Source organism: Myotis myotis, unplaced genomic scaffold (assembly GCF_014108235.1).
Source record: "Myotis myotis isolate mMyoMyo1 unplaced genomic scaffold, mMyoMyo1.p scaffold_m19_p_19, whole genome shotgun sequence".
In the NCBI taxonomy this organism is placed as follows: Eukaryota; Metazoa; Chordata; class Mammalia; order Chiroptera; family Vespertilionidae; genus Myotis; species Myotis myotis.
In genome coordinates this window covers 15,366,077-15,654,434 of record NW_023416323.1, presented here as the reverse complement: position 1 = coordinate 15,654,434, position 288,358 = coordinate 15,366,077, and the positions used below count along the sequence as shown (strand labels likewise).

Genomic DNA, 288,358 nt, shown 5'->3' with positions numbered 1-288,358 from the left:
AAGGGCCGGGGTAAGTCCACGCACAGAGGGACAGACAGAGAACTTTCACAAAATAAACACATGCACACAGGGTCTCAGGCCGGAATCTGCCGGGGTCCAGAGCCCTGGGGAGGGAGGGTGTACACCCAGGGAGGATTTCTCCTACTCCTCAGGGCAGCGGTGGGCCACCCAGGTGAGGTCACCAGGAGGAGCAGGCGTCAGGATCAGTCTCCCTGACCAGAGGGTGTGGAAGGGACTCTCCGGACAAGAGGAGCACCCATGGGCTGTCCAGGTGTGAAAGGTCTGAAATGGTGACCCACCCACCCTAGGGCTTCCCACCGAGGCCCAGCTTGGAAATGCCACGCATGCACCCTTGCTTGCATTTATGCATCCATCTGTCCATCCGTCCACCCATCCATCCGTCCATCCATCCATTTCTTCATTTGCCCCATGAAGCCGCAGGGACAAATGAACAAGTAAATGCAGCATTTACATGAGTAAGTGTGAGACCGATCTGCTTGAGCCATGGATTTAAGGAATCAGCAGAGGTGGCAGTTGGATGAATTTTGGGATCAGACACAACTGGGCTCAAACCCTGACCTCACCCATGTGACCCTGAATAGCCTCCTGGTTTCACCGGCTCTAGTTAACGGGTCCCTAAACACATGCCTCACAACGCAGCTTCCAGGACCGAGGATCCAGGTTACATAAGGCAGTTGTCACAGGCCCTGGTGTGCAGAAAGCAGCAGCCTGGCAGCTGTCGTTACTGTAAAACAGGGGCACCTGTGCTCTAAAGAGCGAAGGCCAAAGGACCCGCGTTAACAGGATTTAGCCCTAAGTGTTGGGTCACACATGATTTTTATATTCTTAGAGGTAATGTTCTAAATGGCCTAGATTTTCTACTTAAAAACGTGTGGTTTTTATGGGATAAAAAGAAGCAAGTTATAATTTTTTAAAACACATTTTTATTGATTTCTAAGAGGAAGGGAGAAGGAGAGATAGAAACATCAATGATGGGAGAGAATCATTTATCTGCTGCCTCCTGCATGCCCCCTACCGGGGATCGAGCCCATGACCCGGGCATGTGCTCTGACCTCCTGGTTCATAGGTCAACGCTCAACCACTGAGCCACACTGGCTGGGCTATTTTTTTAATAGAAATTCATGGTGTCTGGCAATCCTTAGCTCCACTGGTTGGGCTGGAGAAGGTGCAAACAAGGGTCTCGTGACTCTGCAGGCAGCTTCTCTGAGGCCGCTCGCCCGAGAAAACCAACACATGCATGTTTCCAACACCTGAAGTGAAAATATTTCTTCCCATAACTCCTGAGACCTGCCCTAGAGTAAACCGTGTGGGGTCTGCTGAGGAAGATTGAAGGTCAAAGCCAAAAACCCATGTAAAGAGGAAGCCCAGCTTTGGTTGGCACCTGGAGGGCCCACCTGGGAGGAACAGCTGACCTTGGAGACCACTCAACTGGCCCCAGGAGCCCGTGGAGGGCAGCGAGGACCACTCTGCCTGCCGACCTGAGGTAGTGCCCAGCCCAGGAAGTGTGAGCACCCCAACATGTGAGCACATGGCGACCTGTAAAAAAGTGTTGGAAGCGCCCAGTAAATACTGAGGCTTGACCTACCAGGATTGCCCAGGTCAAGGTTGCTGCCATGATCATAAAAAATAGCAGGATGCTCAGAGCACTATATTTCTGTGGCTTTACGAGTCTCGAATGCTCTCCTTTCCCCTAAGTTGGTGCAAAGACCCTTATTAAAGCTATAAATTGAATTAAAACTCACGTTTAATACGTAGTTATGGTGTGGTTAATGGTTTTACGGGCCACGCTGTGGCCTTCCTATTTTCTTACAATGTTGTCCTTTATGTTTGCAAAACCAGGCTGCTCAGATGATGGGGCGGACGCCAAGTTATTAACCATTATTACCTTTTACAGTCATTTCTGGCCCTGGCATGCTGTTTTGGTGGTCTCATAATTTCAAAACAGGGGCCTTTGAAATAATACCTCGAGACCAAACGGCCCTGCCCCTGCGAGGGACACTTCCTCCCTCCTGGGCGAGTCCAGCCCCTTTCCCGTTGTGAAAGGCTTTCCGCCCACACGCCCGCAGCGTGAGCCCAGCTCCTGGCCTGGAGGGCACGCTGTCTTCCCGGAGGAAAGGAGCCCTGTGTGTGAGGCCAGGGCCCCTCGGGAGGCACCTCGGGCAGGACCCGTGCCACTGCTGGCTGGGGCAGAGGATGACATCAGGCCACTGGTGACACACCAGCAGTGACGTGGGTGGCCTCTGCTGTCGAGAGCTGAGGACATGCAGAGACCCCACACAAACCGCTGGCCCTGTGACCCCACTGCCAGCAACGCCCCTCACAGAGCTGCATAATTACATCCCATGCATGGGGGGCCGGGTGTGCGTGCGTGTGTGTGTGTGTGTGTGTGTGTGTGTGTGTGTGGAGAGAGACAGAGGACAGAGACATCTCATGACCTCCCACTTCTCAAAACAACTTTTATGAAAAACCAATGGGGGAAAAAACAAATAAAATTCATGTTGTTCTTCCTTCTGAGTCTCACATCCTCCAAAATCAAGCACTCCGTTTTGAATTTCAAACACAGGGCGTGGGGGAGAGGCACACGTCTGCCTACGTAGAGACCAGGCGTGAACAGTAAGCACTGGGTGTGGATGTTGGCTGGTACCCCTCCCTCAGCGTTTCGGGGGAAAGTGCAGCTGCTTGCAAGGCCCGCGTGTGTGTGGGGACCCAGTTCTGGCCTCGGCAGCTCTGCTCTCGTGTGGGGTCCACTGCAAGCTGCTCACCGGCACCCACTTGAGTGGTGGGTCACCCCTCAAAATGTCTCAGTCCATCAACTGATGAATGAAAAACAGATGCAACCTAGCCACAGGATGGAGTATTATTCAGCCACGAAAAGGAATGAGGTCCTGGCATTGCGACAAATGGATGAACTTTGAGAACATTATGCTGAGTGAGAAACACCCATCACAAAAGGCTGCGGAGAGGTAAATCCAAGAAGACAGGAAGTAGAGTGGTGTTTGCCAGGGGCTGGGGGCAGGTGAAGGAGAAGTGACTGCTCACAGATACAGGCCTTGGGGGTGATGAAATATTCTGAAATTAAATAGTGGTGATGGCTGCACCACTCTATGAATCTACTAAACACCACTGAATTGTACATTTCAGATGGGTGAACTATATGGTAGGTGAATTTTATCTCAATAAAGCTGTTTAAAAATAATCTCCTACTGTGCCCCACGCATCCCCAGCCCCCGCCTAAGGTTCCCCATCCCAGTGCCTGGGTGGCCCTGGGTCCGCTGGGCTCCCTGGGTGGCCTGAACCCTACCACAGACACATCAGATTCCCGAGGGAGACAACCCAGAGTGCAAGGCGTTGTTTCTGCAGAGTGGTGTGAGCTGAGTACTTATTTTTCGGGGCCCCCAGGAAAATTACCTCTATGTGGCCAGATCCCCTGCAGTTGCCACACTCTGCAATGGGACTCCTTTCATTAGGTACTAGCCTGGTCACTCAGTGAGCCTGTGGTCAGAGATACTGGCTTGCAGCACAGCAGTGTGAGTGCAGGCCTTGAGGCTGGGTTTGAAAAGTCAGCAAGTGGGTGGCTTTTCCTTCTGTTATAACTCTACTAGAGGCCCAATGCATGAAATTTGTGCAAGAGTAGGCCTTTCTTCCCCCAGCTGCCACACCAGCTTCCATCTGGCACCCAGAACCCAGGCTTCCCTCACAGCCCCTTCTGGCTTCGTCCAGAAGGTTGTCCAGAAGGATGTCCAGTCTAATTAGCATATTACACTTTTATTATTATAGATTGCTAGAGGTCCGGTGCACAAAAATTCATGCACTTGGGGGGGTCTCTCAGCCCAGCCTGCACACTCTCACAATCCGGGACCCCTCGGGTAGGGTCAAGTCCCATCGCAGCATGGCTCTGGTTCCCTGGGCCTGTGGGCTGGGGGGGAGGGACCCAGAGGTCAGTCCGATGGCAGCATAGCTCCATTCCCACAGCTCCCTCCTCCGCCATGCCACAGGCCACTGGGACCCAGGACTGACTCCTGCTGTGCACAGCCAGGACCCAGGACTGACTTCCGTCACACCAGCCGGGACCTTAGCCTGGTGTTCGGTCATCCTTCCAGGCATTTAGGTTGTGATGGACCCTGAGTCTTTATATATTAGGATAAAGGACTAGCCAGTGCCTTTCATCTGCAGGGACCCAGCCCCCAAATGGCCATACTGGGAAAAATCAGCCATGTTCTACAGACAAAAGCCTAAAAGAACAGGGAGGTGGGGGGTAGGATGACCGATTAAAGATGGTTGCAGTCTTTGCTTCTCCTCCCACAGAAAGGTAGTCTAAGTCCCCTGTCCTGATCTAGGCCAGCCTGGGGACATGTTGGCCAAAGGAATGTGACAGAATGACATGCTGGGAAGCCCAAAGCTACATCCAAGAAGCCTTCCTGCTGCTGTGCTTTCTCGGGACACCCACTCTGGGAGCCCTGAGCCGATACAACACTCAGCCTGCCCTTCTGGAGGCCACCTGGAGTTGATAGCTCCAGCCGAGCCCGCCTTCCAGCCACCCCGCCCAGGGACCAGACATGTGAGCTGAGCCACGTGGACCCCAGAGCAGCCCGTCCACTAGTTGGGTATATGTGGATGTGACACAAAGCAGAAGAGCCACCCAGCTGAACCCTGCCCAATTCCTGACCTGCAAACTCCTACCACCCGCGTCCTTGGCACTGGGTAACACTGGAAATTCCCCACGAAGGTGATACTGCTGCCTAGAGCAGTGATGGCGAACCTTTTGAACTCGGCGTGCCAACATTTTGAAAAATCCTAACTTAACTCTGGTGCCTTGTCACATATAGAAATTTTTTGATATTTGCAACCATAGGAAAACAAAGACTCACATTTGTGATATTTATTTTATATATTTAAATGCCATTTAACAAAGAAAAATCAACCAAAAAAATGAGTTCGCGTGTCACCTCTGACTCGCGTGTCATAGGTTCGCCATCACTGGTCTAGAGCAGCCATGGGCAAACTACGGCCCGCGGGCCGGATCCGGCCCATTTGAAATGAATAAAACTAAAAAAAAAAAAAAAAAAAAAAAAAGACCATACCCTTTTATGTAATGATGTTTACTTTGAATTTATATTAGTTCACACAAACACTCCATCCATGCTTTTGTTCCGGCCCTCCGGTCCAGTTTAAGAACCCATTGTGGCCCTCGAGTCAAAAAGTTTGCCCACCCCTGGTCTAGAGGGTGTTTAGAAACCAGGCACATATTTGGTTGAAACAGTGGTGGGCGCTACGGGCATTAACGGGAGGAGAGAGGGGTGCGGGCAAGAAACGACTACCATCATGCAGTGGGCCAGATAGCCTCATCCTGGATGACTTCTGACATTCTTAGAGGTGAAAGTTCATTTTATAATTTTCCGAGCCCGGAACATAACTTTTTCTTTACATACAGATATCAAGCATTCTTTAAAATGATTTTAACATGCCCCGAATTTTCCAAGAATGCTACCACCGTGCAAATCAAGGGAAGACCAGAATTTTCTTAGCTTGAAACTTTACTAGCAATTGTCCAGCAAAGCTCAGTGCAAGCCGGTGTGCCCTCACGGGTCTGAGCAGCACTCCGCACTGCCGCCCGCTGGCAAGCCTCCGGGTCTCTGAGCAAATACATTTAGTCCTTCTTTCAAAAACCTCAGGTAGGAAAAGAAGGGCTGGACAATACGCCATGGAGAAGTATCCTCTTTCACACCCGAGTTCAGTCACGATAAGGGGGCAGAAGCGTGTGAGGACACCGAGATTTCTAGTGCGGGCAGGCCTGAGCACTTACACAGGAAAACACTTTCAATAGTAACTGCCCCTCCTCCCCGCCTCTATAGAAGCATCACGGCACGGTTTTTGACATTGCGTTTGTAGGTGGGTTATGCTATGTGAATTCTATTTCCGGATAAGGAGGGAGGTGTTGTGAAGTAGCTGTTACAAAAGCAGGCTTTGGGTTTGATCATGTTGACGTGGGTTCTCGCTGCAGTCCAGGCGCTCCGACGATTCTTGAAAGTGTCCCGGGCCCTGTCGCTGCTGTGATCCTCCCCGCCTGCTCCCTCTGGCTAAGGATCGGAAAGATGGCAAGGGCGACATTAAGAGATCATTGGAAGAGAGAGATAGCACCCGCTGGACATTAAGGACAAGCATAACAAACAAAGATCTTCACGTGCAGGTCAAAAGTAAGTGGTAAAATGTATTTTCTACTCCCCCAGAGCAGACCGGGCTGAGTCCCTGCTGCCTGTCTCCTGTGTGACTGAGGGCTGGTCAGGCTCCTCTCTGAGCTTCCTGCTTGTCTGTAAAACGAAGGAATGAGTGAAGGGATCTGAATGTGCCTCCAGGAAACACAGAGCCCCGGATGGACAAAAAGTGACGGTGGCCCCTGAACTGAACTGAGAAGGCAACGTCATCTTCATCCTCAAAGTCAAAAAGCACCATTTCAAACTGACCAATATTAAAGGCAGAAAAGAAAAAAAAATCCCACAACCTATTAATGGTGCAGAACACGCATAGCAAGGTCATTTCTGGGGAGAAAAAGTGAGAAAAAAAAAATAGGGCTTTTCAGCCCGTGAATAAAAAGTGTCCTTTAACAGGCGATAATTATATACAGGAAGGCAATTAAAGTTTTAATAATTTAATTACCTTCCTGCAAGCCCATCAAGGGAAAATATGGAGTGAAAACATTTCTGGGGGCCAGCAGCCGCGATGCGAGCGATCAAAGGCCCCTGAGATAGCTCAGCTCCGAGGCAGTTGACACGTTAATTTTTACGGGCTGACCGCCGTTATTAATAGACGAAACGAGATGGAAGTATTTTTCCACGGCGGGGGGACCACATCATCATTTGATGCCTGATGTTACAGCAAACATAGTTTTGGCTTCTCCCTGGAAATAAATCCTGTTTTCTTTGACCTGCGCTTGGCTTGCGGCAGGGCCGACCTTCAAGACTGGGCTTCACAGCGAGGGCTCCCTGGGACAACAACCAGGGCCCGTGCGAGGAGATCAAAGGGAGTCCAGTTCGAAACCACAGCCAGGGCTGGCACGGCCGGGCACCAGGGGCCAGCGCACCCCTCCCGAGGTGCCCGCCCAGTCCGCCCAGCCTCAGCCGATCGCTCCTGCCCCGGGCAGCGCACCGACCCAAGCGCCAGTTACTCTGTTAGTGACTTACATCCTAAAACCCACCCGCTCCTATGCTGTTTTTGTTGTTGTAAAATACCCCTAATGTGAAACGGGCCACTTTAACTATGGTAAAGTGTACAGTTCCGTGGCATTAGGTGTATTCAGGATGTTGGGCAACCATCACGTTTCCGAATTCTTTCATCGCCCCACAAGGAAAACTCACGCCCCTCCTGCCCCTCCCCCAGCCCTGCCAGCACCGTCTGCTTTCTGTCTGTGGATGTGCCTGCTCTGGGCATTCCATCTAAAAGGAACCCTGCCCTCTGTGGCCTGTGACTGGCTCCACGCATTCATACCTTTCTAAGCGGCAGTAAGTATATCTTAAAAGGAAGCTTTGTGTTGTTATCAACAATAAAAGACCTGCATCCCTTGCCATAAATAGAAAATCACCATAAAAACAGATGCACTGAAAACAAGTTCATGGCCAACTTGCTCACTTTGGCGAACCTGTGTTGGGCTCCTGCTTGGACCGCTCCCTGAGCTGACCGTCTCTGCGGGCGGCTTGGACTCAGCCCTGCTGAGAGCTTCGGGGGCGTGGGGGTTGGGGGGACTTTCTGGGTTTTACTTGAATTTTCCTCCACATGCTAGGAAGCAGGGACTGACTCCCATCTCCTCCTGGACGGAGGGCCAGCTCCTGGGAGTTCATCTCCCCACCCGGCCTGGCTGCAGCTGGGGACAAACCCCTGAGGCAGAACAAAAGGGCGTGCAGGGTCCTATGGGGTGTGATTGGTGTGCAAGGGACCATCCACCGAAATGGGAAGTGAGAGGGCCTGCGGGAGCACGCAGGAGCACGGGGCCTCGAAGGGCCTGCGAAGAGGAGGTCGCTTACATCCGCACACACATTTCTGCCTCATCTGGTGGACAGCCACATACTGTTCCACGGTGCCACTAAGCTGTCTTACTTAATGCATGTTTTACTGATAGAAACTTATGATGTTTCCTTTTTTACTATTAAAAACAATGATTTTTTCAGTGTCCTGTTGTTTTTCGCATATAAGTCTTTTACCTCCTTAGTTCAGTTTATTCCTAGGTATCTTAATTTTTTTGGTGCAATGGTAAATGGGATTGCTTTTTTAGTATCACTTTCTGTAAGTTCACTATTGGTGTAAAGAAATGCCATGGATTTCTTGGCATTAATTTTGCATCTTGCTACATTGCCGAACTCATTTATTAAGTCTAATGATTTTTTGATGGAGTCTTTAGGGTTCTCTATGTACAGTATCATGTCATCTGCAAATAAGGACAGCTTTACTTCTTCTTTTCCAATTTGGATGCCTTTTATTTCTTCTTCTTGTCTGATCGCAACGGCTAGTACTTCCAGTACTATGTTGAACAGGAGTGGTGAGAGGGGGCATTCCTGTCTTGTTCCTGTTTTTAGGGGGAATGGTTTTAGTTTTTGATTATGATGTTGGCTGTGGGTTTGTCATATATGGCTTTTATTATGTTGAGGTATGATCCTCTATTCCTATCTTGCTGAGAGTTTTTATCAAGAAAGGGTGTTGGATTTTGTCAAATGCTTTTTCTGCATCAATTGATATGACTATGTGGGTTTTTTTCTCTCAATTTGTTTATGTGATGTATCATGTTTATTGATTTGTGGATATTGTACCATCCTTGCATCCCTGGGATAAATCCTACTTGGTCATAGTGTATGATCTTTCTGATGTACTGCTGGATCCAATTTGCTAGGATTTTGTTGAGGATTTTGGCATCTATGTTCATGAGGGATATTGGCCTGTAATTCTCTTTCATTGTGTTGTCTTTATCTGGTTTTGGTATTAGGGTGATGCTGGCTTAGCTCCTGATTTCACCCTCAATTTTGACCCAGTGATCCCACTTCTAGGAATATATCCCAAGAAACCAGAAACACCAATCAGAAAGGATATATGCACTCCTATGTTCATAGCAGCACAATTCACCATAGCTAAGATTTGGAAACAGCCTAAGTGCCCATCAGCAGATGAGTGGATTAGAAAACTGTGGTACATCTACACAATGGAATACTATGCTGCAATAAAAAAAAAAAAAGAACTCTTGCCTTTTGCAACAGCATGGATGGAACTGGAGAGCATTATGCTAAGTGAAATAAGCCAGTCAGAGAAAGATAAATACCACATGATCTCACTCATTTGTGGATTATAGAGAACTACATAGACTGATGACCAGGGACAGATCCAAAGACAGAGAAACAGCGATCAGACTATCAATCCCCAGAAGGAAAGTAGGGGAGGAAGGGGATAAGGGGAAGAGATCAACCAAAGGACTTGTATGCATGCATACAAGCCAAACCAATGGACATGGACAACAGGGGGATGAGAGCATGAGTGGAGGTGGGGGGAAAGAGGATGGGGGTTAATCGGGGGGATGAGGACACATTTGTAATACCTTAACTAATAAAGAATTAAAAAAAAACAATGCTGAAATTGATATCTTCGTAATCATCCCATCTATGTATGCGTGTAATCTTAGTATATAAATTTCTAGAACTGGAATTGCTGGGTTAATGAATATGTGTATTTTACATTCCGATAGGTATTTCCAAAGTACTTTCTTTGCAGATGGTCTCGGTGTACCCTCTCACCAGCAGTGTATAAAAATGGCCACTTCCGCGTCTCATCACCAAGACTGCGAGTTATCCAACTCCTGGATCTTGATCAATCCGAGGGTGAGGAATGCCTGCACCTCACTGGGGTTTGAATTTGCATTTGAGATTATTTCTCTCTTTATTTTACAGATGAAGAAACAGACCCAGAGAAGTTAAGCAACTTGCTCAAGGTTTCACAGCTAATAAATGCAAAACTAGGATTTAAGCCCAGGTCTACCTGACTGCGTTTTCTAGGCTTGTCCCCACTGCTTCCTCCTGTAGCATGTGATGGATTCTGTTGCTTGTGAATGTGTTTTTCCCACAGATGGAGTGGGAACTCCCAATCCGCATATTCTGTTCCCTTCCGTGAGCCCCGTGTGCCTGGCTCGATATCTCTGAGATTCCATGATCAGACCTGCAAACCACAGTGCAGCCTGGCATCAAGGAGGACACAGAAGCAAAGGGAAAGCCATGGGCAGAGCAGCCAGAGTCCTTGTTGTGGGGACCCCTCTGTGACCTCACAGCTGGACCTCAAGGGCATCTTTGGAAAAGGGGACCAGCAGGAATAGGGGTGTTAATGGTGAAGCAGATAGAATTAGGAAAAACAGCCAGGCCCCTCTTCCAACTACTCACTCAGAGCTGGTGGGGTTCATGAGACTTCTTTGAGGGTGTCAGATGTCACAGCTTATGGTACCCACTCACAAAGCCCCAGCGATCAGAGAGTTCCACAGGCCACCTGAGTAGCCCCAAGGAAACCGAAGAGGGCAGAGGAGCCAGTCACTGACCATGCACTTGAAGGGCCCTGACCAAGCCTGTTTAACAGACACACTTTTCCATTCTGTGCTTCTCAACAACTTTCAATGGTCCATTTTACAGATGAGAAAATGGAGTTGCAGAATGACGTGTAGTTTGCTGAGATCCCACAGCTGATACGGGGGGAGCTAGAGTAGCTCTGGATGAATTCAACACTTAAGGAGTACTCCCAAAGGCCCCTTCCCACCACCCCACCCCCTCCGGGGCTGGGTTCCCCAGTCTTGCTGTTTCGGGGACAGCTCCGGGTCCTGAACTCTGTTCCCACTAAAACCTCCTCTTGCCACGTCTCCTGCTGAAGAGAACATCTCCCTCATCCTGGAATGCAGCTTAGCGGCAGGGGTGCTTGGAGACTGCCAGGACCTCCCTCGTACCCCTGCTCCCCTCCCAGCACTGAGACCTGACCCGCACCGTGGGAGCTGGGTGTGGGCAGGCGGAGGGCCTACACACCCCCTCGTCCCCTCCCGGGCTCAGCGGGTGCCGGGCGTGGGCCTGAGAGCATGATTCCGGGAGATGCTTCGTCAGCCCAGCCCTGACCTGAGGCCCGGTGGGTGGGTCCGGGAGGAGGCGCTCCACAGCACCAAGCCTGGGCCCCCGTGGTCTCAGCTCCCGCATGACCTCACAGAGCATCCTGGCTGCCTGGGCTGGGCTCCAACCAGCCTCCTCACAGCTGGCAAGGGCAGGCAGTTTAAATCTACATCTGAAACTAAGATAGGAATGGGATGCCCAGGAAAAGCCTGCCCTCCCTCAGGGCCCTCCTGACAAGATGAAGGGTCTTAACAGAGCTTCCGGCAGGAAGTGGGCCCGTTAGCGGAGCAAAATCCATTGCTAAGCTCTGGAGGTTGCATACTCTGCGATTCCCTGATACGGCGTTCTGGGAGACCAAATGGTCAGCCTGGGGACCTGATCGGGGCTCCAGCGGACAGTGTGACTGCACAGGGTCGCACGTTGAGATTCTGGAGTGGCGTTAACATCCTTAGAGCCGTACAACAAACACAGTCACAATTGATTGCAGTGCATGTCAATTGCTAAAAAAATATTAAGGTAGAAAGGAGTGGTCAGCATCAGGGCTCTGTGGCCACCAGCTCGAGACCCTGTGCTAATGAAATGTCGCCAGACCATGTGACTCTGACCCTGACCCTGCCTCAGTTGGTGTTCCGAGACGGGGGAGAGAGCCTCCCCGTGCAAAATGGAGAAAATTCACGTTTGCTGGAAACGGCATAACCATAATTCTCGTGCTCAGCCAATTTAGTCCTGAACCTGGAATGAGGTAGTAATTATACACCCTGAGGAATCTTAACAGCATGGAGGAGAAACCCAAGCAAACCCAGCGAGGGAGCGGTTCTACCAGAAAGGGGAAATCCGAGCCTGGCCAGAGGCCTCGTGGTCGTTTCCCTCCGGAGATGTGAGCGCTCAGCCGGGGCGCTGTTAACCCCCAGGCGGCTCTGAGCCTCCCAGGCTGCAGCACACATGTGCCGCGGAGGCCGCGTTGCGGGTGAAACCCCCAACCCGCTGCTTCCCATCGGGCCCCCGCCATCGTGGGTGGGATGCAGAGCCACGTAGAGCTACCACATGCATGGCAGCACCTCTGCCCTCCTGGGCCCTGGGTCTTAATGCAGGAGCTCCTCCCATCATTCCGAGCCCAAAACATCCAACCACGTGCACGGCCAACAACACTGGGGGTGGCACCACCCCAGTCACCACTGCTCAAATGGTCAGAAAAAGTAAGCGATGTTTCCTTCGCCCTAATGTGGAAGAGTGTCCCACGTCCTGGGACCATGCAGTTCCACGCCATGAGGTGAAACCGTCCACGCACAAACATCCTCAATGGCTTCTGTCCCAGTCTGTGAGGAGGGACGCTGGCTCCAAGGCAGGCCCTTCCCTGGGTTGGTGCCCTTTGAGGAAAGGTTCTGCCTCTAGAACCTCCTGGCCAAGCCCTCAATAGGGCTGCATCTGGACCTTAGACCTTGTGGTTCAGACCCTCCGCAAGGCAGAGTCAGCCTAAGGTTGGGTAGAAGGCCCCAGTTTGGAAACAGAAAACCTAAGTCCAAGCCGGCACCTGGTAGCCTTACCTCTTTGAGACTCAGTTTCCCCATCTGTAAAGCAGGGAGAGCACATCACATCACAGTGTTTTGCACATGCTGTTCCCTCTCTGGGAGTCTGTTCCCAGGTGCTCCTTATGGCTGATCCCTTCCTGTCATGCAAATGCCAGTGTCCTCAGAGGCGCCTTCCCAGCAAAGTGAATGTCGACTCCGGTCACTTTTTAGCACAGTGTCCTGATGACTCCCACCAGGCCTTTGTGCTCCAAACTGTTTCCGTCCCCTTCGACTGTCCTTCTCTCCCAGACAAGAATGCAAGCACCAGGAGGGCAGCACCTAGCCTCTCACCTCCACTGTGCACAGCCGTGTCCAATCCCCATCACGTGCTTGTTGTATTTGGTGGGATGAGCGACTCATCCCACTTCCAGGGTTGCTCCAAAGGTCGTGGGGGAGCCTGTGTCAGCAAGCACTCTGCACCCAGGGGCACCCTCTCCCAGGGAACAAGAGCAGAAGTTTGATGTAAAAAGCCTCACATAAGACTCAGAATGCTGCATTTTGCCAGCCTTCCAGAGTACAAGCTTACTGGGAGATTAAAAAAGATGACATTGCTGCAAAATTTAAAACCAATAAGAGTCCCCACTTATTAGCCAGACCGGATACATCTTCCTTCTGTGTCCGTTACATTCATCAAACATTCGGGATCAACTTTCAATGTTCTCTCAATGCAGGAACCTGGCCAGGGCTCCCCTCGAGCTTAAATCACATTTAGACACTAAGCTTACAACCTGTCCGGGTGGCTCAGTTGGTTGGAGTGAATCCCATACACCAAAAGTTTGTGGGTTCTTTTCCCGGTCAGGGCACATACCTGGGTTTTGGGTACGTATGGGAGGCAACAGATTGGAGTGCATACGGGAGGCAACAGATTGATGTTTCTCTCTTCCTTCCTCTCTCTCTAAAAGTCAATAAAACAGCCCTTGCCGGTTTCGCTCAGTGGATAGAGCGTCGGCCTGAGGACTGAAGGGTCCCAGGTTCCATTCCGGCCAAGGGCACATGCCTGAGTTGCGGCTCGATCCCCAGTAGGGGGCGTGCAGGAGGCAGCCAATCAATGATTCTCTCTTATCATTGATGTTTCTATCTCTCTCTCCCTCTTCCTTCCTCTCTGAAACCAATAAAAAATATATATTTTTTAAAAATAAAAATAAAAAATAAAAATCAATAAAACATATCCTTGGGTAAGGATTAATTAAATAAATAGATAAATAAATAAATAAATAAATAAATCCTAAAATGAAACTGAATTTCTCCATGGTGTCTCCACACCACACCACCCAAGAGTGATCCATTAGCCGGCATGCAGTTTAGGAGAGCAGGATCTGCACTTTGTAGCAGTCAGACCTCAGGCCCATCACCCACCCTCTCAAGTGCCTCAACTTTCCTCATCAGTAAAATGGGGATGATACCGCATAGAAATACGTGGGAACCAGTCCTTACAAAAGCTCCTGGCACACAGTAGACACTCCATGGATGTTACTTAGGATCAGTATTCCTCACTGGGGTGCTCTGAGCAAGCCATTTCACCTTTTCTTTTTGTTAATCCTCACCCAAGGACATTTTCCACTGATTTTTAGACAGAGTGGAAGGGAGGAGGAGAGATGCAGAGAGAGAGGAATATTGATGTGAGAGAGACACATTGATTGGTTGCCTCTAGCACATACCCCAACAGCGCCGTATATTGAGCCTTCAACTGAGGTACATGCTCTTGACTGGAATCAAACCTGGGACCCTTCGGTTTGCGGACCTACACTCTATCCACTGAGCCAAATCCACTATGGCCCATTTAACTTTTTGAGCCTCATTTCCTAGCCTGCAAAGTGTGCATAGAAATCCCTTTTTGCTCGTAGGGTTGCTGGGGTGGTCCAATTAGATCATGTCCAAGAATGTGCAGGTTCCCAGGGATGCACAGTCTGGCTCTCTCCCCTTGCAGACTTGAGGGGAATTCAAGAGATAATGAGTTTTGGAAAGCATTTTTCTTTAAGCAAATGCCATGGAGATGGAAGCTCTCCTAAATTTTAGTCAGAGCTCTGAACCAAGTGCTAGGGGAAGGGGGGGTAGATGGAGGAGAAAGGGATGTGAGGGGAATGTGCTATGAGACCAACCATAATGGAATTATTAGAACAGCAAGATGGATGGTGGCTAAAGGTGCGGCCCCGGGCCCTCTGGAGCAGGAGGGGGGAATGGGAGGTGGGCCTGGGGGTCTAGAGAACCTACTGCACAGCCGCCCAGGTGGAACCCTGTGCAAATTTGAAAAAGACACCCCGTCTCAAAGACACCTAGCTGCCATTTTCTGCAAAATTGGCATAACAAAGGTACACATCTACAATGACTAGTCTGTGATGGCACCTGAGATTGTGCAGTGCACAGCCTGTACACCTGAACTCCGCAGCCCAACGAGCCCCGCGCCCTGAGCCCCGCAAGGCTTACGGCAACCAGCTGAGTACAGATGTGTGGGTTTTAAATGGTTACAAAATAAAACATGCAGAAGAATCGCAGCAGATGTGGAGAGATTGGAACCATTGCATGTTACTTGTGGGAATGTAAGGTGACTCAGTCACTGTGAAAAAGTTTGCCAGCTCCTCAAAAGTTCAACATAGAAGTGCCACATAACCAGCACTTCACTCTTAGGTATATACCCCCCACGATGGAAACAAAGTCACGTACATGAATGTTCGTTAGCAGTGCTCACAATGGCTACAAGGTGGTAACTGCCCACATGTCCATCAGCAGAAGAATGAACACAGAAAGTGTGGTTTGTCCACACGGTGGAATATTAGTCGGTCATAAAAAGGAACAAAGCCCTGACACGTGCTACAGTGTGGACGAGTCTCGAAAACATTATGCCAAGTGACAGAAGCCAGTCATGAATAACCACAAATTCCATCTCTATGCACTGTCTAGAATAGGTAAATCCAGAGACAGACAGCAGACTAGTGATGGCCAGAGCCTGGGGAGAGGAGAGAATAGGGAGTGACTGCGTAAGGGGCACGGGGTCTCCATTTGGGGAGATGAAAATATTCTGGAATTAGATGAAGGCAGTGGTTGCACAACATTGTGAGTGTCTTTTAAAATGACTATGTGAGTGTCACTTCAAAAATACCTCTACAGGTACATTTAGGGCACACCAACGAAGACAGAGAACAACAGGCCAGGCCACCCCTTACGTTAGAAGGCTGTGTAAGCCCCAGCAGGAAATCAGGTGCCCCTGGTTATAAAGAAAGGAGGAGGGATGCACAGGCTCTGGCTCTCCAACAGAAGAGTCTTAAACCAGATATGACTGAGTCCTTACAACAGATTGGATCTTCCTGCGCTCAGTGGAAAGGGGACCCAGGAGAAACAAGGAAAAGCACAGCTGTGCACACATGACTTCATAATCATAAAGTCAGTGTCTCCACTTAGCCTAGAATCCTGTTATCATTCCCCCTAGACATCCATGCTAAGTGACACCAGGGCCTCGGGAGGCTACACCACTTGCCCAAGGGATGCAGGCAATAATGAATGTGGACGACCTCACCTCAGGGCCCAGCCTGCAGCCACTCCCTCCACCACTTCCCACATGAGGTGATCAGGCTGAAGGGGTCTCCGGAGCAAGGGAGCAGAGGGTTGAAATAGAATGTATGCTTGTGAAAATACGCAAAGCTTGAGTCATGGAGATGATGCTGATGCTGATGATGATGGAGATGATGATAGTGATGGTGAAGGTGATGGTGGTGATGATGATAATGGTGACAGTGATGCTGCAGCAGCTGCTGGTGGTAACTGTCTTACCCAGTTTGGGTGGCAATAACAAAATATCATACTCTGGGTGGCATAAAAACAGACATTTGTTCTTCACAGTTCTAGAGGTTGGAAAGTCCAAGATCAAAGTGCCAGCATGATCATGCTCTTGGTGATGGTCCTCTTCACGGGTTGCAGATGGCTGCCTTCTTTTTAAAACATATTTTTATTGATTTCAGAGAGAAATGGAGAGGAAGGGAGAGATACTAGTAGAAACATTAATGGTGAGAAAATCATTGATCGGCTGCCTCCTACACGCCCCCCACTGGAGAAGGAGCCCACAATCTGTGAACTCCTGGTTCATGGGTCCACGCTCAACCACTGAGTCACACAGACCAGGTGATGGCTACCTTCTTGCTGTGTCCTCACGTGGTGCAGAAAGAGTGAGCCTGGTCTCTCCTCCTCTTCTTGTAAGGACACGTGTCCTATCATGGGGACTCTACTCTCATGACCTCATCTGAACCTATCTACTTCCCACCTCATGATACCATCAAATGGGGGTAGGACTTCAACATATGAATCAGGGGAAATACAAACATTCTGCCCTTAGCAATGATGATGATGATGAAGATAGATAGATAGATAGATAGATAGATAGATAGATAGATAGATAGATAGATAGAGGAATCGTGTGCACAACAGAGGGTGGTTTTAATGACTTATTCAGGAAAAATATTTAAAATCCTGTCTAAGCAAAGGAAGCCATCAACAAAATGAAAAGACAACATACTGAATGAGAAAATATATTCGCCATTGATACTCTGATAAGGAATCAATATGCAAAATATATAAAGAACTCATACAACTTAACACCAAAAACAAAATACAATAGAATTTAAAAATGGGCAGAGGACCAGAATAGACACTTCTCCAAAGAGGACATACAGATGGCCAATAGACATCTGAAAGGATGCTCAACATCCCAGTCATCAGAGAAATGCAAATTAAAACCACAATGAGATATCACCTTATGAGAACTGCTATCATCAATAAATCACCAAACAATAAGTGTTGGCAGAGATGTGGAGAAAAGGTAACCCTGGTGCACTGTTGATAGGATTGCAAATGGATGCAGCCACTATGGAAAACAGTATGGAGGTTCCTCAAAAAATTCAAAATAAAACTATCACATGACCCAGCAATCTCACTTCTGGGCATTTATCCTAAGAAATCCAAAACACTAATTAGAAAAAAATATACACATCCCTATGTTTATTGTAGCATACACATCCCTATGTTTACAATAGCCAAGATATGAAAGCAACCCAAGTGCCCATCAATAGACAACTGGATAAAGAAGATATGGTACATACACCCCCATGGAATATTACTCAGCCATAAAAAAGAATGAAACCTTACAATTTTGAACAGCATGGGTGGGTCTAGAGGGTTTTATGCTAAGCTAAATAACTCAGAGAAACACAAAATGATTTTGCTTATATGTGGAATCTAAAAAAAACAAAATAAGCAAACAAAACAGAAACAAACTCATAGATACAGAGAACAAACTGAAGGTTTCCAAATAGGAGGGACTGGGAAGCCAGCTGGAAAAGGTGAAGGGATTAAAAAGTAAAAATTGAAAATTACAAAATAATCATGGGGATGTAAAGTACAGCATAGGGAATATAGTCAATAATATAGTAATAACCATCTGGGGTGCGAGGTGGGTACTGGAAATATCGGGAGGATCGCTTGGTAAAGTATAGGATTGTCTGACCACTATTCTGTGCACCTGAAACTAATATCATGGAATGTCAACTGTAATTGAATTTTTATTTTAAATAAATAAATAAATAAATAAATTACTCACATTTGTATAATAATTTTAAAAAAATACACCTGTGTGTAATTTCTAGCCTAGGACAAAGCCCTCAGTGAATGCCAGCTGTTGTGACTATTTTTGCCTTTTTTCTAAACTTCTGGTTTTAAATCACACTTTCTAAGCACTTTTGAGTAGATTTGTAAGCATCTCTCAACCTGCGGCCTGTGTTCATTAAGACTCTTCGGATCATAGACAACAAAAGCCATTGTGAGCTGGCTCACTCCAGTCAGGGCGTTAAATTGCTCCTCCTAACTAGAGAGTCCGTGCTGAGTGAGTGTGGACCAAGAGGCTCAGCAGCGCCAGGGCCTGGTCTCCCTCCCTCCGCCTTTTCCTCTGTGCTGTTTCCCTGGGACGGGGTAGCTTCTCCTGCTGGAATGGCCGGCGCTTTGTGCAGCCTCCCCTTCCCGTCCTCGTAGCCTGGAGATCCCAGGACAAAGGGCGTGTCTCGTCTGCCACGTTTCAGCAGCAGACCCTCATCGAGGGCTCTCACTGGACTCGTTTGGGTCACAAGACATCTCCAAACAATTCCTGTGCTTGACAGGAGGGAGTGCTCCCCTGCTAACCTGGTCTGTGCCCCCGGGACCAGGTGTGCTGGAGGTGGAGGGAAGGCGATTCCTTGAAGGAGAACGAAGGGGAGAAGGATGCAGAGTTGGCAAAATCAACAGCTGCCCACAGCATGCCCATGATACTGAGAGGTCCAGGCGTGAACCAGCCTGCTTATTAGGGGAAACATCTATTCAACCAGTATGTATTGAGGGCTTGCAATGCGCAAGCAAGCCTATAGTACTCACAGGAGACCCAGTCAGAGCTGGGGAAACTGGGCTTCTTACCCAGCCCCCAGGGGAGAGGCTGGGGTCCATCGCAGCCTTGGATGAGAGAAGGCACTCCCTCCTTGGTTCTGCCATCACAGAAGGGGTTAACAATGACGGGGAGGAGCTGGCTAGTGTGGGCAGCCCAATGGGAGGGAGCCCACCCACAGGCTTCCTGTCAGGGAGGGAAAGACTGGGTGGCCTGAGGCAAGGTATGCTGGGGTGGGTCTGTTACTCAGAAAGGCCCAGAGCCAGCAAACTGTTGGGTCAAAGTTTGGCCCCCAAGAGCCACTGGGTTGAGTTCATTCTTCTGCACTGATATCATGAGGCATCTTCTGGAGGAGAAAGAGATGTGTGTGTGAGTGTGCATTTAAGCGTGTGAATGTGTGTCTGGGTGTGTGTGTTGAAGGAGGAGAAAGAGATGAGTGTGTTCAGTGTGTGTCAGCGTGTGCGCAGTATTGTATGAATAAGAGGACGGAATGATTTCCCCAGGAATGCTCGGCACAGTGGTCTACAGGGTGTTCCTGGGGCCGGGCAGATGACAGGAGGTGCAGGATTGAAAGTGATGTGTGCCTGTGCGTGTGTGTGAAGGTGCGTGTGATGAATGTGTATGTGTGTGAGGGTGTGCGAATGTATGAGAGCATGTGCATGCGTGTGTATGTGAGCGTGTGTATTGAAGGAGGAGAAAGAGTGAGCGTGTTCAGCGTGTGTCACTGTGTGCGTGCAGTATTGTATGAGTAAGAGGAGAAAGGGTGGAGAGACGTCAGTGTGTCTCAGCAGCTAATCCTCTGACACCAAGCGCAGTAACAGCCAGCCGTCCCTGAGCACTTCCGACGCGCAGGGCACGGAGCTGGTGCACTCCAAGCTGTCGCCCGAGCCCTCCGGATGGCCATGTGCGCTGGGGCCGGAGCCAATGTGGTTGCCCTTTTCCAGAGGAGGGGCTGCAGCTCAGAAGGTGCTGACATGCCAACATTGCAGGCTGCGACTCAAACCCGCGCCTGTCTGATTCCAAAACCTGCACCCTTCCCCCTGCAGCCAGTGGCCTCTCCTTTCCTGACACAAGGCCTCTGTGCCTCCTGCCCTGGATCAGGGAACTCACAAATCTGAGGAAAATCCCTCTCAGGCTGGTGGGTGAACTGAGACTCAGCTGGTTGCACTCCCCGTGGTAGGCTGTTCGGCCATCACCTTGTTTTGTAACGATTTGGATCTGATCAGGCAGTTCGCCGTAGTCTCACCACACCGCATTTCCTATGCCCCAGATTCCAATCCTTTGTTACCTGCCCGCTGCTATGGGCAAGTGAGGGCACGGCAGTCTGGCTGTCACACAACCCTTTGTCGAGGTGAGCTGGGATCTCAGCTTCCTTGTTCCAGTCCCGCCCTCGGCACACAGGTCGTGGGACCCATCCTCCCCTATGGTCAGGATGGTGGTGAGGAGGAGGAGGAGGATGCTGAGCGGGGAGAACGATGATGTTACAGAAAAAATGACCCCTGACCCTTGTGATAGATACAGTGGAGATTTTTGATCTTTCTCCCCTCGGGGATACAATCTCAAGCCTGGGGGCCATGGGCACATTTGCTAGATAACTTCAAAGCTACATTGGAAAACCTCGTTCTCCAAGTCAGAGCAGTGGGACCGAGGATGGAGATGGAAGGAGGGGTGGAGGGCGGGATGGAAACCACCAGCCCCTCTCTGACCCCCCAGTTCCCCTCCTGGCTGAACGCACTGTGGGAAATCAGAGTTCGGCATTCTTTCCCCAACAGAAAAGGGAACTTACAGACTAGAATAAGACAGGACCATGGAGCCCCCTAACACCACACCTGGCAACCAGCCAGCGTCCAGCACGTCGCCACGTGTTTGTCTCCCCATGAGGGGGTCCCTAGGTTGATTTCCTACCTCAACGAGAACAAAGCAGACTTTAAGTCTCAGATCCAGGGAGGGTCGCTGAGCATGGCTGTGTCCTTGCTCTTCCTGCGGGCTTGGGGGTCGGAGGTCAGTCCTCCGCTGTAGAATTTGACTTCCTAGTCCAGGTCAATTAATCCGACTGTGTTAGGTAGCAGCGAGGCCCTCATCCTTTCTGCCTTGTTAATCTGCTCGCTGGGAGCTTGGCATGAAAGGCCTTAGATGCGAGGCTCTCCGATGAAGACGGAAAAATCCTCACTCCCCAGTGGCTTTCGGGCCCTGTGCCCTCTGCAGAGGGTGAATGACACAGGAATTGCCCACGCCCCGGGGGACAACATAGAAAGGCGGGTGTGGCCCCATTAACAAGTCAGGATCACCTGAGCGGTGAGATGCAGTCTTGCCCGTCCTGAACCTTCTCTCCCAAATTCCAAGGAGAGGACCATCCAAGCCAACATTCCACACATAACCCAGAGCCCTCACGGCCTTTCCCTGGGTGTCCCCTAGGGCAGGGGTGGTGGCTGTTCAGTGGGGCATTCAGCTCATGGAAAATTAAAATCTATCCAGGGTACAAGCAGGCCAGCGGGTGGGCGCCTGTGCACACACTTCCAATCTACGCCTCATCTTCCCTTTTGTGTCAACCAGAGAGGGTGGGTGGGAAGGTGACGTCCAAGGTTGGAGGGTAATTGACCCGAGAATGCAGCGCGCAAACCTCTTAAACGCCGCGGAGAGCCTCTGGACGCTGATTGGAACCATTTGTGTGGTCAACAGGAATGAGGGCCGCAGAGAACTGGAAAGCAGGACAATATCGGCTCTGTTCTGAGGCGCGGAACAGATGCCAGCGTTCCTCCTGACTTTACAGCTTTTTCTTGGCTTGTGCGGGTGAAAGAGGCTGATTAAAAACGGGGCCCGCGCTGGGTGTGGAACAGCCTGCCAGCATGTGGCACAGGACCCGGCGGGCCCAGCCGGGATCTCACCGCCTGCAGCTCCCACTGAGCACAGGCATCAGGCGGCCCCGCCAGCCTCGAGGCCGGGCCCCAGGGATGTGCCTGCTCGCTCGCGCTCTCTCTCTCTCTCTCTCTCTCTCTCTCTCTCTCTCTCTGTCTTCTCTCTCTCTCGCTCTCTCTCTCTCTCTCTCTCTCTCTCTCTCTCTCTCTCTTTCTCTGGGATCTTCTTCCTGCCCTTCTGCCCAAAGTCAGGCCTGGGCTAAGAAACAGAGTGACACCGCCATCCTCAGCGTTTCCCCCAACTAATAAACCCCTCAGAAACGGATGGGAAGGCATTCATCCCCCCAGAGCCATTTCTTCCTGCAGCGGTGTCTTAGGTAAAGCCGAGCGAGCCCAGGGCATTGAGTTTCACTGGGCGAATCACTGTGTGGTCTGTTCTGAGAGCCAAGACTTTCCAACCATACATTTCAACGGCGGTTACTCAAGTTTGGGTAAGAAAACACTTACCCAATTTCCGAGCAGACGGTGAACCGCGGGGCCTGTAACAGATATGAAGAGACGGGTGCGTTTCCCGGCAGCACCGGGCTCCCTGGCCCAGAGCGCACGTCCGAGGGGCTGGTCCCGGATGCAGCCATGCTTGCCAATGAGCCCCTGGCCCCTTTGGTGGGAGATGGGGCAAGGTTCCCTGTGTGCACTTCAGAGACTTTCACATGGTGCCCGCTCCCCTGCCAGAGGGGTTGAGGCTCGCGGGAGGAAGCTGGAATGTGGATTGGAAAATGAAAATACTCTCTTAATGAGGAGCCAGAAAAGACTGGAAATGCCAGAGCTGGAAGGGGCCTTGGAGAGGGGCGAACTCAGGTCTTGGGGCTTTGGTGGCCTCCTCCATAAAAGGAAGAAATGGGGGTGGAAGGGGGTGCCTGAGGCCAGCCGTCTGAGGCCACCCAAGGTGTTAGTGGCTCAGCTGGGCTCAGACCCCTGACCCCAATCCAGGCTCTTTCCGCCACAGCACGCTCCCCGTCCAGAACAGAGCCCGGTGAGAGCATTCAGCAGGAGGCAGCTTCCCTGCAAGTATTTGTTCCGCTACACCAGGAGGGACTTCTGCAGGCCGGAAGGTCGTCTAACCTCCCTGTTACACAGAGCCTTCGAGATGGAGCTGAGCCACTTCTGAATGAGGCTCCTTCATTCATTCCACCATGTTCTGACTTGTTCCATGGTGTGTGTGTGTGTGTGCATGCATGTGCATCTCTGTGTGCATGTGTGTCATAGTTACTGAGCCTCCCACCTCCATTCCAGCCAACGAAGTGCTACACCTGTTCTGGGCTCTAAGCATCACCCCGACTCTAGAGAAGTTCCAATCCAGCTGAGGAGGCAGACGCTGAACAAACAATTGGCGGTGGTGTGATAGGAGGACAGTGACCCTTGCTTTCCCACAGACCAGTAATTCTTTGAAGTGGGACAATAAGCTCTCTCCATCCCAAAGCTCAGTGCTGAGCAGATGACTGACAGAAATGTACGTTTTTGGTTCATTGGTACCAGCTTGTTGATTAGCTGATTGGTTGGTCCGTTGGTTCGATAATTATTGATTGGTTGCTATTGGTCCAGTGGATGGTTGTTCATTGGTTGGTTGGTTGGATGATTAATTGATTGGCCAATTCTTGATTAGTTGTTATTGTTTGGGTGAGAGGTTATTAATAATTGGTCGATTATTTGCATGAATGGATGGATGGATGGTTAGTTGACTAATTCTTGGTTAGTTGTTATTGGTTGGGTGGGTAGATGTTCATTGGTTGGTTGGTTAGTTGTTTGGTTGACTGGCTGAAAACAAAAACCAGATCTAAACCATCCTGGTGTCGTAAAGGGGACATGGACTGGGGTCAGAAAGCATTAATCCCACTCCCTATTCTGCCACTTCCAAACTTTGTGACCTCAAGAAAGTCCCTTCTCATTGACATTTTCAAGCCACAAGTTCCTCATCTGTAAAATAGGTACTTTGAAGTTAATATATGTAAAGTGACTAGTACATCGATGGCATTCAGTAAATGGAAGCTATTATTATGATTGCTATAATTCATCCTAGAAATGAAGAATTAGATTCTATAATTTGTCAGGCATCTTTCCCACAACCCCACACAATGTCACTTTGCGAGTATGCACACCATCACACAGCCTATGTGATGAGTGATCAGCCTGTGTGATGAGTAATGAGCCTATGTGATGAGGGCAGAAACACACAGGATATCACAGCCTGTGCATAATAAGAGCCAGCCTGTCACTAGAAAGTGTGTAGAACCCTTGAATCAGTTTCAAATCCCATTGGCTTTCAAGTCTTTTCTCCCCTGGTCATTTGGGATTAAAAGCCAGCACTGAACACAAGCATCTAACAGAGGGAAGGCTCCACAGAGCTCACCTATACATGACCTTCCAGCATCCAAACATTTACAGTTTGTGAAGCACATTTGCATCTATTATGTCATGTGACCCTCAGTATACTCCTGGCAAGCAGGCAAAGCCCAAGTAGTCTCCTCAGTCTACAAATGTGGAAACTGCGGCTCAGAGAAGTAGAATTACTCAAGTCACACAAGAGAGCCCAAAGGAAGTCCTATGCCTTTTCTGAACTAGGGCACATGTTTAAGGTCTTAGAGCACAAATATGCATTGAGCAGGAATCCTTGGGCCAAAAACATCTCTGAAGTTGTTGTTTTAGTTCAAAATCCAAGGCAGGTGCCTTTGTCAACATGCTTTCCAAGGACAACCCACTACTCAAACACAGAAATCACCATTTTTGCAAGTTTCCCATGAATAGCCCAAAGAGTTATAAATAAACATATTAATATCAACATTAAATCAACCATCATACAATTCTGGAAAAACACCAACAGAACCAAATGCCAGCTCCAATGACCCTGGTTCAGCTCCCATCACATGTATGGAGGGGACTTCTGTCCAATCCTATCTCTCCAGAATTCTGGGAAGTGAGCATGGCTTCCTTCTTTTTTCTGGTCATGTCTGGCTCTAAGCTCTTGTTTGCACTGAAGTTTTCCACTATGCATCATAGCACTTACCCACATGTGACCATCTCTGTTCTTTTGACCTAGGAGATTAGACCCAGTGAAGAAGAAAATTAGTGAATTAGAGGACAGAGCTAAAAGATCACAAAGAATGCAACACACAGAAATTCAAAGATAGAAGACATGAAAGAGAATTAAGAGATATGGAAGATAAAATGAGAAAATCCAATAAATATTTAATAAGTTTTATAAAAAACAAAAAAAAACAAAATAATGCCCAGCCGGCAAGGCTCAGTGGTTGAGCATTGACCTGTGAAACAGGAGATCACGGTTCGATTCCCGCTCAGGGCACATGCCCAAGTTGTGGGCTCAATCCCCAGTGTGGAGCGTACACATTCTATCTGCATTTGCTCATTTATCAATGATTCTCTCTCATCATGGATGTTTCTATCTCTCTCTCTCTCCCTCTCCTTTTCTCTCTGAAATCAATAAAAAATATATTTAAAATAAAACAAAATAGATAATGAGAGTGAAGTACTTTTAGGTGAAATAACACCTAACATTTTTCCAAAATCAGATAAGAACTTGAATAGTCAGATTTGTGAGTCATACTGACTCACAAGCAGCTGGATGTATGTATGGATGGATGGATGGATGGATGGATGGATGGATGGATGGGTAATCTAGTGGTGGACTTAAATAATGACACATCTGTGAAAAGACTCCCTTAGCTTAAAATCAAACAATTAATTCCCAGTTCACTACTCTGAAAATCATTCTGACCCATAAAAAAGAACTGAAAGACTTCTTGGAGATGTGGTAATGTAGGAATTCTATTGCAAGGTAACAAAAAGTAAATCCCTACCTCATCTCATAGACAAAGATAAACTCCAAATGCATTAAAGAGCTAAATATGAAAATGTTTGGAGGAAAGTATACAGGAATAGTTTTATAAACTTTGAGGATGGTTTCTTAAAAAGAGGTACAGGTAAAATCATAAAGGAAGGATTGGTGAACTGGGGGATGCTGGAGAGGGTGCAAGGTTGAGTCCCAGTGAACAGCTCATCAATGATGGGATTTTAGTGATAAGCAATAAAATCTTCTGCAAGTGGCTGAGTTCCTTCAAATCATCCTAGAAGGCAGTTCAGGCAAAGTATATAGACCAGCAAGGAACATGTATCATCATCACCATAATCATCACCACCATCACCTTCATCATCTACCATCATCGTTATCATTAATAACTCACAGATACTGGGCACTGACCATGCACATTTAATCTTACACATTCTATCTGCATTTGCTCATTTAGTTCTTACAAAAACCTTCAGCAGCATAGATACAGGCATTGTTCCCACTTTGTAGATGAGAGAGCAGAGAGAGCTTATGAGACCTGTCCCCTCTCCCACGGCTGGTACGTCATGGGTTTGATGCCAGGGCTGGCCCATGTCCTCTAGTCTGCTGCCACTTTAGGTCCTGGCCCTTGCCTGTCACGCTGAGATCTTCACCAAGTGTCTTCGAACTGCTGCCTTGAAGTGGATCCTCCTCATGCATGGGCCGAAATATATTCTTTTTTTTTTTTTTAAATATATTTTATTGATTTTTTACAGAGAGGAAGGGAGAGAGATAGAGAGTTAGAAACATCAATGAGAGAGATACATCGATCAGCTGCCTCTTGCACATCTCCCACTGGGGATGTGCCCGCAACCCAGGTACATGCCCTTGACCGGAATCGAACCCGGGACCCCTCAGTCCGCAGGCTGACGCTCTATCCGCTGAGCCAAACCGGTTTCGGCCGAAATATATTCTTGTATATTTCACAGTTTGTTAAGACCTCCTAGGTCCCCTGCGAGACCCCAGAGATGTCGAGTTCTGTGTCGTGTGGCTCATTTCATCACAGGCTGATAAGAAATATCACTGCAAACATTTTTTAAGTTTAGAAACACAACAAACATATTGACTATTTTCCAAGGGTTCCACCAACATGAGGGCACTGACTCTAATGGAGTGAGAAAGATCCATGCTGGAGAGGGTAGGAGTGAATAAACCCTCTCCCTCCCTAAGTTGACTGGAGAACACTGGTTTCTGCAGTTGGAAAAACAACTACATTTCAATCAGGATCAAATTCCAAAGACTTTGTCAGCACTCACTAGTGCCCACATGGTACAGAGCCCTAGCCTGGCCACCTTCCTACTCAAAAACCTATTTCTACAACTCTTTGGATATTTAAAAAATAAAAATAAAACACAAGATAAACTCAGCCGAAACCCAACTGAAAGGATCTGTTCCCACTTTAATGCCAGCTGAGGGTGTGTGTAGGCTGCACTGGTATCTTTTGCACACCTATTTTTAAATGCTGCACACTGAATGATCATGACAGAACATATAAAACTCTGTGTGCATTCCATCAAAAAATGACAGCAAGATCCAGGCAGTAAAAATGTGCAGTTAAAGCTATTAAGCAGTGATGGTGAGGCCTAAATCGTGCTGAACAGGCCCTCTTTGGAACACGGGACATGAGCTAAAATATCTTGATCTTCTTCCAGAAGGTGCCCCAATTATAAACCCACTTCCTCCGGGGAATGCAGGGACCCACGGGTTCAGATGCAGTGGAGGGTCAAGCTATGAAAACCAAGGTCAGCTCACATTCCCAAGACCATCACCTGTGAGAAAGGTCTTCAGCTAACACCTAGGACAGGCCCAGTGATGTTCTAGGCACCTAGATACAGTCACTCATTTTAGACTCACCACAGCCCTGTGCAACAGGCACGGTCATTGTCGCTAAAATAGTGAAACACCAAATATAAAATACAGATGTGGAGACTGAGGCACGGAGAGGTTAAGCAAGTTGTCCAAAGACACAGCTAGTAGGTGGCAGAGCTGAAATGTGAACCCAGACCAACTAACTAACTCCGATCCCTGCTCTTAACCACCACTCTCCCTGCCTCTTGTGAATATCGGACTAGCAAGGTCATACTTGACTGTACAGACATTGCTACCAGACACAGAGATAATATATCAATACCAATTTCCCAATTAGAATTCAGATTCCCTCCCTCCAGATGAAGCCGGCAATGAGTCCATCCAATCATTGTCCCACTGCTGGTCCACATAGAACTTCGGTGTTGCCTCACCTGCGTGGCTCAGTGGTTGAGCATCAACCTGTGAAGCAGGAGGTCATGGTTCCCCGTGAAGGCACATGCTGGGCTTGCGGGCTCAGTCCCCAGTTCGGGGGAGCAGGAGGCAGCTGATCGATGATTCTTTTTCATCATTGATGTTTCTGTCTCTCTCTCCCTCACCCTTCCTCTCTGAAACAATAAAAATATATTTTTTAAAATAACTTCGGTGTGAATTTTTAAAAGGTGCCCCTTCCTTAATATGTCACAAAATGGTTATAATAGACGTTCTGCTGGAGCAAGTCACTTTCCTATCACCTGCTGGAAGTCGTAATAAGCCTCCATATCTGTCATCTGTGAAGTGAATGGGCCCTTAGGTTTGTGCCCTGCACAACCTGAGCAGCTGTAAACAGTGGCCCCTCCCTCCCTCCTCAGCCGAGTCCAAACGGTGCAGTTCCGACTGTCTCCCTACAGAACAGTGGCAGCAAAGCAGAGGCGAGCAGTGTGGTCCCTGGAGTCACGCCTCACGTGGTCATGGCTGGGACTTAGTGAGGTAATAGAAGTAAAATGTTCCTGGAAGCTACTCAGCAAATGTCAGTTATTGCTCTCATCAGTCCATTCAAAACACTTTCTCATCCTCGCTGGCCCCCGGCAGCCTTAGAGAGGCTGGACATGTCCTCTCCAGGGGGCATTTGTCTACTCAGACGAACGGTGCTTAAAACATCCCCAGGAGGTTCTCATCCGAGCTTCCTTACATGTTTTGTTACAACTTTATCAAAACGTCATTTCCCTTCCTGGGAATGCTGGCTTGCTGGTGGGTAAGGTGACCCAAAATCTATTCTGACCCTTTCCCTCCCTCAGTACCATGGGCACAAGTATGACCCACTATTCCTCAAAACACACCTCTGACAGGTATGTAATCCCCATTTTGCAGATGAGAAAACTGAGGCTCACACTGAGGAAGTGCCTCGCCCAAGGTCACACACCCTGTATGGAGCAGAGCCCACAAGGCCAACCTGATGTATTTGGACTTCACACTATTGCTCTTAACCAACGAGGTAATTCAGCCAAAATAAAATCATTTGTAACTGTTATCGATAAAGCTGTCTGCAGTCAACTCACAGCCCTGAAGCATGCACACACAGCAGATGAAGAAGTAGCCCTCTTTAGACAAAAACCACTTCTACTTCCCTTTCAATGAAATGGTGAAAACAGAATAGCTGCTCAGCATTCACGGCTTTTGGTGGCTCATAGAAACAGACCCTAGAACTCAAGGTGCTCTGAGCATTTTAACGCCTTCTCACCTCAAAGCTCCAGCAGGCCAGCAGGCCTAACGGGAACACTTCATATTTTCCCTTTCCAGTCAGACCCCATTACCCTTTTGTGAATGACAGCTCTATTGAGATCTGACCTGCACTATGCTAGACGAGTTTGTAGCTGGGATCTCATTTATTCCACATCGTCCTTCCACCGCGAAGATCTGAAAACGGGGCTCAGCGTTCAGAGGGGTTGTCGCGCCCAGGGCCACCCAGCTGCTTCGTGGCAGAGGTGGGAATTGAACCTGGGTCTCTGTGAGTCCACTTCCAGGGATCTTCCCACTCATTCTCATTCTCTCTGCAATGAAGAATGGGGCTCGGGGTGCAGTGGGTGGCAGGGGCCCTGCTATCACTTCACCGTGGTCTGTTTTAGAGAAGCTGCAAGACTGCACCTCTGTGTGGTTACATTAATGCGTGCCATTTACTGCTTCACCCATGTGTATCCTGGGGTCACAGATATGCCCACATCTAGGAACAAGTACTACACAAAGATTTTTTTCCCTAAGTTCCCCTGATTCTTGGAACTACTGAGACGTCATGCCAATATTTCCATAATTTTTTTTAAGTCCCACAAGGGGAAGTTAGTGAATACCAAAAGCCTCTGTGGTTGACAGCTGCATGCAATCCTCCTCAGGCCAAATTTATTTTTTAATCCTCACCAAGGATATTTTTCCATTGATTTTTAGAGAGAGTGGAAGGGGGAAAGGAGAGAGGGAAAGAGAGAGAGAGAGAGAGAAACACCAATGTGAGAGAGACACATTGATTGGTTGCCTCTCGCACAGGCCCCAACCAAGATCAAGTCTGCAACCGAGGTACATGCTCTTGACTGAAATCAAATCTGGGACCCTTCAGTCCACAGGCCAATGTTCTATCCATTGAGCCAAACCAGCCAGGGCCGGTCAAAGTTTTTCATAGACTGGCCCCAATATTGAAGCTTGGAGGTGCGGAGTGGGGGACACTCTGCCTAAGAACATGCTATCACGTGTTGCTCAGAAATAGGGTGCGGCCAGTGGCAAGGGGCTGGAGATCAGGGGGATGAGAGCTCTCCGCAAACGTCCTTCCGTCAGACCCGAGGTCCCCGTCACAGTGGGCAGCACACAAACCATTATTCAAACCCACCAGCCAAAGCCAGCAAAACACCATTATTTTCCAATAATTCAGTGCATTAACGACAATTAATTTATTTTACAATAAATTAAAGTCAATAAAATACCATTAAAACCAAAAATTGTGTTGCCTTTGGCATAATTGTAAGACAATTGGAATATGGTCTAGAATGAGTGTCCTCAGTGACAAGGTCGTGGACTGGGAAGGCGAGGACCCCAGGCCCCATCCCAGAACCACTCACTAGCTGAGACTCTGGCCGACTCATTCCTTGGTTCCTTTGTGGGTAAAACGGGGGCACAGGGTCTGGCATGAGGCTGGGTAAACGGCACAGCGCTCTTCAGATATGTGCTGTGATCGTTAGAGGACATTGCAATGTCTAAAATGTTCCACAAATGTGGGATCCTACAGTCCAGTGATGTTAAAAGGGTTCCCACTCTAGTTTGCCGATTGCAAATGGAGACTTGTGTTAAGAAGGATTCTGAGGCTAAATCTAAGGTCAGTGGGATGCAACTCTGAGATCAGTCAGCAATGTCTGCCGTGGCTGTGGAGACTTGAATTAAATGGCACAAACTCCCCCCATAAACAATACATGCCAAAATGATAAGGTTATTTTCTTTATGAAAAATGTCCCAAAAGTGAGACCTCTGGTAACGAAGTCCAGGCATTCGCCCTTCTCCACGGGAAATGTTCTCCTAACAGGTTTAATTCTTGTGAGCTTTCTGGGGAAGGCCCCATCCCATCCACCCTTCTCTCCTCCAGGCTCATACCCTCATGGAACGGGCGTTCCTATTTTCTCAGGCCTCCTGCTCTTCCAGACAGGACAGAGAGATGTGCAAGCTTCAAAGAATGTTTTGTGTTCATACAAAAAGGCAGATTTCCCATCTGCCTGGAGGTTGCTTTTGGGCCGCGGCCATGGGAATCACAGAGAGCGCTGCGACATTCCAGCGAGTTCCCCGACATAACGACTTCACCCGGGCCAGCGGGGAGGGACCCCCGCTCTGAACCTGCCGCGGCCACTTCCTTGGCACCGAGGCCTGCTCCCCTGGCCGCCTGCTCCTCCCGCACATGGAGCTGTCGCTCTTGGAAGGCCCACATCTGCTGCCCTGGCCACAAGCAATCCACGCTCCCCATCGCCAAGGGCTGCGGTGCCAGCCCCACGTCGAGAGTGAGCGGATTGTGGTGGTCTGTCTGTGTTTGTTGAAACTGGGCCGAGAGAAGCGGCCTCCCAGTCAAGACTGCCTGGAATGCGCGGAGCGCTGTGCAGACGGCTCTGTCAGCAAGCTCAGGAAACGGGCTGGAAGGCCTGGGACCGGGCCCAGGTCTGGACCGGCTCGCCCAGGGGCACGCCGTCGGAGGGAACGCGGACCAGCCGCACCGGGACAGAGGTCCCTTCTGTGTTGATGCCGTCCTGCCCTCTCAGTTTGCAGCGCGAGGCCCTCACCGAGTGGAACAGCGGTTCTCAACCTGTGGGTCGCGACCCCTTTGGCGGTCGAACGACCCTTTCACAGGGGTCGCCTAAGACCACCCTGCATATCAGATATTTACATGACGATTCGTAACAGTAGCAACATGACAGTTATGAAGTAGCAACGAAAATAATTTTATGGTTGGGTCACATCATGAGGAACTGTATTTAAAGGGCCAGAAGGCTGAGAACCACTGGAGTAGAAGATCCAGCAGGAAGCCGTGCTTTTCCTATGTGATCACCGGGGCTTTTTGCAAAAGGAAAGCTGAGCCATGCTGACCCTTTGGAGGCTGTGAGTGTAGCCTCTTTTTTCCAAAGGCACAATCTCTGGACACACACACACACACACACACACACCACACACTCACACACCTCATCTTAAAATATCAGCAAAACAGCATTAGTTACCATGAAGGCAGTCCCCATTTATTGAACTCTTATTAGAGAGGGAGTGTGCCCTGCAAAGTGATCCTCAAAATATTTAGCAAACAGCAAGCCACAGGCACCTCTGGCAAGAACACGCTGGGACAGGTCTCAGAAGCCCCTCCTATGCCAAATGTTACCCTTTAGTCTCTGGATCATGAGGAGGTTGGGAAGGGGTGGCCCTGGGGGCATGGCAGAGGCAAGAGGAGGGCACCGGGGCCTCTGGCCAATGGTCATTTATGAACGAGCGGGACAAAATGTCAATATTTAGCCTCAGTCATGTCCCTGCGCCTTGTGCCTATGTGCCAGCCCCGGGGGAAGCATCTGTGCAAGGTGATCTGCCCCCAAACGACTCTGCCCCACCCTATGTGCACCGTTGGCCCTCCCAGGGGATGGCGAGCGTGTGCCCATCTCCTTGACTCAGCTGGACCTGTGGCTGCTTGGCCAACAGATTGCGGAGGAAGTGACATCTAGGTGGCCTGAGCCTAGAAAGGCCTGGGATTAGAATGACCTGGCCGTGCAGCCCTGGATCTGCTTGCCGGAAAGAAGGTGAAGAGGCCCTGGAGAACGAAACACGTGGAGAGAGGCCACGCCCAGGAGCCACACTGCTCGCCCGCCACAGCCCCCGCTGCCACCTCAGGGAGACACGGAAACAGGGTCTCCTGAGAGACGCCAGCTGGACCAGAGCCGTGCAGCTGGGCCCCAGCTGGCCCCCGGGGTCACGAGACTCAATAAAACGCTATTGTTTTAAGCCCGTGTGCTTGGGGATGGTTTGATACACACACAGCACCTGACGACTAGAATGCTACCTGACATACGTTCTTTCCTGTATTATCACTGTGAGGGGGGCATTATTATATGCATTTTACAGACTCTAAGAGGTTAAGGAATTTGTTCAAAAGCACACTAAATACTCAAAACCAGCTTGGTTGGTCCTCTAATATGCGCTCCCCCCCCCCCCAAAAAAAAAAACCATCCTAATTTTCAGACAAACCCACAAGCTCCTCTCACTCTCAGACTCCCCCCTTCACCAGATATCCAGAAAGCATCTGCGTGACCCTGATTTCTGCTCATAACCTTGTCAATCTTCCCATCCTGCCCATCAGGGCATCTCGGCCGTGGGGAGCATCCCTGTGCCGTTAGAACCAGCAAGCCCACCTCTGTCCCCTGCAGCCTCCCCCCGTTTCAGAGCGCCCACGCTGCCCCATCCAAGTACCTTCTCCTGGGAAAGCCGCCCGCCACGTGACAGCTCCGCGGGTATATTTAGCTGCTGGGAGACTTCTCAGGATGGCAGTGTTGATCCTGGACCCCGGTCCGGCCTGCGTGCAAGAGCACATGCAGCTTTCTCACTGCCTGCTCTTCATGCTTTACACGCTCACTGCGCAAGCTTCCTCTGAGAAACATTGTGTAACATTTATGAGCTGTATTCCTGTCAGTGCTAATGAAACTGGGGGAAAATTCTCTTTTTTTTTTTCCCCCGCTGCAAAGTACTTTTCCACATTTTTCTGTCTTTGTTATGAAATCACCCCAGCTATGTTAGTTAATTATTCAAAACAAAGCTGTCCGGTGGGACTGAATTCATCCCACCAGAGGGCCAAGTGTTTTTATTCCTGTTGTGCAGTGGTTCCTGTCTCCGCCCAGCTCTCCCCTCGGCCCTCATTAGGGTGATGGATGCCCAGAGTAAGCAATTTCAGGCTGGAGAGCGGATGAGAAGCACATCATTCCCTCCCACCCTTCATGTTCCTGTGTGGCTTTATTCTCTCCTGCTTCCCTGTACTTGTCCTTGAAGGATCTGCCGAACTGCCACCTCTGCCAGGAAGCCCTCCGGGAGCTCTCCTTCCTCTTCACCTCCATGACTTCATTTGCTCCCGAGTTCCTGTCTCTAAGCTAATCTCTCATTTTTATTTCTTACCTTCTCAGCTATATCCTATGCTCCAAAGTCCCAATGTCACGCAGACGACATCACTGTTATCACAGCTCAGCACCGACCCTGTGCTCAGACACTGTACCCAGCACTTCCTGTGGATTATCTCATTTCATAAAAGATACAGTGATTTCCCCATTTTGCAGAGGAGAAACTCGGGCTCCAAAACGGGGAGCCATCAGGCGTAGCTTCGATGTGAACCCAGGTAGCCTGAGGTCAGGGCCTGAGTCGTTAATCACATTAGTGATTAGTAATCCATAACCCTAACCGAGGGTCACTGATCGAAAAAGTCAGGAGCGCAATCTAACTTTCCCTGCAAATGAGCAATGGAGAGAAAGATAGCTCTTTAATGCTAACAAGCATTATGTTTATTGTATTCCTTGCCTGTGGTCGTCAAAAAGAATGCATACATTTTCATATTTGTTTTGGCGACACGGTGCAAGAATTCTAAAATTAGCCCAGAGGTTTACTCCGTAAATCCTGCTGTTCGAATGTCTCCTACAGAAATGAGCACGAGGTGGCTAAATATTTATTCATGGCGATGTTCACGGCAGCCTGACTTTCAATCGCAAAAAAATGGAAACGATCTAAATAAACAGCAAAGGGACTGAGTGTGCAACATGGCTGATGTGATTACTTCCTTCTTTCCTTTTTCTGTATTTTCCAAATTCCTTCAAAATGCATGCATTGCTTATCGGATCAGAGAGAAAATGAATAGTATTTCTGCAGCAAAGCAGGGACACGAGTCACCTCCTTCCTGTGGGCAGAGAACAATCCTTCTGAAGGGCATTCTGGCAGCACATGTCTGAGCCCACAGTTCTCCTTCTAGGAATTCGTCCTACAGAAGTCCTCGCACAGATGCGCCAAAATACACATGTGAGGATATTCACTGAAGCAGGTCTTGTAACGGCAAAAGACTCAAATCAACCTAAAAGTTTACCCAAAGGGAATGGTTAAATAAATGATGGTACATCCATACAACGGAATACTGTGCAGTAAAAGGAAAGAAATGGAGCTGTAACATGAAAAACTGGCTGTGATATATTATTGAATAAAAAAAGCAGGTTGCAGACCTGTGTGTATAGCATAATCCCATTGGTGTAAAAATGTATCAATATATGTGACCATTTATAGAGACATTGGAAAGTCTGGAAGGGCATACATCAAGCTCAGCCTGCGGTTACCTGGATGGGGAACAAATTGGAAGAATGAGAAACTTCTATGTTTTACTTAGCTTTTAATATTGCTTGAATTGTTTCCAAAAGCGATATTGCTTTAGGCAAGTAAATATATTCTTCCTTTACTTTCTGTTGTAAAAAAAAAAAATGTGAGCGTGTGCAAAAAATAGAAAGATCAGAACAATTAACCCCAATGTACCCGTTGCCCAGCTTCCAGCTTCAAAAATGATCGTTGTAAACCGTAATTGGAAAAAAAATTTTAAATATCAACTCCTGTCCAATCTTGCTTCCTCTCTCCCCACCCATACAGACTTCAGTGCCACCTCACCCCTAAAAACGAACAAGTGCATGATGTCATCAAATGTCTAGTCTGTCCATATTCCCAACTTCTCATAATATTGTGTCACCTCTAACGATTGTTAGAATCATAACCAAAAAAGGGCTACAAATTACAATCATCTGATATGACTTTTAGATCTTTTTATTATATAGATTATTAATTCTTTCTATAGAATATATACACACATGGATATGTATACATGTACTAGTACATACATGTGTGTACAATTACGTGTGTATATATATCTGCATGTGTGTGTGTGTGTGTGTGTGTGTGTGTGTGTGTGTGAAGTGGGTGACCTGGTTACCCCATTGAAAAGTGGGAAAACTGAGGCACATAGAGTCTAGGTCACTTGCCCAGGTACACATATTTATATGGACAGAGTAAGAGAATGACTGAGAAAGACAGAGTAATTAGAGAACCCAGGTCAGTTGTCCTATAGGGTTTCCCACAGCCTGGGTTTGGCTGGTTATAACCTGTTCTTTCATCCTTTGTGTTGCCTGTAAACTGGTGGTTACGTCAGGAGGCCAGTCAAGTTCAGGTTTGAGGTTTCAGGCAAGATTGCCTATGAGACTCCATCAAGAGTGTCTAGCCCAGGGGTGGGCAAACTTTTTGACTCGAGGGCCACAATGGGTTCTTAAACTGGACCGGAGGGCCGGAACAAAAGCATGGATGGAGTGTTTGTGTGAACTAATATAAATTCAAAGTAAACATCATTACATAAAAGGGTACGGTCTTTTTCTTCAATAGTTTTATTCATTTCAAACGGGCCGGATCTGGCCCGCGGGCCGTAGTTTGCCCACGGCTGGTCTAGCCCCAGCCTGTGTGCTCAGTGGTTAGAGTGTCTCCCCACACGCCGAAGGTGTGGGTTTCATTCCCGGTCAAGTGCACATATGGGTCAAGACGCCTGTGAGAGGCAAGCAATCGATGTGTCTCTCTCACATTGACCTCTCTCTCTCTCTCTCTCTCTCTCTCCTCCCTCCCTCTCTTCCCCACCCTCCCTTCCTGCTATTCTCTCTAAAAAAAAAAAAAAAAAAAAATCAGTGGAAAAAATATCCTCAGGCAAGGATTAACAACAACAAAAAAGAGTGTGTAGTCGTGTCCTGGCCAGTGGGGCTCAGCTGGTTGGGTGTTGTACAGTGCACTGAAAGGTTGTTGGTTCGATTCCCAGTCAGGGCACATGCCAAGGTTGCATGCTCAGTCCCTAGTAGGGGACATGCAGGAAGCAGCTGATCAATATTCTGGTCTCACATCAATGCTTCCTTCTCTCTCTCTCTTCCTCTCCCTCCCACTCTTTCTAAAAGTCTTAAAAAAAAAAAAAAAAAAAAAAAGAGTGTTTTGTCTCTTGTTTTGTGATGTTCGCTGTGTTGACACCTAGTGCTGATAACCCACCGGCTGGTGGTAATGTGTTAGGCATTGCTCCTGGCTTCACACAGGAAGTTTTCAGCAGCCTTAGTTCTTTGCTTCCAGCTCCCTGAAGCTTGATTCCGCGAGCCCCGGACGCGTGAGGAGATGGCACGCACTCGCGGGGTGCCCCTCTGCTAGCCATGGGCGGACCGTCTGAGCCGCCATCGCACAGAATGACGCCCTCCCCTGGTGCTGACCGCGCGAACACACGCTGGAGGCCAAAACTCTGGGGAAGTGGGGGAGGGCTTATTTTCACAGGTGTTTCATCCACACGCAGAGGCAGCTCCGTCAAAAGGATGACCTCACAGGCCCTGGGCAACACTGGCGGCCTCCAGTCAAGGCGTTCTCATTTTCTGATTGTGTGACCCAGGGCAAGCGTCCTGCCCTCTGTGCCTCCGTCTCCCTGCGACACCTCCTCCCTAGGGGAGTAGCAAGAACAGTAATGTGTAGGAATGACTCACAAGCACGCTGGCACAGGAAATGCTGACTTCTCTTCCTCGACCTGAATGGGAAAGGGGTGAAGCCCAGTGGGCAGGCACACTGTGGACTAGTGGACCCTGGGCAATGAGAAGTGCTTTGTGCTGGAGTCAGCCAATCATGGCCGTGCTGCTTCCTACCCTTGTGACCTTAGGCAAGTTACTGCACCCCTCCAGGCCTCAGCTTTCGCATCTGTAAAATGGGTGGTGATGAAACCCAAGCCTCAGAGGAGTGCTGCAAAGATTTGACAGCCCAGAGCATGCAGTGCTAAGAGCTGACATTTATGGGTGACTTTGCTCCAGGCACTCAGATCCAGGCTTGCTCTGTCTTTCTGAAATTTGTGTCACAACCGCCCTAGGGGAACTGGCCCATTTTTACCCCATGTAAGGTTTCCAGCAGTGCGCCAAGCATGCCGCACTATCACCAGCCCACAGCCAGTCCCTTGTCTGAAACGCCCGGGCAACACGTGTTTCAGGGTTCAGAGTTGGGGGGATTTTAGGAAGGCAATGAGGTACATCCCATGTATTGTCTTAACACTCCAGTGGGGTCTGGCAGCACCCGCCATCAAGCACATTGATACTGCCGCAGCACGACATCTGAGTGGGATAAGCAAAGACCTTCATAGACTCATCAGTTAATTTTGCCACCCCGTTACCGCAGGTCTTCATTTTGTTCGTCGCAGTTACACTTCAGTGTTGATGACTTGCAGTAGGAACTTAACTCTTTGTAAAACAAGATAACGGTAAAAAGAGTTTCCATATACATTGTCTCACTTAAAGACACAGAACCGATCGGTGACATGAAGTGAGGATTTAGGGCAGTTTGCGGCAAACTTAGAAAAATGTTTCAGCATTCGGATCTTTTGAGATGTGGCCTAGAAAGGTGTGTGGATGGGCAGCGCAAATATCAGCCAGACCACACACCCTTTGTGTGGTACAGGACCTGTCGACAAGAACAGACAAGGCCGAGGATCCCAAGCTGGGATACTCCGCTGGACAGCAGGGACAGCTGGGCAGTTTCAGGGTCCAGGAAGGCTGAGATGAGGATGGGAACAAGGTCTTTACCACCATTGGTCCCTTCGCCCATGCCCTTGTTGCCAGGGTGATATTGGGGTCCCTGAGCTGCTGAGGGGCCAGCCGGAGGTTCTGTGGGCTCCAGTCTCCCTTAAGGCCCTGGGTCTAGGTAGTAGCAGGACAACATTAGGGGCATTCGGTGGAATCTCTGTCTTGTCATCCTGGTACCCCTACTTTTCTCCAGGCATGACCCCACCTCCTTGGCAACCATTTCTCTCCCTTTCTCCAACTCCTTCTTCTATTGGGGCAGCCACAGTCTCCTGTGATTCTGCTCCATGGCCACAGCTGATTGGCCCAGGGGAGAGCCTGTGACCCAATCCGAGTGCTTCCCTGAGGCTTTTCACAGTATTGGGAGAAGGAGCCGGGGCAGCCCCTCTCCTGGGGGCCTGGGGGCCATGAGGGGACTGGCTCCTATGCTGTCCCTCTTGCCCCCGGTGGAGGAAGCCGTTTGGAGAGTGAGAGAAGAGTGACCTGCAGGGAGAAATGGGTGTGAGAGAGACAGACAGGCCTCACGCTCCCCTGCCTGAGCTGACACAGAGACCCAGGCCCGCTCCTGCCCTTTCCACGGCTCGGATTTCATCCTTCCAATAAATCCCCACTTTTACCTAATTTCAGTCGAGCTGGGGTGGGAACGGGGTGTGGGGGAGCAGTCCCAGCAGCTGGCCATGAGCGGCTCCATGGCTTGTAAATGAGCGCTCTGTTGGAAAGTAAACCCTGCTTCTGTATTTGTTCAGGAGGCTGGGGGGGGGGGGAGCACACCTCACCCCCAAACCCACCCGGCACCTGTTGAGAAACACTGACCCCATTGCAGAGTTTGGATTTACGCGGACTCTGTATAACACCTTGTAAAGAAAGCCACTGGTGCAGAAGATTAAAGGACGCCATTAAGTCCGTTGTTTTATTTCTTCTGAGACTGAACGAATGCTGCAGAAGTGCGAGGGAACATTGCCGAGTTGTTTACTCTCCGTTACCAGGGGCCGCGCATCGCCTCCCATAAGCAGCCCCAGTTGGGTCACGGTGGTGGTTTATAGGGTGTCAATGTTGTGGGGGAGTCAGCGCCATCCTGGAGGGAAGCTTGGAGCAGTCACGCAGGCCTGAATGGAAAGTTAGTGCCATAAAAACTCGTGGGGCGGCCTGGCGGCCTGGCCCCGGCGGGACCGTGAAGGAGGCCTGCCCAGCTCCGAGGAGCCCCTGCCAGTCCTGGCTGGAATGTGTGTCCAGGCCCTGCCCCCGTGGGCTGCACCATCTCTTTATGGAGCCCTGCAAATCCCTTGCTGGAGCATGTGTTTCCAGGAGAAAGCAGCCCCTTTCACTGCTGGCTGCTAGGAGGGAGAGGAAGGAGGACTTTCGCCCTGAGACGGAGTGAGCCTCGCCCACAGGTGAAGCTGCCCGGGTTTCTGGCCCCCCTCACACGCTCCCTCACCGCCTGGCTTTGGAGGGCAAATGGATCTTGGTAAAGCCCCTGGGAGGTCAGGGGACAGAAGCGGACTTGAATTAGCTGGAGCCGAAGAGGGGATTTGCTGTAGGTGACATGGGTAGTTCATGAGACTCTCCGGTCTCAGGTTAATAAACCAGGAACAAAGGCCTTCATAAGCCAGGGCAGACACCCACAGCCTCTCCCTCTCTCCCCAGCACCCCACCCCCCCTGCCCCCGCATGGAGTCCTCATACAGGCTTCTCGTGTTCTCGAGTGGGTGCCTTCTGCCCCTCCCCACTCCAGACCTGCTTTCTCTGGCTCTGTGGGCATGGCAGAACACGAATGCCCCGTGGCTCCCAAGTGATGTGCCATCATTCAAGCCACTCCCAGAGGGTGGTGCCTTTGAATCCCACATTTCTAAGTGAGAGAATTTGATTGGCCAACCTGCAGTCATATATCCATCCACCAATCTCATTGCCAGGATCACAAAAGAAGTCACCCCTGGCTTCTTTTCTCCTCCTAGAAGTCATACCCACATCCAGTAGTCAACAAGTACACACTAAGCACCTACTGTGTGCCGGCATGTGCTAGGTCAGGGGACACCATCACGAGGAAAAGAGGTCTGGTCTTTGCCCTCATGACTATCCAGACAAGGGAGGCAAACAGGAACTTAATGAACTTTAGGCAGAGAAGCAAATCAGGTGTGGAGAGGTTAGGTTTCAGGTGAACCACCGGGCAGCTATGAGGAGGCCACCTGAGTTTGGTAGCTTAACTGCCTAAGTCTCCATCCTCCGTCTCTTGTCTCTTGCCAAGGATACCTTCCATCATCTGCCCAGGACTCTATTCTAAAGAAGCCAAACCCCTCTTGACCCTCAGCTCCTCCTCTGGCTTTCCCATCCTCAGCCCTGGGAAACTCACCAGCACAGAGAAAAATATTTATCTTATATTTAGCCACATCCCTACCAGATGACTAATATCCCGTCCCCATGCCACAGTGAAACACAAGACTCAGCACACAGCCTGTGGGACAGCAGGTACTGCAGCTGGCAGACCCCAATCACAGAAACAGGCCAAGGAGGGAGGCTGAGCGAATTATCACAATAAATCGGTGACCCTCCCCCCGCCCCCCCCGCTACTTCCACTTTGCCTATTAAGACAACTTCAAATCTGCATCGTTGAGTCCTTCAGAGCTAAACTGTGTGATAACAAATGGTATGAGAACAATTCACACAGAGTGTGTCTGATAGGTCAGGCACCGCTCCAGGCGCCAGGCACACCCCGGCGGGTACTAGTATCCTGCCCATTTCATTGATGAAGACGCAAAGGCACAGAGAGGTGGAGCTTCAGCCAGGACCACACAGCCAGGAGGACATACAATCAGGTTTTTTAAAATAATTTTTATTGATTTCAGAAAGGAAGGGAGAGGGAGAGGGAAAGAGAGATTGAAACATCAATGATGAGAGAGAATCATTGACCAGCTGCCTCCTGCACGCCCCCTGCTAGGGATCGAGCCCACAACCCAGCATATACGCTGACCAAACTGGCTCATAGGTCAAGGCTCAACCACTGAGCCATTCTGGTTGGGTGACACAGCCCGTTTTAAACCTGAGAGGCCTCCTGAGTCCCCACTTTTCACCTCTATAGTCTCTTGCTTCCTACAAGATAGCCCACAATTGCAGCCCAGACCGACTAGGTTGCTGTTTTGATACTTATGTTCCCTCATCAAAGGACGCAGCCTGTGATGAGGGAGCTCTGGGTGAAGACCCCCCGGTGATTGGGGTCAAAGGACCCACACAGCTCAGCATGTGGCCCTACCTTATTCCGAACGCCGCAGCCGGAGATCCAAACGGCAGACCAGGTAAGTGAGAACGTTCCGAGCCTTACCTCCCCTTCCTCCCACATGCTAACCCGGGGGGGGAGAAGGGAGAGGAGGGGAAGTGAGAGAACATGAATAAGCCAACCAGGACCCACCTGCCCCTTCGCAGGCTTCCGAGCCTGAGGGGGCCTGATCTGGGAAAGGGAGAAATCTCAAATTGGATTACGGCTTGGAGTTTTAACTTTATCCTGGACTGGACTTTTATTGCCTGGAAGGACTTGCCCAAGACTTCAGCTGGGGGAGAGGGAACAACTTGTTGAGAGAGCAGGTTTAATGGGGAGCGGTAGGGGGCAGAGAGAGTGGCATCCAAGGACTCACTCAATAAACTAATTACTTCATCATGCGATAAAGAATTTGTGGGCGCAGGCCATGTGGCTCAGCATCGATCCATGAACCAGGAGGTGACGGTTACATTCCCCGGTCAGGGTGCATGCCTGGGGTTTCGGGCTCAATCCCCAGTAGGGGGCCTGCAGGAGGCAGCCAATCAATGATTCTCTCTTATCATTGATGTTTCTATCTCTCACCCTCTCCCTTCCTCCCTCTGAAATCAATAAAAAGATAACAATTTTGCCCTAGCTGGTTTAGCTCAGTGGATAGAGCATCAGCCTGTGAACTGAAAGGTCCTGGGTTCGATTCCAGTCAAGGGCACAGGCCGGGTTGTGGGCTCATCTCCAGTGGGGGGCTTGCAGGAGGCAGCCGATCAATGATTCTCTGTCATCATTGATGTTTCTGTCTCTCTCTCTCCCTCTTCCTTCCTCTCTGAAATCAATAAAAAGATATTTTAAGCACTAACCTGTTTGGCTCAGTGGATAGAGCATCAGCCTGCAGACTGTGGGGTCCTGGATTCGATTCTGGTCAGGGGCATGTACCTTGGTTGCGGGCACATTCCCAATAGGGAGTGTGCAGGAGGCAGCTGATCGATGTTCCTCTCCCATCGATGTTTCTAACTCTCTATCTCTCTCCCTTCCTCTCTGTAAAAAAAATCAATAAAATATATTTTTAAAAAGATGTTTTTTAAAAAAAAGATAATTTTTTTACAAGAATTCGTGGGCAAACACATCTGGGGAAAGCAAGTTAAGCAAAATTAAGCCAGTTTTCGGGTCGTCTTTTCTAATGAACTCATTGACATTGAATGAATTTCTATTTTCATTTCTATCAGTTTCTTTCATGTTAGACTCTGCTCTTTCATGTAAAATATCCAAATAAATAGTAGCAGGGAGTCCAACAAAAGCACTCGGCCCTGGAAAACCAGGACGTCTCCGTGGGCCCGGGGCAGTCCCAGCACCACGCTGAGAGGACCCGCGGCATTCATCTACCTATTTCCCACCTTTGGACAATTTTTATTAACAAATTAGTTGACAGAGTGTTCCTCAAAGTGTGTTCAATAGAACTTTAGTTTCAAGATCCTGTAGGGGAAAGAATGAAAGGATTTCCAGGGTTAAATCTATTTGGAGAAAGAAAGTTAAACAAAATTAAGCCATGATGTCATTCCCAACCTCCTTGTTGGAGGAAATTGACATTTCTGATAAAATGTTTAAGTGCTTTTCAAACCAATTTCAAGTTGACCCTCAGTCGGGAATCAATGATTGTCCACCAGTTAGCCTTCTTTCTTGCGCCCATGCTGCAGATCTGAGTGATGAGGGAGCTTCTAGCCTTCACTTTACATGGTTCTGTAATCTTTGAGTTTTTTGCGGTAGCCATGTATTATTTTAACAAATGTGTTGGAGACTTAAACATAGATCATGGCCAGGTTGTGAAAAAGCTTAAATACCACGTGGGAGTCTCTGGAAATTATCACACAAGCAATCGGGAGCCGTGGAAGGCCTTTGCGCCAAGAATTTCCTGGACTAAAGTGTCATTTTTAGATTTACCTTGAACTAGTGATCCGCCCTTCCTTGCCTGCGTTCTTCTAAGCTTCTCCTAAAATGAGGTGCGGACACTGCGGTCTTTCCATGTGAGTATTCAGAACAGATTTAAACAGAAAGGGACTGTTAAGAAAAAGTGTGAAACACTTTGAAATAGGTGAAAAAAGGATGACTGGAGTTCAAATCAATCAATGAAATTTCATTGATTGAATTGAAATATCAATGGACAGTTCGTTGGAACGCTGGGACTTGTCCAGCAAACCCTCAGCGCCACCTCGGGCTTGGAGTGGCTACGTAACCGCTGTGTCCTGTGGAACCCTGACGAATGCAGATGATGCTGGCCCACAGACGTGCAAATAAGTTCTGTCTGCAGCGGAGGTGAATCCAAACACGCCTCGTTCGCCCCGCGGAGGGAACCGGGTGTGTACCCCGGAGGAAATCCATTTCTGCTTTCCTGACTGCCCAGGGACAAGTCTGTTCTTCACATTCTCCTTTGAGCCGGCTTTCATGTCCTACCAACTCATCGGTGATCTAAACAGTAAAGCCTCTTATACGTGTTCATTTTATACTTTGAGTGTCATAATTTAATCTTTTGAAAATTATATTTTTACGTGACCGAATCAGAAGGGAAGAAAGGAGACCATGGCGCTGCTCCCCAGTGTCTGCACTGGGAGGGATTAGCGATGACAGAGCTGAGGATCTGAGTATTTTATGACTAAGCATGTCAGGCCGCCAGGACCGGAAAAGAGATGTGATTTGGAAATAGTTCGGCAGTCAGTTGGGCATGGAGTGGCAGGGGACTGCTCCAGATGTGGCAGAGTGGGGTGGGGGGTTGGGAGCGGAGAAAGAAAATCTGATTATCAGATGTGCAAATCGCTTACAGGCATGTTTCTGTAATTAAACCATGCTCAACAAGACAGCAAGAACGAAGAAAAATGAAGAGTTGAGAGGACTGGATGTGGGGAAACTTGTTATTCTTGAATCTGAACAATGAGGTGTTTTCTTAAAAGATAATCAGATAAGAAAGCAAAAGGAAGACTTGTTCTGAGCTGCGCCCAAGCCCATGATCATACAATATTTACGTTAAATGTAAAAGCTAATGAAATTACAGGTCAATGATCAGGGAGCGGTGTTTGCCTGTTAACAGTCTTCTTACCCAGGGACAAGCGGGCAGGCCGTGTTTGGAATAATAATAATCCAGAATAGAACGGGGCAGGGTCAGCTTTGGGAGCAGACCCAGGCTCGGAGCGTTTTTTCAGGGTGAAACTGACCTCAGTGAGAGAGGGAAGGGAAGCATTCTGGCCTCTCCCTGGGCGCCAGCATGACTTGGAATTGGGGCTCTGGGATTCTGACTGCCCGGCTGTCACGCGGGTCACGGGCTGGGCGGCCAGCGGGGGAGTCCGCTCTTCACTCCATCCCCTCGATACCTCTGAGCCTGGAGGAGGTTTTCCTAGACAGGCCTGGACTGAACCATGGTAGGTCTCACCTGCTGTGAAGAGGGACCGGAACGATGCTTCAGACTGAAACCTCTGCCTTTTTGGTTTTTGTTTTTTTACATAATAATGCAACTCTCTTGGTTTAAAACGTACCTCTTCTGGGATAAGAGGTACAAACTTCCAGTGATAAAAGAAATGTCAGAGGGATGCATAATGTTCAACATAGGGAATAGAGTGAAAAATACTATAATAACTTTGTATGGTGACAGATGGAAACTAGATTTATCCTGGGGATCATTTCACAATGTCTATAAATATTCCATCATTATGATGTACACCTGAAACTAACAGGCATTGTGCACATCAATAAAAAATAAAACTGACGCCGAAACCGGTTTGGCTCAGTGGATAGAGCGTCGGCCTGCGGACTGAAAGGTCCCAGGCTCGATTCCGGTCAAGGGCATGTACCTGGGTTTCGGGCACATCCCCGGTGGGAGATGTGCAGGAGGCAGCTGATCGATGTCTCTCTCTCATCGATGTTTCTAGCTCTCTATCTCTCTCCCTTTCTCTCTGTAAAAAATCAATAAAATATATTTTAAAAAATAAATAAATAAATAAATAAATAAAACTGACATACAGGGACCACAAGAAGTATAGGATTTGGGTTGAGCTCAGAGATTTTAAAGTCAGGGCTCAAATTCTTGCAACTTCTGTTTGTTGATGTGGGCGGGCTCATCTTCCCAACCCTGAAGTCCCTTGTCGTCAAGGGGTTACCATCCCTCTGGGCTGGACTTACACTGGCTGACACTGAACCCAGCGGCCGTAGCAAAGTGAAGCATGCAAGCTGGAGCCAGGCTTGCAATTGGATAGCGGGAGGCTGCTGAGAACCATTTCTTGAAGTAGTAGAAAGGGAAGGAATATAATTTTTTATAATATTTAAATAGTAGTTTGTAGCACTTACTGCATACCAGGCACTGTTCTATTTAACCCTCAAAATAAATCTATGTGGCCTGGCCTGTGTGGCTCAGTGGTTGAGCATCGACTTATGAACCAGGAGGTCGCCTGCCTAGTTGCTGGGCTCGATCCCCAGTAGAGGGTGTGCAGGAGGCAACCGATCCATGACTCTCTCTCTCGTCATTGATGTTTCTATCTCTCTCCTTCTCCCTTCCTCTCTGAAATCAATAAAAATATATATTTTTAAAAAACAAATCTGTGGTTGGTGCTGTCATTGGCTCCATTTGACAGATGGAGATGTCAAGGCCCAAAGGGCTATAGAATCTGCCAGGAGATACAAACAAGTAGGATTGAACTTTCCAATAGGCCGCCTCCAGGAATGGAATGTCCCTTCCGTAGAGAGAGCATGCCAGCAAATAGGGGCAGGGTAGGTGGCCCCCTGCTCAGAGCGGGCCTCTCAGCCCTCAGTGGCCCTTCAGCACACCAGGTCAGAATTTTCACCTCTGAGCTGAGTTAGGGGCCCCCAATGCCCCCAGGAGGCCTCTGCTTCCTGCACCTTCCAACTTGCTTTCAGACAAGTCTGTCCTGTGGCCAGAAGCCAGCGGCCTCCTCGTGGCACCGGAGGATCCTCAGCTGCTTTTATTAAGAGAAACCAAATGCGACGTGAAGGTGGCGGTGCCCTGGCCCAGCTGGCGGTGCGTCCACTGTGGGCAAAGAGAAAGACAGATTTCAGCTGGGACAGACAGCTCGTCTCCGGCCCAGGGACAGAACCTTGCCAGCCACCAGGTGGGGGACCAATTAATTCATGAAGTCAGTTCTCAAGGCCCCATTGGCAAAGGCAGCATCTACGCACACAGTTTTCCATTCGTGCAGGGAGAGGCAATGCGGGGAGAGGCAATGCAGAGAGAGGTGATGCAGGGAGAGGCAATGCAGGGAGAGGCGATGCAGAGAGAGCCGATGTAGGGAGAGGCGATGTAGGGAGAGGCGATGCAGAGAGAGGCGATGCAGGGAAAGGTGCTGCAGGGAAAGGCGATGCAGGAGAGGCGATGCAGGGAGAGGCGATGCAGGGAAAGGCGATGCAGGGAAAGGCGATGCAGGGAGAGGCGATGCAGGGAAAGGCGATGCAGGGAAAGGCGATGCAGGGAGAGGCGATGCAGGGAGAGGCGATGCAGGGAGAGGCGATGCAGGGAGAGGCAATGCAGGGAGAGGCAATGCAGGGAGAGGCGATGCAGGGAGAGGCGATGCAGAGAGAGCCGATGTAGGGAGAGGCGATGTAGGGAGAGGCGATGCAGAGAGAGGCGATGCAGGGAAAGGTGCTGCAGGGAGAGGCGATGCAGGGAGAGGCGATGCAGGGAAAGGCGATGCAGGGAGAGGCGATGAAGGGAGAGGCGATGCAGGGAGAGGCGATGCAGGGAAAGGCGATGCAGGGAAAGGCGATGCAGGGAGAGGTAATGCAGGGAGAGGTAATGCAGGGAGAGGCGATGCAGGGAGAGGCAATGTGGGGAGAGACCTTTGGGAGTTCAAGCTCAGTGACCTTATTGAGCGCCTGGGAGGCTCACAGTGCCCCCTGAGAACCTGGGAAGAGTTAAGCCAGTGTCTGCAGATCGGAGCAAGAAGACATCCCCAAAAGGCAGGGTTTGGGCTCAAAACTCTGCTTGTGTGTGGAGCCTCGGCACGGGCCGAGCTAACAGAAAGACCTTTCATGGCGCTCTCAGGAGACCTTTCCAAAGGAGAAAAGTAAAGTAGAGCCTTTCAAGGAGGAAAGTTCAGCCCTCAGCAAAAACTGGGGTTTTTTTAGAAAAATTTAATCAATTTTTGCGGTTTCAATAAAAGCAAAGGGTTTTGTGGTTTTTCCCTCAAATTTTTCACCATTTTCCATAAAAACAAAAGCCAATCTTTGAAACCATTTTTCCCCCATTGAAAGGGGCAGCGTTTTGCCCAGGAACCATTTCTTGGAAAAAAACATCTCTGCAGCGCCTCAGCCTGTGACGGCTCCGCTGGACCTGAGAGCCGCGGGCACGCGCGTCCACCGTCCATGCTGGCCACCTCACCTGCAGCCAGATGTGGACGCTGGGCTCCCAGAAATGCGCTTCTGTTGGAAAAATTCCGCATGACAAGAAAAAAAATTTTTTTTTTTTTTATTTCAAATAGAGGTTAATTTAGAAGGGGGCCATTTTACTTCCAAGGGAGTGGAACGTGAAGGTCTCGGGGTGTTCTGGTACACAAGGGTTGTGCTTAAACAGGTCTAATTTCGGAAGACAAAAAAGTCCCACCCGATACCCATTACAGCCCCATGAGTGGAACCCTTGTATTTGGAATCTAAAAGGGTGCGAGTGTGCACTTTCACTTGCCAGATGAGGAAACTGAGGCCCGAGAGGCTGTGGGGCCTTCCCAATGACACAGCTGCGATTCAAAGCCAGGTCTCTCTACCTCCACCCAGTCGTTCGGGGGTTTTGTTGGTGGTTTTTTTTTTTTCATATCTCATATTCTCTGTTAGTAAGTTTACTTATTTTTATCTGTTCTTAATTCCTGGAGCGAATATCATCCACACTTTTGTCAGCAAACTGTAAGGTGTTTGACCACCTGGAACTGAAGGTCAATGACTTTCAGCCTCTTGGATTTGAACTTCAGCAAAAGATTTCAAACACCCGCACAAATCTTCCTTTCTGTCTGGGATCAAGGATATTTCAGGAACATTTAAGGGGTCATCTTGGTGAAGTGACTGAAGACTCTCCCCGGATTTCTGCTTCCTGACATTCACATCGATAACAACCTCCTCTCAGTTTTGCTTGTTGCCTTGGCTGCTAGGGAGCTCGGAGCTACGTTGTGAGTTTTGCTTCCATAGTTTCCCCGCATCTGGGTTTGTTTGTGTAATTTCTCTGTATCTCTGCACCTTGATTTTCTTCACTCTTGCCTTTTTTTTCCTGGATTAATGGTTTTTATGCTTTGTATTTTATGTTTAAGTAAGTCATCTCAAATTCCTCCTGAAAGTAGGTAAAGAATAAATACTAAAATAAATAAATACTGGCTCTCTCAAACTTCAAACCAAAATGAGTAACAAAATTACTTGATGACAGATGGCCGATTGCAAGGGAAACGCAAAGTAAATATAAAAAGAACTTTCCTCAAAAATGCCAGCAAAAGAAAGCCAACATGTTATTGGTCAAATGTTTCTTGCAGAAACACAAAGAAAACATTCTCCCTCCAGGATGTCTGAACTGGTGAGACTGCTGAGCACGTCAGTTCCAATCCCACCATTTCACAGATCAGGAGACTGAGTGAGGCCCAGAGAGGGTGACTGACTTTTCCAAGGCCACACAGCTTGGGAGTGGTGAAGTTAAGATCTGAGCTCTTTCAAAAATATCTTTCCTGGTTTCACCAAACCACATGAAACAAACTTGAGAATTTAATTCACCAACATGAGTTTTTTTGTTTTGGTTTGGTTTGGTTTAGTTTGGTTTGGTTTAGGTTTTTCAGGCCAGCCTAAAAGCTAAAAATTTTAAAGGGGGTTAGTTTCTACTCAGTGATCTAGGATAATCCACTAGGTGTGTGTGTGTGTGTGTGTGTGTGTGTGTGTGTGTGTGTCCAGGCATCTTTGTTGAAGTAAGACAGATGAACGAAAATCCAAGAATCTTTATAGCTAAAATTTAGTAAATTATTGGTAAAACAAGCTATCACACCTATTCCATGCACTTTTTTATTCAATCAGTATCCAACAAGAGCCTCCTAGGTACCCACGCCATGAAGGGGAGAGAAGCAGTAAACAAAACAGAAAAAGTGTTAAACGTTTCAACCCCTGTGGAGCTCAAAGTCCTTTCCCAGGAAGCTAATGTCTGAGAAAAAAAAACTTGTATGTCCCACCCAGTACCGTGAAATAAACACTAAACTGCTGGATATTGAAGCAAGAGAAAACCCCACAGCCTGTCCATCGATCTGAACAGAGAGAAGGAAAGCTTTCGTTTCCATAAGCAGTTGCTTCTGCAAGGTGAGTTAAACAATACGGTCATTGAAACTCTCCCAGGATGTGTGGTATCACAGGAGTGCATGTCTGCAGCCTGGGAAGCTGGGACTCGCTGCCCCACACATCAGCCCCTCTGTCTTCGCGGAATCCCTGCGTTAGTGTCTGCTGAAAACTTAATGCTGAGTTAAATGGCTTCCCCGAAGTCTGGGACCCACAGCGGCAGGCTTGGGGCCTGGGACATTAGTGTTCTGTGTGTTCGTGGAAGAGGGATTGATTTAAATATGTTGAGAACGTCTTAGTGGTAAAAGCGAGTGGATTTTTCTTAAGGAAAATTTTATTGGGAATATTTTTCCCCTTAGGTGTGAAATTTGGCAGGTAACTGCATTCTCTGATGGACTGTTGAAGACTCGGTTAATTAGAAATAAGATTCGGGGCCAAGGTAAACATCTTGAGCCCGCTAAGTCTTCTTAGGATGTTTGTCTGCAATGCTTCTGAAAATAGTATAGCTTTCTATAAAGAAATATTAACCGGTGTTCATAAATGGAGTTGACTACGTTCTAACCCAGCCCTTACTAAATTAGTATTAGAGGAGGGATTAGGCTCTGATTTTATTTGAAAATCCCAAGAGGAACAGCAACTCCAACCACTGCTTTCTTATACGTTTTTCAGAAATTAGGCAACGGAGCCTTCTCTTTGGTCAGCGGCCGGAGATGGTTAAACCAGCCCTCTGACTTGGAGCAGAAAATGAGCGCGCTAATTGCCGGCCGTGTGCTGCTACAATCGGCCACATTGACAGAAGGCCGACAGGACGGGCCTCGGAGCCTCGTCTAGGCTGGGACACAGCCCTCAGCCGTGCCTCGCGTCACGCTGCCAGGGCCAGCCTCCCTGTGGAACGGTCTCGTCTTCTCCATTTCATCTCCCTTGCTTCTTCTCTCGGTCTTCACACGGCACTGTCTAAGGGGGTTTCAGGGCCCCCTGAATTAGCATGAGGAACGCACAGTGAGGGCGGCACCTGTTGATTTGGGGGAACAGCGCCCCCGCAGCCCTCCGTCCTTGCGGGAGGACACCGAGCTTCTTTTGAGCGCCCTCTAGGGGCCAGGCACCGGTCAGCATCCACCCCCGGAGATGCATATAGAAATTAAGCAAATTGGCCTTCCAGCCACAAGGGGAAAAGGGGAATTGAACCCACACATTTGGAGAAACAGGCAAGATAACAGGGAGGATGGAAGGGGTGGGCTGTGGGAGAGGGGGAGGAGAAGTCCCGGGCTGAGGACACAGGTCTGGGGTAGCTGAGAACACAGCTGGACCCCATCACTCAGAGCAGAATCCTGCAGAGACTGGGCTGAGCAGGCCTCATTCCCAGGCCTCAGCCATGGGCCCCTCTTCATGAAATTATAATTTAAAAGCCATCAGCACAAACATTGCCTGGTCCGGCTGCGGCTCGCTCTACCTTGGGGGGAGGGCAGGACAGGTGCCGGGGGTGTCGGTTCAAAGCGCAGCTCCCTCCCTGCTGCTCTGATGGTCGGGAGGTTCTGGGGCCCCAGCTGCTTGCCCACATCCCCCTCAGCTTGTGCTCAGCCGGAAGTGCCCTTCCTTCCCTCTGACCAATGCCAGTCCTTCTCCCAGCCCCGTCTGGCTTTCACCAAATGGTGTGAGGGCGAAAGAGTGAATACAGACCCGAGTTCCATCTCAGTGTCAGCCTTTATTAATCAGTGGGCCGTGTGCCCCACGCGAGTGGGGTCTGGGTTATTTCAATTCTCAGTACGAATGATGATGCCTGGCACTTAGTACATGTTCCGTAAATATATGTTGGACAAATGGATTATGCAAAGAGAGTCAATAAAAAGTCTTCGTCAAATGATCTGAACTCATACAACTGAACAAAAGGAAGACAAGCAATCCAATTAAAAACTGGGCAAAGGACCTAAATAGACAGTTCTCCAAAGTAGACATGCAGACGGCCAAGAGACATATGAGAAAATGCTCAGAGTCACTGATCATCAGAGAGATGCAAATTAAAACGACAATGAGGTATCACCTCACACCTGTCAGAATGGCTATCATCAACAAATCAACAAATGACGAGTGCTGGTGAGGATGTGGAGAAAGGGAACCCTAGTGTACTGCTGGTGGGAATGCAGACTGGTGCCACCATTATGGAAAACACTCAAAAAATTAAATATGGAACTCCCATTTGACCCAGTTATCCCACTTCTAGGAATATATCCTAAGAAACCAGAAACACCAATCAGAAAGGATATATGCACCCCTATGTTCATAGCAGTGCAATTTACATAGCTATGTTCTGGAAACAGCCCAAGTGCCCACCAATATACGAGTGGATAAAAAAGCTGTGGTACATTTACACCATGGAATACTATGCAGCCATAAAAAAGAAAGATCTCTTACCCTTTGAGACAACAAAGGGTATGGACAGAACAGGAGAGTATCATGCTAAGTGAAATAAGTCAGTCAGAAAACGACAAGTATCACATGATCTCACTCATATATGGAATCTAACTAACAAAATAAACTGATGGATGGAGTGGATCCAGAGACATAGAAGCATGGAACAGAGTGTGGAATCTCAGAGGGAAGGATGGGGAGGGTGGGTGGGTGGGAGGTAATCAACCAAATACCTTGTATGCATGTATGCATAACCCATGGACACAGACAATAGGGTGCTGAAGGCCTTGGGGGGGGGGGGCGTGCGGGAGGAGGTCTGGAAGGGGTCAATGGGGGAGGGGAGGAGGACATGTGTAATACTTTAAACAATAAAGAATTATTAAAAAAAAAAAAATAGGTTGCCTGGGTCCCCGTTCCATTCCATGAAACTTTGTCACCTTCCTGGGCCCCGAGGGATCGCATCCTGTGTTTTTGCCTCTTGAAGCCCGCCGCACTCTGCTTCCTTCCTGTTCCAACTTGGGCCACAGGAGAGGGTAAGCAGGGGCTGCCCCTGGCCATCCCAAACCCTGCACGTGGCCAGAGTTTCCGTGAGAGGCGGCCACACCTGGAGGGGAAGGACAGGGCTCTGCTTTGAGAAGCCGACCGTGGCTACAAGGCTTCAGTCTCCCAGCATGGCCTGCTGTCCCCTGGTCCTGGGGCGTCCCCTGCTCCCAGGGCAAATGTTTCTCCATCTTCCACAGGACACAGGAGGGACGCCTGGCGGGGGGAAAACCCTAGACCAGTGATGGCGAACCTATGACACGCGTGTCAGAGGTGACACGCGAACTCATTTTTTTGGTTGATTTTTCTTTGTTAAATGGCATTTAAATATATAAAATAAATACCAAAAATATAAGTCTTTGTTTTACTATGGTTGCAAAGATCAAAAAATTTCTATATGTGACACGGCACCAGAGTTAAGTTAGGGTTTTTCAAAATGCTGGCACGCCGAGCTCAAAAGCTTCGCCATCACTGCCCAAGACATCTGTTTCCGGGGTCCTGGCTCTGTCCAGCCGGAGACACCGTGAGCGGGGACGGGTCCCTCCTGAGCTCGGGCAGCCCGCAGCCTGGTCAGTACCAGAGCGTCTTCGCTTCTGTGTGTGGAAGAGGAGGTGCTGCCCCTGGATCTTGGTGTCTTTGTTTTAGAGTTTTTTGTGTGTTGTTTTTTTTGCTCTGATGCATCACCAAAATGTTCCCATCACCCCCTTTCTCCTGTGTGTCCCCTTTTCTTCTCCTCTCTCTAGGGCTCCTCAGGCAAAAATGCATAATTCAGAATGACAACTGTGGACCAGGGCAGGGAAAACATTTCAGAAGAAGGAAGAGCCGCGCCCTCGCTGCGTGCTCGGGATGAGCGGATGAGGCATGCTCCGCGTTGGGTGCAAGGGAGCTGGGAGAGGATGTGGGAGAGAGGCGGGTTGGTGCGTTCTGGTGAGGGAATACAGCAGGTCGTCTCCTCCCCTTGTGGCTTCAGGCCCAAAAGCACGCTGCAGGAGGCCCCCCAATTGCGCCATGAAAGTATGCTGACCATCCGTGAGAATCCGCTCATTCAGCTCACGGCTACTGAGGACCTACAGGTGCCCACACGTGGGATCCAGCAGTGACTGTCGTGGACACAGGCCCTGTCCACCCAGAGATGGGGTAAGGAGGCAGGCCCTAAACATCAGTAAGAAGTTATTCCGTGTGTATGAGTGTCCTGTGGCCGCTATAACAAAGGTACATAAACTGGGGACTTAAAATACAGAAATTCAAGCTCTCATGGTTCTGAAGGCCAGGAGCCCGGATGCGAGGTGTTGGTCGGGCTTCTCAGCTTCCGGGTTGCCGGCAGTCCTCGGCTGGTAGGTTCATCCCTGCCATCGCTGTCTCCACTGTCACATGGCCTTCTCCTTGTGCCTCTGTGTCCCCTTCTTCTTCTAAGGACACCAGCCATTGGATTAGGGTCCACTCAGATGACCTCACTTAACTTGGTCATCTGCAGACTCTATTTCCAAATAAGGTCACCTTCACAGGTACCTGGGGTTAGAACCTGAACATATCTTCTCAGGGGACACAATGCAACTCGCAGTTGTGTTCGGAGACAATAAAGCAGAGAAAGGAAGTGCCCGAGTGGATGTGAGGTTGTGGGGTGGGACAGCATGTGGCTGTGTGCCCAAAGGTGACAGTGTCAGTGGTCTAGCGGGCCAGGACAGGCATGATCGCCATTCGCTTTGGGCCCTCGGAATTCTGGGGCCCACTCAAAGCTCCAATGAAAGTCACCAAGAGCATCCCTTAGTCGCCAAGACTCCTGGGCCGATTTTCTCGACCCTTCTCCGCCCCCGGGTGTTGGTCTGGCTTTGCGGGTAGGGCCCTTTGCAGCCTGTACTTCAGGCGAGAAGTTGACACGTCTCCACTAACGCTGCCTCATAAAAGCTGGAAATATATTGAGCAAAGGATTCCATTTCCTGTCCTCGGCCAGCAGGCGCATGTACCAGGCTTTCATTCTCGGCCAAGCACTCCAGGGAGGTAACACTGCAAACCATTTTTCTGAATAAATGTTTATACTGTATAATTTTCCTTTGGTGCAAAGCATTTCGTATACACGGGGAAACAGAGAGACAAGCCCAGCCGAGCTGCATAAAGACAGGAATCTATGAAACCAGGAGACGGGGAAAGAGGACAAACATTTCAATAGTCAAGTTCAGTGAGGCGAGCCGTGGCCGCTGCGGACGCCCCTGGGGGTTCCCTCTCCTCGCAGGGAGCTGCGAACAGGGCTCGCCGCCACGTACTTCAGGAGAGCGGAGCGGCCTACGCATTTGTCCAGGCTCCCCTGGGCCAGTCTGTCCCAAATATTTCAGATAAGCTTTTCTCTTGATAAGGCCTCCTTTGTTTGAGATCTGAACTGGCTCTTGTTTGGTTAAGATCCTGAACAGACCAGGAAAGATTTTTTTTAATTAGCAGACTTTATTTTTCAGAGCACTGTGAGGTTACAGAAAAGTGAGCACAGAGCTCCCCCGTGCCTGAGGCGGCTCCTGCCCTGGCCGTGGGGTGCAGCGTCCAGGCTCTCGGCTCATGCCCCTTATGAGGCAGGGGCCTGGCTGGGACTGGGGCCGCCATGGGGACAGGGACATCCCAACAGGCCTGGCGGACAGAACCTGCTCCCCAGCACTTTCAGTCTAGAGGGGGCGCAGACAAGTAAGCAGGGGCGGCGTTGTTCAAGAGAGTGATACAGGACATTCCCAGGACCCTGCCCGGCCAGCAGGTGAGGCTGCTTGGACTGGTGCTGGGGGGTAAGCTCTTTACACAGTGCTGTTCATGGCTGTGTTTTATTAGTAAGATCCGAAAGTTACAAATAGCCTCAAGGTTCAAACATGGGAATGTGGTTAATTAACCTCAGTATCGGGTAGATGAAATACTATGCAGCCAGCAAAAATAATGTAAAGATTAGGTAATACCTGGGAAATGCTTACAACATAATTTCAAGTGAAAAAAGGCAAAATACAACACTGTACTTACATGCACTAACTGGGGCACATAAACTATATATACACACTGGAAAGAAATACATCACACTTAACAGAGTTGTATTTGGCGCTGAAGAGATGAAGGCGTATTTCTTTAACCTATGTCTTATATAACAGGTGGGGAAAGGGTGAGACAAAGAAGTGACCCAAAAGTGCAAATCAGTTCTCATGCCATTGGGAGTTTATGATTCAAAAGTCAGCTTTGACATTTAGCTATTTCTGATCATTCACTACAAGCTAGCTTACAAACTATACCAAGGTAATTTGCATATATACTCATAAGGCAAATTTATACATAGACATGTACTTTCACACATATATACTATGTATATACACACATACACATATATACACACAAACAACATACATATATATGGGTACATATGTGTATGTGTGTGTGTGTGTGTGTGTGAGTATATATACATATATACATCAGGATTTTCTTTCCTTAGGAAAAGTTTCAAATCTTAAATTCTTTGGAAAAAAAACCCCTTGAAGGTGGGCTTCAAATGGTCTTATGGGAACAGATGACCAGTCAGGATTTATGAACATGTGATGTAGAGAGGAATAATTTTTTGCATGACATGTTCCTGGCAGGGTGTCAGCCATACATGTTCAAAATTATTTTTTAATTAATTTCAATGGTTAAAAAAGAAAAGAAAAAAATCATTGAGTAATTAAATTCCCTGCCTCTAAGCATTTTCACTTAAATGGATCCATTTGTTTTTTAACTGACTCAGTACAAATTCATGGGCCAAAAAAATGAGGTTTGAGCTAGTAATCTCGCCTCAGACCGGAAACCCGGCCGCTCGGAGCCTAATCCAGGCCCAGCTTAAATCCCCTGTGATCCCAGGGGAGTCACGTGGGCTTGGATTTCCACTTCTTACCAGAGAGTTAAAAATCACGGCATTCTGAGGTGCTGGTCGCTGGGTAGTGGGACAGGGACTGCACACGGCACTGGCTGCACCCCCTCTGGGCACAGAGAATGAGCTGAGGGCTCCGCAGACAATGCCGTGCCCCGGCCGCTCGCCTGGAGGGCTGTGAGGGCTGTGAGCCGGGAGCGATCCTCTCCCAGCCTCCCTCTCCTCATCGAAACACAGGAATCACAGAGCACTTCTCTCAGCAAGCCTGAGCGAGATAGAACCGGACTCACGTGTCAAGGGTCTGTCTCCAGGTTGGATCCCAGGCAATGGTTTTCACTGTCTCCTCCCAATTCTTCTCTAATAATTGATTCACCAAACGGTTGAGTGGAAGCTTGTACCTTGCCCTTTGGCAAAGGCTGGTTTTGAGTGAATGATGATGGCCAGTTTGAATGAGTACTTACTATGTACCGTGCACTTACCCATATTAGCCACCACCCCTTCCAGGCCCCAGGATTACTAGGGCTGTTTTCCCAATAGACAGATGGGAAGGCTGACACTCAGTAACAGTACAACTGAGATTTCAGCCCAGGCAGGCGGACTCCAAGCCTACATGTGTAACCCCTGCTCTAAGCTACATGTGAAGGGGCCTGGAGCAGGGTGTGAGCAAGTTCACTCTCCATCGTGAATGCTAATTAGGATCATAGGTACCCACACCGCTATCCTCCTCTGCCCACTCCCACCAGCCCTCAACTCCAGGGGTCTGATGGTAAGACCCAGATGGGGAAGCCGGACAGGATTCCATTCCAGCGCCACCATTTTCCAGCTGTGTGATCTTGCGTGGGTCACTGGACCTCTCTGTCCCCCCTTCCTTCAGTTCCAAGATAAGGAGAGGACCCCCCTCACCGGCTGTTGGACTAAGTGAAATAATGAACCGGAAGTGCTTACAAGTCAGGACCTGAGACTCAGAGAGGCGGCCTGATGTGCTCCACAGTTCCCAGCGGGGTCCCCCACCCGCGGTGACGGGAGCTGGGGAAGGAGGGACTCGTCTTGACCGGGGCTGGCACACTTTTCCTGTAGAGGACCAGGTAGTAATTACCTTCAGCTTTGCAAGCCATTCGGTATCTGTCACAGCTACCCAACCCTGTTGTCGTGCTGTGACAGCAGTCACAGACAATCCATCAATGTGTGGATGTGGCTGTGTTGCAATAAAACTTTATTTACACAAAGAGGTGGTGGCCCTCAGGTTGCAGTGTGCTGGCCCCGGTGTAGACGGGGCTGAGGCTGGGTGCTATGGACTAAGTCAGAGTTCTGGTAGAAAGGAAAAGGAAGTGTGGATTCTGGTGGAAAAGGTGCAGAATGTGCCACAAGCACTAAGCTCAGTCTATGGAGCAGAAGCTGCAAAATGTAACAGAGATGCAAGTGGGGGCGGTGCTGAGCGGAGGAAGGGCGCAGCCCAGAGTTTACCGTGTTCATAAAGAGGGGCGGGAGGAATGCCTCGCTCCATGAGCTCCCAGGTCCCCGACACCAGTTCCAGGTCTGCTTTCCCTTGGCTTTTAGCAACACGGGCAACTGCGGGTGCCGTGCCTGCCTGCGGGGCAGTGGGGCGAGGATGGGGCAGTATGAGGCCCCTTTCTACAGCTGGGCTCTCCCACAGTCTCCTCTGTCAGGGCACAGGCCTGAGTCAAACTCCCCCAGCTCCTTCCTGCCTTGGGGCCTTTGCACGTACTGTCCCCTCTGCCTGCACCATCCTCGTCCCTGTCTGTCCTTCACCTGCCAACTCCCCGCTTCAGGCCTCAGCATAAGCACCAACTCCCAGGCCAGACACCTACCATTATGGCTTAGGCCCCCCTTTTAGCAAACTCCCATCCACCTGCCCTTCCCCTTGTAACTCTAACCACACTGTGGCTCTTCAGTATTTATTTGTCTCCCCCGCTGGACGGGGGGCCTGGGCGGGCAGGCACCACATTGGTCTTCTGGTTGCCCCAGTTCTAGCTCAGGATCTGACTCAAATATGTGGTGAACAAATTAATAAATGAACAGAAAGAGAGCGAAATCTCCTGTTCCAACGATGATGTTAAAACTCAGAATGTCTGAACCCTGTTTTCTCTTCTGTTTTCCCACTTTCTTGCTTCCCAACTTTATAAACAGAGGTCAAGTGAGTTCACAGAAAGGACTAAGCTCTTTTACTTTTTAAGTTTTCCAGTGGCTGATGTATTTCATTAGCATTGAAAACAATATAGCTCCGTTATACATTTTATATACGCTACTACTCCACATATGTGCAAATTTGCCTCTAAGGGCAACTTAGTATTTTTACAATATGCTTTCAATATTTCCCTATTGTTCCAATGTAATATTTTTTGCTATTAAAAGCCATAATAAAGTTCTAGAAGAAAAGAAAACAGGGTCATTCTAAGCAAAGAGAAGCAAGAGGTTAGGACTCGTATGACAGCTTTTCCCTTTGCCTTTGACAAGAGAAGAGTCTGAAATTAGCTTTACCTCCTCAGTTACAAAAATACATTGAGCCCTGGCTGGTGTGGCTCAGTTGGTTGGAGCGTTGTCCTGCACACCAAAAAGTCACAGGTTTGATTCCTGGTCAGGGCAAGTACGGGAGGCAACTGATTGAGTCTCTCTCTCCCTCTCTCCCTTCCTCTCTCTCTAAAAATCAATAAAAACATATCCTTAGGTGAGGATGTTTTAAATAAAAATAAAAATACATTGAAATAGTCACAGGCAGGCTTTAGGTTTACCTTGAACTTGCACTGGCTCAGCTCTCTCTATCGAACAACTGGCTTTTAGATCAGGGAGCCTGGTTAGTGGTGTTTGCTGACTGCTGGCTGTGTCCTCACGCAGCACAGAGAGATCTCCGGTCTCTTCCTCTTCCTGGAATAACACTAATTCCATCGCGCCCCCCGTTATCACCTCGTCTAAACCTAATCACTCCCAAAGGCCCACCTCCAAATGCTATGGCTTTAGGGTTATGACTTCAACATATGTACTGGGGGGAGCGGGGTCCATCAGTCCGCCACGCTCAGTACTTTTAACATTGGTTACATGCTGGAAGGATGATGCTTTGGGTGTATTGAGTTAAATAAAGTATATTGTTCCAATTACTTTCACTTTCACTCTTTATAATGTGGCTATGGGAAAATTTAAAATTGCCCATGTGCCTCATACTTCTACAGACAGTGCTGGATTAGCTAGACCGTGGGTTCGTATCCACGTGCATAATGTAGTGTGTGACCCTGAGCAACTAATTGTGCCTCAGGTTCCTAATCTATGAAATGGGCGTTATACCGACGCACAAAGGTGAACTGTTTCTGTTCGCACCATCACCTGGCAGACAGCGCTTCCAAATGAGCCATCTTCCCCAGAGCAGGTGTGTCTGCTGGATCCTCTGGGGGGAGGGGGGGTGGGTAGCTCTCACTTCCCACTATCCTGGCTGGAGGAAGGATCACACAGCCTATGTTTGGTGAAGAACTGATTGACAGGGACTCACTAAGCAAGGAAAACAAACAGGGCCCCCTCTCTATGTGGTTACTTAAGAGGAATGCCTGAAAACAAACAAGCAATGAAAGAAGTAGTCAGGAGAAATCTCAGTCGTTAATGAGGTGCCCTTAGAACTCACGCCAGGCCCCAGATAGGAGGGGTGGATAGAGGAGGGTAGCAAAGGGCAAAGGAAATGGAGGGGAGGAGACAATAGAGACTACCAGAAGCTTGACAAGGGGAAGCTGACTCAGAGTTCAGGTGAAGGAGAGGAAGGAGGTCCCGCATTTGCAAGTAATTATTTAAACATGTTGCACCTTTCAAAACAGTGGACAGCAATTTCCAGCTCCGAATACCTTTGTCCTCTCCCACTGCAGGGCCCCTCTGAGCCCAGCTGGCAGAGCAGCGCTCTCGGCACCGGCTCCTCTGCCCGGGCCCGGAGAGGGGACCACCCCACAGGGTCCCTCCGTGTGCTGCCCCTGCCTGGGGTTCAGAGCGAAAATGCAAGGATGGTTTGTCTACTCTCACTGGGATGGAACCAACTGGAACCCACTCACATCCTGCACCAGCCAGTAGTCATATTGTGATGGATGAGGGTCAAGAACCTGCCCCTGACCTGTGTCCTAGAACTGGGCTTTACTTAGAGCCCCTGGTCTCCTGGGGGGAAGCGGGGGAAGTTGGCTGAGCCCCACAGCAGCAGCCCTTGGGCCATCAAGAAGCCTTTGTCAGGGGCACTCTGTGGGTATTTTGGTGAGCAGGTGAGAGCTGCTGGTTTTGCATAAACAGAGTCCTACATCCCATGGCTTCAGCAGGCCCCTCTGCACCATAAGCCACCTGGAGATACTGGTTTCTAAGATGCCGAGCAACCAGGCCTAATGGAATACTCACTTGGCCCACCCCCAAAATCAAGAGATTCTGATTAGGACCCTCCCCAGGCCAAACTACCCAAGTCCAGGCTCTTCTGTGCCTCTGCTCTGCTCCTTCTCACGTCCATCCACATTGGCCGCCACGGCCCAGAGTTTCCCAGAAGGCATTGCATGTGCCATTCTCCCCTCCCCTGGTGCACTCCATCATCACCCCTCCCAGCAAATGCCCTGCCGTCTCTTCCTGGCCCCTGGAGAAATCTTTTCTGACTTTCTCCTGCTTCCATCTGAGTTCAGTGCCCCCTGTCTCTCCTCTGCCCCCCACGCCGGTCCATGCACAGCTATTGTTGGCCTCAGCTCTCTGCATCATAATTATTTCTAGGTTTATTCATTCCCATGTCTGGCTGCCAGTTCCTGGGGGCACAATGAGTGCCACAATCTAAATCACCTTGGCATTTGCACATTGCAGGTGTTGAATGCAAATGGGCGAATGAATGAATGAATGAATGACATAAAACGGAATAAGCAGAGAGTTCAGAGTTATTCTGAGCCCTTCCTCTTCAATGAGGAACATGGGGGTCAAGACCGTGGACTCTGAAGCAGCCAACCTGAGTTTGAATCCCAGCCCCCAACTCCCTCCATGCTGTGCAACCTTGGGCAAGTAACTTAACATCTCTGTGTGCAATATTGGTGTCCACCTCCTAGGATAGGAGCAACCAAGTGACTTTATTTGAAGTGCTTAGAGCAGCGCCAGGCCAACAGAAGAACCAGGGACCCTGAGTAGTGTCCGCTGTGATCATTCCACTGGCACTGAATAGAAAGCCAAACGCTTTTTGTATAATTCTGATGTTGATCCCAACCGCCCACTCTGAGCTCACAGCTTAAAACAGAAGGCAAGGAGTTAAACCCTTCAGCCTCAGGAAAGAGGGATTAGCAGCATTGTGTCTGCTGAGTTACTCAGCTCCCTGCCTCTCCAGAGGAAAACAGCCTTGAAAGATTAGATTATGTAGTGTGAACCGTGGCCGGGACAGCAGCACCCGAACAGGCTGCTGTCTGCTGCTGTCGCCTCCCAGCTAAGCTGAGGTCTCAGGCTAATTTCCCGTAGGTGGTCTGGCCAGATTTCCTGGAGGCCCAGGGACAGAACAAACAGCCTTTCCCATCCCCAGGATCACAGCATGAGAGCACTTTTTGAACCTTTAATTAAAGAACTGAAAGGCCGTGTCCATTCTGCAAACTCCACGCACTTAATTTTTAAAACAGCAACACGTCGCGCGCTCTCGCAGGTGAAGGCCCCTGGCTTTGGACTCTTGAAAAGTGTTTGCCTTCAAGAAAAATAGCTCAAGCCGATGACCTGTGCCTGACCTGCTTCCACGGGCATCTGTCCTCCTCGGGAACGGACTTCGCTTCTCCAGGTGTCAGGGCTGCGGGAGACGCTGACGAGGGACGTTTGGAAACTGTCCAGACTATGGCAGTGCATCGTTCCAAGAGAGCCATGGCCCAGCCCCCCTGGAATAGGAACATGCCCTGTTCCAGGCATGACATGGACCAGTGGGCGTGGAAAGGCCCGGCTTCCGGTCGAAGGCTGGGGAAAGGAATGCGTTTGCTCTTCAGTCATGCGACCCCCAGAGATTCCAACCTGGAGCACACAAGCCAAACTCCAGACGTGACTGAAACGAAAGGTTCTTGCAAAAGCACCACAAAGCCTGACGTGGAGGCTCTGCCCTGCGGCTTCCCGAGGCGCCTGCCCGGGGCCGGCCTCTTGACCTCTCTGGGCCTCGGTTTCCTCATCTGTAGAACTATCCGCACCTGCTTCCTAGGTGGGTCGTGAAGATGCCATGAGACTTCGAACTTGAAGACTCTGTTTTCGAAACTGTATTCAAGCAGGAGTGTGACCTTCAAAGTAATCTATAATGTAATAAAGACACCCCTTCTCCCCGCCTGCCCCCGCAAAAAAAAAGAGAGAAAAGAAACTCATGTATGACTAATACCTATTGAATCATGAGAATTCAGGAATCATTTTTAAACAGAGTCTTCGGTGGCTCATAACTTGAAATTAGAATTAATAAACCCGGAGGAGAAAGCTGCACAGCACCGACTCCCCACGTGCAGGAGCGGCAACCAGTGGAGCCATCAGAACAGTGAGTGATGCCGCCTGACTCTCACTGATAGCACAGGCCCAGGAGTTAGAAATCAGAGAACGCCCAGCTTTTGCTTCTATATTTGTATCAACCAAGACCGCTTTGGGTTAAGAATCAAACACTCAAAATGCAGAGGTGAGGACAACCCTGGCTCGGGGCCACTATGGAACAAGGCTGGGGGTGGCCCAAGCCCTTTCATTTTTTCAAAGCCTCTTCGAAGAAGACAGCGGAGGTGACAGAGGTGCCCCAAGCTGGGCCTAGTCTCAGGATACAGAAAGGAAATTCAGGAAGGTAATTGGTTTCCGAAGAACGTGACACTTTCTTCCTGGTCTTTCTTTTCATACACATGCACACACATGTACACGTGCACACACATGCGCACACATGCGCACACATGCACAGCAGCAGCCAAGGAACTTCTAAAACAAATTAATCCCAAAATTAAGGGTGAGGAAGAAACCTCCCCCAGGACAGCAAGGGCGTTTGAAGTGGGGGCTCTGCTTGCTTGTTTTGAGCTCTCACAGTCTCTCTCCTGAACAGTGGGCGAAGCTATCTTTGGGGATCAGCAAGATCTCCCGCTGGCTTTCGGTCAAAAGCTGAACAGATGTTCCGGCAACGAGAGAACCAACCTCCAAGACCCATTATGTAGTCGGAGCTTATGGACTTGCAAACCCACAGAACACTCACCCTCCCCCCACACACACACACACACACTCTTGGTATCACATCACTCAGATGATCAGAACTGCCCATCTACGGGGCCCCAATAGCCATTATTAATTGCCTAATTCTCCTGGGAACTCACAGCCCTGGGCTGCAGGGATGGTCCTGTGGGGACCTATTCCATGGTCTTGCCCTGACACGAACACTGGAGCTTAATCTTGGAAGCATCTCTCCCTTAGCCCCATCCCAAGCTCTACCGTGCATGACAGCTTTCCCAGGTGTGCGGTCCTCACCTCCCAGCACATCCCCTTGTGGGGGCCTTGGTCTCTTTGATGAATTCTGCCACCAGGTGCAGGATTTTCTGTAGGCATCTGGGGGCCTTTAGAGAGGAGGAGATGATAGTTGCTCTAAATGGGCCTGAAGAAGACACAGACGGAGAAGCCCCATGGGGAGCTGTGACATTGCTGCAGAACATGTATTCCTAAGGACAGAGACCTGGCGCCCGGCCACCTGTCAAGTAACGATCGCGGGGAGGGGGGACTTCTGAGAGTGGGGTATCTTCTGGGGCCCACTCCTCCCCAAAACCAACCACACAGCCCCTTAGACACTGCCATGCTGTTGGAGGAGACCCCCACTCACAGGGTGTTGATGGCCTTACCTGCCAGTAGGTGGAGGCAGCTGGTGGTGGTAATGGAGAATGAAAGAGGGCAGAGGCACAGCAACAAAAATCAAAGGCAGTTACGACAGTGTATGACCTTCCTGTAGTTTGGGTGTTCAACCCCACCTTCAATCCATAAACCATGAATCCTGGTTCTGTCACAGACACCTCAAGAGTCCTGATGAATCCAGTGTGTGTGTGTGTGTGTGTGTGTGTGTGTGTGTGTGTATTGTAAAATACACATAACATAAAATGTATCATTTTAACCATTTTTTAAGTGTACAAGTTAGTGCTATTTAGTATATTCACAGGATTGTGCAACCATTTCCTCTGTCTAGTTTCAAGACATTTTCATCACTCGAAAGTGAAACCCCATACCCATTAGCAGCCTCTCCCACCCGCCTCCTCCTACCCCAGCACCCTGGCTTTCTGTCTCTATAGATTTATCTATCTGGGTGTTTTATATACATGGAATCATACAAGTCTAACCTTTTGTCCAAATCTAGTTGTTGGGCGATTCCAAAGTAGCACTCAGCCCCAGTGGGAGGTGGCAGCTGGAGCAGATGGCCTCACTCATGGGAAACCGAGTCAAAGTTTGAATCCTTCATCTTCCCCATCATTCAGTTCACATTTGTAAGCATTTATGTAGCACCTGCTGTGTTCAGGGTGCAGCATGCAATTGCATGGCGTGAATAGGGGCAGTCTCTGTCTTCCAAGAGCTCACACTACCAGGAGGGCTTGTGAGGGTTTGTAATCCCCGTGAGATGAGGGGTCCCCTTACCTGACAAAGCTGGCATTGCCTTTACCTGCGTAAAGTGAGGGCCAGGACCAGGATGAGGGAGCAGGTGCTCCAGGTGCACCATTTGAGGTGGCACTCCCTGTCAGAGTTGTGCAAGTGCCCGGTTGGCACCTGAGGGTGGATGCCCCCTGCATTGTGTAGCTGGAAGCCCCACTCCCCTCAACCCAGTCCTGACAACACACAGATCACAGGGCTTCCTACAGGCTGGGCAGGGCACCACAGACACTTCCTACGTCCTTTAACTTAGGCATCACAGCAAGCCTAGGAGGTGGCTCGAGCTCCGCCCCTCCCCTCTACACATGGGGCTCAGAGAGGTGAAGGAATGTCCCGAAAGCCCCAGAGCGTGTGTGTGGCAGAGCTGGGGCGTGAGCCCAACTGCAAAGGATCACAGAGCTGAAACTTGCCACCTTAATAATGAAAGCATATGTCCTTTCATGGTGTCCCAAAGTGGGGACATTTCCTGAGAGCCTCACCTTCATCAACTCTGATCTATATGTTGTACTCATCGATACTTATTTGGCCCTGTCCATAAGAAGTAACCGGGGTCTACCCCAGAAGTCCACTGTCCACAGCACCCTCTCCCAGGACCCTCTGCCCATAGCCATAAATATGGGTGCGGTCGCTAGTTTCAACTAAGATGGGCATGCCTGCCATCAGAACACACATGCAGGGATCAGTGTCCTGCGTGTCCGTGTCACTGTCCCACACACAGACACGCTGGCTGGAAAACAGCACAAGATTCCTAAAAGGGCCCTGGCTGTATAGCTCAGTGGTTAAAGCACCGGCCCGCAAACAGAAGGGTTGAAGGTTTGCTCCCCTCCCCTGGTCAGGGCACATCAGGAGGCAACCAGTCAATTTTTATCTTTCTCATCAATGTCTCTCTCCCTCTCTCTCTCTCTCTCTCTCTCTCTCTCTCTCTCTCTATATATATATATATATATATATATATATATATCTTCCTTTCCCCCCACACTCCCTTCCCTCCCTTCCACTGTCTCTGAAGAGCAATGGAAAAAAATATCCTCAGGTGAAGATGAACAAAACAAAACCAAAAAGATTTCTAAAAGGTCCTACAGCGGCACAGAGAGGCACATTTCTGAGGTTTTTTTAATATTTTTATTAATATTTAGAGAGAGAGAGGGAGGAAGAAGGAAAGAGAGAAACATCAATCTGTTGCCTCCCACATTCATCTCAACTGGGGATCAAACCACAACCCCTTGGTGCACAGGACAATCCCAACCACTGAGCCACCCCGGCCAGGGCACAGCTCTGGTGTTTGTAGATGCCTGGTGGCCTGGGGCTGCCATCCTCTCCCATAGCTCAAGCCTGAAAGCCCTGCTCATCTCAGCCAGTATCAGGGTTCCTAGAGGAATAGAACCACCGGGAGGCAGACATGTGTGTGTGTGTGTGTGTGTGTGTGTGTGTGTGTGTGTGTGTGCGCGCGCGCGCGCATATGTACTAAAACAACATGGACCTGTCACTCTGAGACTGGGCCCTAGAAGTAAAATGGTCAGTGCAGATGGAGAAATCAGCAAGAACATACATAACACTGAAACCTAGGAAGACAAGTCCTCCTAAGAAAGGCCCTTAATATGTTCAGGAGGGCCTTGTGTAATTGCAAATATATGAGAGAAAATCATAAACATACTTTTCATTATGGTTGAAGAAACAGAAACGAAGTCTACTTTGCAAATAAGGGGGGAAGCCCCTCGTCTGTGAAGAGGGAGGGGCAGGGGAGGGAAGGAAACATTTGGGATTAAATATTGTCATTTGAGCGGCGCAGCTGATGAAAGCCAGGAAATTCGCAGTGTACGCACCGACAACCTGCCACTCCGATTTTACACTCCGGCCCCGAACAAAGGCCGCACTGTGAGGGCCGGGCGGCGCTGGCGTGCCTGCGAGGAAGGGCGCAGGTTTCCTTTCCATTTAATGGCTTCTCAGTGTCGAGTGTGAAAACCAAAATGTTGTTCTGTGGGGCCGACGCTGGGCCCTGCTCCTCCCCCAGGCTCGGGTGAGATGCTCCGTGATGAGGGACAGGGTCCCCAGCCCTCTCTTCACCTCAAAACATTCACATTCAAGGGTGCTCCCACCCAGGGGTCCCTTCCTGTCCCCATCTGGACATAGGAAGGCAGCCATGACGTCCCCGGGGTGCAGCCCAGACACCCCTGGCGCTGTCCCCATCACAGGACATCAAGTAAATCAAACCTGGACAGAAAGCCAAAGGCCAGCACGCAGAAGTCCACTCACCCGGCTCTGCATCTGGACCGCATGAGTCAGAGGCAAGAGGGAAGGCCCCGTAGAACAGCGCCCACTGCTGGCTGGCTCACACTCTGGAGCAGAAAGGATGGAATGCACATAAGTCACAGGATCCCAGTGTCCCCCCCATCTGTTTACTGAGTCTAGACATCAGTGTTAGAAAGGATGTAGATCAAGCATGTCAAACTCGCAGCCTGCGGGCCGCATGCAGCCCACAATGAATATTTCTGTGGCCCGGCCACTATAACGGTCTGTAAGAAATGTTTTAATAACAATTTTGTAACTTAATTTTTACAATATCCTGTTATACATAATTATTAATAACAAACTACAACGTTCACTAATGACTGATTGCTACAATCGTGTTGCATTCACTTCCCTCATGCACAGGCGCACCATTTCTCTCCACGAACACTAGCAGCGAATATTTTAGCAGCCGATGGCCACGTCATTAGTCTTGGACTGACTTGTTTGGTGTGTGTGACAGGAAATATTTTGCTTTCGGAGAACAAGAAAGATAGGTTTATTTGCCTTGCGCTTATTAATTTGTGCAGTTATTCAGTGTCTGGTACGTTCATGTTCAAGGAAAAAATATTAATTTTTATTAAAATGTTCTATTATTTTATGTTAACAATGACTCATTTATTTCAGCCCTTTGGATTCAGCATGTCTCTATCAAAATAAACCTACGTTTCTATGGAAATTGAAGCTTTTGTTTTTTTGCGGCCCACATAAACTTCAACCTTGTTTATTTGGCCCGTGTGAGCCTTTGGGTTTGATGTCGATGGTCCTGATAAAACCCTGGAGATTCGAAAAGGGCTCCGACAAGCCTCACGTGGCCAGGTGGGGACCGAGGAGGGGAAGGGGCAGGGAGGCTGGAAGGCAAGGCCTTGGGGGCCCACCTCCCACAACGACCTGCACTTCTCTCGTCCGGAGACAAATGCAAAGGGCAGCGAGCCAAGGCGTTTGCTGGTGAGGAGCTGGAGTGCGCCCGAGCGGAGAAGGGGAGAGGCCTGACCTGAGAAGGGAAAGAGGCCTCGGCAAGGAGCATGGGGCTTCCTGACTTGGATCACTCTTCCCTTTTATGTAGTTTAAGGCTGACATCTTCGGGCTCTGAGAACTACTGGGAACCTCCACCGCACACGTCTCACCATGCTTCAGGAAAGCACACACACCCGTTTGGTTCTGTCCCCAGCTCTGAGGGATTCCTTAGCCCTGGTTTAAAAATCCCTGCTGTCGGCCCATCCAGAACCAACGGCCTGCAGTGAAGTCCCCACACTCACATGGACCCACCGACCCACCTGGCACCACCGTCCTTCCCCCCAAACTGGCCCACCCCTGCCAGGCCTGCACCTTCCCATCGCCATGCCTTTGCCTAGGCGGTGCCCTCTGCTCAAAATGCCCCTCCCATACGTCCTGTCTTGAAGAAACCCTCATGGCACCCCCTCCTGGCGCCTATGCCAAAGCGCCGGCAGAACAGGGCCTTCCCTGCAGGTGTTTCCTCCAGGGGCCTTGGCCAGAATCTCCAGAAAGACTGTCACACACTTCTCCCCCCCACACACACACACACACACACACACACACACACCTCAAGGTCCGAGAGGCCGCTGGGGTCATCTTTGTATGCCCGTCTGCCTGCGCAGTGGATGCTCCGTAAATTTGGCCTCCCTGGGACAATTGGAGGGTTTGCATTCCCCCACAAAGCCCCCTCCATGAAAAGAGGATCTCAGAGGCACCCCCCTCCTCTAACCACAGCACCACCCAGACCGCCAGCCCCATCGCAGGGAGTGCTTGCTACCCAGCAGGCCCAGGGCTAAGCACTCTGTGTTCACCACCTCATAGCCCCTCAGCCACCCTCTGGCACCTGGACTTTTATCTCTGCTTCTCAGATGAGGGGGCCAGGGCTCAGAGTTCTTGTGACTTTCCCAGGGACACAGAGCCAGGGGCACAGCCCACAGCCCACCTTCCCAATTAGTCAGAAAAACAGTATTGGGCTCTCAGCCCCACCAGCCTTTCCTGCAAGAGTTCCCGGCAGAGCTAGGAAATCTCTTCTAACCTCTGCGGCGGGTCCTCGTGGGAGCAGAACTCAAAACTGAATGGAAGCTTTAACTCGTTTTATTTTCAGAATTTTTTTCTTTCAGATAACGGGTCCAAATGCCCATGATTTTGCCTTGACTTTCAAGTAGTATTAAAAGACTGGTTTCTCTCTCTCCTTCCCCTCCGACTCCCATAGAATGTACGACAGCGCCACCTTCTGGCCAGCAGGCGCGGGAGCGCTGGCCCGCGTGGAAGAGGCTGCCCTGCGCCCTCATGCGCAGTTAAGCCTCTTCCTTCCCAACTGGGAGAAGAAACACATGCAGACACAGGTGTTCATGGGAAAAGGAGGCTGGAGCTGCAATGGCACGGGTTTCCAGGGCTGCCTGATAGCATGTGTCAAAGGTCAGGTACCACCCGGGCCCCGGGCCAGAGAATGCAGCGCCTCCCGGTAGGCCGATGGAGGATCACAACTAAGACGGTGAGCCAGGTGTGAGCCCCAGGCACGGGGCAGACAACGCCAGGACAGGCAGGAGGTCCTGCCCAGCACAGGACCTGGCACAGGGCTGAGCCCCCATAAACATGTCACGGAGCGAAATGAGATGAGTCAATCAGCAAATAGCCTGACTGCCGTGAACCACACCTGCAGGCGGGCTGGGGAGCAGCTTGCACGAGGCAGGCAGGATCCGCCTGTGCCCAGCACTGACCCGGGAGCGGGAGACAGCAACACACGAGTAAACACACAGATAACAGCCCACATGGTTTGCTGCAGTAAGTCATATTTCCACGTAAGTCCCTCGGTATTACTGCCAATAAGCAGAGTTGAGATCCCCTAGAGATCGAGGTCACTGGGAACTTTCTCTTTCGTTCATCCATCTCTCACTCATTCCGTAAGTATAGACTGAGCATCTACGTAATGCCAGCTACTGCGACAAGCACTTATGTGCATGTGTCATTAGATCAGTGATGGCGAACCTTTTGAGCTGGGCGTGTCAGCATTTTGAAAAACCCTAACTTAACTCTGGTGCCGTGTCACATAGAGAAATTTTTTGATATTTGCAACCATAGTAAAACAAAGACTTATATTTTTGATATTTATTTTATATATTTAAATGCCATTTAACAAAGAAAAATCAACCAAAAAAATGAGTCACGTGTCACCTCTGACACACATGTCATAGGTTCGCCATCACTGCATTAGATGTTTGCCACAAGCTCTATGAGGTAGGAGTAGGAGATTCACTTTATGGATTCGGAAATTGTGTTCCAGGGAGGTTAGCTAACTTATCCAAGGTCACACCACTTCTCAGTGGCAGACCAAGAATGGGAGCCAAGGTTTAACCCCCACACCCACACCCATGTATTAAGTGAGCTAAGCCCCGTGATGGTCCTTCACCCGGGAACTATTTACTAAGCTCCTCTCACAGGGCGGGCACTGTGCCAGGTTCTCCAGACACATCAGTGAACAGAACAGAATGAGGGCCCTGCCCTCAGAGAGCTGATGCGGGAAAGATGGGTGATCATAAGCTAACAAGAGAACAGGATGCAGGGGAGTGGGAGGCAGACCTGCTCTTAAAACACGGCTCTTAGTTCATCCCTCTGAGCCTCAGTTTTCTCATCTATAAAACAGAGATGAGGGTAGAGTGAATGTGAAGGTTAAAATTACCTGACATCCTGGACATGTGTAAGTGTAGTGGCTGCTTATCAGTAGCTCAGAAGAAAAGGTAGCAAGTCCCAAGTGGGCGGGCAGGAGGCCCCCGGGCAGGGGCCCAGGACCGGAGGAGAGGCTTGGGTGGTGGTAAAACTGCTCTGATGGTGGTGCCAGGATGCTGGGCTGGGGGTGACAAGAGAGAAGGCCCTGCAGCCAGGCAGCGAGACGGCGACCCATGCATCGAACAACCTGCGTGACGCTCACTGCAATTCTCAAATCCATCATATTTAAGGGGAATGTTCTCTTTTTTTAGAATTTTTATTTCGACATAATTTCAGATTTGCAGTAAAGTTCAAAACAGTATAAAAAATTCCCATATGCCCTTAACCTGGAAGCCTCAAATGTTAACATTTCCCCATATCTACCTTATTTTCTCTCTGTACATTGTTTTTGGAGCCATTTAAGAGTAAGTTGTCATGCGGACGTGATGAGCCTTTGGCCCCTATGTGCTTCCATTTGTATTTCCTTAACACCGGGACATTCTCTTTCTCAACAACAGTCCTTAGTACAGGACCTCAAAATCAGGGATTCACTTTGTTGCAATGACACTATCTAATCTACATACTTACTCCGGTTTCAACAACTGTTCCAGTAACGTCCTGTACATCAAAGAAAACCCCAGGCCCGTCGTTGTGTCTCCTAGGCTCCTCTCATCTGGAACATTCCTCAGTCTTTCTGGTCTTTCTTGGGCCAGTTCCTGTGCAGAATGTCCTTCAAGTTGGGTTTGTCTGATATCAGGTCACTAGATTCAGGGTGTGCATTCTGAGCAGGAACTCCAAAAAGTGAGGTTGTGTCCTCATCCTGTCAGATCAGGAGGCCCATGAAGTCCACTGTCGGTTACTGATGATGTTACTGTTGATTAAGGTGGTGTCTGGCACGTTTCTTCACTATAAAGTTATTCTTTACCCTTCGTAATTAGTGTCCTATGGGGAGGTGCTTTGAGACCACATAAGTATTCTGTTCATAAAGAAAACTTCAGGAGCATTTGAGATCTTGCTCCCTGGCATATGTTGTCAGTTTTGGCTCAAATAAACTCATAAAATATAAAAGAAAAGAAAAGAAAAGAAAAGAAAAGAAAAGAAAAGAAAAGAAAAGAAAAGAAAAGAAAAGAAAAAAGAGAAACCATCACCTACTGGCTTTAGCATCTACTACTGACTCTTGTCTCTGAGTCAGTTACTACCATGATGGCTGCAGAGTGGTGCTTCTTTCATCTCCCCTGTAACTTATTAGTTGGCATTTTAGCATACTTTTGTTAGGCGCAGGTAAGCACATAAAAATGGGAAATTTGTTTCTCTGCTTCCTTCTTGCCCCTACAGTCTGTCCTCCACACAATAGTTAAAGATCCTTTGAACAAGGAAATCAAAGTTTTCCCACATTCAGATGAATGAAGTTGAACCCCTACCTCACACCATACACAAAATTAACTCAAACTGGATCAAGCAGCTAAATGTAAGAGCTAAAACTTTGAGCTCCTAAAAAAACATAGGAGTAAATCTTCATAACATTGGAATTTCCAGTGGATTCTTCGATATGATACCAAAAGCACAAGCAACAAAATAAAGGAGGGAAAAAACAGATAAGTTGGATTTTATCAAAATTTAGAAGTTTGAAAAGTGAACAGACAAACTCATGCCTAGGGGAGAACTGGGAGGGGGCCCTCTTCTGGATCACAGGGCCTTTGGGCTTGGAGCCGTGCCTTCCACCTGATGGCTCCAGACTGTACCAAGTGCTTTTGCTGCCCCAACTTTTCCCATTGATCATGAAGACCGTGCCTCTCAAACTGTAATGTGCATACAAATTACCTGGAGTCTGTTGATTTGCAGATTCTGATACAATGGGTCTAGGGTAAGTCTGTGTTTCTGTGTATCTAAGAAGCACACAGGGATATTGTGGCTTTGGTCCATGGACCACACTTTGAGTCACACGGTAACAGAAGACCTACTTACCATATCAAGTAATGGGGTAGCAAGTCCTCTTTTCCTCTGCCACTCCCTTCCCCACACTGCCCAGGGCCTTGGGAAGGTCTGCTCCCTCTGCAGGCAGTACCAAGTAGATGGGATTTGTCTCCTTGATGTGAATTAGGCTTTCAGAATTTGGAAAAAGAGGAAGAGGAGAAAAAATGAAGGAGAAGAAGGAGAGAGGGTAGGAGGACAATAATGATGATGACAACAATGAGGAGTTTTAAAAACACTGAGGCAATATAAATAATCTAATATACATGAAATTGAAATCACCAGAAAGAAAATGCAGGATAACAATGTAGAAGACATATTTGAAGAAATAATGGCTGGCTGAGAATTTTACAAAACTAATGAAAGGTATCAAGTCACAAATTCAAAAAGATCAGAGAATCCCACACAGGATTATTTAAGGAGGAGGAGGAGGAGGAGGAGGAGGAGGAGGAGGAGGAGGAGGAGGAGGAGGAGGAGGGGAAGAAGAAGAAGAAGAAGAGGAGGAGGAGGAGGAGGAGGAGGAGGAGGAGGAGGAGGAGGAAGAGGAAGAGGAAGAGGAAGAGGAAGAGGAAGAGGAAGAGGAAGAGGAAGAGGAAGAAAAGAAAATATCCTATTCAAAATACTGAAAGACAAAGAGAAAGAGAAAAAATTAAAGAAAGCCAAAGAGATTAAGGAACAAATATAAAAAGGACAGCAGAATTCTCATCAATAGCTCCATGATCCAGAGGACAATGAAGTGTCATCTTTAAAGTGCTAAGAGAGAAAAAATAACTGTCAGCACAGACTTCTACCCCCAGGAAAAAATACCTTTCATAAATGAAAGCGATTTCTTTTAATTTTCAGTCAAACAAAATCTGAGATGATTACTTACCAGTAGACTGTGCTGCAAGATATTAAAGTAAGTTTTTTAGGCAGAAGAAATACGAAACAAGACAGAAACTTGTTTAAATGCAGGTAAGCATAAAAGACTTTTTTAAATCACTCTAAAAGTATGGAGTGTCTAAAGCAAAAATGGAGGCAAAAGATTGTAGATTTATAGCCTAGGTTAAAGTGATGTATAACAACAGTAGCCCAAAAGATGGTAGAAATCTCAGGAGTAGGCTATTACAAAGTTCTTACACTACACACGAAGTGATAATATCATTTAAAGGTAAACTGTGAAAAATTAAAGATGCATATTCTAAACCTAGGACAGCCAATAAAATATCATTAGCTTCTAATCTATATATATAAAACCCAAGTGACCAGAATGGCGGAACGACCAGAACGACCAGAATGACTGGTCCTTTGAGGCACACTGCGGTGCACACTAACCGGCCCTATGGGGGCCCCAATTGCCCCCCCCTCATCCCAATCGGGGGTGGGGCAGGTCACCAACTCCTGTGTCCCTCCCTTTCCCCCCCACCACTGGCCCAGCCCCAATCAGCCCCCATCGGGACCAGGCTGGCTGGACCCTACCCATGCACGAATTCGTGCACCGGGCCTCTAGTAAAAATATAAAAACAGTGTACTGTGGAATTTATAATGTATGTAGAAATAAAATGCATGAGAAAAATAGCACAAAGGTAGAAGGGCTGAAGGAAATTTTTACTCAATCTCTTTGACCAAACCAACCACATCTGTAAAATGTGGAGACTGTCTACATCACATATGTCTACTATGGAGCCCAACCCTGACAGTAGTAAGTGCTTGGGAAATGACTGGATGGATGGATGGATGGATGAGTGTTCAGTAGCACACATCCCATGCACTATATGACAGTTAGGATTCCTTCCAAAGCAGAGAATCCAAAAAGCTGAAATGTACATTTCCTATACCAGGCTCACAAGGAAGTGGGTTGTGTCAACTAGCCTTGTGCGTTCAAGCCCTGCTCTGTAATATAATCAACTCCACACCCAGAAATTCAGTTCCCCCCTCTGGAGCTTATAAGTGAGGCAGACAGTTTAGTTCGTCATGGTAGTCAGGAAAAATAAACTTACCTAGAGAAAGGGACAATGAGCGCCACAAACAGCTCATGTTGAAAAAAGGAATGTTTTAACCCCCCAACTTCTGTAATGCACATTTATCATGTGTTGAGCATTTGCACTTCCGTGTTTGACCTTGAGAAGAGCCCAAGAAGTCTGGCTGGTTTGAGATGAATGCATAAGCCACACACAAATTCTATAGCAAACCACCCGCAAATATGGCACATAAATAATACTGTGAACCTAATAAGTCAACTATTAGATGTTATTATGAATGGGATAACTTCCATTAGGCTTCGTGCCGGAATCCCAGGCTGAGAGCAGTAAATAACATTCATGGAAAGGTCTTGAAATGGGACGTTGGTCAAAGGACTTATCCACTTTCCATTTTTGCCTGGGACACACGTGACCTGGCTTAGCAAGAGGAACCCCTGGAAGGAAGGAGGCAGTGGGAAAGCCCGGGGTGTCTGGGGAAGAGCTGGTGGGAACTGGAGGCTGGCGTGTTGACCATTTCTCGCCCCGTGTGCTAGCCTCTGAGCCACCATCTTGCTCCAGCAGCCAACTGTGCACAGATGCAGGCCAGCAGCGCCTTGCCTGCTGCACAGCACGTGTCCTGCTTTCTGCCCGGCTTCTCTGCCGCTGTGTCTCCAGGAGCCCATTCCATCACAGAAGTACCACCAAGGCATCACCCTGTGGGACTGCCCTTCACCAACACCAGAGCCGGTGCAGCAACACTCCCCGTCGGCCCCCAGGGGACAGGTTCCAAGTTCACCCTGCACACTTCCTCAGAAAGGCCCCAGCAGAACCGAGTCCCTGTCGCCCGCGGCCGGCTAAGCCACAGTCCTGACTGGGGTGAGTTGGTCTCACGCCACTTGTCCCACAGAATCAGTTTGCTCAATGACCAACTAACTTGCGGAATTTAACAAATATTTTCCTCTTTATACTGTTTATAGCTATTGGTATTAGGAGGGATAGTTTGAATGCATTTGAAGATTTCTGCAAAGCTTTAGGTAACTGATTTTTATTTTGTCTCCATAACAGCATTCTAAGGAGTAGGCTAGCTCCATGGGTGAGGCTGCAGCTCGCAGCAAGGGGGAAAGGTGCATAGGAGCTCAGCATGCAGCAGCCCGGGCTGCGGGTGATGGGCAGAAGGGAGACACAGTGAGGTGGTGTGGGCAGGAGTTCGCCCAAACCCTGCAGTCCTGCCCCACCATCCTCTTTGGCCCTAGTGATCCTTCCCGGTTGGGAGCCTGCGCTCTGGGCACAGCCAGGTTTAAGTCTCAGCAACAATTCCTGGCGGCTTTGTGGCCCTGGGCACGTAATTTCAGTTTCCATAACCTCTACAGGAAGGGATGAAACGCCGGCCAGAGGGTTACAGCGAGGTGAAATCAGACGGTGTATGTTCAGCATGCGGGGCAGCAAGAGTGCAGTGTACGTAGGATGTTTTGAATCATTGCTCTGGCCACAGACGTGGCATAAGAAACTCCTGCAATTCTGAAGAAGTAGCTGGAAGATATGACTCCTCTCAGTTAGAGACCTGCTCATGTTCCAGGAGCTTTCCTGCCCCATCTCTACCACAAGCCTGGGCTAAGCACTGCGGACATGGACACACAGCGCCACCTTCCAGAGACTTCCAGGCCGGAGGCAGCGGAAGGCAGGCCGGGAGAAGGATGACATGGGCTAAAGAGCAGCGTCCACGAGAAGGGGACTCTGAGAGGAGAAATGGAGGCAGGGAGGGCTCTCCTGGCAGGAGAGTGAGCAGAGCAAAGAAAGGAGGATGGAAATAAAAACTAGTGACTGCACCCGGCCAGCACGGCTCTGTGCTTGAGTTTTGACCAGGAAATCATTCTCGATTCCCAGTCAGGGCACATGCTCTGGTTGCAGGCTTGATCCCCAGTGTGGGATGTGCAGGAGGCAGCAGATCAATGACTCTGTCTCATCACTGATGTTTCTATCTCTCTCTCTCCCTTCCTCTCTGAAATATATATATTTATTATTATTATTATTATTATTATTATTATTATTTTAATTTTAATTTAAAAAACTAGTGGACTGGTCTGGCCATGTGTGGGGCCGGGAGAGGACTCGGGGAGAAGGAATTCACAGGTCAGGAGGACCCAGACTACTGAGAACTTTACCTAAATATCTATTTTTGCAATCATGAAGGCGTCATAAAGTTTAAAGGGACGGTCATTTTTCCTCTGAAACCAAAACATAATTTGCATCACTGGCACAGACAGCATTATCCACTCAAGGAACTAGTTTCTGAACTGAATCCGGCAGAAACTCTGGGGCAGGCAGCTGTGTGGCCCTCCCTGTCCGTCACCCCCGTGAAGTTGCACTTGACCCTGCTCTTGCTCCAAAGCCTGTGGAAAAATCCCTCAGAACGCGTGGCTGCCGGAGCTCCACACCGATGCGTTCTCAGGGTGTGGCACATGGCTTGAGGCGGAGACCCGCTGAGCAGCCAGGGCGTGGCAAAGCCTGCCTCGCCTGCAGAGCAACGGCCCCTCTGCAAGAAGCTGTGGGACTAGATGAAGGCCCTTAACTTACCTGTCTCAGTTTTGTCATCTGTAAAATGGGAAGGACAACTGTGCCCTACCTCTCATTTACACGGCATAAGTGCAATACTTACATGGCAGTTAACACAGTGCCTGGAACATATGAAGCACTCAATACATGGTACCAATAAATGGTACCTAGTTATTTTTGTATCATCACCACCACCGCCGCCTTATGGCTAAGGGTGGCTGTGGTGGTGGACACACCCGTTTAATACCCACATTCAAATACAGGCTCCCCTCCTGGACATGGGGTCAGAATGCTCGAATGGGAAAACATTCTGGTGCCAGATGGCAGGTGCTCCACACAATCACACTGTTTACTCCCAGGCCCAGGGCAGGCATTGCTAGTGGATCACCGCGCTCAGGTGTGATCTTGTGCTTGCTCTGACACACCGCTCCATGCAGACCCGTGAATAGATCAGAACTGGCCAGAAGATGAAATGTATCTACCCACTGAGACCTCCACCCACAGGAGGGAATAGGCTTGAACTGCAGGAAGTGATTGGGACATGCTGAGTGGATTCCTGATTAGCCAGCAGAACTTCAGCTCTGGAGTCCAAGATTGTAAAAGCAAATTCGGGTTCACTCAAAAAATGTGAGAAATACACTGTGGTGTCTCCAATTGAATTCTATAACAGAAAAAAAAAAGGCATTAATGAAAAAACTGGTGAGATCCACTGCCAGCTGGAATTTAATTAATAGCAATGGTTTGGTTTCTGAGTTTTGGCAACTACCACGATTATGTAAGATACACTTGGGGAAACTTAGTGCCTGGGAAAATCTGTACCATCTCGGCAACTTTTTAATAAATCTAAAGTTATGGCATAATAAAACGTTACTGCCCTGGCTGGGTGGCCCAGTCGGGTGGAGCATCATCCTGTTCACCAAAAGGTTTCAGGTTTGATTCCCGGTCAAGGCACATACCTAGGTTGCAGGTTGGATCCCTGGTCAGGGCACGTATGGGAGGCAACCGATTGATGTTTCTCTCTCTTTTTCTTCCCCTTCCTCTCTCTCTAAAATCAGTAAAAGCATGTCCTCAGGTGAAGATAAATAAAAATAAATAAAATTTTACTTTAAAAATAGTCAAACAACAAATGTTGGCGAAAGTTTGGAGAAAGGGAACCCTTATGCACTGTTGGTGGGAATGCAGGTTGGTGCAGCCATTATGAAAAACAGTATGGAGATTCCTCAAAAAATTAAGAATGGAATTACAATATGGCCCAGTGATCTCACTTCTGGGTATATATCTGAAGAAACTCAAAACACTAATTTGAAAGAATATATGCATCCCTATAATTATTGCAGTGTTACTTACAATAGCCAAGATATAAAACAACCCAAGTGCCCATCAACAGACAAGTGCATAAAACAACTGTGGTACATTTATACAATGGAATATTATTACTTGTCCATAAAAAAGAATGAAATCTTTCCCTGGTCAGATAGCTCAGTTGATTGAAGTGTCATCCTGGTACTCCAGGATTGCAGATTTGATTCCCAGAAGCAACTAAGCAACTAAACAACTAATGAATGAATGGATGGGTGAGTGGAACAACAGATTTCTCTCTCTCTCTCTCTCTCTCTCTCTCTCTCTCTCCAATAAATAAAATTTGTTTTTAAAAAAGAATGAAATCTTTAACATTTGCAATAGCATGGGTGAACCTAGAGTGTATTATGCTAAGTGAAATAAGTCAGACAGAGAAAGAAAAATACAGTATGATTTCACTTATGCATGGACTCTAAAGCACAAAATAAAAGAACAAAGATGAAACAGACTCACAGACAGAGAACACAGACTAATGGTTTCCAGAGGGGAGGAGGGTTGTGGGACTGGGTGGAAAGGTGACGGGATTAAGAAGTACAGATAGTCACAGGGAATATAGCCTAGGGGATATAGTCAATAATGTTATAATGTTGTAATCACTATGTGTGGGCCCAGGTGGGTACTGGAAATGTCAGAGGGAGCACTTTGTAAAGTATATGATTCTCTAACCACTATGCTGTCCTCCTAAAACTAATACAAAATAATAGTGAATGTAACCTGTAACTGACACAGGAGGAGCCAGGAGCTGGAACCTTGCTGGCTACATCACCTGGAGGAAGGGGCGACCAAAGCTTGGATTCCCAGAGCTCACCGGGAATACATAACCATGACAGTCACACGTGCCCAATTTCCCAGGATCATCCCAACTCCAATATTCAGACTTGATGTTGACTAACATCAACAGGTAGGTACAAACATTTCTGAATAGTTTTTTGTTCCCGTTCATGATATTCTCCTTTCCAAAACAGGCAATGCATTAAACGCATGCTTAAATACAATTCAACCTGAATATTTTTTAAATTTTTTTCTTGTAAGTTCATGTCTAGGAAAAGATAGTGTGCCAGTCTGTGTGTCTCAATTTTACTTTTTTTTTTTTTTTTTTTTTTTGAGGACATGATCACAATCTACAGAACCTTGAACCGTGGCTTCAAGCTCTGAGATTCTGTCCCTTCCTCATATGACCCATGCGTTACTCTCCCCTTTGCATGGCGACAGCCCTGGGTTGAGCCCGCACTCGCTTGCTGCGGGGCTGTGTGGCCTCGGGCAAGTCACGGCACCGTCCGAGCCTCCGTTCCCTCGTCTGTTAAAGGCACAGTGAATAAAGAGCAACCACGTAAAGCGCCCGTGGAGCAGACGGCAGGTAAGAAGCCGTGCCCGGTAACCATCATTATTGTTGGGACTCAAGAAATACCAGCCCACTTCCCTTCTCCTTTTCTGTCATGAAAACATTCTGTTGCAGTGATTAAAACTGTGGCAAAGAAGGCTCTCTAGCTCTTGTATCTTCTTGTATTTCTTGTATCTTCTTACATTCCAGAGCTTCCGTGACCATTCTCCCATCCACTGGGTTGGACATAAGACAGTGAACATCTTCAGCTCTCCTCGATCCAAGGTATTTTCCTGTGGCAAACATCAACCAAGCTGGCAGCCAGGGCTGTGGTCATGTGAAGGCTCTACTGGGCCGGAAGACCTGCTTCTGAGTTCACTCTCGTGGCTGTTGAGGTTTCAGGTCCTTACCATGTGACGCCCCAGAGGGCTGCTCTGACATCGCAGCTGGCTTCCCCCGGGCAAAAGACCTAACAGAGAAAGAAAGAGAAGACAGAAGCAGAGAGCAGGAGAGAGGGAAGCAAAGACAGACAGAGAGACAAAGAGTCAGAGACAGAGATAGACAGAGACACACCAATATGGAAGCTGCAGTATCTTTTATGGCCTAACATTGGAAGTGACATAGCATTAGTTCTGTGGATTCTATTGGTCACACAGACCAATCCTGGTGCAATGAGGGGTGTGAATTCCAGAAGCTGGGACCGGTGGGCATCATGGAGGTTGGCTGCCACAATCTGTCTGAAGCCTGTTTCCAAGGACGCCACCCGGGAGCACAGATGGAGGCACGTCCTCCTCTGGCCCATCATCACGTGGCTGCCATCAAGCAGGACCGACAACAGGGCTGGCAACTCCTGATAAGAATAGGAAGGCGGCAACTTGATAGCAAATGAACAGAGAGATTGATGCCACATGTCTCACTAACTGCAAGACAGCTGGCAGGCGAACACCTCAGGCATTAACACCTCCCTCTCGCCAAGGGTAATTATTTCAGCGCATTAGCAGCCTCATATATGCATTTCAGAAACTCAACCAAGAATCAAAGCCGAGGTCAGTCCTACAGGTCTTTGCGCAGGGCCTTAAATTTTATTTAAAAGGGAAGAATTCGGGGCTGTACAAACAGGGTCCGTCTGTGCCAGACTGGGCCATAATCAGCTTCTCTCTCACCTGGAAGGACAGAAATAAGAGGGAAGCCTGGAAACCCCAAGCAAACTTTGTTCAAAATGGCTTAAGGGGATAGGGAGGAAAGTAGCTGTTTATAGGAAATAAACGATGAAGTGCAAATCTTTTTGTCCTTAATCTTTTCAGTGTTTCCAGAGGTAGAAAAGTACAGCTCTGGCTTCCTCCCAAGCGAGCCGTTGGGACCTGCACCCTAAGAGGCCCCCAGAGATTAGAAGTCACAGCGACTCGGATAACAAGGGCAGGTCCTGGCCCAGCCGGGCTCCTGTGCATTTCACGTCTGTCTTCTGAGAGGCAGCAGAGCCGGGGTGCTCTGCCTCCGTCTCCGCCTCTGTAAAATGAGGGTAACAGCACCCGTGTCAGAGTGCATTCTCATTACTCCTAACAACAGCTGTGGCTGGCAGGTATTAGACACTTGCTTGCTCTGGGCCAGGCTTTGGTCTCAGTGTATCACCAACATGGTCTCATTGACAGGTGAAGAAGCAGAGGTTCAGAAAGGTGGAGTCGCTGGCCATTCCCAGCTGCTGGGCACACACCCTGACCTCAGCCTGTGATAGATGGGGCCGGGTGAATGGCTGGCTGGGTAAGTGGATGGATAGACGGACAGACGGATGGACGGGGCAAAAAATGTATAAATGAGTGGAAGGATTGTTGGATGGGTTGATGGGTGGGTAGCTGGATGGAAGGAGAAGGGATGGGTTGGTGGCTAGTGAATGGATGGAAGGATGGAATGATGAGTGGTTTGATGTATAAATGAATGGATGGGTTAGTGGGTAGGTGAATGGGTAGAAACTTAATGGATGGATGCAAGGAAGGGTAGATGGATGGAAGGATGGATGGATGAGTTGGTGGGTGGGTGGTGGATGAAAAGATTAGCAAATGGAGGAATAGGATAATTGTTCTGGTTTTGACAACCCCGACTCCTTCCTTAAAGAAGTGTTAGAAATCTCCACGCATTTGCTTTCCACAGTCCTTGACAAATACCCCACAGGAGAACAAGGCTGGGCTGTGAAATACCTCTTCTTTTCCTTAGGAAAAAACAGCATCTCTTTTTTCTTTCTTGCAAGTGACGCAAAACATTTCACGTGGCCGCAAACAGATCTGGCACCTAAGGGTCAGGAGCTGGGGACTTCGCCAAACACTTACATCATTAAAGCTCCCCTGGAATTAATGTTACCACGGACTTGTGCCCATGATTAAAGCGTTAAACAAATATTGAGAGTGAGGCAGCTCGTTACCCAGGCTCGTTAAGTGGCTCGGGAAGACTGTGGCTACATTTGAAGCCAATTAAGGGGCCTCACACTGGGTGTTGGAACCACATGGGGGACTGGCATGTCCCCTAGCACATAGTAGGCACCTCATAAAACACGTAGAAGAAGCCAAAAGACTCCCCAAGATTAGCCAACTCCCCCAACGTGCTCCATCTTGGACACCACTCCTCGGGTCCCCTAGGCCTCATGAGACGAAAGTACAGTGCTCCGAGCTGAGGACAACTGTGAGCACACAGTGCCAGCGACCTGCACCGGTGATAGCTGCCAAGGGTGCCGCTATCTGTTTCCACATTTTTAATTGTGGTAAAATACACAGACAGAATGTACCATATGGACCATGTTCAGGGTAGAGTTCAGTGACACTGAAACCATGCAAGATGTGCTGCTGTCACCCCATCCATCCCCAAACTTTTTCATCTTCTCCACTAAAGCCCTGTCCCCCTTAACACTAATTCCACATTCCTCACCCTCCCAGCCCCTGGCAACCACCGTTCTACTTTCCGTCTCTATATTAATAAATCTGACTACCCTAGAAATCTCATAAAAATGGAATCACACAATATTTGTCTTGTTGTGTCCAGCTTATTTCACTTACATAATGTCCTCAAGCTTCATCCATGTTGTACCTGAATTTCCTTTCTTTCTAAGGCTGAATGCTATCCCACTGTATGTCTAGACCGCATTTTCTCTATCCATTCATCTGTCAGTGGAAATGGGTTTCTTCAACATTTTAGCTGTTGTAAATAATACTGTTATGAACATGGCTGTACAAATATCTCTTTAAGGCTCTGCTTTCAATTCTTTTGAATAGATATCCAGAAGTGGAATTGCTGGATCATATGGTAGTCCTATTTTTTTAATTTTGTGAGGAACTGATAAGCTGTTTTCCACAGTGGCTGCACCATTTCACATTCCCACCAACAGCACACAAGTGTTCCGAGTTCTCCACATCCTCGCCAACACCTGTCATTTCCTGTTTTGTGTATATATGTGACCCGAATGGGTGTAACATGGTGTCTCATTGTACACTTGGTTTGCATTTCCCTAATCCTTAGTGATGTTGAGCGTCTTTTCATGTGCTTCTTGGCCATTTGTTTATCTTCTTTGGAGAAACGCCTGTTCAAGTCCTTTGCCCATTTTTTAATTCGTCGTTCATTTTTATTGTTGTTGAGTTTTAAGAGTTCTCTATTTACTTGAATATTAATCTCTTACCAGATATATGATTTGCAAATATTTTCTCCCACCATGTAGGTTGCCTTTTTACTCTGTTGACTGTATCTTTTGATGAACAAATTTTTTTCATTTTCATGAAGTACAGTCAGTTTACCTATTTTTTTTCTTTTGTTGCCTGTCTTTATTGTCATTATCAAGAAATTATTGCCAAATCAAATGTCATGAAGCTTTTTCCTGATGTTTCCTTATAAGAGCTTTATAGTTTTAGCTATAACATTTCAATTGTTATGCATTTTGAGTTAATTTTGCACTGGCTGGGTAGCACAGTCGGTTGTTGTGTTGTCCCGATATACAAAGGTTGCGGATTTGATCCCTGGTCAGGACACATACAAGAAACATTTTGAATTAATTTTTGTTGATGGTGTTAGTTAAGGGTACAACTCCATTCTTTTGCACGTGAATATCCAGCATCATTTGTTGAAAAGACTGCCCTTTCCCGTTGAGTGATCTTGAAAAATCATTTAGTCAGCGAGGCCAGGTCTTTCTCTGGGCTCTCAATTCTAGTCCATTGGTCTATATGTCGGTCTTTATGCCGGTACCACACTGGTTTGATTACGTAGCTTTGTTGTCAGTTTTGAAATCAGGAAGGATGTCCCCTTCAGCTTTATTCTTTTCAGGATTATTTTAGCTATTCAGCATCCCTCAAAACCCCCTATGAATTTCAGAATAGCTTTGTCTCTTTTTGCAGAAGACATCATTGGGGTTGTGATAGGGATTGTGTTGCATCTGTAGATTACTTTGGGTAGTAAGATTGCTAACAACTTAACAGCATTAAGTCTTCCAATCCATAAGCATGAGGTGTCTTTCCATTTACTTTTGTCTTTCATTTCTTTCCGCAATGATCTGTAGGCACCTGGGGAGAAGGTCGACGGCTAGTGTCTAACTCAGCCGTGGGCAAACTACAGCCCACGGTGAAATGAATAAAACTAAAAAAAAAAAAAAAGACCGTACCCTTTTATGTAATGATGTTTACTTTGAATTTATATTAGTTCACACAAACACTCCATCCATGCTTTTGTTCCAGCCCTCCGGTCCAGTTTAAGAACCCATTGTGGCCCTCGAGTCAAAAAGTTTGCCCACCCCTGGTCTAACTCCTTAGCGCTTCAGGTGGGCAACACCAAGAAGAGCCACTGGCTCCCTCCAGTGGAGGAGGTGCCTGGGAGGTCAACGACAGAGTATCCCCTCCACTCACACCCAGGGCTCTCAAGCCCTAATAAAATAACACCCCTTCGCACGCCCCAAAGAAGTAAACTGCAAATGCAAGGCCTGCATCCTGAGCCCAGGGCAGGCAGAGAGGCAGCTCCCATGGTCAGGAATGCAAGCACCCCAGCAGCTCAGCTCAGAGAGGGTCCTCCTGGCCGCACCCAGGGCATTCAGACTGTGGCTCCCAAAGCCACAGTCTCTGGTACGTCATCACTTATGTCAGAAAGATGACCAGGAGACAGGCAGGGAGAGAAGAGGAAGAGGGGTTGGAAATGGGAGAGGAAGAGGGGGAAGAAGTGAGGGAGATGAAGGGGCTACTAGTTATTGGCACTTTCACCCTCCAGGACCTTGCAAAGGGCTTGATTCACATGATCTCACTGAAACCCAATGCCCATTCCTCAGATGTGGAGAGCAAGGCTCGGGGAGGTGACGTAACTAACCCAAGGGCACACCGCCAGCAGGACATGGAAGTAAATGTCACCAGGCCTGTGAGACAGCAGACCTATTTGTATTGTTATGGCGCATACTCAACCGAGAACCAAAGAGTGTCGTTTACTAGCAGTCACAGCCCTGCAGCCCCTGCAGCCCCAGCAGCCCCTACAGCCCCTGCAGCCCCAGCAGCCCCTGCAGCCCCTGCAGCGTGGGTCTCTGTGCAGAGCACGTGCTCTTCCTGTCACCCAGAACCACTGGTGGAGAGAACAACCCAACTACTGGTGCCCAGATGCCTGGTGCATGCAGGCAGCAGGACCCGCAGCGTCCCCTTCCCCTTCTCACCCCCCTCCCCCACCAAGTGTCTGTCTACACACACACACACCCTCCCCAGGTGATCGCATCCGGCCCCTGGCTCCAAAAGAAGCCACTGGTGACTGGGATCTACACCTCCAGCACTGCCCTCTCCTTCCACTAGGACTCAGAGCGCTAACAGCCAGTGGCTCCTCAGCACTGCCCACCACAGGACCTGCTCCTCCCCCGCCTTCCCCAGCCCAGTAGATGGAACTTCAGGTTCCCAGGTAGCTCCCACCCCCCCCCACCCCCCCCCACCCCCCCACCCCACCCCTACCCCCGGCCAATCCATCAGCAAACCCTGTCCTCTCCATCTGCAAACACCCGGATGGAGGGCTCCTGCCCACCCTCCCAGGCGGCCAGGCAGCCTCTCCAAGGCCCTCCCCAGCCAATTCTCAGCACGGCCACCAGAGGGCGCATGTCAGAACGCAAACCTGGCCAGCCACTCAGTCCTGGAGCCTGCGAGGCCTTCCCCAAGTCCTTCCCACGACAGGGAGGCCTGAGCTGACCCCTCCAGGCCTCCACTCCTGACACCATCAGCCACTCTCTCCACGCCAGCCAAAATGGGCCCCTGCCTTTCCTCACACTCACATGTGTTTGCCCTCGGGGCCTCTGCACCTGCTACCCCTCTGCCAGGCGGTCCCCCCAGAACCCCACCCCTCCCTGTCAATCTCTGCCCAGAGTCTCCCCTTCAGAAAGGCCCACCCCACCCCATCACCCACCTTTCTTCCTGGGCCAACGCCACCGTGAGAGCACTTGTCTGTATGTTTGCATCGTCTTTCACCACCCTGTGGAGTGAGACCTGCAGGAGAGAACCAATGTCTATGACGCATCACGTCTCGGTCCCCAGTCCTGTCCACAGATGATACTCAGAGGTACGCACGTGGGTTTGGTCACCGCTTTCCCAGCTCACGCACACGAACGCTCGCAGCCCCTGGGGCTCACAGTGGGGTGTGTTTTATGCCGTGGTGACTTCCCATGCTTCGCACATGCCCTGGTCTAGGGCCTCTGCCTCCATCAGATCACCCCTAAAAGAGAAACACCCCCCTATAGCACCTGGAGTCCAAGGGAATTCCTTTAAAGAGTGGTCCCTTTTGTTTTGCTTTTCAGTGTGCTGACTGGCCTCTGAGCATCCTCAGCTGGGACCATGGAAGACGGTGGGAGGGATGGGCAAAGGCCATGGACAGACCATGTGCAGCAGGGGCAGTGCAAACGCCAGCGAGTGTGTGAAAAGCTGCTCGTGTCTGGATTGGATAAAGCCAATTAGAAGGACGGCAGCAGCGTTTTTACCTCTCGGGCTGGCTCCCATCCCAAAGAGAACACCGTCAGTGCGGGTGTGGGGAGTGGCTGCGGCTGTTGGCTCCCGTGGCTGCGGCCTCTGAGAAAGGTGCCGCACCGGTCTGCGCACTGTTACGTGCAGCGCAGGGCGGGGGCACCGCCTTCGTTGGCAGAGCAGATGTGACCCACAGCAGGTCGGAAACACCTTGTGTGGGTTCTCTATTCAGACACACGTACACCATGCATAGGACCAAACAGATGCGACAGTGGAGCCCTCCAAGGGCCGCTCAGGCCATGCGTGTTCCGTGGACCCCCACTAAGAGCAAGCTGAGGTAGAGGCTGGGAAGTGTCAGCTTTAAATAGGAAAAGTCGCGCCTGGCCAGTGTGGCTCCTCTGCTTGGAGCATCATCCTGCACCCTGAGAGGTGGCGGGTTCAATTCCGGTTCAGGGCACATACCCAGGTTGCAGGTTTGATCCCCAGTCGGCGTGTGTGGGAGTCAACCCATCCATGTTTCCTCTCCCATCGATGTTTCTCTCTCCCCCACTCTCTCTTCCTCTCTCTCTCTCAAACCAATTTTTTTAAAAGCATGTCCTTGGGTGAGGATTTTTTAAAAAGGAAAAGTACTGGGACCGATCCTGGTTCTGTGTGGTCCTCTCTGGTCCCATGTGGTCCCATGTGACCCTGTGTGACCCTTTGCAAAAGGCCATTTCTGAGCATCACTTTTCTTGTCTGCAAAAGTAGGAAACCAACAATCTCAGTTCCCAAGGTGCTATAGGACTCAAATGAGGTCGCAGGATGAAAGTACATAATGTCATGCAGTGTGATCCATGTATCGCAGTCCCCCTTGAAATAATGAATTAATTATTAATTATTAATGGTTGTCAGGGATGCTAAAGCCACTAGGTGACGCTTCACTGGGGCCAGGCTGATGCCCCTGGACAGACTGGCCAGTCATAGTATTTGAGGATCGGGAACCTCCCGCCACAATGCCACGGGGAGCACATCGCCCCGCATAGGAAACAGTCCTGCAAAACCTGAATCGTATGGGCATCTTCCAAGTGCCTGCACGGTGTGTGGGGAGGTGAGCTAGACACGCATATTCAGAAATAACTACCTGTAAGTGATTTCTGAACGGATGGTCAGGAAAGCCTGCCACCTGCCTGGCTCCTCAGAGAATCAGAGAATAAACGTGTGCTATACGATACATACCACGCTGAGGGGGAACACGCTCTTTTCTCCATAGGATTCTAATCCAGGAGCAGAGCAAGCCTCAAGCAAAAACTATATGCTCTCAAACAATAGATTCCTTGACCAGACAGACCTAACTTTTCTAAAGTATCACCATGAGGGGGAGTCAAAGTTGAGAGAAGAGATTGGAGTCATGATAAGAGTTGGAAGGAAAAACGTCAAGGAGGGAAGGATTGGAAAATCTGAGCTCAGACTTAAAGACTGTCATCTGGGGGGTAGGGGCTGGGAGGAGGGGGGCAAAGGGGAAAGTGGGAGATATCTGTGATACTATCAACAATAAAGAATATATATTTTTTTTAAAAAGACTGTGTCATCTGGCCAAATGAAGCACACCCCACTGAAACGCAAAGCTGTAGGGACAACAGTCACATGAACAGGACACATTTAGGAATAAGGACTAAATGGGGTTTAGCAGCATTTCAGGAAACAACAAAAAAAATGTGTGTTGCCAGGCAATACGGGGCTAATACTGTGACTCTTAGAGCGCGAGGAATTGAAGTTCCCTCAGAACTAACAGGGACTCACCGTGGGCTGACCCTGTGAGACAAGGGACACCAACTGGACTCAGATGGCACTTCCTGCAAATCCAAGTGGAACGAAGGGTGCTGTCCTGTGTCATGGCGGGGGGGGGGGGGGGGTGGAAAGCACTGGACCAGAGGACAGGCGGACAGTGCCGCGCAGACAAACAAAGGAAAACCCAAGACCCGAGACGGGAGGAGCCCTTTAAAGAAAAACCGTGCCGGTAGAAGCAGAGCCTTTAGACATGTTTGTGGAGGGGCCGGGGGGTGAATGGGCCCCAATTCCTCCCTGTGCATCACGCTTACTTGCTGTGACAGGACGTTACTGACGGCACTGGGAACAGAACAGTGAATCCGAGAGACAGAGAGAACCGGCGCTTGGGAAAAGGGGGAGACCCTGTCCTGCTGTCACCAAACTCAGCTGGACCCAGGAATAGCAGCCCAAGTGCACACCTCAACCCAGGTGAGCAGAGCTGACTGGCTGAGCATGGACAGGGGCTTGGAATCTGACTTCAGAGAAAGAGATCTGGTGCCCTGGCCGGTGTGGCTTGGCATCATCCCATGCACAGAGAGGTCACTGGTTCGATTCCTGGCCCGGCACATGCCAGGGTTGCAGGCTTGATCCCCAGTGGGCGACGTGCAGGAGGCAGCCAATCCATGTTTCTCTCTTTTTCCCTCCTCCCTTCCTCTCTCTCTAAAATCAATAAAAGCATCTATTTTTTTTTTTTAAGGAAAGTGAAAAGTGAAACTGGGGACAAGAACATGTCTGAGACATTACACAGCACAGGAAAAAGGAAAGTAATAAGAACATAACTGATAAGCCCTAACCGGTGTTGCCCAGTGGTTAGAGTGTTGTCCTGCAGACTGAAGGGTCCCAAGTTCGATTCCGGTCAAGAGCATGTACCTCTGTTGCAGGCTCCATCCCCGGTCCCAGTCGGGGTGTGTGTGGGAGGCAACAAAGAAATGTGTTTTGTCCATATTTCTCTGTGTCTCTCCTCCTCCCTTCCACTCTCTTTAAAAAATCAATGGGAAAAATATTCTCACCCCGGCTAGTGTGGCTCAGTGGTTGAGCATCGACCTTGAACCAGGAGGTCACGGTTTGATTCCCGTTCAGGGCATAGGCCCAGGTTGCAGGCTCGATCCCTAGTGGAGAGGTGCAGGAGGGCTCAATTAATGATTCTCTCTCATCATTGATGTTTCTATCTCTCCCTCCCTCTCCCTTCCTCTCTGAAATCAACAAAATACATATTTTTAAAATACCCTATGGTGAGAATTAACAACAACAAAAAGAACATAACTTATGAATGCCTAAGAACAATAGAGCCTATGACAATGGGTTAGTGAATTAGCCATAAGAGCCAGTGAGACCCAAGATTTGAGAGGAAGGAGGAAGTGACTGGATTCTGGTTCTGGGAGGTAAGCATGGGAAAGCTCTACAAACATACGTTTTTGTGGGGAAGGAAGAGGTCTTTGGGAGTGCAAGTCAGGGAACTAAATCATACAAGTAACTATCCCTAGTCACTTCTAAAGGTTTGGGATCATTAAAATTCCTGGGAAATGCCCTAGCCAGTTTGGCTCAGTGGATAGAGTGTCAGCCGTTGGACCAAGGAGTCCTGGGTTCGATTCTGGTCAAGGGCATGTACCTTGGTTGCAGGCTCCTCCCAGCCAGGCCTTGGTCGGGGCTCGTGCAGGAGGCACCCAATTGATGTGTTTCACATCGATGTTTCTCCCTCTCTCTTTCACTATCTCTAAAATCAATGGAAACATATCCTTGGGTGAGGATTAAAAAAAAAATCCTGGGAAAAACACTGCCAAGTTACTAATAATCTCCTTACTAAATTCACTATCACACCTGGGGAGGCCTGTGTAGGAATATTCCTTCTACTCTCCATTGCTCTTCTCCTTGCTCCAACCGGATGACACCTCTGGTTTGATCATGTGACACCCTGTTAACAGAAATGAAAGAGAACTTGAGGCTTCCAGATCTCTGCCATCTGAGGAAAGTGCCGGGTGAGCCACACAACCGCAGTGCCCATCTGAGCTGTGCCAAGATGAGGACCATTCATGGGGGAGGTAAAGACCAAAATGCCCTGCCTGGTGCCCCAAGCACAGTGCTCACATTTGTCCCATCACTTTCAAAGTTAGTCAGTAAATTTGAGGGAAATCCATAAATCCTAGCAACCCGGAGAGCAAGCTCTCCTTGCCCAGGAGACGCGATAGCTGTAGTTCTGCAGCGTCACATCCCTGCAGGCTGTCTTCCCACCGGGACCCGCTGCTGCCTCTCCTCCTGGGTGAAGTCCACGGCCACGGCTTTGAAGGACACTGGCCCCTGTGACAGCACCGTGGTCAGAACTGGGTGACGCAGAGAAGGCATCTGGGCAAGAGCTTACCAAGCTCACTGGTAACCAAGTCAACCATGAACATTGTACACCTTTTTATTGTACCTTTTACAGATTGTGGACGGAAAGCAAAGCATCAGACAGACACTGGAAGAGTCCGTTCAGGGTCCGCACAAAAAGAAAGCGCTGTCTTGCTCTGAGAGCGGGAACAGTCCTGGCTGCTGGGGACACAAGCCCGGCAGACGGCCCTGCCCCAAGGAGCGCAGGCCTGAGGGGCCTTTGTGGAAACACAGGTGCACTCTGCGCCTTCATTTTGCTTCCAGAGCATGACCAGTGCTGGTTCTGCGCTTGCTCCCCGGCCGGTCCAGCTCATCTCCATGGCCGTCTCCTCTCTCCTCCGCGTCGTCCTGAATTAGGGGCCCGGGATCAGGTCTTGTCCTGTCCTCTTTGCTGTCTGCACTCACGACTTGATGGCGGTCCGATCTGGCCTCCTGGCTTCAGTTACCAGCTAAACATCGCCATTTCCCAAATGTATATCAGCAGCCCAGACTTCTCCCCGGATTCCAGGCACATGGGTCCCAGACCTCACACTCCACAGGCCTGAAATTCAACTGCTGCTCCTGCCAACCTGCTCCTCCTGCAGCCTACAGAGGGCGGTCTCCAGTGTCTGCCACAATCACCAAGGCAACAAGCAAGCCAGGCAATGTCCACCCTCAATTTTGGTTTTTGGAGGTGTTTTTGGTAGTTTTAAAATTTATTTTAGAGATGGAGGAAGGTGAGGTGGGGGGAAGAGAGAGAAAGAGATAGAGAGAGAGAGAGAAAGAGAGAGAGAGAGAGAGAGAGAGAGAGAGAGAGAGAGAGAGACAGAGAGAGAGAGATTTATGTGAGAGAGATACATCGGTCAGTTGCCTCCCAAACACCCCCAAACACTGGGTACCAAGCCTGCAACCCAGGCATGCGCCCTGACCAGGAATCAAACCTACAACCTTCCAGTGCACGGGATGGATGACGCTCAACCAACAGAGCCACGCCGGCCAGGCCACCCTCGTTCTGTATCTTACTGCAGTGTACGCCTACAGCAGGTCTGCCCTGGGCCCGCCACAAGAACTTGTAATGTACTGTTGCTTGAAAATGGCATTACTACGACTGTCCCAGACTGGTTTTTGAGTTGGGGGCCGGTTTCAGGAGCTTGCCCAAGTTCCCTTTCATGCATAAGGAGAGGGGAAACCGCATTGTTCTTCCTCTGGCTTAAAACGGAAGCTTTACGAGCACTTCTAGCCTCAAGAAAGTAGGTTTTAGAAAACCTGGATGACAAATTAAGAAGCAAATCAGCCCGGCCGGCGTAGCTCAGCGGTTGAACGTCCACCTATGAAGCAGAAGATCATGGTTCGATCCTGGTCAGGGCACGTGTCCTGGTTGCAGGCTCGATCTCCAGAGTGGGGCTGATCAATGATTCTCTCTCATCATTGATGTTTCTCTCTCTCTCTCTCTCTCTCTCCCTCTCCCTTCCTCTCTGAAATCAATAAAGATTTAAAAAAAGAAAAGAATCAGAACTGCAGATACTTAGGGATTTTAGGTTTGTTACAAAAGACAAGGGAACAAGCCATAGGGTGAGCCTTAAAAGACTCTTCAGTGCAGCAACTGTCCAGACAGGTTTGTGATCACAGAACCAGAACTGCCTACACGCTTCACGCGCCGGCATCAGGCCGAGGGTGACAGTGCTCTGGGACCATCGCCGCCCCCAGTCTCTCAGAGCGAGGTTTCCTGCCTGCGACAGCGCGGCTCCTGCCCCGGCTGTCGGGGAGGGAGCGCAGGGCTCCGGCCTTCCTGAGAGGCCTTCCCTGACTGGCGAGGAAAGGCAGCACTGGAGCTCCATCCGTGGAAACGGAGAGAAGAGTATCCGCAGAGGATGTAAATGGCAAAGGCCCGAGCGGACCTGAACACACGGGCTCCGCGTGGCCGAGATCTCACAGGCATCTCTGGGAACCAGACCACAAAGACGGCAGGAACCTGCTGGGGCCCAGCCATGTCCGAGGATGCCCGGCCCAGCAAGAGTCCTCCTGCCCATCAGGGAGGGAGAAAGACACCCTCGGACATGCAAAGCCTCAGAGTCAGCAGTCGGCACACCACCCACGTGGCCTGTCCAAGCCAGGAAGGGGAGACTAAGAACCCACAGAAATAAAAGGAACTCCCCACCTCCCCACCATGAAAGATGCGATAGCCCAGGGCTCCCTGAAGAGGGTGCGCCTGAACTAGGAATCCCACCCACAAAAGCTTGCTCATTTTGAGAAATTTAAAGTACTCAATTTCTCAAAACGCAAATGCTACAGAATGACGTGATAATCCTGGAAAACAAACCAAAGCGACAAATAAACGTGGAAGAAAACGTTTACTAACATGACCCAAACTGGAAAAATGTATAAACATTTAAGACTAAGTTATACGTCAGCAGGAAAAGCAAAAGAAAGTAAGCCATTGTCACAATAGCCAGTGCAGAAGGTAACACCAGCAGCAGGCGGCAGGGGCTGCAGGGAGGGAGGGGTGAACAGGGGCACCCAGGGCACTCCGGGCTCTTGGCATTCATCGCAAAAAAAAAATGACAAGTACCATCCATCACTTGACTTACATTGACCAGGCAAAATACAGTTCCTCTGTATTCTTGTAAATGAAAAATTTTTTTGGTCCATATTATTGAATTGTGAGAATTCGGGTATAGTTTTTTACCTTGCCTGAGTGACATGTGGGTATGTTATTTTAGATCAGGGGTCCTCAAACTACTGCCCGTGGGCCACATGCAAATACAAATATTGTATTTGTTCCCGTTTTGTTTTTTTACTTCAAAATAAGATATGTGCAGTGTGCATAGGAATTTGTTCATAGTTTGTTTTTTGTTTTTTTAACTATAGTCCGGCCCTCCAACCGTCTGAGGGACAGTGAACTGGCCCCCTGTTTAAAAAGTTTGAGGACCCCTGTTTTAGATCGTTAAACAGCACAGGGCTATGCATCTCTTGAGAAAATATAATAAAGATGAATTCTCACCTCTGTGATGTGTGTAGTCATGTCAGTTTGATTCCCCTGTTCACTGTCAAATGATAATGTAGCTAAATGGGATTGTGATTATTCAAACAACTTTCTTAACTTGCAAAAGAATCCTGAATTGTTTTCCACATATTAGAAAGAAAAAAAAAAAACAGTGGAAGTTGAGGCAGATCCTAAGTTAGAGTCTGAGAGAGGGGAGAAGGGGACGGTATTGAGATAGAAGAATGGGGAAGAGCAGAGAGAAGGAAGAAAGCACCCTGGGTACCCAGGGAATAACCTGAAATTCAAAGTCAAGGACAGGTGACTCCACCAGACAAGCTTTCCTGGAAATGGGCTGTGACAAGGGGACCCCTGGGCGCAAGAGAACACACGGTGGTCACTCTTTTACCCCTCATGGGAGTCCTTTTCACAACCTCCAATAACAGTTTCAGGTGGTAGAAGGAACATCTAGACCTGTGGTGAAGCAGGAGCCCTGGAAAAGAAATGAGGGCAGCCCTAGCTGGTTTGGCTCAGTGGGTAAAGCATCAGCCTGCGGACTGAAGGATCCCGGGTTTGATTCTTGTTGGGGGAATGTGCCTGGTTGCGGCTCGATCCTCCCTAAGGGGCGAGCAGGAGGTAGCCAATCAATGATTCTCTCATCATTGCTGTTTCTATCTCTCCCTCCCTCTCCCTTCCTCTCTGAATCAATAAAAAGAAAAAGAGAAGAAATGAGGGTACTGGGGAAGTTTCTGGGACGAGTTCAGGCTGTTAGGGAGATGGGCCTGGAGAAGGAGGAACTACTGCTGTGAACAGTGGATTGTGGAGGAAAGCTTCCTGGGAGAAGGGATGGTCAGAGGATGCTGGGACGGTCCCGCACCCCAAGCTTCCGTGTCCTCAGCCTATGGCCTCCCTCACAGCGCACAGATGTGCTTCACCCATCGGAGAAGCTCACCTGAGCTTCCGGGACCTGGTTTTTCTTGGGGTTTCAGTATGTAGCACCATCTAGTTTCTAGTCAATCAATCAATCACTGGCCAGGAGGTTGAACTCAGTCCCCAGCGCCCTCTCCTCCCCAGAGACTGGGCTCCAATCCCTGACCTGCAATCCCAAGGCTGGTCTTTCTGGCCTGACGGGCCCACGCCCTGAGGCTCCTCCTCCACATAAGCCCAGGTGTGCTCCAAGGGGCCCCACGTGGTGCGCCCACACCCCTACCACCCAGGACATTCCTCCAAGGAACCAGGGACAAGGACCAGCCAGAGTGTTCATGATACGACACACTGGCCATGGCCGGTGGGCAGGGCAGGGAAACAGGTGTGGCTGCAGGAACAGTTCAGGCCAGAGCTGTGGCAGCGGAGACGGGGGACGCTGAAGCAGTGAGGAGTGGAACAAGGGGGTGCTCACAGCCTCTGGAGGAGCTCAGGAGATGCACCAACTCAGGACACGGGGCAGCTGATGACGTGTGAGCAACTGAGTGAAGAGAAGACAAGGAGGAAGCAGGTCTGTGCATTGGGGGTGGGTTCCTCTTTCCCACCAAGGGGGGAGGGAGGTATCCCGGGCGAACAGTCCGTCATGTTATGGCAGAACTCTCTATACTAACATTCTGGCTAAATGTTTCACATATAAGCGAGCATGATACACCTCGTTCTTTCCCTTATTTGTCAATTTCCTGTGGTCACTGATTCTGAGCCTTAAGCTCTCAAGGCAAGGAAAGGATCAGGGCGAGGGCACACCCCGGGCAGCGGCGACAGTACAGACATTCCTTTGAATGAAGGGGAAACTGGAGTCCCGTGTCCGGTGGCAAGTCTTCTCCACAGAGTCTGGGCAAAAGGAATACAGGAGTTCTGTGTACAATGCTTGTAACTGTTCTGTAAGTTGAAAGTTTTTTTTCAAAATAAAATGAATGAAAAAGGATGCTATCAGCACTGGCTGGTTTGGCTCAGTGGGCCTGCAGACTGAACGGTCCTGGGTTCGATTCTAGTCAAGGACACATACCCAGGTTGTGGGTTCGATCCCCAGTAGGGGCAAGGAGCTGGTAGCTGGTCAATGATTCTCTCATCATTGCTGTTTCTATCTCTCCCTCCCTCTCCCTCCCTTTCTGAAATCAATAAAAATATGTTTTTAAAGAATGCTATCAAATCCATAGGGAATGATTGAAAGGGACTCAGAAGAAGCAATTCACTGACAAACCCACTTACACATCAAAAAGAGTACAGCATTTAAATCCATCAGCTCATAACAGTAACAAAATGAAACAAACTTAAAATCCTGTTCAATATTTTGGAAATTGTCTTTCTTGTAGGAACCACAGAACCAAGTAGAGAGGAGATGTTTTCTTTAGAAAAGTAGTACAAGGGTAGCCCTGACTGGTTTGGCTCAGTGGAGAGAGTGTCGGCCTGTGGACTGAAGGCCTGGGTTGTGGCCTTGATCCCAGTAGGGGGCGTGCGGGAGGCAGCTGATCAATGAGTCTCTCTCATCGTTGATGTTTCTGTCTCTCTCTCTCCCTCTCACTTCCTCTCTGAAATCAATAAAAAATATATTTTTAAGAAAAGAAGAAGGAGAAGAAAGGGTAGAGAAGCACATTGCCACTTCGTCTCCCCTAAGGAATCATTTGGTCATGGTAGCGGGTATCACTCAACAGAAGCTAACCTCACAAGACGGAGACAGGAGGATAAAACGGGCATCCAGAAGCAAGAGGGCCCGTGTCACGGACAGAGCCTGAGCCTGGTCTGAGTCATTTCCCACCTAACCACCAATCTTACAAGGCGTGCAAGGAATTTTAAAAAAGTAAAGTTTAAACAGATGGCAATGCAATCTACACAATCCAGACTGTGGGAAACTGGGGATAAACAACCCAATTTCTTCAAAAAACAGATTGCAAGGAAATAACACAAAGAGACATAAAGGAAAGTTACTATTAGATTTAAAACACCGATCTGCCACCTGAATCCTATGACTCTATTCGTGTCCTGGCTGAAAAGAACACACCAAACGTTTAGAAAACAGGAACTTTGAACACCGACAGTGCACAGGGTTCCGATTTCCCCAACACCTGTTATTTAACCACGGTGACGTTCTCCGGTTGCTTTATGTCGAGTGTAGTTTTCTGAGAGTTTAGGGAAAACACCCATGTCCAGCATGGATTGAGCTGACTATATGCCCTGGTTTGCCTGAGATCGTCTTGAATTACACCTGCATTCCTGGTATTCCATCTGACTTGCGGTTTTTCCCAGACAGGAGTTTTCCATTGGACAGTGAATATGCCATCACCCGAATTATGGGGTCTGGAGGGTGTTGCACGCTGCTGTGTCCTGCCACCGGCTTGCTACCAGCGCCAGCATTCATCTGGCTGCTCCGTGTCCTGAAACAGGAAGCGGCTCAGGCCACTCAGGTCATCCTGTGGTTGATGCTGGTCAGCCCGTCACTGTACCGCCAAGGAGCCTCCTGATGGGCCTGGGGACTCTTTTTCTTTTCTTACTTTTAATTTTTTTTTCTTTTTCTTCTCAACACTTTTTTTAAAAAATAAGAACCTATAAATAAATAAAGCTTTAAATGCTCCTGGGTTCAAACTAAACACTTCCGGTTCCCAGGAAGTTCAGACTCGAACAATTCTACCGTCCCCATCTCCGCCCCCAGGAGAGGGCATTGCAGGCCCGTGTGGGGAGGGGTGGTTCACTCACTGCGTGTTTGCTTCTGTCCTCTCAGGCCTGGGAAGTCCCTGGGTGGGGCCCCCAGCCATCTGTGGAGCCCAGGCCTTGGCATCAGAGGAGAGGAAATGCTGTAGGCACAAGGAACCTTCCCCCAGAAGCAGGTGGCCTTCGTGGGAAGTGCCAGACTGGAGACCAAAGGGGCTGAGGGGAGCTGCCAGCTGGCACCTCTCTGGGCACCTCAGCCTGGTGCTGGCCTGAGACAGGCCTGCCTTCCAGATGCAGCCAATAAACTGAGGAGAGACCCATGTTTCCGTGTGAAGTGGAACAAGCCATACATTAAACATTCCAGTACATGCACACAGGTCCTACGCTCAGGCGCGCACACCAGGAAACCGCTGCAAGGCCGCCGTCCTGGGCCCAGCCTCCGGCAGGGCGGGCCTGAGCTCTCCACTCACACCCGGAGCGGCCCCTCCCCAGCTCTCGGGAGCACAGCCATCCCCTGGCCTAGAGCACCCCGGCCTCGAGTGCTGAGCATCAGAGCAGGCACCACCCCCTCCTGCCACGCTGCCCTTCATGTCCCTTTAAAGGAGCCATTAAATCACCTGGGTGCTCGCCTCCTCAGCACGACCGCCCGCTCCTGGGCATGGTCCTGGGTTGGGCTGGCACAATGCCCACCCAGCCTGCTGGCTGCTCTGCCTTTGGCCACAGGATGAAGGGGCCAGTGCAGAGAGCTGAAAGGACTAAAGCCAGACAAGCAAAGGCTAAAGCCGCTTCCTCCTGGGCAGCCACTTCATTTGACACCAACTCAGCTGTTCCTACGCTATGGAAGGCTCCTGGCTCCCCACTCCTCACTCCCTGTGACCTGCCTGTGAGGCTGCTGCCCCTGCTGGGTCCTGGCCGGGTGGCTATGGCCGCACTGCCCTCCTGGAGGCAGGCCTGCAGCCTCTTAGACACGTGTGCTTCCTTCCTGGAGAGAGGGGCCCTGTCCACCTCAGTGTGGGCTCACACTCAGTTCCCCAGAACCCAGCTTTGGGGCCTCATTCGCGGACGGCACGCTCAGATAAGACACTGGCCCAGCCTTGAAACCTGCTTTTCCAATCTGCAGGGCTGCTGGAAACAGGGCCTGCCAGCTTTTGGGGGTCGGGGTGCAGGGAAATGCAGGGAGAGCCAGGGTGGGGAGGACTGTGAATGTGGGTATCAGCAAGTTGACTAAAGCCATTTCTCCGAACCTAGCTGAGAATCTGAAAGCCCGGTCTCCTTTCCAGGCCTTCCTGAACCACCATGGCCCTGACGACGCATGGCCATGGGCAGCGGCTGTGGTCTGCCATGTTCCCGCCAACAGAAGCTTAATGGCTTTTATACATGGGGTGGTGGGAGCAGTAGGGTAGGAGCTCTGAATAAATGTGCAAGTGATGGGCTTAGGGTCAGGGCAGTCCACTAACAAGTACCAGGTGTCAGAAAGGAGAACAGGGTAGGGGCCCTCAACTACGATCCCCCTTACTATCTGAGCTGGGCTGACTGGGTGGTCACCCCAAAGCCAGTTCGGGTGCAGCTTCCCACTCCTGGGTGCATTCCCCACAGCCTCCTCCATCTGATGACTTCGGAAAGGGGGTAGGGAGCCAGGAGGTGTGCCCTGATCTCCTGACCCAAAGCAGGAAGCCAGAGAGGAGAGGGGCTTCCCAGGGGCTGGACTAGAGTCTTCCTGGCTTCAGATGGGTGATCCTGACAGTGAAGATGGGCAAGTGTGGCGCTCCATTCCTCACACCTCAAAGGGCTGCGCATGGTCTCGGGGAGGAGGGCCTCAGTCAGGCCTGAGCCAGTGGGGCCATTGGAGGCCCAGGGGCTGCTGGGATCACTTGAGCCTGAAGAAGCCCTACTGGTCCTGTGCAAGCAAAGTGAGTATGTGCATAGTGGGTGTGGAGCACACTCCTGGTCTGGCAGGGCCACTCTCCACTCTCAGTTCCACTGTCTCTTCTTGTCTTCAAACTTTCAGCTGTTGTGAAGTGAGGTGGGACCCTGGAGAGCAGGGATGCCACCTGCCCCGGTCTGTGCAGACCTGACTGGGGCATCCTTCAAGCTCACTTTCCACTGAGCCAGTGAGTGACACAGGTTGGTTCCTCAGACCTCAGGCCTGGGACACCGCAAGAACCAGCCCCACTGGGCCAGCACGGCCACCCTGGTCTTTGTTCAGGATGCACCTACCCTCTGTGAGCTGATGTGGGACTCTCTTCCCATCCGAGTCCTGGGCAGCCCCTTGTGAGCCGCCTATCTGATCTCACCTTGCCTCACCCCATGGCCCCTGAGGGGCCGCCACTACCACGTCTCCATGATGTGGCTCATGTCCTCAGGGGGCACACGGCCTGGCTCCTCGGTGCCCTCCCAAGGCAGCGCCTCTCTGACTCCATGCAGCGGGCATTCCTCCTGGCTTCTGGGATGCTGCTCCCTGCGCTCCGGGAGCTGGTAGCGCTGCTGGAGCAGGCCCTTGGCAGAGTCATAGAGCTGCATGTCCAGGTCATTGAGCTCCTCCAGGCGCTGGACAGTGTCTTTATCCACCTCCAGGCCACCCGCCCTGGTGCTGTTGTCCTGCATGAAGGGCCTGGTCATCTTGAGGTTGAATGTCCCTCAAACAGGTGCTGTGTCTTGCACTGGAACGCTGTCAGGCCAAAGAAGGCCGAGCCCACAGCTTCTCCTTGGCCCTCTCCAGCAGCAGCGGCTGCGCCCTCGGGAATGAAGAACAGACTGTAGCCGCCCACCTGACTCAGTGGCCAATGTGCCACCTGGCAGCTGTTGGCCAGGTTGGAGGTGAGGGGGCGGTCCATGAACTCCTGCTGTGCGCATTCTGACTAGGCCGTGCCCTCCTAACAGGGCAGTAGCTCTTGGGTGGGGGTGTGCGCCCGCCACACATGTGGCCTCACGCTGCACGGGCTGCCACTCACTCAGGTAGCGGGGCACAGGGCCCCGCAGCAGAGCGGGCATAGAACGTCCTGTGCATGTGCAGTGCGGGCGGGAGGGGGTGGTCAGGGCGGCCCAGCAGGCGGGGCACGCAGTTGGGGAGCTGGATTCAGTACATTGCAGCCCCAGCTCCAGCAGTAGAGAAGCGGGAGAAGAGCCGGGTCTCCGGGCGGTTGGGCGGTGGGCCCAGCGGGCAGGCACAGGGCACCTGGAGGCGCGTTCTGCAGGAGGCGTCAGCTGAATGTGGGGCCGTCCGTCTGCTGGACGTGCAGAACGATGATCGCTTCGTCGCCCTTCATGTGGAAGCACAGCGAGCACACCAGCTCACACCCAGACAGTAGTACTCACAGTGCGGGTGGGGCATGGGGAAGAGGTCGGCCCAGGACCACAGGATGAGCAAAAGCACGTGGAACCGGCCACCGTCAGCCCCAACTTGCTAGTGCACTCAGCCACAGTCCTGCCACTGCTGCTGCACAGGTCACTACCGCCCGCAAGGGCGCGGGCCTAGCTACTCGGAACCCCCTCACAGGCTCTGCCCTGGCCCTGCCTTTGGCTCCATGAATGTTCTTAGCCCATTCCAGCTCCCAGTCCCCAGGCTTTCCCCCGGGCTCCAACTGGGCTCCCCACGCCTTTCGAACCAAGAAGGCTCTGCGCACCCCACACTCCGAGCACCATGGCGCCTCCGCCTCTGGGACTGGAGATTGTCAAGGCGAGTCTGCTGTTCACTCGTGCTTCGGCCCAGCCCCTGCCCTGTACAAAGTGTGTTCCGCGGCTCTGATTTCTCATCTACTCTGTATTTCAATGATGTCCTCAAAGAAATCCCTGCTGCTGGTAACCTCAGAGGATCCAGTGCTCCCGTGAGAATGGACTTGTTTTATGTCTTTGCATTGGACTTTTGCGGGTTTGCCTTAGGCAGGAAAGTAATTGTGTATGTCTAACTCTCCCGAATTGGAATCAGTTCTAATGTGACAATGCTGTCCTTAACCAAGTGCCCTCCTGGTCTCTCTGCCCCATGCCAACCTCCTAGCATTGACAGGGCTTCCTTTGTGCCATTGGCACTTTTCACACCTCATCCCTTCCTCTGCCTTCATCCTGTAGAATACAAGCTCGGAGCTCAGGAAGCCTAATCTGGCAATTCTTGTTAAACCCCCTCCACCTCGTATGTATCACTCTAATACCTCAGCATTCATGTAAGCAACCAGTATTGACTGCTGCAAGAATGAGATACTTGAGCTAAAACTGGAAGGAAGTAGAAAACTTGTTCATGCAGATAGCTGGCTGTGAGAATAGGAGTCAGAGGCTCAAAGATCTGAGAGCGGAGGGGGACCTCCCCCCCACCCCACCCCCCCAACCCAGTGTGAGAGGAGCAGACCAGGGAGAGTCTGGGCACCAGCAGGAAGAGGCAGGGAAGAGGAGGAACCCCCAGCAAAGGCGACTGAAGAAAATGACAAGAAGTAAAATGGGGAGAACCAAGATGGCGGCATAGGTTAACGCTGGAGTTTGCTGCTTTGAACAACTACTTCAAAAGTGAAACCAAAAAAACGGAAGGGACATCACCCAGAACCACAGGAACGCTGGCTGAGTGGAAGTCCTACAACTAGGAGGAAAGAGAAACGCATACGGACACTCAGAGGAGGCGCAGTGCTGAAGTCAAATTCTGAGGTGCGGAGTGCGCGAGCGGGCTGGCGGCGGAGGGCGCGGTTGGCGTTTTCAATCGGGAGGGAGTCACAGACTCTGAGCTCCAGATCCGGGCGAGTCTTTAGGGACCCAGACTCAAACGGGAGAAGCGGGACTGTCTGGCTTCGGTCAGAGCGAGTGCAGCTTTCTCTCTGAGCTTTGCAGCGGGTGCTGGGACTCAGAGAGGCAGAGCCCCTGGGGACAGGACTGAGAGCCGCCATAACTGCTCTCTCCGGCCCACCCTGTTGATCCTGTGCGACCCGCCCCGCCCAAGCCCTGCACAGAGGCATTTGCCGGATAGCCTCAGGCAAAGGCTAGATTAGCACCTCCCTAGAGGACAGAAGTTCTCTCACTGCTGACACAGCTGATTCTCATAGCCACTTGGCCTGGAGGTCAAACCCTCCCTGGAATTAGCTACAACAATCAAGATTTAACTATAAGACTGTGAACAAAGACCACTAGGGGGTGCACCAAGGAAGCATAACAAAATGCGGAGACAAAGAAACAGGACAAAATTGTCAATGGAAGATATAGAGTTCAGAACCACACTTTTAAGGTCTCTCAAGAACTGTTTAGAAGCCGTCGATAAACTTAATGAGATCTACAAGAAAACTAATAAGACCCTCGATCTTATATTGGGGAACCAACTAGAAATTAAGCATACACGGACTGAAATAACGAATATTATACAGACTCCCGACAGCAGACCAGAGGAGCGCAAGAATCAAGTCAATGATTTGAAATGCGAGGAAGCAAAAAACACCCAACCGGAAAAGCAAAAATGAAAAAAGAATCCAAAAATGCGAGGATAGTGTAAGGAGCCTCTGGGACAGCTTCAAGCGTACCAACATCAGAATTATAGGGGTGCCAGAAGATGAGAGAGAGCAAGATATTGAAAACCTATTTGAAGAAATAATGACAGAAAACTTCCCCCACCTGGTGAAAGAAATGGACTTACAGGTCCAAGAAGCGCGGAGAACCCCAAACAAAAGGAATACAAAGAGGACCACACCAAGACACATCATAATTAAAATGCCAAGAGCAAAAGATAAAGAGAGAATCTTAAAAACAGCAAGAGAAAGAAACTCAGTTACCTACAAGGGAATACCCATACGACTGTCAGCTGATTTCTCAACAGAAACTTTGCAGGCCAGAAGGGAGTGGCAAGAAATATTCAAAGTGATGAATACCAAGAACCTACAACCAAGATTACTTTATCCAGCAAAGCTATCATTCAGAATTGAAGGTCAGATAAAGAGCTTCACAGATAAGGAAAAGCTAAAGGAGTTCATCACCACCAAACCAGGATTATATGAAATGCTGAAAGGTATCCTTTAAGAAGGGGAAGAGGAAGAAAAAGGTAAAGATACAAATTATGAACAACAAATATGCATCTATCAACAAGTGAATCTAAGAATCAAGTGAATAAATAATCTGATGAACAGAATAAACTGTTGATTATAATAGAATCAGGGACATAGAAAGGGAATGGACTGACTATTCCTGGGGGGGAAAGGGGTGTGGGAGATGCGGGAAGAGACTGGACAAAAATCGTGCACCTATGGATGAGGACAGTGGGTGGGGAGTGAGGGCGGAGGGTGGGGCGGGAACTGGGAGGAGGGGAGTTATGGGGGGAAAAAAAAGAGGAACAAATGTAATAATCTGAACAATAAAGATTTAATTAAAATAAATAAATATAAAAAAAATAAAATAAAATAAAAAAATAAATAAAAAAAAAGTTTAAAAAAAAAAAAAAAGAAGTAAAATGGGCATGTTCATTTACCCACATTTCCATGTCGGGACATCAGCTTTCTGAGAGCAGAAATGATATTTTACTCCTCTTATAGGCCCCAAACTCAGACATTTCAGTTGCAAAATCAGGACTCAGGTGTGTGAGGGTTTTTTTGGTTTTTGTGGGGGGTTTTTTGGGGGGCGGGGGGAGGGTTTTTTGTTTTTGACCTGAGAAGGAATACAAAGGCCATGCATTTCCAATATGGTTTGTTTCCTTCCACAATCTGTAACATAAAAATATATACAGTGTTCAGGGCTGACTTTACCAGTGAGCTTGGTAAGCTCTTGCCCAGATGCCTTCCCTGAGTCACCCAGTTCCGACCACGGTGCTGTCACAGGGGCCAGTGTCCCTCAAGGCCGTGGCCGTGGACTTCACCCAGGAGGAGAGGCAGCAGCGGGTCCCGGCGGGAAGACAGCCTGCAGGGATGTGACGCTGAGAACTACAGCCACCGCGTCTCCTGGGTGAGGAGAGCTTGCTCTCTGGGCTGCTATGTGGGGGCTTCTAGTCAATGATTTTGGCCTTGAGTTTGAAAAAATAAGAGATAAAACATTTAATTCCTTTTGGGCACCAGGTAAAATATTTGTCTATCAGCTTCTCTGTCAAAGGGTTCTAATTTTGATAAGATGCAAAACAGGTCACCTTATGAAACAGCCTCTAAAGCCACACCTTCTACCCAGAGATGTGGAAACCGAGCAGCTGGCCCAAGCCCAGCTCCATTTCTCACGCACAGGGCACGACAGCACTAAACCCAATGTGATCGTCAATTTGGAGCAGGCAGAAGAGCCGTGGACAGCAGAAGGTGACTTCCCATATCACAGTTGTCCAGGTAAGTTAGTAAAACATTACATTCATAGGAATGGTCCTCCCAGACCTTTGCGAGTGGCCGACAGTACCCCTATGCCTCAGATGCCCCAAGTCACTCCATCCAGGACTCAGGCAGCACTCTCCCACCAGCACCTGTAGACAAGCTCCGTTGTGGTTTTACAGGTGATTTCCATGTGTGGGACGTTCTGTGCTTACCAGTCACGCCTGTGGCCCTTGCATTCTCGGTAACTTACCTGCTTCCCATGCCCACAGAATCCCTTGGTTTTCAGGCATTCAAAAGTATGGCAAGTTACACAACTTCTCTGAGGCTCCGTTTCCCCATCTTTGAAATGGGCAGTTGAAATGGATGTCTTGTGGGGCTGTTCCCAAGATTAAACTTGGCAGAGACTGCTAATCGTCTTCCCAGCGTTTGCTCTTTTATCGTCCTTAGTGTGGAACCCAGTATAAAGCCGGGGCATGAAGACCCAACATAACATCTGCACTCCCAGGCTCCCACAGGGCACCACAGCACCAAACCCCATGTGATCATCAAGCTGGAGCAGGCAGAGGAGCCGTGGGGTAGCAGAAGGTGACAGGGCTCTGGCTTAGGGCGTAAGAGCCTTTCAGAAGATTTGTACCAGTGAATGTGCTCGTCAAGACTTCGGGGAGGCTACTTCAAGGGAGCTGAGGTCAGCAGGATGACCCCGAAAGATGTCCAAGTCCTCATCTCTGACCCCTGAGGGGGGAAGAGGGCTGTTGAACAAGGATGAATAACCAAGTAGATAAATCATGGAGTTCTGTGGTGGGGAAAACTCTCAACCAGAAACACCTGTCACTACAGGAACCTGATGGTCGTAGCCCTTCATAGTTTGGATGCTCGTTCTCCAATCTGTGTGTTTCCCAAGTCCGGGCACGGTCTGCCTCCTTGGCCCGTGTGGATGGAGCAGAAGCACAGGGGGCCTGTTTGAGCCTGGAATCTCGGTAGATTCGGTGGCTATTGAGAGCTCCGAGACGGTTTTCCATTCAGGCTGTGGGGAGCTGGTTGCTGTCAAGTAACCTCTGTGATCTCCGGCTCATCACTTGGGCAGAGGGCTCGCTCGCCGCCGCTCCGTGCAGCAGTTGGCGGGCTGAGCTGACAGTGTGGCCGGGTTCTCAGGACTGAGGATGAGCCAAGCACTCACTTGATAGGAAAGCCAGTCACCCTGCTCCCGAAACAGTGGGGTCTGCTTCATCCCAGAGCTAAGAGAGGCTCCTCAAACACAGGAATCACTCTGGCAGGAAGAGGCCGACCGTTGTTCTGGAAGCCAAGGGAAACGAGTTTGCAGCAAAGGGGCCAACTCTCAATTGGCTGCGAAGGACTTTTTCTGGAAGGTGAATTTAGGGAATCTCCCTGACAAGAGGTTGAAAGAGATTCTCTGGCTCTCACAGGACCCTTTCCTGTCCTGGGAAGACAATTATGATCAGTAGTTTGGGGCCCTTCATCTGCACTTTTAAAAGCCTAACTTTTGTTGTTGTGGTTAATCCTCACCCAAGGATATTTTTCCACTGACTTTTTAAAGAGTGGAAGGGAGGAAGCGGGGGGGCAGATTGAGAGAGAGAGGGAGAGAGATTCGTTCCCTCCCACAGATGCCCCAACCGGGGCTGAAGATCGAACCTGCAACCCTTCAGTGTGGGGGCCGACACTCTAACCACTGAACCACACGGTCAGAGCAAAAGCCTGACATTTTAAACCACCATTGGCCCCAAAAGGATCCTGTCCTTCCCTCTACCCAGAACATTCTCCCTGCCCGCTGCAGGCTTTTGTTGTTTCAACTACCAGGCAGCCTCCCAAGACCTGCCCCTAAGAGGTGTCCCTGCAGCACTGGAGAGCCTGTCGTCCTGTCCCTCGTCACTCCTCACCACTCTGGGGCAGAGGTCTGGGCCAGGCCCCTGACTGGGACAAGGAGGGGATGGCCGGCTGGGTGGAGAGATGTGCCCCTCGATGAATGTTGAGGTGCTTCTCAGTTATCTGGGTTTGATGAGGCTGCTTTCGCTGTGGCAGTGGCTTGGCCACATTCTCCAGCGTCATCTTTTCAAAGGATGGTTTCCTCCAATGGTGCGCTGTCCTTGTCCCTGAGCAGGCAACAGGCAGGCTTCTCAGAAAAAAAAGAGACAGTTTCTCTGAGGAAAGGCCAGGCCGGATGGAGCGGCCTCCAGTCCCTGCAGTCCCTGGGAGCAGGCTGGCTCTGTGGGGAGGGAGGGCAGCAGTTGCCACCCTCTTGGGGCCTGGGCCTCCACACTGTACTGGGATGAGTGGCCGCCCCACCTGGTGAGCTGTCGTGAGCCTTCAGCATACCTGGCAACCAGAGAGCTCAAGGAGAAGACGAGGCAGCCAGGGAACCCACTACCCTCTCTCTCACACTAAAAAGGCTTGAACGACAAGAAACTGATCAACATTTCTAAAGAAAATGCTGTAACCAGGATCAGGGAACATTCTGGAAGCCTGGGAGGATCCCATGGTGCTGTCACGTCAGCCATCAGGAAAGACGGTGGAGGGCAGCAGCCACAGGGCTACGGCCTGTGCTGTCCAATGTGCTAGTTCCTAAGCACACATGGCTGTTCCAAGCTGAACTGAAGTGAACAAATATTAAAATTCAGAACCTCAGCCCCAGCCGGGCGGCCCAGTTGGTTGGAAAGTCATCCCGTACATCAAGAGGGTTGCAGGTTCAATTCCCAGGCAGGGCACATACCTGGGTTGAGGGTTCAATCCCTAGTCGGGACATGTGCAACTGTCAATGTTTCTCCCTCACATCAATGTTTCTCTCTCTCTCTCTCTCTCTCTCTCTCTCTCTCTCTCTCTCTCTCTCTCTCTCATCAATAAACATATCCTTGGGTGAGGATTTAAAAAAACAAACACCTCAGGCCTGGCTGGTGGCTCAGTGGTTGAGCATTCATCTATGAACCAAGAGGTCACCAGTTTGGTTCCTGGTCAGAGCACATGTCTGGGTTGTGGGCTCAATCCCCAGTAGGGGTCCTGCAGGACACAGCAGATCAATGTTTCTCTCTCATCGGTGTTTCTATCTCTCTATCCCTCTCCCTTCCCCCCTCTCTAAAATCAATAAAAACTTATTTTTAAAAAATTCAGAACCTCAGTTGCGGTGGCCACACTTCAAGTGCTCAGTGGCCACATGTGGCTTGTGGCTCCTGTCCGGAAAGGTGCGGATCTAGAACACGCCATCACGGAGTGTTCTCCTGATGGAGCTGTACTGCACAGCAACTGCTCAGTAAATTTTATGGGACAGAGAGATGGAAAAGGGAAGTGGAGAAGAGGGAGGGAGGGATGGGAAGGTGTTTCTCTGTGTTCCCTGACTTGAGCCTGAGGTGCCCCAGATACAGGAACATCTTTCCCCAAACCCCTCAGACTACTTGGGACACGTTCTGCCCAGAGGTCGCACACTCCAGGCCTCTCCCGGAGACAGCAATCAGCAGCCCCAGAAGGCGATGGAGCAGCTTCCAGTCCTGACCTCTGGCTTCTCTGGGATGATGCCAGGCCAAGATTTTCAGGCAATGCTCTCTCGTGGCTCCTCAGGGCGTCTTCAAGAAAACTCACGCAGGCAAGGAGTGCCTAGGCTCAGGTCTGGTGACCACACAGCATGCCCAGCATGGGCCACTGCAGCCAAGTTGTCCCTGCATTAAGGACAGGTGGCTGTCACTCCACTGGAGCACCTCTGGACAGATTTCACAATGACGGGGCCAAATACTCCTCCATACCTGGGAGAAAACTATGGCTGCCGCCACTGAGTCGGGCACTGTCCTCCCTCACATCACCGTGGCCTGCCAGGTTTTCTGCCCTAGCCTCCAAGGGGTCTCCGCAACACTCTCACCCTCCATTCCATTCAGCTTGGTTCAGCCATAGTGCCTTTTCCCAAATGCAAGTCTGATGCACTTGTGATCTTAAAAGCCCCCACTGTCTGGCCCCTGCTCCATCTTCTATCGCTGTCTCCTCCCAAGCATGAGCTTCCTATGTGGGTTGCACACCCCAGACTACCCCTGGAGGCCTTCACACTGTGTGCCTCTGCCCAGACATTTTGTCCTCATCCTTTGTTGCTGGGATAACCAGACTCATCTTCAAGTCTCAGCCCAGATGGCCCGCCCCCAGGAACCTTCCCTGACCCTCAAGACCCAGTCGGCATGCCTTGCCTTATCTGAGGTTCCAAACAGAGCACAGAGCCTGAGGCAAGGATTGAGTGTTTTATTGAGAGGTAATCCAGGAAGCCTTGTGAGGAAGTGCGGAAGGAAGACAGGGAAGGAAAGGAGCCAGGGCAAAGGACATTTCCAGGAAGGTGACCCCTGTGTCAGTTGGGGTTCAGCCTGCTGGGACCTTTAGGAGACAGTACAGAACACTGCTCAGAGGGGGAAGAGACTGTTTATCCACATCTCCCCCCATCACTGGTTGAGGGCTGCTCCCTGGGGTGTCACTCCCCAACACATTCACCCTGTTCCTGCACAGACTCCTGCAGCCAGAGATCACTCCAGAGACTGATGGTCCTTGGGGCAACACGGGCATGTGAGCAGGATGTGACATGGACAATGTCCCCTGCTCTCCCACCCCCATGCTCACGTGCACTTCACTCAACACCACTATCTGCCTGAGAGCAACTTGGGGTTCAGGCACATCTTCTTACACTCTCTCCCCAATGCCTGACACATAAAAAGCAACATGGTTTGCTGACTGAATTCTTGATGCTTATGTAGCCCTTGGGACTCTGAAGATGCACCCAGGAGAAGGCAGCTGTACCTCCCTCAGGGAGCCTGGAGGCCCACCATTACAGCCAGCTCAGAGGGAAGGATGTGCCCACCCTCCCCGCAGGGCCAGCCACTGGGCCGTGACTGAGCTGTCTTTGTCCTGCATGTCTGTGGCAACCAGTCCTCTCGACTAGACTTCTTCAGTCTCTAAAACAGACACCCCGTTCACACATCCCAGAGTCTGTTCCTGTGGGAATCTGTCCATTCCTTCCTCCAGGTCAATGACAGAGGTTAGCTCAGGGTTTGGGGATGTGAGTACTTTCCTGTATTCTCAAAATCTCCCAAAGCAGGGGAGAAACCAAGATGGTGGCATAGGTAAACACTGGAAATTGATGCCTCCCACAACAACTTCAAAAATATAACGAAAAGACAAAACGGACATCATCTAGAACTACAGGAAGGCTGGCTGAGAGGAAATTCTACAACTAGAAGGAAAGAGAAAGGCACACTGAGACCCAGAGGAGCTGCAGAAGTAAAGTGCAGAGGTATGGAGGCTCGAGCGAGCGCGGAAAGGGGCTGGCACCTGAGGACGCGGCTGTCTTTTTGAATCGGGAGGGAGTCACAAGCTCCCGACTGCTCTGAACTCCAGGTCCGGGAAGTCTCTGGGGACCCAGGACTCATACGGGGAGAAACTGGACTGTCTGGCAGCGGGCAGAACTTGGAACTTGAGGGCGGCTTTCCCTCAGAGGTGCTTGCAGCAATTGCCGGGACACTGAGACGCGGGGCCCCTTAGGGCAGGGCTGAGGATCAGCCATAGCTGCTTGCTCCGCCCTTTGACTCCCTGAGACCCCGCCCCACCCAGGCTGTGGCAGAGGCTTTTGCATATGGATGCCCTGGCCCTTTGCAATCTGAAAATTACCTAACAAATTGCAGCTGGGCCAGACAGACCCAGAACTTCCAAGAGAAGGCCCAAGGCCCCACAGCAGCTTGCATTGCTTCACAGCTGGGCCTCATCTGGGCACCTCCAATCCCCCAAAAAGGAAGGGGAACCTGCAGGTCTCTTCGTAGCTCCTGCTGGGTAACCTCAGGCAGAGGCTAAATTAGCACCTCCTTAGATCCAAGAGCCAGTGTACCCAGTGGTCAGAGTGGGACCATCCAGATTACAACTCCTCAGATCCATAAGGGACACACTCAGGGGGCAGACTCAGTGAGCACCAAAGCCCCACTGTAGCAAGTCTTGCCCCAGAAGGGTGTCTTCAGCACAGAAGTTCTCCCACTGCAGACTCAGCTGATTCTCACAGCCAATTGGCCTGGAGGTCAATTCCTCCCAGTGATACCTACAACAATCAAGGCATAACTACAACAAGACTGTGCACAAAGCCCACAAGGGGGTGCACCAAGAGTGTCCACCTCAGGTAACTGGGGAGGCTGAGCCACTGGGCCCTATAGGACACCTAGCACACAAAACCACTCTACCAACACAGGGAAGCATAAAAAATGTGGAGACAAAGAAACAGGTCACAAATGACAAAAATGGAGGAAAGCAAATGACTGGATATAGAGTTCAAAACCACATTTATAAGGTTTATCAAGAATTTTCTGGAAACTGCTGATAAATTTAGAGAGACCCTGGAGGATATGAAAAAAAGACCAACTAGAAATTAAGCATACACTGACTGAAATAAAGAATAATATACAGAGATCCAACAGCAGACAAGAGGATCCCAAGAATCAAGTCAAAGATTTGAAATATGAAGAAACAAAAAATACCCAACCAAAAAAGGAAAAAGAAAAAAGAATCCAAAAATATGAAGAAGATAGTGTAAGGAGCCTCTGGGACAACTTCAAGTGTACCAACATCAGATTATAGGGGTGCCAGAAGAAGAGAGAGGGCAAGATATTGAAAACCTATTTGAAGAAATAATGACAGAAAACTTCCTCTACCTGGTGAAAGAAATAGACTTACAAGTCCAGGAAGCGCAGAGAACCCCAAACAAAAGGAATCCAAAGAGGACCACACCAAGACACATCATAATTAAAATGCCAAGAGCAAAAGACAAAGAGAGAATCTTAAAAGCAGCAAGAGAAAAAAAGTCAGTTACCTACAAGGGAGTACCCATACGACTGTCAGCTGATTTCTCAACAGAAACCATGCAGGCCAGAAGAGAGTGGCAAGAAATATTCAAAGTGATGAATAGCAAGAACCTACAACCAAGATTACTTTATCCAGCAAAGCTATCATTCAGAATTGAAGGTCAGATAAAGAGCTTCACAGATAAGAAAAAGCTAAAGGAGTTCATCACCACCAAACCAGCATTATATGAAATGCTGAAAGGTATTCTTTAAGAAGAGGAAGAAGAAAAAGGAACTCTTACCATTTGCCATGGCATGGATGGAACTGGAGAGCATTATGCTAAGGGAAATAAGCCAGTCAGAGGAGGATAAATACCACATGATCTCACTCACTTGTGGAATATAATAAACAACATAAACTGATGAACAAGGACTGATCCAGAGACGGAGAGGCATTGATTGGACTGTCGGGCCTTGGAGGAATGTAGGGGAGGATGGGGGTAAGAGGGAAAGATCAACCAAAGGACTTATATGCAAGCATATAGGCCTAACCAATGGACAAGGACAACGGGGGGTGAGGGCATGAGCGGGGGGGTAAGAGGCTAACGTGGGGATAAGGGCACACATGTAATATCTTAATAAAAAATCTCCCAAAGCAAACTGTACTGCTTTTCTAATTAAACTTTTACTTTGAGATCATTGTAGATTCACATGTACTTATAAGAAAAAATAGAGAGCCCGTTACCTTCATCCAGTTTGCCCCAGTTGGTAACATCTTGCAAAACTATGGTGCAATATCACAACCAGAACACTGATAAAAGTCAAGATATAAAATATTTCCATCATAAGGATGCCTCATGTTGCCCTTGTATATGCACACCCATTTCCCTCCTACCTCACCAGCTCCTGAACCCCTGGCAACCACTAATCTGTTCTCCATAGCTATAATTTTATCATTTGATGAATGTTATATAGGACAACTGGATATCCACATGCAAAATAATGAGCCCAGAACCCTACCTCACACCATATAAAAACATTATAAAAATTAACTCAAAATAGATTTTAAAAAATCTAAATGTAAGAGATCAATTATGAATCTGTAAGAGACAACATAGATTCACATGTACTTTGTAAACTTAGATTATGCAATGGTTTCTTAGAAATGACCATATGACCTAGAAAACAAGCAACCTTAGAGAATTGAGATCACTGAAATTAAAAAATTTTTGTCAAAGGACATTAGGAAGTGAAAAGGCCCCTGGCCAGTGTGGCTCAGTTAGTTAGAGCATTGTCCTATGCACCAGAAGGTGGTGGGTTCCATTCCCAGGTAAGAAATAATAAAGTGAGCCCTGGACAGTTGCTCAATGGTTAGAAGGACTGAAGGGTCATAGGTTTGATTCCCAGTCAAGGGCACATACCCAGGTTACAGGTTCGATCCCCTGAGCCCCAACTGGGGCTCATGCAAGAGGCAACCAATCCATGTGTCTCTCTTAATGTCAATGTTTCCCTCTATCTCTCCCTCTCTCTCTATTTCTCTCTCTCCCTCCCTCCTTTCCACTCTCTCTGAAAATCAGTAGAAAAAATATCCTTGGGTGAGAATTTTTTTAAAAAAGTGAAAAGGATTTTAAAAAAATGAAAGTGAAAAATATTTTTTTTAAAAAAGTGAAAAGGCAACCCACAGAATAGGAGAAAATATTTTCAATTATTTTCTGATATAGTATCCAGAATACATAACACAAACCTAACAATAAAAAAAAGACAGTCCAATTAAAATATACACAGTGGGTTGAATAGACATATCTCCAAAGATGATATACAAATAGCCAATAAGCATATGAAAAGATGCTCAATATCATTAGTCATTAGGGAAATGCAAATCAAAACCACAGTGAGATACCACTTCACACCCACAAGGATGGCTAGTAGCAAAATGACAGACACTAAGTATTGGAGAGGATACGGAGAGATCCAAACCCTCATGTCTTGCTAACAGGAATATAAAAAATAAAATGGTGCAGTTTTCCACTGTGGTGAGAAAGTTGCCATACGACCCAGCATTCCTAGGTACATACCCAAGAGAAATTAAAATAAAAACATTAAGCTAATGTCCAGCTGGTGTCTTGGTGGTTGAGCATCAACCCATGAACCAGGAGGTCACAGTTCGATTCCTGGTCAGGGTACATGCCCTCATTTCAGGCTCGATCCCCAGGAGGGTGCGTGCAGGAGGAGCCAATCAATGATTCTCTCATCATTGATGTTTCTCTCTCTCTCTTCCTCTCTGAAATCAATAAAAAAATTTTTTAAAAACAACAAAAAAATCACTCGGCTAAGTGAAAGAAGCCAGACACAGAAGACCCACATGCATGAAATGTGCAGAATAGGAAAAGTCAGAAAGTAGGTTAGTTGTTTCCAGGGATGGGGAAGACGGGGAGAAGGAGTGACTGCTTGGTAGATACAGGGTTTCTTTGGGGGTGACTAAAAAGGTCTAGAATTAGATAGTGGTAAATATACTGAAAACCACTGAATAATATACTTTAAAAAGGTATGTTTTAGCCCTGGCTATTGTGGCTCAGTTGGTTAGAGCATCATCTCATGCACCGAAAGGTCACGGGTTTGACTCCTGATCAGGGCACATACCCAGGTTGTGGATGCAATCGCTGGTCAGGACTTGTATGGGAGGCAACCCACCAATGTTTCTTACATTGATGTTTCTCTCTCTCTCCCTCTTCCTTCTGCTCTAAAATCAATAAAATAAATAAATAAAAGTATATTTTATGGTATGTGAATGGCATCTCAGTTTTAAAAATTCAATTCACATACAACTTTATGCTATTTAAAGTGAGACCCGCCTGAAACAGATGCTGAAACCATTTCTGGTCCCTCATCCAGAGGCTCTGCTGTCCTTGGCAGAGGGAAGAGAGACTTGGAAATGGCCCCCATCCCACAGGGACTCAGAGGTAGGAAATAAGTCACTCCTTCATGAGGGGAAATCATTATCAATAAGATAGTGGCCACTTTAGAGTTTCACAAATAACATTTATTGATTACATTTATAACAGAATCTCACCCGCATTCACAGCAACTCTGTACAACCAAGAATCCCCCCATGAGAAATAACTTGGATTGAGTCTTGGGTGTGAATTATGTGATCTGTGAAAAGAGTGGCTATCACAGACTCCTCCTGATTTAACAACTTTCATTAAAAACCTTGATTATGATTGACATTTTTGTTGATGTTCTTGATACTAGCTGAAGATTCCAGCTTCAAACGCCCCAGAAATGGCTGAAAAGCAGAGAGAAAGACAGTTACTAGGAACATCCTCCAGCTGAGCCCACATTGCCTTTGCAGGGCCTGTCAGGAAGCCTCCGTGAGGAGGAGAGTGCAGGGTACCCCACAATGGAGGGAGATGCCATCCAGGTGCCCAGTGCACTTAGTCCTGAGGAGCCCAGGCAGGAGAGGGGTGCAGTGAGGCGACGTCAGGGTGCAATCTTAGCTGGCTCACTTTTAGCTATGGGACCTCCGGCAAGTCACGCAACCCCTCAGAGCCCGCTCTGTCCTCCTGGAACAAGGACAGAGTCCCAGCCTTGCAGAACCAGAAAAGGAACGGAATGGAATGAAAGCTACAGCAGGTCTGATCAAGAAGACAAGCGCCCGACTTAGTCACTGTTCCTTGGGGCTCCCTGTTAGGAAGGTTCTGAGCGCGCCCGCCCTCCCGAGGCCTCTCCAATTCTAGCAAGTGTCTGCCAGGCCAACTGATGGGCAGCCAGTGGCTTCTCCTCAGATAAGCTAGTTGTGTAGTTTGGGGTATCTCACAGGGCATCCCACATACACCCCAGCCAGGTAGGATCTCTCTCCTAAACAGCTGCTTGGTGCCTGCACCTCTGCCCTAAGAGCCTGCCTCAAACGCAAATACCTGTAAAGGCATCAGCAATTTTCCTTTGAGCCTACCCTGGCCATCTACTTAACAGTCAAGCTTCTTTCTTTGCTCTTCCCAGAGTGGGTACAGAGCAGTCCAACTAAATTTGACATTGAGTTGGCAAGCATAAAAAGAAAGATGAATCTTCATGAAAAGCAAAGGAAAATCTCACAGCGCTGACCTACTCATGTTTACAGGTCATTCCAAGTTGACGAACCCCTGCCCGGGCCCCTTCCTGGGAGCACATGCCCTGAGAGGCTGAGCTCCAGGTCACTTGTAAGTGAATGTGCATTACAGAGCTGTTTATCATCCCAGGGAGTCCAACGCTAGGATAGACAAGTGGGACACAGGGGAAAGGGACTCCCACTTCCGGCCATGGGAGAATGACAAAGACAAAGCTAACCTGCCACAAACTACTAGAAAAATGGGGAAATGACACCTACAACTGTTTTTGGGTGCTGGACATTTTCTAGAATATTCCTCTTACTTACATGGGCAAGACAGAAAATTACAAAGCAAACAAGTCAATACATGTAAATTAGAATTATATACATTTACATATTAATATGTATTTGCATGTCTATATACATAGAAGTGTGATAAAAAGGAATTGGACTGGATGGGGTAATGGTTAGGAAACAATGGGTGAACTGGGGCAGAGGCTGCAGGGGGATTTGGAGGAAGAAGGCTTTTCAGAGGAGACTAAAGGAAGAAGCTGGGTAAGGGGAGGCATCCCTTGAACCCTAGAGTCACCCTGGAGGCGGGACTAAGCAGGATTCCAGGTGAGAAATGTGGGGCCTGGTGGAGGCTGGTGGGGTCCAGATTGGTTAAGAGCTTTCCAACATGCAGCCTCGATGACTGAGGCAGCAGGTCCCACCCCAAAAGTGTACTCAAACCCCAGAGGGTTAGCTGGGCGAGCTCTAAGATCCACTTTCAACCCTGACATGATGAAAATGTATGGGAAATAGAACCGGAGGTTTTTGGGGGGGCAGGAGGATTTTAGAACTTGGGACAGAAAAGAGGTGAAGAAAGGTGGGAGGCCCAAAGTATCCCGGTCCCAACCATCAGCTCTATCATATCTGATTGCTTTCCCACTAAGCAATGGAATGAGAGAGAAGACACCTGCTTTGGGTATGACGAAGACTCTGGACTTGATAACGCGTAACACTAACCATGGCCACACCCATTTCTCTCTTTTTTGCTGAACTACAACCAAGTTCTCCCACATCTTTGACTCAATTACACCCCAGCAGCACCTCTGTCCCCACAAGCCTGCTTACCGAATGAACGAGAAAGCCCTCAAGACAGCCTGGAGGAAGGCCAGAAAGCTGAGGCAGAGAGGCAGGAAGGAGGGCTGGGGGATCACTCTCCTCTCCGGGACCAGCTGCCCTTCCTGGTGAAGGGCCTGGAGCTGCAGCCACTTGAGGAGGAGGTGTCTGCTGCAGCAGATCCGCCAGCGGTGGTGCCAGGAGTGTGAGTCCAGGGGGGATTCTAGGCAGAGAAAGCGAGTCAGGCCCAGCCTGGGTGTGGGGACAGGCCCATCCTAAGTTTGTACACTGCACACCAGACAACCTCCAGAACCCAGGGCAGGAAGCCAAGTGACCCAACAAGACGGGTCACAGCCCCAGGGTGTGGACACTGAGCCAACATTCATCAAGATGAAGAGGGCTGTTTACTTATTTCCATGGTGATCATGGGGCCTCCTGGCTGTTTTTGAGTTTTTATCTTTTAGAGCTGGGTATGGAAACATTTATAGATGAAAGGATATGGAATTTAGTTGAGATCTTTTTATTCATTCATTCATTCATTCATTCATTGAAGAATAGAGTGGGTGAAGCTCAGATGAAACCAGGTTGGCGAGGAGCTGATGGTTGGAACTGAGTGATGAAACATGGGACTTATCTGGGTACTTGAAATTCCCCATAAAACAAAGTTAACAGCAATCACAACCACCAGTGGGACTCCTGTGCTCCCATCTCCTTGACCCTCTCAGGTTTCTAGACACCTACTTTGTAAATACGCGCCCTCCTGATAGTACAATTCATGTATTTACTATACTACTAATGCATTACTATAAAAATTCTAAGCAAAAGCAGAGAGAAGAAAAGCACATGAGCCCCCTCTTTACAAGGAAAATACAACATGAGAAATACAGATTCTCTCTTTAAATAGAAATCAGTCCTGGCCAGTGTTTCCAAGTTGTTAGAGCATCGGCCCACACACCAAAGGGTCTTGGATTCGATTCCCGGTCAAGTGCACGTACCTGGGTTGCAGGGGGCAGTGTGGGAGGCAACCAATTGATGTGTCTCTCTCACATCCATCTCTCTCTCCCCCCCATTCCCTTCCTCCCTTCCATTCTCTAAAAAAAATCAAGTTCCTCTGTATGAAGCTCTCAAAGGGATACATGCTAATTCTCCTTGTACAGTGAGACTGCCCTCTCCATCCTCTCCAGTGAACACCTCTGGCTTGAATGGGTTTGAGGGCTTGAAAAATTATTAACTGCCTGAACTATAAAACAATGGTTGGAGTAAAAATTAATACTGTTTTTGATGTTGTTTTTAATCCTCACCCAAGGATATTTTTCCTATCGATTTCTAGAGAGTGGGAAGGAGGAGGAAGTGGGGAAAGAGAAACACTGATCTAAGACAGATACATCGATTGGTTGCCTCCCTACCTGAGCTGGGGAACCTGCAACCAAGGTACATTAATCAGGAATCAAACCCACGACCCTTTGGTCTGTGGGCTGACATTCTAACCACTGAGAAAAACTGGCCAGGGCTAATACTGTTTTTTATCAATGTTGACATATATGATTCAACAATAAACTGCGTGTTTAGATTTACTTAAAGATGCAGAGTATTATTCAAAGTCAAAAACAACCAATAAAAATAAACCTATAAATGTGTGTGATTATACAATTAGAATAGCAGTGTGGCCCTAGCTGGTTTGGCTCAGTGGATAGAGCATTGGCCCGCAAACTGAAGGGTCCGGGTTCAATTCTGGGCAAAGGCACATACCTCAGGTTGCAGGCTCAATCCCTGGCCCTAGTTGGGGTGCGTGCGGGAGGCAACCAATTAATATGTGCTCTCACACTGATGTTTCTCCCCCTTCCTTCCACTCTCTCTAAAAATCAGTGGGGAAAAAAATCCTCAGGTGAGGATTAACAAAAAAGCAAAAGCCCTGTTAGGATACAGATAAGGGCTGGGCAGTGTATGTCTGAGTTGACAGTCACTGGTAACCCATGAGGGCAGGGAGGAGGGTAGGTAAGGGCCCTACAAAGAGAAATTGGGGTGGGGGTGCATAATGAACAAAACAGAAAGCAAAACATTGGCTCTAGTTTCAGATACAAAAGCTAAAAATCACTTTATTTAAAAAACTCTATACCAGTAGAATAGTAGGACAAACTGCTGCTCTTTTTTTGTTGTTAATCCTTACCCGAGGATATTTTTCCATTGATTTTTAGAGTGGAAGGGATGGGGAGAAATATCAACGTGAGACAGCGATTGGTTGACAACTGCACGTGCAACCCAGGTAGGTGCCCTTGAATGGGAATCGAACCTGTGACCTTTAGGTGCGCAGGTCAACACTCTCACCACTGAGCAATGCTGGCCAGGGCCAGGGCTTTTGCTTTTAAATTTGTATGGGCTTGCTTTTGTTTTTCTATGTCACAATGTTTTTTCTCTGGGGGAGGGGGTCCATTTCATTGTCCCCAACAACTGCATTCTCTAGGTGGCCAGTGCCACATTTCCAATACACCCCCACTGATGTCCATTCTCCCAAAATATTGCTTCCAATATTTTGCCCTGGAAATCACTGCTGCAGACGGGTGCATGTGGGAGCGTCTACAAACATGATCGGATGTGGTCTTGCTGGATTAAGGGTTATGCATAGTATGAAATTTGACAGACACCTCCAAATTGCCCCCCTGGCAAAGGCTGTGATAATTTACACTTCTCCTAATTGTGTTACTTTTATAATCAGGAAAAAATATGAATCTTTTGCAACATGAAGAGATGGGCATGCTGAGTAGTGGCCCTTCACTTCCCAAGCATGCTCCCCCCCAGTTTCTCTTGGGCTCTGAGAGGGCTGCTCAAACTACTCGCCCATCACAGGAACCCTGGCATCGGGCATCTAACCTCCTACCGCGCTATCCACCCATTTCCTCCTGTGTTTACAGATTCCATCAAGGTGTGCTCACTTCTCAGAGCCTGGCTACAGCATGCCAAGGGGAGGACATGGTACAAGCTCACAAAACATGTCCACTCCTTTGCTCACGTGCAATGCGGAGAAAACAGACGTGCTGGACATCAGCACCAGAAAGGGTCTTCAAGAGCAAATCCAACCCACTCATTTGAGAGACAATGGATATAGCGGTCAGGGTGCAGATGCCACCCTTGTATAGTATGAGATGAGTGCATAACTGAATATAGATACGGGGTCACAAATGGATATGTATTTTGTCATGAATATGTACTACTTCATGAACATATGAATATGTATGTACTATGCCATGAATATATGAATGTGTATATTCTAGGTCACAAACATGAATGTATGAAGATACTGTGTATTAAATATATGCATAAATATGGTATCACAAACAGAGAATGTTATGAATATACAAAGTAGAAATGTGTACTATTTTATGAATATATAAACTATCATAAATATATGCATATACAACACACACAGTATGTCATAAATTATAGACAATTAGAGATTTTAAAAAAACCACTTTAAATGCCTTCTAACTCCAGGCTGCAAACTGGTTTCATCTTAAAAACCAATGCTGGCCTAGCCGGCATGGCTCAGTGATTGAGCATTGACTTATGAGCCAGGAGGTCACAGTTCAGTTTCTGGTCAGGGCACATGCACGGATTGTGGGCTCAATTCCCAGTGTAGGGCATGCAGGAGTCAGCGGATCACTGATACTCTCTCATCATTGATGTTTCTATCGCTCTCTCCCTCTCCCTCCCTCTCTGAATTCAATAAAAATAAATTTTTTACAAAATGCTGATAGATGGGTCAAGTCTGAGGCTTCCCTGGGTTCACTGGGAAAAGACGGTGGGTGATTAGTGATGCCTGGCAATAGCGCGGGGGCAGAAGTGCTATGTGTGCCCGTCTGTGGATGCATGCCTGTGTGTTGCAGGCACCTGGGATAAGAGAAGTCTCCCTGTCCCCATCACGATGGTCAGGAGACCCCCCTGCCTTCCCGGGGAGATTTACCTTTAATGCTTTTAAAACTCTGCTGCCTTCTCACCACCTAAAAGAAAAGCATGTCAGCAAACGTGTCCACCCTGGTAATCCATGGGCGGAAAGGGGGATTTGGTCTGGAAACCACACAGAGGCCATGGCCAGCGCAAAACATCAGTGCCCTGGTCTCCTTTTAAAAGGATTCTGGGTCTTAATTCTGGGGACAGTTTACTGCTTGATGGTGGAAACCCAGCAACTGGAATGTGGGTGAAGGCAGAGGGAAGCTCTAATACCGCCCAGGACACCATGGGATAAGGGTGCCAGGGGCTAAGGAGGGCTGGACCTGGCCAACCTGCAGTCACTGCCTTGCAACCCAGAGCCAAACAAAGCAAAGAGCCAAGACAGAAACTCAGAGCAATGGTCCTTCCTTGATACCCTCCCTCCTGCCACCACCCTCCATGCCTGCCAGGGGTGGGGTTAGAAGAACAGGATGCTCAGACAGGCTGAGAGAGCTAGAAGGGGGGGAGGGAGGGAAGAGGTGGTGGAAAGGAGGAGACAAGGTGATAAGGAAGCAAGCAAGGTGGTGTAAGGGGGGAAGGAGAAGAGGAAGAGGAGAAGGTGGCAGTAGAAATGGTGGTAAGGAGGGCAGCAGAGACAGGCACCCTCCTCAGAGAGCAGCATACCCACCCCCACCCCCGCTTCCCAACCACACCCCACCTCTGTGCTGCTCTGCCATGGCTTTCAGAGGACCTTCCCACAGGACGTCAATGGAGGCCTCTGTGAGGAAAGAACCCAGCACCCTCCCCCCTCATCTCTGGGTCCCCCCAAAGGCCCACCCTCTCTCTCTCAGGCTCCTTGCTGTGAGAGCCTCCCTCTTACCTTCTTGCAAGACCTCAGGACCCGGGGCACCCAGTAGGGCATCACAGCCTGATCCCTAGGCACCGGGAGATACCCCCCAGAGTGGTGATCTGGGCAGGGGCACTCCTTGGTGGCTTTGGGGATATCAGTCTGGACCATATTTTGGATCTAACAGAGAGGAAGGGAAGAGGTGGATGGAGCTGTGCCCAAGATAAACTTAGCCTCAGGGACAGCCTGGTGAGCTCCTCTCCACATCCCTCCCACAAGCACACGCCAACACCCCAGCTGAGGGAGTAGGGGTGGGAGGCACAAGCACCTCCATGGTTCCCCTGCCCTCACTACCCACCTGGATGACTGATCCCTAATCCTAACCCTGGATCCTAATGTTTGACCATAATACCTAGTCTAAACTTAGCTAGTGCTAAGATGGTAGGAGAAATGGTGGTAAGGAGGGCAGCAGAAACAGGCACCCTCCTCAGAGAACAGTGGACCCCCCCTTCCCAACCACACCCCACCTCTGTGCTGCTCTGCCATGGCTTTCAGAGGACCCTCCCACAGGACGTCAATGGAGGCCTCTGTGGGGAAAGAACCCAGCACCCTCCCCCCTCATCTCTGAGTCCCCCCAAAGGCCCGCCCTCTCTCTCAGGCTCCTTGCTGTGAGAGCCTCCCTCTTACCTTCTTGCAAGACCTCAGGACCCGGGGCACCCAGTAGGGCATCACAGCCTGATCCCTAGGAACCGGGAGATAGCCCCCAGAGTGGTGACCTGGGCAGGGGCACGCCTTGGTGGCTCTGCGGATATCAGTCTGGACCATCTTTTGGATCTAACAGAGAGGAAGGGAAGATCTGAAGGTGGATGGAGCTGTGCCCCAGACACACTTAGCCTCAGGGACAGAGCCTGGTGAGCTCCTCTCCACATCCCTCCACAAGCACACGCCAGCACCCCAGCTGAGGGAGCAGGTCTCCCCTTCATAACATTCTGGGGCAAGAGGCACCAGCATCTCCATTGTCCCCCTGCCCTCACTACCTACCACTTGTACCTCTGAATGCAGTGGGACTCTGAATGGCGAGTGGTGCAGGGGCAGGACACACAGGTTGGAGCCGAGAGGCCTGGCTCTGTCCTGAGCCTGGTGGCCTCTAGGAACAAGCCCTTGGGCACAACATTCAGCCCCCCTAAGTGTCAGCATTCTCAGCCATAAAGAGGGCTTTGCCAGCATTTTGATAACATTGATCAGAATCTAAAATCACAGTCTTCGATCCAGCGATGGACTCCTGAGACTGCATCCCAGGACTTGTGTACATCTGCAAAATGTGTGCACAGAACACTCATTGCAGCATTGGCTGTTGTGACCGAAGAGCCTGAATGCCCATCAATAAAGAACAGTAAGTGATGAGAGGAGGGGACAGAGGAAATGGAATGGCCTTTGGTAACAAGGTAATGTAGTCTGTCAGACATGATGTGAAGTGGGAAATATAGCACTGTAAGCACATCACTGTACTATCTGCGGTTTTAAAAAGAATGTATGTGTAGTATTGCTTGTACATGAGTTGTGGTGGGCCACATCCAATTCTTCACCCTTTCCCTGCAGCCTCCCCCTTTGCCATGTGACTGCAGTTCCTTCCAGCAGGGACAGGGTAGACCCCACCCCTCAACTTTGTTTAGACCAGGGTTGCCAGCAGAATGAAGAGGGAGAGCCAGATCTGGACCTGGGCTAAAGGATCCTCAGAGGTTTCCAGCTGCTCTTACTCATTTGTCATTGCCATGGGAAGACCATGCCTGAGCAAGCCCATCAGCCTCAAGATCATTACACATGGGGCTGGGCTGCCCCCCAGACACACACATAACATTGACTGCTCTTTCAAGCCAGGAGTTGGGTGACTTATTACACATCACTAGTGAAAGAATATGCCAGCTTAGGTAGCAAGATGTTAGTAAAGGAAGGGGGCGAGGGAATCAGACGTTATTATGCATAATCAACTAGAGAGCATAGGCTTGCTTCCCTGGGAAGTTACAGCTTCATACACTCCCCAGGGAACAGGCTAGAACAGTAAAGGGGCGGTAAGCACGTGTGCAGTAGGAGCCAAGATGGTGAGCATAGCCTGTCAGTCTAGCCCGGGAAAATAATACACTGGTTAAGAGTTGGTCCCATTGAGCCCAGTAATGCGCACTAGCCCCGTTCGTTTGCGCATCCTCTCTCCATAGTAACCAGGTGGCCCTAGAAGCCCCAGGGACTCCAAATGCAGGCTCCCAAGTGGGAGCCTGGGTCCAGCAGCATAGCAACGGTAGTAGCTGGGAATGGCGCTAAGCTAACTGGATGGGACTGAGACTGCTGACACCAGACCAATGGCACAGAATCCTTGGACACTTGCCTTCGTTTTGGCCTTGAAGAAGAAGAGGCTGGACTTTTTCCATGGCAGGAGGGTCGGAAATGGGACACTGGGGACCCAGGGGCACTCTTTTGGTTTTGCATCTGGTGCCACAAATTACCACGTCACACCCTCCCATACGTGGGTCTCTTGAATGTCTTCCTAGAGACCCCGTCAAACATAGCAGATACACACAGAAAATCTCCAGGACACACAGCAAGCCTTGGGGTAGGGACTGGGCAACAGGAAAGGGGGCGGAGGCATGCTCCTTTGTACTGCTGGAATTCCCAACCATGCGCACGTCACACATTACAGAAAATAATAAAAACTACTTTTGAGTGATCCTGTTGACTTCCCAAAGCTGCCAGGAGCACCAGACAACCTGTATGAGATGTGCTGCAAAGCACAGATGACTCTACAGAGGAAGGGCTGAGGGGATCTGAGGGCTTAGGCAAAGGAGAAGACCTAACAAGGCCTGGGGCACTCAGGACCCTCCCCAACCTCTGCACCTCTTGCCACCATGGCATGGACACCCCACCCCCTTGCCTGTGACCCCTTTGCTTGGCAGGATGAGGACACCCTGGCCAGTTCTACCCAGTCTACTAACCACTTGCTGAGTGCATGCTCCCTGGCAGGTGCTGCACTAGCAGCACATGGAACCCCATCCTGTCCACTGGAGGTCACTACACCACACCATCCATAGGAAACATAGGAAATAATAAATGCCGGGAGGACGGGGAACAGGAGCTAGGAAAGCATTCCAAGCCAGAGGAGGCTTTCCAAGACAGTCACTGAACCAGGTCCCAGGGGCTGGCTAGTGGAGAAAGCAGCATAAGAGCACGAGCCTATTTGACAGCCCTCAAGGGTGTGGGTAACGGAACTAACTTCACGGGCACACCTTACAGTTTGTCCATGCAGCAATCACTTCCTCCCTCTTATTAAGAGAACCCAATGCCCTAGCCCCGTGGTCGGCAAACTGTGGCTCGCGAGTCACATGCGGCTCTTTGGCCCCTGAGTGTGGCCCTTCCTAAGCCTTAGGAGTACCCTAATTAAGTTAATAACAATGTACCTATCGATATAGTTTAAGTTTAAAAAATTTGGCTCTCAAAAGAAATTTCAATCGTTGTACTGTTGATATTTGGCTTTGTTGATTAATGAGTTTGCCAACCACTGCCCTAGCCAGTTTGGCTCAGTGGATAGAACATCAGCCTGCAGAATAGAGTCCCAGGTTCAATTCTGGTCAAGGGCACGTACCTTGGTTGCAAGCTTGATCCCCACCCCGATCAGGGTGCATGCAGAAGGCAACCAATCAATGTGTCTCTCTCACATCGATGTTTCTCTCTCTCCCCCCTCCACTCTAAAAATCAATGGGAAAATATCCTCAGGTGAGGATTAACCAAAAAAAACACCCATTCATATAATTCTGATTATATGAATCAGAACTTAGGACTCTGAGAAGTGACTGGTCCCCTGAAGTTTACCCCGGACCCAGATAAAGAACCCCGGGTTCAAGTCACCTACCTGCTTTTGGGGCCTCAGGGACAGAGGCACCCAGTAAGGTAGTGCTGCCTCAGCCCTGGGCACCGGTAGGCGGCCCCCAAACCTGGACTGGGACTCACAGCAGAGGGGCTCTCGGTGAACAGCACTGGGGACAGGACACATCTGAGCAAGACCAGAAAAGACAATCGAATGTGATGCTGCATTTGTAACGTAGGCCAAGGAACTCTCTGGAAGAGTAAGTCAATGCTCAGAGAGAGCCAGGGTTGAGGCAAGATGTCCAAGGGCAGGGGCAGGCCTCATCTCCTACTGCAGCTCAGAAAGAGGCAGGCTACCATGGCTCGCCCTCCTAAGTCGTGTGGCCGGGACAGCCAGAGCCTGCAGAACAGGTGTGCTGGGACTGGTGGCCGCTTCCTGCCGCACTGCCATGAAAATACAACCAACCCTAGTGGAGAGGTGATGGCTCTCTTTCTGATTACACATCAATCTGCACCCAGTGCTTCCACTTGCAAAGGCTCCCACATCCATCCCCTGTGATCCTGCCCCCCACGAGCAGAAGGAGAGGGGAAGTCATCCTCTTCAGGGCAGACGAAGGAGCGGATGCCCAGAGCAGGTACATTAGAGGGCAGCGCGGGTTGTCCCAGGCCTCCCGAATCCCTGCCTCAAAGTGTCATGAGGAACTGGGGGCTGGGGATAGGCAGTGGGTGACACTACACAGAGCTTTGGGGGGCTTGGTGATGGCCCTACACCATGAACCCCTGTGTACAACATACCCTCTCCTGAAGGCTACTTCTGACCCACCTCTCCGCGCTCCCCACCCCACAGGGGTGTGCTGGGTCTGCTCTCCTTACCAAAGGATCTGTGAGGCACACTTCTTTCCCGGGGGTTTGAAATGTGCTCTTCCTAGAAAAAAGAGCATGAGGTTGAGAAAGCTCTGGGCTTTGTGTAAATTGGGTACAGGGGTGCTGGGGTGAGGGCCTGGGCCGCCTTCTTGGAACTGGCTCATATCATTAAACCCCAGGGGTGTAAGGGGTCATCCTTCTAAGCCTAAGAGGGGGTCTGGGTGGTAACAAAAGGTGTGCGTGGGCGCCTGTGCTGTCTGGGGCTCCTGGATGTTGGGTTATTGCGGAACCCTCACTGTGAACCTATGGCTCAGGCACACTCCAGCCGGGCCCTTCGGGGAAGGCAGGACATTCCCACCGGGGAGAGCTTCCCAAGGCTTGGAGCGGCCGAGCACACCTATGACGCTTCTCAGTCCCTCCCCAGCTTGCTTAGAATGCGGAAGGAAAACAGTGTCAAAACCACATTTAATTAAGTTCCTTCCTGCACAAAAACCTGGTACTTGGTCTCTGGGATGACTGTTATTCTTCCTCATTCCCCCCCCCAGCAAATGGTTGAACGCTGGCCATTGGAACCTCCGGCGGCATGAATGGGATGCGTCAGGTGTTTGGTAATATGGAAACTGTAAATGATACAAACGTTTTCTGAGTGTCAGTATTATCCTCATCATTGCTACTTTATCAGAGCAATAACCTGAAAACCAGAAGAGTGATACAAGTGTTTTTGTGTCTATCACCGTAACTATTATTGCTATTTGATTACAACAGCTTCCGGTCATTGTGATCAAGTCACCCGGCTAGTATTGGAAGGCAGAGGAAGTGGGCAGAGCCCTGCATCGCGGCCAAGCACCCCGCTTCCTTGGGGGCCACAACCGGCTCCGTTCACGTGGCTCCCGGGGGCTGGAGCCCGGCTCCCCAGGCGGGAAGTTTGGCCCCGCTGCTGGGAGAAGAGCCAGCACCCAGAAAAGCCGAGCGGGAGACGAGGCTAACACCCTGGGCCGCAGCGCCTGCCTGAGCACCGGGATACGCCCACCTGAGGACCGGCACCGGCTCCTCAGCGAGACAGCAAACTGCCCTGCGCCTACATCCTGTGCTCAGTGCGTCCCCGCCCTGCCTGCGCGACACACGCTACTGCGGGGCGGGGCCGCCCTAGCAGACCCAACGGACGCCGGGGGCTCCGGCGGGGCGGCCGGCTGAGAGCCGCGCTGAGACGGCCGCGGAGGAGGGCGATGCTCACTGAGACGCGGCGACGCAGGCGGAGACGAACACGCGAGGCGCTTCGCAGGCGGTCGGGCTCGCCCTCACACAAGGTCCTCCTCGCACCGCGGACCAAGCCCCTTCTGCCAGCCGTTGTTCTGGGTCCGCCCCCCCCCCTCTGCGCACCCCGCTGATTGGTGCATCTCCAGCCAATTAAGCGCTACCTCCTAGGCACGTGAAGTTATCTGGCGGCTGATTGGTTCCTAGTGGAACTGACCTCAGGGTTGGCGGGTTAACGGATGGGACAGGGTGGTCCTGGATGGAAAGCCCAGCAACCGTCATCGGGATGCCCAGTCACCGTTGCGACGGATGGTCCGCGGGGCGCCCCAGCGGTGAGCGGGGAGGGGGGGGGGGATGGGAGCGGGAGAGGGGCCTGTCCACCGGAAGGAGAGAAGTCGGTGCGACCCTTGCGGGGCCGCGCGGATGCGGCCCAGGGCAGGTTCCAGGGAGCCACGACGCCTCTCGGCATGAGTTTATCACACGCAGCACTTGGCATATAACAGTACTTACTACTTGTATTTGAAGTTGTTCATTGTTCTTCTGGAATTTAGACTTAACTGTGCACCGCATTTCACTCGCTGAATCTGACAACCCTACCGATGGGCTCAAATTGTGGCTTTTAGAGAAATGTGTGTTTCTCGAACGACCTGAGGTTTAAGAGGCCGTGGAATTCAAAGCGGCTGCCGCCCCGAGGGACCAGCTGCCCCTTAGTCTCCCTTCCTCCTCCTTCACTCCTGCACGGGTGCCCGCGCTGGGCAGTTGCTAAAATGAAAACAGGATTATGTCTTCACATTTTCGTAAAACCAAATACTTTCTGCGTCTCTATGTTCCTTTATCACAAACTTCATTTTGCATTGTTTGGAAACGAGTTTTTACCCACTTTTCAGTATTTTCCTGCTGACTTTAATACTCTCAATATCAATATTTGTCCAAACCATCATAAAAGGACTGTAGCCCTGATGGGCAGTGCCCCCCATGTGTTGCACTCTAACCGTGGAGCGAACAGGGGTGCCCCCAGGCACTGCTCAGCTTCTTGGCTCTGCTATTTGACCATCAAGGGCGGGACTGAGCAGGACTGAGCAGTACACACATGAATGCTCTCCTGGCAGCACCCGTGCTGATCGGGCAGTGCCCCTACCGGATTAGCTGCTAAATAGCTCAAACATTACCCCCTGTATCTGTGGTTATAAGTGTCATCACTGGCCTCTTAATAGCTAATGAGAAAATTATCCAGGACTCTCCTCATTAGCCTAGCATTTTATGTGCAGCTAGCTGTCATGTTTCTGTCCACCTTGGAGTGCTCTTGGCTTCCCTGCCATTTCCCTTCTCGGCCCCCTGGAGCATGGCTATAGCATGGAGGACAGGCTCATGACCCTCGCAAGCTCTGGTCCTTACCACTGAGACGCTGTCTTGCCCTTTCATGTTAAGAACAGCCCGTCACTGTTTTAGCCATCCCCACCAAGAATGGCTAAAATTAAAAGCACTGAAGATACCAAGTTTTTGAGGATGTGGCAGGTGGGACCCACATACATTGCTCATGAAATAGATACAACTGTGCTGGCAAACTGTTTGGCAGTATTATAAAACCTAAACATGAATATGCGATAACCAGCAGTTCCTTGCCCAGTTATACACCCAAGAGAAATGAGAGCATATGTCCACCAGAAGACATGGGCAAAAAACATCCACAGCAATCTTCTGTTAACAGCTCCAAACTGGAAATGACCCCAGTGTTCATAGGAGAAAAGTTTTAAAAAATACTTATGGCCTATTCACATGGAACACAAACACACAATCGCAGCCCCCAACAAAGTAGATGAAGCACACAGAAGCCAGATCCCAAAATGTACATGTGATTCCACCTGTACGATGTTCAAAGCCAGGAAAGCAAATCTACCATGCCAGCTGGTGATCCCAGGGACACCCCACCCACCCGGCTCCACGTGTTCAGAATAACAAGGGCCTGATCCCAATCCTCGCCCTGCCTCCTAGGTCTAGGTCCTCACCTGCCTCCTGGCCTGGCCCACAAGGTGCTCAGCAGACACGCTCTGAATGACTGTCTGAGCAAGAGCAACCTGTGAATTCCTGTGTATATCAGGCAAGTCTCCTAACTTTTCCAAGCCTCAGTTTCAAAGCTAAACTAGTAACAACCATAGAACCGATCCCACAGGAAGTTTGAGAAGATCGGGTAAGACAGAGCATGAAAGGTGCTGGAGAGCCAGGCACATGAACCATCGGTACCTGAGTGTATTTCCCCCCATATTTCCCTCTCCTTTCCCACTTCAAGCAAGGGTGGCTCAATGCCACTGTCACAGGAGGGAAGCGGGACTAGAGAAGCCTGTGGTTGCCGAACATTTCTGTGCCAGGCTTTTGTTTCCAAACTTCCCAGGAAAAGGAAGGGGGCAGAGTGAGGGCTGAGTCCCTGAATCACGGTGCAGTTACTGTGCAGTGTGTTCACCAGCCAGGGGTCCCTGCATGAGAGCACGAGGGGGGACTGCATTTAGCCTGCGCTCAGCCTAATTGACCCACCACAGGCGTGGAAGAGGAGTTCTACAAATCTAAATCCTGGATTAAGTTAAAACATGATTTTTAAATAAAATCTAAAAACTATAAGTTTTAAGATTTCATGTTCCTTATCGGGGGACTTCTGAGTCTCTTGGAAGTCAAAGTATCCCTTTCCAGTCAGGCCATGTAGTGGGTCTGGGTTAAGATGCCAGGCGCCACTGATTTGCATTGGTGTGATCTGTGATAATGGCTCCTGTATACAGGATGCTCACTTTCTCACCCATACTGGGGCCTAGGTTATGTGCCCGGTGCCCACTGGTGGACATCATGTGCAATTCTGCTGCCAAACTCTTACCCTTTCCTCCTGGGATCACGGGTTTCATGGTCACCCTTATTCTCCTCGCTTCTCAGTCTGTGACGTTCTAGCGTTCTCTCTTCAGTGAGCTGTGTGACTTCAGCATCTTGGTCTCCCTTCTCTCCTTCACTGTATCCTCCTGCTGTGGGTCACAGAGCCCACTCTCACCCTCCTCCTGCCTGTCATCAGAGCGCTGTGAAAGAGGCACAGCCCAAGCCAGACAGCCAGGCTCGGAGAGTTTGTTCATTTTCAAATGCCTCTGTCACCATCACACCCTCTTCCCCCCACACACACACCTCCACACCAAGCACCCACATCCTAGTGCTTTCCCTGAGATCACCAAAGCGTCCTCGGGGGAAGAGGGGTTCTGAGAAGTGTCTCACTTGCCTGTGGTGCCCAATGGAAGCTTGCCAATCCAACCATGGAACACTGAGAACCGAGAGAAGCGCCTTGGTGACAAGGGGCATTCAGCCAGCCCCTAGCTCCATCCTGCATCCTGGAGGGGCCTGAGAAGAGGACAGGAATTGGGTCTAGGTCCTCGCCTGCCTCCTGGCCTGGTCCACAAGGTGCTCAGCAGGCACGCTCTGAAAGACTCTCTGAACAAGGGTGACCTATGAGTTCCTCCTGTTGCCTGGGCTCCCACGTTGGTATGGCAGCTGCCCTAAGCTTTGTCCAGGCACCTGCGGTCCAATGAGTGGTCACAGTGGCTTTGTGAGGTGGGCTCCAGCACTGAGCCGCCAGCAGGCGGGTCCCCTGAGACAGCGTTGGGGCAAGCGGCGTCAGCTCTTCTCTCTCAGCCCCCCAACCCAGTCCAGCAGTCCACAACTCCTTAGCCAGAGTCCTGTCATTTTCCACATCAACCCTTACCAGAATCCCCACAGCAGCCTGCTGGGGACATCTCCCACCACCTTTTTCACCTGTAGTCCCTTCTCAACTTGACAGCCAGAGCCATCTTCTGAGCCTGACCAGAGGTCTTCAGGGGCTCCCAGGTAGCGCCCTGTTCCTCACAGTGTGGGAAGGCCCAATGGATGCTGTGTGATCTGTGCCTGTGTGAATACAAACACGCATGTGCACATCCCATTTCCAATGACAGTTTCAGGCAAACTGATGGCATTGTGGTGTTACCCAACTCAAGGGGTCCTGCCTGGGGTGTCCTATTCAAGACGTGGTTGTTATTAGGTAGTTTTATTTACTTGCACCAAGTAAAGGAGATTGACACCCAAAGCTCTGTCTCCCCGGAGGGAGGCTTAGCCATGACTTGTATACACTATTTGGTTAATTACACGTTCATTTCTTCTTGGCAGTTGCCTAAACTTATCAGGTTGGGTTCTGCTCAAGCTCATCCTTTAAAGTTGCCTCTGCAAAGTACTGTACTACATTTTAACATTGAGCAGCAATTGCATTTAGTAATATTAAGAACTGCCCAGACTTTGGGACCTTCATCTTATCTAACAGTGGCTTTCTTCTACTCTCTAAATACTTCTGAGAGCGTTTAGTCAGATTACATTCCAGATCTTCTCCCCAAAATACAGAGAGGTTAGCCTACGTTAACACTGGGAAGGCCCATAAATTGGGGTATTTTTTCAAGTTCAGGAAAAAATGACGACATCCCATAGCACTCTTAACAGCTGGAACACAAAGGTAGTGAACAGAATAAAAGGCTCCAAAAGCACACATCTGCCTTCTCCAAACTCAGAGTCAAACATCTGGCTGCTCGGAGCCTATACACCAGACACTGTGGCCACAGGAACTTAGGAAATTTCGATTCCTGTGACCAAGTTCACTAAGTGACAAAGGGACTGAGCAGGTTTCTGTTCCTTTGACACTAAGAAGTGACTCACTGGCAGTGCGAGGAAACCTGGGCAACCATAAGCTCAACAGCCCCGAAGTGTCGTCAGGGTGGAGAGAATCAGTCTTGGCTGCAGCATCCAACTCCAAGTTCTCAGTGAAAGAAAGCCTGTTGCTCTGACCGTTTGGCTCAGTGGTTGGAGTGCTGGCTGGCGCTCTGAATGATTGGGGTTCAATTCCTGGTCAAGGGGATGTGCCTTGGTTGTAGCTTTGATCCCCGCCCTGGTCTCAGTGTTTGCGGGAGGCAATTGATGTGTCTCTGTCATGTCCATGGTTCTCTCTTTCCCTCTCTTCCTTCCCTTCCTCTTTCTCTAAAAATTAGTGGGGGGAGGGGGGAGGGGGGAAAGGATGAGGGAAGAGGAGGGGCGAAGAGAAAGCCTGTCATGTCAGCTTGGCCCCTGGGCTAGATCTGCATGAAGCAGGAAAGGAGGCCCACCTGCATCTAGCTCATCAGACCACTGTGTGCACTCCCTGCTCTCCACGCTGGCCAGGAGGACTTGCCTGGGCCTGAGCTGGGGTCAGGACAGAGGGCATGGGAGGAAAGGAGGCGAACAGCAAGCACCAGCCACAGTGAGCCAGAAGCCCAGACTTGGGCATGTGGTCAGAAAGGAAGGTCCCAGTCTGCACTGCGGAGTCGGGAATTCTCCCATGGCTAGGTGGCCTCCAAACCTGTTTACACACAGCAGTGGACACTGGAGGTCTGAACTGGATGAGCAGATATAACTGGAGATACGCCAGGCCTGTGTCTCATAGCTGAAAAAAAAAGGTTCATTTGCAATAAACATCCAGCCCTAACACAGAAGAATCTCCAATGACTTGTGCCTGAAATCTCCATTCACATCCTCTTCCGATGAGTAGCAGAGAACAGAGTATGTCCAAGCATACAGATGCAGGTGTTTCTTGCAGTCCACACGACAGGCTTGCCTCACCCAACCTCCCAACAGCAAGGTGGCAAGCAAAGGTGGCGCCAACAATGGAAAAATGTCTAAGGATCCTCCTCCCCTGGTCGGCAAACTGTGGCTCGTGAGCCACATGCGGCTCTTCGGCCCCTTGAGTGTGGCTCTTCCTAAGCCTTAGGAGTACCCTAATTAAGTTAACAATGTACCTACCTATATAGTTTAAGTTTTAAAAATTTGGCTCTCAAAAGAAATTTCAGTCGTTGTACTGTTGATATTTGGCTCTGTTGGCTAATGAGTTTGCCGACCACTGTACCTAGGCCCACCTGCCAGCCTTCCCAAATCAAGCACCACATGGGCATTGCTGGTCCCTAAAATGGGTCGTTCAGGTCTAGTTAATTCTTTCGAAGTTAATTCATGCAGGAAGTTCTGATGAGCTGCCTGACCATTCCCGTGACCGAGGAAGCCAGCTGGTGCTGGGTCCCTGCATACTCTCTGCTGAACTGGAAACCAAGCGCTCGCTGGCTGAGGACACATCAGAGGGGAAACAACGCGTGTTCTGGACTACCGGCGACTGGCCTTGCCTGGCGTCACTGCGGGCACTGCCAGGACAAGACCCCACAGGCCCTGGGCCCTCACCTCACTCCAGAGACAGGCCCAACGTGAATGCTGTCAGCAGCCCACAGCCCAGGGTTATTTTAGTCATTATTTGTAGAAGCCGTGTATAGACCCTAACACTGGAGGCAGGTTACATCATTCGGAGTTTAGATTGGTTTTGAATCAGAAATACTCATCTTCTCTCCGTGTGAGCTTTACAATGCTTAGGGGAGGCCTCCGATGGAGATGGAGTTCCTTAGAGCAGCGGTCACCAACCTTTCGGACCTCACGGACCACCAGTTGGCAAACACTGCCTTAGAGCGAGCCTCAGGCTCTAGGTAAAATAGGCATTTTCTTGACTTTATTTAAGCAATGGTGAAACATAGAGAACAAGGGCTTGCATGCCCAGTTGTCCATTTTCATTTTCATCAAAGCTTCATGGCCATAATTATCACGAGGGTTCAGGGCCGGCCACACTTGGCATGAGAGTAAAAGTCATTCTGCAAGACAGGAGCAGTGACAATGCTTTCAGTCTCAGTCTTGCCGAAGATGTGGAAACTGGGACCATGCCTCGACTGCAGGACTGCTAGAAGGATCTGGAAGGTGAGCAATGGGCATGCATCTCTAATGAGATTCAGCTGACAGCGCCAGGCAGATGAACCCTGCAGCTGCCCAGGAGGGACCTCACCTTCTCCACTTGCCTCTCTCGGGTCTCCACAGAACCTCTTAGGAGGACCAGTTTGCCATTTAGGGGTTGTGTCCCAGAGCTTGTCAATTCTATGATACCGGGAAGCAAAAGGTCAAAGTTGCCAAACGAACTGAAGCTAGGGCAATGGGGATGTTTTTATTTAACAACAACAAAAAAAAGCCAGAGAGAACTTAATCAGGAAAACAGAGGACACATTTCACAAGACAGCTCAGGTTGGTCTCTATATGAAAGTACCACAAAGCTGCTCCCTTCCCTGGGGTCCCTCGTTCCTAGTGTGGGGGCTCAGTGCAATCCATCGAACAAGGAAAAGTAACGGGAATTCCGCCCTGCCCACCGTGAAGCGCACACCTGGGCAGATGGGGTGCAGATGGCTCTGTGCAGGCTGGAGGGAGAGCTGAAATGTCCTTGGAGACCAGCATGCATGTAGGGCTCTGTTCTTCAATAGATACCGAGACCAGCAAAGACCTCAGAGGGGTTCCCCAAATGCAGGTGTCAACCCAACACGGGCACAACACCAGTAGAAGAGTCAGTGCTCTGGGTCTCCATGCGAGAGGGGCCCGGAGAGATCCTGGTCTCCAAAGGGCACCTGATTGGTACAGTGTGACTTCTCTAGAAAGCTGCCCCTTGCCCACAAAGGGGCTGCAGTCCTCATGTGCTGTAACACTTCTCAGAATAGCGTCTGTGTACATCATGCAGGTGGAATAAACACAGGGTCGTAAAAAGACAACCCTGTCCCAGTCCTGGGACATGTGGCTGCAGTTTGAGATTCTAACATCAGAGCATATGTGTGTGTGTATGGGGGGTCGGGGGGCGGGCAGGACACAATGAGCACTGACAGGAACTGGCTGCTGGGAAAGTTCTAACGCTAGGGAGAGGCCAGGGCAGGCACATGGGTGCTGCCCAGGGGCCAGGACCAGGGGTGGTATTCACAGAGCCTCCAAGTTGCTCAAAGGCCTGCAGAGACGTTCTCTAGTGACCCGTATCGCCAGCCCCATTTCCCTGATTCAGAAACTGAGATGGGGGTGAAGTGCTTCTGTCCAAAATCTGAGTCAGTATAGAAATGGAAATTCACAAAAAAGAAAGAAAACAAAATACAAACAAGAAAAATGGAAATTTAGTCCTGGGTCCTGAGACTGACACCCCAACTCCCTGGGGCTCTCTTTCCACAAACACTGCCCTCCCTACCTGCCCAGGCTGCCCTCACAGGTCCATGGCCACTTTCATTTGCTTCCTGCAGAGTGGATGGTGGAGCTGGCCCCCCACACACTGGCCCCCGAAATCAAGAGACTCAGTTGTGTCATGAGCTTTCCTGAAGGAGGATTTTGTTTTCCCTAGAAAACTGTCAGTGAGCCAAAGACAAACTCAGTTTCTCCAATTCTTTTTTTTTTATAAGACATGCTCAGCTCAGCCTTCCCATCAGCTACTGATAAATATGCAGACATATGTTGCACACTCTATAGAAAGCATCTCAGGCCGAGACGCCTACAAGAAGGTGGGTGCTCTGGTCAGAAGGTCAAATCTCCAAAGTGCATGCTGCTGCTCTTCCCAGGTCACCAGGTCCGGAGCCGCGCCCCCAACAGGGAAGGGGCCGTCAGGAGGTCAAGGACTGAATGTTCTTGAGCATCTCCTCAAAGGCCTGTGGGGACGGTGCGTCCGCATTCCGGAAGGTGGCCTGGACTCTGCTGTACAGGCTGAAGGATTTCAGCTCCAGCCAGATGAACCCGAAGCGGTCTTCGTCAAACAGGATGAAGACCCCGGGCGTGCGCTCAGGGCTAGTGAAGCCGTGGCCAGCGATGAGGCCTGTGCCGTAGAAACTGAACAAAGAGAGGGAAAGCACAAGGGAGAGAAGAGTGAAAGGGGCTTCGAGGCCCTGCACTGGCCCCAGTCAAGCTCTGTGTCATCCTGGGGTGTTCTAAAACACCCTTCGTTCCATCCAGACTGCTTCTGCTATTCACCAGCAAGCATCTCAAGAGAGCCTGCCTTCACAGGGCCCCTGCACAACTCTAAATGTCCAGGCACCAAGCCATCCTAGCAGAGGTGCAGGGCTCTGGGCACGTGGGGAGACACACGTGAGCAGGCGCGCTGTGCTCACCCCAGATGGTTGGGATCACCCCACCAAATGTTGATTTCTACCACTTCACCCAACTAAAGGAGGAGGATCTCAAGCAGCCCCACCTCACAACTCTGTCCCAAAGCATATTATCTTCATAACACAGGCCCAGGTAACAAAAATCTTAATTCCTGGGGTAGTTAGGTCAACATTTGAACAATTTAAATATAATCAATAAAGACTTATTGTCATGCAACTGACATTAACTCAGAAGGTCAAACTTTCAAATATCATATGGCCAAGTTTTGAGATCTCTATATACTAGTATGAGGCTGAAATACATTTATCTTTCTCGCTTCTGATGGATGACAAGAAGTCAGGGGCTGGCCTGAATCTCCTAGTATGTGGAATGGTGCCCAAGACCCCCAAATCTCCTGGCCAAGCTAAGACACTGCTGCGCTGATGAAGGGAGAGCAGCCTGTGGTTCAGAGGGTTTCCTGGTGGGGAAAAAGGCACAGAGCCTACAGGGAGGCAAAGGCTTAGAGAACACATAGCAAATGTTTCCTGCTTGGGCGCTGTGGCAACGCCTTCCCAACTAGACAGGGAAGGATCGCAGCAGGCCCTCCCAAGCCACGGAGTCCCTTGATATTCACCATCCTACAGCTCCGCCAGGGGTCTGGACCGGAGCTTCCAGATTGACTGGACCCAACAAACTGGTGAGCTACTAATGGGCTCTTAGCTGGCCATGAGCTACTAGGACCTGTCAAGTTTTACAGGAATAGCAGAGCCTTTTTCTTTTATGGCCTTTCAAACGGGAATGTAATGTACAGCATAGAAAAAATAGTCAACATTATCCTAATAACTGTATGGTGACAGATGGTTACAGATGTGATGATCACATCATAAGGTATATAGATGTGATCTATACAACTGAAACTAATTAATATTGCATGTCAACTATACTTTAATAAAAAATTTTTAAACTTTACAAAAATATTTACATCAGGTGAAATTATATTGGAATGCTATTTGTATGTCTTCCTCTGGAAAAACCAAATTCAGTCACTTTTATCATAACTGTATAATAAAATGTAATAATTTTTTTATGCCAAGCCCATGTAGATACCTAAATCTTTTTCAGGGAGCTCAGCCAGCTGCCCACACTGTTAGTCTATAAGTAAGTGGCCGTTTAGACCACTGCAGACACACAACACAGCAGCTGGCCCAGAAGTAAAGGGAAAAAAACCTTTATAAATAACCGGAAGAAGGTGGAGAGGGTCAGCTGTAATGCCAGGAGACTGACAGATTATTCCCTCAAAATGCCCACCAAGGCAACCGTACAGGAGTACTTTCTGTGATGATGAAATATTCTAGATCTGCATGTCTAATGTGGTAGCCCGAAGCCATGTGTGGCTACTGAGCACTTGAAATGTGGCCAGTGCAACTGAGGACCTGAATTTTTAATTTTATTCATTTTAGCAAAACTTAAATAGCCCTGGAGTGTAGGGGACTAGGGGCAAGGGCTTCTTAACTCATCTACCAGGGAATGGCCTGAATGGCAGGGGTGGGCCTGAGTGGCTGAAAGCAGAGGCCTGAGACAAAACCCTAAGAACAGCAAGTCAGGTGAAGAGCTGGCAGCCTGGGGGAGGCCTTGTCCCAAGATCAGGGAACTGGACCTCTGCAGGGAGGGAAGCAGCAATGCCAGCCCCTCTCCAAGTGCTGTCTGGGCTGGGGTTCACTTTGGTGGCCATTGCAGCACTGGCCCAAAGTAGCAGAGAAGGGCAGAAAAATAACAGAAAGGAGGAAGGGGGGGGGGGGGGGGGAGGGAGGGAAATCACAGGAAGAAATAATGGATTGACTTCAGAACTACCTTCATTAGGAGATGGATGGAGAACTCATGACAGGCCTTACCTGCAAGGACATCCGGGCGAACTCCAAGCAGGCTTTCTACATGGAGAGGTGTGGGCGGGGGGGAGTCCTCTTCCTCACTGTCTGCTTCAATGCTGCCTGACATCCTGCCTCGTCTCCCTTTTACCTTAGTAACTATGTGATGCAAGGCATTCTGGGAGGAGTCTTCACACCTGGCAGTTCTAATACCCCCAGTCTGAGGCTCCCCAAGGGATGTGACAGCTGACTGTACAGCCCAGGAAACAGTGCTGTCTGTTCAGGTATGAGCTGGGGCTTGGACCAAGCCATCAGAGGCTCCCATTCTGGTGCAGCAAGCCCCGCCGCTGGCCTGTCAGAGCCAGGTCCCACCCCAAAACTGGTCTTCGCCCACCTCCTGTCCTTACCACATCCTGCAGGTTCGGGGGTAGTTCTCGTTCCTTGAGCTCACACCCACAGGCAAAACAAACTGGACAGGCTCCTCCTTCAAAGGTGCGGCCCCTTCATTCTCGGGCTCTCTGACCTCAGTGGGTGGCCCAGAACCCTCGCCGTCCTCAGTCCTGTCTTCTTGCCGCTGCTGCTCCTGGCGCACCTGCTCCTGAGCCTCCAGGACGATGCGGGAGAGCTCGTTGAAGTTGCAGAGGCTCTCGATGTTGGGCAGCTGGATGCGGTGCATAAGGTCGATCTCTACTGTCTGCTGCCCGGCAGGGATGTTGGGGTCACCCTGTGGATCGAGTGGATGGTGGTCAGCAGGGCTCAGAGAGCAGCAGAAACACGCTCCAGCCTAGATCCCACCTGTGGCCAGGTGAGCTCACTCAGCGTTTCTACTGACTTAGCAGCAACCCCTTGAGAAGTAGGACCATTTTAGAAGCCCTTAAAAAACTAATGCCTAGAGGAGCCAGCTCCATCAGTGAAGGGATCTTTGAGGACAGAAAATGACAACACCGACTAGTGATCTGCTGAGGGTCTGCAGGCACCCAGCACAGTGGCTCATCTGCATTCAAAGACCACAGGTGGAAACTAGCCTGTGTGACAGCTGAAGAGACCAGGGCTTAGAGAACTTCATCCTCTCCCAGAGTCAGGCAGAGGGCAGCAGGCCTGAGAGGCCACCAGATAGGTCTGCCTGGAACGCAGACGCTCCTAAGCCGAACCCCAGGAGATCCCCCAGGCCCTGCAGCTTTCCATGAGCCCCAGGAGCATGCCGAAATCCCTGCTGGAGAGCCCCCCTGTGCCAGGGACGCAGCCATGGTTTCAGGCTCTTGTTCACATGAGCTTTCCCTAAGCAGAGGCATCCCGGCAGACAGAGGTTCAAGAGCAATGCTTTGTGAGGACTAGGAAGTGGTGCTGCTTCTTCAGGATGCTTTAGTGTATCCGCCAGAAACTCACCCACCAACTACGCAAATGACAGGTGAGCCCAGAATGACTGGTGGCCCCTGGAGCGGGCAACACACGGCCTACGTGGCTCAACAATCCTCCACCTGCTGTCACAAGCTGCTGGGGGCAAGACAGGCAGCTGCCGGGGCCTATGTGCTACTGCAGGGCGTCTCCATGTGCTGGCCCTTGGGGTCAGCTGGGCAGGCTGTGAAGCCCTTACCCAGCCCCCTCCCCATGAAATCAGAATCTGTAGGGTGGGGGGTGGGGCAAGGGCATTCGTGTTTTCTCAACTTCCCTTTCTCCAGGCATCTGTGTGCAGCCAGGAAAAGAGCCCTGTGGGGAAGCGGAAGTGCTCAAAATCCCCTAAGATTCCTGTTGGGTGGGTCCGGGCAGGGCCTGGGGATCTGCACTCCCAATCAGCTCCCTGCTGAAGCGGTGCCACAGGTCCTGGCCATATCAAGTAGCCAAGGCGCAGCCCGAGTGCCTGCCATGGCCAACCTGACAAGTGCACACAGGGCTGGACCCGCCAGGTAGCCCCAGGACTTACCGTGATCTTCGTGACCCTGGCATGCTTCCCATGGAAGCTGAGCATGACAATCTCTAGGCCGTGGCTGCCGTAGGTGCCTTTAAAGAGGCCTGGCCTGATGAGATCGTCCGGGTGGCTGGGCGGGAGGTAGATGCGGCGGTAGGTCAGGCAGTTGCTGTGGGGGAGTGGGGAGTGTGACAACATGGCAGAGTCCCACGGAGCTGCAGCAGTGCAGAGCCCATACCACCTTGTCCCACCCCAGGGGGTGGGCAAGACAAGCAGACTAGAATGGCCAGGTAAGTGGGGAGCAGGGGAACCCCATGTTCCTGAGTCATGCTCACTCCACCCACAGGTGCATGGCACCCTCACACCTCTGATTCCAACAAGGCTTTACAGGCTCATATGTCTCTGCCGGGCCCCACAAGGCAGCTGGAGTGGAGCCCTCAGAGGAGGGAACGGAATGCCACTCCTGTTCTGTCACCCTGGGACAGGAACCCAAGACTGCACAAGGGACATGGCAAAGGGACTAAACGGGCTGCAGGGACAGGGCCCAGGGACAGAGAGGCTGAGAAAGCAGGCCTCCCAGGGTGGATGAGGGAAAACCCTAAGGATTAGGCACATACAGCAGACCCATAAGATGGAAAACATATGGGGTGCAGGCGGGGAGGGAGGTGGGGATGGGGGCTGTGCTCAGGAGTACCAAGAGAGGGAGGTACTGAGTTAACAATTCTCCCACAGAGAGGGACCGTGCTCAGTACCCACGAGGGCGGCTGCACTTACTCATACTGACTGGTGTAGATGAACTTCATCAGGATGAGCTCTTGCATGTGCTCGTGGAAAATGTCCTCCAGCGTCCGCCCCCATTCTTCCCTCAGCCATGTTCGGAATTCCTTCCAAGAGAACACAGATCGTGAAAACCACCATGACACAGGGGCATGGAGCCTGCTGTGATCCTGATTGGACAAAGCAGCATTTTTATAGCTGTGGGCACACCTATGACAAAGGAACCCACTTGGGTGGACAGATGGAGACAGGGCTGGGCCAGAGAACGGGGAACCGCCCTGCGTTTGGTCTCCCAGCACCTGGCCTCCCTTCCTGCTAGGCGTGCCACCAGTGAAAAATGGCCTCTGGTCCCTGCTTTCCCAGAGCACAACGAGCCCAGACTTCTGGGGAAGGAGCAGGGGTCCCCTCAGGTGAGGCTGGGGCCATAGTCCAGGCCCAGAGCTCCCAGGGACAGCACATGAGCCTCACTTCGTGCCCATGAACCAGGAGGTGTCTATGCTGAGCTGGCTTGACACTGCACAGCCTCTGAGCCTAGTTCTCAGGGTTCCGGGAGAGCAGCAGCACAGCAGGGCTCGGCCGGCAAGTCCCATGATGGGGAGTTGGCCAGAGGTGCTTTCTGCAGCTGCTGCTGAGAACATGGTACAGCCTGGGTCGAGGGACTGTGGGTGGATTTTCCTTTGTCAAATGTGCCTTCATAGTAATGTTGTATGTTCGGTAAGTGCATGCGTAAACAGTCCCCAAAGCTCAATAATTCATTACAGAATCAAACACTGGGAAGGATATTTAGTGCTTAATTGCTTCATTCTGCACATTTAACTTAATCCACAGAACTGAGTTCCTAATTCAATATAGTGTTTCTAATGATTATCTAGAATTAGCTCTATAAACAGAAGTGAAAGCAATTTACCAAAACAACAAAAGAGCTACAATCTGTCAATGCTTTAGTATGCTACTGCCCAAAATCCAGCAAAGAACAAAAATCACTAGTGAGTAAACAAAACAACTATTAGAACTACAAAGTCAATATATAAAAATCAACTGAATTTTTATATACTAGCAGCACAAAATTGTAAAATAGAAATTTTTAATTCTATTTACAATAGCCTAAAAGAAAACAAAACCACAGGACTTAGGAATAAATATTACAAAATATGTGCAGACCTCCACTGAAAATGCCAACACTGCTTAAAGAAAGTAAAGAGGCCATAATCATAGTTAGAAGTCACTACAGACTGGAGACTTCTCATTAAATCAGCAATTTACAAACTGACCTACAGATTCAATGTCAATCATAATCCTACCAGGCTAGCCTTTCTGTAGAAACCAGCAAGCTGATTCTGAAATTCATATGGAAATTTTAAAAAAACTAAACATCCAAAGCAATTTTGCAAAAGAATAAGCTGAAAGACCCACACTAGCCCATGTTATGACTTACTTTAAAGCTACAGTAATCAAGATGGTGGTATGAGCATAAGGAGTGACAAATATATTAATAGAACTAAACAGAGAGCCTGGAAACAGACCCACATTTATCTGGTCAGCTGATTTGTTTTGTTAATCCTCACCTGAGGATATTTTTTCCATTGATTTTTGGAGTGGAAGGGAGAGAGAGGGAGAGGGGGAGGTAGAGAGAGGGGGGAGAGAGAGAGAGACTGTCACTTGAGGATAGGTAAAGTTTTTTAGGACACAGAAAAAAATAACCATCCTATCTAATAAAAGAGAAACATGGTAATTAGCGTACGACCGCTACCCTTCCCATTGGCTAATCAGGGCGATATGCAAATTAACTGCCAACAAAGATGGCAGTTAATTTGCATACATAGGCGCAATGATGGGAGGCCATAGGGGAAGGACGGTCATTGGAAACACAGGCGGCAGGCAAGAGCCGGGAGGCACTGCCCCTGGCCCTGAATCGGAGAACCAGCTGTCTTTGCCTGCCCCCCTGCCGGTGGTGATCGGAGAAGAAGCCACAGCGGGCACGGAAGAGGCCGGCACCGGCCTCTTCCCTGGCCGCCCCTGCCAGGGATGAGCAACCGGAGATCCCACAGCAGGAAAGGGGGGCCTGCAGCCAGCCTCCCTGTGTGCCTGCCCTTGGGATCGCTGCAGTGATCAGGGAGCAGGAAAGAGCGGCCTCTAGCCAGCCCCACTGTGCACCTGCCCCTGGGTCGCTGCTGTGATCCCAGAGCAGGAAAGGGCGGCCTGCAAACAGGCCCTGTGTGCGCCTGCCCGTGGGATCGCCCCAGCGATCACGGAGCAGGAAAGGGCAGCCTGCAGCCAGCCCCTGTGTGCACCTGCCCTTGGGTCGCTGCTGTGATCCCAGAGCAGGAAAGGGCGGCCTGCAGCCAGGCCCTGTGTGTGCCTGTCCCTAGGTCGCTCTGGCGATCCCACAGCAAGAAAGGGCGCCCCACCCTGGCCACAGCTCAAGGGAGAGTACAACATGCAGTGGAGGCCAGGAGCCTGAGAGATCAACAGAGAGGGGCGCCTCCCAGGTGTGGCTGGGGGCAGGCCCCCAGCAGACACACACACACACACACACACACACACACACACACACACACACAACACACACACAGGATGCCTGCACCGAGCCTCTGCTGCCAGACTGTGGCCATCAGTAGGACATCTACTGAGGGCTCCCGGACTGAGGGGCTGGCTTGGCTGAGGGAACCCCATCCCCCAGTGGATGAATTTCGTGCACCGGGCCTCTATTCCTATCTAATAGGAGAGAAACATGGTAATTGGAGTACGACCGCTACCCTTCCCATTGGCTAATCAGCGAGATATGCAAATTAACTGCCAGCCAAGATGGCGGCGGGCAGCCAGGCAGCTTGAAACTAACATGAGGCTTGCTTGCTTCAGTGACGGAGGACTCCAACGTTCCCCGCCTGCCACTGCAGGGCTCTGAGCTGCAACTCTAAGCAACTATGTAACAAATATAGAAGCTAAACAAAACCCCAGAAATCTGCTTTAGGCGCCGGGCTTCAACCAGCAGGATCGCAACATTGTAAGCAAAGGCCAGAAACCTACTTTCAGCAGCGGAGGCCTAAGAGCTGGAGCCAAGCCTCAGAGCTAAAGCTGGCCCAGAATAAAAAGAAAAAAAAAAAGAAAAAAAGGAGCAGTTGGGAGCTTCAGTCACCCCCAGCCTGAAAACAGCCCTCAGCCCCTCACCCAGACTGGCCAGGCACCCCAGTGGGGACCCCCACTCTGAAGGATGTGTGACCAGCTGCAAACAGCCATCATCCCCTCACCCAGGCTGGCCAGGCACCCCAGTGGGGACCCCCACCCTGATCCAGGACACCCTTCAGGGCAAACCAGCCGGCCCCCACCCATGCACCAGGCCTCTAACCTATATAGTAAAAGGGTAATATGCCTCCCAGCACGGGGATCAGCGGAGCTGCGAGGCCTCCTGGCACGGCATCAGCATGACAGGGGGCAGCGCCCAAACCCCCTGATCGCCCTGCGGCTCTGTGTGTGACAGGGGAGGGGCCACAACCTCCCTATCCACCCTGCTCTGTTCGTGATAGGGGAAGGCGCCCCAACCCCCTGATCAACCCTGCTCTGTGCCTGATAGGGGGGAGCTCCCCAACCCCCTGATCACCCTGCAGCTCTGTGTGTGACAGGGTGCGGCACCCCAACACCCCCCCCCCTCCACAGGCCCTGTTTTGTGTGTGATGGGGTAGAGCCATAACCTCCCCATCGGCCCTGCCCTGAGTGTGAGAGTGGCGGCGCCCCAACCCCCTGATCGGCCCTGCTCTGTGCGTGACAGGGGGCAGCGCCCCAACCCCCTGATCGGCCCTGCTCTGTGCGTGACAGGGTACAGAGCCCCAACCCCCTTGATGGGCCCTGCTCTGTGAGTGACAGGGGGCAGTGCCCCAACCCCCTGATTGGCCCTGCTCTGTGCGTGACAGGGTACAGAGCCCCAACCCCCCTGATGGGCTCTGCTCTGTGAGTGACAAGGGGCAGTGCCCCAACCCCCTGATTGGTCCTGCTCTGTACGTGACAGGGGGTGGCGCCGCAACCTCCCCATCGACCCTGCCTTGAGTGTGACAGGGGACGGTTCCCCAACCCCCCAATCAGCCCTACCCTGAGCGTGACTAAGGGTGGCATCACAACCTCCCGATCGCCCTGCTCTGTGCATGACAGGGGGCAGCGCCCCAACTCCCCAATTGGCCCTGCTCTGAGCCCGACCTGGGGCTGCACCTAGGGATTGGGCCTACCCTCTGCCACCCGGGAGCAGGCCTAAGCCAGCAGGTCGTTATCTCCCAAGGGGTCCCAGACTGCGAGAGGGCACAGGCCGGGCTGAGGGACCCCTCTCCCCGCCCCCCCCCCCCCCCGAGTGCACAAATTTTTGTGCACCGGGCCTCTAGTAAAAAAATAATTTGACAAATTATACTTCACCAAAGTCAAAACTTTCCACTTAAAAATGGCTCAACTCATGGAGTAAAGACCCTTAAAAAATCAAATACATAAATAACAAATAAAAATAGAAGCAAGTGAATGTAATGAACAAGGATTTCTATGTTGCCATGGTGAATAATCAGACTTGAGCTAAGCGCCATAGAGAAGATGGCTTGTGAATAGTCCTAATCTTATTTGCTTTGCATGAAAAGGCCAAAGTCAGGAATACCAACCAGATCCAATTATTTAGAACAAAGAACTTTAAATTCATGTTTACTATAAAATAATCTTCTAGCGTGTGTGTGTGTGTGTGTGTGTGTGTGTGTATATATATATATACATACATATATATATACATAAGGAAAAACTCAGGGGCCTGCCCTAGGCCCTAGAACATATAAGAACCAGTTTAATATTTGCCCAGGGCTGACTTACCATGTGTTAGCACTGTATAATCATTGCTTAATCTGCACAACGGCCTAGGACAGTGGTTCTCAACCTTGACTGCACATTAGAATCTCCTGGGAACCTTTTTAAAATCCTGATTTCTGGGCCTCATCCTCTGGAAATTCTGTTTCTTTGTTACTAATGTTGTGGCCCCACCCCATAACAAAGAAAAAGAATTTCCGGAGGATGAGGCCCAGAAATCAAGATTTTAAAACGATTCCCAGGTGATTCTAATGTGCAGCCAAGGTTGAGAACCACTGGCCTAGGAGATGGGTGTTAACATTTTCCTTGTCCTACTGAGGTTTGGGACTTACACAAGTAGAGAAACCTTTCCAAAGTCGCCCAGCTAGTAAGTAACAGAATCAGAGATAACGCGAAGTCCATGTGCTAACTGGTCTTGCCTTCACCAAGGCCAATACCAGAGCCAACAGGAGCAGGGGGGGCACGGCTCACCTGCCCTGGCAGGCTGTACACAAGGACCAACCAACTGACAACATGTAACAGGAATTTGGAGCATCTTAAAGGCCTTCCACACAGCAATTCCATTTCTGCATGATCCATAAGGTTTCCATGGAGTTCAGACAGTGGGGTGAGGGTAATAACACCAGGCATCCTCCTGGATGGCTCCAGCCAGGCCTGGTGCCAAGTCATTCACATCTGGTGTCCTATTCAACCCTCCAAGATCCCTTGGGGCCCGCAGATAATGATATGGCCCCATCTTATACATAAGAACTGAGGCTCCCAGAGGGTAGTCACTCAAGCACGTGATCAAGAGGGTAATAGGAGAAACGTGAATATTTGAGCACAAACCCCATGTCTACCTGCAGAAGAATGGTTATATCCGATTACATCAGAGCAAGATGATGGAATGCTATGCTGAACTAAAATTAAAACTTGTGAAGGGGTCTGAGACTAGAAAATCTCTCTGGAGTAATAATTAAGCCTAAAAAATATATCCAACTCCAAGAGTGAGATTGTCACTACATCAGAAATGCCAAAAAAACATAAAGGGAGGCTGGAGAGTGGGCTTGGAGACGGCTCCAAGGTGAGGCTGTATCAGCACCTATTCCTGACAGATTCTCCTGATTTCCTATTTGATGATGATAAGACATCATTTTAGTACCTGGGTACTTCCTTGTCTGTCTCTGCTCTGCTCTGCAGCCCCCAAGTTTTCAGAACCCTTGGGTAGGGGGGCCTGGACAGGCAGGGTCAGGGAAGTCAAGTGGTGGCTGGGCTTTGGCCATCATCCATAAAGACAAGCCAGGCGGCGTCTGCACTGGGGAGGCAGAGTTTGGGATGGCCTGAAGGCTATACTACTGCTCACAGGGATCCAGTAGCTGTGCCTACAGTTTGCAGAGCACATAAGAGGGTCACACAGAATGCACCTGTGAGGCTCAGGCAGAAGACCCTGCCTGAGCCTCAAGACAACCTGGACTTGGCCTTCAAAGGTGCGCAAAGCTGGCGGAAATCCTGGAACTGGAGTTTGCATGCAAGCAAGTGGGAGAATTGGCAAGCCCTGTGGATGCAGTTTATGATCCCACAGGGCTGGCTTTTGGTATTGATGAAGGGTGGAGCCCATGTAAAGGGCTGGGAAGGACAACTCACTGATTCCTTCATAAGCAGGATGATAAAGGGATCACAAGCTAGCACAAGCCATCAGAGACTCAAAAACTGGCTGAGACCAAGTTCCCATCAGCAGATGAGTGGATAAAAAAAGCTGTGGTACATTTATACCATGGAATACTATGCAACAATAAAAAAGACTCTCTTACCCTTTGAGACAGCAGGGAGGGACCTGCCGAGTATCATGCTAAGTGAAATGTCAGTCAGAGAAAGACAAGTATCACATGATCTCACTCATATGAGGAATCTAAGTAACAAAATAAACTGATGGAGTGGATTCAGAGACATGGAAGCATGGAACAGAGTGTAGAATCTCAGAGGGAAGGAGGGGAAGGGAGTGTGGGTGGGAGGTAATCAACCAAAGACCTTGTATGTATATATGCATAACCCATGGACACAGACAATAGGGTGGTTAAGGCCTGGGGTAGAAGTGAATGGGAGGGGGTCAATGGAGGGAAAAAGGGGACATATGTCATACTTTCAACAATAAAGAATTATTTGTTTTAAAAAACCGGCTGAGAAATGCACACCCAACAAATACATAGATGCTGTAATGAGTGTTCTATATTTTAAAAGTCCAAGTTTTTCTTAAGAAACGGCAATATTATGCTTGCTTCGAAAGCACATATACTAAAATTGCAACGACACAGAGGTTAGCATGGCCCCTGCACAAAAATGGCATGCAAATTTGTGAAGTGTTCCCTATTTGTAAAAATAAATAAAAAAGAAATGACAATATTTGGAAATGGTATTATGACTTAGAACCTCAGAAAACTACAACCCAAAGACAAGTTAAAATTACTTGTGCAAACAAAAGGAAGCACAAAGAAACTCTTGGTGTAGCTGACTTGCAGGTTTATCCACTGTTCTGCCTGGTCTGAAAATCGCCATCCCCAGGTCCATCCGTGGGGAGGACAGTGTGGCTCTGAGAACAGCCCGCTCATCTGCCTGTAACTCACCTCCAAGAAGAAACCTGTACAGCACACGGAAGCTCTCGGGGTGAAGGAGAACTGCCTACTGAAAACGATTTCCTTTTGGTCATTCATTCTGAGGGTTGGTGGGCGTGTGGTCTGTGAGGACATGGGCCCCTACCCAAGCTCCAGTTCCTCCTCCCACCCCGCGGGAATATGATGAAGGCCATCTGGAAGGGTGCTGTGGGACCTTGGGAGCCTGGCCACCTTCTCAGTCACGGAAGCTGCCAAAAAGAAACTGTTTCCGGATGTGAACCTGGATCAAATAGCCGGCACTTTTATCTCACACAGCGTGTGTGTGTGTGTGTGTGTGTGTGTGTGTGAGCACGCCCACCCAGCATGCCCCATTTGCTTTGTTTTCTGTACTCTATATAATCCTGTGTTGTGAAAGCCTGTGTTGCAGTAATTTCACTGGCCTGCATGTAAGTCCTAATAAACTCATGTCTTTCACAGCCAGTCCTCCAGGTTTTTTTTGGGGAATTGGCAAGCAATACACTGAGATTTCCTTGGACTTCGGCTCTTTGCATAGCAGCGGGGAAACAAAAACGTATGCTTGTGTACACAAATCCATATGAGGCCGTTTCTGACAAAAGGGTCAGACACACTTTCTGCACCAACAATGTGAGGATGAGCCATGGGAGAGAGCCCTCTGGTTGGCAGCATGCTGATGATGTCTGCTCCTGGTGCACAGGAGCGCAGGCTCACCTCCTGTCTCCCGCCAGACATCCGGTGGTGCTCCGTCTGGTTGCACTTGGTGGAGAACTCGTCCTTCTTTACAATCTTGAGCATTCATGACAAAGGAGAGCGGGAACAATACATCAGCTGTGGCATCTCCATCAGACAATGAACCCCTCCTTAATGCTGCACCCCACTCACCTACAGAAGCCCAATATGCCTACAAATCGTGACCAGTCCAGAAAAGGGAGCTCAGAACTACCCTGAGCACGCACATCCTTCTCAGAGGAGCAGTACACTAGAGAGAGGGGTGTTTGTGCTTTTCCGAGGAGATTCTTACAGCAGGAAAGAGGGGCTATCGTTTCTTAGTGTTAGAGGTTTTGGAAATAGAACAGTGAGGAACTGTGGTTGGAAAGAACAAATGGTTTTATCTGAATGCAGAACCAGTAGAGGGTTCCAACTAGTGATTCTTTGGGGAGTTATATCACAGCACCACAGCATAAATACACAGAAGGGAAGGAGGTAGAGCCGTTTCCTCCCATTTCCCCTGATCTGTATGGACACACCACTGCAAACGCAGCTGGCACCAGAACTTGGAAGAGCAGGGGAGACCTCACCCCTCGACTGCGTGTGGCTGCTATGTCTAAGGGAGCCCAAGCATATGCTCACCTGAATGTGACCGTTGTGGGGCCCCCTGTGGCCGTACATGCACTCCACTGTGGCTGACTTCCTCTCCATCAGGTGAATTCTAAACAAGGGCTTGAATCGCATTGGGTCATCCACATGAGGGTCATGGGGAGGCAGGTACATCCAGCCAATAATAAACAAGCCATCCACCTGTGGTGAGGAGAAAGGGTGCATGTCCACGTGAGGGTTACGGTGAGGCACTGAGGCAGAGGTTTCTCCCCCCACAGCTGTCCAGGATGACCATCGCACGTCGCCACACCTCAGTCCCATGGAGAACCTCAGGACCAAGAGACATCAGATGCACCTGATCTATGGCAATGGGACAGGCACAGCCCCGCAAGCGCTTGTTAATTAGAAAGTAATTCTCTAATGTAAAACAATGTGCTATAGTTGAAAACACTGTATTATATCACTGGAATTTGCAAGAGTAGAACTTAAACGTTAGGTAATGGATGTGTTAATTAACTAGATGATGGGAAACCTTTTACAATGTATACGTATATCAAATCACCATAACGTATGCTTTATAAATCTTTTAATTTGTCAATTATACCTCGATAAGGCTGGAAAAATTAATTTTTAAATAGAAAAAAAGCAGTTGGATCTGAATCCAAAAGAGCCTTTTAGAGAGAACTTCCAGATCTAAAATCAGGGGTAGAAAGCGGGGGGGGGGGGAGCAAAATGACATGAGAAAAAAGCAAGCAGAATAATCCAGAAAGTGTCACCCACTAGGGCCGTGGTTGGCAAACTGCGGCTCGCGAGCCACATGCGGCTCTTTGGCCCCTTGAGTGTGGCTCTTCCTAAGCCTTAGGAGTACCCTAATTAAGTTAATAACAATGTACCTACCTATATAGTTTAAGTTTAAAAAATTTGGCTCTCAAAAGAAATTTCAATCGTTGTACTGTTGATATTTGGCTCTGCTGACTAATGAGTTTGCCAACTACTGCACTAGGGCAACTGACCTGAGGAAAAAATGGGAGTTCTGCTTTCAACAGGAGAGACTCATGAGGCAAAACACACTAATAGAATGCAAGGGCTTCGTTTAGGTCCCGATTTCAATGAACCAGCTGTCCAAGGCAGCTTTGAGATAATCGGGGAACCTTCCATATTGGCTGTGTCTCAAGTAATAGATATCAAGGGATTATTGCTACTTTTGTAAGGTGTGATGAGAATGTGGTGGATATGTAGGAAAATACCGATTTAGAGATCCACACTGGAGTACGAACAGATGAAGTGGCACAGACCTGGGATTTGCTTGAAAATGCCCGAAAACAAACCACCAAGGGGCAGAGACGGAGGCCACAAACGTGGCACACGATAGGTAACTGCTGAATCCACGCGGTGGGCACTGGTAATTCATGCTGCCATCCCCCTATTCTTGTGTGTTTGAGACAGTGAGTGACAGAAAGTAACAGAGCTCAGATCAAAGGACAGCACAGTCCCCGCACACGTGCTCAGTGAGGGGACAGGGACAGCCCGCTTTGGGATGGCCCAGCAGTCACTCCTGCTTCCCCAGCCTGGATCCACGGCGTCTAGCTCTATCGACAGAGGGGAGAAATTAATCACTTCCGTGCTAATTGGTCTGAGACAAGAGCCAGTTGCTGTTGTTCAGTCACGGGTCCCATTTTCCCGTAATATCCCCTGCTTTCAGAAGCCCTTCTTTTTTTTTTACTCTATTACTCACTGCCAGTATGAAAAACAATTATCACCGGCCTGACTAAAAGGAAAAAAAATATGCCCACGCTGGGAGCTGTCTGCTTGTCTTTGAGAGAATGTGTTAAAAGCAACACTTTTCCCCAGGGATATTAAACATAACACATGTAAATGTGTTTCTTAATGAATGTTTCCACCAAATATGAAGAATATAAAGCAGTATTTACCCTTGTCCAAAACCCACCTGGTGAGCAAAATATACAGAGTGACAGAGTAACTAGCATCACCAGGCAGCCCACCTGGACTGGGCTCTGAAGAGCTGCACCGAGACTACCCAGGGCCCAGAGGCCATGGCGAGGCAGACCACTACCATTATATGATGTGCAGCCAGTCTCCTGGACTGCGCTTCTGGCACGTGCCAACAAGAGGGAATGCAGGAGCAAAACACCAGCACTCCCCAGGGGGCACCTGACTCTGTTTGACTTCGACATCAGCTACAGCAACACCCGGGCCCAGGGCTGTTCAAAAGGCACCATTCAGAGCACATGCAACCTTCACTATGGGGAGACTGCTGTTCTGCCTGAAACCAGCTAGGGCCACAAATACAACCTGAGGAGAAGCTCCTGTGATTACTCGAATGTCCACAGAAAGCAGCTGACTTGCCCCTCTGGTAGAAAAGGCACTACGTTCCGTCCATGTGGAACAGCAGTCCTGACTTCACAAGAACCCACACTCAAGGCTCTCGGACTTACCACCACATTCAGCAGTCCTCCATAGGGCCCGATATCTGGCTGCCACAATCCCAAGATGTGTCTGTATCGGTGGAGCACTGCAGGGAGAGAGAAAGAGCAGGTCTTCACTTCAGAGGCAGCCAGTCTTCACTTTATAGTAAATCAGAGGAAAGGGCAGGAGGAGGAAGAGAGAATTATGAAGGCTTGTAACAGCGCCTTGTAAACATGTGAAGTGAAGCAAATCTTACCTACAAAAGTTTCTGAAGAATTCTAAGAATAAAACAGCCCGGCCAGTGTGGTTCAGTGGTTGAGCACTGACTTCTGAACCAGGTCATGGTTTCTGGTCAGGGCACATGTCCAGGATACAGGCTCCATCCCTAGTAGGAGGCATGCAGGAGGCAGCTGATAGGTGATTCTCTCTCATCATTGATGTTTCTCTCTCTCTATTCCTCTTCCTTCCTCTCTCTGAAATCAATAAACACACACACACACACACACACACACACACATATTTAAAGGGGTGAGCTTTTAAAAAGCAAGCATAATAAAACAGACAATTGGGTCATTTTAAAATCCAGCCCCTTTGTGAGCAGCTCCAAGGACAGAGAACTGCTGTCTTGTAAGACACAGACTGGGTGCCTTTCTGAAGTGACGAGCACCCCATCAGTTTACACAACTGAGGAAGCGCAGGATTCTTTAAAAGTTGGGGACAGAGTTCAACATGTCATGGGCCTCTGTATTAAGAATTAAGTTGGGTCATCTCACTTTTTAAAAAAAAAAAAATGGCACCTCCCCACCTTATTTAAAAAGCAATGCATAGATGCTGACTGAAGACAACTGGAGAGAAGAAATCCCAGTGCCAACCTGAAATCCCACTACACAGAGATGACCAGCTGCAGTAAACATTTTGGAAAATGTCCTTCACTTCAATTTCCTTTGCACATGTACTTGTGGAGTGAATGAATGAATGAATGAATGCGCAACCAACTTATACAAGTCCCCGACTGCCAGGTGAAGGCCTCTGTGCAGTGTGTGGTGATTAATTTCATGCATCAACCTGACTGGGCCACGTTATTCTGGATGTGTCTGTGAGGTTGTTTCTGGGTGAGATTAACATTTAAATCGGTGGATAGAATAAAGCTGACTGCTCTCCCCAATGTGGTGGGCCTCACCCAATCAGGTGAAGGCCTGAATACAGAAAGCTGCCTCTCCCACCAGTAAAAGGAAACCCCTCCTGCCTGCTTTTTCTAATTTCGAACTCCAAAATGGGCTTTTCCTGACTAGAATAAGAGGCTAACCCTCCTGTGAATAAAAAGAATTTCCTGACCGCCTTGAGCTGGATATTGGTTAAAAGTGACCTGTCCACCTCCTCACCATGTGGTGAGTGATGTTCCCTGTGTCTGCCAGGGCAATCTGGAGACTGCCAAAATTCTAGGTCAGAACCTCAAAACTCAGAACCCTATGGGTACAGTTATTTTTAAGTTCAAAATGCTCTTCGACAAGTCACCATCAATTTGCACACAAGAGCGTGCTAAATATGTCATAAGGACAACACATCCCCCCATGATGCTTCCAACTTCTACAGACAGGATTTATCAAGAATATCAGGCAACGACATATGGCCTGATATTGAGAAAAATAAAAGTGACACAGCAAAAGCAGCTAATCTGAGGCCACAAAGCTCTAACAGAATTTGCAGCCTCAGGTGATGACTTGCTTCTCTCCAGGACAGCATCATGTACTCAAGACTGCTGATCCTCTCTGGTCCAACGGAACCAAGGCCTGGACCGTTTTAAGAGGCTAGGAGAACTCAACAGGCCCAGGAACAGAGCAGGGTCCCAAGGACCTCACAAGCCAATCATCACAGCAGACTTCTCTGGAAAGTCTGGCTCACGGTAGAAAGAAATTCTGAGCTGCACTCCATTAGAACATGTAGAACATGCTAGGAGCAAGGAACACCAAACACCTGGGCACTGTAAAGTTTGAAATTGGGGTTGAAATGACCTTTCTTCTTTCACACGTTGTCATGGAGGTAACAGACCACGCACAGTTCAAATATGTCCACAGAGAAATGGAACTAATGCTTACAACTGGTTATTCTCATCATATTTCCTGGCTCTTTCAGGTTTTCTTTAATGACCGCTGTATTTTTATAACTCAAACCTTAGAGAAGACAGCAGTCTCCAGTTAGACCAGCCTGCTCTAAGCTGTCAGCCACCAGCAGCTGGCGGGCATCACTTTAGTGGCTACAGTCCAGAGGCTCTGGAAGTCCTCGCCCAGAAGGGTGGTGGCACCCTTACAAGCTACAGGAAACTTCTGACCACCCCTTGGGAACAAAAAGAACACCCCCACACAACTCCAGGCACTTCCTAGGTCTCGGCCACCAAGCCTCCCTCCCAGAGGTGGGTCAGAATTCCATTTTTGGTCTCAGATATAAGCTCCAGATAGATTGTTGTTCTAGGAGAATCCTGTGGCAAATGTATGACATAATGAGCCTCTAAGTGCTTGTCCATTTGTATTTAAAAGCCCAGGCCAGGCCATTCCCGTCAGCATAGCTGTGGCAACTGATGGACTGTTCTCATCAATAAGTGCTATGTGACATTCTCTCCCCAGGCCTACAGAAGGCACCTTGGCTCACCCACTGATAAGCAGTGAGGGCAGGTCAGTCTAGGACAAAATGTTCTAGAGAGGCTACTTCTAAGAGGTTTGGAAAAGAACAGAATTCCTGCCTTCAGACTTGGCCCGCCCCACCCCTTTGCTATCCAGCCCCAGCCAAGCCCCCAGCTCCTCCTGACTATTCACACACTCCTGACTGCTCGACTGCTCACACACACTCCTGACTGCTCACACATATCCCTGTCTGCTCACACACACCCTGACTGCTCACACACACCCTGGCTGCTCACACACCCCTGACTGCTCACACACAATCCTGACTGCTCACACACACTCCTGACTGCTCACACACATCCCTGACTGCTCACACACACCCTGGCTGCTCACACACACTCCTGACTGCTCACACATACTCCTGACTGCTCACACACACTCCTGACTGCTCACACACACCCCTGACTGCTCACACACACCCTGACTGCTCACACACACTCCTGACTGCTCACACATACTCCTGACTGCTCACACACACTCCTGACTGCTCACACACACTCCTGACTGCTCACACACACCCCTGACTGCTCACACATACTCCTGACTGCTCACACATATCCTTGTCTGCTCACACACACCCTGGCTGCTCACACACACCCTGACTGCTCACACACACTCCTGACTGCTCACACACATCCCTGACTGCTCACACACACTCCTGACTGCTCACACACATCCTGACTGCTCACACATACTCCTGACTGCTCACACATATCCTTGTCTGCTCACACATACTCCTGACTGCTCACACACACCCAACTGCTCACACACACCCTGACTGCTCACACACACCCGACTGCTCACACTCCTGACTGCTCACACACACTCCTGACTGCTCACACATATCCTTGTCTGCTCACACACACTCCTGACTGCTCACACATACTCCTGACTGCTCACACATATCCTTGTCTGCTCACACACACTCCTGACTGCTCACACATATCCTTGTCTGCTCACACACACTCCTGACTGCTCACACATACTCCTGACTGCTCACATACACCCCTGACTGCTCACACACACTCCTGACTGCTCACACACACTCCTGACTGCTCACACACACTCCTGACTGCTCACATACACCCCTGACTGCTCACACACACTCCTGACTGCTCACATACACTCCTGACTGCTCACACACACTCCTGACTGCTCACACACACTCCTGACTGCTCACACACACTCCTGACTGCTCACATACACACCTGACTGCTCACACACACTCCTGACTGCTCACACACACTCCTGACTGCTCACACACACTCCTGACTGCTCACATACACCCCTGACTGCTCACACACACTCCTGACTGCTCACATACACCCCTGACTGCTCACACACACTCCTACATGCCCCCCTTGCCATGGTCTTTACTCAAGCAGTTCAGCTCTGGGCCTGATTACACCAACACTGTAGGTGGTGTTCACAGTAGTGCACAGTGCTCAGACACCACCCCAAAGCTGGCTGATCAGTCCTGGCATCTCCACCTCCCCTGGAGTAAGTAAAATGGAACCAGCGAGCACTTTAGCTAGATGTCCAGAGCCTGGCAGTGGTTAGGAGAAATTCCATAGATGATTCTATTCCGTGTGGTCTGAGTAGGTTTTGTTAGAAATTGTACACTTAAAAGACTTAGAAGTGGGTCTAGTCCACGCAGGCGATGCTGTCACAGGCACACTTGGCAGGGCTGAGGGAGTAAGCAGCAGGGTTGTCTCTGTACTTCTACAAACGTAAAAACTGTTTTCAGTGCATGCAGATAGTTTTAGTATCTTTCTTGACAACCAAAGTTCATGATCTCCATCTCAACTCAACCTAATAAAAAGTGGAGATAGCCTTAGTCACTATGGACTCTGTCTGGCTTAGGAAAATTTCCAGAACCCAAGTAATGCCAATCAAGAGGAATCGGGTTCTGCCCTAGCTGGTTTGGCTCAGTGAATAGAGCGTCGACCTGTGGACTGAAGGGGCCCAGGTTCGATTCCAGTCAAGGGCACGTACCTTGGTTATGGGCTCGATCCCCAGTCCAGACACGTGCGGGAGGCAACCAATTAATGTGTGTCTCTCTCATCGATGTTTCTCTCTCTGTGTGTGTGTCTCTCCCCCTCCCTTCCTCTCTCTCTAAAAATCAATGGGAAAATATCCTCAGGGGAGGATTAGCGACAACAACAACAAAAGAGGAATCAGATTCTAAATAATGAACTGTTTCTACTATTGTACATTTTCGGTCTCAGATATAAGTTCCAGACAGATATATACAGGTGCATGTTTATGTAATTTTTTCAAATTCACATATGCTGTCCAAATGTGATCAACTTAAGAAGCCTAGAAGTAAACAACTTACATTTCATTTCTACTCTGTCTGTCCTCTCAGTCTCAATAATAAATGTTAAAATGTGCATCAACAGAGTGAGCATGCTGATACTCCCTCAAAAGCAAAAGATGCTGCAGAAACCTGGCCCATATGTACAGTAGCCCCTGGCCACCACTCAGATGTAACCCTGGTCATGGCTGAGCCACAGAGAACGCTGCACAAAGGTGAAAAGACAGCAAAAGCCAAGGAGGTCAGCTCGCCGTTAGGACCAAAGCATCTGCGTGCTGAGTTAGAGGTCCCTCTCCAAGCAGCTTCTGGCCCTGCTCCCCCGCCACAGCCAAAGTAGCAGGAGGTACATACGGCAGGTGTACACATCTCTGTACTCCATGTGCTCGTAATCGGGAAGAATTTTCATGAAACGGCCCGACTTCACGCGAGGGTTTATACCTGAACGACACAGCAGGGAAAGGGCTAAGGATGGTTCCCCTTTCACAATGGTATAAACAGTTTTCATATGACTCAACACCTGCTCCCACACCACCATCCTACTCAACCCCCGGCACTGTAGGAAGCAAGCACGTGACAAAAATGAGAGGCCTGGCTAGAAAGAAAACGTTGTGATATATGTCACACCAGAAACTCATGATGGCGACAGGCTTGGGACACTCTTCATGCTCACTGTCCTCCCTCTACTGTCCTGGTCAATGGAGCTCACTGAGGTGGGAAAGCAGAGAACGCAGCTTGTGGACAGTTGGAGTGACTGTTTAGGGAACCCTGTGCCCCAACTAAGATATTCAGCTTGTATAGTGTATGCCCAGCGCTTTCCTTTGCTTGTGTTTGTTTGGTTTTGGATGGCGGATGACATCTGCCAGCTCCTAACTCAGAGCCTTCGCTCCTGAGTCAAGGCTGGCTCACTCTTCCACCTCTGCCAGGGGCTAAGGCTGACTTTCTTCCACCACCTGCTCCAGAAGCTAAGTAATTTTCTCCTGGATAAGGCCTTCACAGCAAACTCACAAAAGCACGCACCTTCACTGTGAAACCTGCTTTGGCTGGTGGCAAATTAAACACTTTGGGACACTAAATGAAGATTATGAGTCATTCTCTGGATTTCCTGACCGTTTTCAAAGAGTCAAGAATCAGCAGTCAAGGGGGCGGGAGCAGGGTACAGGGGGGCTAATGGGGGAAAAGGGGATATCTCTAACACTTGTAACAATGACAATTTTTTAAAAAGAATCAGCCCTAGCCGGTTTGGCTCAGTGGATAGAGCGTCGGCCTGTGGACCAAAGGGTCCCAGGTTGGATTCCAGTTAAGGGCATATACCTTGGTTGCAGGCACATCCTCAGTAGGAGGTGTGCAAGAGGCAGCTGATCGATGTTTCTCTCTCATCGATGTTTCTAACTCTCTATCCCTCTCTCTTCCTCTCTGTGAAAAATCAATAAAATATATTTAAAAAAATAATAATAATGATGTTCATTCAGATATAAATAAGCACCCTCCCTTGACTCTTGCTATGTGCTGGTTCTGGAACAGGTTGTTGCCCTGACCTGGAAGAGCATGGAAAGTATTTCCCGTACCTGGTAGCATTCACGTACTAGAATGTGACTATCTCCCCTCTACCCCATATATTTCTTTGGTGCCTGTCAAGCGGTGTGGGGACCCATTTCATCCTGCAGTTGCCCATGGCATGCCTTGTCTGTAAGTTTCCCCTAATAAACTCCATTGATTACCAGACTAGAGTGGCCAGACTCGTTCTTCCTTCTTTTCCCTGCTCTCGCTTACAGAGGTAGATTTTTCCATCTTGGGGCTTTTCCCTGGGTCTTCGTGTACAAACACTGCCAGCCTGCCCCCCTGTTCCCAGGTACCCCCTCTATATAGGACAGCCACCAGCAGGGCCAGCCAACCCGTCTCCCACCGCTGAGACAAGCTCCGTGGGGGCCTTATTCACCAGGTGTGCTGTCCTCTGGGTGTCACAGCCCCTAATGCCTGGCAGACATGAGCACCTGGCCCCCTCCAGGACGCTACTTTGAGACTCACAACTCTTCAAGAGAGAACAGTCTTCATGCTGCTTTAAGACACTATCATCAAATGGCCAAGGAAACTCAAAAACCAGTTCCCAAAGATAAGAACTTGTCCTATTAGATACTCATAAAAGCCAGTGGACATCCAGAGCCAGGAAAGCTTTCTTGTGTGTATGTACAGACTGTTGCAGGAAGTGCCTGGTTCTGACTCTAACACCAATGCCAACAGCAAGAGTGAATTCCTCCAACTCTACGATCTGGCTAGATTTAAGACACTGAGCTCTGGATAAAACACTGAGAAATCGCGAGTGGAGCCAGACCCATGTGGGCTCCCATAGAATAAAGGGTGGGAGTGGAGCAGGGGAGCAACCAGCTTCCTGCCTCTGAAACTCTGGGCTTTGGAGGAATCACAGACATTGTTCTTGCTGATGAGATGAGAGGACAGGAAGGGTTATACTTCCATGAGACTCACTTCCTCTGGAGAGACGCACATCTTCTGGGGTTGGTGGTGCGTGAAGCAGAGGCAAGAGAAGAAACCAAAGTCTGAAAGTGCATGGGGATGGAGGAGCAGGGAGAGCGGTCTTGAGCAGATCAGCCTTGCAGTGGGGCCCAGGGCTGGGACAGCAACTCAGGAAGCAGTAGCCGGCGTGAAAATGGTGGCTGGGGCAAGGGTGAAGCCTGAGGTCCACAGGAGGGAGAAGTAGGGGGTGCTAGGAGTTGGCAGAACTGGAGCTGATGTGTGGCAAGCAGAGAGGCCCCGACAACAGCCTTTCCAAGTTTCCAAGTCTCTCTGAGGCAGGTGAGAGGGGACAAGAACTTGGAGGTCACGGCTGAGCCACCAAGAATTGTGCATGGAAGAGGAAGCCCCATGACGAACTTAGAGTCTTTTGATAGGAAATCTCCTGAATTGTGAGCAAATTCTAACACAGAAAGGCTAACCAATCCAACACTCCCAAGTGGCCAGGGGATCACAGTGTAGAGAGTCTGATGGGATGAGGAAGCGATGAGATAATGAAATCAGCCCAGATATAGAGACTGAACACCGCCTGGGTCTTCCCAGTCAGCCGCTCTGCACAAGTGCCAGCACTACCTGTGCTGGGAGTGCAGCCACGTGAAGGAGGGGTGTCTCGGAAGGGGACTCTGAGAGGAACAAATCCACGGAAAAGATGGGATTCAGAGAGTGGCCCCAATTAGTCCCCAGACCTTACAAGAAAGCTTAGAGCATCCAGATGTTTCCTTGGAGAAGCGTGGCCCTCAGTTCCTGGGTAAGGTGCTTGGTAAGCAGACATCACCTGGTCTGCTTTCAATGGAGAACTGGGTAGAAAGTTCAGGACAATGTGAAAATCAAAATTTTCTAAGATGGTTTTAAGATGAACACTTAAGGCCCTCTTCAGAATGGTCAACAGGTCAACTTTAGGCCAAAGAGAACTGGGTCACCATTATCTTTCTTACTCTGTTCTTTAATCCCCACCTCTGGGTGCTAAAATAATCCATGCCACACCCCAAGTGGGTGGTGAGTGAGCATGCTGCTTCCTGTGCCTCCGCTGCTCCTGGCCACAGCAGCGTTAACAGGAGCCTTCACAGCCTCCTATAAAGGGGCCCAGGGGAAAGGCCAGCTGGGAAGATACTTGGGGCTGGGGAAGCTCGGAGCACTCAGGGAGTGTTGCTGACGACTCTGGAAAGTAAAGGAAACTGAAGGGAAGACTGAACTGAAGGGCTAGAGCCCAGTGCCAGGCTGGAGGGAAGAGCTGCTCCACAGGCAACCCTGTTAGCTGAGGGGGTCAGCGGGAGGCTCACGGCTCCATTTCCCAGTTACTATCAGCCATCGCACATCTAATCCGGCCATGCACCCAGAATCCAGAGAGAAGGACCCCTCTGGAAGCACCCGAGTTTGTTCCTAGTGTAGATATGTTTCTCCGATCTACAGGTCCTTGACACCTAATATCCTGTTATGGGTTGAAAAATAAGGGTACTGACATGCCCAGAAAGGGAGAAGAGAGGCCCCATCCCTTTTAGTGCTATTACTACCAGTGCTGTCTCTAAAATGTCAATTATACCCTGGCCAATGTGGCTCAGTTGGTTGGGCATTGTCCCGTGCACTGAAAGGTTGCAATTCCCAGTCAGGGCACATGCATGGATTGTGGGCTTAATTCCCGGTAGAGGGCATGCAGGAGGCAACTGATCAATGTTTCCCTCTCACACAGATGTTTCTCTTTCTCCCTCTCCCTTCCTCCCCCTTTCTCTCCTTTCTTCTCTCTCTAAAAATCAATTTTTAAAAATCTTTAAAAAATTAAATAAAATGTCAATTATGACATTAAAATTAAGGTCTAAGAATAGAACTAGGTTTTCGGTCAAAATAATTTATTATCCATCATTGATGCTCAAGGTGCCTGCTCTTGGAACAAAATTAATGATGGATGATATTAGATTAACTTACGCTTCGCATAGACATCTCGACAAGACACACCCGTGATCTCCAGCTTCCGTAAGTTTTCACAAACACCATACTCTGTAACAAGAAACATTTACTAGATGTTACAGTCAAGAAATCACAAGGTAATAGAAATAGACTGACAGGAGGGAGAGGAGAAAAGGGGGGGGACAGAGGAAGGGAAGCAGGCTGCATGCCTAAGCCTTAGCCATGTCTCGCTAGTCTGATCACACGATTATGAATATGGTGTGGCAGGAATTCAGTGTTTGGGAAACAATCCATGTTCCCATGAAAATGAGATTGTCATTGGTGTCAGGGTTCCATGAAGGCCCTTTTAACCCCGTTTGGCCCACCACACTACTAATTCTATTAAACAGAAACATGGGTCCTACAATCGAAGACCAAGGCAAGACACGGGAAGGAGGAGCTGGACACTCTGCCCTCCTGCATTGGGCTACCTTAGAACAGCCGGTCAGGGGATCCTTGACACTCTCTCCACCTCCTGTCCTCACCTCTCGCCTGGCCCACAGTGCATCCTCCCTGTCCCTACTCTCATCCCACTACGGCCCCACTATTAAAAATCACACCCTCCCCTCAGCACTTCCCAACCAAAACCTTGGGTTCTGCCGTTCAGATCTCAGTGAGGTTTCAAAAGGAAAGCATTGTAATCAACACAAATACAGAACTGCCTGTTGGCTAAGAGCTAATAGTGACAACACCAGCCTCATACCAACCTTTGTGCATGCTGGGCACCATGCCAAGCTCCTGCCGGGCACCACGACACTCTACCCTGCCAGCAGCCCCTGAGAGAGGTGCTACTGTCATCTCCATTTTAATGATGAAAAGACAGGGGCAGAGAGGTGACTGATTTGCACAAAGGAGCATGGGCTTATGATGGGGACCCAGAATCACAGCCTGGATGAGAACGCCTCATAGTTGTGAGCACAGCCCTAGCACAGGTGTGTGCTCGGTAAGCATTTGATGAGGAGTATAAGGGGCCCCTAGGGCCTCACAGTATAGCCACCAGGACTCTCACTCACTGTGCTCCTATCAGGTGCAGGCATCCAACTGGGGCTTCATAGAACAGCCTGGTAATAAAATGCCGACAATCACCTCTAAGCCCAGTACTATGCCCCCATCGCAGGGAGGGAAACTGAGGCTTGGTGAGGTTGGTGATTCAGCTGTCATCTGAAATATGGATTAATACAGTCTGGACAGTAGCCGCAGAGCACTGTCTCTCATCTCATCACTTTCGATCAGGCCTGAACCCGCCCGAGGTCTGGTCTTTTCAATGGAATGGATGCTATTAACCCAAATGCTTCCATACCAGTTCGGATTTGACAGTACACAAAGTAGAGCTCAAAATGCACATAGGATGGAGAAGCTATCTCCGGTGAGGCCGTTACTACCCTGCAAACCCCTTTGGTCAGGCCTGCTTTTCCCTACTGCCACTATCAAACAGACATGAAGTTCAAGACCTAAAACCAGGGGTCCTCAAACTTTTTAAACAGGGGCCCAGTTCACTGTCCCGTTGGAGGGCCGGACTATAGTTAAAAAAAAAACAAAAAACCTATGAACAAATTCCTATGCACACTGCACATATCTTATTTTGAAGTAAAAAACAAAACGGGAACAAATACAATATTTGTATTTGCATGTGGCCCGCGGGCCGTAGTTTGAGGACCCCTGCCTAAAACCATGGCCTTGCTCATTCTCAGGCAAAATACTCCTGTTTATCCTCTTGCCAAGAGGAATGTGGACTCCATTCTAGAACAGAGGTCTCCAACCTTTCGGACCTCATGGACCACTGGTTGGAGACCGCTGTTCTAGAAGATTATACAGATTATAAGCACTTCTGAGGAAACACAAATTATGAAATATGCTGAGAATCTGGGGCAAGGGTAAAATAATGTGGGCATGTGACATGAGTTTTCAGCAATCTGAGAGACTAGTTTGTGAAAATTCTTGCAGACCACTCCTGGTTGGTGAAACAAACAAGAACAACTTGTCTACCCCACTCTCACCAAGAAGAATTCTGCTCTATATTAAATTATCTTAACACTTTCCTGTGGCTCTGTGATGCCAAGTGGCTCCCGCTGAACACCACCAGTCACTGTCACTACTTTGTCCAGTTCTCCATAAACACACTTATCCTTCTCTTGTAAAAACGATGCACTTCAAAACTGTTACTGCAGCCCAGCCAGTGTGGCTCAGCAGTTGAGTATCGACCTATGAACCAGGTCATGGTTCAATTCCTGGTCAGTCCCCAGTGTGGGGTGTGTAGGAGGCAACCCATCAGTGATTCTCTTTGATCATTGATGTTTCTACCTCTCCCTTCCTCCCTGAAATCAATAAAAATATATTTTTTTAAAAATTGTTACTGCATAGTAATATTGTTGCTTTGGTTTGCTTTCTGTGTGGCTTTCAAAAGCCAGCTCCTTTTCTCAGTTCCAGCGTGCTACGTGCACGAAGCAGCCAAGGACCAGCCTCTTTCTGCCAACCAACAAAGCGCTTTGATTGTGGGGCAGAGGGTGTGGGAAGGTGTCCTCCTGTGAAATGCATACTTTTGTAATATGTGTTAGTATTGAAGGCAATGGTTATATACAGGGCGAGCCCTGAAATGCATCCATCTGTGCTCTTGTTGCTGATGGCCTTTTGTGAGGCACTGAGACTGTCCCTTGGGCATTCCTCTGTGCTCAGACTGTGGAAGGCTAGTGACTTGGTTCATGATGTCTAAGAATCCAGTTACTGTAACCTGATAGAAACTACCATTGCCCCTCATTAATCACTTGGACTTCTGAGTGATTCTAAGGTTTTTATCAAGGATGATCAGATCATCATAAATCTCCATGTACTTGTCAACAAATGGTACTGCTAATAGCACATAGTGAGAGTGGCTATATTTGCAACTTTGAGATATATAGGGGTGAAGGCACAACCAGATAAAGCATCCACAAAAACGCCATTAATAATCAGAAGAAAAGCAAGTGCTAACGAATACAGCAATCCTTAGGGGGACTTTTCTTAATGTTCCCAAAAGATTACAACAAATCCACCAAAGTGGAATCATGTCATTCTGACCCAAATGTTCCTGTAAATGTTCAGTATTTTCCACATAATGGATTTTTTTTTTTTTTTAAACAGTGGCCAAGAACAATTCCACATCCTCTAATTGTTCTATAAACCTTCCCATAAGTCATTAAGGGAAAATGCCCTGAAAATAGCTTTAAGGCCAGTGTACTTGCCTGTACTGCATATCCTTCATTCCAGAAAGCCTAACAAGTGTTAACTCTATCCTTTGGCAGAGATCCCATCTGAAGTGATTAAAAGCACACCAAACCATGTTGCCTACTGCTGCTCTTAACACCTGGCTAACCGGTCACAAGTATACTCATGTTTCTGTGCCCAAACGTTGCTGACTGGTCACAAGTTAACTCGTGTCTTTTTGTCAACTCATCAGTCAGTATTTTCTGAGACGTGACAAGCAATACATCTAATTCTTTCCATCCATCTTTTATTCTGGCAAAAGTTTTAAAAAAGACATGTCATGGCAGAGAAGAACATTTGAGCGAATTATGTGCAGACACTTTGTCTGATTGGCTGAGTGACTTTGATAGTCAGCTGGAAGACAATACTTTGTTGGAAGATAGTAATGAGTCTGACATTAGACCATCATGAAGGCAAAAGAGAAATGTGATAGTATCTCTGACAGTGAAAGTGATTCTCAAGAATGGGCAGAAAAAGACATTTTTCTGCCTTGAAGAATTATACAAATATTTCAGACACAACTGTTCAATTTGAAGACCCCTAAAGTATAAGTGAAGCAACCAATTTATTTTTTGATAAGGATTTTTTTCTATCTGATTATGTCTTAAACCAATTTATACCACCACCAAATACAAAAATAGCACAAAACCTCTGCTCAAACTTCAACATGGATGGACATTACTTATATAGATACTAGAGGCTCGGTGCACGAGATTCGTGCATAGGGGGTTGAGGGGGATGTCCCTCAGCCTGGCCAGTGCCCTTTCGCAGTCCAGAAGCCCTCAGGGATGTCCGACTGACGTCTTAGCACTGCCACAGAGGCGGGAGAGGCTCCTGCCACCCCCGCAGCACTCGCCAGCCATGAACAGCACTCCCTCTGTGGTCAGTGCGCATCATTGCAACTGCTGGTTCTGCTGTTTGGTCAATTTGCATATTAGCCTTTTATTATATAGGATAAATAAGTTTCTTGGTTTAATTATATTGATGGGACTAATGAAGAAGCCAGAATGGAAAGATTACTTGTCAACCAATCCTTTACTTGAGTCATCCATAGTTCCAAAAACTATGACTAAGAGGTTAGAGCAAATACTTATATTCTTTCATCTGAATGATAATTCACAAACAACATGTAACACAGACCGTCTTTACAAAGTCAGACCTCTCTTGGGTCACTTCATCTCGAAATTTAAGTCTTTACATATAGCAAAGCAGCAGTTGTCACTCAATGGTGAGGACACATAAGATTTAAGACATACAATCCGGCAAAAATAACAAAATATGGAATTTTAGTAACGATGCATTGTGAAAGTGAGAATGGCTATATTTGCAACTTCAAGATATATAGGGGTGAAGGCAAAAAGTTACAACAGACTATATTATCCATCTTATGGCCTTGTCTTGGTTCTTGGAATCATATTTACCAAAATAATTACTACAACAGCGTGTCTTCAGCTGAATTCTTTTTTTTTTTTTAAATATATTTTATTGATTTTTTACAGAGAGGAAGGGAGAGAGATAGAGAGTTAGAAACATCGATGAGAGAGAAACATCGATCAGCTGCCTCCTGCACATCTCCCACTGGGGATGTGCCCGCAACCCAGGTACATGCCCTTAACCAGAATCGAACCTGGGACCCTTCAGTCCGCAGGCCGACGCTCTATCCACTGAGCCAAACCGGTTTCGGCTTCAGCTGAACTCTTATTGAAGAACAAAACACTGGTCTGTGAAACAGCAAGGGAGAATCATGGGTTGCCAAAACTACTGAAAGTAGCCAGCCACATGGGTGAGTTCTGGCTTGAACTAGCTGGTCAGCAAGGTGTTAAGTATGGGATTTGGTGTTGCAGGCTGTCAATTCAAAAGTTTCCTTACTAACCTAGCACATAAGGTAATTTATGAAATTATCTTTTGAAAGCATCTACCCCAAAGATGGCAACAAAGTATGAAAAAGTTGGGAAGGGGAGGTCACAGTTCAGTTCACGGTCAGGGCACATGTCTGGGTTGCAGGCTCAATTCCAGGTGGAGGGTGTGCAGAAGGCAGCCAATCAATGATTCTCTCTCATCATTGATGTGTGTGTGTGTGTGTGTGTGTGTGTGTGTGTGTGTGTCCCTCTCTCTTCCTCTCTGAAATCAATAAAAATATATTTTTTTTAAAGTTGGGATGGGGGAGAAAAATGGGTGAGCTGGACTTTGAGAAAATTTATAAAATCAAATGGTCATAATCTGGTAAACAGTCTGGTGCATTTTCTCAAACAATAAAACATAGAATTGCCACATGATCCATTTATTATCCTACTTCTGGGTATACAAATAAAATAAATTGAAAGCAGGGACTCAAATATCCACTTCACAGCAGCATTACTCACAATAGCCAAAGGCGGAAGTAACCCAAGTGTCCATATACCGATGAATGGATAAACAAGATGTGATCCATCCATAAGTTGCAATACTATGCAGTCTTTAAAAGAAAAGAAATCCTGACACATGCTACAATGTCCTCAAGGATGAGCCTTGAGGACATTATGCTGAGTGAGATAAGCTAATCACAAAAGGGCAAATACTATATGACTTCATTTATTTAAGGTCCCTAGAGGAGTTGAATTCATAGAGACAGAAAGGAGAATGGTGGTGGCCAGGGAGTGGGGAATGGAAAATGGGGAGTTCTTTTTTTGTTTAATTTATCTCACTTGTTGAAAGTATGACAGATGACCCCTACTCCTGCCCCACCAACTGACCCTCTTGCACCCTGCTCCTGCCCCCTCCCCAGGCCTTCACCACACTATTGTCTATATCCATGGGTTATGCATACATGCATGTAAGTTCTTTAGTTAATGTCTTCCTGCCCCCCCCCACTTCCCTCTGAAATATGTCAGTCTGTTGCATGCTTTAATGTTGGGGAGTTAGTTTTTAACAGGAACAGAGTTTCAGTTTGGGAAGCTGGAAAGAGCTACGGAGATCAGATGGAGGGTAATGGTTGCACAACAATGTGAACGTACTTGATGCCACTCAACTGCACGCTTAAAAAATTGGTTAAGATAGAAAATTTTACTTTAGGTATATGTTACCACAATAAAAAATTAAATTGCCACTTCAAATATTCCAACCAGAAATTTTTCAAAAAGCTATTTGAAAGATGTTTTGCCAAGAGTTAAAAAACAGCCTGTAGTTTGGCCGGAGTCAAGTTAACACTGAAGCTGCACCTAACTGCCAGGGGCTGCCCACCTCCCGTCTTGCTTTCCCTGTCCAATGAAGCCAGTGCCATATGATGGGGCTAACCAAAAACTGTCCCAGCCCAGCCAGTGTGGCTCAGCAGTTGAGCATCAACCTATGAACCAGGAGGTCACAGTTTGATTCTTGGTCAGGACACATGCCTGGGTTGGGGACTCAATTCCCAGTAGGGGGCGTGCAGGAGGCAGCCAATGAATGATTCTCATCTCACTGATGTTTTTCTCTCCCTCTCCCTTCCTTTCTGAAATCAATAAAAATATTTTTTTAAAAACAAAACAAAACAAACTCTGTCCCATAGCACATTTCTTCTTCTTTTTTTTAAATCCTTGCCCGAGGATATTTATTTTTTTATTTTAGAGAGAAGGGGACGGGGGGGGGGGGGCAGGGAAGAGGGGGGTTGGAAGTGGGGAGAGAAAGACACTGATCAGTTACCTCCTATATGTGCCCCGACCGGGGATAAAACCCACAACCTAGATATGTGCCGACTAGGAATCGAACCTGCAATCTTTTGGTGTACAGGACGATGCTCCAACCATCTGATCTACCTAGCCAGGCAGCACATTTCTGAGTATGCACTGAATCTAGTCAGTCTCAATGGGTGGGAATGGCATACAAGAGTTTTCTCTCTCTCTTTTCTACTCTCTAGCCCCCACAGGAGAGCCCAATGGACACACATCTGCTTCTTTAGGCTCCTTTCCTAAAAGAGAAGATGGTACCCATGCCAGTGTGGCTGAGATCTATACACACTTTGCACTGGAAAAGAAGGGGAAAAAGAAAGTTGACGTCATTACTCTGTGCACTGCCTCAGTATTGGGAGACTATAATTAGAGAGGACTTAGCCTCCTTGTCCCAAAAAACACCACTTAGAAGGGAACTCTGCCACCTTGGAAAGGCACGGTGCTTAGACACCATCTGAAGCAAGCTTGTGGGCACACGAGATAAGTCTGGAAAGGGAGGTTCTCTCTTGGTCCTGGAGGGGCTGGAATGTCAGAGACGAGGTCCACAGGCAACACAGAAGCACTGAAGTCTTAGGGAGAAAGGCAGCATGGGCAGGGCCTGCAGAGTGGACTATTAACCTGTGGGTGGAGCCAGTAGAGATGCACCTGGAAACGCAAGTTGGGGGGTGTCCAGTGAGGAGGCCACTGTACCACCATGTAAGGGAGACAGGAGGAAAGGAAGGTGCAACCCAGATTTGGCACCTGGCAAGCAGGAGGGAGCCAAGGAGAAGGGGCGGAGTGACTAGAGGAATGCTGCTGGCTTGTTTCCTACCTGCTGTAAACTCTCAGTCTTCTAAATAAAACTAAAAGGCGGTATGGATCGGAAAGACTGCATTTTTGTTTGTACTAAATTAGAAGATAACTGTAACCCTTAATAAAATATGGTTAAAACTTTTACTTCCGAGGCTAAAAAATAAGCTAAAGGCAAGAGGGCGGGAGCGGGTAGGAAGGAGGAGTGGGTACGGAGGCTCCTAGGTTTCCTGACACAGCTCCTCTTGAGCGAATATTCAAGAACAATCCTCAACAACAGAGCCCTAATTTCAAGCCCCCTGTGGATTCTCTAGCAGCTGCTTTACTCAGCTATTCTTGCAGATGCATGTAATGCCCTTTAAAAATATAATAATGTAGCCAATGTAGAAAACACTCTGCACCCAGCTCATCTTAGGATGGGAAAGAATGGAAAAAACAAAACCTGGACATGGCCCATAGGAGCCTCCTATTAAACTAGAACATTCAGGATGCTACACAAATAGTTCCTGAGGACAGCTGAAACCACCTACATAAATCAGTGTGACTATTCCCAACAGGTCCACCCCTGCAAAGATAAACAGTCTGGATGCCAATAGGGACCTTGAGAAACTTTGCTCTTCCAGTTAGATGACTTTGACCCCCAACCGGCTCCCATGACAGGTACCCCCACCCCGGGGCCTCAGGAGACCCACTCAGGCTAAGGCCCATCTGTTATCCCACACATCCGTTCCTCCTGAGTGCACACACACCTGCTCTTCCTCAGTACCCATTTTGAGACCAGGAGATAAGCCCATGGTCTGACTGCCATCATCTCACACTGGCTCCTTTTTTTTTTTTTTAATATATCTTTATTGATTTCAGAGAGGAAGGGAGAGGGAAAGAGAGTTAGAAACATCAATGATGAGAAAGAATCATTGATTGGCTGCCTCCTGGATGTTCCCTACTGGGGATCAAGTCCACAACCCAGGCATGTGCCCTTGACCGGAATCGAACCTGGGACCCTTCCATCCACTGACTCTCTATCCACTGAGCCAAACCAGCTAGGGCATAATATTCCAGACACGTCCCTATTCCTCCACCAATACTAGACAAGCAGGCCTGGCAATTCCAGGTTTACTCTCCATCGCTACTGAGTGGACAGTGATGGCATCACTGGCAAAGGACGCTGACTCATAAGTTTGGAACCCAGGCCATCTCCTGAAAGGGCCTGATTTGGGGGAGGACACTTGTTCCTCCCCAAAGGCCCAAATCGCCCTTGTATTTATTTGCATGCCCTTTACAGCCAGAAAGACAAACTCAGATCTTCAAATGCATTACATAATCATTTTTTTCTTTTTTTAAAAATACATTTTATTGATTTTTTACAGAGAGGAAGGGAGAGGGATAGAGAGTTAGAAACATCGATGAGAGAGAAACATCGATCAGCTGCCTCCTGCACACTCTCCAGTGGGTATCTGCCCATAACCAAGGTATATGACCTTGACCGGAATCGAACCTGGGACCCTTGAGTCCGCAGGCCGACGCTCTATCCACTGAGCCAAACCAGTTAGGGCACATTACATAATCATTTAATAAACACAGTAAAAACGGCAGTGCCTGGATCTCTAACAACCAACCAATTGTTTTTGGCAAGTCACCAGTGTCTGTCCAATGAAATAGGGCCAAGGGGAAATCTTTACTCAATGCTTTCTGGGTACCAGACTCACTTTCCAGCTCACTTTCATAAGGTTAAAAAACAGGAAGTCTTAGGAGGCACCATTTTTCTTTATCCTTTTTTACTTTGCTAACTGAAAGGGCTAGGTTTCTCTACGAAGCAGCACATGAGATTCAACTTGTAAAAATACAGAGACCTATAGTCCTTTCAACTAGCAAAGCAGAAGAAAAGGATAAAGGTTTTCCCTGTAGTTCTGCGATCCTACTGCAAGTCCAGTAGGTAGCCTGGCTTTCTCTTCTCATGATGGAGAGACATGTGTTTCTATGACCTGGACAGTTTGTTTATCCAACTGCCAACCCACCTTCCCTGGTGGGCTCAAGAAGTATCTGGTTAACAGGAATCAAAAAATATTTATTTTTTATTTTTTAAAGATTCTTATTTAAAAAATTTTTTTATTGCTTTCAGAGAGGAAGAAACAGGGAGAGAGAGATAGAAACATCAAAGATGAGAGAGAATCAATGATTCAGCTGCCTCCTGCACGCCCTACACTGGGGATCGAGCTGCAACCTGGACACATGTCCTGACCAGGAATCGAACTGTCACCTCCTGATTCATAGATTGACCCTCACTGAGCCATGCTGGCCAGGCAACACATATTTCTTAAGCCAATCTTAAGACCAACAACTTGCCCATTTCACCTCTTCCAGCGATGGCCCTTCCAATTTCAGCCACATTGAATAAAAGCCACATTTCTCATATTTTGCATCAGTATATCAAACAGAAAGTAGCATTTTCTTCTAGATGCAAAAACAAAATTACGTATTGGTTTTTAATTTCCCATTTCTGTCATAAAGATCACACATTATGGAAAAATGATATTTCTAATTCTGTTGGAATGTAAACCCACATTACACCTATAACTGATCAAACTATTATACAAATATTCTTCCCTGTGTCAATAAAACCACTTACCATGAAGGAAAGATATGGGGAAATTACATATTATTAATTCAAAACCTGATAGTGGCAGCAGGCACTGAGCTGAAAAATGTGAAATTATTATGACTCAATATTTAGAGTTCAATGTTAAATGGAAAAATACATATATGAGTATTTCTCTTTTTTTATTTATCTTCTGTTATTACTTGAATACTCTGATTTAGAACTATGGTCTGAATTTTGTAAACTCGTTAGCATTAGGTGGACTTCATGAAACATTGCATAAATTAACAGTGTTAAAATTGGCGAGCATTTAAAAATCCACCAACTAGATGGTGAAGTATTAACCAAAAAAAGCACCGCCAGGGTCAAAGGCAAAATAATGTACTTGGCTTGCACCCCTGGTACTCTGCGAAATGATGACTTATTTATAGTCCCACGTGCAGGAGGCCTGTAGCCAAAGGAATGATGCATCAAAACGTGTTTACCCTCCATCTACCCGCCCCTGCCTGGAAGACTGTGTTTGGTGTCCTGTAAGAGGGGAAAATATCACCTGTTTTGTCACATACTTGCCCCAAATCAGGAGCACCGATTTGGCTTCTCAATAGCAGTCTTTTTATCTGCCCAGAGAAATACCACTAGGAAATATTTACTCCCACAGTTCCGACATGCAGGGGGCTACAATGGCCCAAGTTCTACAAAAATAACTGATTTATTATTGCGAATATATTACTACCAGGACACTGGAAATTGTGAACTTTTTACCAAACAATATAAAAAGCTACTTCATTTTAAGTTTCTCGTGTAGCTCCCCCCTGCCCCAAAATCATCCTATCATTTTAGAAAGAGCTATTAAACAGACATGCCTTGTTGGCACCCTTAAAGTTAATCATGGCCCAAAAGTCTTTGAGGCAATAACACAGGTGTATGGCATCCTGTTTTTCTTGTGGCTTGTTTTCTGTTCTGGAAAACCCAATTATCAAAACACAGAAAGCAAACACATAAACATTGAGTAGTAAACATTCAAATTCATTAGTTAGTCTCACTCACTCTCCCAAGACACTAAAAACTGGATCCATCATTATCCCATCAGGAAACCTGATGGGCTAGGCTAGGACCATCCACCTCCTCAACCAGTCTGAGATCCTGACTTCTATTTACCAAGGCTGGGAGAGCTTTGGTTTTCACCCACATAGACTTGACTTTGGCCTCATTAACACCCACTATAACCTAATGTCTAGTTCAGGAAAGATAAAATTGTGGGGATCAGAGAGTTAAGACCACACTTGTCTTGTACACAACTATTCTTACATATAAATCCAATCACAATGATACTAACTCTTGGAGACAACTATAGGATTGTCCATTTATTGACCTAAATAAGCTGGAAATTAAAGCTATGAGAATGAAATAGTGAAATCAAAGACCTAACTGTCAACCATCTTCATAGAAAATATTTTGCAATATATTAAACAGAAATCTACCCAGATTAAATTTAAAAAACCCACAAGTCAGTAAGAAAAATAACAACAGAAAAAGAGGGCAAAGGTTAAGGATAAGCAAGTAAAAAAAAATCCAAATTTCCAATAACTTTATTTCTGAAATGTGCATCCTTACTAGTTATCAGGCATATGCAAATTAAGCTGAGATGCTGCTTCTCACCCAGAGTGGCACACATTTTAAAAGATGGATCATTCAATTAGAGACAACCTAGCAGATATTGGATTAAGTGAGATAACCTGGTCCACAAAAGGCAGCTATTTTGTGATAATGCGTACTGGGCATTTGTATTTTATATTTTGTGACTTTTCTGGTGTGTAAATAGGTAAAACCATTCCAGGAAATAACTGGATAGTATCTAGTAAAACTTCAAATCTAAAAAAACAAAACCTGCAAATCTCAAAGCCCACTGCCCGGCAACATTGCTTCTGGATATACTAGTATTTCTTAGGAAAATTTTCAAACTTATCTGTGTCCAAAGAAACACATATGAGATTGTTCACTGTCATACTGGGTATAATGGAAAAAAAAATAAGTGAAGGAACAAAAGTCTGGCCTCTTCAAAGAATGAACCAGCACATAGCGCCGGTGTGGCTCAGTCGGTTGGAGTGTAGTCCTGTACACCAAAATGCTTCACGTTCAGTTCCCGGTTTGGACACATATCCAGGTTGCAGGTATGATCCCAATCGGGGTGCATACAGGTAACCACTGATTCTTGTTTCTCTCTCTCTCTCTCTCTCTCTCTCTCTCTCTCTCTCCCCCTCTCTAAATCAATAAAAAAAAATTTAAGAAAAAATAGCCATGAAGCATAATTAAACCATTTAGAGGGTGAGGGCTTCACATGTATCACCTTATTTAACCCCCAAAATGACCCTACGGGACAGTACTTCCCGCTAATACTTGGGCAGGTGAAGCAGCAAGTCCAGGACCTCTCCACAGATACACAGCGCCTTCCCTGATCACTACAAATCCGGAGTCTTAGGCACTGAGGTTTACGGGAGAGAGAAGACGACTGGCTGATCCCGTTGTCCGGGAGGATGTGAGAAAGGAGGCCTTCTCATGTAGCCTTCCTGGGGGTGCAAATTCCAACAGCTGGGCAATGAGTAGCTAAGGTGTTATCAGTGTGCTATCCTACTGCCCGTACTCCCTCTTTGGGAAGTACACACTAAGAAGATAATCTCAGAAGTTCTAAAAGGTGCTTGTATGTCTCATAAATTCCTAGGAAATGCACACAGGCGATCTTGGAAGCACTGTTTATGACAAGGAAACATTGCAAATTTAAGCCTATCAGTAGGGAACTAGTCTGTGGCACATGTATGCAGGGGAATAGTATGAAGCTTTCTTATGCTAAACTGTCTCTAAGGTAATTTACATAGTATCTCATTTAAGTAAAAACATGTACATGACTCTACATGTGTACATGGAGAGATATTTTCCAAAATTTTAAGGGTTTACTTTTTATTGTAGGGACTCTGATGATTCTTACCTTAAAAAAAAAAAAAAAAGTTTATTTGAGCCAAGCTGATGACACATGCCAGGCAGTAAGATCTCAAATGCTCCCTGATGATTCTTACTTTCATTCTTTTGCTGTTCTGCGTTGTTCAGATTTTTTCTTACCTATCCTGTTTACCAATATATGGGAGCTTATTGAACATCAAAGATTTGTCAAGGTTTAAACGAAGAGGGCCTTGCACTCTGGATTAAGTAAACCCTCCTGGGATTTGTTACAAAACTACTCGCTACCCTCACTGATGCCACCAGCATCCCTGAGGGAGACAGCAACCACTCCAGCACTACCCAGCTCCACCCACCTGTCCACAGACCAGTCCTTCTCTCAGAAGAATCTCCAAACACCCCCTCTGCTCCATACCTACTCAAGTCCACCTTGATCGCTCTCCTCTGCTTCTCACCCCCACCCCGCGCCCAAAGGGCCGGGGACCAGGAGGGCGCCTGCAGATGTCAGGTTACTGCTTGGCCTAAACCTCCAGGGTCTCACACCTACAAGGACCCCCACCCCCACCCCCACCCAGCTCGCGTCACTTCCCTTGGCTCCGTGGCGTCCAGTTCCCGCAGCTGGGAGAGATCCCTCATCCCTCTCCCGAGCACCCCAATGCCCACGGAGAACGCTACCTCGCCCGCCCCCGCGCCCCGGATCTGTGGCCGGACCGCCCCTCCCCCCAACACACACACACACACACACACACACACACACACACACACACACACAACCGGGACCGCCCCTGGTGCTTCCCGATCTGTGGCAGGTCTCCATCTAGGGCCCATGGGGAGCCGAGACCCCCGAGTCCACCCTGCTCATGAGGCCCCCGACTATGGCAGGTCTCTGTCCAGGGCCCTTGGGGACCTCAGACCCTTCCAGGCCCGTACACCTGCCACCGGACCTCCGAGCACCCTCCCAAGCCCCGAACCTTCCCCCACGCCCGGACCTCCGCCACGAGCCCCCTCCAGGCCCGGACCCCCGCTACCCTGCACGCACCCTCCCGGCAGCGCCGTCTCCAGATGGTGTCGTTGTGCAGGATGCGACAGAACTTGGTGCAGACCTGGGCCAGGCTGGGCAGGTCAGTGCCGGGCAGCGAGGCGAAGATCTCCACCAGCAGCTCGGGAGGCAGCTCCAGCAGCGAGCAGCGCGGGGGTGGCGAGGGGCTCGAGCTCCGGCCGCTCCACTCACTGCACAGCTCCGCCGCGCCCGCCTCGATGCGCTCCTCTTCCAGGTCCGTGTCCGGCTCGCTGTCGGCCGCCGCCGTCTCGGCCGGGTCCCGGCGCTGCTGGCGACGCCGACACCCCCGCGAAGGGCCCACCCCACAGAGACGAGCGCACACCGCCATGCCCGTCCGCGTAACCGCCGCCGCCGCCGCCGCCGCCGCGCCTGCGCCTGCGCCGCTGTCAGCCGGCCCCGCCCCGCGGGAGCGCCCAGCCGAGCCCCCAGGCCTAGTCCCGCCCATCAGCGCCCAGCCCCGCCCAGTCGGAAACCTAGCCACGCCCCCACTCGCCTCGGCCCCGCCCCCAAGGGGGACCTGCAGAGGCCCCGCCCCGGTGAGCCCCGCCTGCGGGGGTGGGTGATCCGCCGCGCCCTCTCCTAAAGGGCCGGCGACCCCCGGGGGCTCTGGCCTCGGCTCGCCTGAGGTCTGCGGGCCTCCTGTCCCCCTCGCGGAGCTTGCACGGGAAAAGAATGTCACCCACAAACGCGCCACGGCCGCCCCTTCCCGACTAAAGACGTGAGTGTGGCAGCAAAAGGGCGAGCTGCCGCGTGTGAGGACCAAACCGACCCGCTGCAGAGCATAGGGCTGACGCGCAACCCACCGCGCTGAGCTGGCTCGGCTGGCGGAGGCCGCTCCTCACCCAGGAGCGCCTTTAGGTGTGTCTGCCGCGCCGAGGATGGCACTAAGGATCCCCCGGAGGACATTCCACCCCCCTCCCCATGACCCAAGGATCCTCTCCCCAGGACGGTCCAGAGAACTCCCAAATAACCTCCGTCCATGAATCCCTCCGGGACCCTCTCTGAGGGCCCCACGAACCCCCACCAGAACCGCTAGGACCTCCCCTGAGGGGAGCCCCAAGGACTGGCCCCCAGGATTCCCCAAGGACACCTTCCTCCCCAGGACCCCCTCCCCTCGCAAAGAAAGCTCCAAATGGCCCCCAAGACTGCTGCTCACAGAAGGCGAGATTAAGTGGCAGATGGAAGCATTGCCAGCTGTTAAAGCTCTACGAACTAGGTAAGCCAAATAGAACCCTAAATTGTGCCTGTCAGCTCTTTTATCGAAAAACTAACATTCACTCATTTCTGCCCTTATTACAGTGGAGAGGGGAAATCATGCTACGTGATAAATCCTGTGTCATCTGTCAGTGATCTTGTTACCTTGTTTACTATGCTCCAGGGCACGTGTGTTCTAGAGGCTCTGTACAGCTACCTCTTGACAGTGGCTTCACCTTAAATAACTCATAACAAGAAACTGTTATTAATTGTCATCAGAGAGGAGAGCCAGGGGTACGGATGCTATAGTAGCAGCTCTACAACTCCTTTCTGATCAAGACTTACTTCAATGCCCTGAAGTGCTGGAGGAGTTGCCCAGAATCTAAATGGAAGCTAAGAATCCACTGGCAAACCCAGTGTTTCTGGTTTTGTGTGGGGTCTTGCTGATCTAATAGAAAAGACTAATCCTGCCAGTTTCCCTGGGCCCAACCTCCACAAATTCCTGGTTATCCACCACCACCTCCATAAGGAAATCTCTAAGCAGAAAAGAGGGCAGTCTACCCTAGTCCACAGAATCCCATAAATGGGGAAGTGCATCTTTTGACAAAAAAAATAGCAGTGCCTTAGTTCAAATGTTTACCATCTTAGGTCTACACAATGGAAAAACAACACCTTAGTCAGAAATAGCACAGATAAGCCGCTATGTCCTTCCATCAGCAGCACAGGATGTCCCATTCCCCACAACGGTGACCTTAGTTTTGATGCCACGAGTTGTGATAGAGAGAGCTTTGCACAGAGACCTGTGTCCTCTCCCCTCACCCCACAGGCCAGACCCAATGGTTTTAGGGTGGGCTTGGGGCTCCACTTCTGAGCCCTGTCTTAAGAATGCCACTGATGCCTGGCCGGCCAGTGTGGCTCAGTCGTTGAGTGTCAACCTATGAACCAGGAGGTCACAGTTCAGTTCCCAGTCAGAGCATATGCCCGGGTTTCGGGCTCAATCCCCAGTAGGGGGCATGTAGGAGGCAGGCGATTGATGACTCTCTCTCATCATTGATGTTTCTTTCTCTCTTCCTCTCGCTTCTAAATCAATAGAAAATATATATATATATATGAAAAATAACATCATATTGACCTACCTGCATATAGAAGGTTTTCCCATCCATCCTCTGTAGTTGCCAGAACTGGCTTCCTTCAAACAGTAACATAAGTAAAAAAGCAGACTCATCTTATCACTCACCTATTTCAAAGTACTTAGTGGGCCTATTGACTCCTTATCATATCACACAAAATAGCTCACTATCTGGTCCTATCCTCTAGCCTGGCCTCCTCATTCCCCACACACATCTTTCAATCAGTGCCACCAGATTCCTTAGCCAGAACTCACCATGTCTTGTCACATCTCTGTCACTTTGCTCAAGCTGTCTCCTTTGCCAGGAAGTCCCATCTCCCCAGTCTGTGCCTTTAAATCCAACCCCCTTCCTTCTTGTCCTCTAATGGTACCCCCTTCTAGGAAGGATGGTCCCTTTATTACAAGCACCATCATATTGTTTTATTGTAGACACTTGCTTCCTTTGGCTTTACTAGATGCAACCCTCGCAACATGACAGATGTACTAACCCTTCATGCAGTCAGTGAATGTTTACTGAATAAATGTTTGTTGAATGAAAAAAAAGAACAAATAAACTGGCTAAAAGATTAAACAAGGAGGAATGTGAACCAGACATAGAAAAGACTGTTGGGCTATCATCATCACCATCACCATCCAAACTAGGAAATATCTCAGCAATGTACTGAATAATATAATAAAAATTTACAGAATGCCTGACTAGCCTATGTGCTATGCTCAGTGTGGATCCATAGGTTCTATTCTAAAGCATGATCCTTGCCACTGTTACATCTCAGTCAGTTTTAAAGAAATATATCTATTCCCTACTAGGCCCTATTAATAAACTGTATTTTTCTTCTAGGGGAGCTTAGAGTATATTAAAATGTACAAATTAATTTGTTCAAATTTTCATCTTTAATAGAATGGCTAAACTATTCTGTGTTCATAATTTGAATTATGCAACTAAAAGATACGCCTATATATCCTTTATAGCAGGAAGGCTGTGTACAATAACTCACAAAGATGTTGAAGGATTGAACTGGTGCAGACCATCAGAACAGAAAGAAAAAGACAGCTGTGAGAGCTTGGGTAATCCATGTTGGTGTAGAGGAGCCAGAAGGGAAAGACTTTGAATATAGCGGAGAACTTTCACATGTTGAATGCTGAAAGCATTATGTGTCTTTGAACAATTTTATAAGCCCTCATACAGAACTTGTATCCTTTTTTTATTTTTATTTTTTATTTTTTTAAAATATATATTTTATTGATTTTTTACAGAGAGGAAGGAGAGGGATAGAGAGTCAGAAACATCGATGAGAGAGAAACATCGATCAGCCTCCTCCTGCACACCTCCTACTGGGGATGTGCCCGCAACCAAGGTACATGCCCTTGACCGTAATCGAACCTGGGACCTTTCAGTCCGCAGGCCGACGCTCTATCCACTGAGCCAAACCGGTTACGGCAGAACTTGTATCCTTTACAAAGAACATTAAGGAGGATCATAATAAAATGAGGGAAAACTAGATAGAACAGATCATTTGTTTTAATACTACAACAATGAACTCTTTGTTAGTGAGAACTGGTAACATCTAAGGAAATAAGTAGAATATAGGACAGGGCATTTTTTAATTGGTTGCCCTGAAAGTAGTAAGCCATGTTAACTTGATGCATGCTGTTAGACGTGAAAAATGTCATCTTATCCATTGCCCAGCAGAAACAGTCAGGGTGAAGGGAAAACATTCATAGGCTAAACAAGAAGTTCATGGTTTAAAATGAGAGTCTGAACAGTTGCATCCCTTAACTGCCGCATATACTGTATGGGCAAACGCTGGAAAAACAATCCATTGAAATGTATTTAGAATTAAGCAAACAACAGCAGCAAAACCCTTGGAATGTTACCCAGTTCATCAGTTGTTATTCACTCATTTAAGAAATAATGTTAGGTTATCTGAATGATTTGCCATGGCTTTCCTGTATGCACTAGTTTGTTGATTTTTAAAGTTGAACCCCAGAGGCAGAGCTTCACAGGGAGGAAGCATTCTAGTACAGGGCCTCTTTCGCAAAACCTCCCAGGACCCGGTGAGGACACTCCCACAGATTGCATCTACTGGGTGTCAACTGCAAAATCTTCCTGACTGAATTCTTTCTGAGAATAGCTCATGCGTTCCTCTTGAGCAATACTTGTTTGTTTACTTGTTCTAAAGAGCAAGGAGATGACACCGGACAGATTGGACAACGGGCCAATAGTGTCCCAGAGGACTTCCAGGGTGGAATATGTCTTCCAATCAGAAAGAGGAGAGGCGGGACAGGCCGGAGGAGGTGAACGACTTCTCAGTGTGCCCTGCCCTCCATATTGAGTGTGGCAAAAATAACCCTAATGTGTTCTAGAGCAGGTTACTGTTTCACGCCCCATTTGACAGATTCTTAGAAATAGCTAGCATGATTTACAGCTGCGTTACTCAATAATGCTGTGATGTCATATTCAATTCTTATCGGTTAAATTATTTCCCCCATGATTATGGTCATTTAATGTTATGGAAAAAGAAATAGGGTAAGAGTTATTTAAAACTGACACTGCTTGGCTTTCTACAATGATTATTTGATAGTTTAAAAGCACCAGGAGATTCCTGGAGAAAACACTAAATAAATTTAAGTGAAAGATGTGCTTTTGCTTTCCCCTTTTTTATGGGTTGTTTCAAGGAACTGTAATATTTGTTATTCAACTAAAAATAAATCATACTATGTTTATATTAGCTACCTTAAAATAATTCATGAACAATATCAATTTACCACTCTGAATATTTTTCACTACATCAAACTTCTATTAAACTGCAATTGGAGGCACATGAAATTTTTCACATACACTCAAGCACACTTGTTTTCAAAAGTTACATGAAGTTACTTTTAAAAAAAATTTTAGAGAGGGAAAGAAACATTTATTTGTTGGTCCACTAATTTATGCATTCATTTGTTGCATCTTCTTTAATTTAATTGAAATTTTCTATCACCATTTATCCCCTCCATGCCTTCCACCATACCCCCAACCCCAAAGTGATTGCTTCTTGTATGCGCCCTGATGAGAGATTGAACCTGCAACCTTGGCATATCGGGATGATGCTCTAACCAACTGAGTTAACCTGGCCAGGGCCTAAATTAATACTTCTTAAAAAAAAAAAAAAAAAATATATATATATATATATATATATATATATATATATATATATATATATATATATTTGGTTTCAGAGGGAAGGGAGAAGGAGAGATAGAAACATCAATAATGAGAGAGAATCATTGATCAGCTGCCTCCTGCATATCGCTACTGGGGATCAAGCCTGCAACCTGGCATGTGCTCTTGATCAGAACCAAGCCCGGGACACTTCAGTCTTCAGGTTGACGCTCTGTCCACTGAGCCAAACCAGCTAGGGCCTAAAGTAATACATTTTAAGTCTCATTAATTATTTATTCAAACATGCTAGTCTAAAATGGAAATTATGCTTATGAGAAATCTTTACACACCAACTGAATTGGATGATTTCCTGAGAAATATGTAGGGATATGTGGTTTTATTTTATTTTAATTATTATTTTTAATTTTTTGGGTTTTTTTCTATTTTATTTTTTAATATATGTTTGTTAATACAGATAGGAAGGGAGAGGGAAAGAAACATCATTGATGGGAGAATCATCTATTTGGCTGCATCCTGAACGCTCCCTCCTGGGGATTGAGCCCATAACCCCGGGCATGTGTCCTGACTGGAATCCAACCATGACCTCCTAGTTCATAAATCAATAGTCAACCACTGAACCACACCGGCCAGGCAGAATATATGATTTTAGATTCAAGTGGGAGCTCAAGCTTAGGGGTAGGACTATAACAACCACTGTAAATGTGGACTTCAGTACTTGAAAATCTCAAAGAGTAATCCATTCCCAACACTAGCATAGCCCTTGAGGCTAATCCCTTGAGGCTATTACAATGAACCAAGGCCTCCCGGTAATTTGGTAATGCTTTATGGATGCTTAAGGGACTAGGAAAATATGAAACTCTCCTTCCCTTCCCCCCACTCCCATATGCCAGATAATTTATTTCTCCCTCTTGCATTTGGAACAGTTATCCAGCAAGAGAATGAGAGGTCCATTTCTTGCAAAGTAGCACTAAGCCAAGAAAGCACTCACCAGTCAATACTAAGTATCATAAAAATCCCTTTGTACTTCAAAACTGATCATTTTGTGTTTGGCAGAAGGTAGGTACATAATAAGCACTTACTGGATTTTTTTTTCAATCTTCACGGAATAAAAACAATCAAGATAGTACACTGGAAGCTTAAATCTTTAGAATTTTGGAAACCAGATAAAATGTCCAAGTGTTCTTTATTAACTGTATATTATCAGATTTTAAAGGTAAAGAACTGTGACAGAAAGAGGAAAAAAGAATACGTGAGACAGCAAGTGACACATGCACAAATCCACTGTTCTTTTGTAGACAGAATAAAGAGCTACAACTAACATCATTGCTTTGGTGGTGGGGAATAATTGATGGGAACTCTAACAAACTTGCTTCTCTATAAAGAAAAAAATTCCATCTGTATTAAAACCACTTTAAGAAATATATCTTATACATTTGTATAGTAATGCATATTAGCACACTCCAATTACTTTATCAAACAGGCATATAAAAAAGGCTTTTACATACTTAAAAGGGCCAAAATGCTGGAAATATGATAATCTTTCAAAGTATTAGATATTAAAGAGCAAAAACAGCCAAAGAATCGATTGCTGTTCATAAAGATGTGTTGTAGGCAGCAGGAATGGCACCAGGTATCTGACCCATGGGGTTAGACCAAAACTAGGTTCAGCATCCTCAGTGCTTGGGTTCTGGCTAGGAAAGAATTCAGAGTAAGATGCAAAACTGTAAGAGAACATTTATTGAGGAAATTACAGAGTTAGAAACGGTAATTCCTAGAAGAAATGGGCTTAGGAAACAAGTTATAGAGGCAAAGGAAGGGCTCTTGGAGCTTGGGAGTGAGGAAGCTAATGATAATGTGCCTGGGTGGAGAGAGAGGGGAAAGGCATGGGAGGGAGAGGGCACTGGCTCCTCCATCCTAATGATTTTATTTCTTATTTTTAAAAATCTTTATTGTTTTAAGTATTGCAGATGTCTCCCTTTTATCCCCCACTGCCCTCCTCCACCCAGTTCCAGCCCCACCCCAGGCCTTCACCATCCTATTGTCTGTGTCCATAGGCAATGCATTAAGATCTTTGGTTAATCTCTTTCTGCCCCCTCCAACCCTCTTCCCTCTGAGATTCGTCATTGTTCCATGTTTCCATGCCTCTGGTTCTATTTTATTAATCAGTTTATTTTGTTCATTAGATTCCTTATTCATTTATTTTTATTTTTAGATTCAATTATTGATAGATATGTATTTTTTGCCATTTTATATTCATATTTTTTCTTCTCCTCCTCCTCCTTCTCCTCCTCTTCCTTCTTTCTCGTCTTAAAGAATCCCCTTCAACATTTCATGTAATACTGGTTTGGTGGTGATGAACTCCTTTAGCTTTTTCTTGTCTGTGAAGCTCTTTATCTGACCTTCAATTCTAAATGATACCTTTGCTGGGTAGAGTAATCTTGGTTTTAGGACCTTGCTATTCATCAATATTTCTTGAATATTTCTTGCCACTCCCTTCTGGTTTGCAGTGTTTGTTGAGAAATCAGTTGACAGTTGTATGGTCACTCCCTTGTAGGTAACTAACTGCTTTTCTCTTGCTGCTTTTAAGATTCTCTCTTTGTCTTTAGCCCTTGGTATTTTTTAAAAAAATATATTTTACTTACTCTTTACAGAGAGGAAGGGAGAGGGATAGAGAGTTAGAAACATTGATGAGAGAGAAACATGGATCAGCTGCCTCCTGCACACCCCCCACTGGGGATATGCCTGCAACCCAGGTACATGCCCTTGACCAGAATTGAACCTGGGACCCTTCGGTCCGCAGGCCGACGCTCTATCCACTGGGCCAAACCCGTTAGGGCTAGCCCCTGGTATTTTTAATTATGATATGTCTTGGTGTGGACCTCTTTTGGTTCATCTTGTTTAGAACTCTGCATTTCCTGGACCTGTAAGTCTATTTCTTTCACTAGGTAGGGGAAGTGACTGTCATTATTTTTTTCAAATTGGTTTTCAATATCTTGCTTTCTCTCTTCTCTTTCTGGCACCCCCATAATGCAAATATTGGTACGCTTGAAGTTGTCCCAGAGGCTCCTTACATTATCTTCATATTTTGGGGATTCTTTTTTCTTTTTGTTCTTCTGATTGGGTGTTTTTTGCTTCCTCATAATTCCAAATCATTGATTTGATTCTCAGAATACTCTACTGTTGAGAATTTAGGGGAGGTCCCAGGGAAAGATCTTAATAGAATACTCAGCAGTTTTCCAAGTGTGTCCTTTCAGGGTTGTAGTCTCCAATGATTGATTGGCTGGCACCAGGGCAGGGCATCATTACTCAATGCAGCCGGTCCTGACATCAGCTGTGGCTGGTTTTATTGCTTATCTGGACTTCGAGCTGAAATACAATTGAGGCCTAGATGTTATCTCTAGGGAGGAAAGGTCAGGGGGTCCAAACGGTATGACCAATGATATGCTGGGGGATGAAAAGTCACCCTATAATTGATTGTCCATTGCTAGGCACTGGGGGCTTTCCATTCTGGTGGCCTTCTGTTCCTGGCCCATCGTCCTTGCTGTACTCAGGTCTGTCTAACTGCATACTACGACATCCCCCCCCCCTCCCCGCTCCCCAAGGATCTTGTTTCAGAAATCTCTCAGAGAAAAGAGGTGCAGGGTTTCTACTGTAGCTGCTGAAAGGGGGTGACATTTTTCTTCAGAGCCAAGAGAACCTTGCTCTCTGTCAGAGAGACAATGAGGCCTGGGCATGGAAGGAGGTGGCAATGGTGTCTAGAGGTAATAGTCCCTGAATATGAGTAGGGTTTGTAACTTGGTGGGGACAAACTGTGTTTTAAATCTTAGTATCATTGGGGCAAAGCTAGAACAACAAGAATTATGACAAATGGTCCAGTGGAAGGAAAAACATTTTAGTACTCACTGATTCCAAGTCAAAGGATGGGATAAAATGAAGCATTAGTTTGGAGAGTTGTAGGTAAATATTTTAGAAAACAAAATAAATTTAAGAGTCAGTTCAATTCATAGGTGAAAAATAAAATTTTGAAGACAATTAACGGAATTAGTCTAATATTGACTGTGTATTAGAGTCTATTGAAACAAAAATTTTTCCCCCTAAAACCACCCTCACTGTCATTAAAGTGCCACATTAAGACCAATTCATTTACTGCGTTAAGTTTAGTTACAATTTGGCCCAGCCAGTGTAGCTCAGTGGTTGAGCCTTGATCCATGAACCAGGAGGTCACAGTTTGATTCCCAGTCAGGGCACATGCCTGGGTTTCAGGCTCGATCCCTAGTGTGGGGCATGTAAGAGGCAGCTGATCAATGATTCTCTCTTATTGTTGATTTTTGTGTCTCTAACTCTCCCTTCCTCTCTGAAATCAATAAATATTTTTTAAAAGTTTAGTTTCAATTTGGCATGATTGTTTACATAAACACAGTAAGAATAGCAACTGACTGTATAGGCTCTTTTAAAATCTGCTGGAATCTCATGATTGAGCTTTAATGAGCTCCTCAGGCCAAAGAAGTTGAGCCACCTAGTTGCCACCAGGTTTTCCTGCATTACCTGTATACTTGGGTAAATTCCTCAAGTTCTTAAGGTCCCCAATGATGTCTTGAGGTACCTTTCTTACCATCTCTCAGGAAAACAATCTTCATTCCTTACCTGGAAAGACTGCCTTGAACTATGTCACCAAGTGAGGTACCAGGCTTTTCTCCAAAGGGCTCTTATTGGCTTCACAGTCATTTTCCTTCCTTAAGGCTTTCTGCTAACATCAAGTCCAGGCATGTCTCTCTCAGACATGGCATTCCAGTCAAAGTCTTGGTTGATAAGATTATAATTGGAAACTGCTCTTATTGAATTCATACTAAGAGATGTATTGCCATGATTCACTCATTAAGAATTGCCAAATTCTGGAGGGATAAAAAGATATAATTTACTAAATTTTTTAAATTTTATTATATACTAGAGACCTGGTGCATGAAATTCGTGCACTTGGATGGGGGTGTCCCTCAGCCCAGCCTGCACCCTCTCCAATCTGGGACCCCTCAGGGGATGCCCAACTGCTGGTTTACTAAACTGGCAGTCGAACATCTCTCTCACAATCTGGGACTGCTGGCTCCCAACTGCTCACCTGCCTGCCAGCCTGATCACCTCCTAACCACTCCCCTGCCAGCCTGATCGACGCCTAACTGCTCCCCTGCCGGCCTGGTCACCCCCAACTGCCCTCCGCTGCTGGCCATCTTGTGGTGGCCATCTTATGACCACATGTGGGCAGCCATCTTGTGACGACATGGGTGTGCCATCTTGTGTGAGAGTGTGATGGTCAATTTGCATATTACTTCTTTATTATATAGGATTATTATATAGGATTTTTATTGATTTCAGAGAAGAAGGGAGAGGGAGAGATAGAAACATCAATGATGAGAGAGAATCCTTGATCAGCTGCCTTCTACATGCCCCCTACTGGGGATTGAGTCCAGAATCCGGGCATATGCCCTTGACAGGGATGGAACCCTGGACCTTTCAGTCTACAGGCCAACGCTCTATCCACTGAGCCAAACCAGCTAGGTCCCAAATTGTTTTTAAAATGTCTCCTTATATTTGGAAGACGAGTATAACCCTTGTATTTATAACAAAGTGGAAAAGAACCAAATTCTAACTATTAGCTTACTTTTGACCTTTAAATTTATTTACTTAATTAAATTTATTATTCAGGAGAGCACCTGCTGGGCCTTCATTTTGTGGAGTTTTATAGACTGAGCATTAGAGGAGTATCTTAGAATTCATCAGCTTTATGCTGATGTACCAAAATGAGATTTACTCTCTTCACTTGTCCTTGGGTGTGGCCAGCAAATGGCACTAATTGGATTTCTGCTGTCTCCATGAGTAGGGTGATCTAAGCTATGTACCTTCTAGTGCAGTGGTTCTCAACCTTCTGGCCCTTTAAATACAGTTCCTCATGTTGTGACTCCAACCATAAAATTATTTTCGTTGCTACTTCATAACTGTAATGTTGCTACTGTTATGAATCATAATGTAAATATCTGACATGCAGGATGGTCTTAGGCAACCCCTGTGAAAGGGTTGTTCGACCGCCAAAGGGGTCGCGACCCACAGGTTGAGAACCGCTGCTCTAGTGCAAACCATTTACTCTTCCTAGGATTTACTAGATGGCTGCAGACTGCTTGGCATCTAGATTTTCTAGATCAGGGGTTCTCAACCTGTGGGTCGCAACCCCTTTGGGGGCCGAATGACCCTTTCATATCTAAAAAACCCTAAAGACTTCACCAAAAAACTATAGAAACAATAAATATAGTAAAGTTGAAGGATACAAACATCAATGTACAAAATGCCACTACTTTCCTATATGCTAACAAAACTTCAGAAAAAAAGAAATGAAAAAAACAATTCCTTTTGCAGTAGCAACCAAAAGAATAAAATACATAGGGATAAACTTAATAAAGGAGGTCAATGATCAATCTACAAAGCATTATTAAAGGAGATTGAGAAAAAAAAAACACCATCGGAAAACACATATATAATTACATATTGTTTTTGTGATTAATCACTATGCTTTAATTATGTTCAATTTGTAACAATGAAAATACATCCTGCATATCAGATATTTACATTACGATTCATACCAGTAGCAAAATGGTTGGGGGTCACCACAACATGAGGAACTGTATTAAAGGGTCACGGCATTAGGAAGGTTGAGAACCAGATGGTTGCAAACTGCTGTTTCCCTATTCCACTTGTCCAGGCTTACTGGCCTCTGTCATCTATATAACTTCTTTTAACATTTCTCTTTATAAACCTATAACTTTCACAAACCTTTCTACAGCTCTCAGAAACCTTTTAACCTATTCAGAAACAACCAACTTTAGAAAATTCACTTTCTTTTTCCTTCAAAATATATTTCCATAGCTATACCTTCTATTATCAAACCATACAATTTCTTTCCAATTTAATTTGAACCTTATACTCTTAGAAACTCAATTTCCAATAATAACAAAAACAGCAAACAACCAGCATTCCTTAGATGGACTTTATGAACACATTTTAAACACTCTCACTTTTTTTTTTTTATTGTGTAGAAAGGGGTTTGATTTTCCCTTATTTTTCTACAGCCCTTTCACTGCCACAGCACTCTCACTTTCAAGAAACACACCTTCAACAAAGCACAAGACATTACATCAACAGCTCCACATCTATTTTCTAGCTTTTTTTTTTGTATTAAAAGGCCCAAAGGTGGTAAACTTAAGACTTGTCCAGCAATCAGTGGGTTAACAGCTGAAATTAATCTGCTAACATAGCTAAGGGTTTTTCCTTTCAATAAGGGTTACCCTCCTATAACCTGCATTTTATTTTATATATTTTATTGACTTTTTACAGAGAGGAAGGGAGAGGGATAGAGAGTTAGAAACATCGATGAGAGAGAAACATTGATCAGCTACCTCTTGCACACCCCCTACTGGGGATGTGCTCACAACCAAGGTACATGCCCTTGACCAGAATCGAACCTGGGACCTTTCAGTCTGCAGGCCGACGCTCTATTCACTGAGCCAAACCGGTTAGGGCAATAACCTGCATTTTAAAATGCTGGCCTAGATAAGAGTTAGATTCTAAAGTTAACTTCTAGTAAACAAATACTGAAGTAACCCGGTTGCAATTCTTTCCCTAGTTCGGACAACATGTGACAGAAGTCACTAGTGGAGATTCTTACAATGAAAACACACACACACCCCCAATGTGCTTTATCTGGTAAGCCAAAGAACACAAACAAAACCCAGCAGTTCCTAGAACAGTGATACCGTGAGATAGAAGCACAAAAATACTGTCTGATCAGGTGGAGTCCTTAGGAGCCACCAGCACCGAGCGCTGGAAACGCTAGTGCGCGAACTCAGAGCAGCCAGCCACGCGGGACAGGGACCCCGAGAGTGGCACCCACGCGTCTCTGGGGGGAAGGGGGCGCGCGGCTCCCTCCCGCCCGGCACAGGGAAGCATGCGCACTGGGTCCCGTCAACTTGGGCGCTCGTCCTTCCCGCGCGCATGCGCAGGGCGCACCCCACGCCCCGCCTCCGGCTCTGCGCGCGGCCCTGCTTCCGCCACGCACGCTATGGCGGCGGCGGAGTCCACCCTTGGCCCCGCCTCCTGGGGCGGTGCGCCGGTCACTTGACGCGGCTGCGGGCTGAAGAGACACAAGGGAAGTCGCGGTCGACGCCGTCGGGACCTCCGCCACCTAAAGCTGCGGGACCCTCTTCCTCGCCGCCTGCTCCCAGCCTCGCGCGCCATGCCGTCGGAGAAGACCTTCAAGCAGCGCCGCACCTTCGGTGGGTACCCCGGCAGGGCCGGGGCTGGCGAGGGCGGCCCGGCCCGGGAAAACTGAGGGTCCGAGGCGGCGGGCCGGGCTGGGGGCCCGGAGGTTGACGGAGGCTGGAGAGGGCTGAGGGGCCGAGGGGCCGAGGCGGCGGGCCGGGCTGGGGGCCCGGAGGTTGACGGAGGCCGGAGAGGGCTGAGAGGCCGAGGCGGCGGGCCGGGCCGGGGGGCTGGGCGCTGACGGAGGGCCTGGTCCCGTAGGGCTGAGGGCCGAGGCGGCGGGGACCGGACGCCAGGCCGGTGGACGGCTCAGGGGCGGTGTGGGTGGCCGGGGGCCGAGGGGCCGAGGGGCCGGGCCGGGAGGGCTGAGGCGCGGGGCCTGAGAGGCCGCGGGGTTGAGGACGGCGGCGGGTGCCGGACGGGCCGAAGGCTTCCGGGAAGGGCCCGCGAGGAGGGCTGAGAGGGCTGCGGAAAGGGGGTGCGGGGTGGGTGCGAGCCGGGCCGGGCCCTCACCCCGGGCCCCGCGAGGGCGCGCGTTTGCGGAGGTGCTGAATCACCTCCGGCCCCCGGTCAGCCCTCTGGTCTGGGGGTGCGGGGTGACTGTCCCTCCCAACGCGAAAACCCGTGTGAGGAGTGTCGGGCTCGGGGGCAGCCCCCGGGCGCCGGGCTGCGACTGGCCCTTTGAAGTGGTGGCTCTGGGATGCAGGTGAGTCATCTGCAGGTGAGTGCCCTGCTGCCGCGCGGGCACCGGCACCGCCAGCGCTCTCACCGAGAAGGGGGAGCCCCGGGGAGCCCCTGAGCCTGCAGGTTCTGCGCCCCGCTCCGCCCGGGTGGGCCGGCCTGCGGGCGGGACCTGCTGGTGTGCGGGGGGCAGGGGAGCTGGGGGGGGGGTGGCTTTTCCTCCTGGCGCCAGGGCACCCTCACCTCTGTGCCGGCGGGAACCACGTCCGTTCTCTCCCACCTGAGACTGGAAACCCGGCTGAGGGTTTCTGGCGTTTGGCTGAAACGGAAAGTAACCTCACAGTAATTACTGCTCCACAAAAACGATGGGGAGGAAGTGATGAGTGCTCTTAAGCACGACAATTCTGCAGCTGCAGCGTGGCCTCCGTGGATGCCCACTTGCGGGACGTGCTTGTGGCCGCTCGGGGCGGGCAGGCGGAGGAGGGAAGCACCCGGTCCTCCGCGCGCACGGAGAGGGGCCTGCGGCCATCCTCACGGTCTGCAGCGGGGACTCCTCTGGCCAGGTTTCGGGGGTCTAGAAAGAGGTGAGCGTTCATTTGAGCTTGGATATGGTTTTCTAGATCTCATTATTGATAAGTGTTTGATTTCTTGTGCCCGAGAAGTTTCAGTAAATGAAATGCATGTCGGCCCGCTGAGCATATCTTTCCAAACAACTCCTGAGGTAGGTGGTTGGTCAAGAAGACTTAGACGTGCCCTTTTAATTAGAACGTTTCCCTTTAGAGAGCTTAGTGAACTCCTACAGTTAGCTTTTTTGCAACCCTAAGAGCGGCATTTAACGCAGATTTGCAGTATCTGGCTTCCATCCTCACTGACTGGCGTTTGAAAGTTAACTGGGGACATTTGTGTGGGAAAGATGCCCATTTTCTCATGACTGAAACTATACTTTCCTCTGCTTAAAGGATTTTTAAGTTATTCTGGAGAAATATGTTCTAATTAATTGGAAGGATTTCACCTGGAACCTGTGACTCTGGAAGTAAACAAGCAGGAACCCCCTTCCCTCACTCCATTCCCAGTAGTGTATCTTACATATAAGGTGGGCAAAAATAGGTTTACTGTGCCATTATGACATTATTTTGTATTAATAAAGCTATTGTAATAATCATAATCTTCATGCCGTTTTTCATACAACTGTAAACCTTCTTTTGCCCACTCCATATATTGTATCTGCTTTCCCCTTACCTCACCTTTCCTCCCCACCCCCTTTTCTAAGATCTCTTTAATAGTCATTTTGCAGAAAAGTATCAAATATCTCTTAATGACTACTACCTTTCTTTGCTCCTGATTTTCATAACAGCACTGATAATTGAGTTTTCAGAGATTTGTAGCACAGTAAATGAGGGGAATTAATTCTTTGGCGAGAACCTCTACTGTAGAATCTAAGACCAGCCCCAATTAGCTTGAGCAGTTCTCTCTCTCTTTACAAGTGAGTGAGTTTAAGTTAGTTTAAAATTGAATATAGCTCTGTTGATGTCTTTTTCTATGATTGAGAGGGTAGGGCCCACCCCAAACAACCCCTTTTGTAGCTGAAGAAACTGGGTGGGGCCCAGAGAGGTGAAGGACATGGTCCACCTAGTGGCAGAGTCTGGACTTGTCTTTTTAAACTTGAGAGATGATTTTCTTCCATCTCTGGTAGGGAGCCATCATTTCCAATACATGATCAACACTCTGAGTCGAGATGCATAGTGAATCCTCGCAGATGTTTTGACAAATATAATACATTTGAAAATTTGTATTTGACCAAACAATGTTGGATTCAGTCTTCTCAAATGTTGTAATAATTTCACTCCATTTTCTTCTGGAGTTGGCCAGTTTATTTAATATCAGAACTGTTTCCCAGACACTGTTCTGCTGAGATTCAGTGGTAAACTTAGGTCTTAAGCTTCTCCATTAAAAATCAAAGGGTTAGGCTCTGGCTGGTGTGTCTCAGTTGGGGGTTGTCTTGTGCACTGAAAGGTTGCCACTTGGATTCCAGGTCAGGGTGCATGCCTAGATTGTGGGGTGTGCAAGAGGCAGTCGATTGATGTTTTGCTTTGACATCCATGTTTCTCTCCCTCCCTCCCCCTTCTTCTCTCTCTAAAACTGAACAAAAACTCTTTTAAATAAATAAATATTAAAAAATAATGAAACTGTTTGCATGTCTGAGGGGAAGTTTGTATTGGTCTAAAATAGCTTCAACTACTCTAATAGGTAGACTGGAGAGAGACTTATGCCAAAACCTGGGTAGCACTCCACGATGGGTTGGATATTACGTTTATGATTTATAAACAGATTGGGAAAATACTTATCATGCACCAAGAGGTCGTTGGTTTGAATCCCAGTCAGACCATATGCCCAGGTAATGGGCTCCATTCCCAGTAGGGGGCGTACAGGAAGCCACCGATGGCTGTTTCTCTCTCACATCGATGTTTCTCTCTCCAAAATCAGTAAGAGAGAGGTATCAGCATAGACCATATTTACTCAATTGCTTCAGGCACCTGGCCAAGACGCATTCCTATGCTACTCTTTTCACCTTAAAGAAGTCACTTGTCTTTAATAAAAATAATCATTTTTTGTCTTCCTTTTATGGCCATATTTTGGGGATAAATCAAGATAATGAAAACTTTTGACACTATAGTTTCTTGACTTTGAAGCCTCTCATTTTAGAACCTGTTTTGATTTTCTTTCTTCATTTACCAAAATAAATCAGTTTCCTATATAAAAAAATCTTTCCCTTATGCCTAAATGTTTTTTGTTTGCTTGTTTACATATTTTTTTTTAATTGATTTCAGAGAGGAAGGGAGAAGGAGGGATAGAAACATCAATGATGAGAATCATTGACTGGCTTCCTTCTGCATGCCCTCCGCTGGGGATCGAACCCACGACCTGGGCATGCCCTGAACCGGGAATCAAACCATGACCTTCTGGTTCATAGGTCAATGCTCAAGCACGCCAGCTGGGCTTTGCCTAAATGTTTTCACTTACTTTGTAGATTCATTAGGACAAGCTTTTAAATAAGGAACACATTCCCATGTATATTAGTTATCATCCACTTGCTAGAGTGAATTAAATTCTGATTTCCCTTAGCCTCTGAAATAATTTACCCTGACATTATGGAGATTTTTGTTGTGAAGAGGGCTGATACTAAGTCTGGATGGTAGAGTACCTTTTCTTTGATGGGAGAGTCATAGGGACAGGTCTTAGAGCAATGAGGTTTCCAAGGATAATGTAAAGAAAAAACTCCTCTTCCTGTATGTCTCCTCTATTCTCAGTATCTTACTAAATACTTCACTTCTGACACCAGACATGTGGGTTTCCCACACATCAAGCAGTTCAGCTGGGTGTCCTACAGTTTACCTCAATTCTAACACCATCTCCCTGGTGATAGCCTCAGATCCAGCAAGTTAAGGACTCAGTCCCGCAAGACTGCCCCTCCCTCACTAACACTTCAACCACTAATTGCAAGTGCAGGTTGTTACCTGTGCTTCGGACCAGCTGACCTCCTCTCTTTTCCCAGGTGGTCAGGGAGAGAGGCTGAATGTTTGAACTCTCTAATCCAGTGGTTCTCAACCTTGGCTGCACATTAGAATCACTTGGGAATCTTTTTAAAATCCTGATTTCTGGGCCTCATCCTCTGGAAATTCTGTTTCTTTGTTATGGGGTGGGGCCACAACATTAGTAACAAAGAAACAGAATTTCCGGAGGATGAGGCCCAGAAATCAGGATTTTAAAAAGATTCCCAGGTGATTCTAATGTGCAGCCAAGGTTGAGAACCACTGCTCTATTCTTTGTTGGTCCCCTCGCAACCAGCCCCCACCCTTAAAAGGCTTTCTCAAAATCACCTCATTAACATAAACTCAGGTGTGGTTGAAAGGGGCTTACTATGAATAAGGAAAGATCTTTATCACTCATATAGTAAAATCCAAGGGTTTTGGGAGCTCTGTGCCAGGACCAAATATGTATTTCTTGTTATACGTCACAATGTCACAGGTGAAAACCAATATGTTAAATTCACTGTTAATAATAGCTAAAGTTATGTTTATCCTCATGTATTGAATAAGAATATGCACTGGGAAGAATCAATGAGTTTGCAGTCGTCTTTGTCTATAGCAAATATGTTTTTATTTTTAATATGTTTTTATTGATTTCATAGAGGGAGAAGGATAGAGAAATAGGAACATCAGTGATGAGAGAGAATCATTGATTGGCTGCCTCCTGCATGCCCCACAGTGGGGATCAAGCCTGTAACTCTGACTGGGAATTGAACCGTGACCTGGTTCATAGGTCGATGCTCAACCACTGAGCCACATAGACTGGGGGCAAATATATTTTTATTTAGTAGTTTATCTTTAGAGCTGATTTAGAAATGTTGGATGGGAAAATAGAAATAGAACTTATGTTCATATTTGAATATGGGAATTCAATAGTTTTTATGGAGAGTACTAATTTTTAAAAAAAATTCAAACCAAAATGGCAGTGATGTTAAAATAAATTCGTATTTATATAGGTCATAGCATGTTTTTTTCTGGAGCTACTAGTATGAGTATTTTCTCAGGAAGTTCATTATATTGATCATTTATTTGCCAGTACAAACCATGAGAATGAATCCTACCATAGTAAATCAAGGTGATTTTATTAATTTTTGTTAGGTTTTAATTAATGCCATCTTGATCATATGTTCATGTATTGCTGTATATATGACATGTCCCTCCAGTTATATTGTCACCTTATTGAGAACTGGACTTGGCTTGTTTTTTCCCCCATATATTCCCCAGACAGCCTAATACAATAGTTGAAAATATAAATAAGTGATTATATTAAGGGGGAGAATACAGAGATATTCTCAAAAAAGTGTTCAACAGTAGACTTTGTGTTTATTTCGGGCACTGTAAAAAAACTATTTAAACTCAAATAGGGCATTCTTTTTTCTCTCTGGTCTTATAACTCCTGATAAAACCATGTAATTAATTGCATGTTGGTTTCCATATAATTGCCCTTGGCCTCACACACCAACCTTTGCCAGATAGGAAGTGTTAGTGCTTGGTTTCTTTCAATCCTAGAAGATGCATCTACTGTTTTGCTCTGCCACAGATAAAGATAGCTGAATTCAGATATAGAACTCAACCAGCAAAAATGCAGGAAACAAGCTGCATTAGGGCCCTTAATAATCCCTATATCTCTTTTCATTGCAGAACAAAGAGTAGAAGATGTCCGGCTTATCCGAGAGCAACATCCGACCAAAATCCCGGTAGGTAGTTTTAGATACCTATGTATGTTTCAGTGGTTAATAATGTATGCAGCCCTGGCCAGTGTTGCTAAGTGGTTAAGAGTGTCAGCCTGCACACTGAAGGGTCATGGGTTCGATTCCCAGTTAAGGGCATGTACCTGGGTTGCAAGTTCAATCCCCGGTCCTGGTCGGGCGTGTGCAGAAGGCAACCAATCCATGTCTGTCTCTCTCCCTCTTTGTTTTCTCCTCCCCCTCTGCCTCCCTCTTCTCTTCAGTGGGAAAAAATATATGTCCTCGGGTGAGGATTAAAAAAGGAAAAAAAAGAAATTCCACTGCTAAATTCTATAGAAGCTTTCATGTTTGGCTTTCTGACTGGTCATCTGATACCAAAGTAGGGAAAAGAAGATGAAAGATCCATGGGGGGACTGTAAAGTGTACAGAAAAGATAATAAGATGGGTCTGCTCAGCAGTTTCACACTTGTAGGATTCTATAGTAAAAGACATGTTCTGGTTGGACTGGCTGGAGCTTTCACAATAATATGTCCTTGTACTTGGGGTTAACATGGCTTAGAGGTGAGCCTTCTGGGGAATTACCTTAATTTTAAGTGTTTTTGTTGTTGTTTTGGTTTGGTTTTTTACTTTTGAGGACCTGCTATATTTATTTACTAACAGGTGATACCCCTTGGAAACAAATAGCTAGCCCAAATGTCTGCCAGAATTAGTTCTACAGAATCCTTTGAAATGTGAATATCTGTGTACATTAAAAGCCATCTTTTCTGTTAGTAGTTTCAGGTTTTTTGCAGAAATCACATATTTGTACTCCCATGTATGTGTTTGTGACTCACTGCACAAGTTTGAGAAGCAGACTCACAGCCACTCACATGTTGAGAATCCAATGGGTGGATGGACGGACAAGGCACAGGCAGTTCCCTGGTCCTCCACTCTTCATTCCCCAGTGGTAACTTTTTTTTTTTTTCTGTGCTCCTGTCCATAGCCCTTGCCATTAAATGAAAATTTGAGAAGGTACTTTCAGATTTAGTAAAATGCCTTATTATGAGTTAGGCATCTGGTCTCCCCAATTGGAAGAATCAAAGGAAAAATTTAAAGAAATAAGAACTGAAAAGTAAACCAATCATTTTAAGTAATTGAATTTTCAGGGATATCATCACCAAATAGTGAATAGAAGCAGCTAGAACAGCTTCTCCCCAAGCAGACCAGACTCAGCAGCTGAAAGCAGAAGGTACCCAAAGTCATCTTATCTAGCATTTTCCAGACTGCTGTGTGTTCCTTTAAAGGATTCTAAGATCTTGAATTTTTTCTTCTCATTCCTTACTTCTGCTTCTTTCTGGGCCAAGAACCTGTGATTTCTGTATTGGCTCTGATTTCTGCTACCACTTAAATCTAGGCAGGCATAATCTATCCACTGATTCTCCTTGTGGATATCATGTTTGGACACACAGCCATAGATAAACTCATCATTTTAACAAGGAAGATGATGACAGCTTCACTTTTTTTTTTTTTTTTCCTCTACAGAAAGGAAGTATGGCAAGGAGCTAGTGGATTTATTTCAGTTCATAATGTGAAACCATTTTTGTTTCCTGCATATTTCAAGATTCTTGACTTTAATACTTATTAAAGAAATAGCAAGAATATTTTATCAAAATGAAAGAAATCTTCAAGTAACAAATTGAAGATTTGACCTCTACTTATCAGATATTTACTTAGGATTATTTTCATGTCAAATAGAGAAACATGTCTTTAATATAAACAAAACTGAGTCTAGCCCAGCTGGTGTGGCTCTGTGGTTGAGCATTGACCTGTGAACCAGGAGGTCACAGTTTGATTCCTGGTCAGGAAACATGCCCGGATTGCAGGCTTGATCCCCAGGGTGGTGTGTGCAGGAGGGAGCCAGTGATTCTTTCATCATTGATGTTTCTCTCTCTCTCTCCCTCTCCCTTCCTCTCTGAAATCAATAAAAATATATTTTAAAAAAAACCCTTAACACTTTTATTAAGGTTTGGTGGAAATGGTGGTATTAGAATTGGTACAGACAGATTCATATCTTTACACTTAAGCTGCTACCAGCCTCTGTTCTGAAACTTAGGGTCTTTTTCTGACTAGGCAGTATATTTTCATGGTTCCAAATAACAAAATACTTAGCAGTTTCTTCCTCCACCCTGCTCACCCCCTTGGAGTGAGCTACTTTGTCTCTTGTGTACCATTTTATAAGAGACTAGAGGCCCGGTGCACAAAAATTTGTACACTCGGGGGGGGGAGAGGGGTCCCTCAGCCCAGCCTGTGCCCTCTCGCAGTCTTGGACCCCTCGGGAGATAACGACCTGCTGGCTTAGGCCTGCTCCCGGGTGGCAGAGGGCAAGCCCAATCCCTAGGTGCAGCCCCTGGTCGGGCTCAGAGCAGGGCTGATTGGGGAGTTGGGGCACCGCCCCCTGTCATGCACAGAGCAGGGAGATTGGGGGGTTGTGATGCCACCCTCAGTCACGATCAGGGTAGGGCCGATTGGGGGGTTGGGGCACCGTCCCGTCACTCACAGAGCAGGGCCCATCAGGGGGGTTGGGGCTCTGTACCCTGTCACGCACAGAGCAGGGCCAATCAGGGGGTTGGGGCACTGCCCCCGTCACACACAGAGCAGGGCCCATCAGGGGGTTGGGGCACCGCCCTCTATCACCCACAGAGCAGGGCCGATCAGGGGATTGGGGCGCCGCCACTCTCACACTCAGGGCAGGGCCGATGGGGAGGTTATGGCTCTACCCCGTCACACACAGAGCAGGGCCCGTGGGGGGCGGGGGGGGGGGGCTGGGGAGCTCCCCCCTATCAGGCACAGAGTAGGGCTGATCAGGGGGTTGGGGCGCCTTCCCCTGTCATGAACAGAGCAGGGTGGATAGGGAGGTTGTGGCCCTGCCCCCTGTCACACACAGAGCCGCAGGGCGATCAGGGGGTTTGGGCGCTGCCCCCTGTCATGCTGATGCCAGTGCCAGGAGGCCTCGCGGCTCCGCTGATCCCCGTGCTGGGAGGCATATTACCCTTTTACTATATAGGTTAGAGGCCTGGTGCATGGGTGGGGGCCGGCTGGTTTGCCCTTGAAGGGTGTCCTGGATCAGGGTGGGGGTCCCCACTGGGGTGCCTGGCCAGCCTGGGTGAGGGGATGATGGCTGTTTGCAGCTGGTCACACATCCTTCAGGGTGGGGGTCCCCACTGGGGTGCCTGGCCAGCCTGGGTGAGGGGCTGAGGGCTGTTTTCAGGCTGGGGTGACTGAAGCTCCCAACTGCCCCTTTTTTTTTTTTTTTATTCTGGGCCAGCTTTAGCTTTGAGGCTTGGCTCCAGCTCTTAGGCCTCCGCTGCTGAAAGTAGGTTTCTGGCCTTTGCTTACAATGTTGCGAATCTCCTGGCTGAAGTCCGGTGGTATTTGTTACAGAGTTTCTTAAACTGCCCGCTCAGAGGCCTGCAGTGGCAGGCGGGGAACGTTGGAGTCCTCCGTCACTGAGGCAACCAAGCCTCATGTTAGTTTCAAGCTGCCTGGCTGCCGGCGGCCATCTTGGCTGACAGTTAATTTGCATATCTTGCTGATTAGCCAATGAAAAGGGTAGCGGTCGTAAGCCAATTACCATGTTTCTCTTTTATTAGTGTAGATACAGAGCCATGAGGAAACTAACAAATGTGCCAGTTACAAACATAGGAAGTATTTTATTTTTCTCTCTTAGTGCCTATTTTAAAATCACAATTCTGGCTTCATTACTAGGTGATAATAGAACGATACAAGGGTGAGAAGCAGCTTCCTGTCCTGGATAAAACCAAGTTTCTTGTACCTGATCATGTCAACATGAGTGAACTCATCAAGATAATTAGGTAATCACCTTTTTGTTTTTTTTATTTCTTTAGGTAACTCATTTGTATTTTATTTTTTTATCTTAGGAGGGGAGGTGGGGGAAAGGAAGGAGAGAGAGAAACAGAAACATTGATGTGAGAGAAACATTGATCGGTTGCCTCCCGCGTGTGCCCCACTGGGACCGAACCCAAAATCTAGGTATGTGCCCTGATCGGGAATCAAACCCACCACCTTTTTTGTTGTTGTTAATCCTCACCTGAGGATATTTTCCCATTGATTTTTAGGGAGAGTGGAAGAGAGAGGGAAAGACAGAGAGAAGCATCATGTGAGAGAAACACATTGATTGGTTGCCTCCTGCACGAGCCTTGACCATGGCCTGGGCCAAGGAGGATCCTGCAACCAAGGTACGTGCCCTTGACCGGAATCAAACCCGGGACCCTTTGGTTGGCAGGCTGACGCTCTATCCACTGAGTCAAACCAGCTAAGGTGAACCCACCACCTGTTGGTGTTGGGGACATCCTGATACTCCAACCAAGCCACACCAGCCGGGGCTTAACTTCTTTTTTTTAAAAAAAATGTTTTTATTGATTTCAAAGAGGAAGGGAGAGTGAAAGAGAGAAACATCAATGATGAGAGAGGATCATTGACGGGCTACCTCCTGCACGCCCCCTACTGGGGACCAAGCCCACAACCCGGGCATGTCCTGATGGGAATAGAACTCTGACCTCCTGGTTCATGAGTTGATGCTCAACCACTGAGCCACACCAGCTGGGCTAAGTTCTTATTCTTTATCACACTTACAGATAAATCTTTGGTTCTGATTAAAATTATTCAAGCTTAATAAAACCATAAGATGTTTCATTTCTTAGTTTTTTATATTTTTTATCTGATCCTTTCATAACATCTAGTGTAGATGTCCTTTAATCAGAAAAGTTACAAGTTTTGTGTAGCAAAATTAATAAAAGAATTCAGATTTGGTATAGTGGTAATAAATTGTACCATCTTAGGTCTTAGTTTGTAAATATTTTGAACTATTTTTCTCACATTTTAGACTCTAATGACACTCTTCAGACAGCGTAATAGTTTAAAACTCAAGAAGATAATAGGAATAACTTAAGGATTATCACTAATATTGATCATGAATATAATCATAGAAAATGTCTTATGCTTTATGAGAAGAAATATTAGTCATCATTGGTAAGGTATACACTTAATTTTGCCAGAAGCAGCATTTACAAAATCTTTATACTTTTAAAATCGATTAGTGGGTGATATTTTTACATATGTTCCCTACTTATTGATGTATCAGTATTTTTTCACATTTTCTTTCAATAGAAGGCGCTTACAGCTCAACGCTAATCAAGCCTTCTTCCTGTTAGTGAATGGGCACAGCATGGTGAGTGTGTCCACACCGATATCGGAAGTGTATGAAAGTGAGAAGGATGAAGATGGATTCCTGTATATGGTATACGCCTCTCAGGAGACATTTGGAATGAAATTGTCACTGTAAGACTAGAAAAATGCATCTGTTCTAGAATTTTTTAAACCCTTACCAACGGGGAAAAAAGGGATGTTACCAACTGAGATTGGATCTGTTCATCTAAATCACAGATCATCAAAACAGTAGTGTCTGGCCTAGGAGTTTTAGAAAGTTGTTTTTGTACTTTAAGCAGAAAAACTGAGCTCCAAGTGAGCACATTCAGCTTTGGAAAACTATATTATTTAACCTAGGCTGTCTTGTTTCAAAGTTTAAAAATAAAATACTTTGCATTCTAACTTACCAATAAGCTAGATCTTCAAGTTATTTTAATGTTCTTTCCCCAATAGGAACTTGCATTTTGAGCATTTAGAGACAGTAAGTCAGAACCTGCCAACTCCAACTAGAGAAATCTCAAGCATAGCCCCCCAAACACATTTGCCATAATACAGGCTAAATGGAGGTGTATAAGAAAATGGTGAACTGCTGTTAAAGGTTCCCGATTCCTATCAAGTATACCCAAGGCAACGCTCTTGCAGTGTTAGGAAGTTCTTGTTTGTTCTCCAGACAGTAACATACATGATGACACCACTGCTCAGGGGGAACCTTGAATAATTTATTTTGGTCAAGTTTCTCAAAAGGCCCAGAAGAAAAAAGTGACATTTCTTCTGTTTTGGATATTCTCTGATCACAGAGCTCAAAATAGTGCCTGCTTTGGTAAATAAACAAGCACTTGTATCAGTTTCATTCTTTAGGACAGTGGTAGAAACTACAGAATCCTGCAGATGATCCATGTTTTATGTTAAGTGTGTGACTAAAATATGTTGTTAAAAAGTTACCACATTTTTTAAAGAGTATTTCAGTCATCACTGTTAGGTCAAACCACCATTGAAATTCCCCCACTCTAAGCGCATGTCAGTTGTGAAGAAAGCAGTAAGAGGAGATATATTCTCTTCACAGAGATTAATGTTGAAAAGTTAAACATTTCCCAAGTCCAATCAGAATAACCAATACTTCCTACTACCTGCATGATTATTTACTATTTTCATGGAAATATCACAAAAAGATCACAGACCACTTTATATGTAGCAGGTCATGATTTGCCTTTGTGTATTTAGATGTGTATGGAATACTTGTATCAGTTAGTGGAAATTATTTACTATAATGTTGGGATTAGGCAGTATTACTGCGTATGGGCTCTCACCCCCCCCCCAACCTCCTATCACCTACCCCTACTGCTGCATGCGTCTGTCTACATGGCTAACTTTTAATATGTATATTTTTACATTATGTACATTCTTAATCGGCCTGTCTTTAGATTGTATGTCACTATATCTGACATTCTTGTAACTACTGTGTGATCGATAAGATTCCTATAAGAAATTCTGCTTTTTAAAAAACAATACCATGCTGAGAGGGGTGACATATCCCACGTTAGTGGGTAGTCACTCTATATTTATAGGATCTTTAAAACAAGTACATTTTTAAATGAACTAAGGTGAATAAAGGCACAACTAAAAACTGTCATTAAAGCTCAATTTAATGGATCAGTGTTTGAGACCTGCAGTCCTGCGTACTGTCTGTACTAGCCAAAGCCAAACAATACCCTTCCTAACAAGCAGCATCCAGGCTGGTTTTGCTGTGCTGGGGGAGCAGGTGGGGGGAGTGACACCTCTGAAGGCCTCCTGTCAGGGGCATCTTCTTCACTGTGGTCAAGGCTCTGCCACCTGGTCTTGTCGTTACAAAACTGTACTGAGAACTTACATGCCACAGAGGAGGATGGATGGGTGTGGGATGTAGGTTTTTTGTGGGAGTACACACTTGAAGACATATTGCTCTGAATGAACAAAGTAAAATAAACACAAAGGTATAGAGTGTGTACTAGTATGTGCAGTTAGGAAGGCATGACTCAAGGTACCTTAGTTTACTGGGGAGCCGCATCAGGTAAAGATATAATGCGAACAACCAGGCAGGTAGTGGCCAGTGTTACTGATTTGGAAAACTCTGGACCTGGACCCAGCTCAAGTTCAAGTAGGCCCTGCAATGTTTGTAGAAGAAAGAGTACAGGGAGTGGGTTGAGGAGATACTCTGCTTCCCTGAGTTCCTTGTTCAGCAGATGTGTACATGTCCCGCATCTCCAGTGGAAGAAGTGCTCCGTATTGGGCTGCCAGCTGTGTCTCATGTTACTTACCTAACAGTAGCCTGAAAAAACCAAGAGGCCTTATGGACCTTTATGGGGAAAAAGCTCCCTCTAGTGCTTGGCACTGCTCATGACAAAAATGTAGGCATACTCACACTGCCAACCTCCCAAATCCAAAGGACAGAGTTTAAGATGGTCGGGCACATTCACCATGCATTTGGGAATGTTTACAGACGCTTAGATCTGTTAACACCTACCTTGATAGTTATGAAACCATCTTTATACCCCAATCAAGAATTCACATTTCTATCCATACCAAGGGTATTTGTTAAAAACCTGGGAACCTTGACAGAAAACACGTTTAAGACTAAGTATTTCTTTTGTAAAGCTGGGAAGGCAGAAAGGATTGACTCCCTAGTTTGGAGATCAAGAATTGTGAATTATTTGAAAAGATGTGTGCTTTATATTTGAGGCAAAGACCTAATAAAATGAAAGTTTTTATTTTCATTTTTTTATTTTCAGTACATTAAATTTACTCATAAAAACATTCTAAAAATGTACAATTTTTCCATTTTTAACAAAGTATAATAAAACATAAAAACCCCAAAAACAATACTTGACATTTACAATTCAAAATCAAATTAGCAGAATATTAAATATTTACAAAACTATATTTTTAAAAAATATTTATAAAGTTACATGCAATTTTGTAGAACTGACATAAAAGAATGGCTCAAAAATGGGAGACTTTTCCTTCATTCCTAAAAAGAAAATATGTTCAATAGAAGCTGTGAAGATTCTTAAGTATACGAGGTCTTCAGTTTCAGTACCAAAGCCTTTGTCCTTGTGCATATAAAAACTTACCCATGTGAGGGGCTTGTTACAATACCCGACCGGCACTCCCCTCCCTCCATTAACAGTGTAGTAACATTGACCTTTGGCCTCAACCAGCACAGTATTTCGTTTTGTGAATGTTGATTAAAGATACTTTCTTTCATAACCTTGGGACTTGTCAATAATTGAGCCTCTTCAGAACCCATGGCTTTAAATGTCACCTGACTCATTCTTTGGGAGTCATCTGTCCTTTGGAAAGGATGGCCAATGGGATCAGGTTCCACAGGCGCTATCCTCTGAGATGGGTGGTCAAGCTGAGCAGGGACATGGTTTCCCTTATAACCTTTAAGAGTCTTCAACAGGTAACGCCATCAGTAAAACTAGCAAGGCATCAAAGAAACCACCATGAAAGTAGGAAGAGTGACAAAATGATAGGGAGTGAAGAGGGGAGGGTGCAACCCAATTCCTGCTTGGCAAGTGCTCACTAGAGACACTGGAGTGAGTGAATGAGTGCAAGCCTCAGTCAGCCTGTGCTCAAACAGGGAACACATTACAGCTGTGTGACGTCAGGCGAAGTTACTACCACTGCTACTGCGCCTCCATACATGATGTGTAGTGTAAACTAACTATGTTGACTTCTTGTGATAAAGGACTTATAGAATTCTAAATATAGTGAATTAAAATACTCAACCTACGAACTACTATATTAACAAGCTGACTCCTGTAATCTTTTGGAGATTATATAGATGATGCTGGTTTTTTTAAATACCCAATCACATATCGGCTTTCAAAAAATAAATGTTTTATTAGAAGTGCTAGCTCCCATTTCCTCAGTGCTCTTTAACAATTAGGAGTTTTAATGTTTAAACATTTTCCTATTTTCAGTATGACCATGAAATAAAAATTAGAAAATAAGGTAGAAAATTGACAGTTTTGCTTTAAAAAAAAAAAGATGAAGTAGTTGTTTCATCCCAACATTGTATTCTACTTTGATCTGTACATTCTACTTTCCCCATTCTTGAAGATAAAATGGGGTTAGAAACTTTAATATATGACAGACTACATAAAGCAAAGTGGCTGGTGCCACACCTACCTGTTTGCCACAGCACTTGGAAACAGCCACGGTTTCAGGAAAACGACTAAGTAGTTGAAAGGATCAGTCTGATCTGTGTTTCTAACGTGAGGACATCTTCTGAGGAAATGCAAAATGCTCTTTTAGGCCTACTGACTTTGGTTGCTTTCGGAGAGAAATTCATAATGCTGCTAGCAAATATTCCCAAGTCCAAGTATGCGATTCACTTGGAAGAGATCTGATGGATCAGCAGCTTTGTGTCCTGTGTTATCTCATATTTACATTTTACAATTCTCAACTTGGAATGACCTCATTGGAAATGTCACACCACACACATACTTTCAAAGAAACTGGGAATTTTTCTAAGACCTTTGATGACTGGAACACAGCCACACAATGTCTGAACTTATTTACCTCAATTTGAAGGTCATACTTCAAAGTTTGTTTTAATTTTTTGTTGTATTTAATGCTAATCTCTAATATTTATCAAAATAGTTATAAGGGTGACAAAAGACACTTTCATTTCCAATACTGACCATTAAAACAAAAAAACCTAAATATGACTTTTTTCTTTTGTTATGAGACAGTTTTCCACAATTTCACTGTGTTGAAATAGGATTTATTTAAAATATTTCTTTGTTTAAAAAACCAAAAAATTTAAAAGTTTGGCTTTCAGCACATATCCAGGCCACTGTAATGGCCTTCAGAAATATTAAAATCGTAAACATCAATGAACACTCTAAGTCTTCCTTTAACATAACATGACAAGTTCCAGTCTAATATTCTTTAAGGCAAAGTTGTGTCAGTTCTCATTATTTTGACATTTTTGTAGTGTTTATAATTTAAGAGATCAATGTAACATTCCCCCCAAAAACTGTTGTAAGCATCAGCTTTGCTTAAAAACTGTAATAATACTGTGTACCAGGAAGAGATATAAGAATACAGAGGTCAATTCTGCATTGCATAGAAATAAAACTCTACTAAAATAAAACTCTAAAAAACTCTACTAAAAGCCTTCCATAAAAAAAATGTAACAACTTTCTGCTTTAGTTTCCAGAAAGCCAGGAAACTGATCTCAAAATTTGAAACCTCACATCACAATGCCTCAAATTCTAGGGTATTCTTTTTATTTACATCAACTTTGAGGCTGATTGTCCCATTTTAAGAATGTTCTGAATATTATGTTTTCTCTTTTTAAATAAATATTCAACTGCAAAAATCCCTGGGTAAGGCCTTCCCGATTAATATTTTAATACTGAAGGCGTTAACATTTAAAATAACATTATTTGAGCAGAAAATTCCCTTTAGACTTGAAGATTTAAGTTCCTAAATTTCAGATCAGAAAGCTCTCATTGCAATGGGGTGAAATTGAGAACTGTGTGGTGAGGACTTTATTTCCCACCTCAATAAAACTAGACTTCTGCAGATCCTGTAGCTCTGTCCTGTTGGTGTGGTCTCTTTTAGAGTCTTATTTTTTATTGTAGCCTTCCAGGTTTTCAACAGAACTAATACAAAGTAAGTCAATAGGAGAAAATTTCAAATCTTTTGCTCATAAATTACAGAGTCCTGTAATTATTGTTGAAATGTGTGTCTCAAGTGTGAATCTGTTAACAGTAAGTCTTGGGGGTCCTTGGGAAGGCTATGTGAGATTTTAAAAAACTTGAAAACTTTGCTAAGGATAGATGGTGTCTGTTAGAGCCAGCTCACAAAGGCCGTGCTGTTACCGTGTGTCTGCAAGAGTTCCTTTGTGGTGGAAGATGACAGGCCTCAAAGATATGGAAGGACTGATAAAGAAGATATTCTCAAAGCTTTGACAACTAGGGATTTTCTGGGACTTGGACCCTTAGAAATTAAGTTGTTGTAAGTAACTATTTCTACTTAATAATGTAGTTTAAATTTATTTGCAGAAAAAATTAAAAACCTGAAACTGCTACAAAGTATTTTAAGGAGGGAAGTAAATACTAAGATCTCTGTTGTGTACAAAGTGACTAGCCTGCTGGTGCCAACTCTTTAAAGACAGATTCTCTGAATATCTTGCACTGACTGCTCTCAGGGAGTTTGTCTCCAGAACTGCAGAGATTGACATCAGTTTACATTCTTCTGTAGTGCAATCCCTAAAAAGCCCAGAAATTAGTGCCTAACCACTTTAGGAACAAAACAAAGCAAAACAAAGGTGACATTTTCCCTCACCCAGGGGTGTCAAGAGTCCGACTGGTGGAACTCCACTTGGAGAACTCCAACCTTCAGTTCTCGATTCCGATCTCGCGTAGCTGCCCTGGAATTACGTGTGAGCCTAGAAGGACCAATTACGGCAATGCTCTTCCAGAGACGGGAGGCCTCTGCACTGCCATCAAGGGTGGAGGTGGCCAATTTCACCTGCTGTGGAGATGCCCACTAGGCAAGTCCTGACATCAGGCTCCAATCTAGAATTTTGGCAATAAAACTGAGTTTGATGCACTCCTATGCTAGGTTTTCTATCCAGTCTAATAAAGTAAAGCACCTTTGGATTAAAAATATTAAGCTCAACAGCAACTAGACTTCTCAGTTTTGTATTTAATTTTCCTTATGTCTCCATGGCTTAATAGTGTTCTGTTGCCAGAGAAAAATATCAATCTGTGGAGTCCAGACTTTCTGCTGGAGGGGCATATTTCAACCTAAAAGTACCTAGAGAGAGGGAAAAAAAGAGATCAAATTTGAATCACTGTAGAATTACTACAAACAGCTGATCTGTCCAAAGTTATTTCGAGTCACTGGTCAAAATTCAGGTGCTGGAAATCTAGACCAACTATTCTAACCACTGCCAACCCCCCTCTTCCACCCCACAATTGATGCAAATTTACTAGTTTTCTAAAAATCAGACAAGGGGTGAAATGACTGAAGAGTTACCAATCCATTTCTTTATTCTTCTTAGGAGTGCTTTTTCTGGGACTCCAACAGCACCTAGCTGGTTGGCCGTCCAGCATGCATCCACTCGGGACATGCGTCCTATGGGGACAGGGCTCCGTGCTCTGGGCTAGCTGCATCAGGACATGCAGCACAATCTCTATCAACAGGGGTTGCCATAGCCCAGTTGCCCCACCTGCCACCAGACCTACTGAGTCTGAGCTGTTTGTCTTATAGTTCTCTAGGTCAGCACTCACCCACCGGTCCAAAAGGTTGGTGACCGCTGGTTTAAGGAAACCTTTGGAGCAGCAGTCGCCAACCGGTGGTCTGCGGACCACTGGGGGTCCGTGAGGTCCGAAAGGTTGGCAACTGCTACTCTAGGTGACTAAGATGCACAGGCAGGTCTGGAAAGCACAGGTTTAGAGCAACCCTAACACTTTCAGAGATCAAGTGACTTTTTAAGACTGCACAGTGAATAGTCACAGAGCTGAGACCAATTTCCCCAATGCCCGGTTTAAGCATCTGTCCAGAACCAACAGCAAGAACAAATCCATTGTAATAAATACATCAACCATACATTTGAATTTGACTAAAGGAGACAAAAGAGAGTGAGTGGGAGAAAGGGGGGAAGGCAGAAGATGGTAGAGCAGTGAGGATGGTATCACACACTCACGTACACACACCAACAGCCATGGCACCCTGGAGGGGAGAGCAGAAGTGGGGATACTGACTTCCACCCACAGCATTTGAACTCGTGCTGTATGCCCTAGGCTTTCAGCTAAAGGTTGGGGGTGGCATTAAATCACCCAAACTTGCTTCCCAGTCACATGGCAAGAAATAAGAAACCAAGGCGCCATCGGGCCAGACCCTCTCCACTGCCAGCTTAACATGCTCTAGAGTAAGAAGTATGAAATCATGAGGACAGTCTTAGAACCAAAACAACCCACCTTTTGGGGGCTTTAGAACCCACCAAGAATTTCATGCTTTTGCAAAGAGCATTTAAAAAATTACTTTTTGCTTTAAAAAGAGGCAAGTTTACTATTATTTTCATAAACAGTAAACCTTCGCCTGCACCTCTCTGGGCAGCGCTGCACTGCTAGCCAGTGTAGCCGGTCTGCCTCCGGAGCTTCACCGGCCGTGGCCTGCCTTTACCTTGCCGATTGAAGTCCATGGACGGCTGCTTGCAGTCCTGAGCGCGGTGACCGGTGGCCCCACAGTTGTAACATGAGAGATTGCCGCTCTTTTTGTGACTGGAACCATTGCTACTGCCCACCAAGCCCTGGGCCTGGTACACACCAGCTGCCCCTGCCATGAAGCTCTGCATGGGAGGGACGGTGAATGTGGACTGGCCGCCCAGCACGGGCTCGGCAGGCACACTGCTGCCATATGGTGAGTGCACAACCGGGAAGGCGCTGTTGCCATACTGCTGGGTGCCCACATAGCCGCTGCCACACACAGGGCTGAAGGGCAGGAAGGGGAAGGGGAAGACAGATGGGCCCGAGAACGGGTGCTGGAAATAGTTGGCGTAGCTAACGGTCAGGCCACCAGAGCCGCAGCTCCCGCTGCATCCACAGGACGTGCACACGACGCAGCCCGGTGGTGGGCCAGGTGAGGGCTGCGGGGGCGCCGACGGCTGCTGATGGTGGTGGTGGTGGTGGTGGTTCTGAGCAGAGGCAGGAATGTTCCCGGGGGAGCCGCTGCCACTGCTGCTGCTGCTGCTGCTGTAGAAACTGCTTTCAGGGACTGAGGAGAGCGCAGGGCTGGAGCTGGGGGCCGGGCAGCTGGGCACAGTGGCCATGTTTGGGAAGGATGGGGAAGGGTGGCTACTGGAGGAGGCAGTGTTGCTGTTCGCACAAAAGCTGCCCTGCAGGGGGCCCACAGGCACACTGCTCATTGCAGAGAAGGCAGCTTTGGTGTTGGCTGTGTACAGCGCAGTCCGGGGGTTTATTATTGCAGGGGGCACACTGATCTGTACGTTATTAGAACAGGAAGTTTGTCCAGAAATGACAGAATCCGCAGGGACAGATGAAGACACCAGAAGTTTGATTGGTGGCCGAGCCACGTGGAAGACTGTGCTGGATGTTCCCACGGCAGCAGTGCTAGTCTCCACCACCAGGGCCGGCTGCTGGGCTGGCTTCATCACCCTGTCCAGTGCAGACGCATGGACAACTTTGGTGCGGGGACCAAAGGAGATAGTGGGTGACACAGAGCTGCTCTCAGCAAGTCCAGAGAGGACCTGCATGGGCTGATGGGGGGCAGACGTGGGCAACACATCCATCATGGCATTGCCAAAACTCTTGTCCACTTTGATTCCACTTCTTGGTCCAGAGACTTTATTCCTTTCTTCTAGAGACAGCAATGAGTGCATAGAAGACGAGAGGAGCTTCATGTCCGTGCCTCCCCTTTCTGATTTGTGCACAGAATTCAGCATTCGGATGGGTGCAATGTGCGAGGCTGCAGTCATCATCTGTGGAGGCAGGGGGTGGTGGCCTGAAGGGTTGGAGCCTGCCTCATTCTGCACAGGGAGAACCTGGGCCGTGGGTCTGGCAGAACTTGAAGTGAAATGATTCAGTAGCATGACAGGCTTCTCCTTCTCAGAACCCTCCATGTGCATCTCCACACCTAGATGGAAACAGAGAGGTCAGCACAGCCCCACAGCCTAGGGCAGAGGCAGCACCGCGCCAGACATGCCGGGCATCCTTACGCCTGTCATTCTCCTCAGCGCTGTCGGAGCTCTCCTCCCGGGCCTGCACCCCCATCGGGCTGGGGGAAGAGCTGGAGCACTCGGAGGAGCTGCCTTCCCGGGCCGTCTGGTGAGGGGGCTCCACTTCCACCCGCAGGGCTGTGGAGAAGGGACAGTGATAGTCCACAGGTGCACCCAAATCCCGCGTCACAGACCTCCAACAGGGCCGCCCCGCCCGCCTCCGTGCAGACCTATCGCACACTCATTTCTTTACATCAGTCCCAAGAAGGCAGGTACGAGTATTTCCACATTCAACAGGGCTCTGACATTCTCAGAGAACAAACTGCCCAAGGTCACGGCGAGTTATGTGGCAGATGCAAACAGCGATGCTCTCAGCCAGATGCTCTAAGGCCTCCCTCTACTCACACTAGAGAATGAGAAAAAAGGGTTCCTAAACCAGCACGGTGCTGCAAAAGGAGTCATCCACCAACACCCTGTCTCATGAGGTAGAGGGACATAGACCTTTTTAGTTAAATAACCACTTAGAAGATACACTGCATTTTTTCCTTCCTTGTTTACTGTTACTCTTTTTTTTTTAATATATATTTTATTGATATTTTACAGAGAGGAAGGGAGAGGGATAGAGAGTTAGAAGCATTGATGAGAGAGAAACATCAATCAGCTGCCTCCTGCACACCTCCTACTGGGGATGTGCCCGCAACCAAGGTACATGCCCTTGACCGGAATTGAACCCGGGACCTTTCAGTCTGCAGGCCGACGCTCTATCCACTGAGCCAAACCGGTTAGGGCTACTATTACTTTTGATATTTCTGCTGGTATGGCTTGGTACACTGAAAGGTTGCGGGTTCGATTCCCAGTCAGGGCACATACCCAGGTTTTGGGTTTAATTCCCAGTCGAGGCACGTGTGGGATAAATACTACAATGAATTGATATTTCTCTCTCTCTCTCCCTCTCTGAAAATTGATGAAAGCATGTCCTCGGGTGAGGATTAAAAGAAAGAAAACAACAGAGCAACTTATACAGGGGTCCTCAACCTTTCTCTGAGGAGAGGGAGAGACAGGAGGAGGAGGGGAATAGTGGCTGAAAAATCAGATCACTGAAGCTTCAAGTCCCCAGAGCAGAAAGGGGGTGGTTAAGCATGGAGAATTCCAAAGGAAACCTATTAGGCAATGACTTAAACACGACCTCTGTGCTCCACCTAGGGGAAGAGAGAGGCTTTCATTTATTTTGTATAATCCCACTTTTCCCTTCTCACCATAGTAGTTTCTGGATCTAATTCTTTAGCCCAAACAACTTTAGGCAATTCACCAGTATCCAGCTTCTAAGGAAAATGACCCTTCTAATTTCCTGTGGTAGAGACTCCAAAAGCTAAAATAATGAATAGTAATTGTAAATACTAAAAAATACATATGGCAGAAGGGCATATTATGAGGTCTAATGATTATCAAAAGGAACAGACTACACTCCACGTGTCCAGGCTGACCCGGCTCTCACCTACCTGCAGCGTGGGGGCTCCGGACATTCTGCACGGGCCCCACGTGGCTTGTGGGGGGCACACGGGCCACTCCACTGCTGGTGACCGGGGGTGGGGCTGAGGGGTTCAGGCACCGTTTCTCTGACTTCTCCCTGTTATAATAAAAAAGCATGCAAACAAGCACATTTTAAATTCTGCTGAAAAACCCTCTCATGTTTCACAAACTCTGCATAAGTGCATATATTCTACACAAAGGTGACTTTCATTAAAATAATCTCCCGGGTGGAAAATACCCCATTCTAACTAGTCAGATTCACTAGAAGGACCTTTCCTAGCAAACCTTTCCTAGGGCCACATTCATAGAATTTAAAAAGCAGTAAGATGTGATAAGCAATCAAAAGTGACCCAATCGCTAATATGTAACAAAACTCTAAGTCCTAGCACCTGTTCAGCAGGTCAGACGCTAAAACAACAGACATTTCACAACTTCACACTTACTTCTCCAGCTCCAGTTGAGTCTTGAGTTTTTTCTTTGCTCCCATGGTAAGGGATTCAAATTTATTTAGATCTTCTTCGGTAAGGCTCAGAAACTTCCATAGAAGAAATAAATGACAAAATTATTGAGAATTACGATTCTGAAAACAAAGAACTTTGATTCCATTTCTAGGACATGCAAACAGACCAAAAAGTAGATAATAAAAGACTTGGGAAAACGAAAACATTTACTTGCTAAATGTTTGGTACCCATAGTTCAAAATACAAGACACTCATTTTGCGTCTATAAGGGCACAAGGCACCTCACAATGGCTTGGTGAAGACCCATGCTGTGCAGGAAGGTGATGACAGAGATGCAATCTGTGGAAGTGGCCCCTTCCTCTCTGGGACACCCCCCGCAAATGCAAGCATTACCCTCCTGCAGAAAAACAGCTCTTTTTTCTTGATATCTGGGACAACAGCAACTTTGTTGGGCAGCAAGTGATCCAGAAGAGCAGAGGCCATCAGAACTAACCCGGCCTTACACCACGCAGACAAATGACGTTCTGGTTCTCAAGACAGTCCATGCATGGTTTGTGAGTGTAGCCATTTTAACTGATGCATTAAAACTTATAAAGCTGATCATGACCGTGTCAGTAAAATCTGTTGTTTCTAAGATCCATGAATCCTAAACTGAAACTATTACAAATATACTTAAAATTTGTTTTTTATTATGCAGTAAAAGCTGAATTTCTAAGTTCAATTGCAGGTTTTTGGACAAATGACATTTTACCTAGATAAAAGCCACCAAGTCATTTTATCCAACAGGGGGAGCTCAGAGTTCAGATGCCACGTACAGGACTAATTTAGTTTTATCATTGATCTAAGACCTAAGAAATTTCAGAATTTAAGAGTGAAATAATGCTCCTCATCTAAACTTTCTATTGTTTTTTTTTTAATATTTTATTGATTTTCTACAGAGAACAAGGGAGAGGGATAGAGAGCCAGAAACATCGATGAGAGAGATCGATCAGCTGCCTCCTGCACACCCCCCCACCGGGGATGCGCCCGCAACCAAGGAACATGCCCTTGACCGGAATCGAACCTGGGACCCTTCAGTCCGCAGGCCGATGCTCTATCCATTGAGCCAAACCGGTTCAGCTGAACTTTCTATTGTAAAAAATAATTTCTATGTAGCACTGCTTGAAAGCCCTAAAATACATCTATTCCGTTAGTTATTTGACCCTAAATCAAGCCAGATCATCAGAGAGCCACTTACTGGGACCAGTGTTTGGGTCCCTTGTAAAACTGGCCTTCCTGAGCTGAGCATCAGCACATGCACGGGCCTTGGAAGGACATCCAAGACGGCGGCTGGGGGATGTGGGCACCAAAATTCACCATTTCTACCAATTGCAGGACTGATGGAGACACAATGTCCTTCTCATCACAGAGTACCAAATTTGTAAAGACCCCAAACTATCTTAAAAAGATGTTTGTTTGCAACCAATCCTGTTCCAGCTTTTGCTTCAGCGGCAGGCAACCTTCAAGTTCTAATCCACTGCCACCCTCCTGGGAGCATGCAGGACTTAGGGCATGCATCTGTAGGTGTGAAATTCCAGGCACTGTGATTTCCACAACACAAAGTTTAGAAACCCAACTGACTTCTTCTAGGAATGAGGTCAGAAGAAAGATTACCTGAGAAAACAAGCAAATTCTACATCGCCTGCTTAGTAGCCAACATACCTTCTCCATTGTAAGTTGTTTAAAGACGGGATAGTATTTGTGCAAACGCAGTTTCCTCAGCCAATCTAAAATCCCATTTTGCTCCTGGGTCTGAGGGGTCTGCAGACTGGAAGGCATTAAGATGGCAGGCGAGGTGTCCATCTGGGCCCGGTAGGCCAGCGCCGCGCCCCCGCCCCCTGTGTGGGAGCAGTGGGGCAAGGCGGCTGCGCCAGCTGAGTGCTGCATGTGGTGCTGGGCGCCGCTCTGAGAGGATGGGATGCCGGCTACTCCACACACAGGCCTGTGGGACAGAGGACAGGTGGTTTCAGAAGACCGCAGCCTCCCTGTTAGAGGCATGCACAAGCCAGCTTCTCCATCCTGGATGCATCTGCAGTCCCATCCACTGCTCACCTCAGAGCCCTTTCTGCCACTTCTCCACCCCATCGCTCCACCCCACTGAAGTCTGAAGTCTGTATGTGTACATGCATGTATATGCATCAATTTGTATGATATTTAACATGTGTACATATGCGTTTGTATGCACGTTTAAGAGTATGTAATCTATGTGTGTACATATATGTGTATGTACATATGTGTGTGTCACAACTTGACTAGTTTCTTTCTGTTACTTTTATCACAGGATAATACTGACAATCATAAATTAAAACTGACTCCTAAATCTTGAATACTCAAGTTAACCTTAAAAAAACCCCACAAATCCTAGAAGCTGGAAGGAACAAAAAGCATTCTACTTTCTGTCCTTGCCCCTTCCACCCTCAACTGTAAACCCACATGGATTAACTATGTGCTCACTACACACCAGGCTGAGTGCTACGCAGTAAAGAAGAAAGTCAGAGCTTTCCACAACCTCATTAACTGCCTAGTTCTTCACACAACTGTGTGGTGCGCACATGCTCTGTGAGGTCAGCCCATTAAAAATGTCAGCTGTCAGACAGGCAGATGGCCTTTCCGTCACCTGAGCACTCCTACCATCGCTGTCCGGACCAGGAGAACAGAGGACCCCGACAGCAGCACTCTGGCATCAGGCCTACTCACCTGCGGGAGCTTGTATAAATGAAGATTCTCAGAAATTCTGGCTTCCTAGAATGAACAGGGCCTAGAAACTGGCACTTGTAGTGGGATTCCTTGGGAATTCCAATTCCAGTTGCTTAGAGAACACTTCTTTTTTTATTTTTAGAAATCTTAAATTGGATTATCTCTATACTATTCTTTTCTCAACACTATTTAAAACTAAGATTGAGAATGACTTATTCTAGAAATAATTATTTACACACAACCAAAAGTAACAATGCTGATTTAGAAGGTGTTGGTTAGCCCAGCCAGTGTGGTTCAGCATTTGAGCGTTGACCCAGGAACCAAGAGGTCACCTGTTTGATTCTCAGTCAGGGAACATGACCAGATTCTGGGCTTGATCCCCAGTAGGGGGCATGCAGGAGGCAGCCGATCAATGATGTTTCTCTCTCATCGATGCTTCTATCTCTATCCCTTTCTCTTCCCTCTCTCTCTAAAAAAAAAAAAAAAAAAGGGTTGGTTACATGGTAGAAGTCTCACCTTCCAGACACGCCCATCATGGTACCAACTTTAGAAAGGGAAAGGTTGCCAGGACCTGTGAGTTAAAATAAATATCATAAAATTTACAGACAATAAAAATATTCTTATTTTTATTTAATCACATTTTACAAACTCACTTGGACTTTGAAGCTGTTGGGTGGGAGATGAAGTGCTGAAAAATTTCTTAACATGGTCATTTTTCAGTACGTGAGAAGGTAATGAAGCCAAATACCTAAAAATTAAACCAAGGAGCTTATCAGCATTAAAATGGTATTACCACAGACTGGGAGAGAAATTTCAATTCCCAATTAAGAGAAATATATATTAGAGAAAAAAATAAGTGCCTTAATCTACATTCATCAGATATAATTCAATTTAATCCTTATTATGATTCATACTGCTTCCCCATGCCCCTTTTCTCACTTGCACATTATTACAATGTATGAATCAAGCCTTTCAGGGCCTGATGAGCTATCATGTGACCGCAGTCAGTGCCATCACAATCACCAGGAACTTGCAGCCACTGTGCTGCAACTAGGTCTCAGGTGCTAAGATGTCAGGTCCCATTCTGAAGACCAGGCCGCAGGCCTCCCCTCCCTGCACATTTACAAACCAGAATGCTAGGTTAGGTAGGATCCAGGGTCCAGAGACATCTGGCCCAGGAGACTTTGTTAGCCCCCGGAACAGTCTGAACTTTCCACTATAGAGCAGAATAGTAATCAGATATAATTTTATCAGACTGTCAAAACTACATTAAATGGGAGCATATACGTTGATTTTTTTATTGATTGGTTGATTTTAGAGAGGAGAGGAGAGAGGGAGAGGATAGGAGGGAGGGAGAGAAACATCAATTTGTTTCACTTATTTATGCATTCATTGGTTGCTTCTTGTATGTGCCCTGACTGGGGGATCGAACCTGCAACCTTGACATATCAAGACAATGCTCTAGGCAACTGAGCCACCCAGCCAGGGCAAGTAGCATATACCTGAAATTCCTTTGCTCATATTCTCAAAATCACAACTAGGTTATTAAGAGTCTTGGAACTGCCCACAACTGATGAATATCCCTAGAAACAAAGTAGAGATTCAAACCATCCAGAGTAATAACCTCAGGAGGTCCTCGGATGAACAGGCAGCTCATGTCTGGAACTGCCCAGCCTGCCCACCCTGCAGAGGGTCAGCAGTCACCACTGTGCCGCCAGCAGGGCTGCGTCCTATGGCCCTGGGGGTGGGGTAAAGAGCATTACCTCAGGTCCGCTTCCAGATCCATGTGGTTTCGCTCTACATAAAACGAATCTGGGCCAGCTAAGCAAGGAATGAATTTCTCCAAATTTTCTTCAGGGTATAGCTGAGATAACTGAAAGAAATGAAAAAGCTTAGGAAGTATGTCAAAATTCATTTTAAAACCAGAATTCTTCCATATAAGAAAAAACTTGGGTAGGCATTAGATGGGGGTATCTGCTGGTATGATACAAAGTACTCTTCTATTAGCTACTTGGGATGTAGAAAACCACAAAAGAACATCACACTCCCACCAAACATCAAGAAAAAGCTTGGTTTTCCACACATCGTACCTTCCCTTGAGCCCATCAGAGAGCTGAATTGCAAGGTCACTACCTGAACTGATTTTCAAGAGGATCCACCCCTCCGAGGAGAGAGAGGACACGTGAACTGTCAGCTGTGGCAGTGCACAAGGAGGAGGTGGCTGCATATAAGCAGGTAGAAGAGATTGGTCAAGATGGACACATTCCCACAGGCTGAGTGTGACAACCATCAGCCAGGAGCCCAGACACAGGGGAGTGTGCCCTCACTCCCAAGCTCTCTTCCACAGGCCAGAGACTGGAGGGAGCCTCCATAGGTGACACAGATGTGGGTTGGCTTCCCCTGGAGAACAGGGAGGAAACCCTGTGCCTTTCCCTGGAGCCTTCAACCCAAGACAAAAGTCCTTAAGTTGCTAGGGGAGGAACAAGACTGCTCCTGATCCCAGAGCCCAAGCAAATACCCCAAGTTTCTGGGGATGATGATGAAGAGATGAAGAATTCAACAAATTTAACAGGTTCATGAGAAGCAATACTTTCCTGCCTCTGGGCGCAGGATAGGAAGTCCTCCTGGCACAGGCCACTGGCAAAGATACCCTGCTTTGGAGGAAGGTAAAAGCAAAACACCTCTGGCCTGGAGGAACGGGCCTACCTGGGTCAAGGGTCCTGCAACATCACAAAGTGGAAGTCAAGCTGTTGCTGGGGAATGAAGGGGCAGGGATGCTGAGAAAGCCCCTGCCAAAGGCCTTGTGCCTGGGCCTAAGACTGGACCAGGAGGAGGGAGAACCCTTCTTCCACCTCCCCCAAGCCCATCACCAGGCAACAAGTAACAGCTGTCTCACGACGTGGAGGGTGGGGTTGAGGAGTCAACAGAGTAGGGAGATCCCTCTGAGCCACAGCCAGACTCCTGAAAGCTGAGTATGAAGCAAGACTACAGAGAAGGACCTTTCACACTCCAGGCCCCACTTGGGGCTCCCTACCAGCAGCCATTTGCTGGAGAAACCTGAAGCTTGTGGTACACTGAAGATAATCAGAGTAGCAACAAAACTCAAACCCACACCTGATTGGATCAAGTCGAGGACCCCACTGAGGGCCTGACAGAGCAAGCACTCCCATTTCCAGGCATAACACTATTTCCCTCAGTCTCTAGATTTTCTAAACATGATTTCTAATACCCAATCAAAAACTGTAAGGCATACCCCCCCCGCCCCCGAAAGGAAGAATAAAAAACTTATCAAGGTAATTATCAGAACCAGACTCAAAACCAACTCAAATGCTGGAACTATCAGACAGGGACTTTAAAATAACTATATTAACATAATAAAATATTTAGTTAAAAAAAAAAAAGTGCATGCAAAGCCTAGCTAGCATGGCTCAGTGGTTGAGCATCGACCTATGAATCAGGTGGTCACGGTTCAATTCACAATCAAGGGCACATGACCGGGTTGCAGGCTCGATCCCCGTTGTGGGGCATGCAGGAGGCAGTCAATCAATGGTTCTCTCTCATCATTGATGTTTCTGCCTCTCTCCCTCTCTTTCCTTTCCAAAATCAATAAAAATATTTTAAAAAAAACACGAATAACTGGGAAATTTCAGCAGAGAGATGGAAAGTTGATTAAAAGACATGTCAAATGAAAAGGCTAGGGGGAAAAAAGCAAAAAACAAAATAGAAATAAATAAAACAAAAACAAGTAAACTATGGTATCAGAAATGAAGACTCAACAGGTTTGTTAGCAGCCTGGGCAGAGGTGAGAAGTAACGTCAATAAACTGGAAGACAGAGGGCAATATAAATTACCCAAACTGAAACAGTGCAGAGACTAAGAAAAACAAGAGCAACATCAAAGGTCCAAGTACATGTAGCGAAGTCCAGGAGAAGTGCAAGTGAGCGGGCAGAAGAAATATCTGAAGAGATAACGGACAAGAATTTTCCAAAATTAATGAAAGACAGCAAACCATATATCGAAGAATATGAGCCACTGTAAACACCCAGACAAAAGACCAATGCAAGCAGAGTCACAGTTCCCACCAGCATCAGGGAATCCAGAGAAACTGTTTTGTTTTGCTTTTTTTTTTTTTTTTTTAAACAAATGAGAGCTAGGCACAAAGGAGAGGCCATGCAGTGTTCTGAATGTTATAGAGGGAAAGTGAACTCCAGGGAGGATCAGTAATGCTAGAGAGCTTGGCACTGTGGTGTTTCTCTGTGCCTGACTGGCCAAAAGGACAGGCAAGAATCAAACAGCCTCCTGTCCACGCTTTTTAAGTAGGATGCACCAACAGGATTTCCTCCTATAGGATTATATCCTTGATTTTATAATGAAAGTATCAGACTTTGGAGACACTTCAAATACAAGTAGGGTATGTAGGTAGGTAGGTATGCATGTACACATGTAAAGAGATGTTTATTTAGTAGTGGAAGCTTTTGTTCAAGTGATATTTGTTGCAACAATTTAAAAATAAACAGGAAAACCCAATGTGTAAAACAGGTAAAGGTGGGACTAGACAAAGCCTCTGACCACTGAGCAACCCGTGCATGCCTCTCCCTCAGCCTCCACGAAGAGCAACCAAACCAACACTCTTGGTCATCTGTGTAGTTGCATTGTTTGCCTCAACTCATTCTCAACAACTGGAAGGAGTAGAGATTGTGGCACCGAGGACCATGTGTTTATTGCCATGCACCCTGTCAGACACAGCCCTTGGACTGCCTCTGGACAGGCACGACTAGGCACTGCACTCACTATGCTAGCTGAAGGAAGCTGTCCACCGAAATCACTCTGCAGTACAGCCAACCACAGGGGAACGGGAGCCTTCTCATTGTTAGATGAGCCCTTAATCACCTTACCTTTGAAATAAATTCAGTCACTTCAGAGGAAGATTTGGTTACTGATGTTACTGAAGAGTCAGACCACAAGACCTTAAAAACAAACAAACGAACAAACCTTAAAAACAGACACCACATACGCAATTCACAGCAGGTTTGTCCAGGCATCCTTGCTGGCGCAGGTGCTGGGAACACAACAGACCCTAGTGTATTGTGCACCTTGTGAACTGGAGCATTTACACATCCCTTGACTTGTTGGAGAAAGAGCATTCACCCAGGCCCAAAGATTAACTCTGTGTTTTGTGCAATTGCTCAAATATCACCAAATTACTCAAGCATGGAGTCTAAGGTTTGCTCCTTAAAGTTCTAGGAAGTCACTGATAATTACGACTTGATGCCAGTAAACATCAGCTTCAAGTGGACCTCCTCTTCTCAGGTCAGTGTACATGACTCTGGATGCAAGTCAAAGAAGTTACCAGAAATCAACCCATGCGTCCACACAGTAAGTGCTTGTATGCACCCCTGCCCTCAGGAATCTCACAGAACTGGGGGCCCCAGAGGAGTGAATCCATGACAGCAGGCCAGGGCATCAGTACTGAACAGCAGAGAAAAACCTTCCATGGTGGGGGAGTGTAGGAAGAATTCAGGGAGGAAACCTCAGAAAGGCTTTCTGGAAAAAGTTCTACAATGCCTGGCATGCCAAAGACCTGATTATACATATGTGTGTTTTTCCTTGCCTGCAGGTATGACAATGGGCAATTTTATTTCATTACTTCCTGAGTGTCAGTCTCAACAAATGGGCTGTAAGCTCCTGGAGGAGAGCACTGGGTCTCTTTCGTCTGTTTGTTTTCTCTCAGCATGTCTCACCATGTTTCCACCTACAGCGCTAGGTGAACATGAGGGGAGGCGAAATGGCACCTATAGATATCATGAGAGGGCTTTTCTGCATGAGGAAAGCATGAGCTGAACTGGAATGGGAAAGTAAGAACTCTGTTAAAGGAATGGGACAGACAAAGGGACAGAATGAGATGAGAGGGAGGAAGGGGCCAGAACAAGAAGGGTTAAACCACGAAATAGAAACTTTACCCTAAAGTCCAGAAGCTGCTGGAGGATTTCAAGTCAGGAAATAAAATAATCAAATATATATTTTTTATTACTTAAAAAATATTTTTATTGACTTTTAGAGAGAGGGGAAGGGAGAGGGAGAGAGACACATTGATGGAAGAGCGAAACATCAATGCGTTGCCTCCTGCACGCCCCCTGCCGGGAATATCAAGCCCACAACCTGGTCATGTGCCTGACTGAGAATTGAACTGGCTATCTTTCAGTGCACTGGATAACACCCAATCAACTGAGCCACACCAGGCAGGGCCCCAAATGTATTTTATTACCCAAAATAAAGTATTATATTTATACTAATTTAGAGCAAACAGAGCTCAGAAATATCAAAAATTCCTTCTGCTCCCCCCACCAGCTCTCATCATGTATGCTGAGGGGCTCCTCTGGTCTGGAAGGACTGAGGAAAAGGACCATCTTCTTTATCTTTGAACTAGAGGCGTGGTCCACGAAATTCATGCATGGGAGGGGGTCCCCTCAGCCCAGCCTGCACCCTCTCCAATCTGGGACCCCTCGGGAGACATCCCTCTCACAATCCAGGACCGCTGGCTCCTAACTGCTCACCTGCCTGCCTGCCTGATTGCCCCTAACTGGCCCCCCTGCCAGCCTGATAGCCCCAAACTGCCCCCTACCCGCTGGTCTGGTTGCTCCCAATGACCCCCCTCCCGCCGACCTGGTCGCCCCCAACATCCCCCCTTGCCAGCCTGGCTGCCCCCAACATCCCCCCCTGCCGGCCTGGTCGCCCCCAATGTCCCCCCATGCTGGCCTGGTCGCCCCTCACTGCCCTCCTGCCAGCTTGGTTGCCGCCAACTGCGATCCCCGCCAGCCTGATCGCCCCACACAGCCTGCTGTTCAGTCATTTGGTCGTCCCTCACTAAGCCCTGCCGGCCTGGTCACCCCACACAGCCTGCTGCTCAGTCATTTGGTCGTCCCTCACTAACCCCCCTGCTGACCTGGTCACCCCATGCAGCCTGTTCGGTCGTCCGTTCGGTTGTTTCGGATGTGATGGCCCCTGGCTCTTTATATATACTAGAGGCCCGGTGCACAAAAATTTGTGCATTCGGGGGGCAGGGGGGTCCCTCAGCCCGGCCTGTGCCCTCTCGCAGTCTGGGACCCCTCGGGAGATAACAACCTGCTGGCTTAGGCCTGCTCCCGGGTGGCAGAGGGCAGGCCCATTCCCTAGGTGCAGCCCCTGGTCGGGCTCAGAGCAGGGCCGATTGGGGAGTTGGGGCGCTGCCCCGTCATGCACAGAGCAGGGCGGATAGGGAGGTTGCGATGCCACCCTCAGTCACGCTCAGGGTAGGGCCAATTGGGGGGCTGGGGCACCGCCCCGTCACACTCAAGGCAGGGTCGATGGGGATGTTGCGGCGCCACCCCGTCACGCACAGAGCAGGGCCAATCAGGGGGTTGGGGTGCTGCCCTGTCACGCACAAAGCAGGGCCCATAAGGGGGGTTGGGGCTCCATACCCTGTCACGCACAGAGCAGGCGGATCAGGGGGTTGGGGCGCCACCCTCTATCACCCACAGAGCAGGGCCGATCAGGGGGTTGGGGCGCCGCCACTGTCACACTCAGGGCAGGGCCGATGGGGAGGTTATGGCTCTACCCCATCACACACAGAGCAGGGCCCGTGGAGGGGGGATTGGGGCACTGCACCCTGTCACCCACAGAGCAGGGCCGATCAGGGGGTTGGGGCGCCGCCACTGTCACACTCAGGGCAGGGCCGATGGGGAGGTTATGGCTCTACCCCATCACACACAGAGCAGGGCCCGTGGAGGGGGGATTGGGGCGCCGCCCTCTATCACCCACAGAGCAGGGCCGATCAGGGGGTTGGGGCGCCGCCACTCTCACACTCAGGGCAGGGCCGATAGGGAGGTTATGGCTCTACCCCATCACACACAGAGCAGGGCCCATTGGGGGTGGGGGGATTGGGGCACTGCACCCTGTCACACACAGAGCAGGGCCGATCAGGGGGTTGGGGTGCCGCACCCTGTCACACACAGAGCTGCAGGGTGATCAGGGGGTTGGGGAGCTCCCCCCTATCAGGCACAGAGCAGGGCTGATCAGGGGGTTGCGGTGCCTTCACCTGTCACGAACAGAGCAGGGCGGATAGGGAGGTTGTGGCCCCGCACCCTGTCGCACACAGAGCTTCAGGGCGATCAGGGGGTTTGGGCGCTGCCCCCTGTCACACTGATCCCGGTGCTGGGAGGCCTCGCGGCTCCGCTGATCCCGGTGCTGGGAGGCATATTACTCTTTTACTATATAGAATAGAGGCCTGGTGCACGGGTGGGGGCCGGCTGGTTTGCCCTGAAGGGTGTCCTGGATTGGGGGGGTGGTCCCCACTGGGGTGCCTGGCCAGCCTGGGTGAGGGGATGATGGCTGTTTGCAGCTGGTCACACACCCTTCAGAGTGGGGGTCCCCACTGGGGTGCCTGGCCAGCCTGGGTGAGGGGATGATGGCTGTTTGCAGCTGGTCACACACCCTTCAGAGTGGGGGTCCCCACTGGGGTGCCTGGCCAGCCTGGGTGAGGGGATGATGGCTGTTTGCAGCTGGTCACACACCCTTCAGAGTGGGGGTCCCCACTGGGGTGCCTGGCCAGCCTGGGTGAGGGGATGATGGCTGTTTGCAGGCTGGCCACAACCCCTTCAGGGTAGGGGTCCCCACTGGGGTGCCTCGCCAGCCTGGGTGAGGAGCTGATGGCTGTTTGCAGGCTGGCCAAGCCCCCCGGCGAGGACCCTCACCCCATGAGGGTGTGGCCATCCTGGGTGAGGGGCTGATGGCTGTTTGCAGGCTGGCCACAGCCCCCAGCCTCCCAAGCTCCCAGTGGAGGCTGGCTGGAAGCAGGTATCTGGGACTTATTTAGCTTCTATAATTGAAACTTTGTTGCCTTTTGCAGAGGCCACAGCTGGCCAGGGCAGGCAGGAAGCTTGGCTTCCTCCATCGCCAGGGCAACCAAGCCTCCTGCTTGCTGTCAGCCATCTTGTTGGGTTAATTTGCATATAGTCGTTCTGATTGGCTGGTGGGCGTGGCTTGGGCATAGCGTAGGTATGGTCAATTAGCATCTTTGTCTTTTATTAGTGTAGATTCCCAACACCTACAGAAATTCACCAGCAAGGTGAGCACTATATTCTTTGAACAAAACTGCCCTGCCATGTAAAACCTGCCTACACTAAAATAAAAATATCCTTTGTGTCTAAAATAATCAAATATGCCTGGCCAGTGTTGCTCAATGGTTGAGTGTCGACCAATGAACCAAGAATTCACCGGTTCAATTCCCTGTCAAGGCACATGCCTGGGTTTCGGGCTCAATTCCCAGTAAGGGGTGTGTGGGAATCAACCAATTGATGTCTCTCTTATCGATGTTTCTATTTCTCTCTCCCTTCCTCTCCCTCTAAAATCAATAAAAATATATATATTTTAGAATAAACAAATCTTATGACAACATTAAAATGAAATTTGGTAGTGGTGTTGGAGGAAGCTGCTACCCACATAAAACACAAGTAACATCTATGATTAAAGGTGAAAACTGTCTAGTCATTAGATGTTTTACTCAAAGCACTGTTGACATGTTGTTTTTTTCAAAGTAAAAGATGTGGAAAACTTTTTCCCTTATAACTCTTAAACTATGATAACAATCTGTTTCTAGTTTAAATCTTTTCTTAAGCATACACAAAAAGCAAAATATGCACAAAATACATACTTAGGATTTCTTCACACTCGAGAGTCTAATGGTGAGTCACTTTTCACCTCAGTTCGCAAAAGTAGTGTTTTTCCACATGGCATCACACTCCAGAGCATGTGGAGTGACATTTTCTTTGCCCTACACAGGAATTCACCAAGCCAGAGGCCCCTGCCCACTACTCATGTCACATCCATAAGGTCGGCGGGAGGCCCAGTGCCACCACACCTATTGCCAACCCTCTGAGAAGTCCCAAAGCAACCACAAAGATGAGCAAAGCAGTCACATGGAAAGAGGCAGCCTGGAGAAAGCACAGACCATGCATGGAGAAGAAAACTTATAAAAAGTTAAAACTATCATTAATATTCTCAGTGAACTAAGAGGAGAAAGCATGGCCAAGGACAAAATGCTATGAAAAAAAAAGTCACAGAAAAAGTGTTCTTTGAAATTAAAAATAGAATAGCAAAAGTGAAAAACTCAACTGAAAACATGGAAGATAAGATAATCTTCCATAAAGTAGGTAAAACAAATAAATAAATAAATAAATGGGAAAGAAAATAGAGGGGGGGTGGAACCAAAGAACCAGTCTTGAGGCCCAACATGCAGGTAACAGTAACTCCAAACAAGAACACAGAGAAAAATGGAACAGGAAATCAAAAGGAATGATTCAAGAACAGGTCCCCAAATGGATGGATGTTTTTAGACTGAAGGGAACACTAACCTCAGTATATGATGACCACAGATCTACACCCAAACAAGTCTCTGAGAAATGTACAAATACTTGGACTAAGAAAATCCTGAAAACTGCTGGAGACTGTAAAACAGGTCATCGTGCAGAATCAAGGAGCCAAAACAGAGTCCCGATTCCCAACAGCAACACCGCAAGATAGTCAATAAGCAGTGCTTTCAAAGTCCTGAGGAAAAATATTCAACTTAAAATGGTATTCTCAATGTCAGAGTGATCAGACAGAGGCACTTCCAAAGAGACATGAAAAACCTGATAAACTGTACCTCCCAAGTACCCTTTCTAAGAAGCAAGAAGGGTAACTACTAAATGAATACTAACTTAAGACAAAAGATGACCTAAGACCCAAGAGCAGGGGACCAGAGCTGGGGGGAGGAAGGAGCCCCTAGGTAATGATGAAGGGGGATTATGATGAGAGCTGTGTACAGGGCTGAAGACCTGGAGTCCAGGCAGAGCATAGCCACAGCTCCAAAGATGAAACTGTGATACTGGACACTTCTCAACGAGGGGAATTTCAGACACCCAGGGAAAACCTTAGGGGTGAAGTCCCTGAGCAAAATAACAAGCAAAAAGAGACACTTAACTCCAGGGAAAACACAATGTAGGAATGGAAAAGTACTACCATATGGCTCCAGTCAACAACCTTCATAGTCACACTAATTACCATTCAACCACTGAGACATAAGAAACAGTTCCCTGCAACTCCTGGCAATGTCTGAAGGATTACTGGACTCTAAACTCTGCACATATGTGTGTGTGTGTACTAGTATCTTACTAATAAAAGGGTAATATGCTAACTAGACCAGATGTCTTCTGGATGTCCATCTGGACAAAGCCACAGCGGCTGCGAGGGCCGAGGGCCAGTAGCACGGGAGAGGCACCGCCGCTGCAGCGGGAGCAGGAAAGGAGGTGGTGGTGCCATCGCCACCACCCCTTTTGCAGAGGCGGTGGGGGAGAGGCCGCAGCACAGGCCGGTCCAATGATGGGGCCCCTTCCGCAGAGGCAGCGGGACAGGGGGCTGTGTGGTCTGGGTCCCAGTGCTGTCCCTTCTGCAGAGGCAGCCGCAGAGGCAGTGGTGGGCCCAGTACCGGCGCCATGCCTTCGCAGAGGCTGGATGGGGTGCGACCTGCTGTGCCTCAACCTCCCACAGCCCCTCCTCCAGTCAGCCTGGCCCCAGATTGCCCCCCACCCACCAGTGGGTGCAGGGTAGGGCCAGCACTAAGAAGCGAGGGCCAGCCACCGCAGCAGCGGCAGTGGCAGCAGCAGCGGGGTGATGGGGGCAGCACCTTCCCATGATCAGCCTGGTCAACTCCCACAGAGGGAGGCCAGACTAAGCTGTCAGTAGGACATCCCCTGAGGGCTCCTGGACTGTGAGAGGGGGCAAGCCGGGCTGAGGAACGTGCCCCCCCCCCCCGCCTCCCAGTGCACAAATTTTCATGCACCGGGCCTCTAGTATATGATGAAAACAAAAACTAAATTAAAAAAATAGTTGACAAGATTCATCCTTTGCTAACAGTGATAAAATATTCAGAGCAGTTAAGACTGTTTTGAGATGACAAATTAAATTTTCACCCTGACCAGTGTGTTCGTTCAGTGGTTAGAGCATGGGCTCATACACCGGAGGGTTGTGGGTTGGATTCCTTATTGCAGGTTGGATCCCTGGCCCCAGTTGGGGTTCAGGAGGCAACCAATCGATATGTCTCTCTCACATGGATGTTTCTCCCTCCTCCCTTCCACTCCCTCTAAAAATCAATGGAAAAAATATTCTTGGGTTATTTTTAAATAATTAAATTTTAAAGAAAAGATAAAGCAATAAAATAATGTCTAGGCTCTTAAGGAAGAATGGCATAAAAATGTTTTCTTTTTATTCATAGTATTCTATAGTTTTTTAAAAAAGAATAGTGTATTGATTTTAGAGAGGAAGGGAGAGGGAGAGAGAGAATAATCTATGTGAGGGTGCAACATCAATCTGTTGCCTCCTGCATGCCCCCTACTGGGGAACTGAACCAGAAACCTGGGCATGTGCCCTTGACCAGAATCAAACTGGCGACCTCCTGGTGCACAGGATGACAACCAACCAACTGAGCCACACGGGCCAGGGCTCTATAGTTCTTTTTAAGTCAATAAAGCTCTACAATCTAATAGGTATTTCAAGGGTTTGTGTAGTCTTTTGATGTTTTTCCCTCCCTTCCCTTCATGTGTAATAACTAAAAAAACTTTTTTTAGTTTTAGTTATTCCAATTCCTCAAAATGAATTTGAAAAAGCTGGTAAAATTTGGGCATTTCACATGTACAAAGTTAAATACTAATTTTATTCTCACTTGCTTCCTGTATACTGACTTGGTTTCCTTGTAACCAGCAATTACAATTTCAGCAAAAACAGAACCATCCATCTACATGGAAAAGAAGAGGAAACTCAAACTCCTGTTTGTAGTAGATTTGTGTATCTTGAAACCATCTTGATCTGGGATTATGTCTTCCTATAAAAAAGTAATCTTTAATTTGTATCCTGGAAAACAATGATACATAAAAATCAAAACTAGAGATAAGCAAGGCTGAGAAAATTGGTGGGGCAGAGAATCATTGATTTCTCCCTGAATAAGTGAAGGCTTTCAGGAAAAAAATATTTCAGAGTCTTTCTATACTGTTAGCAACAGACTGTTGAATCCCATTGAGGTATGGCAGACACTCTTAATAAGGTTTTTTTTTTATTGCTCTGATCACAGTATAATAGCTATTTATTTCCATATACAAAGGATAACCTATGTAAAGGACTATTTAATCTTCATTAGTTAGTGTTCTGTGGACAAAAGAAAAGGTTTAATCTTAGACATCTATTTATTTAAAAGTTTTATTAACTTATAACTGACAATGAACTGCACTTATTTATTTTATTTTTTAATAATCATATTTTATTTTTATTTTTGTTAATCCTCACCTGAGGATATTTTTTCCATTGATTTTTCAGAAAGAGTCGACAGGAGGGGAAGAGACAGAGAGAAACATGGATGTGAAAGAGAGACATTGATTGGTTGCCTCTTGCACGTGCCCCAACAGGGGCTGGGATAGAGCCTGCAAATGAGGTACGTGACTTTGACTGGAATCAAACTCAAAACCCTCAGTTCTCGGGCTAATGCTCTAACCAATGAGCAAACTGAGTAGAGCAGAACTTCATACATTTAAAGGGCACAATCTGATGCTTCGACATATGTATATACCCATAATGAAACCATCTCTCCAATCAATATAGTGTACATGTCCTTCGCCCCCAGGAGTTTCCTGCTGCCCCTTCCTAGGAAGCCAGTGACCTGCTTTCTGTCACTGTAGCTTGCATTTTCTAGAATGCTATGTAAATGGACTCTTTTTTTGGTTGCGGGGGAGGTCTGGTTTCTTTCACACAGCATAACTGAGTTTCATACCAATTGCTGAGTGCATCAAGAGTTTACTCTTTTTGAGTAGTGCTCCACTGTCTGAATATGATATAATAGTTTGTTTATCCATTCTCTTGTGGAGAGATATGTGGGGTGTTATAACTAAGGCTGCTATGAATATTCATATACAAATCTTTGTATGAACATATGCTTTCATTTCCTTTGGATAGATACTTAGGAATGGAACTGATGGGTCATATTTTAGGAATATGTTTAACTTTTTAAAAAACTGCCAAATTATTTTCCAAAGTACTCACACCATTTTACATTTCCATCTGCAGCGTAGTAGACAGCCAGTTCTTCCACAAACCTGCCAGCACTTGGTATGGTCAGTCTTTTTACTTTTAGACATTCTAAGACTCATCTAGTATCTTGCTGTGTTGTTGTTTTTTTAATATTTTTTATTGATTTTTCGAGAGAGAAGGAGAGGGATAGAGAGATAGAAACATCGATGAGAGAGAAACATCACCGATCAGCTGCTTCCTGCATGCCCCCTATTGGGAATCAGCCCACAACTAGGGCAAGTGCCCTGAGTAGAAATCAAACCGATGATCTCTTGGTTCCTGGGTCCATGCTCAATCATTCAACTGCTGAGCCACATTGCCCGGGCTATCTTGCTGTGGTTTTAATTGGTATTTTCCTAACTACTAATGATGCTGAACATCTGTTCATGTATGCTCTTTGCCATCCATACATCTTCCTTGGTGAAGTGTATGTTCAAATCTTTGGCTCATGTTTTACTGGACTGTTTTATTATTGAGCTTGAGAGTTCTTTATGTATTTTGAATACAAATTATTTATCAGATATGTAATTTGCAACTATTTTCTCCTAATCTGTGCCTTCCTTGTCTTTTCATTTTCTTAGCAGTGCCTTTTGAAGAGCAAGTTTTAAATTTTGATGAAGTCTAGTATATTTATTTTGTCTTTTATGGATATTTTTGACATTGTATTCAAAAAAACCTTTGCCTCATTTAAGTCACAAAGCTTTCTCCTATGCTTTTTTCTCAGATTTTTGTAGTTTTAGGTTCTACATTTAGGTCTGTAATAAAATTTAAGTTAATTTCTGTATAAGAGGTGAGATTTGATCAAGGTTCATTTTTTTTGTGTATGGAATATCTGTTCTAGAACCATTTGTTGAAAAAAATCCTTTCTTCATTGAACTGCCTTTGAATCTTTGTCAAAAATCAATGGACCACTTCCATCTGAGGCTAATTCTGAACACTGTTCTGTTCTGATCAATGCCTCTACCCTTGCAGCAACGCCAGTGTCAGGATTCCTGTGGTGTAACAGTAACTCTTAAAACAGGGTACTGTGAGTCTCACAACTTTTTTCTTTTCCAAATCATTTTGAGTATTCTATAGTTCTTCCCATATAAATTTTAGAATCAACTTGATTTGTAAAACAGAAAAAACTCTATAGGGACTTAATTTTTTTGGGGGGGGGCATTAAAATGGGAAAAAGTTTAAAGATACGTTGTTGTCTTCTCGCCCTGCAGCCCACCAGTTCTCCCTCTCTATAGAGCTATATAGGATCAGACGACAGCTAGCTAGAGTGACCACAGTGAAACAGAACCGTAAGGTGGTTGCACTTGTCTTACATGTGAATTATATGTATCTGTATCCTACAAGCAGTCGCTTATTTAAGAGTAGAGGACAACTCACCAGCACACAAGCACGCAGTTTAAGCTGCACAAATTAATGGTGTGTTTTGTAAATAAGATTAATTTTTTAAAAATGTTGATTATATCTTCCCTTTGTACCTTGAATACCATCCAACAAATGCACTCTGGACTGTAAATTCCTTTGGGCACAAGTTCCCACCTCAAAAGAATAGCTAGTTGGACTACTGATAGGATTTCACTTTCCTAAATACAAGAACACTTTTACCAGGTATCACATGAGGAAACGTCAGCTTCTCAGACACTTCAGCTTGACCATTGGGGTAAAACCATCTAACCCTGTGTGACAGTCATCAGGGTCAACTCCAAGCAATAGTTCCTAGTCTAGTGCAGCAAGCTCAGAGCTGTGACTAGCCTGAAGGCCAGTGGCTCCAGGCTCCTTGTGGAGTTGTGCAGCTTGCTTTCAGAGGACTCTGACATGGGTCCCCATCCCCACCAGTCTGCTACTGCCTCCTTCTCCTGCTTATAATCCCCTCCTCCTCCGAGAGGTCGTGAGAGGCCACGTGTCTATTCTGGCAAAGCTCATTTCTTTAGTGAGTAGCAGCAGGCAGTTGTGTTGTATAGGATTTCTGCATCTCATGCTGCACAAGCCCAATTCCCTGCCACAAGTAACAGGACTGAAGACAGGGGCAACTCAAAGCCCAGATGACCAGATGGCCTGTGAGTGGGGCCAACAATCCCAGATCCACCCTATGCTCAGTAGGCCCTATGGAGGCAAATAATAATTGCCAACAGCCCCTCAGGAAACACTAAACGGCAAAAAAGGCAGCAAGTGGAGGGAGAAGACAGCGTGTCCAGGGTCTGGGGACTTGCTGGGCTCCTGATGTCTACTGGCCTGAATGATGCTGGAATTCCGAGGTTTACTGGCTCCTGAGTTTGGGTGCTAGTCGTAAGCTTTAGCAATCTCCAAAACCTAACGTCTTTTCCATACATTTTGAAAAGACCTCGGTAGCTTAACAACTGATTCTCACAATGCAGTACCTCCCAAAACAAATGAAATTTTATCCTTTTAGTGAAAAACGTATTTAAAGTATTTTCAGGCAGCTATACTCTTTGAAAAACTAGTAAACTGCATATAGTATACATACTAAATACTACACAGAAGCTTTTATTCCTGAGAACATTCTCCAATAATGCAGGAAGCAGATTTTCCTTATCAATCAGTATTCAGGCACATGGTCAAAGGAGAACCTCACACAACATGCTGGGCAAGTAACAGAACCTCAGGGACATGGCCACCCAAATTCATTACCCTGCCTCTTCAATAGCTAAGTGGGACCAAGAAACTAAGTTCGGGTCACCAAACGTAAGAAGTGTCTAGCACTGCCTTGGAGGGTCTCTAATCATAATGTACAGTCTCAATTTTCACAATTCTCCACGTTAGGTAAGCAACTACTAGCAGCTGAGTATGTCAGTGTAGAAAGCATTCACCATATAGACCAAGAAGCTCTTGTCATCTAGTGGGTAGAGAAGAAGAGCTTTTGTTTGCAGGCTTTTACTATACCCAGATCGTGTGCTGAGTGCTTTGAAGGGGCTGTCTCATTTCATTCTCCCCCAAACTCTTCCTCCTTTACTGACTGGAGGTATTAGGGCACAGATGTTCAGCATTGTCCTCAGTCACTTGGCTGACAGGGATAAAACTGAACTGTTAACTCCAGGCTGTTCCAGAGCTCCGGCCCATCCCCCTCATGGAGGCCACTGAGGTCAGGGAGTGATGCCCCCTAGGCTAAAGCCCAACAAGCCCAGTCCTGGAGATGGCCCACCCATAGGCCAAGTCCCAGCTCTCTAATTCCCACAGCACTAGTAGTGTTTTGCAAAATGGCCTATTTTTTATTTAGATAAATAAAAGTATCAATTCATGGTAAATGTTCCCTCCTATCCCTTAGAGGAGAAAAGGGGAAAAAAACTTAGCATCTTACCTCAAAGGAACATTCAACATTTCTTTCATTTTTTTTGTGTGATAATCCCTTCAGGTCTATCTTTTCAACACTCACTGTAAAAGTAAAAAAAAACACACACAAAAACAACAAACAACAAACAAAATTATAAAAATGAAATAAAACCCTGAAGTACATATTACTTTAGCATTTAATATTTTAGCAATTTTCAAAATAAGGCTTTCAATGCCCAACGCTGCTCAGTATCTTCTGCGGTGTGTCCACCTGGAATGAGAAACTTAAGAGGAAGCAAAAAGCTGTCACACTCAGGAATGGAAGGTGAATTTAAAAGTAAAGCAAGAAAAACAGGCAAAAAAAATAAATACAAATCATAGAAAAGGAGAACAGTGTTTGAAAAGAGAACATAAGTTTATTTGAATGCACACAAGTATGAACTAATTTTAACTGAAGATTAGTTATGATCTGTTCCAATTTCTGAAAAACTAATGCTCAACGTTTTCCACTATTACTGTTTTAGACACAGCTGCCCAGAGCCTCTCATTGGGTCTTCTTGTCTCATCCTTCTTTGACAGGGCAAGGCTGGAGGTGAAAAGGGCAGCAGTTATAGGAGAAACAGTGAAGATTCCTAATGCTACCTCTAAAGAATATTGAGGATTGTCAGAGACTGGCTGCACAGACGGACAATGACAAAAAAAGACAAACCACCATTAGAGAGTTCTAAAGGTACTAGCCTCTTCATACCATCCTTTTCACACACACGGGTGCATTTTTTTATCCTCAAGAATAAAATGATGCATTAGAACACCTTCTTCCATTACTTTTACTCTTTCTGGAGGACATATGGCAGTGTTCTATGAGGATTTCTACAGACCTTTCAACCCAACGGTCCAATACTCAACGTAACTGTTACAATTCCTACAGATGCCCATGCTCCTGGTCTGCCACACCAATGTTTCCCAAAGTCTTCTCCAAGGAAGCCATATGTGGCTCTTTGGCCCCCTGAGTGTGGCTCTTCCACAAAATACCAACTTCTGCACATGGGCCACGAAGTTTCAATCGCACTGTACGCGCGCGCGCCCGCGTGTGGTATTTTGTGGTATGTTGTGGAAGAGCCACACTCAAGGGGCCAAAGAGCCGCATATGGCTCGTGAGCCGCAGTTTGCCGACCATGGGTTTAGAGTGTTTTAAATTTAAAATAAGCACCTTATAGGAAGGAATTACTCCAAAAAATAAGAGTATGTGTTCCCATTCTGGCAAAATAAAGAAAACACTACATTCAGAGATTGTACAGCTCTTTACTTGCACTCAAACTACTCACTGTTCCTGTATGACTTCCTCAGTCAGTCAGCAAATAAACAGCTTTTATGTTTTCAGAACCACTATTCTAAAAAAACTTACCCACAATGACATCATTCTAATCCAGATCTTCAACTTTTTTAAACAATAGGATATATAAAATCAATGAATACAGAAAAATCTAGTCAGCATTTTCCTTGGCCACAGAACACCAATGTGTACCTAAGTGTCCCAGAACTGAATAATATTAGGATTTATGGAAAGAAGCAAAAAACAAAAACACAAAACCTCATCTGGTCTGAAAGCAGGAAGTGACTCATATCTGGACAGGAAAATGTGAAAAGCAGATGAACATTATTCAGCTGTTTTCAAATAAAAAAAAGCACTTGAATTCCAGGACTGAAATGTTTGTGAAGACTCTTCAAAACCATCAGACCAACTGACACGGTGCTTTGTTTTAGCTCTGTAAGTCAGTGCCACCAACCCTACGTATAGGGATGCTGTAGCAGCTTTTGCCACTGGGAAAGCTCTGGATCAAATAAATGGCTTAAAAGTTCTGCCACTTTCCTCCCAGTGAAATTCCCTTCATACTGCCCTCTCAGGAAACAACACCTGCCATTACACAAGGCTCTAAAAACGGGAGAAGGGGAGCCTGCAGGAATGCAAAGGCAGGAGGGCACCTGTGGGATGACGTTCTGTAGCAGACATCACTGACAATGGCGATGTGGAGGGCAGCGTTATGGGATGCTTAATTAAGATTCAAAGATGTTTAAGTACACTTTCAGTTTTGGAGCTATATTAAAGACCACATTTACAAAAACAAAGCCATGAAAAAATGCTTATAATACAACTAAAAAATATAAATTATATGTAAAACATGATTATAGTTGTTTAAAGTATAAAAGTAAAACAAACTAAAAATAAATTATCAAAAGTAATAGCAATGATAACAGGAATAATTATACTAATTGGTGGTAAAATTATGAGTAGCCTTTCCTCAACATTTCTGTAATGTGGTTTCATAATTTTAAAGAACATCTATATGCATATAAATATCTATTTACAATCCACTTAAAGTCTACTGGTAGATGAAGTGACCCCCTCTCCTCCTTTGTCTCTCACCTTCCTGGTCAGTCCTGCAGACTGAGTCATCTAACAGTCACAGAAGTCCCACTACTTTCTGAAGAGTACAAGCAAACGTGTAAATTTTAGGGGCTAGATATCAATCCATCACCTGAAGGACAGAAAGTGAAAGGTGACTGTGAAGACGGGATTTGCATCAACTGGAAAGACTCGAAGACATACAGGGCGCACTTCTATTTGGTCGGAGATGAGCCAGTCATGGCCAGGAACAGTGCTCTAAAGGCGGACTAGGAAGGATAGGAGCGTCCATCTGGTGAAACGCTTGGGGACAGGAGAAAGGGGGCTGGGATCCAGACTGCGTATAGGTATGTCTATGTTGGACAAAGGGATAGGAGTCTAGACCAGGTTGAGATGAGAAAGAAAAGGACAATGTGCTTTTTCCTTTTAAAATTTTGTTTGTTCAAACTTTTCTTCTTTTATTCATTCAAGATGCACACTAGAAACTCTCAAATCTTACAAATTAGATCACATAACTACTAATAAAATGTATTAGTAAAATGCATTAAACTACTTTTAGAATTGAATCAACACCTAATTTTAATTCCTTAAAAAAATTTTAAGTTGATTTGAGAGAGAGAGAGAGAGAAACACATCAATTTGTTGTTCCACCTATTTATGCATTCATTGGTTGTTTCTTCTATGTGCCCTGATGGAGGGCTGAACCCGAAACTTTCTCATATAGGGACGACGACACTAACTAACAATTAAGCTACCTGGCCAGGGCTCAATACCCAATTTTAAAAACCAATACACTAGCCCTGGCCAGTATTGCTCAGTTGGTTGAGCACCATCCCATGCACTGAAAGGTCACTGGCTAGATTCCTGGTCAGGGCAGGTTTTGGATTTGGTACCCGGTCCCGGTACGTAATGGGAGGCAACTGATCAATGTTTCTCTCTGACAATGATGTTTCTCTCTCTCTCCCTTCCTCCCTCTCTAAAATCAATTAAACCCAGCTGGTGTGGCTCAGTGGTTGAGTGTCAACCTATGAACCAGTAGGTCATGGTTCAATTCCGGGTCAGGCCACATGCCTGGGTTGTGGGCTTGATCCCCAGTGTGGGGCATGCAGGAGGCAGCCGATGAATGATTCTCTTTCATCATTGATGTTTCTATCTCTCTCTCTCCATCTCCTTTCCTCTCTGAATTCAATAAAAATATACAAGTATTTAAAAAAAATAAATAAAATAAATTAAAAAATAAAAACCAATACACTAATGTAACTGAAACAAGAGGGAGGGAGTTTTGTGTAGAAAATACAAATGTGTTGTAATAAAAGCCCAGGCAAGCAGCTGAAAGGCCTGAAGCAGGAGCAGTCACTGGGGCTGGCAGAGTCACAGATGACTTAGGACAATGACTGACAGAGAGGCCACACAGCCAGCAGGTCCTAGGACCAGCAACACATTCTCTTCACTTCAGCTCATGGAGCGCCTGGATAAACTGCCACAGCCTCAGGACCATTCACTTACAAGCATCTTCAAATGATTTGTAAGAGCCACGGTTACATCAGTATTTATAAGACACCTCTAGATAATGGCTTTAATATGTTCCAAGAATAAGCCACTCTTTTGAAATGTTTTCCCTTTCTAATGTCTTCTGGAAAAAACTGGGTGGTTGGTAGTTTTCTGCCAAATATGTCTTTTATTTCAAGGTATCTGTATCAATTTAATTCTATATGCCCAGTAACAAGAACCCACTTCAAAAATTACCAAAACTACACTAAAATAAATCATAGTAACAAGGATAATATTTATGACTTAGAGAAAAGATGAAAAAATAATAATTTTGTAGCACAAACAACTCCTTCTCCTAAGATCTATATAAGCAAACTCGTCTTCATACTTGAAATAAAGACACTAAATCAGAGTAACATTTAAGATGCTTCCTGCTTTAAAATTTTATTACTGAAATCTAGTTTTCATTTAAAAATTGAAAAACTGTATTCTTAAAAGTCTAGCTGAATAATAATGTTCCTAAAATATCAACTTGCTTTCTCACTTTCATTTACTTGCCTGTGTTAATGGGGATACATTTTAAAAGCATTGCTTCTCTCAGCTGTTGTTAAAATGTGAACATTCACTACTACACTGATTAAGCTGATCCTTTTTTTCTACATCTTTTTAGGACACATATCATGCTATACTTAAGGACTCTATCATAAATAGAGATAGAAACAAAAGTAGCACATAATTGAGAAAACACAAAGCTGATAAAAGATATTTCTAAAGTAGCAAAAACAGGAAATGAACACACATTTTCCATTTGAGTGGTTAGTGATAAGACACTTGCATTTTGGAGTCTGTGTAATTTCACTTATTTATGTTTCAGGGCAAACACTTTCTTCAGCATTACTATATATTCAGCACAGTACCAGCCATAGTGACAGAAAAATTACAGAGTTCAAACTGGTAATACTTGAGCTACACCTCAAAGGGAAGGGTCCATCTGGGCAGAGCAACACAGTGGCCAGGCCCAGGTATGACAGTGCGTTGTGTTTTAGTAAGTTTAGTCACCGTGGGAGCCAGGACACAAAGAGAGGGGTGACAGGAGACCAGAGCAGAGAGGGGAGGACAGTCACAAGGAGGCAAGGGCACAGACAGGGCCAGCCCACCAACCCCACAAAGGGCACATAAAGAAACTCAGGCCTCTCTGCAGGTTAAGGTAAACCCACAGGCTCTGCAGTGAGACGGGCTCAGTCTGAAATAGGACACTTTCTAGCTCAGTGACCTTGGGCAGTTCTTTAATCGTGAACAAAAGGAATGATGGTTCCCACTACATGGGTCTGTGGTATCAAGTAGGTGAGCACACGCAAGCTGCAGGTTGGTTAGTGTTGCAGGACATTAGCTGCTGCCAACAGTGCTGTTGCCAGGCTTCCCTAAGCAGGGGATCCAACATGCTGGGCAGGTCCCTGCTCAGAAAATGGGCTGGAGAGATGAACCCACAGGCAGCAGAGAAGACAGAGGCCTGATCCAGGATGGTGGCCCAGTGGTGGTAAGAAGAAACCACAACAGCCTTACAGGGATAGGCATGCCAGGACTGCGAGGTCTGAGACTTCGAGGTTTTGTCCCAAGTGCCTGACATTGGTTATCAATCATGAATATTGGAAACCATATTAGGGGGTGCCATGGAAGCCATGATTGCATTCTAGGCACACTGACTGAGGTACTAGTGAACCATCTTGCTGGGGTCCAACCCCAGCAGGTCCAGGGGTCCCCAAAGGTGTGGACGGAGTCGGCGAAGAAGGAATGACACGGAGACAGCATTCAGTTGATCAGCAGCCTAGCCAGGATCTCTAGCCAGGATCTCCAGCCAAGTTCTGGTCTGGATCTCCAGTGAAGTTCTGGTTAGGATCTCCAACCAGGTTCTGTGTCCATGTTCTCTTGCTAGGTTCTCCAGCCAGGTTCTCCAGGTTCTCCAGCCAGGTTCTGTAGCCATGTTCCCTCGCTAGGTTCTCCAGCCAGGCTCTGTCCAGGCTCTCCAGCCAGGCTCAGTCACCAGGTTCTAGTCAGGTTCTCCCGCCATGTTCCATCTAGGCTCTGTAGCCAGGTTCTGTCTCTAGGTTCTTCAGCCAGATTCTCTCGCTAGGTTCTGTCTCTAGGTTCTGTCTCCAGTTTCTGTCCAGGATCTTTTGCCACGTTCTCTCCAGCGAAGTTCTTCTGTCTCTAGGTTCTGTGTCTAGATTCTATGTCTCTTGGTTCTGTCTTCTAAGTTCTGTCTCTTGCTGTCTTGTTACATCTGTATTTATACCAGTTGATTCAATCCTATCAATCTCTATTACAAAGGTTAGGGCGTTTCTTATCTCCATTCCAGGGAGTAAAGATTATGTAGCTTAAGCATGATTGTTCGTAGTTAAAGTGATTAATTACCCGCCTGGCACTTAGTTGAGGGGTTTTATTCCCTCCCTAACTTCAGGGGAAAATCCCTACCTGGGGAAACAACCTTTCTCAGAGAGGAGACCTTGGTTAAAACACATAGTGCCAAGAAGGTGACAAACATATTAAGAACAGTATGCCATATATGCCAGGTCCCTTGAAACAGCAAGGATGGACCGGCTCCCAGCACCATCTAGGTGGAAATAGTCACTGACTGGCGAGTTCACAGGGGCTTGGGGTCCAGGAGAATGGTCACAGCTGGACTCTCAGATCTGAAGTCATCAACAGATGGACAGTGGCTCAGAGAAGACTGCTCAGTGTTAAGTGGGGGACCAAGAAAGAGCCAGGAGAGCACTAATGTTTAAGGGGCAGAAGAAGAAGGAACTGCAAAGCAAACAGAAGCGAAAAGAAAGGAAGGAAAAACCTGGCCAGCGTGTTGCCAGGAGATCAGTGGAATGTGCTACACCAAGGCTTGTATATGTCTGATGTCCCACAATTTAAAAAATGAAAAGAAAACAAGGGGGGACAAAGTCTGGAGTGGAGTAGTCACAAATGCCAGGTGAAATAAAAGCTGACTTATCACCCAAGGAGTCATTTGTGACCTTCCATGAGAGCAGCTTCAGAGAAAAGGATGCTCAAGTCAGAATGCAGGACTCAGGAGTTACGGAGAACCCACTGTTCATCCAGGAACTAAGCTGTAGGCTGTGGGTGTACAGCACACATGATCAGACATGACAACTATGGCAGATCAGGAGAACTACCCCAATCATTAACAACTTACTTTGAAATGCATCAAAAAAGTAATGTTTTGATGGATGGAGAGATGGGCAGATAAGGGACAGGCAAGTAAAGTAAAATGTTATAGAACTTCTTTCACTTAGAATATTATTAAAAGTAATTTCCACCTCACCTTGTACATTATAACGGTCTCCCTAAGTTTTAATAATAATAATAATAAATACAAGTGACTGGATTTGGGGAGACTTCCTTTCCCAGACTGTGTACAACAGTCCTGCACAACATTCCTGAGTAACTCAAGGCCCCAAAGGAATACACAATCGATTACCTGTTGCTGAAGCCAGATGTGGACAACTACTATACTGTTCTCTCTATGCCAGCACTTGAAAATGTTCACATAAAACAGTATAGAAAAAAAGTTAACACTCATTTTTTAATGTGTTCTTTTTAAGCACTGCCATCTTGATTTTCATTTTCTGTTTCTTCAGTCTAACATTAGTGGTAAGAGCATTAGCTTATCTTGGGAATGTTACTTATCTGTGACTCAGTTCTTCCATCTGTAAAATGGGGCAAGAATCTCTTCATGGGATTGATATTAGAATTAAATAGGTATAACTGAGCCCCCACAGAGTTCTTCAGAAAATTATGTGGGCTAGTCTATGTAATAGGCTTGGAACACGATCTGACCAGAGCAGTCAGGGTTTCACAATGTCCTTACTGCTATTCCCTGACTCTTATACAAAAGAAATGGAAACGTCTGAATTCTTTATTTTATAAGTGAAACTGTATCTGTACAAACTTCCAAATAAGCAGAGAAAAACCAAAACACACGTGGATTACAGAAAAGGCAATGAGAAAAGGTTATTATAATAATACTTAGAGTGACTTTAGACTTCCAAAAGAGCATTAACCTAGGCTGAACAGAATAGTACAAAAAGTGTGACAAAAAACCAAGTTAGCTTGCTTAATAATTTCTGGATGGAAGAAACTATTACCAACTATGACCACTGAATGGAGAATACTATAGATAATTGATGTCTGGCACCAGTGATGCTAAAACTGGCTCTCTGGGCACCAACAAACACGGACAAAAAGAGTGACAGAGGTAACAGCCACATATTCTGCAATTACATTTTTAAAAAGGAGTGAGGGGGTTCCTGATAGTTATGCCTTGAGGAAAAACCACTGTGGTGAAGAAAAGGCCAGCCCTTCAGATCAGAAGGGTGCAGAGCACAAGTTCTACTATGCTGGACTGTCTGGAGACAAAGGGAGCAACACCCCACCAGGCACTGTTCCCTGGATGACACTCAGAAGGAAAAAGGACAAGAACAGTTTTAGGAGAGAAAGTGCCTATGACTGAGTGACACCATCCTTGCAGATGAGGCCCTGCTGTGTCCTGAGAATGATGGTCCCTGGAGCGGAGTACATAAAACAAGCTGACTATGCCCCACGGCTGCTATAAGGACTTACTGTTTTAATACCATGTCATGGTCACTTATAAATAAACATGGGTGTAGATGTTAGAATACAGATATATCCAGCATATGACCCAAGTCACAGACGGGTGGCTTGCTATGATTTTATAAAAATGGAGCTTTATTTAAAAAATAAAGTGCTTACTAAGCATCTGTGAGGCGCAAAGCACTGTGCCTGAGACAGGAGGGAGACAGAGAATGGAAAACACAAGACAAGCAGGTATGGCTCCCACCTTAGTGCAGCTCAGTTCTAGAAGAGATACAAACAAAAGGGGGAAGGAACAAAGGCCAGCTGAGTGAGGGAGCAAATGGCTTGGGGCCTCATGACAACCATCCAAGTCAGGGTCATCCTGGCCCATCTGACGACTCTGCAGACTTGGGGTTCACTGTCGAGCCATCTAGTCCTACACATCACCTTCACCCCCCTGGAATCCCCCATACCTCCACACAGCTTACCAACTGTACAGCAACTGACTCTGACTGTCCAAGCTGGCTGCAAAAGTCAGGCAACCAGAACCAAGGAACTCACAGCTTCATCTAAAATGTGCCCTCCATCCAGTCCAAAGCTGTACTGCCCAATATGGTAGCCATGGTCCACACTGAGCTACTGCAATTGCAATTTGCAACGAAAAATAAATGAAATTTCAGGTCCTTAGTTGTTTAAGTCACGTTTCAAACGCGCTCAAAGGCACAAGTGACTGGTGGCAAACAAATTAGTGCAGATGCAGGCCATTCCATTATTGTAGAAAGTTCTTCAGGATACTGCTGCTCTAGAATTTACTTATTTTGGTGGTAGGAGGATGTAACAACTTTCACTTTTCTCTCCTTAATAAACATCAACATTTGAGATTTTTACAGCCAAGATACAGTCACGTATTACTTATAGAATGTAGAAAAAGAATACAACTTACTACAATTAGCGTATACGAGAGATCTAAAAGCATTTACAAATATCAGCGCAAGATCTCCCCTCTCCGCTCTAGTACAACTCCTTCCCTTCAGCCTTGCAGATGGACAGACTCACCTTTGGAGTGTTTTCCCACAGTCCTCTTGGGCAGCGACTCCTCAGTGGAATGTGCTGATGTACGTAGTGCATTCTCCAAACTATTACTGACACTAGTGACAGGGGTTTCGGTTCTTGGAGTGACCTAAAGGGACAAAAACATAATCATCTTATTTTCTTCCATTTGGTTCATATGGAGTGATTTTCATTGTTATTTAAAAGTCATTTATGTTTACAGTAGTTTCAAATTTTTCTATAAAACAGGTATTACAAGTGTAACAATAAGCGCTTCCTGTGAAAGTCAAAAATTTCACCAATCTACTACTCACCACTGAAATTTAAAAACAGCCCAGAGAACATTAAGCAAACATGGGAATTTGTGTCTTGCGTCCATGGTTCGCTGGACTGGATAAAACTATGTCAGCCAAGCGGTCATGAATTATAAGCCTATATGTGAGACAGAGCCTTTAAAAATAATTACACAGCAAGACTTACACTGTCCTTCTACAAATCTTGAATAAATCATAAAATGCTATAAAAACAGCGATAAAGGATGGAATAGAACTGGATCTAGTTGAGGGTACATTTTAAAAAAGCATATTCTGAAATTATATTACAATTCCATTTCTAGGAATTCATCAAACTAAGTACTTACATGTGAAAAAGATGTGTGTGTGTGGCGGGGGAGGGGCAAGAGGATAGGGTGCTTGCTGCAGCAGTGTTTGTAATAGTGAAAAACTGAAAACACCTTAAATAGCTACCAAGAGACTTGACTAAATCAAGACAGCGCACCTACAGATGAACTAGGTATAGTCATAAAACCACCATGAAAGCTTGTCAACAAATAGGAAGATTAAAAAACAAGCCATAGAGTATCATTCCATACCCTCCTCCTTTTCTTTGGTTTAAAGAGAAGGTGTTTGTATGTAAATGAATGGAAAGGGTCCTGGAAGGATATGGCAAACCTTAACTGTAGTGACCTGAGGATAGGCATGAGGGAGGAGGGAGAAGAGACTTTCTTGGGTGTGGTGGGGAGGAAGCAATAACTTTTATTTTTCCCCCCTTAATAACAACTTTTTATTTGAAAATTTTACAGTCAAAATATATTTATGACGTGTAGGATTTAGAAGAAAATAATGACCAATGCTTTAACTTCTTCAGAGTCGCAACTGAATGTGTATCAAAATTTCAAACAATAGGTTGTGCTTAGGGTCCTCATGCCGAGGTTTCCAGAGCCATCTTGTTACTTCTGAACATCCTGCTCTTGGGTACACCAGGGGTTGGAAAAACTAAACTAGGCAAAGAACTTGCATCAAGATTGAGGGATTGAAACAAATTAACGTGGGTGATTTGGCTCGGTAAGTCTGATCACCGGATATCATGGAGTCTGGCAAGATGGCTTCTCCCAAGAGCATGCCAAAAGATGCACAGATGATGGCACAAATCCTGAAGGATATGGAGATTACAGAATACAAGCCAAGAGTTTTAAGTCAGATGTTGTAGTTTGCCTTCTGATATGTGACCACAATTCTAGATGTTGCAAGCATTTATTCAAGGCATGCTAAGAAAGCTACTGTTGATGCAGATGATGTGCGATTGGCAATCCAGTGGTGTGCGGACCAGTCTTTTACCTCTCCTTCCCCAGGAGATTTTTTTATTATATACTAGAGGCCTGATGCACAAAATTCATGCAAGGGCCTCGGCTCTCGCAGCCCAGGCTTTGCCTGGTCATCCAGCTGTCCGGTCTAATTAGCATATTACACTTTTATTATTATAGATTGGAAGGCAAAGAAATCAAACCCAATGCCATTAATCAAGCCATATCCAGGTCCTAGATTACCACCTGATAGATATTACTTGACTGCTCCAAACTATAGACTTAAATCTTTCCAAAACCAGCATCTACTTCTGCAGGAAGAATAACAGTTCCACGATTAATGTTGGTTCAGTTACTAGCAGACCAAGTACTCCCACACTTGGCAAACCAACCCCACAAACCATGTCAGTTTCAACTAAAGTAGGGACTCCAATGTCCCTCACAGGGCAACGGTTTACAGTACAGATACTCACTTCACAGTCCCCAGCCGTAAAAGCATCAATTCCTGTAACATCAGCAGTTCAGAATGTTCTAATTAATCCATCATTAATTGGGTCAAAAACATTCTTATTACCCCTAACATGGTGTCATCACAAAATACTGCTAATGAATCAACAAATGCATTGAAAAGAAAACATGACGATGACTATAATTTGTAATTAATAGCCTTGATGCGTGGGATCTCAATACCAGATATCAAGCTGTATTACAAAGCCACTGTTCTCAAAACTGCCTGGTACTGGCACAAGAACAGACATATAGATCTATGGAATAGAATAGAGAACCCAGAAATCGACCCAAACCAATATGCTCAATTAATATTTGACAAAGGAGGCAAGAACATACAATGGAGTCAAGACAGTCTCTTCAATAAGTGGTGCTGGGAAAATTGGACAGATACATGCAAAAAAAATGAAACTAGATCACCAACTTACACCATACACAAAAATACACTCCAAATGGATAAAGGACTTAAATGTAAGACAGGAAACCATAAAAATACTAGAGGAATCCAAAGGCAACAAAATCTCAGACATATGCCGAAGCAATTTCTTCACCGATACATCTCCTAGGGCATTGGAAACTAAAGAGAAAATAAACAAATGGGACTACATCAAAATAAAAAGCTTCTGCACAGCAAAAGAAACCATCAACAAAACAACAAGAAAGCCCACTGCATGGGAGAACATATTTGCCTATGTTATCACCGATAAGGGTTTAATCTCCAACATTTATAGGGAACTCATACAATTTAACAAAAGGAAGATAAACAATCCAGTCAAAAAATGGGCAAAGGACCTAAATAGACACTTTTCAAAAGAGGACATTAAGAAAGCCAAGAGACATATGAAAACATGCTCAAAGTCACTAATCATCCGAGAGATTCAAATCAAAACAACAATGAGGTACCATCTCACACCTGTCAGAATAGCTATCATCAACAAATCAACAAACGACAAGTGCTGGAGAGGATGCGGAGAAAAAGGAACCCTCGTGTATTGCTGGTGGGAATGCAGACTGGTGCAGCCACTATGGAAGACAGTATGGAGTTTCCTCAAAAAGTTAAAATGGAACTGCCATTTGACCCATTGATCCCACTGCTAGGAATATATCCCAGAAACACCAATATAAACCAGAAACACCAATCAGAAAGGATATATGCACCCCTATGTTCATAGCAGCACAATTTACCATAGCTAAGATTTGGAAACAGCCTAAGTGCCCATCAACAGATGAATGGATTAGAAAATTGTGGTACATCTACACAATGGAATACTATGCTGCTGTAAAAAAGAAGGAATTCTTACCATTTGCAACAGCATGGATGGAACTAGAGAGCATTATGCTAAGTGAAATAAGCCAGTCAATGAAGGAAAAATACCACATGATCTCACTCAATCATGGATAATAAAGAGCATTATAAACTGATGAACAAAAATAGATACAGAGGCAGAGCAGCATTAAACAGACTGTCAAAGTACAGCGGGAAGGTTGGGGGGACGGGTAAGAGATCAACCAAAGGACTTGTATGCATGCAGATAAGCATAACCAATGGACGCAAGACATTGGGGGGTATGGGAGGCTGGGGGGAGGTCAAGGGGAAAAGGAAAGGAGACAAATGTACTACTCTGTAATATTTTAAGCAATAAAAAAAATCAATAAAAACATATGTTTAAAAAAATAGCCTTGATGCATGTAACATGTATACGTGATCTTGAATCCACTGTACTCAGATTAAACATGCATGCCAGATGTTTTCAAGTTGTGTTTTAGAAAACTTAGTATTTAATGAGTAAATATAGTTACCATAGTTCTTAACTGAGACGTTGTATTTTCTTTAATAGAAATCATAATGGTTTTTCATTTGAAAAAAAATGTCAAACAATAGAGGTAAGTTAAGATTTTAAAGTTTATCAAAAGAGGCATGACTTCTCACAGTAGTACAGTGAAGAAACACTATACTACATACATAATAAAGGGAAAGGAGCATGTCTTTTGATCGTGCTTCTGCCACAGGTTTGACTTAAGACATGTACCCCATCTCACCCCACCCCTGAGCTCCCTGGCCTTGGTTCTCATTAGTTTACTTAATTACTTAATAGGTGGGAACTGATCAAAAGCACCTGTAAGTGCAGTACAAGCATAAACTTCATCACCTCAATAAAGCTCTGGAGGGGGGGCACTGAGGCAGAGACAGAGAGTTAGGAGGAGAGGACGGAGATGGCCACAACTCCTGCAGGGCTGAGCCAGCATTCACCACATGAAATACAGAGCAACAGCAATCATTCATAGAACTGCAGTAAGACCATATGCCATATACACAACAAGCTCTCTCTATTCCCACCTTTGTCAAAGCCACTGGAGCAGGAAGGTCTCCCTGCTTTGTGCAGACAAGTCTCACTGTGCACGCACAGCACAGGACTGGCAGGCCTGTACCTCACAGGAGATACGGCACAAGAAAAGGAACTCATCATAAGTCTGGTAACCTGGAAGTTAATATAACTCAAGGAAATGACACCACCAATCCAATACGTCCCACCAAAAGTCAATTTTTTAAATAATATTACCAGGATATTAGTTATCAAGACAGTTAAAATTTTAAATCACTTAGATAATTTAACTAAACCGAACTGTTTCCTTAGGTGTGGCAAAGCTGTGTGCTTTTTTAATCATCCAATGGTCAGAATATTCCAGAAATGAATTTCTTTCCTACTAATAGAACTATTAGGCATAAGTAATTACTCAAAAAGCAAGATTTTTAGTTCCAATAGTAAATATTACTATGGGAAACAACTCAGGAGGCTGACATTCATATCTACTAGTATATAATAAACATAACCACAGCAGATTCCTTCCTATTTAGCCTGACTCATATGAACCCCATTGTTCTCTTAGCTACCCTGGTAAGTAATTCTAACTCCTGGCCCTAAGAAGAGGCCGAGTTGTCTGGATTAGTGACAAACCTCTCCTGCCTTGAGCTCGCACACCACATTCTATACACACACCACTTGCCCAAGCTGAAACATCCCCAACAGCCACAAAGAGAAAACCAGCCTCCCAACTCTCAGCCTACAGGGAGGAGGGGTGAGGGAGGCGACAGGTGAGTGCGGGAGAATGCTCTACATTCAATGTTGTGGCCAGAACACAGCTCGTGAAATAAGGAGAGCTGGACTGAAAGGATGGTTTTCAACTCTGGCTGCCTGAGGAACCCCGAGGCATTAGAAGAACACACATCAACACCAAGTCCCACACACCCCAATTGAATCAGAATTTCTGAAGTGGAGACGGGACACTGGTTGCAGTTTTCTTTTGTTGTATGCATTAAACTCTCCACATGATTCTAATTGCAGCCAGGGTGTGAGTCACTGATAGCCCCACGTCCAAGTTTTTACTGTACCCATCATCTGGACAATTCTCAGCACCATCAAGGGGAAACCCAGAGAGAACAGGAAGCTCCTTCTGTGGATTAATAGGAAAAGCTAAAGGGTGTAGGTCCAACTGCCATGCTACAGGGAAAGTTAAGATTTTAAAATGGATGCATTGCATCTGATATAAATACATGAAAGAAAACTCTTTAAAATTATAACTACTAGAAAGGAAATTTGTATTCCTCGGTATTCCCCACCCCTGTTCCCCACCACCCCCCCTACAAGAATTTCTTCTTAGTTTTCCAAATGTTCACTTTTTCACACAGCCTTTATCTTTACTTTGCTCCTTTGTTTACATTGAAAGCTGTCTTCCCTTGCATTTCCCAGAAATGCTGTTTTGGGGGTTATTTTTGGTTAAGTTAATTTGCCCATGTGACCTATGCTCAACTCAGATGCTCTCTGACTCACCCTCACAGCAGAGCTCCAGTCATCAGCTTGATGTGCATAAGAATGAAGATCAGTTCCAAATGTTGCCTTCTGCTACTGCAAGGAAGGTAATGAGAAAATGCTCTCCAAAGACAGAGCCCCAACTCAACCTTGATAAATGTTTTCCAGTAAGTTCAAAGCCCTTTTTCACATAAGCCCCTTGCTTTGTATCTAAATGAACACTCAGTATGCACGCCTGCACTAGCTAAGCATTCTTTGCACCTTTACAGTCAGCCTCTCCTAGGAGCTACGAGGGCCTGGCTCCTGTTGTCTCTCTGACATCTCCCACTTCTCTCCTCCCCTCAATCCACTGTAGCCACCAAGGGGAAACTCGGCAGCCAGGTTCTGCCTAGAGGCCTTCGCCTTGGCTGTGCCCTCTGCCTGGAATGGCTCCTCATTGCCATCACATCTACACTTGAATGTCACCTTAGCCAGGACTTCTTGAAGCTCAGTAAGGCAGAGACTTTTTGTCTTGTTTTGTTCACTGCTGCATCCTCTGTACTTCAAACAGTCCCTGGCACAAAATAGGCACTTAATACACACCTGTAAAATATATGACTGTACCTACTAAATTTTAATGAAATTCAGGATTAATCTAATAAAAAACCCACCTCTATTTCAAAGCAATACACAATCATCTACACAATCATCGGAGTATCTCATCAGGTCTAATAAAGCAGCGGTCGCCGACCGGTGGTCCGCGGACCACTGGTGGTCTGTGAGGTCCGAAAGGTAGGCGGCCGCTGTAATAAAGGACTGACAAAGCTTAGGCCATGAATGAAGTCTGACTCTGAAGTGTGCTAGCAGTCACAAGGTACATACTCTATTCTGTGGTTCTGCCAGGGAGGTGATTTTGGTCTGACATTCCCCACATACCTAGGTAGACAGTAATGAGCTATACAGTCCCTCCACCTGGACTTACAGCTCACACGCAGTTCTGAGACAGCTCGCCATCTAATTGTTACAGCTCTTTAAATGGAGAGTAGGCCTCTGGTTCCAAACTTTAATGTGCAAATTGCCTTCAGATCTTATTAAAATGCAGGTTCTGATTCAGAAGGCCTGGGGTGGTGCATGAGATTCTATGTTTCTAACCAGCTCCTAAGGGTGTCAATGTTGCAAGAGTTATTTCAAGATAAAGGAACTTGCCATAATCAGAATACCCACTTTTTTTTTTTAATTGACTTGAGAGGGAGGCAGGGAGATAGATGCATGCATGCATACATACATACATACTTACATACACTGATTTGTTGTTCTCCTTACAGATGCATTCATTGGCTGATTCTATGTACCCTGACCACAGACTGAACCTGAAACCTCGGCATATTGGGACGATGCTCTAACCAACTGGGCTACCTGGCCAGGGCTTCACAACCTCTTTTTAGTCAAAATGTAAAATGGAATCCAATGATGTATAGAGAATTAGATCAGATGAACTCAAAGATTCCTTCCAAGGGTAAGGTATGAAGATGACAAACTGTATAAACCATTAGCCTAGAGAAGGGACACATGTTGAACAGCATTTGACTCTTGCTACTTCTCTCCCTCAGATATTTATACTTTTGTTTACTCTCTCTCCCTTTCCCTTCCTCTCTGAAATCAATAAAAATACTAAAAAATATATTTATGGAACAGAACCACAATTTTTAGAAGAGCTTTAATTATTAAAAATCTATTTTGTTAACGATCAAAGTCATTCAAATGGGGCATGCTAACATGTAGTGGAACTGAAGAACCCCAAAATACAGATAAGCTAACTGGAGCCATGGGTCTCCAAAAGTCTTACTTCACACTACTAACAGGCATTTGAAATGGCTCCAAAAATGGCAGTAAGCACCAGAGTAAGAGTTTTTAACTTTCCTTGTGAAAAACAAAACAAAAAACCTATAGCTGTTTGATGAAGCCTACTAACCCTTCCCAGAAATATGTATTAAGTGCATAAAATACACAGGATTGCAAATAAAGCCAATTACACTAAAAACAGTTAAGATCTTAAAAGACAATTAAAAACATTTTTTTTTTTTAATTTCAGAGAGGAAGGGAGAGGGAGGGAGAGATAGAAACATCAATGAGAGAGTATCATTGATCATCTGCCTCCTGCACGCCCCCTATTGGAGATCGAGCCTGCAACCGGGTGTGCGCCCTGACTGGGAATCAAACTGTGACTTCCTGGTTCCTAGGTTGATACTCAACCAACAAGCCACATTGGCCGGGCAAAATGACAAACTTCTTTAATACACTTAGCAAGCAGGTGTCATGTAATCTGCAGTATGATGAGCATAGAGGATATCTTAAGATGCCTCATCCACTGCAATATGAAAACATCTGCTTTCTCCTGGTAACAAGTCACAAGCACTGTTAACACCACTGTGGGTTTCTTCCTGTTTTCATAACGGCAGCATATGCTACATTTCTAGTTAGTCTAGTGGAAGTAAAGCTGTGATCTTCCCCATGGCCTCTGAGGGAGTGAGGGCAATGGCAAAGTTGGCCAGCAAGCTGTCGATGGGGTTGGGCACTGGGCTAGCAGACAAGCTGATCTGCCAGGGTGCCCTCAGATCAGGGCACTGATGGATGACAGGTGTTCCCTTCTGGACCAAAGTGCCAAGAGACCACCATATTAAAAAGCAATCCAACCATCAGTGCCCTCTCCTTACTTTTTTTTCTCTCTCACCTGAATAGTATTAACATAAGCACTGTCTTATAAATACAAGCCCTGGCCCTGGCCAGTATGGCTCAGTGGATAGAGTGTCAGCCTGCGCACCAAAGGGTCTTGGGTTTGATTCCCAATCAAGGGCATATACCTGGGTTGCAGGTCCGATCCTTGGGCCTGGTGGGGGCACCTGTGGGAGGCAACCAATTGATGTGTCTCTCACATCAATGTTTCTCTCTCTCTCTCTCTCTCCCCCTCCCGTCCTTTCCATTCTCTCTGAAAAAAATCAATTGAAAAAAATATCCTCGGGTGAGGATTTTAAAAAAAGAGCCCTAATAGGAAAATCCTCACAGTCACTTTAGAGTTTGGGGGTGGAGGGTGGGAGGGGGAGAAATTGTGTCTTTTTGATGCCTAAAAGTAGTTCTCTACCATCTACTGCAAGTTTGAACTCCTTTATCTAATTTTTAGAACTCCTCTGGATTTCTATTCTTATTTTATTATAGTCTTATTTTCCACTAATCCTAATACTCCTAGAGGCCACAGTAAAGATCACTGTTGTAATTTTGCTAGCTTCTAACTGGAAATGCAGCATTTGCTGCCATTATGAAACAGGCAGAAATTAACAGTGCTTGTGACTTCACAGTTTTAATGGTGGATATGGCCATGTCTGGAGACATTTTTGGTTGTTGTAACTAGGGGCAGGACTCTACTCGCATCTAGTGGGTGAAGGTCATGGATGCTGCTAAACATCCTACAGTACACTGGGCAGGCCCCCAAACAATTATTTGACCAAAACCTCGACAGTGCTGAAGTTGAAAAACTCTACCCTCACCCAATTCCTTTTCTCTATTATAAACCTTAGGACTTCTAAGGCAAAAGCAACTTCCTTTCTAAGCAGAACTCCGCTAAAGTCCCCCCAAATTGGAGGTCTAAAGGAGGCCGCCTTCTCATCCCCCCAATACAATCCCTCTAAGACAAATGCAATGTGTAACTCCAAATGAAGTATATGCACATTTGTTTTCCTTACCCACTAGGTTCTTGAAGATGGACTGCAAAATTTACCCTTTACATATGTGCCCTCACAATGCCCAGCAGAGGGCAAGGCATGCAGTGTGCACTCAAATGTTCAACATGTAAATGTAGAAGAGGTTTTAAGGAAAACCTGGTAAAGCAATGCTTAATCACTTGAGAACCCAAAGTTTCAATGTCTTAGCTGCACTGAAATTATATGGGTGATCAGTAATAATAAAAGAAACTGAAGGGGATGCAACAGGCAGGCAGCAGGACAGCTCATCTGTTGACAAGATAATAGTTCTTGGGAATGCCTACACAAAGGCAATGGTGTGCCTTCCCCTCACACATGAAGTTAAAAGTTCCAAAATCTACCCTCAGATACACCCAAACATAGTCAAAAGACATCTATACAAGGTTTCCACTATAGAGATGTATGTACTAACAAAATTCTGGAAACAATTAAATGCCATTAATATGGGACTGGTTAAAGAAAATTACACATCTCAGCTTGGAATACTAGGCAGCTTTACACAAAAGGGACAGAGACATGAAAAGGCTAAGAAATGAGTTAAATTTAAAAAGTAGGGTGCACACTGAATGCCTAAGATGTGAACACTTCACTTTATAAGAGACATGGAGAATAAAATAATGACAAATACTAGGATTATAACCACACTTTGTATCGTTTTTGTATCATTTATCCAATATGCTTATACATACATGCATCTATGTGATGGTTACAGTAATCATTACCTCCACTTTAACAATAAGGACTGACGCTCATCCATAATTTCTCCAAGGTTATCTGGTCAGTAAGGAGCAGCCATATAGCTACAGAGGTTTATGAGTTGGTGCAGATTCAATCCAAGGAGAGCTACAAACATCTGTTTGGATGTCCCCTTCCCCGTAATCTGGGTTGGGGGAAGAGGGTATCTTTTCTTCTAAATTGACACTACACTTAAAAATGGACTCTTACCATGCCCTGGCTGGTGTGGCTCAGTTAGTTAGGTGTTGTCTTGTGCATGGAAAGGTTTGATTTCCAATCAGGGTACATGCCTGAGTTGTGGACTCCATCACTGGTACGGGGTTTGCAGGAGGCAACAGATGGATGTTTTGCTCCCACCTCGGTATTTCTCTCTCTCCTCCCCTCTCCCTTCTGCTCTAATAAAAAACACATACCTAAAAACAAAACCCTACCATGACAAGTAATCACCTATTCTAAAACTAGCATGCAACAGCTTACTTAAAGATTTGATTATTTGAACTACAGTTAGACAAAATGTCTTACAAGTCAGTGCTCATAAAATGTTAAGAGGGGAGCAATGTCATTCTCAACTACCAAGTGCAACTGTCCTGACAGCAATTAGGCACATGTAACAAACTTGCATTACATCTGTACCTTTGGTTCCACTAATTCTGCTGGGAGGCATCTATGCTAAGAATATAATCAGTGATACAGAGGTTTGTGTGCAAGGAGAATCTTCTTAGCTTTAGAAGAGCAAAAATAAACATGAGCATAAATGCCCAACAAGATTAATACTTAAATAAATTTACATCCACGTGATGAAATATTATGCAGCCTTTTAAATCATTTCAGAAAACCTAAGACATGGGGAATGCTCACACTTAGATAAGTGAAACAAAGTAGAATTTTTTTCTGGGTCATTTATTTTTATTTACTTTTTAAAAATTAAGCACAGTTGGTATACAATATTATATTAATTTCAGGTGTACAATATAGTGGTTTGACAGTTTTATACTTTACAATATGATCACTTCTGTCTAGTAATCATCTGTCAAAGATGCAAATCATATCACTTATCACAATATTATTGACTATATTCCCTTTCACTTTTTTCTTCCATCTGGTAATCATCCCTTTGGTCTGTTTCTATGAGTCTGTTTTGGAACAAGGTAGAATTTATAATATGTCAATTGTGTATATACACAAACAGGCACTGGGAAAAAAAAGAAAATGCACCAAAATATTAATAGTATTTATTATGGCTGGAGATTTAAAAATCTTTGTTTTCCAATTTTTCTGTGAGGAACATCACTATGAGAATTTAGAAAAACTTGTCCACCATCTCCCTACCAAGCTGGGTGCTATAAGAGGCTGTTGGGAGGTGCTGAGCAGCACCCACAAGATGTGAAGATGCTGGCCCCATGGGAGAACAAATAATTTCAAAGAAAATAAGGGGTGGGGGGAACCATGATTTCTGGTGGTCCACAAACAATAACAGAGTTGAAGTCTAACTGGAAAAGGAGCCAGCCAAACCAAGTGGCCTGCAGGAAAGGCCTTTCAGGCACAGGAACAGAAAGGGCAAGAAGAGCTGAGTGGAAAGACCTTCCTGGCTAAAGCTTATGAGTGCCAAGGGGGCAACAGGGCCAGGTACCCTTATGTAAAAATATGAACTCCAAAGTGTTTACAGACAGTCATTTATTTTCAATTTGTTTTCCAAGTAACCCATCTCTACACAAGAAAAATAACATCTGTTAAATACTTTTAACTCAATGGGGGAAAATACATAAAATAAAAAGAATAGTGATTTGTAAGCATTTTATTAAAATAGTAATTATGTGTCTCTCAAAACCAGAACAAGAAAATAGTTTAATAGTGAAAGCTATTTGCTGACTTAGGCCAAGTGAAAGCCAATGCTAACCAAAATCCGTTTTCCATGTGAAAACATTCCATTTAAAATTTCTTACCCTAGAACTCCCCATGCAGAAAAAGAAAACAGAAACAGTACTGCTCAAAAATCTCAGCAAAAGGTAAGAAGGACTTAACTAGCTGAGCTCCAGCAATGTGACTATAAAGCAAAGTTCTTCCACAAGCAGCCTGCAGAATAGTGCAGCTTCTACTAGAAATTCACAACCCTAATTATGCACATCTGAAGCTTTTAGAAATTCAGATTCCAGGACAACCCAAAGCAAGCCAATTAAACCAAAACCTGGGGAGGGGCATTGTGTCCTGGTACAAATAGCTCTGGAAGGGTCCAGAATTACTGCTCAGAAGACTGCAGTACAGAGCAACATAGATTTGAGGCAAAAGTCCTGGGTTGACTAAAGACAATTCTTCCTAAGCTATGCAAACCTATAAAATGGCGTTAATGCCAAAACCGGTTTGGCTCAGTGGATAGAGCGTCGGCCTGCGGACTGAAAGGTCCCAGGTTCGATTCCGGTCAAGGGCATGTACCTGGGTTGCGGGCATATCCCCGGTGGGAGATGTGCAGGAGGCAGCTGATCGATGTTTCTCTCTCATCGATGTTTCTAGCTCTCAATCTCTCTCCCTTCCTCTCTGTAAAAAATCAATAAAATATATTAAAAAAAAATGGCGTTAAAACACAATCTTAGTCAACTTCCTACATTTGTTACAGGATTAAAGTGTCTAGTCCCTGGAAAGTTTACAGAGCCTGTCACATGGCAGGTGCTCAATAAACAGTCACAGTTATCCGGGGTTGATGACACAACTGAGGGGCAGGATACAGCAAGAAAGGCTTTTGTCTGAATAGCCACACTACCCAGCCCCTCGTTCAGAGCTTTAAACAATTCCAACAGGCTTAGGTGTAGTCTCCTAAAGCAGAGCAAATAGTAGGCAGTAAATTTAAAGTGTGGGGAAAGGGACCTAAAGAAATTAAAGGTTGCTGGAAAAAGGTACAATGTTAGCAATAAGAAGCCACAAGTGACAGCAAGCAAACATACAGATGGATTTTTAAAAGGAGTTTAAAAGGCACAATTTTTAAAAGACATTTAAAAGGCACAGCCATATGGGAACAAACAGTCCAACCTAAATAAACTCTGAAGGCAACACTGTGTTTGAATATAAAACACATTCAGGAAGATAATCCCTCCCCATTCAAGAAAACCTTAAATTATGTGACCATGTAATATCAAAAATGACTTACAGTGTCTGGTCGTGTGCTCAATGGTTGAATATCGATCTATGAACCATGAGGTCACGGTTCAATTCCAGGTCAGGGCACAAGCCCAGGTTGCAGGCTCGATCCCCAGAGTGGGGCATGCAGGAGGCAGCTGATCAATGATTCTCTCTCATCATTTTTGTTTTCACCTCTCTCTTTCTCTCTCTCTCTCTCTCTCTCTCTCTCTCTCTCTCTCTCTCTCTCGTTCCCTCTCTCTCCCCCTTTCTCTCTGAAATCAATAAAAATATATTTTAAAGAATTTTAAATGGTGAACAGTGAAAACAAGTTCAGATGCAGAGGCTGCAGTTGCTTCTCCACCACATAATCTCAGGTAGAATTTCATCCTGTGAAGGTCACATCCAAAAGGAAGGCAGATGAGGCATTTGTGTAGGTTACTTTTCCTGCCAGAAATATGTTTAAATATTGGCATTTTCTTTGAGAAACTGGCTCAGTGTCTAATCATAATAAGTAAACTACGCTATAATGACCATTTCAGTTCCCAATATAATATTCAATTGCCTGAGATGAACCATTCAAAGCAGTTAGCACTTTAAAATGGTTGCTTCCTGATCCCTGTGGGGTACTAGTCATGATATAAATTCAGTTGCAGAACATTCAGGGAACCACCAGGGGAAGATCAGGCACTGAAATAAACTAGAAATGTGTGGGAAGCATCAAAGGTCCAGAAAGTATCAGTGAAATAGGCCCTTGGGTTTTATTTCTATAGGAGCCACAAATTCCATTCAATGAGTCTTGACTGGATGCCTATTATAAGCAAGGCAAAGCTGCTCAGAGTAGGAAACCAAATCTCTTTTATGGCCAGCTATGTAGGGAAAAATCAGGCCAGAAAAGGTTCAACTGGAATGAACAGAAAGAAAAGACTTTGAGGTCAAGAAATGTAAGATTTACCTCCTTTAGCATATATAACCAGTCTGCATTCAACAGGTAAGTGGTATTTGCTCAAATGAATTCCACAATTACAAGTAAAAGAGAGCCCAAACCTGTCCTTTCACACTTCTGCAAGTTCATCCACACACCTGATTCTCCGTTCAGTTATTTAGCACCTACAAAGTTCCAGAACATTAAAATCATTCTCACATTCTCCAAACAACCCTCTAATTTAGGCCAGGTCATTTCTTCTCCTCTACACAGGACCTTAATCTTTATAATGACAAATGTAACAGTCTATGTAAAACCCTCCTTCACAGCTACACTTCATGAGAGAATTAATCCTTCCTGGAACACATGTTCAATATTTATATAACACGTGGATGATATTAAATGCAGATGATCCTACTTTCAATAATGGTTGAATAGTCAGACCAACCTTCATGCAGATAACTATAAACTCTGGACAAAGTATAAAAAATAATAAAGTGAACACAACCAAAAGCAGGCAGAAATAAGAGGGAGGTCTACACTTGGAAAAAGAGATTTGCACTGGGTGAATTTCATATTCTGCAGGCCCAGTCCCATGAGGAAAAAGGAACAGCTGAAGCTCAGACAGAACCTCAATCTTACTGACTTGAAAAACTGGAGATCAGAATTCTGGTAGATTACTGTGGCTGGAAAATGAGGGGGAAACCCAAGAAAGGAGAGCACCTGGGAAGGGGAACACCAAGTTCTGCATACAAATTCTGCCCACATCTCTGAGAGCCCTGAAACAGGCTTGCCTGGGGCAGGCTCCAAGAAGCCAAGCTAAGACCAAACAACTGAACAGAGATTGCAGCTGCTGATCAACACAGGGAAGAGAGTCCCAGAGTTGCAGTCCAGCCATATTTACTGCCAGCTAAACAAACAAATCATCATCAATACTCTTCAGGAGGACATAACAAAATCCAGAGTTTCTGCAATGTCTCATTCACAAAATCCAAGAAGTACTCTGTAATTACTAGACATGTACCAGTAAACAAATTAAAACATGACCCATACAAAGAAAAAAGGGAGACCAAGCACAAAATGAGTCACATGCTGGAATCACAGGAAGTATTAAGTGGCTAGTATAAGGAAGCTCAAATATTAAGTGGCTGTCATAAGGAAGCTCCAGAAAGGAAAACATGCTCACAATGTACAAACCAGAAGGACACAAATGATTCTAAAAAGGAAATTCAGGAAAGAACCAAGATGTCCTTCAATAGGTGAATGGATAATGAACTGTGCACGTCCAGAGTGCACACATTATCCAGTGATATGTAGTATTATCAGTGATAAAAAGAAATGAGGTATGAAGACATGGAGGAACCTTAAATGCATACTACCAGGTGAAAAAAGCTGATGTGAAAGGCTACACACACTATGTGACTCTATGTCACATTCTGGAAAAGACAACACTATGGAGACACTAAAAAGATCAGTGACTGCATGGGGTTGGGGAAGGGGCAGGGTAAATAAGCAGAGCAGGGGGTTTTAAGGACAGTGAAAATACAGTGTAGGATACTATAGTGGATACATGTCCTTACACATTTGTCCAGACCCACAGAATGTTCAACACTGAAAGTAAACTCTAATGTAAATTGTGGACTTCAGGTGATTTTAATGTTTAATCTTTGTGTAAACCTAAAACTGCTCTTAAAAATGCCTTAAAATAATAATTTAAAAAAAAATTAAAATGGAAATTCTAAGATGAAAAATTATTTCTGAAAAAAAATCCCCTGAACAGTGTGCAATTAAGAAAAGACAATGAATTTCAATACAGATCAACAGAAAGTATCCACTCTGAAAAACAAAGAAAGATTTGAGGGGGAGAAATGAACAAAGCTTCCAGGACCTGTGGAATAATATCAAAAGGTTTAATATACCTGCAGCTGGAGTCTGGAGAAATTATGGATGAAATTTCCCCAAATTTGGAAAGAGACAAAGTTAACAAATCCATTAAGTTCAGAGAACATTGAACAAGATAAATTAAAAACACCACCACTTGGTAAAGGGGGTATAAATGATGATGGAAGGAGATTCAACTTGGTATGGTGAGCATACAGTGCAATATAAAGGTGGTATGTTGTGGAACTGTGTACCTGAGACCTATATGATTTGTTGACCAACAAATTCAAAGGCAATTAAACACACACACACACAACACTTGAACACATCATAGTCAAGCTGCTCCAATACCAAGACACAGAGACAATCTTGAAACCAGTCAGAGAAAAACAGCATTTTGGATACAGCAGAACAGCAAAACAAATGATGGCCAGAAGACAGTGTCACAACTTCTTTAACTAATTTAAGAAGTAATTTCTCCATAGTTTTTCCTGTCCCAATATCCCTTTCCTTCTGGGACTCCAGCTGAAAAAAAAAACTGAAAACACAGAATCCTAAAAACCTTTTAACAAGGCAGAAGCAAAACATCTATCTACAATAAAAGCATAATACGCTAATTAGACCAGACGTCCTTCTGGATGACCTTCTGGACGAAGTCAGGGCTGCAGGGGAAGCCTGGGTCCCAGGTGCCTGCCAGCGGCTGGAGGGAAGCCCGGGTCCCAGAGGGAAGCCGGTGCCAGCAGCCGGGGGAAGGAAGGCCTACTCTTGCACAAATTTCATGCATCAGGCCTCTAGTCTATCCTATATAGTAAAGAGCTAATATGCAAATGGTCATCACACCCTCATGCCGTCACGGCTCAGACACTCTGGGGGAGAGAGGAATGGGGACCAGCCAGGCACAAATGAGCTATGGCTCAGACACTCAACACTAGGGAGAGAGGAATGGGGACCAGCCAGGCTATGGCCCAGGAGAGAAACAAGCCGCACACCCCGTGGTCCTGGGCACCAGCGGCTGCGCCTGTGCCTGCGACCCAGGAGAGGGACAAGACACCTGTCCCGTGGTCCTGGGCGCCAGCGCCTGCAGCCTGGGATAAGGACAAGCTGTATGCCCCGTGGTCCCGGGCGCCTGTGGCTGCAGCCAGTCTGGGCAAAGCCGGCCTGGGGCCTGGGTGCCTGCAGCTGACCAGAGAGAGGGAAGCCCAGGTCCCGGGTGCCTGCGACCAGCTGGAGGAGGGAATCCTGGGTCTCGGGTGCAAAGCAAGGCAGAGGTGGTTAGAGGCAATCAGGCCAGCAGGGGAGCAGTTACGGGCGATCAGGCAGGCAGGCAGGCAGGCAAACGGTTAGGAGCCAGAGGTCCCGGATTGCGAGAGGCAGTCGGACATTTCCCGAGGGGTCTCAGATTAGAGAGGGTGCAGGCCAGGCTGAGGGACCCCGCCCCCGTGCAAGAATTTCATGCACTGGCCCTCTAGTTCTATATAATAAAACCCTAATACGCAAATAGCCTAAATGATGGAACGACCGGTCTCTATGATGCGCACTGACCACCATCCTATATAATAAAACCCTAATACGCAAATAGACTGAACGATAGAACGACCGGTCTCTATGATGCACACTGACCACCAGGGGGCAGACGCTCAATGGAGCTGTCCCCTGGTGGTCAGTGCGCTCCCACGGGGGAGTGCTGCTCAGCCAGAAGCTGGGCTCACAGCTGGTGAGTGCAGCAGCAGTGGCAGGAGCCTCTCCTGCCCCCGAGGCAGCACTAAGGAGCAACCAAAAGCCAGCTCATACCTGGCAAGTGCAGCGGTGGTGGCGGGAGCCTCTCCTGCCTCCATGGCAGCGCTAAAGACCCCTCAGGGGATGTCTGCCTACCAGCTTAGGCCCGCTCCCCGACATCTGTGCACTGGGGGTCCCTAAGCCGGCAGGCAGACATCCCCTGAGGGGTCCCAGACTGTGAGAAGGCACAGGCCGAGCTGAGGAATCCCCTAGTGCATGAATGTCATGCACCGGGCCTCTAGTCTATACTAATAAAAGGGTAATATGCTAATTAGACATCTTCCAGACATACTTCTGGACAAAGCCACGGTGACGGGGGCTGAGGCAGAGGTGGTTAGGGGTGATCAGGTCAGCAGTGGGGGAGCAGTTAGGGGGCAATCAGGCTGGCAGGCAGAAGCAGTTAGGGGCGATCAGGCTGGCAGGCAGAGGTGGTTAGGGGCAATCAGGCATGCAGGGGAGCATTTAGGGGCACCAGGCTAGCAGGCAGAGGTGGTTAGGGGCGATCAGGCAGGCGAGCAGTTAGGAGCCAGTGGTCCCAGATTGTGAGAGGGATGTCCGAACTGGCAGTCAGACATCCCCCAAGGGGTCCCGATTTGGAGAGGGTGCAGGGCCGGGCTGAGGGACCCTCCTCCCCCGTGCATGAATTTCGTGCACTGGGCCTCTAGTTTTTTGATAAAAAGAAAATTAAGAGAATTTCTTGCCAACAGACCTGCACTCCAAAAAGTGCTGAAAAAGTTTTCCAGACTGAAGGAATATGGTAACAAACTGGGTCTTAAGGGAGGTATGAAAAGCACTGGGAATGGTAAATATAAGGGCAAAAATAAAAAATTACCTTTCTCCTTAATTTTAAAAAAATTGCATTCATATTAAAGCAAGAAATAATATACTATGGGGTTTATAGCATATGCAGAATACATATGATAAACATAACATGAAGGACAGAGAAGGTAAGTGGTTACAATACAATTGTTAAGATTCTTACATTTTAGGTGAAATACATCAAGAGAGAAGGCAAGCCAGTAGCTAGAACAAAATTCTATGATTCCACTTCAATGAAGTGCTTGAATAGGCAAAACTAATCAATGGTGGGGGGAAACTAGAACAGAAGAAAAAAATAGAGAAAAGGTAGAGGGTTGGGAAGTGGGGAGTTGGTGGTGGTGAAAGTGGGAACTGACCAGAAAATGGCATGAGGCAATTTTCTGGGGTAACAATAATGTTCTGTATCTTGATAGTGGTTTGGTTACGCAGGTTTATGCATTTACCAAAACTCAAATGGTACATTTAAAATATATGTATTTCACAAAATTTGTTTTAACTTCAAATTTAAAAAAAATAGAGAGCTTAGTACTGAGGATTATCAACTAAAGGTCATTGAAAGAATAAAAATGAACAATTGGTGGTGGGGGGGTAGGGAGATTAATTTATGTTATAAAGAGTAGATTTGAAACAAGAAATCAGCAGCAGGCCCAGTGGTAGCTGGGCACTAGCAGTGCAAACAAAAGCTGTGAATGACGTCACACTTCCTACTGCTACAAGTGACACACAATTTCAGCCTCCCTTTTTCTTCTCATTTCATATTCTTAAGGTTTCTCCTCTCACTTTTGATGACGTAGAAAAAAATATTTTTAAATGTAATTTTGGCTTCACATAATAAAAATAGCCACTTATAAATGTCACCTTTGGCAAATTACTTACTTAACCTCTCTGTGTCTGTTCTGTCACTGCTAAAAGACAGGGACAAAAATAGAACCTCACTCACTGAGTTGTTATGAGGATTGAATAAATACATTCGAAGCACTTAGAGCAGTGCCTTGCACATAGTAAATATTTGCAATGTTATCTATCATTGGCATCATTCCCTCTTTTTGACTACCTGTTTTGTACTTTATTATTTATTCTAAAAGAAAAAATCATTTTGATTGCTAAATTAGCCTCCCCAATACAAATATTAATAGCACACTGGTTCATGAGCTTCATACCCAGTCTTTAAAATAAAGAAAAAAAATCCCACACAAGTAATTGTTCTCAGAAACACCACATCTTGCAACAGTCCCCATAAAAGAAAATAATCAGGAAGCTGGAGTCACAAGAATCCATTCTTCCACAGGTAATACGTAAGTTGGGAGTAGTATTCTGATACTTAATTGTGTGCAGGTAGAGTACACACATCACACAGTGCTTCTCACACAACTTCAATACTGGGTACATGCAAAGTAACTCATCAATTTTATTAACTTTATTATAGCTAGGTAGTTAGCATTATTCCCAAACTTTTACATATTATTAAAATGTTCAATAGAGAGAAGGGGATTGTTTCTCTTCCCCACAGGTTTTCTTCCTTTTTCAAAGTTATTTTTTCTACTCAAGACTTTAATATTTCCAGAAGCAGTTCCTACATATACATGTTTTAATTAGATTGACTGTGAATCAGTAAGAAACCCAAAAATATAACAATTTCTTCCTAATAAATATACTGAAGCTTTTATGTAAAAGTCCCAAATAATTAGGAGATAACTCTATAATGCTCCCTTCTTAGAGTTAATCTGATGTCACAGTTTATAAAAGTGTTAAAGAAATATAAACTATGGGCAGGAGGTAGGGGGGTAAGAGATCAACTAAAGGACTTGTATGCATGCATAGAAGCATAACCAGTGGACATAAGACATTGGGGGATAGGGGAGGCTAGGGGACTGTCTAGGGCGGGGGGATAAAATGGACACATATGTAATACCCTTTGTAATACTTTAAGCAATAAAAAAAATAAATAAATAAATAAAAAGAAATATAAACTAAACTTTAATTGGGTTGATTAACAGTTGTTCAGTGTATTGCCATTCTATAGCAAACTAAAATATCTAGGCTTACCAAAATTTATAATTTTTTACACATTAAAGGAATAAATTAAAAACAGTCTTATTTTTTATTTTATTTTTAAAAAAATATATTTTATTGATCTCCTACAGAGAGGATGGGAGAGAGATAGAGAGTTAGAAACATCGATGAGAGAGAAACATCGATCAGCTGCCTCCTGCACACTCCCTACTGGGGATGTGCCCGCAACCAAGGTACATGCCCTTGACCGGAATCAAACCTGGGACCTTTCAGTCCGCAGGCCGACGCTCTATCCACTGAGCCAAACCGGTTAGGGCAACAGTCTTACTTTTAGAACTACAACCACTACCCCTAACCCACATTGATAGTAAGGGAGACAGTCTACTATAGCATCAGAAGACCATATGCCCTTCCCCAGCTCTCTGTGTACTTGTCCATAAAACTTGGTTTTGTCATGGGATAACATAAAGCCAACTATCATGTTCAGAGAATTTCTCCCAATGAAAGCTTTTGCATGCCAGCTTTTGAAAAATAAGAAAGTAAAATACCATGTTAAAATTCACATTGCCCTAGCTGGTTTGGCTCAGTGAATAGAGCCTCAGCCCTTGGACCGAAGGGTTCCTGGTTCGATTCCGGTCAAGGGCATGTTCCTCGGTTGCAGGCCAGCCATGGTCGAGGTGTGCGCGGGAGGCAACCAGTCAAAGTGTCTCTCTCACATCGATGATTCTCTCTCTGTCTCTCCCTCTCCCTTCCACTCTCTCTAAAAGTCAATGGAAAAATATCTTCAGGTTTAACAACAAAAAATTCACTAGAATCTACAGCTATGAAATGCGTCAGAGAAATGGCCGTTAAATAAAGGAAAAGCCCGAGTTGGTAATAAGAATCACTACTAGGGCCTAGAAAAAAGCACTGAGGCCCAGCCGGTTATCTCAGTGGTTGGAGCATCGGTCCATGGACTGAAGGGTCCCATGTTTGATTACGGTCAGGGGCATGTACCTCTGTTGTAGGTTCGATTCCCATGCAGGAGGCAACCAATCTGTGTGTCTCTTTCACATCTAAGTTTCTCTCTCTGCCTCTCCCTCTCCCTTCCACTCTGTCTAAAAATCAATGGAAAAAATATCCTCTGGTGAGGATTAACAAAACAAAAAAAGAAAAAGCACTAGGGGAAAAATTGTTTTCATTCGGATGGCCTCTCATAAACAACCAATACCTCCCACCCATTAGGTGTTCACAGATGCTCGGAACACAGCCCTATTGGGTAGCAGGGACCACTAGCCCTGGGATTGAAAAAGAAAGACAAGCTCTGCCCTCCGGTAAGTCAAAGTTTAGTGATGAAAATTTAAATAAAACTATTACAATACAGTATGCTAAGTTCTAGGACAGAAGGCAGCAACAGAAGGCTTGGTATATATGAGCCAAGAAGTCAGGGCTGGGGTGCCTCAGATAGCTATCTGGTGTCCCATCTAAGAGAACAGCATCTGTAAAGGCTCGGGAGAAAGGTAAAACAAGTAGAATACGAGGAACTACAAGTATAGAAAGCGGTGAATATAGACAGGCAATGGATACATCACAAAGGCTACAAAATACCATGCTAAGAACTGCATACCAGAAAATAAGAAACCTACAGGCACCTTACCAAGGCCATTCCAGTAACAATGTGGGAACTGTTGTTAGAGGCTAAGAGTGGGCCCAGGGAGACTAGTTGTTATAGTAGACTAGATCTATTTAGGTCAGGGAGACTACGAGGTGCTACAGTAGGTCAGAAGTTAGGTTATGTCGAAGTTCCTTCTTTCATTTTAATCCTCACCTGAGGATATTTTTTCCATTGATTTCTAGAGACAGAGGAAGGGAGGGAGGAGGAGGAGCGAGAGTGAAAAGAGAAACAGCGAAGTGAGAGAGACAAGGTACATGCCCTTGACTGGGAATGGAACTCACCACCCTTTGGTCCATGGGCCGGCACTCTAACCACCGAGTAAAACCAGCCAGGACTGTGCAGTTATTTTTTAAAAATTGCTGAAGTACCAATGTTTCTGAGTAGTTTAATTAAAAAATGAAATAGAGCAGCTACAAAGTTTTCTCTTGTCAACTTTAAACAGTGACATCAGCTTAATTCTAAAAGGAGATCATCACTCACTTGCATTCCAGCATGCGTTCTTGACTCAGGGGAGAGTGGAGTTACATGAGGCTAGGGTTGTGCTTGTTCCCTGAAGACTAATTTTATCTATTCCCTGGCTTCCTGGCAAATAGCCCAACATCTAAGTCCACTTACACAGAAGTGTGCCATATGTGCAACCATCATGCTAACTGTGGTGGGGACAGGTTGAAAGAGAAGGAGAGAGAAGGACAGGCAGATAGACAGGGAGAACAGTGACCTGGGCTGTGGTTGTGTTGATGGAAAACAAATCTAGAAGGATGTTTAGGACTTGGAAACAAGGTGGCTGGAGGGATAAGAAGGCAGGCAAACTATCTATGAAAGGCATAGGCTTCTTGCTGGGAAGGTTGGGGACAAGGGTAGAGTGGTCCAGTATGGGGACAGAGGAACTCATCTTTGGACAGACTGAGTTACCTGGAAACTCCAAGCTGGAATACAGGTTTTGGATTCATCAGTGACATTATAAAGTAAAAAGAGAAGGGAAAGAAGGAGAGGAGTCTGAGGAATGCCATCATCAAAAAGGTACAAAAGCAGAAGAAAAACTGAAAGCAAATACTCAGAAGCAGGAGAAAAATCAGTGGTGCCAGAGGACTAATGACGGCTCTCAGTGGGCTGCCCAGGCCATGTCCAGACTCCGTTAAGCCAGACCCTGGGGGAGGCACCTCTGCAGCCATATATGTTTTTTAAAAAAATACCCGGTCTCCTAGGAATTTCACCTAGGTGTGGAGAATCCACAGAACGAATGAGAGATAAAACAGATAACTGAAAAGTACCCAATGAAACTGACAAATTAGTCATCCAGATAAAAACATCAATGAAACCAAATATAGTCTAGAACAGGGCGTGGGCAAACTTTTTGACTGGAGGGCCACAATGGGTTCTTAAACTGGACCGGAGGGCCGGAACAAAAGCATGGATGGTGTGTTTGTGTGAACTAATATAAATTCAAAGTAAACATCATTACATAAAAGGGTACGGTCTTTTTTTTTTTTTTTTTTTAGTTTTATTCATTTCAAGCGGGCCGTAGTTTGCCCACGGCTGGTTTAGAAGCAAACCCAAGTATATATGGGAAATGCAGCAAATGATAAAAGTTATTTCAAATTTGGAGGGAAAAGATGGATTATTCAACAAATGACACTAGGGCAAATGGGTTGTCATCTGGAAATATAAATCTAGCTTTGTACCTTACACCATAATAAATTCCAGACGGATCTGTTAAATGTAAAATGAGAAACCACACAAGTTCTATACCAGAAGAAATCACAGGGAATGTCTGTATAATGTATAATGCATATGTATAATAATATGTGCAATGCATAATGTATAAAGCATTTCTCATGACACAAAACCCAGAAGCCATACAGGCTGATAAATATATATGTATATATTTTTAAAACTGCATGGTAAAGTCCAAATGAAAAGGAAAAAAACCTGGAAAACAAAAATTTGCAACTTCTAAAGACAAAAGCACAATTTCCTTGAAACTTAAAGAACTCCTAAAAAACAATAAAGAAAAGATCAACAATCCAACAGAGATGGGCAGAGGTTATGAAGAGCTTGCCAAAAATAAAATAAAATTACACTACACTGAGATGTGCTTCTCACCCAACCAAATGGCAAAAATCTGGGGAAGGGATCAGGGGGTGCTGACTCTACATACTAGCTGAAGGTATAGGAACAGACAATCACATTGCTGTGGGAATTCCAAAAGGTAGATGATCTCAGCAATATCTAAAGTAATTACAGTACAGACCACTTCACCCAGCAACAATCCTACTTCCAGGTTTCTGTTCTATAGACACACTTACTGACTGAAATGTGAAAGCCATGCATGTTGTTTGTTGTATGCAGATGACACATACATAATACGTCAAAGACACTGAGTTGTCTGTAATGGTAAAGAGGGAACAAAACGTCCATCAATAGGGAGTGATTAAATCGCACATTCGTACAGGGCAGCCATAAGCTACTAGTACAACGAAGAAGCACTATGACAGTGGCTCTCAACCTTCTGGCCCTTTAAATACAGTTCCTCATGTTGTGACCCAACCACAAAATTATTTTCGTTGCTACTTCATAACTGTAATGTTGCTACTGTTATGAATCGTCATGTAAATATCTGATATTCAGGATGGTCTTAGGCGACCCCTGTGAAAGGGTCGTTCGACCGCCAAAGGGGTCGCGACCCACAGGTTGAGAACCGCTGCGCTATGAACTGACAAGGAATGCTCATCAGGAAAGACTACCAAGAAAAAGGGACATAGACCATGTGGGGAGTAAGACAACAGTGATCTATTTGTTAATACACAGAGTCTCTCTATAAGGTTCTACAAGCAACAAGAGGGGAACGAAACCAGATGGCTGGGAAACGGTAAGAAACCCAAAGGAAGACTACTACCCACCACACTCCTGCACTAAGCACTTTAAAATCATTGTTTCAATTCTTCCTTTAAAAAAATCAATCTCAGTAAGTAGTTCCAGTATGATCTCTACAACAAGGATTCTGAAACACAAAGGTGGGGGGGGGGGGCACAATTTTCTAAATGTACTGAAAACCAATGAACGGTACACTCTAAAGGGGTCAATTTTATGTTATATGGGTTAAATCTCAATAAAGCCGTTATTTTTTAAAAGTAAGTATATATCACAGCACATTATCATTTACATAGAGAAAAGACCGCAAAGGCTAGCTTTTTCCAAAACTATGGCTTTATATTTACATAAAATGGAAAGACAGAGGTAGTGTTAAGTCCAAACCAACCATTATCACCATTTTCCATCGTGCTTTAAGGAACAGCACGCCTACAGCACTTGTCAGCTACTGAGTACAGTAGTAAAGCTACTGCAATCAATCACCAGCTCTACCGCTAAGAATTCTTTTCTTTCTGAAAGTAAAAATGTCTATTTTACATTCCTTACACTTTTAAATTTCTACAAGTCCTCTGAGCAGTAAGAATTTTGAAATAACATAGTAAAGGCTTGAAGAAGCAAATGTAAATAATGCCTATACATATCAAAAAATATAGTTAAAAGAAGTGTTACCTTAGGATAAAGAATGAAGCAGTTAAAATCTTTATCTCTAAAAGAGAAACACAAAGTCTCTAGGCTCAGAGCTTAAAACAGCTTACAAAAGAAATACAAATAGAGCTTTAATGGGGCTGCTTTTCTAGGATTACACTAAATGTTAGATTTAGAGAAACAAAGGCAGCAAAATGCTTAAAGGCTAGATTTCACAAGTTGCCTACTCCAAGCAACAGAAGCGTTTATCAATGTCAGGCATTAATTTTAAAGCAGCAAAGGAACAGAAAGTTCAATGAATGTGACTGAAATTACTTTAGGAGTGGCATAGGGGATATAGAGAAAACTAGATACCATTTGTTTGGAAATATGGAAGCAATGGCACCAAGGTTACTCATTATTTTTAAATTTCTATTTATTGATTTTTTGAGAGAGAAACATCAATTTGTTGTCCCACTCATTTATGCACTCATTGATTAATTCTTATATATGCCCTGACTGGGACTGAACCCGAAACCTTGGCTTATTGGGACAACACTCTAGCCAACTGAGCTACCAGGCCAGGGCTTATAATAGGGGTGGGCAAACTTTTTGACTCGAGGGCCACAATGGGTTCTTAAACTGGACCAGAGGACCGGAACAAAAGCATGGATGGAGTGTTTGTGTGAACTAATATAAATTCAAAGTAAACATCATTACATAAAAGGATACGGTCTTTTTTTTTTTTAGTTTTATTCATTTCAAAGGCCCGAGGGCCGTAGTTTGCCCACAGCTGGCTTATAACCTCATTAATAAGGGACAGGCAGAATTCTCCAATTTCCCAAGGGTGAACAAAAAAACTGTCAGCTCCAAGTAACTATCCAAAAATCAATTTTGAAAACACTGAGAGACAAACATTTTATTCTATAACAATGTGCCTTGCTCAAGTTAGCATCCCTCTATAAAAAGCCAGAAGACAGAAGGAAGCCCTCACTGCACATCTGCTGGGCAATTTACATGTGACATCATGTGACCCTCCAAACAAGTCCATGAGGCAGGTAACTTGCCTTGCAATAGGGAAACACCGGAGGAGGGAGGACTCTGGCTGGCCAAGGTCACATAGTTGATCAATTCAGTGCCCATTTGGATAGGAAGGGTGGGGGGGTAGATTAGCCCCTTCATCACATCTGGCTTGACAGATTTCTGGCTTGACAGAAAGGCTCTATTATAAATGACATTTTTGTTCTAGCTTTTAGCTTACTCCCCACCAAAATAATGACCACTATCTTCTGCTTTTAATAAAGTGATGATGCATCTGCACACACAAAAGACACCCTTTAAGAGCTGAACAAGACTGGACTCATGGCCATAGACATTCTCAGTGTTGCATTTAACCTGAAGACTAACAGCACATGAAGCTGGCCTTAGGGGACTGAAATCCCATGGACAGGCGATAGTCCACTGGAACCCCAAAGCTTATTGAACTCCCTACAGACCACCACATTCCCTGGGACCCAGCCTTTGTCGTAGCGGAATAACATTTTTCTGCCCAGTGCACAATATGGGTGGGATCTGAACACACATTTAAAAAGAAAACCACGGTCTCGGATATCAATGTCACCAAGAAAAGATAGGACATAGATTAAAACCAATGCAGGGACCACAACCACTTCCTACAGGAAGACATTAAAGAAGAAAAGCCACAATTCAGGTTTGAAAGAGAACTTAAAACACCAGCAGCAAACCAGAGAGTATCAAACATTTAACTTAAAAGAGCTTAGGCACTGTCAAAGAAAGATATTCTACGTACTGGTCTTGGACTGCAATCTCTTGCTTCCCAAAGTCAGTGTGTAATCTAAATACAACACACTTGGTCATAGAAAATCCTTCTTTCCCCCTCGGGGCACAATTTTGGCATTGGGTCTCAAGGGGCCATAAAAAACCAAGTTTGAGCCCCAAACACGTTGGTTACATAGTTTTGAAACATTTAGACAAAAGTTCACATTTCTAAGTGGATGACCATGATACCCTTCCTGTTTAATTTGGAGACTGGAGATCTTTAACTTAACCTAGCATTCCTTAGGGAACTGATACCCTCAACACGCTCGGGCTCCAAGCCTGGGATTTGTTTCACATTGAGAAATAACTGTCTCACATGCAACTGTGTTAAACACAAGCATAAACACAGATACGGATGTGCATTCATAAGTTCATACACACATATGCATAAGCATACACATTCATCAGTGCTATACATGCACTCACAAGCACACGAATACATGTATACATGGGCTCACACACGCGTGCCCACTCCGCGGTCCCACCTGCCCACCTGCCCGTTCCAGCGGCGACACCTGCCCACTTAGGGGAAACCCACAACCAGGCCTGGGGAGCCACATGACACCCGCGAATGTCTGCGAAGGCCTAGAGCAGTGGTTCTCAACCTGTGGGTCGCGACCCCTTCGGGAGCCAAACGACCCTTTCACCTAAGACCATCGGAAAACACATACATAATTACATATTGTTTTTGTGATTAATCACTATGCTTTAATTATGTTCAATTTGTAACAATGAAAATACATCCTGCATATCAGATATTTACATGACGATTCATAACAGTAGCACAATTACAGTTATGAAGTAGCAACGAAAATAATTTTATGGTTGGGGGTCACCACAACATGAGGAACTGTATTAAAGGGTCGCAGCATTAGGAAGGTTGAGAACCACTGGCCTAGAGCCTTCTCTATCTCATACGGCTTCCTTTTCTAGTAATAACCATCAGATTTGGAGAAACCATGTAACTGAGGCCGCAACCTCTGACTGAGGTTATCTGTCCCTCTAAGGGAGCCGTTAGTGCGTCCTCCCATACTTCCCCGACTAACCCGGGCGAGATGGATGGGTGCAACAGCCTCAAGGGCGCGAGGTACGGGACGGTCTTGGGGTGCAGGATTTGCGGGTGGAAGTGGCGGCAGGGGCTTGGAGTGCGGGCATAGGGTACAGGGTGGAGGCTTGGGATACAAACGCGGAGTGAAAGCTTGGTTGGCGGCTGCGGAACCAGGATGGAAGCCTGGGGGTGCAGGTATGAGTTTAGGGTTCAGGTGAGGGTTTGGGATCTCAAGTGAAAGCTTCGGGAGCGAGTGTTTTCCGTTCGGGGTGGAGGCTTGGTGGTGGGCGTTTTGGGGAGCGGGTTGGAGGCTTGCGGTGAGGGTGGGGGCGCCGGGCCCGCCTCCCGCGTGGGCACGCACCTTGTGGCAGGACGGGCAGGTGGGCAGCGCGCTCTTGCCCCCGTGGCCCCCGCCGCCGCCGCCGCCGCCGCTCAGGCTGCTCTGAATCTGCGTGAGCTCCTGGCGCAGCACCTGCTTCTGGTGAAAGCTGAAGGCCGGGTGGTTGGAGGCCATGGTGAAGAGCAGCAGGAACTCATCGCCCGTACGGCCCTCGTTGAGCTGCAGCCCGTAGTTGTGGATGATGGAGTCGATGTGCGTGAGCGTGCGGTAGAGCACGCCAGCCGCCTCGCGCTGCTCCGAGCCCAGGAGCGCCAGCGACACCAGCAGCTTGCTGCGCACCACCTCGTCGGTCAGGTTGGTGAGGCTGCCCAGGTCGGCGGGGTTGTTGGCCTTGATCTCGGAGTCGCGCAGCGAGTGGTAGTCCTTGCGCGCCAGGTCCTCGAGGCAGGAGCCGAGAAAGCGCAACTCGAGCGGGATGCACAGGTCCAGCAGGCCGCACAGGAACTCCACGCGCTGCGGCGACGGCAGCTCCGAGAACCAACGGTACACGCCGTCCCTCTGCAGCGGGCAGCGCTTCTCCACCATGCTGCCGCCCGTGCCGCGCCGCCGCCCGGGGCCGGAGGCCGAAGCCCGGGGCCGGGGGCGCGGGGCGCGGCGGGAGCGAGCGGGAGGCGCGGCGGGGCCGGGTGAAGGAGGGTGGACGCCGCGGGCCGGACCGGGGGCGCGCGGCGCGGGTGAGACCCCCGCCAGCGGCCGGCGGGCGGGCGCGCGCGGGGCGCTTGGGGGGCCCGGGGCGGCCGGGGCGGCCGGGGGCGGCGAGCGGCCTCGGGCCCCCCGCTCACGGGCGGGCTCTTGGCCCGCGCCCGTCCCCAGCGGCGGCCGGTGCGCGGCGGCGGCGGCGGCTGCTCCTCGTCGTCGTCGTCGTCGCCCGGGAGGCGGCCGCCCCCATCTCCCCCCGCGCCGCAGGGTCTGTCACTGCGGGCCGCCCCCCGACGGAGCCGCCCCGGCCATTCCGCCTCCGCCTCCGCGCTGGTGCTGGCCGGCCGTTACTAGGACGGAGGCCGCAGGAGGGCGGGCGGGCGCCTCGGCAGCGGTGGTGAACGGACACGCGGGGCGCGGCGCGCGGGCGGACGGCGGAGGGATCTGCGCCGGCACTCGAGCGGCCTCGCGCCCAGGCTCCCAGCGCCGCGGACGGATCCAGACGAGCGCGGCCGTGTTCGCAGCTGACGGACCCCGGGACGAAGCTCAAGTGGGCGGGGTAGTCGCCTCTCGCGACAGCCAGGCCGGCAGGGCCCGCCTCCCCCCCGCTGATTGGCTCAAGCTGCCCCTTCTAAGCCTGTGATTGTTTCGGGTCCCCAATCCAGACTCACACCCCCCGAGACCACGCCCCCCGGTGCTGTCGATCACGTTGGGCCCGCCCCGTTCCACCCCTCCTTGGCCGGCGGAGTCGATTGGCCCGTCGGGCCGGAGCGATGGAAAATCCGGGGCAGATTTCTGGTTGCTTTTGTTCCCACAGATTTGCGAGGAGCATTGTAAAAGATAGGCGTCCGGCCTGTTTTATTCCTGAGCGTCACAATAGGGAGATAGCGGTGTCTTCGAAAAGCCGCTGGAGCGGGGCTCCGGAGACCCGAGTCCCCATCCCTGCTCTGCCTGCTGAGCTGTGTGACCTTGGGCAAGTGGCTTGGTCTCTGAGCCTTGGTCTCATTTGCCTTCTCAGAAGATGAGGGTAATAATAACCACCCCGGCGGCTTGTGAGCAGGCTGTGAGCTCATAGCGGACAGGCGCCCTCATTTCTGAGGCTGTAGGCCTGCCTTGGCGATGTGATGGGAACAAGCTTTCTCCACCAAGTAAGCCTCCTTTCAGGGGGTTCCTCCCTAGGCTCCGGAACCTGGAGGATGCAGATACACCCACCAGGGGTCAAGGAACAGGTGAACCGCCCCCTCACCTGGCATTTGCATTGGCACCGGATTACAGGCTGGGGAAAGGTGGGGCACCCAACCACCTTTACATTCTGCAACTGCAAGCAGCTACAAATAAGGAAACTGAGACCCAGGAACAAGAAATTCATTCCTCCCGTGCTCTACCTCTTAGTCTAGAGCCCTTATTTAGATGACTTGTGATCAAGGATGCGTCGTTCCCTAAGCAACTTTATGGAGGCCTGGTATATGCCAGGTTCTAAGCCCTGAGCAGGGCAGCCATGAGCAAAGTGGTGCCCTCCCTGCCCTAGGGAGCTTAAAACAGACATTACAGAGCCGTAGTTGGGGGGAAAAGAAAATTTGTTTTCCACGCCCTCTCCACACCTTGGACAAATTTTCCCAGGGGCACCCTGGTGTTCTTGGCCAGTGTAGGAAGGAGCAGGAATTCAGGGTAGCTTCCCAAGGGTATTAAATCCATGTAGGTAGCAGGGGCAAGCTGGGTCTCCCCGCCTTATTTCCCCAGTCCAAACTAATTTCTACAAATAATTGGATTAATCCTTGCTCTCTTTAACCTCACCTTTTCGAGTGATTCCATGGAAGTAGTCACATTCAAAAATCTACAATATGAGGGAGTGAAGGAACATGAAAATCAAGACCATTAACACCTTTGCCTTCTATTGATAAAAGAAGTTCCTCAGAATGGGATCTTATCAGCATTGGGGGGGGGGGGTCCTCAAATCCAGTCCAATTTGGCTGTGAAATCCTCAAGCTCTGGTGCCAAGCCAACCTGGATTTCAGTGCCAGCCCTAGCCTGCTCTGGGACTGTGGCTGTTCACTCAGCCCCTCTGAGCTTCAGTTTCTTCATATGTAAAAGGGAGTCAGGTACCGCATGGACCGCCCCCCCCCTCCTCCCCCCAGCTGACAGTGGAGCTCATAGATGCTAATGGAAGCCATCCCTAGCTAGTACAACTAAGCCACAGAAGTCACCAGATCAAGGTCTCCCAGCCCCTGACAGCCTTTTTTACCACTTCTTGCTGTGCTATTTGCTACTTAATGTCTGTACTGGGTTGAATAGTGCCTCCCCAAAAGATCACATCCACCCAGAATCTCAGAATATGACCTTATTTGGAAATATGGTCTTTTCAGATATAATTCAGGTAAGAATCAAGATGAGATCATGGTTAGAGTCGGCCCTAAACCCAATGAGAGTGTCCTTCTAAGAGACAGGCAAGGACAAGCAGAGACTCAGAAAAGGCCATGTGAAGACGGGAGCAGAGATTAGAACCAGGGACGCCTGGAGCCACCAGAAGCTAAAAGAGGCAGGAAGGATCCTTCGCTAGAGCCTTTAGAAGGAACACGGCCCTGTCCGCACCTTGCCCTTGGACTTCTGGACTCCAGAACGGAGAGAGGATACATTTCTTGGTTGCATTAAGCCACCAAGTCTGTGCTTACTTGTTATGGCAGTTTTAGGACCCATTATATCATGTCCCCCTCAACTTCAGCTCAGTTTAATGCAACTCAGTGGATAATAAATTGTTACCCTACAGGTTCAGACCCCACTAAGGGTTTGGGAGCCTCTAAGGAGAATGGGATCCAGCCCCCGCATCTTTAAGGAACTGGCAGCCTGAACTCCCTACCCTGAAGTAGACATGCTGCGTGCTCTGTCTGCAGGAGCTGTCCCTTCTGCACACTGTTCCCTCCCCCGGGAAGCAGCCAGGGGTCTCCCAGGGGAAAAGGTGGACACCCACCTGGCAGTCCTTTGGAACATAATCTCTCAGGCCCGGCCCTGTTGCTGTACCTGCTCTCCCGCCCAGCCAGGATTCCTACTCTAAAACAGATTTCTTCTCTGTCCTGTTTAGAGCTTCTCATTTCCCCATTCTCGGCAAAAGGTAACCCCTGGATTCAATATTTCTCCACCTCTGCATTGACATAGTGGAGGGGCTGTGGGGCTGTGGGAGGAGGTTGGGGGGAGGGGCACAGGACAGGTCAGAGAGTGGGGCATTCCTCCCCATGAGCAAAACTGAAGCTACAGTTAAAAGCTGGGCTGTGTGTTCAGATAAGGAAAGAGTCCTCACACAATGCAGAGTGGACAGCAGGTTCACCCGCTTCAGGCCATACTTGCCTTGAGCTTAACTCGGGGCCAGGGGTTGATAGAGCAGTGGGCCCTGCTATTGGGGAGCTCACAGTCGAGGTTGGGACAGTTTTTGCATTTCCAATAGGGCTGGAATGGAGCATAAATTAATATTATTTATGAGAAGGAGAGAGACTTGGAGCTCACCACAAATTCCCCAAACAAATGATTTTGCAGTGGAGATATGACATGCCTAAGTCGGAGTTAGTGATACTGACTAAATTACCACAGTAGGTGATGACAGGGCTGAGGCCAGATTGGCCATCTGGGATTCCAAGCACAGCCCCTCCTCCCCCTCACCCCCCTCCACACACACCATATAGCCTTGTTTTTTCCTTTTCCTTCCTCATTTATAATGGGGAGAGGAGCCTGGAGGCCAGGCTGGGATCAGGAACATGAAAACACGACTGAGACACAAATTAAAGAGTTGGGGCTGGAGGTGCACACCCAGACTCCCTGCCTGGATCCGCTGCTTATTTTTTCATGGGAGTAGGTCATCAGGATGTGTGTGGTCTCCAGTAGGATGGACTTACTTTCATTTTTTCTTTGTCCTAGACCAGCCGAGGGCAAACTACGGCCCGCGGGCCGGATCCGGCCTGTTCGTCTGTTCTATCCCGCCTGCGGAGCCGAAAGAGCGGAGGGTTCTCTTGCTCTCCCCTCCGCTCCTTCACCAGCAGCAGTGTTAACATGGCAACGTCGGGAAACACGGCCGCAGCTCCTTCTTCTGAGTCCAGTTTAAGAACCCATTGTGGCCCTCGAGTCAAAAAGTTTGCCCACCCCTGGCCTAGACCCTGCTTTCCTGTGACTAAGAGAGCAAAGGGACTCCAACCCTTTAATGTGAAAGCCTTAAGAAGTGGGTCCTGCCCTGGCCGGGTGGCTCAGTTGATTGGAACTTGTCCTGTACACCAAAAGGTTGTGGGTTCAATTCCCAGTCATGGCACATACCTAGGTTGCAGGTTTGATCCCTGATAGGGTTGCGAACAGAAGGTAACTGATATCTCTCTCTCTCTCTCTCTCTCTCTCTCTCTCTCTCTCTCTCTCTCCTTCCTCTTTTTCTAAAAATCAATAAACATGTCTTCGAGTGAGGATTTTTTTAAAAAGCAGCATACTGACATGATCCTTGCCCAGTGCCTCAACTATGATAGCCTCCTGTGACTGCCATAACCCCGTGTGACTGGTCCTGAAACTGCTATCATTGTTCCCATTTCACAGATGCTCAATAGTCAGTCATGGACCCAGGGCCATACAGTTCATATTGCCAAGTCAATTGCCCGGACTCCGGCCCTCCAGGAGGAAAGCACAAAGTTGACTTGTCATTTATTCACTAGTTCTGCAAACCAAAGACTCCAAAGGTGTCTGTCATATGCCAGTTTTCCTAGCTGTGACTGCTAACAACGTCCACCCGGAATCACAACTGGGCAGTTGTCTCAAACTGCACCCAGCCCTGTTTCTGCACAGCCACACGCTTTCCTCCAAGCAGACCTGCTTCCCAGGTGTCTTTGGCCTTGGGCTAGATGTGGTGTTTCCCCCGTGGGAATTAGCTGGGCCCTTATTTAAGATGTTGATTCCTAAGCCTGACCCCAGATACTGACTGAGTCAGACACTGGGGAGCGGGGCCTTGGGTTCTGCATTTGCCAGCACTCTGGTGATCCCCTGGTTTGAAAACTGTTATTGGAGTGGAGGTCATGCTTTCAGGCTTCTAGTCAACCAATAGCAACCACAACTATAATCATAGTCAAGTTTGTGTTGCATGCCTTCCAGCCAGGATACTCCCTATTTTATTGATACATTGGAAAGCTGAAGCTTGAAGAGCTCAAAGAAAAAACAACAACAAAATCATGGACACAGGCAACAGTGTGTGATTATGGGGGGAAGAGGGTATGGGGGGATAAAAGGTGATGGGGAAAAATAAAAGAAAGGGTGTAAAAGAAGTCACACTGTGGATGCTCATCATTAAGTTCTGCAGCCTATTTCTGTTGGATGTTTGTTTTCCACATTTCTATGTTGCCTATATCACAGTAATGAAACACTCTGAAAGCCAACAATTAACTCACCGCTGCTCTCAGTTTTGTGTGTTTTATTTGTTTGTTTACCTTTTTTTCTCTGGAAGTTTAAAAAAAGACCCAGAGTCAAGGAATAGTATAGTAATTCCCATATAGCCTATTGCCCGGCTTCAATAGAAATGACATTTTTGCCATTCCTATTTTATCTACTTCTCCCACTCCACGCTAGCATAACATTTTCTTCCTGTAGTATTTTAAAGCAACTAAATTGGAGCATATCTATGTATTAATGTGTTGTTGTTTCTGATTATGAGATAATACATGCTCCTTGTAAAGAGATTATATCTCACTAAAAAAACAATGTAACGGTTAAAAATAACCTCACTTCTCAGTCATAACCAATGTTAACATTTTGAAATACATCTTTCTAGACACTCTTGTATTCATATATATTTTTGCACGCCTAGTTTTACAAAAATAGTATACTCCGTAAAAATAGTATTGTACTCTACATTTCGTGATCTGCTTTTTTCCACTTTACCTACCCCAGATGTCTGTCCATGTTGTGGACTTGTATAAATCACGGTTTTCAAGGACAGCCCAGAATCTTGTTGTTTGGATGGATGATGATTTGTTCAACTAATTCCCTGTTGTTGGGTTGTTTCTCTGCTCTGTTGGCTGAGCTTCAAAAGGCAGTTCCGCTTCCCTAGCCGTGGCACCAGGCTGCACCAGATGTACCTTGTGTAGAATCCTGCCTGACTTTCTGAGAACCATCAAGCAGAGATAAAGATGGAGGGACTGGACTCTTCCCAGTGCCTACTCAAATTGTCACTGCTTGGTTTGAAGTCTCAAGACAAAAGACACACCCAGATTCAAGGGTGTGTGAAAACCACACCCCAAAGGCAGGTAACATATTGTTTGGGTGACAAGGTTTAACTCAAAATATGGAAGGTTTCTTTTTTTAAATTTTTAAAAAATTGTTGACAATATTACAGATGTCCCCCATTTCTCCTCACCCTTGGCCCCCTCCAGCCAGCCCCTACTCCACCCCAGGTTTTCACCACACTATTATCTGTGTCCATGGGCTAGGCATATATGCATATATGTTCTCTTCCCATCCCTCCTACCCTTCTCCCCTCTGAGATCTGTAATTCTGTTCCATGCATCCATGCCTCTGGACCTATTTTGTTTGTCAGTTTATTTTGTTCATTAGATTCCATATGTAAGTGAGATCATGTGAAATTTTATTTCTCTGACTGGCGTATTTCGTTTAGCATACTAATCTTCAGGTCCATCATGCTGTTACAACGGGTAAGAGATCCTTCTTTTTTATAGTTGCACTAGTGGCCTGGTGCACAAATTCGTGCACATTGAAAGGAAATTAATTAGAAGAAATATTTTAATATAGCTATTTGCCCTTTCTCTATAATAGAAGTGTCAACCAAATTCACAATTGACAATAACGGATGGAAACACGTGTGCGATTGGCGCCAGCAAGAGCTTTATATGTATCGTGCATGCATGAGTCAACTTAGCCTTTTATAGACATAGAATAAACTTGATTAATTAGACTTGCTTTCTGATTTAGCTAAACTTTTTCCAGCCCAGTGAAGCACCCCAACTTCTCTTTCAGGTAATTGTCAGCACATAGCAGTAAATGTCAACACAAGGCAGATTATTATTGTAGATCATGTAGGAATAACAAAGGGTAAAATATTTAACTGTAATAGTGCACCCCCCGCCCCGGCCCAGGCTGGGGGACCTCAGGCGACACCCCTGTCCGGTCCAGGCCAGGGGACCTGAGTCTGCGGCCCCCCCCACCTTGCGGGGCTTGACAAGGGTGGGGCCGGCCAGGTCTGGATCTCACCCAATGGGGGTGGGGCCAGCTGGGTCTGCGTCTCGTGCAATTTTGAGGTGCTGTGGGTGGGTGGGGACTTGACTCTGGGTCCCGCGGAGCACCCCAGACTCTGACAGGAGGAAGATTTTCATATACATTTTACTAATTTTCTTTCATCTCTGACACTCTTATTACAGAGAAAGGGCAAATAGCAATATTAAAATATTTCCTCTAATCCCCTTTTAATGTGCACGAATTTCGTGCACTGGGTCACTAGTGTGTGTATATATATATATATATATATATATAGAGAGAGAGAGAGAGAGAGAGAGAGAGAGAGATACTAAAGGCTCGGTACACAAAAATTTGTGCACTTGGGGGGGGGGGGTGTTCCTCAGCCCAGCCTGTGCCCTCTCGCAGTCTGGACCCCTTGGGGGATGACCACCTGCTGGCTTAGGCCTGTTCCCCAGGGGATTGGGCCTAAGATGGCAGTCAGACATCCCTCTGACAGCCTGGCAGCCCTCAGGGGATGTCCAGTTGCCAGTGGGGAGCAGACCTAAGCTGCAGTCAGACATCCTTAGTGTTGCTGAGGAGGCAGGAGAGGTTCCCACCACCACCGCTGTACTGGCAGCCATCAGCCTGGCTTGTGGCTGAGCAGAGCTCCCTCTGTGGGAGCACACTGACCACCAGGGGGCAGCTTCTGCATTGAGCGTCTGCAACCTGGTGGTCAGTGTGTGTCATGGTGGCCAGTCATTCCCAGTCGTTCTGCTGTTAGGGTCAGTTTGCATATTACCCTTTTACTATATAGGATAGAGGCCTGGTGCATGGGTGGGGGCCAGCTGGTTTGCCTTGAAGGGTGTCCCGGATCAGGGTGGGGATCCCGCTTGGGTGCCTGGCCAGCCTGGGTGAGGGGCTGATGGCTGTTTGCAGCTGGTCACATCCCCTTCAGGGTGGGGGTCCCCACTGGGGTGCCTGGCCAGCCTGGATGAGGGGCTGATGGCTGTTTTCAGGCTGGCCACACCCCCTTTAGGGTGGAGGTCCCCACTGGGGTGCCTGGCCAGTCTGGGTGAGGGGCTGAGGCCCGTTTTCAGGCTGGCCAAGGCTGAAACTCCCAGCCTCTCCTTTTTTTCTTTTCTTTTTTTATTCTGGGATTTATTTACCTTCTATAATTGAAACATTGTTGCCGTCACTGGCGCTCCCAGCTCTGAGGCCACGGCCTGATGAAAGCAGGTATCTGGGGTTTGTTTAGCTTCTATAATTGAAACATTGTTGCTTTCGGGCTCAGAGCCGGGCTGCGGCAGGCAGGGAACCTTGGCTTCCTCCATCACTGGAGCAAGCAAGCCTCATGTTTGCTTCAGCTGCGTGGCTGCCGGCCGCCACCTTTGTTGGCAGTTAATTTGCATATCTTGCTGATTAGCTGATAGGAAGCGTAGCGGAGGTATGGTTAATTACCCTTTTTGTCTTTTATTAAATAGGATAGATATAGATATAGATATAGATATAGATATAATATAGATAGATATAGATATATAGATAGATATAGATATAGATGTAGATGTAGATATAGATATATAGATATATAATATAGATAGATAGATAGATACACTGAGTGGCCAGATTATTATGACCACCTGACGTTTGTAGGCAAATTAGCTATAATTTCACGCTGAAGTTGCTAGAGGGCCAGACCATTATAAATAGGGAAGCAGGTCGTTTACCATGACAGTAGAAGTGATTTTTTTCTGAAGATATGGGTAAATAACGTGATTTAACAGCCCTTGAACATGGGATATATTTGAACGTGAGTGGCCAGATTATTATGACCATCTGACGTTTGTAGGCATTGTATGGGATATGGAAGCCGAAGGCCTGTTCGAACACCTTTGCTGTCTGCAGTTACCAAGATAAAACATCTCCAATTTGCACAGGAACACAAGGATTGGACAGCCGTGCATTGGAAAAAAAGTCATGTGGTCCGGTGAGTCACGTTTCCAGTTGCATCATGCAGATGGCAGAGTGAGAATTTGGCAGAAACAGCATGAAAGCATGCACCCTACATGCATGAGTACAACCCTTCAAGCTGGTGGGGGCAGTGTTATGGTTTGGGGCATGTTTTCCTGGCATGATTTGGGCCCCTTAATTCGTGTGGAAAAATGTCTGAATAGAACAACATACTTAAGTATCGTGGCTGATCAGGTTCATCCTATCATGTTGATGGCATATCCCAATGGAGATGGCTTCTTCCAACAAGACAATGCGCCATGCCACGGTGCTCGTATTGTGCAGGAGTGGTTTCAAGAACATGAGGGAGACTTTACCTTGCTTAGGTGGCCCCCACAATCACTAGATCTCAATCCAATTGAGCATTTGTGGGACGAAGTTAAAAGAGCCATCAGGCAGCTGGTTCCACAGCCATCAAATCTCACAGAACTGGACAGTGCTATTCATCAGGCATGGTGTCAGATTCCTCGCATCACCTTTCAACATCTCGTGGAATCAATGCCAAGAAGAATTGCCGCAGTATTGAAGGCAAAAGGTGGCCCAATGAAGTACTGATGGGGTGGTCATAATAATCTGGCCACTCACGTTCAAATATATCCCACGTTCAAAGGCTGTTAAATCACGTTGTTTATCCATATCTTCAGAAAAAAATCACTTCTACTGTCATGGTAAACAACCTGCTTCCCTATTTATAATGGTCTGGTCCTCTAGCAACTTCAGCATGAAATTATAGCTAATTTGCCTATAAACGTCATGTGGTCATAATAATCTGGCAACTCAGTGTACATGTATATATTTTAGAAATTAACCCCTTATTAGATGTATCATTGGCAAATATGTTCTCCCATACAGTGTGCTCCCTTCCCATTTTGATGATGGTTTCTTTTGCTGTGCAGGAGTTTTTTAGCTTATTAAAATACTAATGGCATATTTCACAGATCTAGAATAAATAAATATTCCAAAAGTTTATAAGGAACCAAAAAGGAGCCCATATAGCCTCAGCAATCTTGAGAAAGAAGAACAAAGTTAGAGGGATCACAATACCAGATATCAAACTATACTACAAAGCCTTTGTAATCAAAACAGCCTAGTACTGGCACAAGAACAGACATATAGACCAATGGAACAGAAGAGAGAACCCAGAAATCAACCCAAGCCATTACACTCAATTAATATTTGACAAAGGAGGCAAGAGCATACAATGGAGTAAAGACAGTCTCTTCAATAAATGGTATTGGGAAATTGGACAGATACATGCAAAAAATGAAACTAGACCATGAACTTACACCTTACACAAGAATAAACTCAAAAAGGATAAAAGACTTAAATGTAAGTCACGAAACCATAAATATCCTAGAAAACATAGGCAGTAAAATTTCAAACATCTCATGTAGGAGAATTTTCACTTATACATGTTCTAGGGCAAGAGAAACAAGAAAAATAAACAAATGGGACTATATCAAAATATGGAAGGTTTCTTTTTAAACAAACATACCAGAGCTCACCTAACATAGTAACTCTCCTTCAAAGTAGTCACCCCACAAGGCAGCACTCTCATTGCAATTAAACTGTGATTGCTTGAAAATACATCAGTGAGCTCCTCTTTTAAAACTGTCTCCAGAGACTGGTGTAAATCATTTTTTAATGTACTGTATGCTGGAGAGCCTCCATGCTTCAAGGTGGGATATCTGGAGATAGCCTGTGCTGGTAAATTACAAACAGGACAATGTACTCTGCCTAGTTTGAGCAGAAACATGTATTAAATTATAACAGGGAATTCAAAGTCTCCAGCAGAGTCTGAGAGCCAGGACTGGATATCATTCTTGTATCTTTTAAAAAATGTCCATGTTCCTTGCCTGTTTTTCTATCAGGTTTTATATCTTTGTTTCTATCAATTTTTTAATTGTTGACAATATTATAGATGTCCCCATATTCCCTTTTGTCCCCCTCTCCCCACTGAAATCTATTATTCTGTTCCATGCATCCATGCCCCTGGACCTATTTTGTTTGTCATTTTATTATGTTCATTAGATTCCACACATAGGTGAGATCATGTGATATTTCGCTTTCTTTGACTGGCTTATTTTACTTAGCGTAATAGTCTCCAGGTCCATCCATGCTATCGCAAGGGTAAGAGCTCCTTTTTTGATTGTTTGTTTGTTTATTTGTTTGTTTCTGTCAATTTTTTAGAGTTCTTCAGATATTAGGGATATTAGCCCTTTATCTGTGTTTTACTTTAAAATTTTCTCTCCCAGTTTTCATTGCCTTTGACTTCATTCTTAGTGTTTGCTTGTTTTCACCTTGAAAAAGTTGTTTTTATTTTTATGTAAAGTTAAATGTATTGATGTCTTTTTATACTGCATCTGGATTTTGGGTTGTGGTTAGAAACCTTTCCTTACACCCAGATTATAAATACATTAACCCATACTTTCTTCTATTATGTATATGGGTTCATTTTTTCATATTTAAGACCCCTGATCCATTTGAAGTTTACTCTTATGTAGAGTATGAGGTATTTGCTTTTGAAACCGTTTTATTAAATGTATTAATTAAACCAGGGGATGCGAATTAAAATGCTTTAAAGAGCCAGGCAAAGAGTATATGAGAGAAACTAGATGGCAGAATAAAATAGGGAATATTGAGGTCTGTGGCCAACCATAGATTAAATTTAGTAGGTGTATTAGTTTCCTAGGGCTGCTGTAATAAAGTTCTGCAAATTTGGTGGCTTACAACAACAGAAATGTATTTTTTTCAGTTCTGGAGGCTAGATGTTTGAAATCAAGGTGTCTCAGAGCTCTGATGGAGAATCTGCCCCAAGCCTCTCTCCCAGCTTGTGGTGATGGCTTCATAGCTCCATCACTCCCACCTGTGCCTTCATCGTCACGTGGCCTTCTTTGTGTGTGTCTGCACCCAAAACTTCCTCTTCGCATAAGGACTTCAGTCATTAGATTTAGAGCCCACGCTAATTCGGTTTGCCTTCATTTAACTTTGCAGATTACATCTGCGAAGATCCCGTTTCTAAATAAGTTCACGTTCATAGGTTCCAGGGGACACTATGGACCCAGTAGAGTGAGGGGAAAGCAGAATTGTCTGGAGCCCCTGTGGCCTGCACTCTGAGAGTTTGGGGACCCTTTGTAGATATCTTACGTTGCTGTCAGAATCATCTCTGCTTAGTGATGAAGAATCTGCTGTGTTGGGAAACTGAAACTTCATTCTGAGAATCGGTTTTGAAAAGCATTGACAGCTTGTCCACAAAAAAAGGAAAAGGAAATCCAATGGTCAACTCTTCTAAGTCTGAACTAACAGATGGCCCATCCCACAGCCGTGCAGAAGACAGGCTTGTTCGGTATGAATATTTGGGTTTCCCAGACCCTGTTATGTATTTTCTGTGACTGTAAGGTGTGAGTTCCTTCAAATTCCTCTGTGCCAAAAGAGGGCCCATTTCCTACCGGGAAGGAGGAAGATGGTGCCTTCCCTGGCCAGTGGCAGAAGGGAACTCCAAGATGCTGGAAGGATCAGAAGGACATGACATGCCATTGCGGCTTTGAAGACAGACGGGGCCACGTGAGAAGGAATGTGGGAGCAGAGAGTGTCCCCAGCCTACAGCCAGCATGACCCTTAGAGTCCTACAGCCTCAAAAAAATAGATTCTGCCACAACCTGAATGAGCCTGGAGGCAGATTCTCCAAGAGTCCAGCTGGGTGACACCATTGTTTTCACCTGTGAGACCTGAGCAGAGAACCCAGTGAAGCCTGTTCAGATTTCTGGCCTGTAGATTGTCAGATGATACATGGGGGTTGTTTTAAGCCACTAGGTTTGTGCTAACTTGTTATGCAGCAGTAGAAATTAACACACCTCTGCTCTTGGTAAATTTCTAGGGGTGGAGACACTAGATGGGGGGAGAAACGGAGATTTGGCATTAGGCAATTTCTTCTGTTGCACCTCCATCCATATAGTCATCCATTCAGTTTATAAGAACTTCTGTTCCCTGTGCAAGACATAAGATATTAAAATCAACCAGTGTGGGGTGTTCTCAGTGGCTTCAGAGGTTGATAGGAATCAGACACATGTGCCCTCTTCTGGATAACCAGTAATGAAGACCAGGGAGCCAGGTGTATCTAACCACATTTTATCCTGGCGTCTTATAAGTTCCCAGGGCTAGAAGTAATCTTGGTAAAGTCTTTTAACACAATTCCCCCTTTGGGGTAATGTCCCAGAAAATCGCATTCCCTCACCCCCCAAAAAGAAGCAAACAGCAAAGCTTTTATACATCACAGACCTGGGTGCACCTAGTAAGTTACTGTCCACCTCCCAGTAGCTCTACCTCATAATGTCGAAGATGAGAGGTGTGAAACTGGCTTGTGGCAGGTACTCAATAAATGTTAGAAGTTGGGCTGATGATCCTCAGGTGCAGCACTTACTGCACACCCGTCCCTGATATCATGTTGTTAAGCAGCGTGACCCAGAGCAGGGATCCTGAGCAGTGTCCTTACACCATCACAAAGCTGAGGCCCAGAGAAGGGACTTGCAGCTTTGGCTGCATATAAGCATCATCAGGGGATGGCTAACCACAGCCGTGCTGGCCCGTGAGGAGCTGCCCTGCTGCCTAGAAAGATAACCCATGGAACCCTGAGCATCGAGGGAGCACGTGGACGGCGCAGGCCAGGTTTCAGGTGGGAGGAGGGTTTGGTGCTGAGCAGGTCAGTGTAGGGTAGGGGTCCTCAAACTTTTTAAACAGGGGGCCAGTTCACTGTCCCTCAGACCGTTGGAGGGCTGGACTATAGTTTAAAAAAAAACCCTATGAACAAATTCCTATGCACACTACACATATCTTATTTTGAAGTAAAAAAACAAAACGGGAACAAATACAATATTTGTATTTGCATGTGGCCCGCGGGCTGTAGTTTGAGGACCCCTGGTGTAGGGTTTGAAAACCATCTTGTCTCTTGCATGATTTGGGACTCTTGTGTTGAGGAGGGGGTGTGAGGAAGGAGGGGAATGGGGAAGCCCCCACTCAGGCAAGGGTGACCCACGCCACAAGAATGGGTGGGAGTGTGGGGGGGTGTTTGATCATGGAGGAAGATCATGGGCAGACGTGGCCCTTTACCTTCCCTGTCTCTGTTGTGGGTTGAGTTGTGTCCCCCCAAAAATATGTGTTGAAATCCTAACTCCTGCTCCCTGTGAATGTGGCCTCATTTGGAAACAGGGTCTCTGCAGATAAAATCAGGTTGAGATAATGTCATTAGGGTGGGCCTCATCCAATAGGACTTGTGTCCTAAAAAGAGACACAGGAAGGAGTCCTTGTGAGGACAGAAGCAGAGACTGGAGGGGTGCAGCCACAAGCCAAGGGACACCTGGGGCCACCAGAAGCTGGAAAGGCAGGGAGGATCCTCCCCTAGAGCCTTCAGAGAAGCAGCCTGCCAGCACCTTGACGTCAGACTTCTGGCCACCAGAGCTGTGAGAGATCTTTGTTGTTCTACCCCCTTCTCCCTGCCCTCCACCCCCCCCCCCAACCCCCATTTGTGGTGCTTTGATAGTGCAGACCCAGAACACCGATCCAGTCTTCGAGTCAAGGGCCTGGAATGTGCAACGCTGCTGATGAACTACCCGAAAGCCATTCCCAACTGTTCTCTCACTGTCTCAGACGACAAAGGTTATAAAACAAAAATTTTACAGGCCCACTTCCCTTGCATTCAGGAGTGACCGTGCAGTCCAGTTCTGGTCAATAAGACCCAAGTAAGTCTGCCCAGGGGTAGCTGAAAATGTCTGCTTCTCTAACAAAGGGAAATGTGTCAGGCACACCTGCTCCCTCCACATCAGAGCCCCTTTGATCACGGCATGGCCCCAGCATTAGGGGTCCT

General features: G+C 47.3%; 4 protein-coding genes, 1 long non-coding RNA gene, 1 other non-coding gene and 2 pseudogenes across 22 annotated transcripts; 3 read left to right on the top strand and 5 right to left on the bottom strand.

Annotated features, from left to right (window-relative positions):
• Nucleotides 1-100,850: 100,850 nt before the first annotated feature.
• LOC118674069 lies at nucleotides 100,851-101,442 on the bottom strand (annotated as a pseudogene).
• Nucleotides 101,443-115,588: 14,146 nt separating this feature from the next.
• On the bottom strand, nucleotides 115,589-128,632 carry CUNH16orf95 (chromosome unknown C16orf95 homolog). Its single transcript, XM_036346734.1, is given in 9 exon segments — nucleotides 115,589-115,846; nucleotides 117,761-117,971; nucleotides 121,707-121,743; nucleotides 122,553-122,699; nucleotides 123,207-123,353; nucleotides 126,418-126,558; nucleotides 127,245-127,296; nucleotides 128,470-128,602; nucleotides 128,605-128,632. Coding segments are annotated over 9 exon segments (915 nt in total). The 3' UTR covers nucleotides 115,589-115,827.
• Nucleotides 128,633-135,513: 6,881 nt separating this feature from the next.
• Nucleotides 135,514-177,354, bottom strand: FBXO31 (F-box protein 31). Of its 5 annotated transcripts, XM_036345623.1 has the most exons (11): nucleotides 176,955-177,000; nucleotides 162,635-162,706; nucleotides 161,406-161,511; nucleotides 158,540-158,626; nucleotides 153,223-153,299; nucleotides 150,800-150,967; nucleotides 150,161-150,235; nucleotides 142,014-142,123; nucleotides 141,255-141,408; nucleotides 139,741-140,057; nucleotides 135,514-137,213 (listed from the first exon to the last, which is right to left on the bottom strand). In XM_036345623.1, the coding sequence occupies exons 4-11, from the start codon at nucleotides 158,592-158,594 to the stop codon at nucleotides 136,991-136,993; spliced, it is 1,179 nt and encodes a 392-aa protein (XP_036201516.1). In that variant the 5' UTR covers nucleotides 158,595-158,626; nucleotides 161,406-161,511; nucleotides 162,635-162,706; nucleotides 176,955-177,000; the 3' UTR covers nucleotides 135,514-136,990. The 5 variants fall into 5 exon arrangements, with proteins under 5 accessions (XP_036201516.1, XP_036201513.1, XP_036201514.1 ...); XM_036345620.1 differs by lacking the exon at nucleotides 161,406-161,511 and having other exon boundaries at nucleotides 176,955-177,303; XM_036345621.1 differs by lacking the exons at nucleotides 158,540-158,626; nucleotides 161,406-161,511 and having other exon boundaries at nucleotides 176,955-177,354.
• On the top strand, nucleotides 149,091-149,194 carry LOC118674912. The gene has a single exon (XR_004973756.1). It is a non-coding gene; the product is annotated as a U6 spliceosomal RNA (small nuclear RNA).
• An 8,291-nt stretch (nucleotides 177,355-185,645) lies between the features above and the next one.
• Nucleotides 185,646-190,378, bottom strand: LOC118674237. The gene is made up of 3 exons (XR_004973607.1): nucleotides 190,261-190,378; nucleotides 187,109-187,356; nucleotides 185,646-185,830 (listed from the first exon to the last, which is right to left on the bottom strand). It is a non-coding gene; the product is annotated as an uncharacterized LOC118674237 (long non-coding RNA).
• On the top strand, nucleotides 190,374-203,576 carry MAP1LC3B (microtubule associated protein 1 light chain 3 beta). 3 transcript variants are annotated; one of them, XM_036345754.1, is made up of 4 exons: nucleotides 190,613-190,779; nucleotides 196,675-196,730; nucleotides 200,466-200,572; nucleotides 201,888-203,576. In XM_036345754.1, exons 1-4 carry the CDS (start codon nucleotides 190,740-190,742, stop codon nucleotides 202,060-202,062), a joined length of 378 nt encoding a protein of 125 aa, XP_036201647.1. In that variant the 5' UTR covers nucleotides 190,613-190,739; the 3' UTR covers nucleotides 202,063-203,576. The 3 variants fall into 3 exon arrangements, with proteins under 3 accessions (XP_036201646.1, XP_036201647.1, XP_036201645.1); XM_036345752.1 differs by lacking the exon at nucleotides 190,613-190,779 and adding an exon at nucleotides 191,743-192,030; XM_036345753.1 differs by lacking the exon at nucleotides 200,466-200,572 and having other exon boundaries at nucleotides 190,374-190,779; nucleotides 201,888-202,026.
• A 704-nt stretch (nucleotides 203,577-204,280) lies between these two features.
• Nucleotides 204,281-273,345, bottom strand: ZCCHC14 (zinc finger CCHC-type containing 14). 11 transcript variants are annotated; one of them, XR_004973606.1, is made up of 15 exons: nucleotides 272,632-273,344; nucleotides 243,352-243,475; nucleotides 233,830-233,903; nucleotides 221,285-221,356; nucleotides 218,153-218,262; nucleotides 217,043-217,137; nucleotides 216,906-216,960; nucleotides 215,355-215,634; nucleotides 213,636-213,727; nucleotides 213,162-213,289; nucleotides 211,663-211,800; nucleotides 210,111-211,580; nucleotides 208,266-208,739; nucleotides 206,097-206,192; nucleotides 205,339-205,383 (listed from the first exon to the last, which is right to left on the bottom strand). XR_004973606.1 is itself a non-coding variant. In XM_036345747.1 (14 exons), exons 1-13 carry the CDS (start codon nucleotides 273,193-273,195, stop codon nucleotides 206,143-206,145), a joined length of 3,255 nt encoding a protein of 1,084 aa, XP_036201640.1. In that variant the 5' UTR covers nucleotides 273,196-273,345; the 3' UTR covers nucleotides 204,281-205,383; nucleotides 206,097-206,142. The 11 variants fall into 11 exon arrangements, 7 of the variants coding, with proteins under 7 accessions (XP_036201640.1, XP_036201642.1, XP_036201639.1 ...); XR_004973605.1 differs by having other exon boundaries at nucleotides 205,340-205,383; nucleotides 206,097-206,195; XR_004973603.1 differs by having other exon boundaries at nucleotides 204,281-206,195.
• LOC118674236 lies at nucleotides 243,471-245,723 on the top strand (annotated as a pseudogene).
• Nucleotides 273,346-288,358: the final 15,013 nt, after the last annotated feature.

Coding starts and splice junctions, on each gene's coding strand:
- FBXO31 (XM_036345620.1), bottom strand. CDS start 177,303: ATGGCGGTGTGCGCTCGTCTCTGTGGGGTGGGCCCTTCGCGGGGGTGT. Junction 142,124..150,160: donor TGTCTGGCGGGAGACAGGAG/GTGAGCCTGCGC, acceptor TTCTCTTGGAAG/GAATTCCGAACATGGCTGAG. Junction 140,058..141,254: donor CCAGGGTCACGAAGATCACG/GTAAGTCCTGGG, acceptor CTCGATCCACAG/GGTGACCCCAACATCCCTGC.
- MAP1LC3B (XM_036345752.1), top strand. CDS start 191,826: ATGAGTGCTCTTAAGCACGACAATTCTGCAGCTGCAGCGTGGCCTCCG. Junction 196,731..200,465: donor AACATCCGACCAAAATCCCG/GTAGGTAGTTTT, acceptor CTTCATTACTAG/GTGATAATAGAACGATACAA. Junction 200,573..201,887: donor GAACTCATCAAGATAATTAG/GTAATCACCTTT, acceptor TTCTTTCAATAG/AAGGCGCTTACAGCTCAACG.
- ZCCHC14 (XM_036345744.1), bottom strand. CDS start 273,195: ATGGTGGAGAAGCGCTGCCCGCTGCAGAGGGACGGCGTGTACCGTTGG. Junction 233,904..243,351: donor TGTGGGAAAACACTCCAAAG/GTGAGTCTGTCC, acceptor TTACTTTTACAG/TGAGTGTTGAAAAGATAGAC. Junction 213,728..215,354: donor AACAACTTACAATGGAGAAG/GTATGTTGGCTA, acceptor CTTCTATGGAAG/TTTCTGAGCCTTACCGAAGA.